Source organism: Apium graveolens, chromosome 9, assembly GCF_009905375.1.
Source record: "Apium graveolens cultivar Ventura chromosome 9, ASM990537v1, whole genome shotgun sequence".
NCBI lineage: Eukaryota > Viridiplantae > Streptophyta > Magnoliopsida > Apiales > Apiaceae > Apium > Apium graveolens.
Genome location: NC_133655.1, coordinates 142,118,582 through 142,406,939, shown reverse-complemented (window position 1 = coordinate 142,406,939; position 288,358 = coordinate 142,118,582).

Here is a 288,358-nt window from a genome sequence, read left to right as displayed (position 1 = left end):
GAGGTCCGAATGCGGCCAGGGTGATGACCGGTGATGAATTCATCCATCTAAGTAGAAAAGGTTACTTATTGGTATCTTTGCCTGATCAGCAAGATATCGGGTTTATGCCACAATTCTTTTCCTTACCAAAAATTCATTGGATGTTACAAACTCTGTTCATACTTTACATGACAGAGGTTTTCAGGAAATGTATAAGAGATATATATGTGGATATATATATCGGGACTTAATGAAGTATCTCATAACTTCATTTCATTCAATAATATTTCAAAGATTTAATCTATTCAAATCTTATCTTGTAGTCTCATCTATGTGATGAACTGTCGAAAACTCAGTATACTTTGAACAATGGTAGTTCAAGTAGTTTTATAAATGATATAAGTATAGTGAAGTATTTGGTGGCTTCATCCCTTGTTTTTGCTTATATCCAGTAAGTAATTATCTTACACTTGATAAAGGATTTTAGTAAGTTATCCATTTAGATACTTGCATTATTGTTTACACTATATATTATCTTGCGAGCTGTAATGCTCACTCTTGGTTTATTTCTTCATCACACAACAACAGTTAGGAAAGATGGCCAGACTCAAGCAGACCCAGCGCAAGAGCGTGGGAAGCGCCCCGTGCCTTCCCGTTGAGATCATAGCTGCTATAGCTGCAGAGGTAGATCTATCTGTAGATCAGACGTTCTACTTTTGAGAATCAATTATGTATAATTATAACTTGTGGCAGATAATGGCAATTAATTGTAAACTTCTCAAGTAATCATTTTGGGTTGTAATAACTTTTAAATTGTGGATTCAAGGACTTGTACTTATTTCAATTCCATCTCTGAGACTATAACGGGTTGTGGTGTGTGTTAGTATGGGGTCACAGCATGAGGTTATTTATTATTAATTAAGTTAAGTGATATTGTGGAAAGAAAGACCGTGACGACCCGGATCCCCAACCCCGGATCTGGGGGTGTTACAGTCACAATCAAATCTTCTACTCTTCTTTCATTCCTCTTACTCTCTCCACCTTGTCTAAATTGAAATCTAGTGATTGCTTTTGATGAACCACTAACTTCAACAAGCTCTTCATACCTCTTTATCTTTTACTATCCTTATATCCCCCTTATTACCTCCATCAGGATTTTCATCATCACTATTTGTCAATGTCAGCTGTTTGTATTTAGATTTAACGATTGTCTCCCCCTTTTTGGCATCATCACAAAGCAGTAGAGAAATAATTAGCTCCATTGAATTATGTACTTCTGTAAGTTGATTAGACAGTTGAGCTTGTTTAGCTTCCAATCTAGCTTGACTGGCTTCAATTGCAGTTTGTCTGACAACTATTGGTGCAATTTATTTCTGAATTTCCTGATGAGTAGTCAGCTTTGAAGCAATCAATGATTCCTTGATCTGATTGATTTGAGTAGTAGTTGCTTCTTGAGCTGTGTGTAAGGATCTGACAACTAAAGTTGATGCTTTTGGATGATTCAGCATATCAGGATTTGTAATCTTCTGTTCTTCTGTTTCCAGATGTGCAACAGCTTGTGTTCTGGAAATAGGGTATCTATCATCTTTCCAATGAGCATTACAGAGATTATCAAAATAATCTTGCTTCTTCCTAGCATCTAACTCTTTCATTTTATGTTGTCTCACATGCATAGGCATATCTTCAGGGAAGAAAAGATCATCCTCAAGATCTATAATAGCATTAGAAATATTAGTTTTTTCACCATCATTAGATTCTTCAATAACAACTGGATTTTACACTAATTGCTGAACTTCATCACCAGCTTCAGCATGTAGAATAGAATTAGAAATTTGTGCAATATGTGATCCAATAGCTTCAAAAGCTTACACACCTTTAGCAGTTAACTCCACATCTTCAAGTATTGTAGATAAATGAATTAGAGGTTCGAGTTTAACTTTCAGGACCTCAGTTCCTGTAGAATGCTGTGGTGATTCAGAAATGGATGAAACTTTATGAATGGACTATTGTGCTACTACATATTCAGCAACAACATGGATTAACTCAGGTGATGGTAAAGTAGAGTAAATGGATTAATTTTCAACAAAAATAGAGATTATCTCATATGGTGGAATAGTAGAATGTATGAACTGCAAGAAAGTATCAGTACTTAGACTTGTAGAAAAATAAATAGCCCTTGGTACATCATAGTTTACTTGAGATTCAACATACTGTTGTTCATCATCTGTTTCTTTAGTACTCTGAGCACCTGCAAACATATAGCAAATAAAACTTAATCTCTCTATTCTTTTAAAGTAGTCTTACTACTCCTCACACCACACATCTCATGACTTTTAATAGTCAGAGCTTCCTCACAAGGATTACTAAATCCTATCTCTCATCTACCTTTCCTTTTGCCAGGAAGGATCCTGCCTCTCTTAAATTCTGTTTTCTCTCAATATTTTCACACATCTCATAGAAAAAGGCTCAGAAAGATTATCCTACAGAAATAAGAGGTGGCTAAAGAAGGGTGATCTGGTCATACAACTAGAGGTAGTCCTTAAATAAAGTCTTGAAGTAATCATACCAACAGGATTTATATCATGAAAAATAAATGCTGAAAAGACTGAATCAGTATTTAGAATAAATGCTGATAAAGTAATAATAGTATTTATACCTTGTGAATACACAATTAAGCTCACAGTTAATATTGTGGTTATGACAGTTGTTGTTCATCAATAATGAGAACCTCTATTTGAATGGGAGAGGATTTGATCTGGTTACTGTCATGTACCATGATCTCAAACCATGTTCTTCTTGCAAAGAACTAACACTTGAATGTGTTTATTGAAAGATATCACATAGTCTTCAGTAAAAACTGATGAAACCTCTATGTCTCTGTTAGTATCATTAAGATCTACCTAGACAATTTGTAATAACCCCAATTTTTGGAAATTTTTGAAACCCTTATGAATAGTGTTTTTGCTGAATGAGAAAAATTTTCATGCCACGCTATGTAGGGGTTCTGTTATTGATCTTATGGAATATTATTAGTACTCTATGTGGTATATAAGTGTATGTAAAGATCGTCAGAATCCAATTCCGAACACTTTGATTTTTCCCGGAAATCCAATAGATACGGAAAGAATTGAGTATAAGGTAACAGGATAAAAGGATTTAAATTAAAGGATTATAATAGAGGATCATAAAAAGGAATTTAATGTATTGAGAAAGGTTAAGGGAACCTAAGTAATAAGATCCCGGGTATGATCCCTCGAACGATAAACGAAAACGAAAGTTAAGCGAACCGTATAACAGATCAGCGGTCATTAGGCAAACAATTAAAAGCTAATCAAAGGGATTAGTGGGGGTGATGTCATCCAACCAATAGAAAGAGGACAAAGGAGGGGTGATGACATCACAAAGTGATGTAGGCATGACATAGAAGGGAAGGAAGTGTGGTTGAATTATAACCACACAAAATCAAGGTTAATTAAGTCATTAACCAAAAACAACACAAAAAATCAACCAACCAAGCAAATCATTTCATTTTCATCAAACAAAACACAAAAACCTCTTTCTTCCCACGCTAACTCTCGGCTTCTTTCTTAAAATTTGAAGATCCAAGCTCCACCACTTACTATTTAGCAAGGTAATTATCTAAGCTTCCCCATGGATAGTTACATACTTCCTATAAGTTTAAGCTTCTAATTCCAAGCCAATCTTTTTCTATAAATCAAGGAAGAAGATGGTGAATAGTAACCTTCAAGAAATAACTTTAGTTTTCTTGAATTTTTATGAAAGATTAAGGTTATACAAGCAAGGATCAAGGTTCTTTAGGCATTCAAAGCTCTTGTGTTGTGTTAAAAAGCTTGAAGGAAGGTATAATCTCTTAACCAAGCTTTGTTATTGAATGTTAAGAGCATAATATGAGTATTTTAGTTCATGAGAGGCTTGATGGTTGTGTATGTAGAGATTAGTGAGTTTTGGGATGTTGTTGGATTGGTAAATGTTGTTGTTTTGATTAAAAGAACTTAAGTATGATTAAAGTTAAGCTTAGGCATAAGTATGAATGATTAAATTGAATTGGTTGGGGTTGTTATGATGTGAAAAGGATGGATGTTGGTTGTATGTTGGATTTGAGGTTGATTTGGGATGGTTTTGAATGGTTTAAAATTGGGAAATCGCGTAAACATAGCCGTCGTAACGTCCGATTTTCTTTGGACTGTTTTTGTGCATAGCATTAGGACCCGAGAACCCCCTGCTAGATTATGACCACTGCCATTTTTAGATAACTCATGTTACGAGCTTCGTTTTGATATGTAGTTCGTTCGATTCTGATGCACAGTTTAGGAGAAACGACCGTTTCAAGTAACGGCGTTTCGCGAACGAAACTTTTCCCCTCGCCTTACTTTGAAACATAGGTTAAAGACCAAAAAGGGTTAATTAATGTATGAAACATTTATGGTAAGTGTTTTAGGCAGTTGGTAAGATACTCGCGAAGGAATCGCTTTAAAACTCGTAAAGGTTAAATTATTAAAAATGGTGGAGCCGAGGGTACCCGAGTGACTTAAGCGAATCAGTGAGCGCAAAACAAGCGTTAGAGTCTAAGTTAGTTAAAGTATAGATTTACAAGTGATTTTGGTTTAATTCCAACTTACTTGTTGTTTATAGGTTACCAGACTCGTCCCGAGCCTTTTATCACCCCAAGTCGCTCAGGCAAGTTTTCTACCCGTTATAACTGTTGTTGTGATGAATATATGTATTTGCATTATCTTGTGATAGATGCATGTTGGTTAATTAGCAAATGTTGCAATATATTGAAGCATGCTACTATGGTATATATATATGCATGCCTGTTTCGTATTCTTTCCATATATATCTGTTGATTCAGTTGATAATACCTATGCTAGAGGATAGCGGTAATTTGCATATACCCTTAGTACAGGGACCCAAAGGTGAAAATATTTTCTAAAACCGGGAGTCGAGGATCCCGAGTAGATTTTGTATATATGGATATATATATATATATATATATACTTATATATATATATATATGGTCATAGTTTTCAAAACTATTAATCGAATAAGGTTTATTCGATAACTTTAACTTTATTTTATTATTGAATATTATTTGAATATTCATTCGAGGGCTTATGACTCTTTCCTATTATTTATTGAATATTATTTGAATATTCATTCGAGGGCTTATGACTCAGTTTATATTATTTAATGAATATTATTTGAATATTCATTTGAGGATCTATGACTCCGATTATTTGCTGAGATATATTCTTTATTTTATTAAAGAATAAGGTGTTAATAATCAAACTTATTTTTGATTATTCAAATAAAGATAATACTTTCATATAAGTATATCTTTGGTTATTTAATACTCGTTTCAAGTATAAGTTTTAATACTTCTACTTCAATTATTTTTATAAAGATTATTCTTTATGGGAATATTATTTAAATAATAATATTCAGTCATTTTCTAAATATTCTGGGGACTGATTTACTTCATTAAATCAGCTTTACTCCAAACACTCTATAAAGTGTTTTCGAGTCTTCAAAATGATTTTTAAAGTCAGAGCGGATCCCAAAACTCATTTTTATATTTAAGATCTTCCTTTTTTAAGGGGATTTAAATACTCGCTCAAAACCTGGGGAATCCGGCTCTGTGGTGTATTTTATATTCGCAACGAGGTTGCAGTTTTGGTAAATGAATTGATTACTTGCCCAATGTTCGGGAAGTAAGCCCATCTGATTGAGTCGGCATAAGCGACAGGCCGGGGTACGGTCTATCAAAGTGTAAGTGGCTGGGTGGCAGTCCATCAACGCGTAAGAGGCCGGGTGGCGGTCCAGCACAAGGTCCTTATGTGGCCAGGGTGATGACCGGTGGGGGATTTGTAACACCCCCAGATCCGGGGTCGAGGATCCGGGTCGTCACGGTCTTTCTTTCCACAATATCACTTCACTTAATTAATAATAATAACTTTATGCTGTGACCCCACACTAACACACACCACAACCCGTTATAGTCTCAGAGATGAAATTTAAATAAGTACAAGTCTTTGAATCCACAATTTAAAAGTTATTACAACCCAAAATGATTACTTGATAAATTTACAGTTAATTGCCATTATCTGCCACAAGTTATAATTATACATAATTGATTCTCAAAAGTAGATGGTCTGATCTACAATAGATCTACCTCTGCAGCTATAGCAGCTACAACATCAACGGGAAGACGCGGAACGCTTCCCACGTGCTTGCGCCGGGTCTGCTGGAGTCTGGCCATCTTTCCTAACTGTTGTTGTGTGATGAAGAAATAAAGCAAGGGTGAGCAGCAAGCCCACCAAAATAATATGTATAATGATTTACAATATATGAGCCTACTCATAATACTCATGAAAGTCTTGGTCAAAAGAAATGAACCAAGTTTGATATCTTAATGCGATGAAGTCGCAAAATATTCAGTATATATACATATATACTTTTCAAAATATTGGAAGTCCTCTTCCATGCGTAATATACACAAAGTCCCAGTGTATAACTGTATAAAAAATATCGTTGCAAGGTGATCTCATATATCTAACCTTGTTTCAACGTTTTTCTGAAAATCTTTGTCATTCCTAAGACAATTATTAATTAGATATAAGTTTAAAAGATGAGGTTACCAAATACCCCAATATACTTATATCTTTCCCAATACTACTTGAACTACCACCGTTCAAGTTATAATCAGTTTCAAAAGTTCATCACATAGATGAGACTACAAGACAAGATTTGAATAGATTCAATCTTTGAAATATTATTGAATGAAATAAAGTTACGAGATACTTTATTTTGTCCCGATATATATATAACCACATATATATACCCCTTTCAACATTTCCTGAAACCTCTGTTATGTAAAGTATGAACAGAGTTTGAAACATCCAATGAATTTTGGAAAGGAAAAGAATTTTGGCATAAACCCGATATCTCGCTGATCAGGCAAAGATACCAATAAGTAACCTTTTCTACTGTAGATGGATGAATTCCTCACCGGTCATCACCCTGGCCGCATTAGGACCTCGCGCTAGACCGTACCCCGGCCCCTCACGCGTTGATGGACTGCCACCCAGCCACTTACACAATAATAGACCGTACCCCGGCATGTCGCTTATGCCGACTCAATGAGATGGGCTTACTTTCCGAACGTTGGGCAAGTAATCAATTCATTTACCAAATCTGCAACCTCGTTGCGAATATAAAATACACCACAGAGCCGGATTCCCCATGTTTTGAGCGAGTATTTAAATCCCCTTTAAAAAGGAAGATCTTAAATATAAAAATGAGTTTTGGGATCCGCTCTGACTTTTAAAAATCATTTTGAAGACTCGAAAACACTTTAAAGAGTGTTTGGAGTAAGGCTGATTTAATGAAGTAAATCAGTCCCCAGAATATTAGAAAATATCTGAATATTATTAATTAAATAATATTCCCATAAAGAATAATCTTTATAAAAATAATTGAAGTAGAAGTATTAAAACTTATACTTGAAATAAACATTAAATAACCAAAGATATACTTATATGAAAGTATTATCTTTATTTGAATAATCGAAAATAAGTTTGATTATTGACACCTTATTCTTTAATAAAATAAAGAATATATTGCAGTAATAAGCGGAGTCATAATACCTCGAAAGAATATTATAATTAACATTCATAAAATAAAGGAGTCATACATCCTCAAATGAATATCCAAGTAATATCCAATAATAATATAAAAGAGTCATAAGCCCTCGAATGAATATTCATAATAATATTCATTAAATAAAATAAAGTTATCGAATAAACCTTATTCGATTAATAGTTTTGAAAACTATAACCATATATATATATATAAATATATATATATATATAAAATCTACTCGGGATCCTCGACTCCCGGTTTTAGAAAATGTTTTCACCTTTGGGTCCCTATACTAAGGGTATATGCAAATTACTGCTATTCTCTAGCATAGGTATTATCAACTGAACCAACAGATATATATGGCAAGAATACGAAACAGGCATGCATATATATACCATATCAGCATGCTTCAATATATCGCAACATTTGCTAATTAACCAACATGCATCTATCGCAAGATAATGCATATACATATATTCATCACAACAACAGTTATAACGGGTAGAAAACTTGCCTGAGCGACTGGGGTTACGAATGGCTCGGGACGAGTCTGGTAACCTATAAACAACAAGTAAGTTGGAATTAAACCAAAGTCACTTGTAAATCTATACTTTAACTAACTTAGACTCTAACGCTCGTTTTGCGCTCACTGATTCGCTTAAGTCACTCGGGTACCCTCGGCTCCACCATTTTTAATAATTTAACCTTTACGAGTTTTAAAGCGATTCCTTCGCGAGTGTCTTACCAACTGCCTAACACACTTACCATAAATGTTTCATACATTAATTAACCCTTTTTGCTCTTTAACCTATGTTTCAAAGTAAGGCGAGGGGAAAAGTTTCGTTCGCGAAACGCCGTTACTTGAAACGGTCGTTTCTCCTAAACCGTGCATCGGAATCGAACGAACTACATATCAAAACGAAGCTCGTAACATGAGCTATCTAAACATGGCAGTGGTCATAATCTAGCAGGGGGTTCTCGGGTCCTAATGCTATGCACAAAAACAGTCCAAAGAAAATCGGACGTTACGACGGCTATGTTTACGCGATTTCCCAATTTAAACCAACTCAAAACAACCACAACTCAACCCCAATTCACAACCCAATCCAAACTCCATCCAAAATACATTACAACAGCCCCAAACCAACTCATTATAATCCATTTACTTACTCCTAAAACTTGAATTTAAACTATACTACATTCTTTAACCAAATCTTAAGATTTCAACAAATCAATCACCACCATTCCAACCCATACTCTTAAACAAACAAGTTTCATGCTTCACATATACTATACTACTCATAACCATTCCTAAATACTCAAAACTAAAGCTAGGGTTTGGAGTTTATACCTTCCTTGAAGCTTTTAATCCATGAAAGATCCTTGAAATGCCCATGGAAGCCTTGATCTATGCTTAAGCTACCTTGTCCTTACAAATAAAATCAAGAATCAAAAATTTGTTCTTGAAAGTTACTATTCACCCTAAACTTTTAGGAATTGATTAACTAGGTAAACCTTGGATTCTTGGATCTAAACTTATAGCATAACTAAGTTATGAATTATGGAAGCTAAATAAACAAACCTTATAATTTTTGAAGGTGTGTAGCTTGAGTTTTTGAAAAACTCCTCCTTGTTTTTCTTTCAAAAGCCGAGAGCAAGATGATGAAGATGAAAAAAAATTTGTGTTTTGCTTTGATTGGTTTTGGTTGGTTGTTTTTAGCTTGCTTTTGGTTAATTACCTTTTTAACCATCAACTTTGTGTGGTTCTAAATCAACCACACCTCCTTCCCCCTCATGTCATGCTTATATCACATTTGTTATGTCATCATCCCTTACTTGCCCTCTTCTCATTGGTTGGGTGACATCATCCCCTCTAATCTCTTTGATTAGCTTCCTAATTGTTTGCCTAATGACCGCTGATCTGTTATACGGTTCGCTTAACTTTCGTTTTCGTTTATCGTTTGAGGGATCATACCCGGGATCTTATTACTTAGGTTCCCTTAACCTTTCTCAATATATTATATTCCTTTTATGATCCTCTCCTATAATCCTTTAATTTAAATCCTTTTATCCTGTTACCTTTTTCTCAATTCTTTTCGTATCTAGTGGATTTCCGGGAAAAACCAAAGTGTTCGGAATTGGATTCTGACGATCTTTACATACACTTATATACCACATAGAGTACTAATAATATCCCATAAGATCAATAACAGAACCCCTACATAGCGTGGCATGAAAAGTTTTCTCATTCAGCTAAAACACTATTCACAAGGGTTACAAAAAGTTGAAAATTTTTGGGGTTATTACAGTCTCCCCTCCTTAAAAGGATTCCGTCCCGGAATCAAACAGAAAACAAATGGGGGTACTTTTCTAGCATTGTGCTCTCTAGCTCCCAAGTTGATTCTTCCACATTATGATTCTGCCATAGTACTCTGACTAGCTTGATTACTTTGTTCCGAAGCACCTGCTCCTTCTTATCCATAATCCTTATTGGCTTCTCCACGTAAGTTAGATCTGGCTGCATATCCACCTGCTCGTACTCCACTATGTGCCTGGCATCCCGATGATACCTCCTTAGCATTGACACATGGAACACATTATGAACTTGTTGCAAGTTAGGGGGTAGGGCTAGCTCGTAAGCTAACTTTCCAATCCGTCTTAATATCTCAAAAGGTCCAATGTATCTTGGGCTTAGTTTTCCCTTCTTTCCGAACCTCATTAATCCTTTCCAAGGGATACCTATAACATTACTAGGTCCCCTATTTCATACTCTTTATCCTTTCGTGTCAAATCAACATACTTATCATGTCCATCTTGGGCTACTACCAGCCGTCCTCTGATTAGATCTATCATATCCTTGGTCCTTTGGACTACTGCAGGTCCGAGCATCTTGCGCTCTACAACTTCATCCTAACATAAGGGAGATCGACATTATCTTCCCTCAAGAATCTCATAAGGCGACATCTCGATAATGACATATGATCTATTGTCGTAAGATAACTCAATCCGAATTAAGTGATCATTCCAATTTCTTTCAAGTCTATTGCACAGACTCTCATTATAGCTTTTAGCATTAGAGCTTTTACTTCTCAATACCCATTCTTTTCCAGTTCGTAATCGCTACTACCTTCCGTTCCTAATATTATACTGGTTATACTTTTGCTCGTTAGCGTTCTATAACCTTTTAATAACCACGTCAACCTTAGTATCACGAATGTGTTTCCATTCCGCATACTACCACCACTTTATTACTCCTTTTTCAGTTATTTCTATTTTCCAAAGTTTGATTAATCATATAGAAGTAAAGGAATTTGTTGAGAGATCACTATGATCATGAACACTTGTTATATCGCATAGTTAGTACAGAAGGTGGCCAGCCTTTAGTACTTGACAAGCAATTAAACAACATGTGGTATCCTACTAGGCTTCTATCACAAAGATAGATAGTCATTCGGCAATACCTCCCCTTCTGGAAGGGTTGTTCTTCTCAGCTTACATGAAATGAAAAGAAGAGAAAAGAACGAACTGAAGAGAATTGTATATATGAAAAAAATATATACTGTCACAAAATATCTGGCTTGGAACCTACATCGAGCATTATAGCCTCGCATTTTGCATGCTTAAATATTTTCGCTATCCCGTCCATCATTCTATGGACCCACACTCTTCCTCGAGCTTATACATAATCACCTTTGAAACTCCCTCGACATCGCAAATCGAATCTGGGATCTCATTCTATACATCATCGTTACTAGAATTCTATGCTTGCACCGCATCCTTCCTCGTATAATAATACGACTCTCTATTGATAAGAAAGAATAATTATTCACTAGGTAGATACTCTACTTAATTAGTCTATCAATGATAACTTATACACTACCACGACCCGATTAGTGGTACTCAATCTCAACACCCATTCCAATACAACTCTCACGGTTGTAATCAGCTCATTACTCGCAGAATCATTGCTGCCTTACTACGGTCCACCACCGACCCACTGTCATCATTCACTTTCCATGAAATCTTAATAGCTAACCATACGGAGTCCATACATGTCGTATCAAATCCTTCTAAGGAGGTAACATAATCACCATTCATGATTCATGGAGTACACTCCTGATTCTGACATACATACATGACATGAAGCAGATAAAATTGCAGAAGAGTTTCAATCAAAGCACCGATAGCAGGTTAATACCATTCTTAATCATACGCCCTAAATAGAGGACTTAAGTCAAAGGTTCGTCTAGTCCTTTTTGAAACATGGTCCTGGCTTATCTCAAGATAGTACCTTCTAAGATAGATAGCCTGCTCATGGCGATTACACGAATTAAACCTTTACCAACTACTATTACGGTTGGGTATTGCACAGTCATCAGAAGGAATGTCAATCTTCCAAACCATAATTCAACCTTCACATTTTTAACCATCATCACTGTATTCTTTTGGCACACGCGCCTATAATTTTTCCTTTTACCGTTAAAGTGTCGGCCACCTCTTTGGCCTTTCCTGATAGTAATAGTTCCTTACAGTCAATGTCATTTTAACCACTTCCAAATAAATTTTCTACCTTATTTCAATCACAGCTTATGTGAAAATACTTTTCTTTAATATCTGATGAGTAAAAATTTTTTTTTTTTCCATTTTCCCATAAGTTATCCCCTCAGTCTTTAGAGGTTAATCGCTGTCATGACTGACTCTCAATCATAATTAGAACATCTTTTATCTTAAGTCCTAATTGCCCTGAACAATTTCGACCATTACTGGTTCGATCCATACTTTCTCGTGGTTTAACACGTGCCCCATTTGGCATCATTATAATTACGTCATATTTCCTTTATCCACATTTCTATTCTTGAGAATTTTTGAATATTACCTTTTTCCTTACAAAACCTCTAAGGTTATCCTTCAATCGTTCCTCCTGTATTCCCTAGATACAGGGCATATCACAATACCGTTTACTAATAGTAGAACCATTGTCTATATACTTCTAAAAAATTTCTCCACTGATTCTTAAAGGTTGTTGTTACTTTAACCCTTTCCCAATCATACTGTCAAAACTCATACTGTCCCTATTAAGGGTGACATGCCAACCTTTATGCAGTCCCCTAGGATTCATTTTAAGTTACCAATGCTCTATCCTTAATTACACCTTTAAAAGGTACCTGCATCCTTCCATGGATAAATCAAGTCATATATCCTTGATAGATTATCTTATTCAATCATTCCCACCTCGATAGTAAATGCCTAATTTCACAATAACATCTGTATACAAAATGAGGTTAATCAAAATGGCCTCCAAAAGATAACAACGGTTATCCGCTTTTCTTGCCTAATCTGGTAACGATAACATGGATGTTCTGGAAGATATTGGTCGTGTTCAACGTGAACTTCTTCTTAATAATTCCTTATTTACTTTTGTTGTTTATCTCAACGGTCACCTCAATGTTGGGATATCTTTCATATCTGGCGTCTCCCTTTCTGGGTATCATGCCACCGGTCTTACACTTCACCTTCTTGAAGGTCACTTCCTTCATCCAATTTTCTTAATTTCTTACTTTCTTGTCTCCTTAGTCTATCCGCGTCTTATTATTTATCCTTCGAACTATCTAAAGGTTTCCTTGAATCCTCCCAACTTAAAGGGGGTACAATATATGTATCTCTTATGCCTTCAACCATCAATTTTAACTCATGGTGGATCATCATCATCCTGACGATTACATACTTTTCTACTTCTATTGCTATGAGTCTTTAGGGTTTCCTCATACCCAACTCCCTTATCATTCCTCAAACTCTATTGCCTTTATATTCCTTTCTCTTATCATTATTTCATGAACCAACACAACATAAGCATTGATTTCAAATATCCCGTCATTCTGGATTCGCGTCTTCAGAACGAATCTTAACAACCTTTACAGCTTAGATTCATAATTCATCATACTCGTCTGCCTTTGTTCTGGCTCTAAAGCTTTTACTCTATCTCTATAACCTTGGGAAGTACTTTCCAGAAAACAATTGGCTGAACTTTAATCAGTTTATTATAATCTCTTGCTCCGTGCCTTCCTTGGCCTTTCACCAGCAGGTGGTCTCTCTCTTAGGAGGGTGAGTGATAAAAACAGTCTTCTGTGATTCGTCAATCATTTAGAATCTCAAATGATTCCTATATTTCCTTTAGCCAGGCTCTTGCCTCGACTAGGTCAACTTGTTCCTTGGAACTCTGAGAGCTTAACGATTTAAAGGTCATGAAAGAATTTCCTGCCGCATTGTCCCCTCAGGGTGGTGGTTGGGGATAATAGTCTAAGTTCTCTTTAGACAGGTCCATGAATTTCCGTATTGGAGTACCGTCTCGGGTCTCCTTTCCTTACTCGACTTTCCGTTTCCTTAGTATGGAATGTTTCATCCTTCTCCCATACTTGGGGTTATCTTATACGTTAAAATCCTCATTTTCCACTTCATTATGTTATGGGTTCCTTCTATCTTGATGGCGTCCCTGACTATCACATTCAGGGTTTGCCCTTAATCTTATTCCTTGAACTATGACTTTCATCTAAGATCTCATCTTTAAGCTCTTGAACATTTGGAACCCAAATCCTATAGGAATACCTCATTATTCCCTTATCATCTTTCTCGATATTAATCTCATATCTATTTGTTGGCTCTCTGCCTTCATTCATCACTTTTTCTGGCACAATATGCTCTTTTCCAATAATTCGGTCTCTATTGCAATCTCAAACAGCTTTTCGGTACCGGCTCCGGTTACCTTCACTACTATTTCCAAAATTTCTCATAAACTCTCCCAAAGGCATTATCATCTTGGGTCTCTCCTTTTTACTAAGGGCATCAGCCACCACATTGGCTTTCCCCGAATGATAAAGAATCTCCCAATCATTATTCTTGATTAGCTCTAACTGCCTCATCTGGCATATGTTGAGCTCTTTCTACGTAAAAAGGTACTAGAGCTCCTATGGTTTGTGTAAATCTTGCACTTCTCTCCATACAAGTAGTGCCTCCAATCTTTAGGGTAAAACTATTGCCACGAGTCTAAGCTTATGGGCGGGGATATCGAATTTCATATTACCTTAATTGTCTTGACATGTACGCGATTACCTTACCGTGCTGCATAAGCACGCACCCTAAGCCCTTGTGCGAAGCGTCACTACACTTTACAAAATCTCCTTTTCCATCCGGCAATGCCAGCATAGGGGCCATCACCAACCTCTGCTTCAGTTCTTGAAAGCTGTTCTCGCATTTCTCTGTCCATTCGAACTTCTCAGTCTTACGAGTAAGCCGCGTTAAAGGGGTTACTATCTTTACAAACTTGAACGAACCTCCGGTAGTGACCGGCCAATCCTACCTCTGGTAGTCGACCAAACCATGGTCATCAATAAATCAGTGGTCCTTTATCCAATCCTGTCAGGATCCTCCATGGAATCCTCCTCAACAACTATCCCTTCTAGGACAACATCCTCAACCGCTAAATCCTCAATATCAGCATCATCCGGTCCTGCATTAGGACACTCTATCGGATCCACAATCCGATCTCCAATTAATAATAAAATATCATCGCGATGTTGCTCCTCAACCTCAGGGTCCGGAGTCCCGCTACCATATACGATAACGAACTACGCTCCTATCACGATATTTATAAGGGTTCCCATAAGGGTTTTAACTGTCAGGGCTACGTTAGGTAGCCCGACTATGAACTTGGCAAGAGTTCTTATTATCTTAGTTAACTTATTATCTTAACGTCCCATCATCTCTGAGGTTTATAACGCTTGGCTCTGATACCATTTCTGTAACACCCCCAGATCCGGGGTCGAGGATCCGGGTCGTCACGGTCTTTCTTTCCACAATATCACTTCACTTAATTAATAATAATAACTTTATGCTGTGACCCCACACTAACACACACCACAACCCGTTATAGTCTCAGAGATGAAATTTAAATAAGTACAAGTCTTTGAATCCACAATTTAAAAGTTATTACAACCCAAAATGATTACTTGATAAATTTACAGTTAATTGCCATTATCTGCCACAAGTTATAATTATACATAATTGATTCTCAAAAGTAGATGGTCTAATCTACAATAGATCTACCTCTGCAGCTATAGCAGCTACAACATCAACGGGAAGACGCGGAACGCTTCCCACGCGCTTGCGCTGGGTCTGCTGGAGTCTGGCCATCTTTCCTAACTGTTGTTGTGTGATGAAGAAATAAAGCAAGGGTGAGCAGCAAGCCCTCCAAAATAATATGTATAATGATTTACAATATATGAGCCTACTCATAATACTCATGAAAGTCTTGGTCAAAAGAAATGAACCAAGTTTGATATCTTAATGCGATGAAGTCGCAAAATATTCAGTATATATACATATATACTTTTCAAAATATTGGAAGTCCTCTTCCATGCGTAATATATACAAAGTCCCAGTGTATAACTGTATAAAAAATATCGTTGCAAGGTGATCTCATATATCTAACCTTGTTTCAACGTTTTTCTGAAAATCTTTGTCATTCCTAAGACAATTATTAATTAGATATAAGTTTAAAAGATGAGGTTACCAAATACCCCAATATACTTATATCTTTCCCAATACTACTTGAACTACCACCGTTCAAGTTATAATCAGTTTCAAAAGTTCATCACATAGATGAGACTACAAGACAAGATTTGAATAGATTCAATCTTTGAAATATTATTGAATGAAATAAAGTTACGAGATACTTTATTTTGTCCCGATATATATATAACCACATATATATACCCCTTTCAACATTTCCTGAAACCTCTGTTATGTAAAGTATGAACAGAGTGTGAAACATCCAATGAATTTTGGAAAGGAAAAGAATTTTGGCATAAACCCGATATCTCGCTGATCAGGCAAAGATACCAATAAGTAACCTTTTCTACTGTAGATGGATGAATTCCTCACCGGTCATCACCCTGGCCGCATTAGGACCTCGCGCTAGACCGTACCCCGGCCCCTCACGCGTTGATGGACTGCCACCCAGCCACTTACACAATAATAGACCGTACCCCGGCCTGTCGCTTATGCCGACTCAATGAGATGGGCTTACTTCCCGAACGTTGGGCAAGTAATCAATTCATTTACCAAATCTGCAACCTCGTTGCGAATATAAAATACACCACAGAGCCGGATTCCCCAGGTTTTGAGCGAGTATTTAAATCCCCTTTAAAAAGGAAGATCTTAAATATAAAAATGAGTTTTGGGATCCGCTCTGACTTTTAAAAATCATTTTGAAGACTCGAAAACACTTTAAAGAGTGTTTGGAGTAAGGCTGATTTAATGAAGTAAATCAGTCCCCAGAATATTAGAAAATATCTGAATATTATTAATTAAATAATATTCCCATAAAGAATAATCTTTATAAAAATAATTGAAGTAGAAGTATTAAAACTTATACTTGAAATAAACATTAAATAACCAAAGATATACTTATATGAAAGTATTATCTTTATTTGAATAATCGAAAATAAGTTTGATTATTGACACCTTATTCTTTAATAAAATAAAGAATATATTGCAGTAATAAGCGGAGTCATAATACCTCGAAAGAATATTATAATTAACATTCATAAAATAAAGGAGTCATACATCCTCAAATGAATATCCAAGTAATATCCAATAATAATATAAAAGAGTCATAAGCCCTCGAATGAATATTCATAATAATATTCATTAAATAAAATAAAGTTATCGAATAAACCTTATTCGATTAATAGTTTTGAAAACTATAACCATATATATATATATAAATATATATATGTATAAAATCTACTCGGGATCCTCGACTCCCGGTTTTAGAAAATGTTTTCACCTTTGGGTCCCTATACTAAGGGTATATGCAAATTACTGCTATTCTCTAGCATAGGTATTATCAACTGAACCAACAGATATATATGGCAAGAATACGAAACAGGCATGCATATATATACCATATCAGCATGCTTCAATATATCGCAACATTTGCTAATTAACCAACATGCATCTATCGCAAGATAATGCATATACATATATTCATCACAACAACAGTTATAACGGGTAGAAAACTTGCCTGAGCGACTGGGGTTACGAATGGCTCGGGACGAGTCTGGTAACCTATAAACAACAAGTAAGTTGGAATTAAACCAAAGTCACTTGTAAATCTATACTTTAACTAACTTAGACTCTAACGCTCGTTTTGCGCTCACTGATTCGCTTAAGTCACTCGGGTACCCTCGGCTCCACCATTTTTAATAATTTAACCTTTACGAGTTTTAAAGCGATTCCTTCGCGAGTGTCTTACCAACTGCCTAACACACTTACCATAAATGTTTCATACATTAATTAACCCTTTTTGGTCTTTAACCTATGTTTCAAAGTAAGGTGAGGGGAAAAGTTTCGTTCGCGAAACGCCGTTACTTGAAACGGTCGTTTCTCCTAAACCGTGCATCAGAATCGAACGAACTACATATCAAAACGAAGCTCGTAACATGAGCTATCTAAACATGGCAGTGGTCATAATCTAGCAGGGGGTTCTCGGGTCCTAATGCTATGCACAAAAACAGTCCAAAGAAAATCGGACGTTACGACGGCTATGTTTACGCGATTTCCCAATTTAAACCAACTCAAAACAACCACAACTCAACCCCAATTCACAACCCAATACAAACTCCATCCAAAATACATTACAACAGCCCCAAACCAACTCATTATAATCCATTTACTTACTCCTAAAACTTGAATTTAAACTATACTACATTCTTTAACCAAATCTTAAGATTTCAACAAATCAATCACCACCATTCCAACCCATACTCTTAAACAAACAAGTTTCATGCTTCACATATACTATACTACTCATAACCATTCCTAAATACTCAAAACTAAAGCTAGGGTTTGGAGTTTATACCTTCCTTGAAGCTTTTAATCCATGAAAGATCCTTGAAATGCCCATGGAAGCCTTGATCTATGCTTAAGCTACCTTGTCCTTACAAATAAAATCAAGAATCAAAAATTTGTTCTTGAAAGTTACTATTCACCCTAAACTTTTAGGAATTGATTAACTAGGTAAACCTTGGATTCTTGGATCCAAACTTATAGCATAACTAAGTTATGAATTATGGAAGCTAAAGAAACAAACCTTATAATTTTTGAAGGTGTGTAGCTTGAGTTTTTGAAAAACTCCTCCTTGTTTTTCTTTCAAAAGCCGAGAGCAAGATGATGAAGATGAAAAAAAATTTGTGTTTTGCTTTGATTGGTTTTGGTTGGTTGTTTTTAGCTTGCTTTTGGTTAATTACCTTTTTAACCATCAACTTTGTGTGGTTCTAAATCAACCACACCTCCTTCCCCCTCATGTCATGCTTATATCACATTTGTTATGTCATCATCCCTTACTTGCCCTCTTCTCATTGGTTGGGTGACATCATCCCCTCTAATCTCTTTGATTAGCTTCCTAATTGTTTGCCTAATGACCGCTGATCTGTTATACGGTTCGCTTAACTTTCGTTTTCGTTTATCGTTTGAGGGATCATACCCGGGATCTTATTACTTAGGTTCCCTTAACCTTTCTCAATATATTATATTCCTTTTATGATCCTCTCCTATAATCCTTTAATTTAAATCCTTTTATCCTGTTACCTTTTTCTCAATTCTTTTCGTATCTAGTGGATTTCCGGGAAAAACCAAAGTGTTCGGAATTGGATTCTGACGATCTTTACATACACTTATATACCACATAGAGTACTAATAATATCCCATAAGATCAATAACAGAACCCCTACATAGCGTGGCATGAAAAGTTTTCTCATTCAGCTAAAACACTATTCACAAGGGTTACAAAAAGTTGAAAATTTTTGGGGTTATTACAGTCTCCCCTCCTTAAAAGGATTCCGTCCCGGAATCAAACAGAAAACAAATGGGGGTACTTTTCTAGCATTGTGCTCTCTAGCTCCCAAGTTGATTCTTCCACATTATGATTCTGCCATAGTACTCTGACTAGCTTGATTACTTTGTTCCGAAGCACCTGCTCCTTCTTATCCATAATCCTTACTGGCTTCTCCACGTAAGTTAGATCTGGCTGCATATCCACCTGCTCGTACTCCACTATGTGCCTGGCATCCCGATGATACCTCCTTAGCATTGACACATGGAACACATTATGAACTTGTTGCAAGTTAGGGGGTAGGGCTAGCTCGTAAGCTAACTTTCCAATCCGTCTTAATATCTCAAAAGGTCCAATGTATCTTGGGCTTAGTTTTCCCTTCTTTCCGAACCTCATTAATCCTTTCCAAGGGATACCTATAACATTACTAGGTCCCCTATTTCATACTCTTTATCCTTTCGTGTCAAATCAACATACTTATCATGTCCATCTTGGGCTACTACCAGCCGTCCTCTGATTAGATCTATCATATCCTTGGTCCTTTGGACTACTGCAGGTCCGAGCATCTTGCGCTCTACAACTTCATCCTAACATAAGGGAGATCGACATTATCTTCCCTCAAGAATCTCATAAGGCGACATCTCGATAATGACATATGATCTATTGTCGTAAGATAACTCAATCCGAATTAAGTGATCATTCCAATTTCTTTCAAGTCTATTGCACAGACTCTCATTATAGCTTTTAGCATTAGAGCTTTTACTTCTCAATACCCATTCTTTTCCAGTTCGTAATCGCTACTACCTTCCGTTCCTAATATTATACTGGTTATACTTTTGCTCGTTAGCGTTCTATAACCTTTTAATAACCACGTCAACCTTAGTATCACGAATGTGTTTCCATTCCGCATACTACCACCACTTTATTACTCCTTTTTCAGTTATTTCTATTTTCCAAAGTTTGATTAATCATATAGAAGTAAAGGAATTTGTTGAGAGATCACTATGATCATGAACACTTGTTATATCGCATAGTTAGTACAGAAGGTGGCCAGCCTTTAGTACTTGACAAGCAATTAAACAACATGTGGTATCCTACTAGGCTTCTATCACAAAGATAGATAGTCATTCGGCAATACCTCCCCTTCTGGAAGGGTTGTTCTTCTCAGCTTACATGAAATGAAAAGAAGAGAAAAGAACGAACTGAAGAGAATTGTATATATGAAAAAAATATATACTGTCACAAAATATCTGGCTTGGAACCTACATCGAGCATTATAGCCTCGCATTTTGCATGCTTAAATATTTTCGCTATCCCGTCCATCATTCTATGGACCCACACTCTTCCTCGAGCTTATACATAATCACCTTTGAAACTCCCTCGACATCGCAAATCGAATCTGGGATCTCATTCTATACATCATCGTTACTAGAATTCTATGCTTGCACCGCATCCTTCCTCGTATAATAATACGACTCTCTATTGATAAGAAAGAATAATTATTCACTAGGTAGATACTCTACTTAATTAGTCTATCAATGATAACTTATACACTACCACGACCCGATTAGTGGTACTCAATCTCAACACCCATTCCAATACAACTCTCACGGTTGTAATCAGCTCATTACTCGTAGAATCATTGCTGCCTTACTACGGTCCACCACCGACCCACTGTCATCATTCACTTTCCATGAAATCTTAATAGCTAACCATACGGAATCCATACATGTCGTATCAAATCCTTCTAAGGAGGTAACATAATCACCATTCATGATTCATGGAGTACACTCCTGATTCTGACATACATACATGACATGAAGCAGATAAAATTGCAGAAGAGTTTCAATCAAAGCACCGATAGCAGGTTAATACCATTCTTAATCATACGCCCTAAATAGAGGACTTAAGTCAAAGGTTCGTCTAGTCCTTTTTGAAACATGGTCCTGGCTTATCTCAAGATAGTACCTTCTAAGATAGATAGCCTGCTCATGGCGATTACACGAATTAAACCTTTACCAACTACTATTACGGTTGGGTATTGCACAGTCATCAGAAGGAATGTCAATCTTCCAAACCATAATTCAACCTTCACATTTTTAACCATCATCACTGTATTCTTTTGGCACACGCGCCTATAATTTTTCCTTTTACCGTTAAAGTGTCGGCCACCTCTTTGGCCTTTCCTGATAGTAATAGTTCCTTACAGTCAATGTCATTTTAACCACTTCCAAATAAATTTTCTACCTTATTTCAATCACAGCTTATGTGAAAATACTTTTCTTTAATATCTGATGAGTAAATTTTTTTTTTTTTCCATTTTTCCATAAGTTATCCCCTCAGTCTTTAGAGGTTAATCGCTGTCATGACTGACTCTCAATCATAATTAGAACATCTTTTATCTTAAGTCCTAATTGCCCTGAACAATTTCGACCATTACTGGTTCGATCCATACTTTCTCGTGGTTTAACACGTGCCCCATTTGGCATCATTATAATTACGTCATATTTGCTTTATCCACATTTCTATTCTTGAGAATTTTTGAATATTACCTTTTTCCTTACAAAACCTCTAAGGTTATCCTTCAATCGTTCCTCCTGTATTCCCTAGATACAGGGCATATCACAATACCGTTTACTAATAGTAGAACCATTGTCTATATACTTCTGAAAAATTTCTCCACTGATTCTTAAAGGTTGTTGTTACTTTAACCCTTTCCCAATCATACTGTCAAAACTCATACTGTCCCTATTAAGGGTGACATGCCAACCTTTATGCAGTCCCCTAGGATTCATTTTAAGTTACCAATGCTCTATCCTTAATTACACCTTTAAAAGGTACCTGCATCCTTCCATGGATAAATCAAGTCATATATCCTTGATAGATTATCTTATTCAATCATTCCCACCTCGATAGTAAATGCCTAATTTCACAATAACATCTGTATACAAAATGAGGTTAATCAAAATGGCCTCCAAAAGATAACAACGGTTATCCGCTTTTCTTGCCTAATCTGGTAACGATAACATGGATGTTCTGGAAGATATTGGTCGTGTTCAACGTGAACTTCTTCTTAATAATTCCTTATTTACTTTTGTTGTTTATCTCAACGGTCACCTCAATGTTGGGATATCTTTCATATCTGGCGTCTCCCTTTCTGGGTATCATGCCACCGGTCTTACACTTCACCTTCTTGAAGGTCACTTCCTTCATCCAATTTTCTTAATTTCTTACTTTCTTGTCTCCTTAGTCTATCCGCGTCTTATTATTTATCCTTCGAACTATCTAAAGGTTTCCTTGAATCCTCCCAACTTAAAGGGGGTACAATATATGTATCTCTTATGCCTTCAACCATCAATTTTAACTCATGGTGGATCATCATCATCCTGACGATTACATACTTTTCTACTTCTATTGCTATGAGTCTTTAGGGTTTCCTCATACCCAACTCCCTTATCATTCCTCAAACTCTATTGCCTTTATATTCCTTTCTCTTATCATTATTTCATGAACCAACACAACATAAGCATTGATTTCAAATATCCCGTCATTCTGGATTCGCGTCTTCAGAACGAATCTTAACAACTTTTACAGCTTAGATTCATAATTCATCATACTCGTCTGCCTTTGTTCTGGCTCTAAAGCTTTTACTCTATCTCTATAACCTTGGGAAGTACTTTCCAGAAAACAATTGGCTGAACTTTAATCAGTTTATTATAATCTCTTGCTCCGTGCCTTCCTTGGCCTTTCACCAGCAGGTGGTCTCTCTCTTAGGAGGGTGAGTGATAAAAACAGTCTTCTGTGATTCGTCAATCATTTAGAATCTCAAATGATTCCTATATTTCCTTTAGCCAGGCTCTTGCCTCGACTAGGTCAACTTGTTCCTTGGAACTCTGAGAGCTTAACGATTTAAAGGTCATGAAAGAATTTCCTGCCGCATTGTCCCCTCAGGGTGGTGGTTGGGGATAATAGTCTAAGTTCTCTTTAGACAGGTCCATGAATTGCCGTATTGGAGTACCGTCTCGGGTCTCCTTTCCTTACTCGACTTTCCGTTTCCTTAGTATGGAATGTTTCATCCTTCTCCCATACTTGGGGTTATCTTATACGTTAAATCCTCATTTTCCACTTCATTATGTTATGGGTTCCTTCTATCTTGATGGCGTCCCTGACTATCACATTCAGGGTTTGCCCTTAATCTTATTCCTTGAACTATGACTTTCATCTAAGATCTCATCTTTAAGCTCTTGAACATTTGGAACCCAAATCCTATAGGAATACCTCATTATTCCCTTATCATCTTTCTCGGTATTAATCTCATATCTATTTGTTGGCTCTCTGCCTTCATTCATCACTTTTTCTGGCACAATATGCTCTTTTCCAATAATTCGGTCTCTATTGCAATCTCAAACAGCTTTTCGGTACCGGCTCCGGTTACCTTCACTACTATTTCCAAAATTTCTCATAAACTCTCCCAAAGGCATTATCATCTTGGGTCTCTCCTTTTTACTAAGGGCATCAGCCACCACATTGGCTTTCCCCGAATGATAAAGAATCTCCCAATCATTATTCTTGATTAGCTCTAACTGCCTCATCTGGCATATGTTGAGCTCTTTCTACATAAAAAGGTACTAGAGCTCCTATGGTTTGTGTAAATCTTGCACTTCTCTCCATACAAGTAGTGCCTCCAATCTTTAGGGTAAAACTATTGCCACGAGTCTAAGCTCATGGGCGGGGATATCGAATTTCATATTACCTTAATTGTCTTGACATGTACGCGATTACCTTACCGTGCTGCATAAGCACGCACCCTAAGCCCTTATGCGAAGCGTCACTACACTTCACAAAATCTCCTTTTCCATCCGGCAATGCCAGCATAGGGGCCATCACCAACCTCTGCTTCAGTTCTTGAAAGCTGTTCTCGCATTTCTCTGTCCATTCGAACTTCTCAGTCTTACGAGTAAGCCGCGTTAAAGGGGTTACTATCTTTACAAACTTGAACGAACCTCCGGTAGTGACCGGCCAATCCTACCTCTGGTAGTCGACCAAACCATGGTCATCAATAAATCAGTGGTCCTTTATCCAATCCTGTCAGGATCCTCCATGGAATCCTCCTCAACAACTATCCCTTCTAGGACAACATCCTCAACCGCTAAATCCTCAATATCAGCATCATCCGGTCCTGCATTAGGACACTCTATCGGATCCACAATCCGATCTCCAATTAATAATAAAATATCATCGCGATGTTGCTCCTCAACCTCAGGGTCCGGAGTCCCGCTACCATATACGATAACGAACTACGCTCCTATCACGATATTTATAAGGGTTCCCATAAGGGTTTTAACTGTCAAGGCTACGTTAGGTAGCCCGACTATGAACTTGGCAAGAGTTCTTATTATCTTAGTTAACTTATTATCTTAACGTCCCATCATCTCTGAGGTTTATAACGCTTGGCTCTGATACCATTTCTGTAACACCCCCAGATCCGGGGTCGAGGATCCGGGTCGTCACGGTCTTTCTTTCCACAATATCACTTCACTTAATTAATAATAATAACTTTATGCTGTGACCCCACACTAACACACACCACAACCCGTTATAGTCTCAGAGATGAAATTTAAATAAGTACAAGTCTTTGAATCCACAATTTAAAAGTTATTACAACCCAAAATGATTACTTGATAAATTTACAGTTAATTGCCATTATCTGCCACAAGTTATAATTATACATAATTGATTCTCAAAAGTAGATGGTCTGATCTACAATAGATCTACCTCTGCAGCTATAGCAGCTACAACATCAACGGGAAGACGCGGAACGCTTCCCACGCGCTTGCGCTGGGTCTGCTGGAGTCTGGCCATCTTTCCTAACTGTTGTTGTGTGATGAAGAAATAAAGCAAGGGTGAGCAGCAAGCCCACCAAAATAATATGTATAATGATTTACAATATATGAGCCTACTCATAATACTCATGAAAGTCTTGGTCAAAAGAAATGAACCAAGTTTGATATCTTAATGCGATGAAGTCGCAAAATATTCAGTATATATACATATATACTTTTCAAAATATTGGAAGTCCTCTTCCATGCGTAATATACACAAAGTCCCAGTGTATAACTGTATAAAAAATATCGTTGCAAGATGATCTCATATATCTAACCTTGTTTCAACGTTTTTCTGAAAATCTTTGTCATTCCTAAGACAATTATTAATTAGATATAAGTTTAAAAGATGAGGTTACCAAATACCCCAATATACTTATATCTTTCCCAATACTACTTGAACTACCACCGTTCAAGTTATAATCAGTTTCAAAAGTTCATCACATAGATGAGACTACAAGACAAGATTTGAATAGATTCAATCTTTGAAATATTATTGAATGAAATAAAGTTACGAGATACTTTATTTTGTCCCGATATATATATAACCACATATATATACCCCTTTCAACATTTCCTGAAACCTCTGTTATGTAAAGTATGAACAGAGTGTGAAACATCCAATGAATTTTGGAAAGGAAAAGAATTTTGGCATAAACCCGATATCTCGCTGATCAGGCAAAGATACCAATAAGTAACCTTTTCTACTGTAGATGGATGAATTCCTCACCGGTCATCACCCTGGCCGCATTAGGACCTCGCGCTAGACCGTACCCCGGCCCCTCACGCGTTGATGGACTGCCACCCAGCCACTTACACAATAATAGACCGTACCCCGGCCTGTCGCTTATGCCGACTCAATGAGATGGGCTTACTTCCCGAACGTTGGGCAAGTAATCAATTCATTTACCAAATCTGCAACCTCGTTGCGAATATAAAATACACCACAGAGCCGGATTCCCCAGGTTTTGAGCGAGTATTTAAATCCCCTTTAAAAAGGAAGATCTTAAATATAAAAATGAGTTTTGGGATCCGCTCTGACTTTTAAAAATCATTTTGAAGACTCGAAAACACTTTAAAGAGTGTTTGGAGTAAGGCTGATTTAATGAAGTAAATCAGTCCCCAGAATATTAGAAAATATCTGAATATTATTAATTAAATAATATTCCCATAAAGAATAATCTTTATAAAAATAATTGAAGTAGAAGTATTAAAACTTATACTTGAAATAAACATTAAATAACCAAAGATATACTTATATGAAAGTATTATCTTTATTTGAATAATCGAAAATAAGTTTGATTATTGACACCTTATTCTTTAATAAAATAAAGAATATATTGCAGTAATAAGCGGAGTCATAATACCTCGAAAGAATATTATAATTAACATTCATAAAATAAAGGAGTCATACATCCTCAAATGAATATCCAAGTAATATCCAATAATAATATAAAAGAGTCATAAGCCCTCGAATGAATATTCATAATAATATTCATTAAATAAAATAAAGTTATCGAATAAACCTTATTCGATTAATAGTTTTGAAAACTATAACCATATATATATATATAAATATATATATGTATAAAATCTACTCGGGATCCTCGACTCCCGGTTTTAGAAAATGTTTTCACCTTTGGGTCCCTATACTAAGGGTATATGTAAATTACTGCTATTCTCTAGCATAGGTATTATCAACTGAACCAACAGATATATATGGCAAGAATACGAAACAGGCATGCATATATATACCATATCAGCATGCTTCAATATATCGCAACATTTGCTAATTAACCAACATGCATCTATCGCAAGATAATGCATATACATATATTCATCACAACAACAGTTATAACGGGTAGAAAACTTGCCTGAGCGACTGGGGTTACGAATGGCTCGGGACGAGTCTGGTAACCTATAAACAACAAGTAAGTTGGAATTAAACCAAAGTCACTTGTAAATCTATACTTTAACTAACTTAGACTCTAACGCTCGTTTTGCGCTCACTGATTCGCTTAAGTCACTCGGGTACCCTCGGCTCCACCATTTTTAATAATTTAACCTTTACGAGTTTTAAAGCGATTCCTTCGCGAGTGTCTTACCAACTGCCTAACACACTTACCATAAATGTTTCATACATTAATTAACCCTTTTTGGTCTTTAACCTATGTTTCAAAGTAAGGCGAGGGGAAAAGTTTCGTTCGCGAAACGCCGTTACTTGAAACGGTCGTTTCTCCTAAACCGTGCATCAGAATCGAACGAACTACATATCAAAACGAAGCTCGTAACATGAGCTATCTAAACATGGCAGTGGTCATAATCTAGCAGGGGGTTCTCGGGTCCTAATGCTATGCACAAAAACAGTCCAAAGAAAATCGGACGTTACGACGGCTATGTTTACGCGATTTCCCAATTTAAACCAACTCAAAACAACCACAACTCAACCCCAATTCACAACCCAATCCAAACTCCATCCAAAATACATTACAACAGCCCCAAACCAACTCATTATAATCCATTTACTTACTCCTAAAACTTGAATTTAAACTATACTACATTCTTTAACCAAATCTTAAGATTTCAACAAATCAATCACCACCATTCCAACCCATACTCTTAAACAAACAAGTTTCATGCTTCACATATACTATACTACTCATAACCATTCCTAAATACTCAAAACTAAAGCTAGGGTTTGGAGTTTATACCTTCCTTGAAGCTTTTAATCCATGAAAGATCCTTGAAATGCCCATGGAAGCCTTGATCTATGCTTAAGCTACCTTGTCCTTACAAATAAAATCAAGAATCAAAACTTTGTTCTTGAAAGTTACTATTCACCCTAAACTTTTAGGAATTGATTAACTAGGTAAACCTTGGATTCTTGGATCCAAACTTATAGCATAACTAAGTTATGAATTATGGAAGCTAAAGAAACAAACCTTATAATTTTTGAAGGTGTGTAGCTTGAGTTTTTGAAAAACTCCTCCTTGTTTTTCTTTCAAAAGCCGAGAGCAAGATGATGAAGATGAAAAAAAATTTGTGTTTTGCTTTGATTGGTTTTGGTTGGTTGTTTTTAGCTTGCTTTTGGTTAATTACCTTTTTAACCATCAACTTTGTGTGGTTCTAAATCAACCACACCTCCTTCCCCCTCATGTCATGCTTATATCACATTTGTTATGTCATCATCCCTTACTTGCCCTCTTCTCATTGGTTGGGTGACATCATCCCCTCTAATCTCTTTGATTAGCTTCCTAATTGTTTGCCTAATGACCGCTGATCTGTTATACGATTCGCTTAACTTTCGTTTTCGTTTATCGTTTGAGGGATCATACCCGGGATCTTATTACTTAGGTTCCCTTAACCTTTCTCAATATATTATATTCCTTTTATGATCCTCTCCTATAATCCTTTAATTTAAATCCTTTTATCCTGTTACCTTTTTCTCAATTCTTTTCGTATCTAGTGGATTTCCGGGAAAAACCAAAGTGTTCGGAATTGGATTCTGACGATCTTTACATACACTTATATACCACATAGAGTACTAATAATATCCCATAAGATCAATAACAGAACCCCTACATAGCGTGGCATGAAAAGTTTTCTCATTCAGCTAAAACACTATTCACAAGGGTTACAAAAAGTTGAAAATTTTTGGGGTTATTACAGGATTCATCCATCTACTAGTAGAAAAGGTTACTTATTGGTATCTTTGCCTGATCAGCAAGATATCTGGTTTATGCCAAAATTCTTTCCTTTCCAAATTTATTGGATATTGCAATTCTGTTCATACTTTACATGACAGAGGTTTTCAGGAAATGTATATATATATATAGGTGTATATATATGTCGGGACTTAATGAAGTATCTCGTAACTTCATTATTTATAATGATATTCAAAGATTGAATCTATTCAAATCTTGTCTTGTAGTCTCATCTATGTGATGAACTTTTGAAACTAATCATAACTTGAACGGTGGTAGTTCAAGTAGTATTTGGGAAAGATATAAGTATATTGGGGTATCTTGTAACTTCATCTTTTAAACTTATATCTAATTAATAATTGTCTTATGAATGACAAAGATTTTCAGAAAAACGTTGAGACAAGGTTAGATATATGAGATCACCTTGCAACGATATTTTTTTATACAGTTATACACTGGGACTTTGTGTATATTATGCATGGAAGAGGACTTCCAATATTTTGAAAAGTATATATGTATATATACTGAATATTTTGCGACTTCATCGCATTAAGATATCAAAATTGGTTCATTTCTTTTGACCAAGACTTTCATGTGTATTATGAGTAGGCTCATATACTATTAATCATTATACATATTATTTTGGTGGGCTTGCTGCTCACCCTTGCTTTCTTCTTTCATCACACAACAACAGATAGAAAAGATGAACAGAACCAAGCTCCCGATTCGCAAGCGATTAGGAGACGTTCCGCAGTTTTCTAGAAGCATTGATGCCGTCGTAGCTGAGGTAGGAACTACCAATAGGCTAGGCTTTCAACTTTTGATGGACCAGATTTATTTATATTTATGAATTGTAATAATGGCAAAGAAATGTAAATTTATTCAGAGAACCTTTTAAGGTGTATTGGCAGATAATTGTGGAATAAAATGACTTGTGGTTATTTTTGGATGTTCATCTCTGAGACTATAACGTGTGGTGTGTGTGTTTATTGTGGGGTCACAGTACAGAGTAGTTGAGTAATTATTAAGATTGGGTGTTATTAAGGGAAATGGAACTCGTGACGACCCGGATCCCCGACCGGGATCTGGGGGTGTTACAGAAATGGTATCAGAGCTAAGCATTATAAACCTCAGAGATGATGGGACGTTAAGATAATAAGTTCACTAAGATAATAAGAACTCTTGCCAAGTTCATAGTCGGGCTACCTAACGTAGCACTGACAGTTAAAACCCTTATGGGAACCCTTATAGGTATCGTGATAGTAACATAGTTTGTTCTCGTATAGGGCAGCGGGGCACCAAACCTTGAGGTTCAGGAGCATCAGCATGAGGATGTTTTATTACAAGTTGGAGATCAAATTGTGAATCCGATGGAGTACCCTAATGAGGGACCGGATGAGGTTCAGATAGAGAATGCTGCGGTTGAGGATGTTATTCCGGAAAGGATTGTGGCTGAGGAGGATCTCATGGAGGATCCAGATGAGAATGAAGAGAGGACCGTTGAGGAACAGATGACCGTAGTCAGGGCGACTACCAGAGCAAGAATGGCCGCGAGGGTGGCACTAGAGGATGAAGAGTTACCAAGGGCACAAAGGTTAATGAGGGCAGAAGGAGTGGGGCCTTCCATGACCCCAATTATACCAGTATCAGACCCTCTTCCAGAGGCTCCTGTAGACATCCATGAGGTTCCACCAATTCCTGTTCCCTCCCCTGTACAGAGCCCAGCACATACTGAGGAAATGCCACCTTTATCCCCTGCACCATTGTCACCTGATACCGTACTTGGTTATCCATTTGGATCTCTTGGGTCTGCACCACCTGCCCCCCATGGACTGCTAGATGCTACCACTCAGGCTTCTCTTATCGCTGATTATCATATGACTTTGGGTGGCCTGTCAGAGGCCCGGAATGTTAGGAGTGATCTGTTGGATCGACTTACTGCACCAAGGATTGAGGGTGGGATACTTCCGGCAGGATTAGCGTATAGCATGGAAAGGATTGAGGCTACCACCCGTGTTACAGCTAGGGGCCATCTTGAGGGTCAGGTTGATCCAGCTCTACTTGTGACTATCTTAGACCTCATCACCTCTGTGATGGAGCAGGTTAGGGATGTCGTGCGTGCTTGCATCTCTTAATCCATGGTAGTGTGCAGAGCCAGAGCAATCAAACAAGGGTCTCATGTAGCACCGCTTTTGGAGGATTAGCCTAAGTTATGAATGATTAGTTTTAATGATGAGATGACTATCTATGGTAGTACTTTTGGGATAGGAGTGATAAGTTCATATGATGTAATCCTCTTTAATATGTTCAGTTGTTGTACCCTCGAACAAATGGTTATGTATATATTCGTTAATTTCAGTTCAGATCAGTTTGTTTGTGATAAAATCACATTGTTAATTGCTCTATTAACACTTAAGAGAGTGTCATGAAGTTTATCGAACTTGAGAATTCATAATTTGCAATCGTGCAAGGACTAAACGAGGGGAAGACTTAAGCAAAGTAAGTAAGACAAATATCCGGAGATTCTCAAAATTTTCCAAGTAATATGCCCCCACAAGGAATAAGATTAGGGGCAAACCTCGAATGTGATAATCAGGGAGGTCGCAATTAAGATATAAAGAATCCGGAATATAATAAAGTGGAAAATGAAGATTTTAAATTAAAAGATGACCCCAATTATGGGGAGTAGGAAGAAATATTTAGACTAAGACAGCAAAAGTCGAGCGAGATAAGGAGACCCGAGACGGTACTCCTATACGGAAATTCATGAACCTGTCTAAACAGAACTTATATTTTATTCCCAACCACCACCTTGAGGAAACAATGTGGTGTGAAATTCTTTCAGAACCTCTAAGTCGCTAAGCTCTCAGAGTTCCAAGGAACAAGCTGGCCCAGTCGAGGCAAGAGCCTGGCTAGAGGAAATATAGGAATCATTTGAGATTCTAAATGATTGACGAATCACAAAAGACTGTTTTTATCACTTACCCTCCTAAGAGAGAGACCACCCGCTGGTGAAAGACCAAGAAAGGCACGGAGCCAGAGGTTATGATAAACTGATTAAAGTTCAGCCAATTATTTTCGGGAAAGTAATTCCCAAGGTTATGAAATAGTTTAAAAGCTTTAGAGCCAGAACAAAGGCAGACGAGTATGATGAATTATGAATCTAAGTTGTAAAAGTTATCAAGATTCGTTCTGAAGACACGAATCCAGAATGACGAAATGTTTGAAATCAATGCTTATGTTGTGTTGGTTCATGAAATAACGATAAGAGAAAGGAATATAAAGGCAAGAGAGTTTGAGGAATGATAAGGGAGTTGGGTATGAGGAAACCCTAAAGACTCGTAGAAATAGAAATAGAAGAGCATGTAATTGTCAGGATGAGGGTGATTCACCATGAGTTAAAATTGATGGTTGAAGGCATAAGAGATACATATATTGTACCCCCTTTAAGTTGGGAGGATTCGAGGAAACCTTGAGATAGTTCGAAGGATAAATATTGAGACACGGATAGACTGAGGAGACAAGAAAGTAAGAAATCAGGAAAAATTGGATGAAGGAAGTGACCTTCAATAATGTGAAATGTAAGACCGGTGGCTCGATACCCAGAAAGGGAGACGCCAGGTATGAGAGATATCCCAACATTGAGATGACTGTTGAGATAAACAACAAAAGTATATAAGGATTTATTAAGAAGAAGTTCACGTTGAACACGACCAATATCTTCCAGATCATCCATGTGATCATTACCAAATCAGGAAAGAAAAGCGGATGACCATTGTTATCTTTTGAAGGCCATATGGATGGACCTCAATTTGAATAAGGATGCTATTATGAAGTTAGGTATAGACTATCGAGGTGGGAATGATGAATAAGATAATCTATCAAGGATATATGAATTGATTTATCCATGGAAGGATGCATGTACCTTTTTAAAGGTGGAATTAAGAATAGAACATCGGTAACTTAAAATGAATCCTAGGGGAATGCATAAAGGTTGACATTTCACCCTTAATAGGGACAGTGTGAGTTTTGACAGGATGAATTGGAAAGGATTAAGGTAATAACAACCTTTAAGAACCAGTGGAGAAATTTTTCAGAAGTATATAGACAATGGTTCTAGTAGTAGTAAATGGTATTTTGATATGCCCTGTATCTAAGGAATACAGGAGGAACGATTCAAGGATAACCCTAGAGGTTTTACAAGGAGAAAGGTAATATTCAAAATTTTCAAGAATAGAAATGTTGATAAAGGAAATATGACGTAATTATAATGTTGCCAAGTGGGGCACGTGTTAAACCACGAGAAAGTATGGATCGAACCAGTAATGGTCGAAATTATTCAGGGCAATTAGGACTTAAGATAAAAGATGTTCTAATTATGATAGAGAGTCAGTCATGACAGTGATTAACCTCTAAAGACTGAGGCAACAACTTATGGAAAAATGGTGATTTTTTTTTACTCATCAGATTTTAAGGAATACATCTTCACAAAAGCAGTGATTGAAATAAGGTAGAAAATTTATTTGGAGTGGTTAAAATGACATTGACTATAAGGAAATTTTAATATCAGGAAAGGCCAAAGAGGTGGCCGACACTTTAAAGGTAAAAGTATAATTATAGGCGCTTGTGCCAGAGGAATACAGTGACGATGGTTAAAACTGTGAAGGTTGTATTATGGTTTGGAAGATTGACATTCCTTCTGATGAATGTGCAATACCCAACCGTAATAGTAGTTAGTAAAGGTTTAATTCGTGTAATCGCCATGAGCGGGCTATCTATCTCAGAAGATACTATCTTGAGATAAGCCAGGACCATAGTTCAAAAAGGACTAAACAAACCTTTGAGTTAAGTCTTCTATTGAAGGCATATGATTAAGAATGGTATTAACCTGCTATCATTGCTTTGAGCGAAACTCTTCTGCAAATTTTATCTGCTTCATGTCATGTATGTATGTCAGGATCAGGAGTGTTCTTCATGAATCAGGAATGGTGATTATGTTACCTCCTTAGAAAGATTTGATACGAGATGTATGGACTCCGTATGGTTAGCTATTAAGACTTCATGGAAAATGAATGACTACAGTGGGTCAGTGGTGGACCATAGTAAGGCAGCAATGATTCTGCGAGTAGTGAGCTGATTACAACCATGAGAGTTATATTGGAATGGGTGTTGAGATTGAGTACCACTAATCGGGTCGTGGTAGTGTATAAGTTATCATTGATAGACTAATTAAGTAGAGTATCTACCTGGTGAATAATTATTCTTTCTTATCAATAGAGAGTCGTATTATTATACGAGGAAGGTTGCGGTGCAAGCTTAGAATTCTAGTAACGATGATGTATAGAATGAGATCCCAGATTCGATTTTCGATGTCGAGGGAGTTTCAAAGGTGATTATGTATAAGCTCGAGGAAGAGTGTGGGTCCATAGAATGATGGACGGGATAGCGAAAATATTTAGGCATGGGAAATACGAGGCTATAATGCTTAATGTTGATTTATATACGTATATGATTTGTTCTCCTATGACAAACCTCTATAGTTCAGAGGTAGGTTCCAAGCCAGATATTTTGTGGCAGTATATTTTTTCTTTCTTCTTTCTTTCATATATACAATTCTCTTCAGTTCGTTCTTTTCTCTTCTTTTCATTTCATGTAAGCTGAGAAGAACAACCCTTCCAGAAGGGGAGGTATTGCCGAATGACTATCTATCTGTGTGATAGAAGCCGAGTAGGATACCAGCTATTGTTTAATTGCTTGTCAAGTACTAAAGGCTGGCCACCTTCTGTACTAACTAAGCGATATAACAAGTGTTCATGATCATAGTGATCTCTCAACAAATTCCTTTACTTCTATTTGATTGATCAAATTTTGGAAAATAGAAACAACTGAAAAAGGAGTAATAAAGTGGTGGTAGTATGCGGAATGGGAACACATTCGTGATACTAAGGTTGACGTGGTTATTAAAAGGTTATAGAACGCTAACGAGCAAAAGTATAACCAGTATAATATTAGGAACGGAAGGTAGTAGCGATTACGAACTGGAAAAGAATGGGTATTGAGAAGCAGAAGCTCTAATGCTAAAAGCTATAATGAGAGTCTGTGCAATAGACTTGAAAGAAATTGGAATGATCACTTAACACGGATTGAGTTTTCTTACGACAATAGATCATATGTCAGTATTGAGATGTCGCCTTATGAGATCCTTGAGGGAAGACAATGTCGATCTCCCTTATGTTAAGATGAAGTTGTAGAGCGCAAGATGCTCGGATCCGCAGTAGTCCAAAGGACCAAGGATATGATAGATCTAATCAGAGGACGGCTGGTAGTAGCCCAAGATGGACATGACACGAAAGGACAAAGAGTATGAAATAGGGGACCTAGTAATGTTATAGGTATCCCTTGGAAAGGATTGATGAGGTTCGGAAAGAAAGGAAAGCTAAGTCTACAATTTTTTGGACCCTCGGATATATTAAGAAGTATTGGGAAGTTAGCATATGAGCTAGCCTTACCCCAGAGCATGTAGCAAGTCATAACGGGTTTCACGTATCAATGTTAAGAAAGTGTAATTCGGATGCTAGACAAATAGGGGCATATGAGCGCATAGACATGCAACCAGACGTAACCTATATGGAGCAACCAGGAAGGTTATAGAGTGAAAAGGAACAAGTGCTTAGGAGAAGGATTATCAAACTAGGTAGAGTTTGGTGGTAGAACCATAATGTGGGAAAATTGACTCGAGAGTTAGAAAGTGTAATGCTAAGAAAGTATCCCCATTTGTTTTCTATCTGATTCCGGGACAGAATCCTTTTAAGGAGGGGAGACTGTAATAACCCCAATTTTTGGAAATTTTTGAAACCCTTATGAATAGTGTTTTTGCTGAATGAGAAAAATTTTCATGCCACGCTATGTAGGGGTTCTGTTATTGATCTTATGGAATATTATTAGTACTCTATGTGGTATATAAGTGTATGTAAAGATCGTCAGAATCCAATTCCGAACACTTTGATTTTTCCCGGAAATCCAATAGATACGGAAAGAATTGAGTATAAGGTAACAGGATAAAAGGATTTAAATTAAATGATTATAATAGAGGATCATAAAAAGGAATTTAATGTATTGAGAAAGGTTAAGGGAACCTAAGTAATAAGATCCCGGGTATGATCCCTCGAACGATAAACGAAAACGAAAGTTAAGCGAACCGTATAACAGATCAGCGGTCATTAGGCAAACAATTAAAAGCTAATCAAAGGGATTAGTGGGGGTGATGTCATCCAACCAATAGAAAGAGGACAAAGGAGGGGTGATGACATCACAAAGTGATGTAGGCATGACATAGAAGGGAAGGAAGTGTGGTTGAATTATAACCACACAAAATCAAGGTTAATTAAGTCATTAACCAAAAACAACACAAAAAATCAACCAACCAAGCAAATCATTTCATTTTCATCAAACAAAACACAAAAACCTCTTTCTTCCCACGCTAACTCTCGGCTTCTTTCTTAAAATTTGAAGATCCAAGCTCCACCACTTACTATTTAGCAAGGTAATTATCTAAGCTTCCCCATGGATAGTTACATACTTCCTATAAGTTTAAGCTTCTAATTCCAAGCCAATCTTTTTCTATAAATCAAGGAAGAAGATGGTGAATAGTAACCTTCAAGAAATAACTTTAGTTTTCTTGAATTTTTATGAAAGATTAAGGTTATACAAGCAAGGATCAAGGTTCTTTAGGCATTCAAAGCTCTTGTGTTGTGTTAAAAAGCTTGAAGGAAGGTATAATCTCTTAACCAAGCTTTGTTATTGAATGTTAAGAGCATAATATGAGTATTTTAGTTCATGAGAGGCTTGATGGTTGTGTATGTAGAGATTAGTGAGTTTTGGGATGTTGTTGGATTGGTAAATGTTGTTGTTTTGATTAAAAGAACTTAAGTATGATTAAAGTTAAGCTTAGGCATAAGTATGAATGATTAAATTGAATTGGTTGGGGTTGTTATGATGTGAAAAGGATGGATGTTGGTTGTATGTTGGATTTGAGGTTGATTTGGGATGGTTTTGAATGGTTTAAAATTGGGAAATCGCGTAAACATAGCCGTCGTAACGTCCGATTTTCTTTGGACTGTTTTTGTGCATAGCATTAGGACCCGAGAACCCCCTGCTAGATTATGACCACTGCCATTTTTAGATAACTCATGTTACGAGCTTCGTTTTGATATGTAGTTCGTTCGATTCTGATGCACAGTTTAGGAGAAACGACCGTTTCAAGTAACGGCGTTTCGCGAACGAAACTTTTCCCCTCGCCTTACTTTGAAACATAGGTTAAAGACCAAAAAGGGTTAATTAATGTATGAAACATTTATGGTAAGTGTTTTAGGCAGTTGGTAAGATACTCGCGAAGGAATCGCTTTAAAACTCGTAAAGGTTAAATTATTAAAAATGGTGGAGCCGAGGGTACCCGAGTGACTTAAGCGAATCAGTGAGCGCAAAACAAGCGTTAGAGTCTAAGTTAGTTAAAGTATAGATTTACAAGTGATTTTGGTTTAATTCCAACTTACTTGTTGTTTATAGGTTACCAGACTCGTCCCGAGCCTTTTATCACCCCAAGTCGCTCAGGCAAGTTTTCTACCCGTTATAACTGTTGTTGTGATGAATATATGTATTTGCATTATCTTGTGATAGATGCATGTTGGTTAATTAGCAAATGTTGCAATATATTGAAGCATGCTACTATGGTATATATATATGCATGCCTGTTTCGTATTCTTTCCATATATATCTGTTGATTCAGTTGATAATACCTATGCTAGAGGATAGCGGTAATTTGCATATACCCTTAGTACAGGGACCCAAAGGTGAAAATATTTTCTAAAACCGGGAGTCGAGGATCCCGAGTAGATTTTGTATATATGGATATATATATATATACTTATATATATATATATGGTCATAGTTTTCAAAACTATTAATCGAATAAGGTTTATTCGATAACTTTAACTTTATTTTATTATTGAATATTATTTGAATATTCATTCGAGGGCTTATGACTCTTTCATATTATTTATTGAATATTATTTGAATATTCATTCGAGGGCTTATGACTCAGTTTATATTATTTAATGAATATTATTTGAATATTCATTTGAGGATCTATGACTCCGATTATTTGCTGAGATATATTCTTTATTTTATTAAAGAATAAGGTGTTAATAATCAAACTTATTTTTGATTATTCAAATAAAGATAATACTTTCATATAAGTATATCTTTGGTTATTTAATACTCGTTTCAAGTATAAGTTTTAATACTTCTACTTCAATTATTTTTATAAAGATTATTCTTTATGGGAATATTATTTAAATAATAATATTCAGTCATTTTCTAAATATTCTGGGGACTGATTTACTTCATTAAATCAGCTTTACTCCAAACACTCTATAAAGTGTTTTCGAGTCTTCAAAATGATTTTTAAAGTCAGAGCGGATCCCAAAACTCATTTTTATATTTAAGATCTTCCTTTTTTAAGGGGATTTAAATACTCGCTCAAAACCTGGGGAATCCGGCTCTGTGGTGTATTTTATATTCGCAACGAGGTTGCAGTTTTGGTAAATGAATTGATTACTTGCCCAATGTTCGGGAAGTAAGCCCATCTGATTGAGTCGACATAAGCGACAGGCCGGGGTACGGTCTATCAAAGTGTAAGTGGCTGGGTGGCAGTCCATCAACGCGTAAGAGGCCGGGTGGCGGTCCAGCACAAGGTCCTTATGTGGCCAGGGTGATGACCGGTGGGGGATTCATCCATCTACTAGTAGAAAAGGTTACTTATTGGTATCTTTGCCTGATCAGCAAGATATCTGGTTTATGCCAAAATTCTTTCCTTTCCAAATTTATTGGATATTGCAATTCTGTTCATACTTTACATGACAGAGGTTTTCAGGAAATGTATATATATATATAGGTGTATATATATGTCGGGACTTAATGAAGTATCTCGTAACTTCATTATTTATAATGATATTCAAAGATTGAATCTATTCAAATCTTGTCTTGTAGTCTCATCTATGTGATGAACTTTTGAAACTAATCATAACTTGAACGGTGGTAGTTCAAGTAGTATTTGGGAAAGATATAAGTATATTGGGGTATCTTGTAACTTCATCTTTTAAACTTATATCTAATTAATAATTGTCTTATGAATGACAAAGATTTTCAGAAAAACGTTGAGACAAGGTTAGATATATGAGATCACCTTGCAACGATATTTTTTTATACAGTTATACACTGGGACTTTGTGTATATTATGCATGGAAGAGGACTTCCAATATTTTGAAAAGTATATATGTATATATACTGAATATTTTGGACTTCATCGCATTAAGATATCAAACTTGGTTCATTTCTTTTGACCAAGACTTTCATGAGTATTATGAGTAGGCTCATATACTATTAATCATTATACATATTATTTTGGTGGGCTTGCTGCTCACCCTTGCTTTCTTCTTTCATCACACAACAACAGATAGAAAAGATGAACAGAACCAAGCTCCCGATTCGCAAGCGATTAGGAGACGTTCCGCAGTTTTCTAGAAGCATTGATGCCGCCGTAGCTGAGGTAGGAACTACCAATAGGCTAGGCTTTCAACTTTTGATGGACCAGATTTATTTATATTTATGAATTGTAATAATGGCAAAGAAATGTAAATTTATTCAGAAAACCTTTTAAGGTGTATTGGCAGATAATTGTGGAATAAAATGACTTGTGGTTATTTTTGGATGTTCATCTCTGAGACTATAACGTGTGGTGTGTGTGTTTATTGTGGGGTCACAGTACAGAGTAGTTGAGTAATTATTAAGATTGGGTGTTATTAAGGGAAATGGAACTCGTGACGACCCGGATCCCCGACCCCGGATCTGGGGGTGTTACACAATTAGTCTCTAACCAACTAAATGTTGTTTCTGAGTGGTGAGCACAATTCAAGAATTACGTCACTTTATTTTTGGAAAACATTTGAGAAAATGATTCAAGTGTTTCAGTTGTGAGAAGAAATCTAAGATATAAGATATATAAATGTTATTCCCAAACAATCTAACAAAGAATTACAAAAGGGGGGGGGGTTGAATGTAATTCTGGTTTTTTTTATTTTAAGAACTGTTCTATCTTAAATATATAACCGTGTTTGATTTAGCTAAGATGCAGAATGAAAATATTGAATCAAACACAAAGTAATTAAACACGAGTATTTAAAAACTTCTGGGTGAATTGAACTTTTCCACCAGAGATATATATAAAATCGAGAACTCTGTGAGGCAAGGTTTGCACACAGCTTCTTACAAAGAACAAAGAAATTCTTTACATATACAACTTTATCTATTTCTCTGGTAAATTGCTTACTCACTTGATACTGTTCTACTTGCTACCCTTGGTATATATCACCAAAGTTACATGATAAAAAGACAAAAAAAATACGATAAAATGTTTCTTAGTCTAATTACATGCTTCTTCATTTCTCTATCCAGCATCTTTGAATATCTTCAAGTTAGCATGGAAATGGAAATGCTTCTTTGTTCTCTAAAACCTGTAAATAGGGTGCCACATTCCATTTGCATCTAATCAATCCATGTGACTGTCAAGTAACTATCAACTGCTATTTGAATTTAAACATCCGTTGAAACTTCATTAGATCATCTATTGAAACTGTGTTGAATCATCCGTCAAAGCTTCACTAGATCACCTGTTGAATGTGACTTGGGTCATCCGTTGAAGCCTTGTAGAATCATCCGTTGAAAGTCTTCCATAGCAGTTAACTCTATTTCACTTATGCAAAATTACAAGGCATCTAATATTTATAATTAGCCAACCTATTTTGCATATCAAGCTAGTAGTAAACATGACTTTGAATATCCTACAACTTCTAGACTCTTTAAGGTATTGTAGAATGCGGAAATGTGTTACAAGACTTATTGATACATAAGCTACTCTCTCAATGGATGTTGAAGTGATCATCCGTTGAAAGCTACACATATACTAAAATAAATCTACTAAGGTATTTTTTTAACTTATCATCAAGTGCACAACATATTCCTAACAATCTCCCCCAATTTATGTCTACTGGAATTGTAGGCATAATTTAAGAGAAACTTGATGATAACAAAACACCATATGAATACAGACTGATTACAGTAGATAAAATTAACAAGTGCTACAGTTTATTGAAAATTATATAGATGAAGGTTTATAGAAAATCTCACAGGCCATTTTCAAGGTGCTCCTCTAGACTGAGCAAATTTAACTTATTTCCTTGACTGTCTCAACTTATTTCCCAATTTCTCATTGTTTTCTTCAATCTGGTGTTAAATGTAACGCCCCCAAATCCGGGGTCAGAGGATTTGGTCGTCACTATGAAACCTCAATCAAAATTAGCCAGTTTAATCAATAAACAAATGCCAGCGGAAGATATTTAGCATAAATGACCCCAAATTAATCCAAAATCTTTTAAGGTTATAGTTCTAGAAACAAGATATCCAAATTTCATAAGTAAATTTTTCACTTTCTTTTAAAACTCTTTACAACAATTCTCAATCTCAAAACTTAACCCGATAGTATAACTTCGAAAAGAAGTATACTAGGCCCAACTATAAAATACACAACTATAATATAATATAATATAAATAACTTTATACAATAAAACTTACACTAGTTCGCAAACCCTGGACCAACCACCTTCCAAAAGCTTCTTCTTTGCTTCCTCGAATTACGCAGCTAAACAACACAAGCTAATCCTCACTGGAGGTTAAATTTGAAAACAGGCAACTATGAGATAAAGAAATGCTCAGCAAGATCATTATGACATATATAGGGTCTTTTGATATAAAACCGACATCTGCATCAGAGTAGAACATTTAAAATCATAATTGCTGAATCATAAAATTTTAGTTGAGGAACCCCAAAATTGGTTCCTTAATTGTATTCAAAACCATTTTAATATTTTTGAGCGAAATGCTTCAGCAATACTTTGAATCTCGACGAGAATAAAACTCGTAAAGAAGTGTTTACGGAAATATCGTAAACAACAATAACATGAAACAATGATTATGGATTGAATCACAAACTTTATTCAAAATTGAACTCTTGAAATTAATACTTATTTTACTGTCATATCAAATTAGATATTAATACGAACTTTGATGCTCACAACCTACCCGCGCTAAAATAGGGAAGTCAACATCAATCATCTGCATTAATACCACCTTTGATATTTAACAACTTAAATATCAACATCAATTAGCAACTGAATTAAAACTGTATTCCACCTTTATTTAAAACCAAAATAGTTGATAAATCATTCCTTATAAGATTATCAAAAGCAATATAATAATTTAGATTGGAATCCTCGAACGACGGTGTGGTGCCATCGGTGATCAGCCGTGGAGCAACACCGGTATGCCGAAGCATATCCAACTAAACAAATGGGGCACCCGCGACACATATCGGCCTAATGGTATTATATCCTGTATAATACCTAAATCTCCGCTGGACCGCCGCCACAGCCTCTTACGCAACCATCCAATCTTAAAATATTTTATTGAAAGGGGTCATAATACTCAACACCATTATAAACTTTTATTCGCCCATTTACTTGGGCAGAAAAAAATGAAAACAACGTCATCTTTCTCAAAATCCAAAACATTTATAAATCCGATAGTTGGATAAGTAAAAAACTTGACTATTCTGAACATAAAATAGCAGATAAGTACTTGCATAAACAGAATCATTTATTTCAGCAATATGTAAAACATTTATCTATTATGAACTAAATAGGGAAAGCAATACTTGCATGATAAGATTCAAAATAAGTATCACTTGAACAATAAGTGATAATAGGGATACTTGCCTCTGAGATTTAGTAGTTAGTCACACTCGCAAAGACGCATCTATTCTAACATTCTGTCTCAAAACATCTCCGTGTTGCTTTTCAACATTTTACTGATATGCTGCTCCTGCGATTGCTAGAAGCCAGATACCCAATACCATTCCATCTTACTCTTTTCAATGTCTGGTCCCGATCAACTCGAGCGATCCACATCTATAATTAAAAGATATAATTTTAATCGTCTAAACGATAATTGCTCGACGAACTGCGTGTTAAAACCCTATCGTCTACCCATACGATAGCCCACGCATAGAGAAAACAGTCAAATACAAGACTCTTGACTCACGTACACACGTTATTCACAGAGCATATAAACACATAAGCCACGTATCAAATAATTCATATCACATATGACTCAGTTCGTCAAAACATTCGACTCAGTATGTTTAAAACTGAAATTTGGTCAAAAATATGATTTTTCGATCAATAATCGACTTAGAATGACTCTAAAATCAAATGACCCTTTTGAAACAAAAGAGTTTGGGTCTCGAAAGTATTTTTAATGAAAGCAGAATATTTTTCTGAGTCTAGAGGCGTTCGTTTCGTATTAAACGGACGAACAGTTTATTTATTATGAATAAAATAAGAATAAATCAAAACAAATTATAAATAATTGAATCAAATTATGAGTTTCGAAAATAATAAAAGATAATAATTTGAAATCAATATAAATATTTTAGAATTTTTTTTGAAATAACGTTTTTGTAAAACAGACTTTTCCCGGGGTCATACCCCTCAAAATCAATCCCAAACCAACACAATCCAACTGTATTTTAATAAAATCAATAAATTTAAAACACACAATAATTTATATTTACACGTATAAACACGCCATAAACGAAAAATACGGCCAAAAACGACTTCTACAACACCTCTGAAATTTATGAAATAAATATATAAACATTAACATGCTATAATATACACAATTACGAAGGCGGAATTTCGGAATCGTTACCCAAAATAAATTCTGATCACCCCGAAGAGAATATCTGATGTCCGGAAAATATCTCCAGAAAAATCCAAAATTAATAGCGATAGATATATAAACGCTGAGATGCCATATGGAGTAATCAACGTCTTCAAATTCCTTTTCTACGCCCCGAAAATAAATTAAAATCGAAAATATGCTCCGTAAATTTTCTTCTCAAAACTCCGTAATATATATACCTATGCGTAGGTATCGAAGCGCTGATCGTTTATATATATAATAATTGAAATTTGGACGAACGGATCAATTTGGATTATTAAATTAGTTGCTTAGCCGCTAAGTAACTGCAATAACGATCCAATTTGATATCAGTTTTGGATAATTATCCCAACCGGGCTTTTTATAAAACACTTTATACGAAAATAATGTAAAAATATCCCGTTTCTCGAGAATACGGGTTTTGTTGATTTATCGAAATAGTTATCATACCGAAAATCTTGCGCCAGGCCGCGCATGGGTCAAACTGTAATCCAGATCGAAAAAGTCAAAATACGAAAAATGTCCAGAATTACTAGATTAGGTCAGGAAGGAGTTTTCGGAAAAGTTTCGGGTTGTAAAAATATAAAAACGGTTGAAGTTGGACGATTCCCGACTTTATAAAATAATTTGGTAATTATTCAGAAAATAATTATTAAATCTATAAATCATTATAAAATCATATAACACTCCAAAAATTACCAGAAAAATACCTTAATTATCTATATTTTATTCTGGACATATAATAATTAAAATACTCAAAGAATATCACATATAAACAGTTAAAACATTACTTCAATTACCAGATAATTCACCAAAATTCACATAAAAATCACATAAACAATTCTAAATAATAATAATAATAATAATATTTGAAAATATGGGATATTACAATCTACCCCCTTATAAGGATTCCGTCCCCAGAATCAGCAGAAGAAAGCACTATGGGTCTTCTCAAATATTATTCCTTGTAAACTCAATTTTCAAATAAACTCAATTCTCTATAATCTCAAATAAATCTTATATTCCTTGTATAATAAAACTTTTACAGGAGTTTCACTGCGCACCACTGTTCCATCCACGTCCATTGACCAATTCTTCAATATAATTACTTTTACCGATTGCGAGAAAGAAGAATAGAAAGAAAGATGGAGAGGAAGAGAAAGAAAAAGAAGGAGAGATATAGTTAAATAGAGAGAAATAAAGAAACAGATTGATTTCGTTGTACGCCACTGATATTTTAATCGCATCGAAGTCCACTGTTGCTCTTGGTAATTCCATCACATAACCCTACTTCTCCTTGTTCAAGATAGCTCAGCCCAACTTGATTGGCATACCTTCGGATATTTCAGATGATAAAATTATGGAATTTCAAAGAGAAAAGATTTTTATAGCATAACAGGACCAAAATCTGAATTTGTGATTATGTAATGTTGAAATAAAAGAATAATTGAGAGATCAATATGATCAAACGAACTTGGTATTGCTTGCCCAAATTAAGACACTACTAAAGGTTGTTAACCTTCATGTATTCACCATACACACAAGTGATGGCGTCCCATCCAACTCCTATCACATAGACATATATACCTTGTGTCCCTTATAGTTAAGGTTGTTCATCTCAGTCAGAATAAAAGAATATCAAAGGAATCCAAAAAACAAATGAATAAAACTGAAAAAATTTCAAAGCTGATATTTCTGAAGGAAATGAAATCTAGAGAACAAAATTCTGGCACAAAATGACTAAACGAGTGTTAGGGAATATATCCTCTAACAATTACTTCTTTTTGAGAGATGTCAAAAGGAGTTATAGAAAGAGAAGGTATTGCCAAGGTCTTAATACTTATTTTCAATTTGAACTCTTCAGTTGACTCGCCATCTGGTTCTAGACGCTTCTTCATGTTCCAAGGATATCGATAATCTTCATCGTCGTCGAAACGTAGTAGCCTCGGAAGATTCCACCATAAAAGTTTGCAGCTTCCCGGAGTTCCATCCAACTGAACACAACCATCTCGAACGAATGCGCCTATCTTAACTTACTCGTTGGTACTATATCTAATAGTCCAACAGGAACTCAATATGAGCTCAAACGTCCTCACATAGCTATACGCACTCCTACACACTCTCGTTTCTAGTTTACTATAACCTCAGCTCTAATACCAACCTGTAACGCCCCCAAATCCGGGGTCAGAGGATTTGATCGTCACTATGAAACCTCAATCCAAATTAACCTGTTTAATCAATAAACAAATGCCAGCGGAAGATATTTAGCATAAATGACCCCAAACTAATCCAAAATCTTTGAAGGTTACAGTTCTAGAAACAAGATATCCAAATTCCACAAATAAATTTTTCACTTTCTTTTAAAACTCTTTGCAACAATTCTCAATCTCAAAACTTAACCCGATAGTATAACTTCGGAAAGAAGTATACTAGGCCCAACTATTAAATACACAACTATAATATAATGTAATATAAATAACTTCATACAATAAAACTTACACTAGTTCACAAACCTTGGACCAACCACCTTCCAAAAGCTTCTTCTTTGCTTCCTCGAATTACACAGCTAAACAACACAAGCTAATCCTCACTGAAGGTTAAATTTGAAAACAGGCAAGTATGGGCGAAAGAAATGCTCAGCAAGATCATTATGACATATATAGGGTCTTTTGATATAAAACCGACATCAGCATCAGAGCAGAACATTTAAAATCATAATTGTTGAATCATAAAATTTTAGTTGAGGAACCCCAGAATTGGTTCCTTAATTGTATTCAAAACCATTTTGATATTTTTGAGCGAAATGCTTCAGCAATACTTTAAATCTTACCGAGAATAAAACTCGTAAAGAAGTGTTTATGAAAATATCATAAACAACAATAACATGAAACAATGATTATGGATTGAATCACAAACTTTATTCAAAATTGAACTCTTGAAATTAATACTTATTTTGTTGTCATATCAAATTAGATATTAATACGAACTTTGATGCTCACAACCTACCCGCGCTAAAATAGGGAAGTCAACATCAATCATCTGCATTAATACCACCTTTGATATATAACAACAACTTAAATATCAACATCAATCAGCAACCGAATTAAAACTGTAATCCACCTTTATTCAAAACCAAAACAGTTGATAAATCATTCCTTATAAGATTATCAAAATTAATATAATAATTTAGATTGGAATCCTCGAACGACGGTGTGTTGCCGCCGATGATCAGTCGCGGAGCAACACCGGTATGCCGAAGCATATCCAACTAAACAAATGGGGCACCCGCGACACATATCGGCCTAATGGTATTATATCCTGTATAATACCTAAATCTCCGCTGGACCGCCGCCACGGCCTCTTACGCAACCATCCAATCTTAAAACATTTTATTGAAAGGGGTCATAATACTCGACACCCTTATAAACTTTTATTCGCCCATTTACTTGGGCAGAAAAAACCAAAACAACGCCATCTTTCTCAAAATCCAAAACATTAATAAATCTGATAGTTGGATAAGTAAAACACTTGACTATTCTGAACATAGAATAGCAGATAAGTACTTGCATAAAAAGAATCATTTATTTCAGCGATATGTAAAACATTTATCTATTATGAACTGAATAGGGAAAGCAATACTTGCATGATAAGATTCAAAATAAATATCACTTGAACAATAAGTGATGATAGAGATACTTGCCTCTGAGATTTAGTAGTTAGTCACACTCGCAAAGACGCATCTATTCTGACATTCTGTCTCAAAACATCTCCGTGTTGCTTTTCAATATTTTACTGATATGCTGCTCCTGCGATTGCTAGATGCCAGATACCCAATACCATTCCATCTTACTCTTTTCAATGTCTGGTCCTGATCAACTCGAGCAATCCGCATCTATAATTAAAAGATATAATTTTAATCGTGTAAACGATAATTGCTCGATGAATTGCGCGTTAAAACCCTATCGTCTACCCATACGATAGCCCACGCATAAAGAAAGCAGTAAAATACAAGACTCTTGACTCACGTACACACGTAATTCACATAGCATATAAACACATAAGCCACGTATCGAATAATTCATATCACATATGACTCAGTTCGTCAAAACATTCGACTCAGTATGTTTAAAACTGAAATCGGGTCAAAAATATGATTTTTCGATCAATAATCGACTCAGAATGACTCTTAAATCAAATGACCCTTTTGAAACAAAAGAGTTTAGGTCTCGAAAGTATTTTTAATGAAAGCAGAATATTTTTCTGAGTCTAGAGGCGTTCATTTCGTATTAAACGGACGAACAGTTTATTTATTATGAATAAAATAAGAATAAATCAAAACAAATTATAAATAATTGAATCAAATTATGAGTTTCGAAAATAATAAAAGATAATAATTTGAAATTGAAATAAATATTTTAGAAAAAATTTCGAAATAATGTCTTTGTAAAACGGACTTTTCCCGGGGTCATACCCCTCAAAATCAATCCCAGACCAACACAATCCAATTGTACTATAATAAAATCAATAAATTTAAAACACACAATAATTTATATTTGCACGTATAAACACGCCAGAAACGGAACTTACGCCTAAAGCGACTTCTACAACACCTCTGAAATTTATGATATAAATATATAAACACTGACATGCTATAATATACACAAGTACGAAGGCAGAATTTCGGAATCGTTACCCAAAATACATTCTGATCACCCTGAAGAGAATATCTGATGTCCGGAAAATATCTCCAGAAAAATCCAAAATTAATAGTGATAGATATATACACGCTGAGATGCCATATGAAGTAATCAACGTCTCCAAATTCCTTTTCTACGCCCCGAAAATAAATTAAAATCGAAAATATGCTCCGCAAATTTTCTTCTCAAAACTTCGTAATATATATACCTATGCGTAGGTATCGAAGCGCTGATCGTTTATATATATAATAATTGAAATTTGGACGAACGGATCATTTTGGATCGTTAAATTAGTTGCTTAGTCGCTAAGTAACTGCAATAACGATCCGATTTGATATCAGTTTTGGATAATTATCCCAACCGGGCTTTTTATAAAATACTTTATATGAAAATAATGTAAAAATATCCCGTCTCTCGAGAATACGGGTTTTGTTGATTTATCGAAATAGTTATCGTACCGAAAATCTTGCGCTAGGCCGCGCACGGGTCAAACCATAATCCGAATCGATAAAGTCAAAACATGGAAAATGTTCGGAATTACTAGATTCGGTTAGGAAGGAGTTTTCGGAAAAGTTTCGGGTTGTAAAAACGTAAAAATGGTTGAAGTTGGACGATTCTCGGCTTTATAAAATAATTTGGTAATTATTCAGAAAATAATTATTAAATCTATAAATCATTATAAAATCATATAACACTCCAAAAATTACCAGAATAATACCTTAATTATCTATATTTTATTCTGGACATATAATAATTAAAATACTCAAAGAATATCACATATAAATAGTCAAAACATCACTTCAATTACCAGATAATTCACCAAAATTCACATAAAATCACATAAATAATTTCAAATAATAATAATAATAATATTTTAAAATATGGGATATTACATTGAAGTTGCCTGTAGAATTCAGATTCATCTTCATTTATCCGATCTTGCATTTCTTGCATCTCCATGAGAGTTTCATTGATTGAAATTTTTAGCTGATCCTCTAATCTGAAGAATCTTCTGGTGCATTTCTCATCCTTGAACTCCATCAACCAATATGGCCTCAAATGCACTCTATTTCCTGTGTATGGAATTTTTAAGACTTTTGGGAGTGCATATGGGCCTCTCCAGCTATTCCTTATCTCCTCAATTTTATTCAGTAGCATCCTTTTGGCAACAATGTTGAACCCAAAGTTCTTCTTTATTGAGGAGAAAATCTTTACTAGAACAGAATAACCTTCATTGAGAATCATGTGAAGAGGCCAAGTTAGCTCTTTTCCACCCTTATACCTGAAGACCAATCTCTTTAGAAGATGCTTGTAAGCATCAATGGCTCTTACTTCTTCTAGCCCATCCAGATAGAGGTCTATGTCTGAAAATTCCTTGATGTCATAGATGAAGACTTGATCTCCCTTGTTGACAGTTGGTTTGGGTTTGGCTAAGGCTTTAGATTGAAGTTTTACAGGTTTGGCCTTTTTGATTGCTCTTGACTTTCTTTTCTTTGGTTTGGTTAGGATTGGGATGTTTAGATCAGGGAGTGGTATGCTTTCCCAATCTATAGGTTCATCCTCAGGAATTATGGGTTCACTATGGAAATTCATGTCAGAATAAACCTTGAATTCAGCCTGCTCTATTTTGGGCATGACTGGTTGACTTCTAGTGGTAGATTGGGTTGGCATGTACTCTTCCTTGTCTTCATCAAAATCCAGCTTCCTCTTTGGTCTGAATTTCAGTCTTGGTTCCTTTGCGTGCTTTGGTTCTTCTTTCTTTTCTTCAAATAGAGTCTCAGCTATCACATCAAGCATTACAGATTTTGTATTTGCAGGCTTCTTAGCTTGGTTCTTGGCATCTAAGGCAGCTTGCCTTTGCTGTTGCTTGAGCCTCACATTTTCTTCTTTCTTAGCTTCTGCAAAATGTGGATATCCAGGCATCACACATATCAATTTTCCATTCTTGTAGATTTTAGCAATTCTTTTCTTCAAGATTGAGTCTATGGGATCTTTGAAATAAGCAATAGATCTTCCAAACAGCTTCTTCTCATCAGGCTTGGGAGTTTCATAGACTAGGTCCAATGGATTTTTGTCTGAATTCTTTGGATAGTTTCTCTTTGGCTGAAATATCACATTGGCCTGTGGAGATTTTATTGCTGAGGATTGACCCCTTTCCATATTCCCTAAGAATATTTCATTGACTGAAATTGGTCTCAATTGAGAGAACTGTGAGAAATGTTTCACAGCTTTATCTTGCTTCTCAATTGGACCAAATTTCTTCTCTATCTTATCATCAAGCTTCTTCCATTTGTCATTCAGCTCTAGTTCAACTGCTGTTATTTTGATCAAATCAATGTTTTCTATCATTGGTGGCTTTGTGAAGGTAATTGCTGGAACTATTACCTTACTGACATTAATGTTGAGCACTTTCTCCCCTTCACTAACTGACTCCCCCTGACTTACTGGAATGATTGAGAATTTCTCCCCTTTTTGTTAGCATCAAGTTGAGCAGAGTTGGAAGTTTGTGCAGCCACCAACTGCTGTAGCAAACTAGTCCGAGTTTCCTGATTTTCAAGTATCTTGGCCATTGAGGTCTCCACATTGGTAAGTCTTGAATCCATGGCCTCAACCTTCCTGTTCAAATCAGCTTCCTTTCTGAGTTTCTAGACAATTTCTGTCATTGTTGTTTATGGAAATCTAGCATCCAATCTAGCAACCAAGTTCTGTTTAACTTCAGCAAGCTCTTGCTTTAGTCCATCCATATCCTGATTCTGTTTGAGAGCTTGAATTTTGTGCAATTGGAGAGATTTCAGATGGGCTTTGAGTAGACTTTTGGTGCTGGCATGGCAGTTGCTTGAATTGCATTTTTGGTATCATGAATTAGCTTGAAAAATATGGTTTGGAGATGTGGGTAGGTGCATTCCTTATGCATCATCCATGATGGAATGTCTGTCTCTCCCCCTATGTTCATGCCTTCTCCTTCATCGTCCTCACCATCATCCCCAAAAGAATCTTCAAAACCACCCGAAGGATACTCAGAATTATCACCAGCCGTGGAAGGCATGGCATTGATTGTATCCTTGGCCCTTAGCATGGATGTTGTTGTGTGCACCAAGTTTAGTAACTTTTCAGCCTCCTCATTGCCCTATTCAAGCATAATTTGATATGCTGAAACAGGATGAGTAAATGTCTCAGCATCCAAAGAGATAGAATCTATAACAGCTTGATATTCTTGCTGAAACGGTCTCTCCTTTTCTGCATCACCGACATTCATTGACTCACTAGCAATGGTGTCCACCCTTATATCTCATGTACCTGCTTTTCTCTCATGTTCTCTCTGTTTTTGCATCAAGGGCTCCCCTTGGCTTCCCACCCTTACACCCTCACCTTCACCATCTAAGGTAGGAGTCCTCTCACTTACTTTTTCCAAGATGGAAGAAATAGCTTGCATTTGATCACTCATTTCCTCTCCTTTTGCCTGAGAGCAACTCAGCGTCTCACTATGTTCACTTCCTTCCCTCAATCCTAGGAGTGATTGTACAACTACTAGATCATCTACACTTGTAACGATAGTTGAAATTTCAAGTGGTGCAGTGATATTCAACGAATGAGAAACATCCGTCGAGATAGTAGTTGAGAGTTTCAACGGATGATTGATGTTAAGCACATCCGTCGAGATACAATCACTGGTCAATGGATGAAGGATATCCGTCGAGATAGTAGAAATGACAGAGTTTGGAGTTAAAACTATCGTAGAATCTGTGGTGATTGATTTGAGATTTTGTACAGATTTCTCAGTAGAATCAGCAAGAAATGGAAAGTGAGCCAACAAATCATCCAATGATGCTCACTTGCTTGAGATTTTAGCTTCTCCAAAACAGTTAAAGAAGGAGAATCAGGAATTAATGTGTGAATCATGTCCACATCCAGAGAGTTAGTGGGTGAGTTTTGTGTGTGTGGTGCTTCTATTGTAAGAGATTTTGGCTGTGACTCCACATTTATTGGAGCCACATCAATCTGACTTTGAGAAGGTGCCATAACTGAGTCTTTGACTGCAGTTTGCACAGTGTGTCTACACTGTGTATCCCAAAGTGTTTTAGATTTTTTCTTTCTAATGTAAGTTTGAGGTTGGTCTGTGTCCCTAACCCTTTTGGCATGTGCTCTTGGTTGAGAGCTTGTTTCAATAGTGACATCCTTTTGAGAGGATGAAACTAGTAATTAGCTAGAATCCTTATTAAGCACTATAGTTTGTTGGGAAACTGCAGTGTGGCTAGGTTGGGTTACACACACCTCACTCTCCTTATTCTTAGGGCTTCTTTGATGTTCATCCTGTCCCACCAGGCTCACTTCCCTTCACACTCCCCTCTTGGCTTTTAGTAGATTTTAAAACTAGTTTCTTTTGAGAGAAACTAGAGTGGGTTTTCTTTGACTTGGATTTGGAAATTATTGATTTTGTGACTTGGGTAGGCACCTGTTTGGTCACTGTCATAGATGCCATAGCCACAGTTGTTTGCAAAGACACTTGTGATAGAGAAGTGGCAGGGATAGAAGTGTTTACCTCACTTACCTGAGGCTGCTCCATAATTGGCATGTAGATGAGGGGAACCTCGCTATGGTGATTAGTCCTGTTATGATCAGCAATAACTCTTCTCTCTTGGACCCAATAATCTAACTTGTTTGTTGGGTTCACAATTGAGAGATCCCAAGAAACAAAATTAGCTATCGTCATAAAGAATCTAGCATAATAGATGTTCTTAGACCTTTTCTTAATGTCTCCTAATTTACTCCCTAATTCATATATTACTGAAGTACTGAAATTAAAATACTTATCACTCAGAAGCATATAGAGCATGTTAACAACATAATAGCTAACATCATAAAAATTACTAACTTTGCCAGAAAAAGCCTTAACAAAGGAGTCACAAAGAAAGCTGCATTCTTTTCTAAAGCCCAGTCTCCTAACTTCACCTAATTTGGTGGCAGTAAGAGCATAACCCATAGAAATAAGCATGTTACTCACATCTATGTCTGTGTGTGAAATAAGAGTGTTATTTTCAGGCAATTTAAAGAATGCTTCAAGTGTATCACAGTTAATGCAGTGTTCCTTACCTTTGAGAGAGAAGGTAATGGTCTTATCCTTGGAATTAAATACATCAGTAGTCCAAATCTCCTCAACAACTTCACAGTAGATGATTGGAGACTCAAGCATAGCATAATTCAGTTTACAACTTCGAATGAAGTCTATCATTTTGTGATAGTTTTCAGATGCAGGAATCTCCTTGTTTACCAAAGCTACGAAGTTGTTCTTTTCATATACAAACCCAGTTTGAGACATGATTTTGACTACGGGTGCCATTGCTGTGATTGAAAGTAGTTGCAGAAAGGGGGTTTTTGCTTTGGAGACGAAGAGAGTTAGAGAAATTGCTTGAGAAAGATAAAAATAATAATGAAAATGAAATAGGCTTTTATACTTTCTCAGAAATAAACGGTTAAAAAGTAAAAGGTAAAAAATAAAGTAACCAATGAAATTAGCCCAAAATAGCCGTTTAAAAATAAAATAAACTGTCAAAATTCTAATGATTATCCATCGAAATAACTTACAAGCTGTAAGTAAATTTGACGGATAATGCCTAGAATTAACAGCTAAGATTGAGAGCAATTCGACTATAATACCCTATATTTTATTTGGTGCATTATTTGGTGCATTAATTAGTAGATATTTTATTAGTAAAGTTTAGAATTTTGAATTATGGATATTATTTAACTTATATAACTGTTTATCTACAATTTGAATTTTTAAGATATCTGTTAGTTTTTAAAATTTGAAAGTTACATGATAAGATGGATAAGAAGTTATTTTACCTGGACGTGGAGAAACTAGTGGGCATTAGTTACAAGTCGTAGAGTCACTTGTTATATAAATAGATTTGCACTCTAGTGTCATGTACACAACTCATGCCATATAACTCCTCAAATAAAAATGATATATATTAGCTGTAGAACAACATACACTTATTCATAGCTTAAGGCGGGTTGAAAATCAAGAGTATATACCAAGAGATTGTGGTCTAGCATAGCAGGATAATCTATCATCTTGTCTGGGGGAGATTAATCGGTCACTTTGTCTCTGGGATTCTTATCAAAGGTGTTGGGTTTGGTAGCTTAGTTGTGCATGTTATTCAATATCCAGTCCATACATTTAGTCCTCACTATATATATAAAGGTGTGCAACTATCCTTTGTTTTTATTTATATTTAGACATGTATAAATTGTTAACTTTTCATATTTATTATTATATTTGTTTTAGCATGTAACGGATTAGTTAGTTGTTATCATCCTCATGTTTATAATTTATATGTAGTTTTAGTGCATTTTAGTTAGTTTTGAATGTTTTATCAGTACATAATATAATTATGGTGAGAAGGTGTATTGATCATATGTGTTGCAAATAAACTGATAACATGATCTATTTTTAGAAATTTGGGCTATTTGTTCCTTATTCAGATTAAATGATATATTTGATTTGATGGATGTGTATTGTAACACCCCCAAATCCGGGGTCGGGGATTCGAGTTGTCACGAGTTCCATTTCCCTTATCAATACTTAATCTTAACAGTCAACCAACTACTGCGTACTGTGACCCCACAATATACACACACACACCACAAGTTATAGTCTCAGAGATGAATATCAAAAAAATAACACAAGTCATTATATTCCACAATTATAAACCGTTACACCTTAAAGGGTTTATGAATACATTTACATTTCTTTGCCATTATTACAATTCATATAGATACATAAGTCTGGTACATCAGAAGTTGAAAGCCTAGCCTATTGGTAGATCCTACCTCGGCTATAACAGCATCAACGCCTACAGGAAACTGCGGAACGTTTCCTAACCGTTTGCGAATCGGGAGCTTGGTCCTGTTCATCCTTTTCTATCTGTTGTTGTGTGATGAAAGGAGAAAGCAAGGGTGAGCAACAAGCCCACCAAAATAATATGTATACTGATTAACAATATATGAGCATTCTCATAGTACTCATGAAAGTCTTGGTCAAAGGAAATGAACCAAACTGATATCTTAACGCGACCAAGTCGCAAAATATTCAGTATATATATATACATATATATATATACTTTTTCACAATATTTGAAATCCTCTGACATGTATAACATCCACAGAGTTCCAGTTTATAACTATATAAAAAAATATTGTTGCAAGGTGATCTCATATATCTAACCTTGTCTCAACGTTTTTCTGAAAATCTTTGACATGCACAAGATAATCATTTACTAGATATAAGTTTAAAAGATGAAGTTACAAGATACTCCAATATACTTATATCTTTTTTGAATACTACTTGTACTACCACCGTTCAAGTTATAAATAGTTCATCCCAAAGATTAAGCTACAAGACAAAACTTGTATGGAATCAATCTTTAAAATATCATCAAAATAAAATGAAGTTACGAGATACTTCATTTGATGCAAACATCATTTTGAAAACTCGACCCTGCCAACACTCAACATTCGCCCAACCGTAGCCTTTCTATCGAAGTGCTCTGGGTAGTGTTGCAGAAATATCCAATTGGGTGATGAACTCATTACGGGAGTTTTGCCGCGCCAGGAAGACCACTTACGATGATCAGTCGTAGTAGTGCAACCCCACCATTTTCTACATGTAGAGGAGAACCTGTCGGATTTACTTGTCAACCGAACACTGGACTCCTAAGGAATGGACCGTCTTAGCGAAACTTCCAGGCCATTTGGGCCAATATAATTAGGCTGGGCCGGCGCCACTCGACCACTCACGCCACTCCTAGTTCAGATGAAATCCATGACTCTGAAACGTAAAGCTTGTCCCCCCCTTTCCCCAAGTAGAAACTTGTTGATACGGCTCCACCAAGAAGTCGTATCTAGTTGGAAAGGAAAACTCACCGATATTTCCCAGGCGATGCCTGTTAATAGATTAACTTGTTCCAAGAATTTTACTTCCCGAGTGTTGGGTAAGTAATCAAACATTCTTTTATCAGAGTAGCAACCTTGTTGCGAATATAAAATACACCACAGAGCCGGATCCCTCAGGTTTTGAGCGAGTATTTAAATCCCCTTTGAAAGGAAGTTCTTAAATATAAAAATGAGTTTTGGGATCCGCTCTAACTTTTAAAATCCTTTTGAAGACTCGCAAAACATTTTTAAGAATGTTTGGAGTGATGCTGATTTAATAAAATAAATCAGTCCCAATATATTAGGAAATATCTGAATATTATTATTTAAATAATATTCCCATAAAGAATAATCTATATAAATATAATTGAAGTAGAAGTTTTAAAACTTGTACTTGCAATGAATATTAAATAACCAAAGATATACTTATACGAAAGTACTATCTTTATTTGAATAATCAAAAGTGAGTTTGATCATCGACACATTATTCCTTAATAAAATAAAGAATAATAATTAGTAAATAATCGGAGTCATAAGTCCTCGAATGAATATTCAAAATAATATTCATTAATAAAATAAACGGGGTCATAAGCCCTCGAATGAATATTCAAAATAATATTAAATAATAAAATAAACAGGGTCATAAGTCCTCGAATGAATATTCAAAATAATATTCAATAATAAAATAAACGGGGTCATAAGCCCTCGAATGAATATTCAAAATAATATTCATTAATAAAATAAAGTTATCGAATAAACCTTATTTGATTCATAGTTTTTAAAAACTATTCATATATATATATATATATATATATATATTATACTCGAGAGCATCGACTCCCGATTTTAGAAAATGTTCACCTTTGGGTCCCCTATACTAAGGGTATATGCAAATTACCGCTTATATCTAGCATATGTATTATCAACTGAATCAACAGATATATGTATCAAGAATACGAAACATGCATGCATATATACCATATCACATGCTACAATATATCGCAAGAATTTGCCAATTAACCATTATGCATCCATCACAAGATAATGCATATACAAATGTATACATCACAACAACATTGTAACGGGTAGAAAACTTTCCTGAGTGACTGGGGGTGGTAAAAGTCCTGGGATGAGTCTGGTAACCTATAAACCACATATAAGTTGGAATTAAACCAAAGTCGCTTAAGAATCTGTACTTTAACCAATTAGACTCTAACGCTCGCTTTGCGCTTAATGATTCTCTTAAGTCCCTCGAGTACCCTCGGCTCCACCATTTTTAATAAATTAACCATTAAGAGTTTTAAGGAGATTCTTTCGTGAGTGCCTTACCAACTGCCTAATACACTTTACATAAATGTTTCATACTCCAATTAGTCATTTAAGGTCTTTAACCAATATTTCAAAGTAAGGCGAGGGGTAATGGTTCGTTCGCGAAACGCCGTTACTTAAAACGGTGTTTCTCCTAAACCGTACATCGGATTCAAACGAACCACATATCAAAATGAAGCTCGTAACATGAACTATCTAAACATGGAAATGGTCAAAACCTAGTAGTGAGTTCAAGGGTTCTGATGTTAAAAACAAAAACAGTCTATGGTAAATCGGACATTACGACGGCTATGTTTACGCGATTACCCAAATTGATACCACTCCAAATCAACCACAAATCAACCACAAATCAACCACAAATCAACCATACACCCAAACTCCATCCATACCATACTACAACAGCCCTCACATCTTAATATTTCAAATTTATTCAACTTCCCAATAATGAACTAAAAGCTTACTTAAGTTCTTTAAATTATAAACAAGATTTCAACATCCAAATCACTACAACTCCAACCCAAACTCTAAACATACAAGCATCAAGCTTCTCTTTTACCATAACAATCAAAACCATCCTAATATTCAAAGTAAGGTTAGGGTTTGGAGATGTTATACCTTCCTTGAAGTGATTAGAGTAGCTAGGGAGCCTTAAGAAGCCTTGAGATAGCTTAGGAATGCTTGGATCATAAAGGAAAAACAAAGAAAACCAAGTTAGAAATCTTGAAAACACTATTCATTATCTTCTTCATTGATTTATTGGAAGAGATTCATGAAGAATTGGAGGCTCAAACTTCTAGGATAACCATAACTAATCATAAGGGACCCTGGATAATTACCTTGTGATTTAACAATGGTTGGATCTTGATTTTTGAAAATTTCTTCTCTTGAAATAAGAAAAAGCCGAGAGCTTTTCTTTGAAGAAAAGGGAAGAGCTTTTGTGTTTTTTGTGATTTGTTTTGATTTGCCTTGGTTGGTTGATTTTCGTTTTGTTTTAATCATTTTTAACCATGAAAAATTGTGTGGTTATAAATCAACCACACTTCCTTCCCTTATGTCATGCTTTGGTCATCATGTGATGTCACCCTACACACTTGTCCTCTTCTTGTTGGTTTGATGACATCATCATCCCTAACCTCCTTGATTAACTCCTAATTGCTTGCCTAATGACCGCTGATCTGTTATACGGTTCGCTTAACTTTCGTTCTCGTTTATCGTTTGAGGGATCATACCCGGGATCTTATTACTTGGGTTCCCTTAACCTTTCTCAATACATTGCATTCCTTTTATGATCCTCTCTTAAAATCCTTGAATTTAAATCCCTTTTATCCTGTTACTTTATACTCAATTCTTTCGGTATCTAGTGGATTTTCGGGAAAAATCAAAGTGTTCGAATTTGGATTCTGACGATCTTTACATACACTTATTTATCATATAGAGTACTAATACAATCTCAGAATAACAATAAAAGAACCCCTACATAGTGTGGTATGGAAAGTTTTCTTATTCAGCAATATCAGCAAAAACACTATTCATAAGGGTTGTAAAAAGTTCGAAATTTTGGGGTTATTACATGTATATTGTTACTAAGTTATCATTTGTTTACGTGTAACATAGATTTTGAATGTAAAAATAAAAATAAAATTTTAAGTTTCTATTTTAAATGTACAAAGTAAGTCATAATTTAATTGTTTGAATCAATACTTATGATTTCATCAAATTTGTAACAATATGAATATGTACTTCTTTTTATAAATTATTTATTCATATTAAGTAGGTGAGTTTTAATAGTATAAATTTTGGTAAATTCATGATATCATGATTAATTGAGTATCATTCTAGTATATGATTAATTATAATTTTATTTTATCTCTTAAGTTATAAGGAAATTGTGTAAAAATAAATTGGTGTTAAATAATTATATTAACTGATGAAATATGAGGCATTAGTTTAATTATAATTATGCATGTGTTAAAGTACATGAGAATCTCATTTATTAATTAAGATTTATAGAATTTTATTATTAAATAATTAGTTTAGTCATATAATTATTGTTGTTAAAATTATTATTATTATGTTGCATTTTCCTTAAAAGGTAATAAGTGCATTTTAGTGTTATGTTAAAATTCTTATACTTTATTGTCACTGTTACAAAATTTACAAATATATGAAATTATTTTTATAAACTATTTAGTTATTACTTTACATGTTTAATTAAGTATTATTAATATGTAGTCAGTGTCACAACAGTGAGCATGCATATATAATTATATTTTTATATTGCTAAGCATTTAGAAAGATAGTAAGCATCTATTTATAAATGTATTTTTTATTATAGATTGATTTGGAGGTTGAATTGGAGTTGTGTCGGCATTATTAAATATTCTAGATTGATTCCAGGATATCTATTCCCTTTCTTTTTATTAAATTCTATATATTTTCCATTATACTCCTCAGTCATATTTCTATAAACTGTGACTTTTTGCTACACCTTGTATACCCCTCCGTCATATATTTTCCTTGAGATTATAGCTGACTCTTTATTTATTTATTGGATCCATCTCATTCTGACTACTTGGAAAACAACTTTGTAACCTATTTGTTAGGGCTCTTAAACTTATCTGTGTGGGTAAGATATATGGAGTTTTTGCAGTCTTTGGTGCTCTCGGCACTAACTCATATCAGTGCTGTGAGTATACGAGCATGTCTCTGGGGTATGAGGCATGATTAAGATCATGATCATTTGGTTTGTTTGGGGAAATGTTTTATACATTTCATTTTATCCTTCTTGTGGATAACCGGAGAAGGAACTGTTTGCACTGTGCTTTGCTTGGTGTTTACTAGCAAGCAGAGGTTTTATAAGATGCCCTTATTAGTACCCACCTTACTTGTTCTCAGCCATTTATTAGATTTGTCTGATTAGTTTGCTTCGTTAACTGTCATATTTCCTTTCTTCTTGGCTAATTATTTATATGAAAAGTACCCATTTATTTTACATTTTAAAGATATATTTGTTCTGGGCATTTGGCTTACCCGTATTTATTTCTTTCCACAGGTAGTCAGGGGTAAAGCGGGGTTGTGATGAGTGCTGCCCAAATTTTAGCTTGTTATCTAGTTGAAAATAAAGTCAAGGACATGTTTTATTCCATATTATTTTGGATCTTGTTAGACAACTTTATTTTGAAGATTTTGAACTTTTATTAGTTTAATAAATTATGTTTAGCTTGTTTTGCTTTCATTAATAAATAAAACTTACCTTGTGTAGCATCTACTTGTTTAAGTGGGGTGTTACATCGACGGATAAGGATTAAACAATTATGCATCAAGATAAAAGTACCCAGAATAATATTTAATATTTTAACGGATGATAAAATTCAACGGATGTTCATTTTCAACGGATAATGAACATCCGTCGAGATGTAAATTATGACTTAGCCAAAATTTCATCTTTGACAAGAAACACCAAATTTTATTCTTGTTGCATTTTAAATTTCTTAGACATCAAAACAAATTGAGAGTAATTAAGCATACATAACTCACTTACCAACCTAGTAAAGGTGGATTCATCAAGTGGCTTGGTGAAGATGTTTGCAAGTTGCTTCTCACTTGGAACAAAATGAAGTTCCACAGTACCATTCATGACATGTTCTCTAATGAAGTGGTACTTGATGTCAATATGCTTGGTCCTTGAATGCTATAATGAATTTTCAGTTGTTACAATGGCACTTTTATTATCACATAAAATAGGATTCTTTTCACTTGTAGACCATAGTCCAACAGTTGATTTTTCATCCATAAAATCTGTGCACAACAACTACCAGCAACAATATATTCAGCCTCAGCTGTAGAAATAGAGACTGCATTTTGCTTTTTATTGAACCAGAATACTAGCTTATTTCCTAGAAATTGACAGGTTCCTGTAGTACTTTTTCTATCAATTTTACAACTTCCATAATCTGCATCTGAATAATCAGTTAGATCAGAACCAGAATCTCTAGGATACCAAATGCCAAGTTTTAGTGTTCCTTTGAGATGTCTGAAAATTCTCTTAATAGCTATTAAATGAGATTCTCTAGGATCAGCCTGAAATCTAGCACAAAGACAAGTAGCAAACATTATATCTGGCCTACTGGCTGTTAAATATAAAAGTGAGCCAACCATGCCTCTATAGCTTGAAATATCCACAGACTTTTCAATGATGTTTACTTCAGGTTTAGTTGCAGTGGCCATAGGAGTTTTTGCAGATGTGCAATCTATTAAGTCAAACTTCTTTAAAAGATCATAAATATATTTGGTTTGACTAATGAATATTCCATCACTAACTTGCTTAACTTGTAAACTAAGAGAGTAAGTTAGTTCTCCCATCATGCTCATTTCATATTTACTTTGCATCAATTTGGCAAACGTTTTGCAAAGTTTCTCATCTGTAGAGCCAAATATAATATCATCTATATAAATTTAAACAAGTATACTAGAACCATTAATATTTCTAAAAAATAAAGTTTTATCAACCGTACCTCTTGTGAAATAATATTCTAAGAGAAACTTTGACAAAGTGTCATACCAAGCTCTAGGTGCTTGCTTCAGTCCATAAAGTGCTTTCAAAAGATAGTAGACATATTCTGGAAAGTTGGGGTCTTCAAAACCAGGAGGTTGACTGACATAGACTTCCTCCTCCAAATCTCCATTCATAAATGCACTTTTAACATCCATTTGATAGACCTTGAAATTGGCATGGGTAGCATAGACTAGAAAGATTCTAATGGCTTTAAGTCTTGTAACAGGAGCAAAAGTCTCATCAAAATCTATTCATTCTTGTTGACAGTAGCCCTTACCAACCAATCTAGCTTTGTTCGTGACCACTATGCCATTTTCATCCATCTTGTTTCTGAATACCCATTTGGTGTCAATAGGATTCTTTCCTTTAGGCTTGGGTACCAGCTTCCAAACTTTATTTCTCTCAGATTGGTTTAGCTCCTCCTGCATAGCTAAAACCCAATCAGGATCCAACAGAGCTTATTCTACCTTTTTAGGCTCTTCCTGTGATAGGAAGTTACTGTATAGACATTCTTCCTGAGTTGCTTTCCTTGTTTGCACTCTTGAAGTTGCATCACCGATAATTAATTTAAATCAGTGATCTCTAGTCCATTTTCTCTGTTATGGTAGATTAGATCTAGATGAAGAGGTCTCATATTTGTCTTGATGTGTGACTGAGTTTTGATTAGAAGAAACTCCCCCTGAGTTTGTGGATCTTTGAGTTAAAGTTGGGGTTCTTTCTGATTGTGATCTGTATTGGCTTTCAATTCTATTGATGGCTCAACGAATATTGATCTTTGCCTCTCGACGGATGATGCAGATTGTCTCTTAACGGATGATGCAATTGGTCTTTCGACGGATAATGAATTATGTGCTTCATTTATTGTAGATTTTTCTGCATTATCTTTAGATTTTGTTTCTTGATCACTTTCATCATCACTATCATCACAGATCATCTCAATATTGTCAAATTTGAGGCTTTCATGAAAATCTCCATCTTGCAGTCTTTCAATCTTCTTATCATCAAACACAACATGTATAGATTCTATAACAATGTTGGTTATGAGATTGTAGGCTCTGTATACTTTTCCAACTGCATACCCAACAAAAATGCCTTCTTCTTCTTTGGCATCAAACTTTCCATGCTGCTCAGTTTGATTTCTTAAGATATAGCATTTACAGCCAAAGACATGAAGAAAGTTTAATGTTGGCTTCCTATTCTTGAACAATTGGTAGGGTGTCATGCATTTTGCTTGATTGACCAAAGATATATTCTGAGTGTAGCATGCAGTATTTATAGCTTCTGCCCAAAAGTATGTTAGTAATTAGATTCTTCTAGCCTAGTTCTTGCAGCTTCAATAAGAGATATGTTCTTCCTTTCCACCACTTCATTTTATTATGGGGTTCTTGCTGCTGAAAACTCATGCATGATCCCATTTTCGTCACAAAACAATCTCATCACAGAATTCTTGAACTCAGTTCCATTATCACTCCTGATTCTTCTAACTTTGAAATCGTGATGATTATTGACTTGCCTTATGTTATTGATGATGATTTCACTAGCTTCATCTTTGGATTTGAGAAAATATGTCCAAGAGAAATTTGAGAAATCATCCATAATTACTAGGCAGTATCTTTTTTTTGAGATGGACAACACATTGACTGATCCAAATAAATCCATGTGCAGTAGTTGTAAAGGTTCTTCAATTGTTGAATCAAGCTTCTTTTTGAATGATGCCGTGATCTTCTTTCCTTTCTGACAGGCATCACACAATCCATCCTTTGAGACTTCCACTTGAAGAATGCCTCTTACCAAATCTTTCCTGACTAGTTCATTCATAGTCTTGAAGTTAAGATGGGAAAGCTTCTTGGCCATAGCCAACTTTCATCTTGACTTGCCTTGCTAAATAGACAAGTGACAGATTCCGCATTTGATGAGTTGAAGTCAGCTAGATACACATTTCCTTTTCTCACTCCAGTGAGAACCACTTTGTTGTTTTTCTTGTTGGTCACAACACAGGCTTCAGAGTTGAATATTACTGAGTTGCCCTTATCAGAAAGCTGGCTGATACTCAACAAATTATGCTTGAGTCCATCCACTAGGGCAACTTCCTCAATGATGACATTGTCCTTTGAAATCAAGTCATATCCCACAGTAGAACCCTTGCTATCATCTCCAAAAGTAATACTTGGGCCAGCTCTCTCCTTTAACTCAGTGAGCATGGTGAAATCACCAGTCATGTGCCTTGAGCACCCACTATCTAGATACCATAGATTCTTTTTGTTTCCCTGCACACATCCAAATCAAATCAAATTAATTTTGGTACCCAAGTTTCCTTGGGTCTCGTCTTGTTAGCCTTTTTCTTAGGTTTCTTAGGCTTGTCCTCATTTGACTTAGGTATCTGTGACTCATCCTTAGTAATTTGAGTAGAGCCTTAAAACCATTCATCATTGCAGTATTATCATGCACAGATTGGTTAACATGATATGGCATACTAGGTGCAAATATGTTATTCCATAATGGCATGCTAAATGGCATTTGTGGCATGGTAAATGCAGCATAATAAGGATTTTGTACAACTGGCATATTAGCAAACTGTGCATTTAAATTATGTGCATGCATAACATTCACAAAATCCTTATTATGCTGCATTTACTATGCCATAAATATTATGTGTAGGTATAACATTCACAACCATTGTAGGCATACTAGGAAATGAAGGAGGTGCAGACATGGGAGCAGGCATAACAAGTTTCCAATTAACAGACAAATGATTAACACTATCACATTTCACACAGATTTTTCTAGGTGCATATTTGTTAGGTGTGTAGTTGTTATGCTGGTTAATTCCTACTTTATCATTCCTATTATTCTTCCTTTTTGATTCTGTTTTAACCTCCATTTTCTCCAACCTGTCATTCAATTGCTTGGTTGACAGATGTCCTACATTTACTCTTTTGTTTCCCTTAATTTGATAAGTTTCTCCTGTAACAAAGTTCTTAGAAGCTGATCCATATTTCTCATTTAACTTAGCTAGCTTGGCTTTGCTAACTGGTTTCGTATCACTCGACGAATGTGGTTCTTTATCTTTCAACAGATAGACATTTTTGTAATTCGACGGATAATCTTCATTATCCGTTGAATCCACATCCGTTGAGAGTCCTTCTACCAAACTGGAATCTAGTTTCACTTTGCTCCTTTTCCAGGCTTCCTCACAGAAAGACTCCATACCTTGAACTTTGGTAATTTGAGCATGGACACCTCTAGATGATTTTCAAGCCTTAATTACCTCATGTTCTCGTTCAAGTTGCTTTCTTAAAATCTCCTCTTTCTTTAAAGATTCAGTCAGTTCTTCCTTGATAATTTTACACTCTAATTTCAGTTTATCAAACTCAATAAATTGAGTTTCTAACACATTATTTCTTTCACTTAAAAACAAATTATTCTCTTTAATCTTAGTGTTTTCTTTAGTGAGAGATTTAAGAGTAACACACAAATGATATAGTTTTGTTGACATGTCATTTATAGCATCATTACACTCATCTTTAGATAAATATGCTAGATTGGTAGTGATTACCTGATTGCTTGAAGAACTGACTTCTGCTTCATCTGATTTGGCTATAAGTTCTAGATTGACATAGCTTGTATCCTCATCCTCATCTAATCCATCAGCAACCCGGTCATTTTTGTGATGGCCTCAACCCCGGGGTCAGGGGGATGACGTCAACAAAATATAATAAACTACAATATAACCTACTAAATAAACTTTATTATAACACACGACCCCAAACCAGGAGCCGATGCAGTTTCAAGTATTATTTAGGTTACATAACAACACTAACTTATTCAAGATCCAACATCCTAACTTATTACAACAACTCATCAGACCTCAGAGTCTGATACAAACTACCTCAGAGGAGCCGGGACCGGAGGGGGCTGACATTCTACGCTGACCTGGTCTTCTAGACATCTGCAATAAATAAGTACAAAATAAGCTGCAAGGGTGAGCAATCCATTGCTCAACAGTACCTCTATATGAATAAGCAGTAAAACAGGATATATAAAAACAGTATAAGAACAGATATCAAAACTAGTTTACGTACAACAGGTGAAACAGGTATAAACTGGATATCAAAACTAGCATGCTCTGCAAATAATATCATATGTAGTGTGTTGTGTCAAAATACTAGAGTCCAATTTTAGCATCTATTTCCTTTCCAAAACCACTGTCCATTCCTGGACCCATAAATCATCTGTCCCGTTACGGGGACCATAAACCATTTGTTCCGTTACGGGAACCATTAAACCAAAGTCAGGTATAAAAGTGGATGAATTCTAGGGACAGCTAATCAGTCTATGCCACCACATATTATTCCAGAACTCAGAGACTAGCTAGGTCTCTGTTATGCTGGACTAAGCGGCCTACCAGTGCGCGCATCTGACTTAGCCTCTTACGCAACCATGCTGGGCCGTTACCTAATAACGGGCCTCTTACGCCACTGACCATCTAATATCTGATACGTGTTTATCCAGTTTTTAAAATTAATTACATCTATCTCTTTTTAAACGATTACAACACACATTCTAAAAATCTTTTTTAATTTTAATCGCAATCTAGAGATAGGCATGTTCAGAAGTTACTCTTTCCCCAAAACATCCGTTAATAAAACATAATTAAAAATGGGGAATACGTAAATTAAAACGCTCTGTTCCAGTACATAATTTAAATCAACACTATTCATATATATTGAACTATAAAAGATTAGTTCAGGGGTACTTGCCTTGCGAAGCTTTGTACTAACACTGGCTTGACTCTACTTGACTTTAACTACGGGGTCCTTCGACTCGAACCTACGAAATTGAAAAACCTAGGTTAAACGACCGATTATGCTTGACTTTTCCTCACTAAACTAATTACCCAACGATACAATTCCCGACTCGTATGCTTTCAAATAATAATAATATACACGCAATAATAGTGCACATAGCAACCAGGGTTCAATTTGTATTAAACGAGATATATACACTCGATTCGTAATTAAAGGTAATTTTTAGAAAATTTGGACAGCGACTCCTCTGTTTATAGACCCACCCGTCGAAACATCAATCGACGTCAATTCCCAACAAATCAATTCGAACTGCCACATTAATAAATTTATAGTCCCGAAAATAATTTATACGAGTTGTTTATTTATTTAAAATATTTAGGACTCAGAACATGGTCATAAAAGAATACTGTGCGCTCGTAAAAGAATTCATCGCACACGGCGGCAAAACTTATTGGTGCCCGAAAATATACGGGTGTCCAAATAAATTTCACCGATTAAAATTTATCGCTCGCTTAATTTATAACAGTCCAAACCAACTGCACACACGGGCCCAACAAAAGCCCAACATAAAAATCCAACAGCCAGGCCCAAATTACAGGCCCAACTGTAAACAGAACCAGCCCAAACCAACAACCGGAGAAAACATGAGCAAAAACACGGCACCACACGGCCACACACGGCCGTCGCCGCAGCACACACACACACATCACAACTCAGACACACACACACACTACCACACATGCACACACATATACACATATATACATATACATATATATATATACCGAACACAACCACACCACAGCCACCACGCCGGAAACCGGCGGTGAAACAAGAAAGGAAAACGGCAGCCAGAACAGGGAAACAAGCAAAAGCAATTACCAGGGACAGGAGGCGATAGGGCGAGAAGAAAATCAAGAGAAAGAAGAAAAATTGAGAGACTCGATTTAGAGGAAGAGAGAGCAGGAGAGAACCGAGAGAGAGAAAAGGCACAGGGGAAATAACAGAGAGAAAGGAAAAGAAACAAGGCACAAATACGTATCACAGTGAAAACAAGAGTTTAACACGTGTCCTTGGTCTAAGTTTTACAAACATGTGGTTTTTCCCTGCTTACAGTAACGTACCAACTACGCTCTTAAACGTATCGAAAAAATTTACAACTTTATACCAAAATTCTTGAAATATTCGGAATAAATAAAAAATAAAATTTTTGAGATTTTTAAACTATTTTTAAAATGCAACTAATATCCGTTTTTCACGTTTAAGCGAAACTAGGCGCAGGTAGAATTAATCCCGAAAATAACCAAAATAATTTTAAAATTCTCAGAATATTATGAACTTAATAAATTATGAGTTTCATGATTTTTGAAGATTCCTGGAATTAAATATGGATTTTACAATTAAACTAAATTAGAAAATCATTCAAGAATAAATAATTAACATAATTTTGATTTGTAAATTTTATAAAATCCCAAAAATAATCATTAAAATTATAAAATCATAAAAACAATTTTAGAGACAACCCAAATAATTTTTGAAAATAAGATTCTCATAAAATAATTTTTTAAAAGTGAAATAAAATAAAATAAAATGGTGCAACAGTTAATCATAAAAATACACCACGCAATCCAACAATCATATGTAAACAATAATAAGTTAGACACATGGACCATAATTAATACAAAATTATTTGTTTAATTATTTACTCAATAATTACATATTTAAATATTACAAAAATGTACGAGTGGTTATATCCTTCCCCCCCTTAAAAAGATTCTGTCCCCAGAATCTTAACTAGTTAAACAAGTGAGGATATTTGTCAAGCATATCAGATTCTAACTCCCAGGTAGACTCTTCTACCCTAGGGTTTCTCCAAAGTAATTTAACTATAGGGATAGATTTATTTTTAAGTACACGCTCCTTATGATCTAATGTCTGGATTGGTTGCTCCACATAGGACAAATCTGATTGAAGCACGAATGGTTCACATTCGATTACTTGATTTGAATCAGGGATATATGGCTTCAACATGGATACATGAAATACATTATGAATTGTTAGGTCACACACACTGTAGAGGGGGTGAATACAATGTATAATACAATCAAATCAAACTTTAATATCTTAAGTAACAGAAAACAAACTTTATTGAAACAATAAACTCTGTTATAGTATGGAACTGTTACCTCTCAGTGATGAACAAATATCACGAGAGCTGCTAGGGTTACAATGAATAATCTTCTCGAATATGATAACACTTATAGTGTAAACCCTATGTCTGTGTTTATATACTACACAGTTACAAGATAATCGCTAATTGATATGGAATATAATTCTGCTTCCTAAAATATATCAATCAGATATCTTTTCTTCCAAGTATTCCATTCTTCACAGAACTCCTTCTTCATGCATATCTCTTCTTATGTTTATCTCGATCTTCTTTCCTTTAATCAGCTACTTTCCTTATCTAATTGTCCTTCAGCACTTAAGTTCTGATATCCAACTTCTGATGATTATCTCCTGATAATATAAGTACTGATATCCTTAAGTCCTGACTTCTAGTATAAGTACTGATTCCCAATTAAGTACTGATTTGTCCTGTTAAGTAAGATCTGAAAACTAAACATAAATCATATTAGCCATGACATTATCAAATATATCTAACAATCTCCCCCAACTTGTAAATTAGCATAATATACAAGTTTAACAGATATTTGATGATGTCAAAAACATTAAGTACAAATGCATGAGAATTAGACTAGATAACCACAACTTACAGTCCTTAAAGCTTTACCAATATTTAACTTCTGATAACAACTTCAGTCTGTACAAATATCAGAATTTAAGCAGTTGTAGATCTTTGACTTGGCTTCATCTTCTGATCTCTCTGATGTCAGGAGTTGTTCTGAGATAGTTCTTCAACAAACATCTCTCAACATATCTAAGTTCATCAATCATTCTCCTTTTGGCATCTTTAAGCTCTGCAGTATCTTCACCAATTTGAAAGATTGCAGCGCTGAGATCATTAATCTTTGCTTTTCTTATATCCTGATACAGTCTGATCAAATAAGCTTTATCAGACTCAAGATTGAATTCCACAGCCCTGTACCCTAGAAAGGTAGTTATAATTTGAGCAGAATTGGGCTTCATTTCAACTATATCACCCTTGTGATCTCTGTACTTTGGAACATATGTGCTGTCAGACTTAACAGAATAAAGTCTTTTCTGTCTCTGAATCTGATCCTTCAAATAGTTTACAACAGTTCCTGTCAATCTGTCATCCACTTGAAGTAAGAATAGTACATGCTCCAATTCTTCAAAATACTTCAATGGAATGGCATTTTGCCTTATATGATAAACCCTACCATCTGTCATGAAATACAACAAGATGTATTCTTTCAAGTAGGTATGATAAACCATTTGTACAGATTCCAGTTGATTCAATCTCTCAGGAGTTGCTCCAATACCTGGTTCACTCAAGGAAGTTGGATCATTGGTAGTGTACTGTATTCTCCTTTCATCAGCACTTCCCAATCCGGTTTTATCTCTTGCTTCCTTTCCAGTAACTACTCTAGCTTCAAAACCACTTGTAGTAGTCTTCAAAGGTTGAGTCTGTTTTGCTTTAGTGAATCCCGGTAGGAGTGTTCTTGGTCTATCTTCTGATATCAAGTTAACTTGAGCTATGTCAGAGGTTACTTGCTTCTTCTGAATATCAGAACTTATAGTTTCTTGACTCTGAACAACTTGAGCCATGTCAGAGGTTGTTTTAAGAACTTTTCTTGAAGTCAGAGCAAGATCATCCTTTTCATCAGTAATTTCTTTATCCTCAGGAGGCACATAAACCTTGATAGGTTCACTAACCTTTTCTTTACCCTTGGATCTTGGATCTATCTGCGGTTGTGATTTAGCCAATGTTGCTTCAGTATGTGTCCTTTCTTTGATCACAATGCCTTTGAGTTTTGGAAGTGGCTTTTTACCAGAAGCTTCAGATTTAAATGTGACTTTCTCTGATTTAAGTCTGGCTTCTTCTTCCATTAAACTCTCCAAGTCCATTCCTGGATTTTCCTGAAGAAATAACTGTCTTGACATTTCCTCATCAAGATCTAAAAGTTCATCAAAACTTATCCTTTTACCAGTAGCAGAACTTATTCTTTTCCTAGTATCAGAACTTGAGGTTGTTTTAAGAACTTTTCTTGAAGTCAGAGCAAGATCATCCTTTTCATCAGTAATTTCTTTATCCTCAGGAGGCACATAAACCTTGATAGGTTCACTAACCTTTTATTTACCCTTGGATCTTGGATCTATCTGCGGTTGTGATTTAGCCAATGTTGCTTCAGTATGTGTCCTTTCTTTGATCACAATGCCTTTGAGTTTTGGAAGTGGCTTTTTACCAGAAGCTTCAGATTTAAATGTGACTTTCTCTGATTTAAGTCTGGCTTCTTCTTCCATTAAACTCTCCAAGTCCATTCCTGGATTTTCCTGAAGAAATAACTGTCTTGACATTTCCTCATCAAGATCTAAAAGTTCATCAAAACTTATCCTTTTACCAGTAGCAGAACTTATTCTTTTCCTAGTATCAGAACTTGTCCCGTGACTTGTGATTCTTTTCTTATCAATCTTGTGAACTTGATCTTGTTTGATAAATTCTTCCCGAATCTTGTGTAGCTCTGCGTGAGTAGTTGAATGAAGACCTTGTAGATGTTTAGTACTCAATGCAGTGACTCTAAGCTGGGTTTTGAAATCATCAGAATTTAACATTTCATCAGCTTTAGTCAAGTGCTCAGCAAGATGCTTTTCAGTTGGAACACAGGAAACTGAATTCCATTCCTTAGTCCACTCCTGTCCTGCAGGAGTTTCACTCCAAGGCACTGGTGCTTCTCCGGTAACAAACTTCTTAACAAGTTCAGACTTAAGAATAGTTTGTTGAGGAGCATGTCCTGAAAGACCTGCTTCATCAGCATCTGCAGTTGGAGCAGCATCACCAGTATCTCCAGCATTTGCAGCATCAGAACTTACTGAATCAGTATCCTCTGATAAAACAACAGTGTGAGTAGCAATGGAGGCTTCAGCATCCTCTAATTGCTGATCTGGTTCTAAGTTCTGATTAACAGCCATATCCTGATGCTCACCTAAAGTCCGATCATCAGCATCTAGATGTAGAGAAGGTGTTGTAGAGAACTCTGGAGTTTGAACAGCATCAGTAACAGGTGTTGTTGAAGGATTAGTTGCTGTTGGAGCTTCTAAGAGAATTACTTCAGGCACAACCAAGTTTTGAACATCAATATCAGCACTTATGCCTGGATCAACAGGAGATACAGATGGTGTGTTGACCTTTTCAGAACCAGCTTCCTTAGACGAAGTTGATGGAGAAGAAGTAACTTTAGCAAATTCCTTTTCTTGTGAGATCAGAGATTTCTGATCCCCTTCCGTAGCTGCTTCCTCTTCATTATCTGAAACTGGCCTATTTGCCCTCTGTTTCTTGTATCTCTTTGTAGATTTGGATTCCTTGGGAGTTTCAGAAACTGTCATTCTTCTAAGCCTCTTGAGAAGCCTAGATCCCCCAATCCCAGAATCCTTCTGAGAAGTCTCTTTCTCAGCTGCATAAACAACAGGTTCTGAAGAAGGAACCTGATCCTCAGTATCAGATTCATCTCTCAAAGCAATCCTCATTCTCTTTTGAGGTGTTTGAAGAACAGTCTTTGTCCTCTTAGGTTTGGAAGAGGAAGGCTTCACAGTAGGTGCTGAGGATGAGGGTTGAACAGTCTGTGAAGTGGAGAGATAGGATTTGATATATTGTCTGAGGGTTGGTTGAGTAGAATGAGTGGTAGGTAATGATAGTTGTTGTGGTGTTTGGGTGTGTGTTGTTGGTTGGACATCAGAATAAACAGATCTATAAGTATCAGGATCAACATTTACTAAGATCTGTTTTACAGACTGAGGAATCTGAAAGGTCTAACCACTGATTTCTTAGTGTCAGCATTTATCAGGTCATTAAAGTAGCGTTTTGCAACCTTAAAAGGTAGAGTTGAGGAACTGACTAATTGAGGTTCATCAGTACAAAAAGTATATATAAGTTGACAGAATCTAGCAAAGTAAACAACATTCCTATCCTCTGTCATCCTATCCCCAATAAAACCAATTATAGCAGTTGCAAAATCAAAATGAGTTTGGTTTATAACAGCATACCCGATATGCTGACTCATAATTGGGATAACATCAAAATTCGAACACTTGTTTCCAAAAGCTTTAGTGATGCAGTCGAAGAAGAAGCTCCATTCTCTTCTGATATGAGCCCGTTTCAACTGCCCAAGTTTTGCCAAACTCTGTTCATACCCCAAAGTGGCCATTAACTCCTGAAGAGCTGATTCCTCTGGAATTGAAAAGGTACATCCTTCTGGGAGATGTAGAGCCCTGCGTATTGTACCAGGAGTAACTGCATATGAAGAATCACCCACTTCAAAAACAATACTAGGAGTGCCATGTGTACCACCATTATCAAAGTGTCCAGTCCGCCAAAACGTCAGAACTTGTTGGCTCGAAAAGACTGAAGGCTGGATCAATGCATACCCAATCTCACTGTGTGCAAGAAGATCTTGCACAAAATGCAATTCAGATGGAGCTTCAGCATGATCAAGAATTGCATCATAGTTGTTTGGAACAAATTTAGCTCCATCAATGATTAAATCCTTAGGTGCCATGTGAAAAATTTAGATTTAAAAGTGCCTGTTAGGTGTTTGATAAAATGTCTGTATGAAAAATCAACGTTAAAAGAAGAAGGAGAGTAAAAACAAGTAGAGAGAAAAAATATGAAGGGAAATAAAAGATTAAAAAAATCCTCTCTCTTTCTTACTTATACTCTAAAAAAATGTTACCGTTGGACACCTGTCAGACATGCAGTAATAACTGATAGTTACTGGGCTCGAGAAAACAGTAATCATTACTTACCCACTTGCCGTTTTTCAAGGAAAAACCGTTCCACTTACCCAGATATTCCATTAATCAAGGTGAAACAGTTTTAATTCAAAATTGAAACCGTTCCCACTTATTTAACTATTTTTCACTGCAACATTAATATTCTGAAAATAAATGAAGGTAAAATGACCAAGATAAATCAGATGAGTAAGTACTGATAAAGTAAAATCAGAACTTAAATTAAAACAAAATTTATATGGTCATCAGAATATGAATATTTATCAGGATTTATCAATGCATTACAAAATAACTTAGAGACAAAATCTTGAAACAAAAACAAATTTCATTAATATATCAAGTGAATACATTCATGAAATTGAAATTACATCAGTACTAGTACAAGATTTCCCTAAGCTGCTAAACCTAACGTCAACAGCCTTAGTCCTAGTTCAAGAAGCAGGGCAAGGCTAATGATGAAGAAAAATAGGAAGAAGAAAATAAATCATTTCTTCTTCCTACTCTCGACAAACAGAACGGCGAGTCGAATGATTCGCTCTTGCTGGCGGAGAGCTTCCAGCCTTTCCTCCTTTAATCGCTCCAGATGGCGATGGTAATCCATATAGAAGAATAGGAGGTGGGTGAGTACCTCCTGTGGGACAGAGTCCCATATCTCATCAGGAATGGCAGTGACGTGCCATTCCTGCTGCCAATCGGCACAGCTTAGCTCCATATTGAAGGTTTCGTAGTTCAAAAACATGTTGTATCTGACCATGGTGTTTTTGAAAGAAAAAGTTTGAAGGTAAGGTGAGGTTGGGAGAAAATATTTGATGGGAAGGCTGATGTGAAGTGGTTGCTTATATAGGCAAGAGAATGCCAGGAGACGCAAAGGAATTTAATGCTGACAGGTAGAATTAATTCTACCTCGTCTCCCCAGACTTGGAAAAAGAAACACATTCATTGGAAAGAGAAAACATGGTTTAATGCGCACAAGAAGCAATTAAAAGTTGACTGTTCAAGTATGAATACCATTAACCCTATCCATAGTGACTATTAATCTTCCACTTCAACATATTCTAGTTTGAACTGAGACTGTTATCAAATTTTATCCACAGATAAGTCAAGTAAAGAATTAGATTGTAATATCAGAACTTAGACTTATATCAGAACTTAACAGTCATCAGAACATAATTTCTTAACTCAAAAAAGGAATGCCTATCTTAGTAAGTCCTCATACAAGTTCTGAGTTATATTCTTCAGAACTTAATCATCAGAACATGCAATCAGAACTTGTCCTCAGAATTTGTGCAAAGTGACACAATGACTGTTTATCTAAAACAACATAGACCACCACAGTAATTTTCATCATTCATATGGAGTGATTAGTGTGCGCATTAAGCTAAATGTCAGACAAAGAGTAAAGTCGAAGTCACTTCAGTACATCTCAGAAATAAGGCATAACTAAAACTTTGCTAAAGAGCTTTCATTATTCTGAAACCTACTGTTGAATAAGTTCATGCTTGAGTCCACCTCAACTATTTTGTGCTAATTTTATGCATCTTTTTAAATTCCATTTCACAGTGGCTTCTCAGTGTAAGTGAGTCACGACTGCTTATCAAAATTTATGCTATCATCAGAGTATTTCTCCAGTAATCATAGAGTGTGAAAAGTCACCAAGAAAATATTTTGCTTTTCTAATGCATATTTACTTAATACCAGCAATGCACTTGGGTCGTCCCTTCCATATTTTTACTCTAGATCTCAAAGGAGTACCTGATTTTATTCTTTGATCCTTTTGCTTTTTCTTTTGATAAGTGAGGTTTATCAGCACTTAGTGCATTCAGCAGATTTACTAGTATCAGAACTTAATAGATGAGTAGCATTATTCTAATTTGTGACTTAGTAATAAGATAAACAAAGTAAACTCAACTAAGCTCAATTATCAGAATTTGCTTGTGTCAATAGATTTCCACAGAAATAATTACTTCTTACATAGGATCATTTGTTTATTGAAGACTACTAGGTCAACATCTAGCACAGTTATCCTCATAGGATTGAATAGTTACTTAAACAGACATATCACTTATCAGAGTTTAGAAACATATATCAGACAACAGTCAGTACTTAAACACATTTGTCAATTAAGCACAGAATACACAAAGAGATTAAATTCTGTAAATACTGATCATAAAGTCTGATATAACAGAACAAGACTAAGCAGATTTAGAGAAAGAACCTGAAACCATTCCAAGTTCATTTACCAATCTTGTAAAAGTGGCTTCACACAATGGTTTTGTGAAGATATCTGCTAGTTGTTGATCTGTTGGAACAAAGTGCAATTCCACTGTACCTTCATCCACATGTTCCCTTATCAAGTGGTACCTGATGCTGATGTGCTTTGTCATAGAGTGTTGAACTGGATTACCTGTCATAGCAATAGCACTTTGATTATCATAGTAAATAGGGATTTTGAAATATGTTAACCCATAATCCAGTAACTGATTCTTCATCCAAAGAATCTGTGCACAACAGCTTCCTGCAGCAATATACTCTGCTTCTGCAGTTGATGTGGAAATTGACTTTTGTTTCTTGCTGAACCAAGAAACCAATCTGCCTCCAAGAATTTGGCAGCTTCCACTTGTGCTTTTCCTGTCAATTTTGCAACCTGCAAAATCTGCATCTGAGTAACCTATTAGTTTAAAATCTGATTCTCTAGGATACCACAATCCCAGATCAGCTGTTCCTTTAAGATACTTAAAAATTCTTTTCACAGCTGTTAAGTGAGGTTCTCTTGGATCTGCTTGAAATCTTGCACAGAGACAGGTAGCATACATGATATCAGGTCTACTAGCAGTTAGATAGAGTAGAGAGCCAATCATACCTCTGTAATCAGTAATATCTACTGATTTACCAGTATCCTTATCCAGTTTTGTTGCAGTGGCCATGAGAGTGGATGCACTTGAACAATCTTGCATTCCAAATTTCTTCAGCAAGTTTCTGGTGTACTTAGTTTGACAAATAAAAGTGCCTTCTTCATTCTGCTTGACTTGAAGGCCCAGAAAATAGCTAAGTTCCCCCATCATACTCATCTGATACCTTGACTGCATCAGTTTAGCAAACTTCTTGCAAAGTCTGTCATTTGTAGACCCAAAAATGATATCATCAACATAAATCTGGACCAGAAGTAAGTCCTTTCCATGGTTGAGGTAAAACAGTGTTTTGTCTATTGTTCCTCTGTTGAATCCACTTTCCAGAAGAAACTGAGCTAAAGTCTCATACCATGCTCTAGGAGCTTGCTTAAGTCCATAAAGTGCTTTATCAAGCCTGTAGACATAATCTGGATGTTTGGAGTCTACAAAGCCTGGAGGTTGTTCAACATATACTTCCTCCTCCAATTCTCCATTGAGAAAAGCACTTTTCACATCCATTTGAAAGACAGTAAACTTTTTGTGAGCATCATAAGCCAAAAATATCCTTATGGCTTCTAACCTAGCAACTGGTGCAAATGTTTCATCATAATCAATTCCCTCCTGTTGAGAATATCCTTTTACAACCAGCCTTGCCTTATTCCTTGTAATTATGCCATTACTGTCAGTTTTGTTTCTGAATACCCACTTTGTACCAACAACAGATCTATTCTTTGGTCTTGGCCCTAGGGTCCAGACTTTGTTTCTTTCAAATTCATGTAACTCTTCCTGCATTGTTTGCACCCAATCAGCATTTTGAAGAGCTTCTTCCACTTTCTTTGGCTCGGTCTGAGAGGGAAAAGAATTGTAAAGACATTCGTTTGAAGTACCTGTTCTAGTTCTGACACCTGCATCAGGATTTCCAATTATCAAATCAGGTGTATGTGATTTTGTCCACTTCCTTGCAGATGGAAGGTTTTCTCTAGAACTGGATGCTCCTCCATGATCCATGCTGTCTTCATTTTCATTTTCTGATGCTCCCCCTGAAACTATGCTCTCTGAGTTGGATTCTTCAGAATTTAGATTTTCAGCACTATCAGAACTTGGCTTATCAGAACTTGAAGATCCAGACATATGTTCTGATGTTTCTTGAGATGTGGTAAGATCTTGAGTATGCTCCCCCTGCACAGGTGCATCTTCCTTTGGCGTAGTCACCACAGTTTCAATAACATCAGAGTTTAATCCATCAGAATTTACAGTATCAGGACTTAGACTGTCAGGATTTTCAGCATCAGAATTTGAGTCTTCATTTTCAAATCTCAGCTGATCATGGTCAATAAAATCTTCAAGACCAGTAATCTTCTTGTCATCAAAGGAGACATTGATAGATTCCATGACCACTTTTATTCTCAAATTATAGACTCTGAAGGCTTTTGTGGAAAGTGGATATCCAACAAAGATTCCTTCATCAGCTTTTAGATCAAACTTGGATAGCTGTTCAGGATGAGTCTTGAGAACAAAACACTTGCATCCAAATACATGAAAATACTTCAGATTTGGCTTCTTTTTCTTCACCATCTTATATGGTGTTTTTCCTTGCTTGTTAATGAGTGTTGCATTTTGAGTAAAATAAGCAGTCTGCACAGCTTCAGCCCAGAAATAGGTTGGAAGCTTTGCTTCTTCAAGCATTGTACGTGCAGCTTCAGTGAGAGTTCTATTCTTCCTTTCAACAACTCCATTTTGCTGTGGAGTTCCAGGAGCAGAAAATTCCTGCTTTATTCCATGGTTTTTGCAGAACTCTTCCATTATCAAATTCTTGAACTCAGTGCCATTATCACTCCTTAAGGTTTTCACAGAATCTTTGACCAATTTATCCAGATGTTTGACATGATCAATCAAGATAGATGCAGTTTCACTTTTTGTGTGCAAGAAATACACCCATGTGTATCTAGTGAACTCATCCACTATGACCAATGCATATTTCTTCTTTGCAATAGACGTGACATTTACTGGACCAAATAGATCAACATGTAGTAGATGATAAGGCTCAAGAATTGATGATTCAGTCTTGCTCTTGAATGAAGATTTTCTTTGTTTGGCCTTCTGACAAGAATCACAAAGGCCATCAGGAGCAAATACTGACTTTAGCAGTCCTCTCACAAGATCTTTCTTGACCAGTTCATTTATATTGTTGAAATTTAAATGAGGGAGTTTCTTGTGCCAATTCCAGCTTTCTTTAATTGATGCTCTACTCATCAGACAGATTGCAGAACCATCAGTACTTTTTGAAAGCTTAGCTTCATAAATGTTACCACGCCTGTATCCTTTCAGAACAACTTTGCCTTTAGATTTACTCAAAACTTCACAGTGTTCTTCAAAGAAATCAACATGATAACCTCTGTCACAGATTTGACTTATACTCAGCATATTGTGTTTAAGTCCTGAGACCACAGCTACTTCTTTAATGATGACATTCCCAAGATTGATATTGCCATATCCCAATGTTTTTCCAATGTTGCCATCTCCATAAGAAACACTTGGGCCAGCTTTCTCCACAAAGTCTGTTAGCAGGGCCTTATTTCCAGTCATATGTCCTGAACATCCACTGTCCAGAACTAGAATATTTTTCCTGTTGCCCTGCAATCACAAAGACCACTATTGATTAGTTTTAAGGACCCAGACTTGCTTGGATCCTTTGGCCTTATCAAGTTTGTTAACATTTGCAGCGGATTTAGCATCAGAGTTTATGTTAACATTTTTCTTATAAGAATTTACACTATCAGGCTTTGTATCAGAATTTACACTAGAAGGAACAATGGAAACTTTCTTCAAAGAAGGTTTTATTTGATAATAATCATAGTACAAACTATGATATTCCTTACAAGTATAAATAGAATGCCATAAAATACCACAATGAAAACAAGGATTTTATGGTTTATATCTAACAGACTGACTCTTAACTCCTAATTTTGAAGGTAAGGAGTTAATATTCTTATTCTTCCTGCAAAAAGAAGCCAGATGGTTAGAACTTCCACAGTTATGACATGTTTTCCTAGGAGCATCAGGAACAGGTTTATAATCATTGCTTTTATTCACACCTTCCTTTCTATTCCTATTTTTCCTAGGTGATTTTACCTTGTTTGCATTCTTAACATCTTTCAGCTTATGCTTAAGCTGCTTCTTAGTCATTAAGACTATGTTTACTTTAGCTGTCTTTTCCTGTTTTAGTTTGTCAGAAGTTAATCCCTCTCTAACTTCTGATTTATCATTATCAGACTTTTCAGTTACAAACTTAACAGGTTTTAACTTTGGCTTTTGCTTAACAACAGGCTTAATTTCTACAGTTCCTTTATCATTCTTATCCTCTCCATAACCTAAGTTCTCTTTCCAATTTTCACTACTTAGCAAATTTTGAGTTGTTCTTCCAGAGTTAGTCCAAGTCCTGATTATCTCTCTTTCCTTTTCTAACTCAGTTTTTAGAGATTCATTCATTTTTAGCACTTCATCCCTAACATAAAGAGCATCATCTCTATTTTTTCTGAGTTTGATGGAACACAACTAACTCTTTTTCTAAGAAATCATTTCTTTTCTTAAAAGCAAGATTTTCAGAAGTTAATCTTTCATATGTTAAAGTTTGATCTCTATAACTAACAAATATGGTTTTAAGATATCTTCTCAACTCATTAATATCATCAGTATGAAAAGCATAAGTAGTTTGAGGTACCTTTGTTTCAGCAGCTTCAGAACTGCTCTCAGCACTTTCTTTATCAGCATTTGCCATCAATGCATAGTTCTCCTCACTTTCAGAGTCTGATATGTCTGTCCAGCTTTTCTGCTTTGTGACAAGAGCCTTGCCTTTGTCACCCTTTACCTTCTTGCAATCAGGAGATATGTGGCCTTTCTTACCACAGTTATAGCATTTGACATTGGTATAATCTCCTCTATCAGACTTTCCTCCTCTGCCTTCAGATCTTCTGAAATTCTTCTTATCAGAACTTATGCCTTTCCTGGAAAACTTCTTTCCCTCCCTGAACTTCCTGTATGCAATCTTTGTTATCCCTTTCACCATAAGAGCACACAGCTTCATCATCTCCTCATCAGCATCAGTCTCAGGCAGGCTTTCAGAATCTGAGTCATCATCACTTTCAGAACTTGATGACTCAGTATCAGACTTTGTGAAAAGAGCTTTACCCTTGTCTTTCCTTGAGGTAGCTACCTTGGGGGATTCTTCTTCAGCCTTAATAGCAACTGTTCTTGACTTTCCTCCTTTTCTCTTGCTTCTTTGTTCCATCTCAAGTTCATGAGTCTTGAGCATTCCATAAATTTCATCAAGAGTTGTTTCATCAAGATTGTAATTGTCTCTTATTGTTGTTGCCTTCAAATCCCAACATTCAGGAAGAGCTAACAGGAATTTAAGGTTTGAATCTTCAAGATCATACTCCTTATTAACCAGTGACAGATCATTCAAGAGTTTGACAAATCTATCATATAAATCAGTCAATGATTCATTAGCCTTTGAATCAAACTGTTCATAGTCTTGAGTGAGTATTGTCTTCCTGTTCTTTTTAATCGTATCAGTTCCCTGACACCTTGTTTCCAGAGCATTCCATATCTCTTTAGCAGTCTTGCAGTTAATTACCCTGTTTGACATTACATTATCAATGGCACTATGCAGTAAGTGTCGTACCTTAGCATCCTTAGCAATTGATGCGATATCTTCAGCAGTATAATCACTCTTTTCCTTTGGTACGGTTTTTGCTGCTTCACCTGCAACTGCAACAACGAGCTTGGTTGGTTTGTGAGGCCCTCCCATGATTCTATCAAGATATTCTGGATCTGTAGCTTCCATAAACATGGTCATCCTCACCTTCCATATGGCATATTCATATGGTCTCAGTATGGGAACTCTGATGGTTTCATACCGACTTTGAATTTGTGTCTTTGGAGGTTCTTCAGTTTTGGTAGGCTTAGTTGGAGTTTCTGTGTCAGACATGATTGTGTTTGGATCTTTAACTGTATGTGTGTTAACAGATAAGCTCTGATACCATCATGCTCATTTCATATTTACTTTGCATCAATTTGGCAAACGTTTTGCAAAGTTTCTCATCTGTAGAGCCAAATATAATATCATCTATATAATTTTAAACAAGTATACTAGAACCATTAATATTTCTAAAAAATAAAGTTTTATCAACCGTACCTCTTGTGAAATAATTTTCTAAGAGAAACTTTGACAAAGTGTCATACCAAGCTCTAGGTGGTTGCTTCAGTCCATAAAGTGCTTTCAAAAGATAGTAGACATATTCTGGAAAGTTGGGGTCTTCAAAACCAGGAGGTTGACTGACATAGACTTCCTCCTCCAAATCTCCATTCATAAATGCACTTTTAACATCCATTTGATAGACCTTGAAATTGGCATGGGTAGCATAGACTAGAAAGATTCTAATGGCTTTAAGTCTTGTAACAGGAGCAAAAGTCTCATCAAAATCTATTCATTCTTTGTTAGGTCACACTTTCACTGTAGAGGGGGTGAATACAGTGTTTATCACAATCAAATCAAACTTCAATAACTTATGTAACAGAAAATAAACTTTATTTAAACAATAAACTCTGTTACAATCTGGAACTGTTATCTCTCAGTGATGAACAAAATATCACGAGAGCTGCTAGAGTTATACTAAATAATATTCTCGATAATAATAACACTTTTAGTGTAAACCCTATATCTGTGTTTATGTACTACACAGTTACAAGATATTCGCTAATTGATATGGAATATAATTCTGCTTCCTAAAATATATCAATCAGATATCTTCTATTCCAAGTATTCCATTCTTCACGGAATTCCTTCTTCATGCATATCTCTTCTTATGTTTATCTTGATCTTCTTAACTTTAATCAGCTACTGTCCTTATCTGATCGTCCTTCAGCACTTAAGTTCTGATATCTATCTCCTGATAACATAAGTACTGATATCCCTTAAGTTCTGACTTCCAGTATAAGTACTGATCAGTTAAGTACTGATTTGTTCTGTTCAAATAAGATCTGAAATCTAAACATAAAACATATTAGCCATGACATTATCAAATATATCTAACAATCTCCCCCAACTTGTAAATTAACAAAATATACAAGTTTAACAGATATTTGATGATGTCAAAAACATTAAGTACAAATGCATGAGAAATAGACAAGATAACTACAACTTACAGTCCTTAAAGTTTTTACCAATTCAACTTCTGATAACAACTTCAATCTGTATAAATATCAGAATTTAAGCAGTTGTAGATCTTCGACTTGGCTTCATCATTTTCTGATCTCTCTGATGTCAGGAGTTGTTCTGAGATAATTCTTCAACAAACATTTCTCAGCATATCTGAGTTCATCAATCATTCTCCGTTTGACATCTTTAAGCTCTGCAGTATCTTCACCAGTTTGAAATATTGCAGCTCTGAGATCATTAATCTTTGCTTTTCTCAACTCCCGATCTAGTCTTATGACATAAGCTTTATTAGACTCTAGATTGAATTCAAGCCCCTTAATACCAAGATATGTTCTAATCTGTGCAGTATTAGGCTTCATATCAACAATATCACCATTGTGATTTCTGTACTTTGGAACATATCTGCTGTCAGACTTAACAGAATAAAGTCTTTTCTGTCTCTGAATCTGTTCCTTTAAGTAGTTTGCAGCAGTCTCTGTTATTCTGTCATCCACTTGAAGTAAGAACAATACATGCTCCAATTCTTCAAAATACTTCAACGGAATGGCATTTTGTCTTATATGATAAACCCTACCATCTGTCATGAAATACAACATGATGTATTCTTTCAAGTAGGTATGGTAAACCATCTGTACAGATTCTAGTTGATTCAATCTTTCAGGAGTTGCTCCAATACCTGGTTCACACAAGGAAGTTGGATCATCAGTAGTGTTGTGTACTCTTCTTTCATCAGCACTTCCCAATCCAGTTTTATCTCTAGCTTCCTTTCCAGTAACTACTCTTGCTTCAAAACCACTTGAAGTAGTCTTCAAAGATTGAGTCTGTTTTGCTTTAGTGAATCCTGGTAGGAGTGTTTTAGATTTATTTTCTGATATCAAGTTAACTTGAGCACTGTCAGAGGTTACTTACTTCTTCTGAATATCAGAACTTACAATTTCTTGACTCTGAACAACTTGAGCCATGTCAGAGGTTGTTTTAAGAACTTTTCTTGAAGTCAGAGCAAGATTATCTTTTCCATCAGTAATTTCTTCTTCCTCAGGAGGTACATAAGGCTTGATAGGTTCACCAACCTTTTCTTTACCCTTGGATCTTGGATCTATCTGTGGTTGTGATCTAGCCAAAGTTTCTTCAGTATGTATCCTTTCTTTGATCACAATGCCTTTAGGTTTTGGAAGTAACTTTTTACCAGAAGCTTCAGATTTAGATGTGACTTTCTCTGATTTAAGTCTGGCTTCTTCTTCCTTTAAACTTTCCAAGTCCATCCCTGGATTTTCTTGAAGAAATAACTGTCTTGACATTTCCTCATCAAGATCTAGAAGTTCATCAGAACTTATCCTTTTACCAGCAGCAGAACTTATTCTTTTCCCAGTATCAGAACTTGTTCTGTGACTAGCTTGTCTTGATGTAAACCTTCTACCTTGACTATGACCACTACCCATTCCAGAGTTTCCTTGGTCATCTTTTCCATCATCCTTTCCTTGCAGTGACTTGTTGGTTTTGCATTTGGACTTAATTACCTTCTCCCCCTTTTTGGCATCAGCAGGTAATAAAAGAGAGATAAGTAGTTCCACTGAGGTCTGGATTTCAGTAAGTTGCGATTGCTGAGAAGCTTGATTTGTCAGAATTTGATCAATCTGAGCTTGTTGCTTCTCTTGAGTTTTCTCAATATAAGCAACCCTGTCAATGGTAGGTTGGAAGAACTTTTTCTTATCAAGTTTCCAAACTTGTTCCTGTTTAATAAAGTTCTCCTGAATCTTGTGTAGCTCTGCATGAGTATTGGAATGAAGACCTTGTAGATGTTTAGTACTCAATGCAGTGACTCTAAGCTGGGTTTTAAAATCATCAGAATTTAACATTTCATCAGCTTTAGTCAAGTGCTCAGCAAGATGTAAAGCATTTGGAACACATGAAACTGAGTTCCATTCCTTAGTCCACTCCTGACCTGCAGGAGTTTCACTCCAAGGTACTGGTGCATCCCTGATAACAAACTCCTTTAGCAGTTCAGACTTAGGAAGAGTCAATGGAGGAGTATGTCCTGAAGGACCTGCTGCATCAGCATCTACAGTTGTAGCAGCTTCACCAGTATCTCCAACATTTGCAGCATCAGAACTTAAGGAATCAGTATCTTCTGATAAGACAACTGTGTGAGTAGCAATGGAGGCTTCAACATCCTCTAATTGCTGATCGGATACTAAGTTCTGATCAACAGCCATATCCTGATGCTCACCTAAAATCTGATCATCATCTTGATGCAGAGAAGGTGATAGTGATAACTCAGGAGTTTGAACAGCATCAGTAACAGGTGTTGTGGAAGGATTATTTGTTGTTGGAGCTTCTAACAAAAGTATTTCAGGCACAACCAAGTTCTGAATATCAATTTCAGCACTTGTGCCTGGATCAACAAGAGATATAGAAGGTGAATTAGCCTTGTCAGATACAGGTTCCTGAGATTGAGTTGACGGAGAAGAAGTGACTGGAGCAAATTTCTTGTCTTGCGAGATCAGAGATTCCTGATCCCCTTCCTTAGCTGCTTCCTCCTCATCATCTGAAACTGGCCTCTGTGCCCTCTGTTTCTTGTACTTCCTTGTTGATGTGGATTCCTTGGGAGTTGCAGGAACCGTCATACGTCTAAGCCTCTTAAGAAGCCTAGAACCCCCAATTGCAGAATCCTTCTGAGAAGTTGCCTTCTCAGCTTCATAGTCAATTCCCTCCTGTTGAGAATATCCTTTTGCAACCAGCCTTGCCTTGTTCCTTACAATTATGCCATCACTGTCAGTTTTGTTTCTGAATACCCACTTTGTACCAACAACCGATCTATTCTTGGGTCTTGGCACTAAGGTCCAGACTTTGTTTCTTTCAAATTCATTCAACTCTTCCTGCATTGCTTGCACCCAATCAGCATCTTGAAGAGCTTCTTCCACTTTCTTTGGCTCAGACTGAGAGAGAAAAGAATTGTAAAGACATTCATTCGAAGTACCTGTTCTAGTTCTGACACCTGCCTCAGGATTTCCAATTATTAAATCAGGTGTATGTGATTTTGTCCACTTCCTTGCAGATGGAAGATTTTCTCTAGAACTGGATGCTCCCCCATGATTCATGCTGTCTTCGGTTTCATTTTCTGATGCTCCCCCTGAAACTATGCTCTCTGAGTTGGATCCTTCAGTATTTAGATTTTCAGCACTGTCAGTACTTGGTTTATCAGAACTTGACGAATCAGAATTTGAAGAGCCAGATGTATGTTCTGATGCTTCTTGAGATGTGATAATATCTTGAATATGCTCCCCCTGCATTGGTGCATCTTCCTTTGACGTAGTCACCACAGTTTCAATAACATCAGAGTTTAATCCATCAGAATTTACAGTATCAGGACTTAGACTGTCAGGACTTGAGATATCAGAATATGAATCTTCATTTTCAAATCTCAGCTTATCATGATCAATGCAATCTTCAAGTCCAGTGATCTTCTTGTCATCAAAAGAGACATTGATAGATTCCATGACCACTTTTGTTCTCAAATTATAGACTCTGAAGGCTTTTGTAGAAAGTGGATATCCTACAAAGATTCCCTCATCAGCTTTTAGATCAAACTTGGATAGCTGTTCAGGATGAGTCTTGAGAACAAAACATTTACATCCAAATACATGAAAGTATTTGAGATTTGGCTTCTTGTTCTTCACCATCTCATATGGTGTTTTTCCGTGCTTGTTAATGAGTGTTGCATTTTGAGTAAAACAAGCAGTCTGCACAGCTTCAGCCCAGAAATAGGTTGGAAGCTTTGCTTCTTCAAGCATTGTTCGTGCAGCTTCAATTAGAGTTCTATTCTTCCTTTCAACAACTCCATTTTGCTGTGAAGTTCCAGGAGCAGAAAATTCTTGCTTTATTCCATGATTTTTGCAGAACTCTTCCATTATCAAATTCTTGAATTCAGTGCCATTATCACTCCTCAAAATTTTCACAGAATCTTTGATCAATTTATCCAGATGTTTGACATGATCAATCAGGATAGATGCAGTTTCACTTTTTGTGTGCAAGAAATACACCCATGTGTATCTGGTGAACTCATCTATTATGACCAACGCATATTTCTTCTTTGCAATAGACATGACATTCACTGGACCAAATAGATCAACATGAAGTAGATAATAAGGCTCAAGAATTGATGATTCAGTCTTGCTCTTGAACGAGGATTTTCTTTGTTTAGCCTTCTGACATGAGTCACAAAGACCATCAGAAACAAACACTGATTTTGGCAGTCCTCTCACAAGATCTTTCTTGATCAGTTCATTTATCTTGTTGAAGTTTAAATGAGAGAGTTTCTTGTGCCAATTCCAGCTTTCTTCAGTTGACGCTCTACTCACTAAACAGATTGCAGAACCATCAGAACTTGTTGAAAGCTTAGCTTCATAAATGTTACCACGCCTGAATCCCTTCAGAACAATTTTTCCTTTAGATTTACTAACTATTTCACAATGTTCTGCAAAGAAATCAACATGATAACCTCTGTCACAGATTTGACTTATACTCAGTAAGTTGTGTTTAAGTCCTGAGACTAGAGCTACATCTTTAATGATGACATTCCCAAGATTGATATTGCCATATCCCAAAGTTTTTCCAATGTTGCCATCTCCATAAGAAACACTTGGGCCAGCTTTCTCCACAAAGTCTGATAGCAGGGCCTTATTTCCAGTCATGTGTCCTGAACATCCACTATCCAGAACTAAAATATTTTTCCTGTTGCCCTGCAATCAAAAAGACCACTAATTATTAGTTTTAAGGACCCAGACTTGCTTGGATCCTTTGGCCTTTTTAGGTTTGTTAACATTTGCAGCGGATTTAACATCAGATTTTATGTTAACAGTTTTCTTATCAGAACTTATACTAGAAGGAACAACAGAAACTTTCTTTAAAGAAGGTTTTATTTGATAATAATCATAGTACAAACTATGATATTCCTTACAAGTATAAATGGAATGCCATAAACTACCACAATGAAAACAAGGATTTTGTGGTTTGTATCTAACAGACTGACTCTTAACTCCTGACTTTGTAGATAAGGAGTTAATATTCTTATTCTTCCTGCAAAAAGAAGCCAGATGGTTAGAACTTCCACAGTTATAACATGCTTTCCTAGGAGCATCAGGAATAGATTTATAGTTATTGCTTTTATTCACACCTTCCTTTCCATTCCTGTTTTTCCTAGGTGATTTTACCTTGTTTGCATTCTTAACATCTTTCAGCTTATGCTTAAGCTGCTTCTTTGTCATTAAGCCTATGTTAACTTCAGCTGTCTTTTCCTGTTTTAGTTTGTCAGAAGCTAATTCCTTTTTAACTTCTGATTTCTCAGTTTCGGATTTTTCAGTTACAAACTTAACAGGTTTTAACTTCGGCTTTTGCTTATCAACAGGCTTAATTTCTTCAGTTCCTTTTTCATTATTTTCTTCATAACCTAAGCCCTCTTTCCAGTTTCCACTGCTCAGCAAATTCTGAGTTGTTTTGCCAGAGTTAGTCCAAGTTCTGATAATCTCTCTCTCCTTTTCTAACTCAGTTTTTAGAGATTCATTCATTTTTAGCACTTCATCCCTAACATAAAAAGCATCATCTCTATCCTTCTGAGTTTGATGAAACATGACTAACTCTTTTTCTAAGAAATTGTTTCTTTTCTTAAAAGCAAGATTTTCAGAAGTTAATCTTTCACATGTTAAAGTTTGATCTCTATAACTAACAAACATGGTTTTAAGATATCTTCTCAACTCATTAATATCATCAGTATGAAAAGCATAAGTAGTCTGAGGTACCTTTGTTTCAGCAGTTTCAGAACTGCTCTCAGAACTTGATTTTTCAGCATTTGCCATCAATGCATAGTTCTCCTCACTTTCAGAGTCTGAGGTGTCTGTCCAGCTTTTCTGCTTTGTGACAAGAGCTTTGCCTTTGTCATTCTTGGTCTTCTTGCACTCAGGAGATATGTGGCCTTTCTCACCACAATTATAACATTTAACATTAGCATAATCTCCTCTGTCAGACTTTCCTCCTTTTCCTTCAGATCTTCTGAAATTCTTCTTATCAGAACTTATGCCTTTCCTGGAAAACTTCTTTCCCTTCCTGAACTTCCTGTATGCAATCTTTGTGATTCCTTTCACCATAAGAGCACACAGCTTCATCATCTCCTCATCAGCATCAGTTTCAGGCAAGCTTTCAGAATCTGAGTCATCATCACTCTCAGAACTTGATGACTCAGTATCAGATTTTATGATAAGAGCTTTACCCTTATCTTTCTTTGAGGAAGGTGGTTTGGGGGATTCCTCTTCAACCTTGAGAGCAACTGTCCTTGACTTTCCTCCTTTTCTCTTGCTTCTTTGTTCCATCTCAAGTTCATGAGTCTTGAGCATTCCATAGATTTCATCAAGAGTTGTTTCATCAAGATTGTAGTTGTCTCTTATTGTTGTTGCCTTCAAATCCCAACATTCAGGAAGAGCTAACAGGAATTTGAGGTTTGTATCTTCAAGATCATACTCCTTATTAACCAATGACAAGTCATTCAAGAGTTTGACAAATCTTTCATACACATCAGTCAATGACTCATTAGTCCTAGAGTCAAAGTGTTCATACTCTTGAGTGAGTATTGTCTTCCTGTTCTTCTTAACTGTTTCAGTTCCTTGACACCTTGTCTCCAGTGCATCCCATATCTCCTTAGCAGTCTTGCAGTTGATTACCCTGTTTGACATTACATTATCAATGGCACTATGCAATAAGTGACGTACCTTGGCATCCTTAGCAATAGATGCTATATCTTCAGCAGTGTAATCATTCTTTTCCTTTGGTACGGTCATTGCTGCTTCACCTGGAACTACAACAGCGAGCTTGGTAGGTTTGTGAGGCCCTTCCCTGATTCTATCAAGGTATTCTGGATCTGTTGCTTCCAGAAACATGGTCATCCTTACCTTCCATATGGGATATTCAGATGGTCTCAATATGGGAACTCTGATAGTCTCATATCGACTCTGAATTGATGTCTTTGATGATTCCTCAGTTTTGGTAGGCTTAGTTGGAGTTTCTGTGTCAGACATGACTGTGTTTGGATCTTTAACTGTATGTGTGTTAACAGATAGCTCTGATACCACTTGTTAGGTCACACTTTCACTGTAGAGGGGGTGAATACAGTGTTTATCACAATCAAATCAAACTTCAATAACTTATGTAACAGAAAACAAACTTTATTTAAACAATAAACTCTGTTACAATCTGGAACTGTTATCTCAGTGATGAACAAAATATCACGAGAGCTGCTAGAGTTATACTAAATAATATTCTCGATAATAATAACACTTTTAGTGTAAACCCTATATCTGTGTTTATGTACTACACAGTTACAAGATATTCGCTAATTGATATGGAATATAATTCTGCTTCCTAAAATATATCAATCAGATATCTTCTATTCCAAGTATTCCATTCTTCACGGAATTCCTTCTTCATGCATATCTCTTCTTATGTTTATCTTGATCTTCTTAACTTTAATCAGCTACTGTCCTTATCTGATCGTCCTTCAGCACTTAAGTTCTGATATCTATCTCCTGATAACATAAGTACTGATATCCCTTAAGTTCTGACTTCCAGTATAAGTACTGATCAGTTAAGTACTGATTTGTTCTGTTCAAATAAGATCTGAAATCTAAACATAAAACATATTAGCCATGACATTATCAAATATATCTAACATTCTTGTTGACAGTAGCCCTTACCAACCAATCTAGCTTTGTTCGTGACCACTATGCCATTTTCATCCATCTTGTTTCTGAATACCCATTTGGTGTCAATAGGATTCTTTCCTTTAGGCTTGGGTACCAGCTTCCAAAATTTATTTCTCTCAGATTGGTTTAGCTCCTCCTGTATAGCTAAAACCCAATCAGGATCCAACAGAGCTTATTCTACCTTTTTAGGCTCTTCCTGTGATAGGAAGTTACTGTATAGACATTCTTCCTGAGTTGCTTTCCTTGTTTGCATTCTTGAAGTTGCATCACCGATAATTAATTTAAATCAGTGATCTCTAGTCCATTTTCTCTGTTATGGTAGATTAGATCTAGATGAAGAGGTCTCATATTTGTCTTGATGTGTGACTGAGTTTTGATTAGAAGAAACTCCCCCTGAGTTTGTGGATCTTTGAGTTAAAGTTGGGGTTCTTTCTGATTGTGATCTGTATTGGCTTTCAATTCTATTGATGGCTTAACGAATATTGATCTTTGCCTCTCGACGGATGATGCAGATTGTGTCTTAACGGATGATGCAATTGGTCTTTCGACGGATAATGAATTATGTGCTTCATTTGTTATAGATTTTTCTGCATTATCTTTAGATTTTGTTTCTTGATCACTTTCATCATCACTATCATCACAGATCATCTCAATATTGTCAAATTTGAGGCTTTCATGAAAATCTCCATCTTGCAGTCTTTCAATCTTCTTATCATCAAACACAACATGTATAGATTCTATAACAATGTTGGTTATGAGATTATAGGCTCTGTATACTTTTCCAACTGCGTACCCAACAAAAATGCCTTCTTCTTCTTTGGCATCAAACTTTCCATGCTGCTCAGTTTGATTTCTTAAGATATAGCATTTACAGCCAAAGACATGAAGAAAGTTTAATGTTGGCTTCCTATTCTTGAACAATTGGTAGGGTGTCATGCATTTTGCTTGATTGACCAAAGATATATTCTGAGTGTAGCATGCAGTATTTATAGCTTCTGCCCAAAAGTATGTTGGTAATTAGATTCTTCTAGCCTAGTTCTTGCAGCTTCAATAAGAGATATGTTCTTCCTTTCCACCACTTCATTTTATTGTGGGGTTCTTGCTGCTGAAAACTCATGCATGATCCCATTTTCTTCACAAAACAATCTCATCACAGAATTCTTGAACTCAGTTCCATTATCACTCCTGATTCTTCTAACTTTGAAATCGTGATGATTGTTGACTTGCCTTATGTTATTGATGATGATTTCACTAGCTTCATCTTTGGATTTGAGAAAATATGTCCAAGAGAAATTTGAGAAATCATCCATAATTACTAGGCAGTATCTTTTTTTTGAGATGGACAACACATTGACTGATCCAAATAAATCCATGTGCAGTAGTTGTAAAGGTTCTTCAATTGTTGAATCAAGCTTCTTTTTGAATGATGCCTTGATCTTCTTTCCTTTCTGACAGGCATCACACAATCCATCCTTTGAGACTTCCACTTGAAGAATGCCTCTTACCAAATCTTTCCTGACTAGTTCATTCATAGTCTTGAAGTTAAGATGGGAAAGCTTCTTGGCCATAGCCAACTTTCATCTTGACTTGCCTTGCTAAATAGACAAGTGACAGATTCCGCATTTGATGAGTTGAAGTCAGCTAGATACACATTTCCTTTTCTCATTCCAGTGAGAACCACTTTGTTGTTTTTCTTGTTGGTCACAACACAGGCTTCAGAGTTAAATATTATTGAGTTGCCCTTATCAGAAAGCTGGCTGATACTCAACAAATTATGCTTGAGTCCATCCACTAGGGCAACTTCCTCAATGATGACATTGTCCTTTGAAATCAAGTCATATCCCACAGTAGAACCCTTGCTATCATCTCCAAAAGTAATACTTGGGCCAGCTCTCTCCTTTAACTCAGTGAGCATGGTGAAATCACCAGTCATGTGCCTTGAGCACCCACTATCTAGATACCATAGATTCTTTTTGTTTCCCTGCACACATCCAAATCAAATCAAATTAATTTTGGTACCCAAGTTTCCTTGGGTCTCGTCTTGTTAGCCTTTTTCTTAGGTTTCTTAGGCTTGTCCTCATTTGACTTAGGTATCTGTGACTCATCCTTAGTAATTTGAGTAGAGCCTTAAAACCATTCATCATTGCAGTATTATCATGCACAGATTGGTTAACATGATATGGCATACTAGGTGCAAACATGTTATTCCATAATGGCATGCTAAATGGCATTTATGGCATGGTAAATGCAGTATAATAAGGATTTTGTACAAATGGCATATTAGCAAACTGTGCATTTAAATTATGTGCATGCATAACATTCACAAAATCCTTATTATGCTGCATTTACTATGCCATAAATATTATGTGTAGGTATAACATTCACAACCATTGTAGGCATACTAGGAAATGAAGGAGGTGCAGACATGGGAGCAGGCATAACAAGTTTCCAATTAACAGACAAATGATTAACACTATCACATTTCACACAGATTTTTCTAGGTGCATATTTGTTAGGTGTGTAGTTGTTATGCTGGTTAATTCCTACTTTATCATTCCTATTATTCTTCCTTTTTGATTCTGTTTTAACCTCCATTTTCTCCAACCTGTCATTCAATTGCTTGGTTGACAGATGTCCTACATTTACTCTTTTGTTTCCCTTAATTTGATAAGTTTCTCCTGTAACAAAGTTCTTAGAAGCTGATCCATATTTCTCATTTAACTTAGCTAGCTTGGCTTTGCTAACTGGTTTCCTATCACTCGACGAATGTGGTTCTTTGTCTTTCAACAGATAGACATTTTTGTAATTCGACGGATAATCTTCATTATCCGTTGAATCCACATCCGTTGAGAGTCCTTCTACCAAACTGGAATCTAGTTTCTCTTTGCTCCTTTTCCAGGCTTCCTCACAGAAAGACTCCATACCTTGAACTTTGGTAATTTGAGCATGGACACCTCTAGATGATTTTCAATCCTTAATTACCTCATGTTCTCGTTCAAGTTGCTTTCTTAAAATCTCCTCTTTCTTTAAAGATTCAGTCAGTTCTTCCTTGATAATTTTACACTCTAATTTCAGTTTATCAAACTCAATAAATTGAGTTTCTAACACATTATTTCTTTCACTTAAAAACAAATTATTCTCTTTAATCTTAGTGTTTTCTTTAGTGAGAGATTTGAGAGTAACACACAAATGATATAGTTCTGTTGACATGTCATTTATAGCATCATTACACTCATCTTTAGATAAATATGCTAGATTGGTAGTGATTACCTGATTGCTTGAAGAACTGACTTCTGCTTCATCTGATTTGGCTATAAGTTCTAGATTGACATAGCTTGTATCCTCATCCTCATCTAATCCATCAGCAACCCGGTCATTTTTGTGATGGCCTCAACCCCGGGGTCAGGGGGATGACGTCAACAAAATATAATAAACTACAATATAACCTACTAAATAAACTTTAGTATAACACACGACCCCAAACCAGGAGCCGATGCAGGTTCAAGTATTATTTAGGTTACATAACAACACTAACTTATTCAAGATCCAACATCCTAACTTATTACAACAACTCATCAGACCTCAGAGTCTGATACAAACTACCTCAGAGGAGCCGGGACCGGAGGGGGCTGACACTCTACGCTGACCTGGTCTTCTAGACATCTGCAATAAATAAGTACAAAATAAGCTGCAAGGGTGAGCAATCCATTGCTCAACAGTACCTCTATATGAATAAGCAGTAAAACAGGATATATAAAAATAGTATAGGAACAGATATCAAAACTAGTTTACGTACAACAGGTGAAACAGGTATAAACTGGATATCAAAACTAGCATGCTCTGCAAATAATATCATCTGTAGTGTGCTGTGTCAAAATACCAGAGTCCAATTTTAGCATCTATTTCCTTTCCAAAACCACTATCCATTCCTGGACCCATAAATCATCTGTCCCGTTACGGGGACCATAAACCATTTGTTCCGTTACGGGAACCATTAAACCAAAGTCAAGTATAAAAGTGGATAAATTCTAGGGACAGCTAATCAGTCTATGCCACCACATATTATTCCAGAACTCAGAGACTAGCTAGGTCTCTGTTATGCTGGACTAAGCGGCCTACCAGTGCGCGCATCTGACTTAGCCTCTTACGCAACCATGCTGGGTCGTTACCTAATAACGAGCCTCTTACGCCACTGACCATCCAATATCTGATACGTGTTTATCCAGTTTTTAAAATTAATTATATCTATCTCTTTTTAAATGATTACAACACACATTTTAAAAATCTTTTTTAATTTTAATCGCAATCTAGAGATAGGCATGTTCAGAAGTTACTCTTTCCCCAAAACATCCGTTAAAAAAACATAATTAAAAATGGGGAATACGTAACTTAAAACGCTCTGTTCCAGTACATAATTTAAATCAACACTATTCATATATATTGAACTATAAAAGATTAGTTCAGGGGTACTTGCCTTGCGAAGCTTTGTACTAACACTGGCTTGACTCTACTTGACTTCAACTACGGGGTCCTTCGACTCGAACCTACGAAATTGAAAAACCTAGGTTAAACGATCGATTATGCTTGACTTTTCCTCACTAAACTAATTACCCAACGATACAATTCCCGACTCGTATGCATTCAAATAATAATAATATACACGCAATAATAGTGCACATAGCAACCAGGGTTTAATTTGTATTAAACGAGATATATACACTCGATTCGTAATTAAAGGTAATTTTTAGAAAAATTTGGACAGCGACTCCTCTGTGTATAGACCCACCCGTCGAAACATCAATCGACGTCAATTCCCAACAAATCAATTCGAACTGCCACATTAATAAATTTATAATCCCGAAAATAATTTATACGAGTTGTTTATTTATTTAAAATATTTAGGACTCAGAACATGGTCATAAAAGAATACTGTGCGCTCGTAAAAGAATTCATCGCACACGGCGGCAAAACTTATTGGTGCCCGAAAATATACGGGTGTCCAAATAAATTTCACCGATTAAAATTTATCGCTCACTTAGTATATAATTTAATATCACGAATTTTAATCAAGAATTTCCCGCAGAAAAAAGGAATTTAAAATTAAATATTATAACAGTCCAAACCAACTGCACACACGGGCCCAACAAAAGCCCAACACAAAAATCCAACAGCCAGGCCCAAATTACAGGCCCAACTGTAAACAGAACCAGCCCAAACCAACAACCGGAGAAAACATGAGCAAAAACACGGCGCCACACGGCCACACACGGCCGTCGCCGCAGCACACACACACACATCACAACTCAGACACACACACACACTACCACACATGCACACACATATACACATATATACATATACATATATATATATACCGAACACAACCACACCACAGCCACCACGCCGGAAACCGGCGGCGAAACAAGAAAGGAAAATGGCAGCCAGAATAGGGAAACAAGCAAAAGCAATTACCAGGGACAGGAGGCGATAGGGCGAGAAGAAAATCAAGAGAAAGAAGAAAAATTGAGAGACTCGATTTAGAGGAAGAGAGAGCAAGAGAGAACCGAGAGAGAGAAAAGGCACAGGGGAAATAACAGAGAGAAAGGAAAAGAAACAAGGCACAAATACGTATCACAGTGAAAACAAGAGTTTAACACGTGTCCTTGGTCTAAGTTTTACAAACATTTGGTTCTTCCCTGCTTACAATAACGTACCAACTACGCTCTTAAACGTATCGAAAAAATTTACAACTTTATACCAAAATTCTTGAAATATTCGGAATAAATAAAAAATAAAATTTTCGAGATTTTTAAACTATTTTTAAAATGCAACTAATATCCGTTTTTCACGTTTAAGCGAAACTAGGCGGAGGTAGAATTAATCCCGAAAATAACCAAAATAATTTTAAAATTCTCAGAATATTATGAACTTAATAAATTATGAGTTTCATGATTTTTGAAGATTCCTGGAATTAAATATGGATTTTACAATTAAACTAAATTAGAAAATTATTCAAGAATAAATAATTAACATAATTTTGATTTGTAAATTTTATAAAATCCCAAAAATAATCATTGAAATTATAAAATCATAAAAACAATTTTAGAGACAACCCAAATAATTTTTGAAAATAAGATTCTCATAAAATAATTTTTTAAAAGTGAAATAAAATAAAATAAAATGGTGCAACAGTTAATCATAAAAACACACCACGCAATCCAACAATCATATGTAAACAATAATAAGTTAGACACATGGACCATAATTAATACAAAATTATTTGTTTAATTATTTACTCAATAATTACATATTTAAATATTACAAAAATGTACAAGTGGTTATATCCTTCCCCCTTAAAAAGATTCTGTCCCCAGAATCTTAACTAGTTAAACAAGTGAGGATATTTGTCAAGCATATCAGATTCTAACTCCCAGGTAGACTCTTCTACCCTAGGGTTTCTCCAAAGTAATTTAACTATAGGGATAGATTTATTTTTAAGTACACGCTCCTTATGATCTAATGTCAGGATTGGTTGCTCCACATAGGACAAATCTGATTGAAGCACGAATGGTTCACATTCGATTACTTGATTTGAATCAGGGATATATGGCTTCAACATGGATACATGAAATACATTATGAATGGTTAGGTCACACACACTGTAGAGGGGGTGAATACAGTGTATAATACAATCAAATCGAACTTTAATATCTTAAGTAACAGAAAACAAACTTTATTGAAACAATAAACTCTGTTACAGTATGGAACTGTTACCTCTCAGTGATGAACAAATATCACGAGAGCTGCTAGGGTTACAATGAATAATCTTCTCGAATATGATAACACTTATAGTGTAAACCCTATGTCTGTGTTTAAATACTACACAGTTACAAGATAATCGCTAATTGATATGGAATATAATTCTGCTTCCTAAAATATATCAATCAGATATCTTTTCTTCCAAGTATTCCATTCTTCACAGAACTCCTTCTTCATGCATATCTCTTCTTATGTTTATCTCGATCTTCTTTCCTTTAATCAGCTACTTTCCTTATCTAATCGTCCTTCAGCACTTAAGTTCTGATATCCAACTTCTGATGATTATCTCCTGATAATATAAGTACTGATATCCTTAAGTCCTGACTTCTAGTATAAGTACTGATTCCCAGTTAAGTACTGATTTGTCCTGTTAAGTAAGATCTGAAAACTAAACATAAATCATATTAGCCATGACATTATCAAATATATCTAACAATCTCCCCCAACTTGTAAATTAGCATAATATACAAGTTTAACAGATATTTGATGATGTCAAAAACATTAAGTACAAATGCATGAGAATTAGACTAGATAACCACAACTTACAGTCCTTAAAGCTTTACCAATATTTAACTTCTGATAACAACTTCAGTCTGTACAAATATCAAAATTTAAGCAGTTGTAGATCTTTGACTTGGCTTCATCTTCTGATCTCTCTGATGTTAGGAGTTGTTCTGAGATAGTTCTTCAACAAACATCTCTCAGCATATCTAAGTTCATCAATTATTCTCCTTTTGGCATCTTTAAGCTCTGCAGTATCTTCACCAATTTGAAAGATTGCAGCGCCGAGATCATTAATCTTTGCTTTTCTTATATCCTGATCCAGTCTGATCAAATAAGCTTTATCAGACTCAAGATTGAATTCCACAGCCCTGTACCCTAGAAAGGTAGTTATAATTTGAGCAGAATTGGGCTTCATTTCAACTATATCACCCTTGTGATCTCTGTACTTTGGAACATATGTGCTGTCAGACTTAACAGAATAAAGTCTTTTCTGTCTCTGAATCTGATCCTTCAAATAGTTTGCAGCAGTTCCTGTCAATCTGTCATCCACTTGAAGTAAGAATAGTACATGCTCCAATTCTTCAAAATACTTCAATGGAATGGCATTTTGCCTTATATGATAAACCCTACCATCTATCATGAAATACAACAAGATGTATTCTTTCAAGTAGGTATGATAAACCATTTGTACAGATTCCAGTTGATTCAATCTCTCAGGAGTTGCTCCAATACCTGGTTCACTCAAGGAAGTTGGATCATTGGTAGTGTACTGTATTCTCCTTTCATCAGCACTTCCCAATCCAGTTTTATCTCTTGCTTCCTTTCCAGTAACTACTCTAGCTTCAAAACCACTTGCAGTAGTCTTCAAAGGTTGAGTCTGTTTTGCTTTAGTGAATCCTGGTAGGAGTGTTCTTGGTCTATCTTCTGATATCAAGTTAACTTGAGCTATGTCAGAGGTTACTTGCTTCTTCTGAATATCAGAACTTATAGTTTCTTGACTCTGAACAACTTGAGCCATGTCAGAGGTTGTTTTAAGAACTTTTCTTGAAGTCAGAGCAAGATCATCCTTTTCATCAGTAATTTCTTCATCCTCAGGAGGCACATAAACCTTGATAGGTTCACCAACCTTTTCTTTACCCTTGGATCTTGGATCTATCTGCGGTTGTGATTTAGCCAATGTTGCTTCAGTATGTGTCCTTTCTTTGATCACAATGCCTTTGAGTTTTGGAAGTGGCTTTTTACCAGAAGCTTCAGATTTAGATGTGACTTTCTCTGATTTAAGTCTGGCTTCTTCTTCCATTAAACTCTCCAAGTCCATTCCTGTATTTTCCTGAAGAAATAACTGTCTTGACATTTCCTCATCAAGATCTAAAAGTTCATCAGAACTTATCCTTTTACCAGTAGCAGAACTTATTCTTTTCCCAGTATCAGAACTTGTCCCGTGACTTGTGATTTCAGCTTTTCTTGATGTGAAACCTCTACCTTGACTATGACCTCTACCCATTCCAGAGTTTCCTTGATCATCCTTGTCATCATCCTTCCCTTTCAGTGTCTTGTCAGTCTTGCATTTGGATTTAATTACTTTCTCCCCCTTTTTGGCATCAGCAGGTAGTAGAAGAGAGACAAGCAATTCCACTGAGGCTTGGATTTCAGTAAGTTGAGATTGCTGAGAAGCTTGATTTTTCAGAATATCATCAATCTGATCTTGTTGTTTCTCTCGAGTCTTCTCAATAAAAGCAATCCTGTCAAAGGTAGGCTTGAAGAATTGTTTCTTATCAATCTTGTGAACTTGATCTTGTTTGATAAATTCTTCCCGAATCTTGTGTAGCTCTGCGTGAGTAGTTGAATGAAGACCTTGTAGATGTTTAGTACTCAATGCAGTGACTCTAAGCTGGGTTTTGAAATCATCAGAATTTAACATTTCATCAGCTTTAGTCAAGTGCTCAGCAAGATGCTTTTCAGTTGGAACACAGGAAACTGAATTCCATTCCTTAGTCCACTCTTGTCCTGCAGGAGTTTCACTCCAAGGCACTGGTGCTTCTCCGGTAACAAACTTCTTAACAAGTTCAGACTTAAGAATAGTTTGTCGAGGAGCATATCCTGAAGGACCTGCTTCATAATCATCTGCAGTTGGAGCAGCATCACCAGTATCTCCAGCATTTGCAGCATCAGAACTTACAGAATCAGTATCCTCTGATAAAACAACAGTGTGAGTAGCAATGGAGGCTTCAGCATCCTCTAATTGCTGATCTGGTTCTAAGTTCTGATCAACAGCCATATCCTGATGCTCACCTAAAGTCCGATCATCAGCATCTAGATGCAGAGAAGGTGTTGTAGAGAACTCTGGAGTTTGAACAGCATCAGTAACAGGTGTTGTTGAAGGATTAGTTGCTGTTGGAGCTTCTAAGAGAATTACTTCAGGCACAACCAAGTTTTGAACATCAATATCAGCACTTGTGCCTGGATCAACAGGAGATACAGATGGTGTGTTGACCTTTTCAGAACCAGCTTCCTTAGACGGAGTTGATGGAGAAGAAGTAACTTTAGCAAATTCCTTTTCTTGTGAGATCAGAGATTCCTGATCCCCTTCCTTAGCTGCTTCCTCTTCATTATCTGAAACTGGCCTATTTGCCCTCTGTTTCTTGTATCTCTTTTTAGATTTGGATTCCTTGGGAGTTTCAGAAACTGTCATTCTTCTAAGCCTCTTGAGAAGCCTAGATCCCCCAATCCCAGAATCCTTCTGAGAAGTCTCTTTTTCAGCTGCATAAACAACAGGTTCTGAAGAAGGAACCTGATCCTCAGTATCAGATTCATCTCTCAAAGCAATCCTCCTTCTCTTTTGAGGTGTTTGAGGAACAGTCTTTTCCTCTTAGGTTTGGAAGAGGAAGGCTTCACAGTAGGTGCTGAGGATGAGGGTTGAACAGTCTGTGAAGTTGAGAGATAGGATTTGATATATTGTCTGAGGGTTGGTTGAGTAGAATGAGTGGTAGGTGCTGATAGTTGTTGTGGTGTTTGGGTGTGTGTTGTTGGTTGGACATCAGAATAAACAGATCTATAAGTATCAGGATCAACATTTACTAAGATCTGTTTTACAGACTGAGGAATCTGAAAGGTCTAACCACTGATTTCTTAGTGTCAGCATTTATCAGGTCATTAAAGTAGCGTTTTGCAACCTTAAAAGGTAGAGTTGAGGAACTGACTAATTGAGATTCATTAGTACAAAAAGTATATATAAGTTGACAGAATCTAGCAAAGTAAACAACATTCCTATCCTCTGTCATCCTATCCCCAATAAAACCAATTATAGCAGATGCAAAATCAAAATGAGTTTGGTCTATAACAGCATACCCGATGTGCTGACTCATAATTGGGATAGCATCAAAATTCGAACACTTGTTTCCAAAAGCTTTAGTGATGCAGTCGAAGAAGAAGCTCCATTCTCTTCTGATATGAGCCCGTTTCAACTGCCCAAGTTTTGCCAAACTCTGTTCATACCTCAAAGTGGCCATTAACTCCTGAAGAGCTGATTCCTCTGGAATTGAAAAGGTACATCCTTCTGGGAGATGTAGAGCCCTGCGTATTGTACCAGGAGTAACTGCATATGAAGAATCACCCACTTCGAAAACAATACTAGGAGTGCCATGTGTACCACCATTATCAAATTGCCCAGTCCGCCAAAACGTCAGAACTTGTTGGCTCGAAAAGACTGAAGGCTGGGTCAATGCATACCCAATCTCACTGTGTGCAAGAAGATCTTGCACAAAATGCAATTCAGATGGAGCTTCAGCATGATCAAGAATTGCAGCATAGTTGTTTGGAACAAATTTAGCTCCATCAATGATTAAATCCTTAGGTGCCATGTGAAAAATTTAGATTTAAAAGTGCCTGTTAGGTGTTTGATAAAATGTCTGTATGAAAAACCAACGTTAGAAGAAGAAGGAGAGTAAAAACAAGTAGAGAGAAAAAATATGAAGGGAAATAAAAGATTAAAAAAAATCCTCTCTCTTTCTTACTTATACTCTAAAAAAAATGTTACCGTTGGACACCTGTCAGACATGCAGTAATAACTGATAGTTACTGGGCTCGAGAAAACAGTAATCATTACTTACCCACTTGCCGTTTTTCAAGGAAAAACCGTTCCACTTACCCAGATATTCCATTAATCAAGGTGAAGCAGTTTTAGTTCAAAATTGAAACCGTTCCCACTTATTTAACTATTTTTCACTGCAACATTAATATTCTGAAAATAAATCAAGGTAAAATGACCAAGATAAATCAGATGAGTAAGTACTGATAAAGTAAAATCAGAACTTAAATTAAAACAGAATTTATATGGTCATCAGAATATGAAAATTTATCAGGATTTATCAATGCATTACAAAATAACTTAGAGACAAAATTTTGAAACAAAAACAAATTTCATTAATATATCAAGTGAATACATTCATGAAATTGAAATTACATCAGTACTAGTACAAGATTTCCCTAAGCTGCTAAACCTAACGTCAACAGCCTTAGTCCTAGCTCAAGAAGCAGGGCAAGGCTAATGATGAAGAAAAACAGGAAGAAGAAAATAAATCATTTCTTCTTCCTACTCTCGACAAACAGAACGACGAGTCGAATGATTCGCTCTTGCTGGCGGAGAGCTTCCAGCCTTTCCTCCTTTAATCGCTCCAGATGGCGATGGTAATCCATATAGAAGAATAGGAGGTGGGTGAGTACCTCCTATGGGACAGAGTCCCATATCTCATCAGGAATGGCAGTGACGTGCCATTCCTGCTGCCAATCGGCACAGCTTAGCTCCATATTGAAGGTTTCGTAGTTCAAAAACATGTTGTATCTGACCATGGTGTTTTTGAAAGAAAAAGTATGAAGGTAAGGTGAGGTTGGGAGAAAATATTTGATGGGAAGGCTGATGTGAAGTGGTTGCTTATATAGGCAAGAGAATGCCAGGAGACGCAAAGGAATTTAATGCTGACAGGTAGAATTAATTCTACCTCGTCTCCCCAGACTTGGAAAAAGAAACACATTCATTGGAAAGAGAAAACATGGTTTAATGCGCACAAGAAGCAAGTAAAAGTTGACTGTTCAAGTATGAATACCATTAACCCTATCCATAGTGACTATTAATCTTCCACTTCAACATATTCTAGTTTGAACCGAGACTGTTATGAAATTTTATCCACAGATAAGTCAAGTAAAGAATTAGATTGTAATATCAGAACTTAGACTTATATCAGAACTTAACAATCATCAGAACATAATTTCTTAACTCGAAAAAGGAATGCCTATCTTAGTAAGTCCTTATACAAGTTCTGAGTTATATTCTTCAGGACTTAATCATCAGAACATGCAATCAGAACTTGTCCTCAGAATTTGTGCAAAGTGACACAATGACTATTTATCTAAAATAACATAGACCACCACAGTAATTTTCATCATTCATATGGAGTGATTAGTGTGTGCATTAAGCTAAATGTCAGACAAAGAGTAAAGTCGAAGTCACTTCAGTACATCTCAGAAATAAGGCATAACTAAAACTTTGCTAAAGAGCTTTCATTATTCTGAAACCTACTGTTGAATAAGTTCATGCTTGAGTCCACCTCAACTATTTTGTGCTAATTTTATGCATCTTTTTAAATTCCATTTCACAGTGGCTTCTCAGTGTAAGTGAGTCACGACTGCTTATCAAAATTTATGCTATCATCAGAGTATTTCTCCAGTAATCATAGAGTGTGAAAAGTCACCAAGAAAATATTTTGCTTTTCTAATGCATATTTACTTAATACCAGCAATGCACTTGGGTCATCCCTTCCATATTTTTACTCTAGATCTCAAAGGAGTACCTGATTTTATTCTTTGATCCTTTTCCTTTTTCTATTGATAAGTGAGGTTTATCAGCACTTAGTGCATTCAGCAGATTTACTAGTATCAGAACTTAACAGATGAGTAGCATTATTCTAATTTGTGACTTAGTAATAAGATAAACAAAGTAAACTCAACTAAGCTCAATTATCAGAATTTGCTTGTGTCAATAGATTTCCATAGAAATAATTACTTCTTACATGGGATCATTTGTTTATTGAAGACTACTAGGTCAGCATCTAGCACAGTTATCCTCATAGGATTGAATAGTTACTTAAACAGACATATCACTTATCGGAGTTTAGAAACATATATCAGACAACAGTCAGTACTTAAACACATTTGTCAATTAAGCACAGAATACACAAAGACATTAAATTCTGTAAATACTGATCATAAAGTCTGATATAACAGAACAAGACTAAGCAGATTTAGAGAAAGAACCTGAAACCATTCCAAGTTCATTTACCAATCTTGTAAAAGTGGCTTCACACAATGGTTTTGTGAAGATATCTGCTAGTTGTTGATCTGTTGGAACAAAGTGCAATTCCACTGTACCTTCATCCACATGTTCCCTTATCAAGTGGTACCTGATGCTGATGTGCTTTGTCATAGAGTGTTGAACTGGATTACCTGTCATAGCAATAACACTTTGATTATCACAGTAAATAGGGATTTTGAAATATGTTAACCCATAATCCAGTAACTGATTCTTCATCCAAAGAATCTGTGCACAACAGCTTCCTGCAGCAATATACTCTGCTTCTGCAGTTGATGTGGAAATTGACTTTTGTTTCTTGCTGAACCAAGAAACCAATCTGCCTCCAAGAAATTGGCAGCTTCCACTTGTGCTTTTCCTGTCAATTTTGCAACCTGCAAAATCTGCATCTGAGTAACCTATTAGTTTAAAATCTGATTCTCTAGGATACCATAATCCCAGATCAGCTGTTCCTTTAAGATACTTAAAAATTCTTTTCACAGCTGTTAAGTGAGGTTCTCTTGGATCTGCTTGAAATCTTGTACAGAGACAGGTAGCATACATGATATCAGGTCTACTAGCAGTTAGATAGAGTAGAGAGCCAATCATACCTCTGTAATCAGTAATATCTACTGATTTACCAGTATCCTTATCCAGTTTTGTTGCAGTGGCCATGAGAGTGGATGCACTTGAACAATCTTGCATTCCAAATTTCTTCAGCAAGTTTCTGGTGTACTTAGTTTGACAAATAAAAGTGCCTTCTTCATTCTGCTTGACTTGAAGGCCCAGAAAATAGCTAAGTTCCCCCATCATACTCATCTGATACCTTGACTGCATCAGTTTGGCAAACTTCTTGCAAAGTCTGTCATTTGTAGACCCAAAAATGATATCATCAACATAAATCTGGACCAGAAGTAAGTCCTTTCCATGGTTGAGGTAAAACATTGTTTTGTCTATTGTTCCTCTGTTGAATCCACTTTCCAGAAGAAACTGAGCTAAAGTCTCATACCATGCTCTAGGAGTTTGCTTAAGTCCATAAAGTGCTTTATCAAGCCTATAGACATAATCTGGATGTTTGGAGTCTACAAAGCCCGGAGGTTGTTCAACATATACTTCCTCCTCCAATTCTCCATTGAGAAAAGCACTTTTCACATCCATTTGAAAGACAATAAACTTTTTGTGAGCAGTATAAGCCAAAAATATCCTTATGACTTCTAACCTAGCAACTGGTGTAAATGTTTCATCATAATCAATTCCCTCCTGTTGAGAATATCCTTTTGTAACCAGCCATGCCTTATTCCTTGTAATTATGCCATTACTGTCAGTTTTGTTTCTGAATACCCACTTTGTACCAACAACAAATCTATTCTTTGGTCTTGGCACTAGGGTCCAGACTTTGTTTCTTTCAAATTCATGTAACTCTTCCTGCATTGTTTGCACCCAATCAGCATCTTGAAGAGCTTCTTCCACTTTCTTTGGCTCGGTCTGAGAGGGAAAAGAATTGTAAAGACATTCGTTTGAAGTACCTGTTCTAGTTCTGACACCTGCATCAGGATTTCCAATTATCAAATCAGGTGTATGTGATTTTGTCCACTTCCTTGCATATGGAAGGTTTTCTCTAGAACTGGATGCTCCTCCATGATCCATGCTGTCTTCATTTTCATTTTCTGATGCTCCCCCTGAAACTATGCTCTCTGAGTTGGATTCTTCAGAATTTAGATTTTCAGCACTATCAGAACTTGGCTTATCAGAACTTGACGAATCAGAACTTGAAGATCCAGACATATGTTCTGATGTTTCTTGAGATGTGGTAAGATCTTGAGTATGCTCCCCCTGCACAGGTGCATCTTCCTTTGGCGTAGTCACCACAGTTTCAATAACATCAGAGTTTAATCCATCAGAATTTACAGTATCAGGACTTAGACTGTCAGGATTTTCAGCATCAGAATTTGAGTCTTCATTTTCAAATCTCAGCTGATCATGGTCAATAAAATCTTCAAGACCAGTAATCTTCTTGTCATCAAAGGAGACATTGATAGATTCCATGACCACTTTTGTTCTCAAATTATAGACTCTGAAGGCTTTTGTGGAAAGTGGATATCCAACAAAGATTCCTTCATCAGCTTTTAGATCAAACTTGGATAGCTGTTCAGGATGAGTCTTGAGAACAAAACACTTGCATCCAAATACATGAAAGTACTTTAGATTTGGCTTCTTTTTCTTCACCATCTTATATGGTGTTTTTCCTTGCTTGTTAATGAGTGTTGCATTTTGAGTAAAATAAGCAGTCTGCACAGCTTCAGCCCAAAAATAGGTTGGAAGCTTTGCATCTTCAAGCATTGTACGTGCAGCTTCAGTGAGAGTTCTATTCTTCCTTTCAACAACTCCATTTTGCTGTGGAGTTCCAGGAGCAGAAAATTCCTGCTTTATTCCATGGTTTTTGCAGAACTCTTCCATTATCAAATTCTTGAACTCAGTGCCATTATCACTCCTTAAGGTTTTCACAGAATCTTTAACCAATTTATCCAGATGTTTGACATGATCAATCAAGATAGATGCAGTTTCACTTTTTGTGTGCAAGAAATACACCCATGTGTATCTAGTGAACTCATCCACTATGACCAATGCATATTTCTTCTTTGCAATAGACATGACATTTACTGGACCAAATAGATCAACATGTAGTAGATGATAAGGCTCAAGAATTGATGATTCAGTCTTGCTCTTGAATGAAGATTTTCTTTGTTTGGCCTTCTGACAAGAATCACAAAGGCCATCAGGAGCAAATACTGACTTTGGCAGTCCTCTCACAAGATCTTTCTTGACCAGTTCATTTATATTGTTGAAATTTAAATGAGGGAGTTTCTTGTGCCAATTCCAGCTTTCTTCAATTGATGCTCTACTCATCAGACAGATTGCAGAACCATCAGTACTTGTTGAAAGCTTAGCTTCATAAATGTTACCACGCCTGTATCCTTTCAGAACAACTTTGCCTTTAGATTTACTCAAAACTTCACAGTGTTCTTCAAAGAAATCAACATGATAACCTCTGTCACAGATTTGACTTATACTCAGCATATTGTGTTTAAGTCCTGAGACCAGAGCTACTTCTTTAATGATGACATTCCCAAGATTGATATTGCCATATCCCAATATTTTTCCAATGTTGCCATCTCCATAAGAAACACTTGGGCCAGCTTTCTCCACAAAGTCTGATAGCAGGGCCTTATTTCCAGTCATATATCCTGAACATCCACTGTCCAGAACTAGAATATTTTTCCTGTTGCCCTGCAATCACAAAGACCACTAATGATTAGTTTTAAGGACCCAGACTTGCTTGGATCCTTTGGCCTTATCAAGTTTGTTAACATTTGCAGCGGATTTAGCATCAGAGTTTATGTTAACATTTTTCTTATCAGAATTTACACTATCAGACTTTGTATCAGAATTTACACTAGAAGGAACAATGGAAACTTTCTTTAAAGAAGGTTTTATTTGATAATAATCATATTACAAACTATGATATTCCTTACAAGTATAAATAGAATGCCATAAAATACCACAATGAAAACAAGGATTTTGTGGTTTATATCTAACAGACTGACTCTTAACTCCTAATTTTGAAGGTAAGGAGTTAATGTTCTTATTCTTCCTGCAAAAAGAAGCCAGATGGTTAGAACTTCCACAGTTATGACATGTTTTCCTAGGAGCATCAGGAACAGGTTTATAATCATTGCTTTTATTGACACCTTCCTTTCTATTCCTATTTTTCCTAGGTGATTTTACCTTGTTTGCATTCTTAACATCTTTCAGCTTATGCTTAAGCTGCTTCTTAGTCATTAAGACTATGTTTACTTTAGCTGTCTTTTCCTGTTTTAGTTTGTCAGAAGTTAATCCCTCTCTAACTTCTGATTTATCATTATCATACTTTTCAGTTACAAACTTAACAGGTTTTAACTTTGGCTTTTGCTTAACAACAGGCTTAATTTCTACAGTTCCTTTATCATTCTTATCCTCTCCATAACCTAAGCCCTCTTTCCAATTTTCACTACTTAGCAAATTTTGAGTTGTTCTTCCTGAGTTAGTCCAAGTCCTGATTATCTCTCTTTCCTTTTCTAACTCAGTTTTTAGAGATTCATTCATTTTTAGCACTTCATCCCTAACATAAAGAGCATCATCTCTATCCTTCTGAGTTTGATGGAACACAACTAACTCTTTTTCTAAGAAATCATTTCTTTTCTTAAAAGCAAGATTTTCAGAAGTTAATCTTTCACATGTTAAAGTTTGATCTCTATAACTAACAAATATGGTTTTAAGATATCTTCTCAACTCATTAATATCATCAGTATGAAAAGCATAAGTAGTTTGAGGTACCTTTGTTTCAGCAGCTTCAGAACTGCTCTCAGCACTTTCTTTATCAGCATTTGCCATCAATGCATAGTTCTCCTCACTTTCAGAGTCTGATATGTCTGTCCAGCTTTTCTGCTTTGTGACAAGAGCCTTGCCTTTGTCACCCTTTACCTTCTTGCAATCAGGAGATATGTGGCCTTTCTTACCACAGTTATAGCATTTGACATTGGTATAATCTCCTCTATCAGACTTTCCTCCTCCGCCTTCAGATCTTCTGAAATTCTTCTTATCAGAACTTATGCCTTTCCTGGAAAACTTCTTTCCCTCCCTGAACTTCCTGTATGCAATCTTTGTTATCCCTTTCACCATAAGAGCACACAGCTTCATCATCTCCTCATCAACATCAGTCTCAGGCAGGCTTTCAGAATCTGAGTCATCATCACTTTCAGAACTTGATGACTCAGTATCAGACTTTGTGAAAAGAGCTTTACCCTTGTCTTTCCTTGAGGTAGCTGCCTTGGGGGATTCTTCTTCAGCCTTAAGAGCAACTATTCTTGACTTTCCTCCTTTTCTCTTGCTTCTTTGTTCCATCTCAAGTTCATGAGTCTTGAGCATTCCATAAATTTCATCAAGAGTTATTTCATTAAGATTGTAATTGTTTCTTATTGTTGTTGCCTTCAAATCCCAACATTCAGGAAGAGCTAACAGGAATTTAAGGTTTGAATCTTCAAGATCATACTCCTTATTAACCAGTGACAGATCATTCAAGAGTTTGACAAATCTATCATATAAATCAGTCAATGATTCATTAGCCTTTGAATCAAACTGTTCATACTCTTGAGTGAGTATTGTCTTCCTGTTCTTTTTAATCGTATTAGTTCCCTGACACCTTGTTTCCAGAGTATTCCATATCTCTTTAGCAGTCTTGCAGTTAATTACCCTGTTTGACATTACATTATCAATGGCACTATGCAGTAAGTGTCGTACCTTAGCATCCTTAGCAATTGATGCAATATCTTCAGCAGTATAATCACTCTTTTCCTTTGGTACGGTTTTTGCTGCTTCACCTGCAACTGCAACAGCGAGCTTGGTTGGTTTGTGAGGCCCTTCCTTGATTCTATCAAGATATTCTGGATCTGTAGCTTCCATAAACATGGTCATCCTCACCTTCCATATGGCATATTTAGATGGTCTCAGTATGGGAACTCTGATGGTTTCATACCGACTTTGAATTTGTGTCTTTGGAGGTTCTTCAGTTTTGGTAGGCTTAGTTGGAGTTTCTGTGTCAGACATGATTGTGTTTGGATCTTTAACTGTATGTGTGTTAACAGATAAGCTCTGATACCATCATGCTCATTTCATATTTACTTTGCATCAATTTGGCAAACGTTTTGCAAAGTTTCTCATCTGTAGAGCCAAATATAATATCATCTATATAAATTTAAACAAGTATACTAGAACCATTAATATTTCTAAAAAATAAAGTTTTATCAACCGTACCTCTTGTGAAATAATTTTCTAAGAGAAACTTTGACAAAGTGTCATACCAAACTCTAGGTGGTTGCTTCAGTCCATAAAGTGCTTTCAAAAGATAGTAGACATATTCTGGAAAGTTGGGGTCTTCAAAACCAGGAGGTTGACTGACATAGACTTCCTCCTCCAAATCTCCATTCATAAATGCACTTTTAACATCCATTTGATAGACCTTGAAATTGGCATGGTTAGCATAGACTAGAAAGATTCTAATGGCTTTAAGTCTTGTAACAGGAGCAAAAATCTCATCAAAATCTATTCATTCTTGTTGACAGTAGCCCTTACCAACCAATCTAGCTTTGTTCGTGACCACTATGCCATTTTCATCCATCTTGTTTCTGAATACCCATTTGGTGTCAATAGGATTCTTTCCTTTAGGCTTGGGTACCAGCTTCCAAACTTTATTTCTCTCAGATTGGTTTAGCTCCTCCTGTATAGCTAAAACCCAATCAGGATCCAACAGAGCTTATTCTACCTTTTTAGGCTCTTCCTGTGATAGGAAGTTACTGTATAGACATTCTTCCTGAGTTGCTTTCCTTGTTTGCACTCTTGAAGTTGCATCACCGATAATTAATTTAAATCAGTGATCTCTAGTCCATTTTCTCTGTTATGGTAAATTAGATCTAGATGAAGAGGTCTCATATTTGTCTTGATGTGTGACTGAGTTTTGATTAGAAGAAACTCCCCCTGAGTTTGTGGATCTTTGAGTTAAAGTTGGGGTTCTTTCTGATTGTGATCTGTATTGGCTTTCAATTCTATTGATGGCTCAATAAATATTGATCTTTGCCTCTCGACGGATGATGCAGATTGTCTCTTAACGGATGATGCAATTGGTCTTTCGATGGATAATGAATTATGTGCTTCATTTGTTGTAGATTTTTCTGCATTATCTTTAGATTTTGTTTCTTGATCACTTTCATCATCACTATCATCACAGATCATCTCAATATTGTCAAATTTGAGGCTTTCATGAAAATCTCCATCTTGCAGTCTTTCAATCTTCTTATCATCAAACACAACATGTACAGATTCTATAACAATGTTGGTTATGAGATTGTAGGCTCTGTATACTTTTCCAACTGTATACCCAACAAAAATGCCTTCTTCTTCTTTGGCATCAAACTTTCCATGCTGCTCAGTTTGATTTCTTAAGATATAGCATTTATAGCCAAAGACATGAAGAAAGTTTAATGTTAGCTTCCTATTCTTGAACAATTGGTAGGGTGTCATGCATTTTGCTTGATTGACCAAAGATATATTCTGAGTGTAGCATGTAGTATTTATAGCTTCTGCCCAAAAGTAGGTTGGTAATTAGATTCTTCTAGCCTAGTTCTTGCAGCTTCAATAAGAGATATGTTCTTCCTTTCCACCACTTCATTTTATTGTGGGGTTCTTGCCGTTGAAAACTCATGCATGATCCCATTTTCTTCACAAAACAATCTCATCACAGAATTCTTGAACTCAGTTCCATTATCACTCCTGATTCTTCTAACTTTGAAATCGTGATGATTGTTGACTTGCCTTATGTTATTGATGATGATTTCACTAGCTTCATCTTTGGATTTGAGAAAATATGTCCAAGAGAAATTTGAGAAATCATCCATAATTACTAGGCAGTATCTTTTTTTTGAGATGGACAACACATTGACTGATCCAAATAAATCCATGTGCAGTAGTTGTAAAGGTTCTTCAATTGTTGAATCAAGCTTCTTTTTGAATGATGCCTTGTTCTTCTTTCCTTTCTGACAGGCATCACACAATCCATCCTTTGAGACTTCCACTTGAAGAATGCCTCTTACCAAATCTTTCCTGACTAGTTCATTCATAGTCTTGAAGTTAAGATGGGAAAGCTTCTTGGCCATAGCCAACTTTCATCTTGACTTGCCTTGCTAAATAGACAAGTGACAGATTCCGCATTTGATGAGTTGAAGTCAGCTAGATACACATTTCCTTTTCTCACTCCAGTGAGAACCACTTTGTTGTTTTTCTTGTTGGTCACAACACAGGCTTCAGAGTTGAATATTACTGAGTTGCCCTTATCAGAAAGCTGGCTGATACTCAACAAATTATGCTTGAGTCCATCCACTAGGGCAACTTCCTCAATGATGACATTGTCCTTTGAAATCAAGTCATATCCCACAGTAGAACCCTTGCTATCATCTCCAAAAGTAATACTTGGGCCAGCTCTCTCCTTTAACTCAGTGAGCATGGTGAAATCACCAGTCATGTGCCTTGAGCACCCACTATCTAGATACCATAGATTCTTTTTGTTTCCCTGCACACATCCAAATCAAATCAAATTAATTTTGGTACCCAAGTTTCCTTGGGTCTCGTCTTGTTAGCCTTTTTCTTAGGTTTCTTAGGCTTGTCCTCATTTGACTTAGGTATCTGTGACTCATCCTTAGTAATTTGAGTAGAGTCTTAAAACCATTCATCATTGCAGTATTATCATGCACAGATTGGTTAACATGATATGGCATACTAGGTGCAAACATGTTATTCCATAATGGCATGCTAAATGGCATTTGTGGCATGGTAAATGCAGCATAATAAGGATTTTGTACAAATGGCATATTAGCAAACTGTGCATTTAAATTATGTGCATGCATAACATTCAAAAAATCCTTATTATGCTGCATTTACTATGCCATAAATATTATGTGTAGGTATAACATTCACAACCATTGTAGGCATACTAGGAAATGAAGGAGGTGCAGACATGGGAGCAGGCATAACAAGTTTCCAATTAACAGACAAATGATTAACACTATCACATTTCACACAGATTTTTCTAGGTGCATATTTGTTAGGTGTGTAGTTGTTATGCTGGTTAATTCCTACTTTATCATTCCTATTATTCTTCCTTTTTGATTCTGTTTTAACCTCCATTTTCTCCAACCTGTCATTCAATTGCTTGGTTGACAGATGTCCTACATTTACTCTTTTGTTTCCCTTAATTTGATAAGTTTCTCCTGTAACAAAGTTCTTAGAAGCTGATCCATATTTCTCATTTAACTTAGCTAGCTTGGCTTTGCTAACTGGTTTCCTATCACTCGACGAATGTGGTTCTTTGTCTTTCAACAGATAGAAATTTTTGTAATTCGACGGATAATCTTCATTATCCGTTGAATCCACATCCGTTGAGAGTCCTTCTACCAAACTGGAATCTAGTTTCTCTTTGCTCTTTTTCCAGGCTTCCTCACAGAAAGACTCCATACCTTGAACTTTGGTAATTTGAGCATGGACACCTCTAAATGATTTTCAATCCTTAATTACCTCATGTTCTCGTTCAAGTTGCTTTCTTAAAATCTCCTCTTTCTTTAAAGATTCAGTCAGTTCTTCCTTGATAATTTTACACTCTAATTTTAGTTTATCAAACTCAATAAATTGAGTTTCTAACACATTATTTCTTTCACTTAAAAACAAATTATTCTCTTTGATCTTAGTGTTTTCTTTAGTGAGAGATTTGAGAGTAACACACAAATGATATAGTTCTGTTGACATGTCATTTATAGCATCATTACACTCATCTTTAGATAAATATGCTAGATTGGTAGTGATTACCTGATTACTTGAAGAACTGACTTCTGCTTCATCTGATTTGGCTATAAGTTCTAGATTGACATAGCTTGTATCCTCATCCTCATCTAATCCATCAGCAACCCGGTCATTTTTGTGATGGCCTCAACCCCGGGGTCAGGGGGATGACGTCAACAAAATATAATAAACTACAATATAACCTACTAAATAAACTTTATTATAACACACGACCCCAAACCAGGAGCCGATGCAGGTTCAAGTATTATTTAGGTTACATAACAACACTAACTTATTCAAGATCCAACATCCTAACTTATTACAACAACTCATCAGACCTCAGAGTCTGATACAAACTACTTCAGAGGAGCCGGGACCAGAGGGGGCTGACACTCTACGCTGACCTGGTCTTCTAGACATCTGCAATAAATAAGTACAAAATAAGCTGCAAGGGTGAGCAATCCATTGCTCAACAGTACCTCTATATGAATAAGCAGTAAAACAGGATATATAAAAACAGTATAGGAACAGATATCAAAACTAGTTTACGTACAACAGGTGAAACAGGTATAAACTGGATATCAAAACTAGCATGCTCTGCAAATAATATCATCTGTAGTGTGCTGTGTCAAAATACCAGAGTCCAATTTTAGCATTTATTTCCTTTCCAAAACCACTGTCCATTCCTGGACCCATAAATCATCTGTCCCGTTACGGGGACCATAAACCATTTGTTCCATTACGGGAACCATTAAACCAAAGTCAGGTATAAAAGTGGATGAATTCTAGGGACAGCTAATCAGTCTATGCCACCACATATTATTCCAGAACTCAGAGACTAGCTAGGTCTCTATTATGCTGGACTAAGCGGCCTACCAGTGCGCGCATCTGACTTAGCCTCTTACGCAACCATGCTGGGCCGTTACCTAATAACGGGCCTCTTACGCCACTAACCATCCAATATCTGATACGTGTTTATCCAGTTTTTAAAATTAATTACATCTATCTCTTTTTAAACGATTACAACACACATTCTAAACATCTTTTTTAATTTTAATCGCAATCTAGAGATAGGCATGTTCAGAAGTTACTCTTTCCCCAAAACATCCGTTAATAAAACATAATTAAAAATGGGGAATACGTAACTTAAAACGCTCTGTTCCAGTAATAATTTAAATCAACACTATTCATATATATTGAACTATAAAAGATTAGTTCAGGGGTACTTGCCTTGCGAAGCTTTGTACTAACACTGGCTTGACTCTACTTGACTTCAACTACGGGGTCCTTCGACTCGAACCTAGGAAATTGAAAAACCTAGGTTAAACGATCGATTATGCTTGACTTTTCCTCACTAAATTAATTACCCAACGATACAATTCCCGATTCGTATGCATTCAAATAATAATAATATACACGCAATAATAGTGCACATAGCAACCAGGGTTTAATTTGTATTAAACGAGATATATACACTCGATTCGTAATTAAAGGTAATTTTTAGAAAAATTTGGACAGCGACTCCTCTGTGTATAGACCCACCCGTCGAAACATCAATCGACGTCAATTCCCAACAAATCAATTCGAACTGCCACATTAATAAATTTATAATCCCGAAAATAATTTATACGAGTTGTTTATTTATTTAAAATATTTAGGACTCAGAACATGGTCATAAAAGAATACTGTGCGCTCGTAAAAGAATTCATCGCACACGGCGGCAAAACTTATTGGTGCCCGAAAATATACGGGTGTCCAAATAAATTTCACCGATTAAAATTTATCGCTCGCTTAATTTATAATTTAATATCACGAATTTTAATCAAGAATTTCCCGCAGAAAAAAGGAATTTAAAATTAAAAATTATAACAGTCCAAACCAACTGTACACACGGGCCCAACAAAAGCCCAACACAAAAATCCAACAGCCAGGCCCAAATTACAGGCCCAACTGTAAACAGAACCAGCCCAAACCAACAACCGGAGAAAACATGAGCAAAAACACGGCGCCACACGGCCACACACAGCCGTCGCCGCAGCACACACACACACATCACAACTCAGACACACACACACTACCACATATTCACACACATATACACATATATACATATACATATATATATACCGAACACAACCACACCACAGCCACCACGCCGGAAACCGGCGGCGAAACAAGAAAGGAAAACGGCAGCCAGAACAGGGAAACAAGCAAAATCAATTACCAGGGACAGGAGGCGATAGGGCGAGAAGAAAATCAAGAGAAAGAAGAAAAATTGAGAGACTCGATTTAGAGGAAGAGAGAGCAGGAGAGAACCGAGAGAGAGAAAAGGCACAGGGGAAATAACAGAGAGAAAAGAAAAGAAACAAGGCACAAATACGTATCACAGTGAAAACAAGAGTTTAACACGTGTCCTTGGTCTAATTTTTACAAACATTTGGTTCTGCCCTGCTTACAATAACGTACCAACTACGCTCTTAAACGTATCGAAAAAATTTACAACTTTATACCAAAATTCTTGAAATATTCGGAATAAATAAAAAATAAAATTTTCGAGATTTTTAAACTATTTTTAAAATGCAACTAATATCCGTTTTTCACGTTTAAGCGAAACTAGGCGCAGGTAGAATTAATCCCGAAAATAACCAAAATAATTTTAAAATTCTCAGAATATTATGAACTTAATAAATTATGAGTTTCATGATTTTTGAAGATTCCTGGAATTAAATATGGATTTTACAATTAAACTAAATTAGAAAATCATTCAAGAATAAATAATTAACATAATTTTGATTTGTAAATTTTATAAAATCCCAAAAATAATCATTGAAATTATAAAATCATAAAAACAATTTTAGAGACAACCCAAATAATTTTTGAAAATAAGATTCTCATAAAATCATTTTTTAAAAGTGAAATAAAATAAAATAAAATGGTGCAACAGTTAATCATAAAAACACACTACGCAATCCAACAATCATATGTAAACAATAATAAGTTAGACACATGGACCATAATTAATACAAAATTATTTGTTTAATTATTTACTCAATAATTACATATTTAAATATTACAAAAATGTACGAGTGGTTATATCCTTCCCCCCTTAAAAAGATTCCGTCCCCAGAATCTTAACTAGTTAAACAAGTGAGGATATTTGTCAAGCATATCAGATTCTAACTCCCAGGTAGACTCTTCTACCCTAGGGTTTCTCCAAAGTAATTTAACTATAGGGATAGATTTATTTTTAAGTACACGCTCCTTATGATCTAATGTCAGGATTGGTTGCTCCACATAGGACAAATATCATGAGAGCTGCTAGGGTTACAATGAATAATCTTCTCGAATATGATAACACTTATAGTGTAAACCCTATGTCTGTGTTTATATACTACACAGTTACAAGATAATCGCTAATTGATATGGAATATAATTCTGCTTCCTAAAATATATCAATCAGATATCTTTTCTTCCAAGTATTCCATTCTTCACAGAACTCCTTCTTCATGCATATCTCTTCTTATGTTTATCTCGATCTTCTTTCCTTTAATCAGCTACTTTCCTTATCTAATCGTCCTTCAGCACTTAAGTTCTGATATCCAACTTCTGATGATTATCTCCTGATAATATAAGTACTGATATCCTTAAGTCCTGACTTCTAGTATAAGTACTGATTCCCAGTTAAGTACTGATTTGTCCTGTTAAGTAAGATCTGAAAACTAAACATAAATCATATTAGCCATGACATTATCAAATATATCTAACAATCTCCCCCAACTTGTAAATTAGCATAATATACAAGTTTAACAGATATTTGATGATGTCAAAAACATTAAGTACAAATGCATGAGAATTAGACTAGATAACCACAACTTACAGTCCTTAAAGCTTTACCAATATTTAACTTCTGATAACAACTTCAGTCTGTACAAATATCAGAATTTAAGCAGTTGTAGATCTTTGACTTGGCTTCATCTTCTGATCTCTCTGATGTCAGGAGTTGTTCTGAGATAGTTCTTCAACAAACATCTCTCAGCATATCTAAGTTCATCAATCATTCTCCTTTTGGCATCATTAAGCTCTGCAGTATCTTCACCAATTTGAAAGATTGCAGCGTTGAGATCATTAATCTTTGCTTTTCTTATATCCTGATCCAGTCTGATCAAATAAGCTTTATCAGACTCAAGATTGAATTCCACAGCCCTGTACCCTAGAAAGGTAGTTATAATTTGAGCAGAATTGGGCTTCATTTCAACTATATCACCCTTGTGATCTCTGTACTTTGGAACATATGTGCTGTCAGACTTAACAGAATAAAGTCTTTTCTGTCTCTGAATCTGATCCTTCAAATAGTTTGCAGCAGTTCCTGTCAATCTGTCATCCACTTGAAGTAAGAATATTACATGCTCCAATTCTTCAAAATACTTCAATGGAATGGCATTTTGCCTTATATGATAAACCCTACCATCTGTCATGAAATACAACAAGATGTATTCTTTCAAGTAGGTATGATAAACCATTTGTACAGATTCCAGTTGATTCAATCTCTCAGGAGTTGCTCCAATACCTGGTTCACTCAAGGAAGTTGGATCATTGGTAGTGTACTGTATTCTCCTTTCATCAGCACTTCCCAATCCAGTTTTATCTCTTGCTTCCTTTCCAGTAACTACTCTAGCTTCAAAACCACTTGCAGTAGTCTTCAAAGGTTGAGTCTGTTTTGCTTTAATGAATCCTGGTAGGAGTGTTCTTGGTCTATCTTCTGATATCAAGTTAACTTGAGCTATGTCAGAGGTTACTTGCTTCTTCTGAATATCAGAACTTATAGTTTCTTGACTCTGAACAACTTGAGCCATGTCAGAGGTTGTTTTAAGAACTTTTCTTGAAGTCAGAGCAAGATCATCCTTTTCATCAGTAATTTCTTCATCCTCAGGAGGCACATAAACCTTGATAGGTTCACCAACCTTTTCTTTACCCTTGGATCTTGGATCTATCTGCGGTTGTGATTTAGCCAATGTTGCTTCAGTATGTGTCCTTTCTTTGATCACAATGCCTTTGAGTTTTGGAAGTGGCTTTTTACCAGAAGCTTCAGATTTAGATGTGACTTTCTCTGATTTAAGTCTGGCTTCTTCTTCCATTAAACTCTCCAAGTCCATTCCTGGATTTTCCTGAAGAAATAACTGTCTTGACATTTCCTCATCAAGATCTAAAAGTTCATCAGAACTTATCCTTTTACCAGTAGCAGAACTTATTCTTTTCCCAGTATCAGAACTTGTCCCGTGACTTGTGATTTCAGCTTTTCTTCATGTGAAACCTCTACCTTGACTATGACCTCTACCCATTCCAGAGTTTCCTTGATCATCCTTGTCATCATCCTTCCCTTTCAGTGTCTTGTCAGTCTTGCATTTGGATTTAATTGCTTTCTCCCCCTTTTTGGCATCAGCAGGTAGTAGAAGAGAGACAAGCAATTCCACTAAGGCTTGGATTTCAGTATGTTGAGATTGCTGAGAAGCTTGATTTTTTCAGAATATCATCAATCTGATCTTGTTGTTTCTCTTGAGTCTTCTCAATAAAAGCAATCCTGTCAAAGGTAGACTTGAAGAATTATTTCTTATCAATCTTGTGAACTTGATCTTGTTTGATAAATTCTTCCCGAATCTTGTGTAGCTCTGCGTGAGTAGTTGAATGAAGACCTTGTAGATGTTTAGTACTCAATGCAGTGACTCTAAGCTGGGTTTTGAAATCATCAGAATTTAACATTTTATCAGCTTTAGTCAAGTGCTCAGCAAGATGCTTTTCAGTTGGAACACAGGAAACTGAATTCCATTCCTTAGTCCACTCCTGTCCTGCAGGAGTTTCACTCCAAGGCACTGGTGCTTCTCCGGTAACAAACTTCTTAACAAGTTCAGACTTAAGAATAGTTTGTTGAGGAGCATGTCCTGAAGGACCTGCTTCATCAGCATCTGCAGTTGGAGCAGCATCACCAGTATCTCCAGCATTTGCAGCATCAGAACTTACAGAATCAGTATCCTCTGATAAAACAACAGTGTGAGTAGCAATGGAGGCTTCAGCATCCTCTAATTGCTGATCTGGTTCTAAGTTCTGATCAACAGCCATATCCTGATGCTCACCTAAAGTCCGATCATCAGCATCTAGATGCAGAGAAGGTGTTGTAGAGAACTTTGGAGTTTGAACAGCATCAATAACAGGTGTTGTTGAAGGATTAGTTGCTGTTGGAGCTTCTAAGAGAATTACTTCAGGCACAACCAAGTTTTGAACATCAATATCAGCACTTGTGCCTGGATCAACAGGAGATACAGATGGTGTGTTGACCTTTTCAGAACCAGCTTCCTTAGACGGAGTTGATGGAGAAGAAGTAACTTTAGCAAATTCCTTTTCTTGTGAGATCAGAGATTCCTGATCCCCTTCCTTAGCTGCTTCCTCTTCATTATCTGAAACTGGCCTATTTGCCCTCTGTTTCTTGTATCTCTTTGTAGATTTGGATTCCTTGGGAGTTTCAGAAACTGTCATTCTTCTAAGCCTCTTGAGAAGCCTAGATCCCCCAATCCCAGAATCCTTCTGAGAAGTCTCTTTCTCAGCTGCATAAACAACAGGTTCTGAAGAAGGAACCTGATCCTCAGTATCAGATTCATCTCTCAAAGCAATCCTCCTTCTCTTTTGAGGTGTTTGAGGAACAGTCTTTGTCCTCTTAGGTTTGGAAGAGGAAGGCTTCACAGTAGGTGCTGAGGATGAGGGTTGAACAGTCTGTGAAGTGGAAAGATAGGATTTGATATATTGTCTGAGGGTTGGTTGAGTAGAATGAGTGGTAGGTGCTGATAGTTGTTGTGGTGTTTGGGTGTGTGTTGTTGGTTGGACATCAGAATAAACAGATCTATAAACAACATTCCTATCCTCTGTCATCCTATCCCCAATAAAACCAATTATAGCAGTTGCAAAATCAAAATGAGTTTGGTTTATAACAGCATACCCGATGTGCTGACTCATAATTGGGATAGCATCAAAATTCGAACACTTGTTTCCAAAAGCTTTAGTGATGCAGTCGAAGAAGAAGCTCCATTCTCTTCTGATATGAGCCCGTTTCAACTGCCCAAGTTTTGCCAAACTCTGTTCATACCCCAAAGTGGCCATTAACTCCTGAAGAGCTGATTCCTCTGGAATTGAAAAGGTACATCCTTCTGGGAGATGTAGAGCCCTGCGTATTGTACCAGGAGTAACTGCATATGAAGAATCACCCACTTCGAAAACAATACTAGGAGTGCCATGTGTACCACCATTATCAAAGTGCCCAGTCAGCCAAAACGTCAGAACTTGTTGGCTCGAAAAGACTGAAGGTTGGTTCAATGCATACCCAATCTCACTGTGTGCAAGAAGATCTTGCACAAAATGCAAATCAGATGGAGCTTCAGCATGATCAAGAATTGCAGCATAGTTGTTTGGAACAAATTTAGCTCCATCAATGATTAAATCCTTAGGTGCCATGTGAAAAATTTAGATTTAAAAGTGCCTGTTAGGTGTTTGATAAAATTCTGTATGAAAAACCAACGTTAGAAGAAGAAGGAGAGTAAAAACAAGTAGAGAGAAAAAATATGAAGGGAAATAAAAGATTAAAAAAAATCCTCTCTCTTTCTTACTTATACTCTAAAAAAAATGTTACCGTTGGACACCTGTCAGACATGTAGTAATAACTGATAGTTACTGGGCTCGAGAAAACAGTAATCATTACTTACCCACTTGCCGTTTTTCAAGGAAAAACCGTTCCACTTACCCAGATATTCCATTAATCAAGGTGAAGCAGTTTTAATTCAAAATTGAAACCGTTCCCACTTATTTAACTATTTTTCACTGCAACATTAATATTATGAAAATAAATCAAGGTAAAATGACCAAGATAAATCAGATGAGTAAGTACTGATAAAGTAAAATCAGAACTTAACTTAAAACAGAATTTATATGGTCATCAGAATATGAATATTTATCAGGATTTATCAATGCATTACAAAATAACTTAGAGACAAAATCTTGAAACAAAAACAAATTTCATTAATATATCAAGTGAATACATTCATGAAATTGAAATTACATCAGTACTAGTACAAGATTTCCCTAAGCTGCTAAACCTACCGTCAACAGCCTTAGTCCTAGCTCAAGAAGCAGGGCAAGGCTGATGATGAAGAAAAACAGGAAGAAGAAAATAAATCATTTCTTCTTCCTACTCTCGACAAACAGAACAGCGAGTCGAATGATTCGCTCTTGCTGGCGGAGAGCTTCCAGCCTTTCCTCCTTTAATCGCTCCAGATGGCGATGGTAATCCATATAGAAGAACAGGAGGTGGGTGAGTACCTCCTGTGGGACAGAGTCCCATATCTCATTAGGAATGGTAGTGACGTGCCATTCCTGCTGCCAATCGGCACAGCTTAGCTCCATATTGAAGGTTTCGTAGTTCAAAAACATGTTGTATCTGACCATGGTGTTTTTGAAAGAAAAAGTATGAAGGTAAGGTGAGGTTGGGAGGAAATATTTGATGGGAAGGCTGATGTGAAGTGGTTGCTTATATAGGCAAGAGAATGTCAGGAGACGCAAAGGAATTTAATGCTGACATGTAGAATTAATTCTACCTCATCTCCCCAGACTTGGAAAAAGAAACACATTCATTGGAAAGAGAAAACATGGTTTAATGCGCACAAGAAGCAAGTAAAAGTTGACTATTCAAGTATGAATACCATTAACCCTATCCATAGTGACTATTAATCTTCCACTTCAACATATTCTAGTTTGAACCGAGACTGTTATCAAATTTTATCCACAGATAAGTCAAGTAAAGAATTAGATTGTAATATCAGAACTTAGACTTATATCAGAACTTAACAGTCATCAGAACATAATTTCTTAACTCAAAAAAGGAATGCCTATCTTAGTAAGTCCTCATACAAGTTCTGAGTTATATTCTTCAGAACTTAATCATCAGAACATGCAATCAGAACTTGTCCTCAGAATTTGTGCAAAGTGACACAATGACTGTTTATCTAAAACAACATAGACCACCACAGTAATTTTCATCATTCATATGGAGTGATTAGTGTGTGCATTAAGCTAAATGTCAGACAAAGAGTAAAGTCGAAGTCACTTCAGTACATCTAAGAAATAAGGCATAACTAAAACTTTGCTAAAGAGCTTTCATTATTCTGAAACCTACTGTTGAATAAGTTCATGCTTGAGTCCACCTCAACTATTTTATGCTAATTTTATGCATCTTTTTAAATTCCATTTCACAGTGGCTTCTCAGTGTAAGTGAGTCACGACTGCTTATCAAAATTTATGCTATCATCAGAGTATTTCTCCAGTAATCATAGAGTGTGAAAAGTCACCAAGAAAATATTTTGCTTTTCTAATGCATATTTACTTAATACTAGCAATGCACTTGGGTCGTCCCTTCCATATTTTTACTCTAGATCTCAAAGGAGTACCTGATTTTATTCTTTGATCCTTTTCCTTTTTCTTTTGATAAGTGAGGTTTATCAGCACTTAGTGCATTCAGCAGATTTACTAGTATCAGAACTTAACAGATGAGTAGCATTATTCTAATTTATGACTTAGTAATAAGATAAACAAAGTAAACTCAACTAAGCTCCATTATCAGAATTTGCTTGTGTCAATAGATTTCCACAGAAATAATTACTTCTTACATGGGATCATTTGTTTATTGAAGACTACTAGGTCAGCATCTAGCACAGTTATCCTCATAGGATTGAATAGTTACTTAAACAGACATATCACTTATCAGAGTTTAGAAACATATATCAGACAACAGTCAGTACTTAAACACATTTGTCAATTAAGCACAGAATACACAAAGAGATTAAATTCTGTAAATACTGATCATAAAGTCTGGTATAACAGAACAAGACTAAGCAGATTTAGAGAAAGAACCTGAAACCATTCCAAGTTCATTTACCAATCTTGTAAAAGTGGCTTCACACAATGGTTTTGTGAAGATATCTGCTAGTTGTTGATCTATTGGAACAAAGTGCAATTCCACTGTACCTTCATCCACATGTTCCCTTATCAAGTGGTACCTGATGCTGATGTGCTTTGTCATAGAGTGTTGAACTGGATTACCTGTCATAGCAATAGCACTTTGATTATCACAGTAAATAGGGATTTTGAAATATGTTAACCCATAATCCAGTAACTGATTCTTCATCCAAAGAATCTGTGCACAACAGCTTCCTGCAGCAATATACTCTGCTTCTGCAGTTGATGTGGAAATTGACTTTTGTTTCTTGCTGAACCAAGAAACCAATCTGCCTCCAAGAAATTGGCAGCTTCCACTTGTGCTTTTCCTGTCAATTTTGCAACCTGCAAAATCTGCATCTGAGTAACCTATTAGTTTAAAATCTGATTCTCTAGGATACCACAATCCCAGATCAGCTGTTCCTTGAAGATACTTAAAAATTCTTTTCACAGCTGTTAAGTGAGGTTCTCTTGGATCTGCTTGAAATCTTGTACAGAGACAGGTAGCATACATGATATCAGGTCTACTAGCAGTTAGATAGAGTAGAGAGCCAATCATACCTCTGTAATCAGTAATATCTACTGATTTACCAGTATCCTTATCCAGTTTTGTTGCAGTGGCCATGAGAGTGGATGCACTTGAACAATCTTGCATTCCAAATTTCTTCAGCAAGTTTCTGGTGTACTTAGTTTGACAAATAATAGTGCCTTCTTCATTCTGCTTGACTTGAAGGCCCAGAAAATAGCTAAGTTCCCCCATCATACTCATCTGATACCTTGACTGCATCAGTTTGGCAAACTTCTTGCAAAGTCTGTCATTTGTAGACCCAAAAATGATATCATCAACATAAATCTGGACCAGAAGAAAGTCCTTTCCATGGTTGAGGTAAAACAGTGTTTTGTCTATTGTTCCTCTGTTGAATCCACTTTCCAGAAGAAACTGAGCTAAAGTCTCATACCATGCTCTAGGAGTTTGCTTAAGTCCATAAAGTGCTTTATCAAGCCTGTAGACATAATCTGGATGTTTGGAGTCTACAAAGCCTGGAGGTTGTTCAACATATACTCCTCCTCCAATTCTCCATTGAGAAAAGCACTTTTCACATCCATTTGAAAGACAGTAAACTTTTTGTGAGCAGCATAAGCCAAAAATATCCTTATGGCTTCTAACCTAGCAACTGGTGCAAATGTTTCATTATAATCAATTCCCTCCTGTTGAGAATATCCTTTTGCAACCAGCCTTGCCTTATTCCTTGTAATTATGCCATTACTGTCAGTTTTGTTTCTGAATACCCACTTTGTACCAACAACAAATCTATTCTTTGGTCTTGGCACTAGGGTCCAGACTTTGTTTCTTTCAAATTCATGTAACTCTTCTTGCATTGTTTGCACCCAATCAGCATCTTGAAGAGCTTCTTCCACTTTCTTCGGCTCGGTCTGAGAGGGAAAAGAATTGTAAAGACATTCGTTTGAAGTACCTGTTCTAGTTCTGACACCTGCATCAGGATTTCTAATTATCAAATCAGTTGTATGTGATTTTGTCCACTTCCTTGCAGATGGAAGGTTTTCTCTAGAACTGGATGCTCCTCCATGATCCATGCTATCTTCATTTTCATTTTCTGATGCTCCCCCTGAAACTATGCTCTCTGAGTTGGATTCTTCAGAATTTAGATTTTCAGCACTATCAGAACTTGGCTTATCAGAACTTGACGAATCAGAACTTGAAGATCCAGACATATGTTCTGATGTTTCTTGAGATGTGGTAAGATCTTGAGTATGCTCCCCCTGCACAGGTGCATCTTCCTTTGGCGTAGTCACCACAGTTTCAATAACATCAGAGTTTAATCCATCAGAATTTACAGTATCAGGACTTAGACTGTCAGGATTTTCAGCATCAGAATTTGAGTCTTCATTTTCAAATCTCAGCTGATCATGGTCAATAAAATCTTCAAGACCAGTAATCTTCTTGTCATCAAAGGAGACATTGATAGATTCCATGACCACTTTTGTTCTCAAATTATAGACTCTAAAGGCTTTTGTGGAAAGTGGATATCCAACAAAGATTCCTTCATCAGCTTTTAGATCAAACTTGGATAGCTGTTCAGGATGAGTCTTGAGAACAAAACACTTGCATCCAAATACATGAAAGTACTTCAGATTTGGCTTCTTTTTCTTCACCATCTTATATGGTGTTTTTCCTTGCTTGTTAATGAGTGTTGCATTTTGAGTAAAATAAGCAGTCTGCACAGCTTCAGCCCAGAAATAGGTTGGAAGCTTTGCTTCTTCAAGCATTGTACGTGCAGCTTCAGTGAGAGTTCTATTCTTCCTTTCAACAACTCCATTTTGCTGTGGAGTTCCAGGAGCAGAAAATTCCTGCTTTATTCCATGGTTTTTGCAGAACTCTTCCATTATCAAATTCTTGAACTCAGTGCCATTATCACTCCTTAAGGTTTTCACAGAATCTTTGACCAATTTATCCAGATGTTTGACATGATCAATCAAGATAGATGTAGTTTCACTTTTTGTGTGCAAGAAATACACCCATGTGTATCTAGTGAACTCATCCACTATGACCAATGCATATTTCTTCTTTACAATAGACATGACATTTACTAGACCAAATAGATCAACATGTAGTAGATAATAAGGCTCAAGAATTGATGATTCAGTCTTGCTTTTGAATGAAGATTTTCTTTGTTTGGCCTTCTGACAAGAATCACAAAGGCCATCAGGAGCAAATACTGACTTTGGCAGTCCTCTCACAAGATCTTTCTTGACCAGTTCATTTATATTGTTGAAATTTAAATGAGGGAGTTTCTTGTGCCAATTCCAGCTTTCTTCAATTGATGCTCTACTCATCAGACAGATTGCAGAACCATCAGTACTTGTTGAAAGCTTAGCTTCATAAATGTTACCACGCCTGTATCCTTTCAGAACAACTTTGCCTTTAGATTTACTCAAAACTTCACAGTGTTCTTCAAAGAAATCAACATGATAACCTCTGTCACAGATTTGACTTATACTCAGCATATTGTGTTTAAGTCCTGAGACCAGAGCTACTTCTTTAATGATGATATTCCCAAGATTGATATTGCCATATCCCAACGTTTTTCCAATGTTGCCATCTCCATAAGAAACACTTGGGCCAGCTTTCTCCACAAAGTCTGATAGCAGGGCTTTATTTCCAGTCATATGTCCTGAACATCCACTGTCCAGAACTAGAATATTTTTCCTGTTGCCCTGCAATCACAAAGACCACTAATGATTAGTTTTAAGGACCCAGACTTGCTTGGATCCTTTGGCCTTATCAAGTTTGTTAACATTTGCAGCGGATTTAGCATCAGAGTTTATGTTAACATTTTTCTTATCAGAATTTACACTATCAGACTTTGTATCAGAATTTACACTAGAAGGAACAATGGAAACTTTCTTCAAAGAAGGTTTTATTTGATAATAATCATAGTACAAACTATAATATTCCTTACAAGTATAAATAGAATGCCATAAAATACCACAATGAAAACAAGGATTTTGTGGTTTATATCTAACAGAATGACTCTTAACTCCTAATTTTCAAGGTAAGGAGTTAATGTTCTTATTCTTCCTGCAAAAAGAAGCCAGATGGTTAGAACTTCCACAGTTATGACATGTTTTCCTAGGTGCATCAGGAACAGGTTTATAATCATTGCTTTTATTCACACCTTCCTTTCTATTCCTATTTTTCCTAGGTGATTTTACCTTGTTTGCATTCTTAACATCTTTCAGCTTATGCTTAAGCTGCTTCTTAGTCATTAAGACTATGTTTACTTCAGCTGTCTTTTCCTGTTTTAGTTTGTCAGAAGTTAATCCCTCTCTAACTTCTGATTTATCATTATCAGACTTTTCAGTTACAAACTTAACAGGTTTTAACTTTGGCTTTTGCTTAACAACAGGCTTAATTTCTACAGTTCCTTTATCATTCTTATCCTCTCCATAACCTAAGCCCTCTTTCCAATTTTCACTACTTAGCAAATTTTGAGTTGTTCTTCCAGAGTTAGTCCAAGTCCTGATTATCTCTCTTTCCTTTTCTAACTCAGTTTTTAGAGATTCATTCATTTTTAGCACTTCATCCCTAACATAAAGAGCATCATCTCTATCCTTCTGAGTTTGATGGAACACAACTAACTCTTTTTCTAAGAAATCATTTCTTTTCTTAAAAGCAAGATTTTCAGAAGTTAATCTTTCACATGTTAAAGTTTGATCTCTATAACTAACAAATATGGTTTTAAGATATCTTCTCAACTCATTAATATCATCAGTATGAAAAGCATAAGTAGTTTGAGGTACCTTTGTTTCAGCAGCTTCAGAACTGCTCTCAGCACTTTCTTTATCAGCATTTGCCATCAATACATAGTTCTCCTCACTTTCAGAGTCTGAGATGTTTGTCCAGCTTTTCTGCTTTCTGAAAAGAGCCTTGCCTTTGTCACCCTTTACCTTCTTGCAATCAGGAGATATGTGGCCTTTCTTACCACAGTTATAGCATTTGACATTGGTATAATCTCCTCTATCAGACTTTCCTCCTCTGCTTTCAGATCTTCTGAAATTCTTCTTATCAGAACTTATGCCTTTCCTGGAAAACTTCTTTCCCTCCCTGAACTTCCTGTATGCAATCTTTGTTATCCCTTTCACCATAAGAGCACACAGCTTCATCATCTCCTCATCAGCATCAGTCTCAGGCAGGCTTTCAGAATCTGAGTCATCATCACTTTCAGAACTTGATGACTCAGTATCAGACTTTGTGAAAAGAGCTTTACCCTTGTCTTTCCTTGAGGTAGCTTCCTTGGGGGATTCTTCTTCAGCCTTAAGAGCAACTATTCTTGACTTTCCTCCTTTTCTCTTGCTTCTTTGTTCCATCTCAAGTTCATGAGTCTTGAGCATTCCATAAATTTCATCAAGAGTTGTTTCATCAAGATTGTAATTGTCTCTTATTGTTGTTGCCTTCAAATCCCAACATTCAGGAAGAGCTAACAGGAATTTAAGGTTTGAATCTTCAAGATCATACTCCTTATTAACCAGTGACAGATCATTCAAGAGTTTGACAAATCTATCATATAAATCAGTCAATGATTCATTATCCTTTGAATCAAAATGTTCATACTCTTGAGTGAGTATTGTCTTCCTGTTCTTTTTAATCGTATCAGTTCCCTGACACCTTGTTTCCAGAGCATTCCATATCTCTTTAGCAGTCTTGCAGTTAATTACCCTGTTTGACATTACATTATCAATGACACTATGCAGTAAGTGTCGTACCTTAGCATCCTTAGCAATTGATGCGATATCTTCACCAGTATAATCACTCTTTTCCTTCGGTACGGTTTTTGCCGCTTCACCTGCAACTGCAACAGCGAGCTTGGTTGGTTTGTGAGGCCCTTCCTTGATTCTATCAAGATATTCTGGATCTGTAGCTTCCATAAACATGGTCATCCTCACCTTCCATATGGCATATTCAGATGGTCTCAGTATGGGAACTCTGATGGTTTCATACCGACTTTGAATTTGTGTCTTTGGAGGTTCTTCAGTTTTGGTAGGCTTAGTTGGAGTTTCTGTGTCAGACATGATTGTGTTTGGATCTTTAACTGTATGTGTGTTAACAGATATGCTCAGATACCACTTGTTAGGTCACACACACACTGTAGAGGGGGTGAATACAGTGTATAATACAATCAAATTGAACTTTAATATCTTAAGTAACAGAAAACAAACTTTATTGAAACAATAAACTCTGTTACAGTATTGAACTGTTACCTCTCAGTGATGAACAAATATCACGAGAGCTGCTAGGGTTACAATGAATAATCTTCTCGAATATGATAACACTTATAGTGTAAACCCTATGTCTATGTTTATATACTACACAGTTACAAGATAATCGCTAATTGATATGGAATATAATTCTGCTTCCTAAAATATATCAATCAGATATCTTTTCTTCCAAGTATTCCATTTTTCACGGAACTCCTTCTTCATGCATATCTCTTCTTATGTTTATCTCGATCTTCTTTCCTTTAATAAGCTACTTTACTTATCTAATCGTCCTTCAGCACTTAAGTTCTGATATCCAACTTCTGATGATTATCTCCTGATAATATAAGTACTGATATCCTTAAGTCCTGACTTCCAGTATAAGTAATGATTCCCAGTTAAGTACTGATTTGTCCTGTTAAGTAAGATCTGAAAACTAAACATAAATCATATTAGCCATGACATTATCAAATATATCTAACATGAATATACTGCCATTGCGGGGGTAGAGCTATCTCATTTGCAACTTTTCCTACTCGCTTCAAAACTTCGAATGGCCCTATATACCTCGGACTCAGCTGACCTTCCTGACCAAATCGAATCAATCCCTTCCATGGCAAAACCTTTAGTAATACCAATGATCCTATTTTAAAGTTTATGTCCTTCCGATGTAAATCTGCATTCTTCTTCTGTCTGTCCTGAGCGGCTTCCAATCTTTTCCGAATTAATACCACTGCCTCTTTCGTTTGCTGTACTAATTCAGGTCCTAATAATTTCTTTTCCCTACCTCATCCCAATACATAGGTGATCTACACTTCCATCCATATAAGGCTTCGTAAGGTGGCATTCCAATGCTGGCATGGTAGCTGTTATTATAAGAAAATTCTATCAACGGTAAATGATCATCCCAATTTCCCTTGAAATCCAAAGCACATACTCTTAACATATCTTTGATCGTCTGAATCGTTCTCTCACTTTGGCCATCAGTTTGAGGATGATAAGCGGTGCTCATATTTAACTTAGTTTCTAAACATTCTTGAAATTTTTTCCAGAACCTTGAATTGGATCTTGGATTCTGATACTATAGACACAGGTACCCCATGCTTGGTGACTATCTCATCCTAATATATTTTAACTAGCTTTTCCAAAGAATACCTTTCATTAATCGGAAGGAAATGCGCTGACTTGGTCAATCTATCAATGATTACCCAAATGGCATCGTGATTCGATCTTGTCTTTGGCAAACCCACCACGAAATCGATTGAATCTCTTTCCATTTCCACTATGGAATCTCCAAAGGCTGCAGCAATCCACTAGGCCTTTGATGTTCTTCTTTTACCGTCTGACATACGTGACACTTACTAACCCAATCCGTAATCTCTTTCTTCATTTTTGGCCACCAAAAGTGATTCTTTAAATCTTGGTACATCTTTGTGCTACCACGGTGGATGGAAAACCTAGAGTTGTGCGCTTCGTGCAATATTTCATTCTTTAATTTCGCTACATTAGGAATCCAAATGCGAGAGGAAAAGCTAAACAAACCTTGGCTATCCTTTTGAGTACATAACTCTTCTCCTGTCAGAGTATTCAAGTCCTGTTCCATAACTCCTTCTTGACACCTTTTAATCTTTTCCATCAACGCTGGCTGGAAAGTAATCTCGTATAGCTGCTTCTGACTTCCATTTGATACTCGAACTTCAATCTCCATCTTTTCTAAATCTCAGGCTAGTTCATCCGCGATACGAAACATATTTAATTTTTCTTTTCTACTGAAGGCATCAGCCACCATATTGGCCTTACCTGGATGATAATTAATCGAACAATCATAGTCCTTAATCAGTTCCAACCACCTTTTTTGTCTCATGTTTAAATCCTTTGGGTGAATATATACTTTAAGCTTTTATGATCCGTATAGATATCATTTCTCTCCGTACAAGTAATGACGCCATAACTTCAAAGCAAACACTATAGCTGCCAACTCAAGATCATGAACTGGATATTTCTGCTCATGGGGTTTTAACTGCCTAGACGCATACGCGATAACCTTATCATGTTGCATTAGCACACAACCTAATCCTTTGAGAGAAACATCACTATAGATTATGAAATTCCCTGTTTCATCTGGTAATGCTAACACTGGTGTTGTCACTAGCCTCTTTTTTAACTCTTGGAAACTTTCTTCATATTTCTTAGTCCAACAAATCTCTCATTCTTCCGGGTCAGCTTGGTCAACGGGGTTGCAATCTTGGAAAAGTCCTTTACTAATCTTCGGTAATATCCTGCTAATCCAAGAAAACTTCTAATTTCTGTTGGGGTCTTCGGTTGCTCCCATCTGGATACCGCTTCAATCTTTACAGGGTCTACCTTAATACCATCCTTACCCACTATATGACCTAAAAACTGAACTTCCTCCAACCAAAATTCACATTTTGAGAACTTAGCGTATAGCTGCTTTTCTCTCAGCCTTTACAAATAAATCCTTAGATGTTCAGCATGGTCATCTTTGGTCTTTGAGTAGATAAGGATGTCATCAATAAATACAATAACAAACTTATCCAGATACTCCTTATACACCCGGTTCATTAAATCCATAAAAGCTACTGGCGCATTAGTTAATCCAAATGACATCACTAGGAACTCATAATCGCCATACCTGGTTCGAAAGGCAGTCTTTGGTATATCTTCAGGCTTGATCTTCAACTGATGATAGCCCGATCTTAAGTCGATCTTCGAAAAGCAACATGCTCCCTTAAGTTGATCAAACAAATCATCAATCCTGGGTAGGGGATACTTATTCTTGATGGTTAACTTATTCAATTCTCGATAGTCAATACACAATCTCTTGCTTCCATCCTTTTTTCACAAATAACACTGGCACGCCCCACGGGGATACACTTGGTCTGATTACCGCTTTATCCAAAAGTTCCTAAAGTTGTTTAGCTAGCTCTTTCATCTCTCCTGGGGCCATACAGTAGGGTGCCTTTGAAACTGGTTCTGCTCCCAGAATTAGATCAATAGAAAACTCAATCTCCCGATCGGGTGGTAATCCTAGTAATTCGTCCGGAAACACATCTGAAAATTCACTAACTACCAGGATCTCCCCCAAACTGGGTACCTTCTTCTCAGTGTCCACGATATAGGTGAAGTACGCTTCACATCCTTGTTTCAATAACTTCTTTGCTTCCAACATCGAAAGAAATTTCTTTTCCTGCTTCGGTCCTTGATAAATTATCCTTTTGTTATCTTCTGTATATAACAAAACTTTCTTTTTCTTACAATCAATATTTGCCTTATGCTGGGACAATCAATCCATTCCTAGAATCACATCAAACTCTCCTAACTGAAAGGGTATTAAATCCACTGAAAAGAAATGCCCACAAATTTCTAGTTGACACCTAGGACAAAACTGGTTTACTGAAACTTTATCCTGATTAGCCACTTCTATAGACAAGGGCTCATTTAGATCCTCCAACATCAAATCCATATTACTTACACATTCTTTAGATATAAAAGACTTAGACGCTCCTGAGTCAAATAAAACTTTAACAGGCACGAAATTTTGAGAAAGCGTACCTGCAACTACATCTGAATCCTGAGCATTAGATCTCTTGGTCATCTTAAAGCTTCTGGCTCTTGCTATGCTAGTTGCTGGTCCTTGAGATTCACTACCTCCTACACTGCCTTGAGTAGCCATCTTGTAGTTTCTGGAGATGTGCCCAACCTTACCACACTTAAAGCAGGTGACTCCGAAGTTTCCTGTGTTACACTCTGACGTATAATGACCCTTTTTATCGCATATAAAGCACTGGACATCCTTCCTGCACTGACCACTATGCTTTTTACCACATGACTTACAATCCATAACTGGCCTGGTTGGCTGAACTGGGGTAGAGGCAACTGAGGTGACACTAGAACTCGTCTGAGCCATGCCTTGCCTTCTAAATCTCTTATTCCTATTCCGGCCAAACTTCCTTGGGAACTTCTGAATAGACTCCTCCTGGTCTGCATTACCTATACCACCTTCAAACTTTCTCTTCTTATCACTCCTTTCCTTGGAGGCCAACTTCTGATCACTCTCAATCACCAGGGCGGCTTGAACTATAGAGGTTTACGTCTTAAGCTATAGGGACACCACTAGAACTTTCGGCTTCAGTCCTTGCTGAAATCTCCTAGATTTCTGAATTTCAGTGTTCACATATCCAGGGGCTAGTTGGGCCAACTCCGTAAACTTGGCCTCATACTCAACCACACTCTTTTCTCCTTACTTCAATTCCAAAAACTCCACTTCCAACTGACTTTGCAAGCAATCCGGAAAATACTTTTCTAGGAATAACTCCGTAAATCTGACCCAAGAGACAGGGCCTTCTCCTTCTAATGCACGCACAGATTCCCACCAAAAACTTGCTACACCTTTGATAAAGTAACTGGCATAATCCGACTTAGAATCATCACTGACCTGAATAAGGGTGAAGGCTTTCTCCATTTGCTTAAGTCAAATTCTAGCAGCAATCGGATCTACCTCACCCTTAAACTCTGGTGGTTTAACTGACTGAAAAGACTTGAAGCTAACATTCTGATTTGACTCTCTTTGCTGGGGTTGTTGTTGGAGCTGCAGCTGTTGTTGGATTTGTTGGTGTTGTTGTTGTATAAATTGTTGTTATTGTTGCAGGAATTACTGTTGCTGTTGCTGGTTGTTCTTGCTACTGAGCCATCTGATTAGACTGTTGGCACAGCGAATCTAGTAATACATCCATGACTGGGCCCCCTTCAGAGTTCCTGCTGTAGGAATTGGACAGGAAATTTTTCTTGGGAGGCATTCTCCTAAAACACGAAAAAAAGGTTTTATATGAAAATTGTGCCCCCGGGTAGCAACAGTTTTATGCATCAGGAGAATGCGGTCACAATTAAATATTCCCTTCCTTGTTTATTTAGGGTCCATCCATGATGCATAACTAAATTTAACAAAAACTGCAACAAATAGAACAATAATAATAACAGCAATAACAAAAGTGCAATAAGATAAAACCAACAGTAATACCATAAAAGAACGATAGTACAACAATATCACAAATCCATCTAACAACTACAGTACAACACTCAAAATATACTAGATACACAACAAAATTGGCTGTCATAGAAGCCCCGCCTAATACAAACTATAATACATAATAAACATACATAGGAAAAGCATCTACAGAACTCCTATAACTAACTCTGAGCTCTTTATCTCACTGCAGCAACTCTGATCTAGCCACTGCCACTACCACCGATGGATCTTAACTCAAATACCAACCAGTTCACGAGATCCTGGTACCGAACAGCTCTAAACTCGGAGCTAATGAAACGGTCAATGGTCCGGGATCTCTCTACAGCAGCCTGAGTCAAGGATCACACTCTCTCTTGCACATCTGGTGAAGGGGCAGGGATGCCCTGGAAAGGCCCGACCGGAATCTGGTCAAGCTGTGCTACTAACCCTGGGCTCTGCTCTCTGATCAAAGACTGGTTCACCGATCGGTGAACATGGTAAGGGATTGGGGAGGATGCACCTAAAAGAATGGATGGAGGAACAGGTGGTCTCGAGGTGGAGGAACTGGGACCACATCCTGGCGGGAAATCCCTAACCATCGACACTGACCTTCGTACCCAGCGAGGACGGGCACTAGGTCCCGACACACCTCCTGGTGCAATTGGAGGAACGGGTGGATGAGGCATGGGAGTCTCCTCAGCTAAGACATCCAAAGTCCGCTCAGAGTCTGAATCATCTGAATCTGATTGATTCCCCCGAGAAGGAGAACTGGAGATCACTATGGGCCACTGTCATCCATATCAATATACAAGGAATATACAACGAGGTTAAGGCAAGCTTATTAAAGTATTAATAGATGTCAGGGTAACGCCGTCGGAACCCTCGACTGACTCTTAGGGTTGCTCCTCTAAATGAGTTGCTGACTCACACATTAAGACACACTTCCTACACCTTTCTGACTCAATCCTTTACCTAAATTAGGGACTTGAACCTGTGGCTCTGATACCAACTGTGACGGCCTCAACCCCGGGGTCAGGGGCTGACATCACCAAAATATAATAAACTACAATATAACCTACTAAATAAACTTTAGTATAATACACGACCCCAAACCAGGAGCCGATACAGGTTCAAGTATTATTGAGGTTACAAAACAACACTAACTTATTCAAGATCCGACATCCTAACTTATTATAGCAACTCATCAGACCTCAGGGTCTGATACAAACTACCTCAGAGGAGCCGGGACCGGAGGGGGCTGACACTCTACGCTTACCTGGTCTTCTAGATATCTGCAATAAATAAGTACAAAACAAGCTGCAAGGGTGAGCAATCCATTGCTCAACAGTACCTCTATATGAATAACCAGTAAAACAGGATATATAAAAACAGTATAGGAACAGATATCAAAACTAGTTTACGTACAACAGATGAAACAGATATAAACCGGATATCAAAACTAGCATGCTCTGCAAATAATATCATCTGTAGTGTGCTGTGTCAAAATACCAGAGTCCAATTTTAGCATGCTATTTCCTTTCCAAAACCACTGTCCATTTCTGGACCCATAAATCATCTATCCCGTTACGGGGACCATAAACCATTTGTTCCGTTACGGGAACCATTAAACCAAAGTCAGATATAAAAGTGGATGAATTTTAGGGACAGTTGATCAGTCTATCCCACCAAAAATTATTCCAGAACTCAGAGACTAGCTAGGTCTCTGTTATGCTGGACTAAGCGGCCTACCAGTGCGCGCATCCGACTTAGCCTCTTACGCAACCATGTTGGGCCGTTACCTAATAATGGGCATCTTACGCCACTGACCATCCAATATCTGATTCGTGTTTATCCAGTTTTTAAAATCAATTACACCTATCTCTTTTTAAACGATTACAACACACATTGTAAAAATCCTTTTTAATTTTAATCGCAATCTAGAGATAGGAATTTTTAGAAGTTACTTTTTCCCCAAAACATCCGTTAATAAAACATAATTAAATACGGGGAATACGTAATTTAAAATGTTATGTTCCAGTACTTAATTTAAATCAACACTATTCATATATACTGAACTGTAAAAGATTAGTTCAGGGGTACTTGCCTTGCGAAGCTTTGTACTAACACTGGCTTGACTCTACTTGACTTCAACTACGGGGTCCTTCGACTCGAACCTACGAAATCGAAACAACCTAGGTTAAATGACCGATTATGCTTGACTTTTCCTCACTAAACTAATTACCCAACGATACAATTCCCGACTCGTATGTAGTCAAATAATAATAATATACATGCAATAATAGTACACATAGCAACCAGGGTTCAATTTGTATTAAACGAGATATATACACTCGATTCGTAATTAAAGGTAATTTTTAGAAAAATTTGGACATCGACTCCTCTGTTTATAGACCTACCCGTCGAAACATCAATCGACGTCAATTCCCAACAAATCAATTCGAACTGCCACATAAATAAATTTATAGTCCCGAAAATAATTTATACAAGTTATTTATTTATTTAAAATATTTAGGACTCAAAACAGCGCACGACGACAAAACTTATTGGTGCCCGAAAATATACGGGTGTCCGAATAAATTTCACCAATTAAAATTTATCGCTCACTTAATTTATAATTTAATATCACGAATTTTAATCAAGAATTTCCTGCAGCAAAAAGGAATTTAAAATTAAAAATTATAACAGTCCAAACCAACTGCACACACGGGCCCAACAAAAGCCCAACACAAAAATCCAACAGCCAGGCCCAAATTTCAGGCCCAACTGCAAACAGAACAAGCCCAAACCAACAACCGGAGAAAATAGGAGCAAAAATACGGCACCACACGGCCACACGCTGACGTCGCCGCAACACACACACACACACATCACAACTCACACACACAGACTACACATACATGCACACACATATACATATATATATACATATACACATATATATATACCGAACACAACCACACCACCGCCACCACGCCAGAAACCGGCGGCAACGGCGGCGAAACAAGAAAGGAAAATGGCGGCCAGAACAGGGAAACAAGCAAAAGCAATTACCAGGGACAGGAGGCGATAGGGCGAGAAGAAAATCAAGAGAAAGAAGAGAAATCGATAGATTCGATTGAGAGGAAGAGAGAGCAGGAAAGAACTGAGAGAGAGAGAGAGAAGGCACAGGGGAAATAACAGAGAGAAAGGAAAAGAAACAAGGCACAGACACGTATCACAGTGAAAACAAGAGTTTAACACGTGACCCTGGTCTAATTTTTACAAACATTTGGTTCATCCCTGCTTACAATAACGTACCAACTACGCTCTTAAACATATCGATAAAATTTACAACTTTATACCAAAATTCTCGAAATATTCGGAATAAATAAAAAACAAAATTTTCAAGATTTTTAAACTATTTTTAAAATGCAACTAATATCCATTTTTCACGTTTAAGCGAAACTAGGCGCGGGTAGAATTAATCCCGAAAATAACCAAAATAATTTTAAAATTCTTAGAATATTATGAACTTAATAAAATATGAGTTTCATGATTTTTGAAGATTCCTGGAATTAAATATGGATTTTACAATTAAACTAAATCAGAAAATCATTCAAGAATAAATAATTAACAGAATATTGATTTGTAAATTTTATAAAATCCAAAAAATAATCATTGCAATTATTAAACATAAAAAATTTTTAGAGACAACCCAAATAATTTTTGAAAATTAGATTGTCATAAAATCACTTTTTAAAAGTGAAATAAAAAAATAAAATGGTGCAACAATTAATCATTAAAACACACCACGTAATCCAACAATCATATATAAACAATAATAAGTCAGACATAGGGACCATAATTAATATAAATTTTTTATTAAATTATTTACGCAATAATTACATATTTAAATATTACAAAAATGTACGAGTCATTATAATTTTCCTGAGTTAGACTAGCCCTTCCTTCTGTTTGAGCAGTTCAAAATACTTCTTTTTATAATCCACAGGCTTAAACTTCTTTCTTTCAGAATCAGGCTTTCTACATTCACTAGCAGAATGACACTCAAGCCACATTTGAAACATTTGAATTTTGACTTATCAACCATGTTTATGTTTGGCTTGGATGCTCCAAAATTCTTCTTGAATTTGAGCTTGGCAAACCTTTTGGATAGAAAAGCCAGATGTTCATCTATGTCATCCATATCATCTTGACTAAGATGATCTTCATGTTCAACTACAAGCCCTTTCTCTTTTCCTTCACAAACTCTAGGGTTTGGTGCAGATTCCATAGCTTCTACCTTCACCTCTTTCTCTCTCTCTATCTCTCTTTCTCATCAACTAATGCAATGGATCCTCCCTTCTTCCTTCCTTTCTCCAGCTGCTCATCTTGCTCTATTTCAAGCTCATAGGTCTTTAAAATCCCATAAAGCCTGTCCAAGGTAAATTCCTTATAATCTTGAGAGTTTCTTAGTGAGACTGTCATAGGCTTCCATTCCTTTAGCAGAGATCTAAGGAATTTGAGGTTTGAGTCCTTTGTTTGATAGAATCTTCCATGCAGCTTTAGAGCATTTAGTAGTTTTTGAAACCTACTAAATATGTCAGTGAGTAACTCACTTTCTTTACTATGAAAATGCACATATTGCTGGATCAAAAGTTGCATTTTGTTTTCCCTTACTTCCAGTGGTGATAGTTGTTTTTGTCCAGAAATGGAATTTTTACTCCAACATCTTTTCTGCTCATCTTGTTAGTTGTTGTGATCTTTAAACTCTTAGTTTTTCAAGAGCTTGTTCTGATACCAATTGTTATTCCCAAACAATCTAACAAAAAATTACAGAAGGGGGGTTAAATGTAATTTTGGTTTCTTTTTTATTTTAGAATTGTTCTATCTTAAATATATAATTGTGTTTAATTTAGCTAAGATGCGGAATGAAAATATTGAAGAAATCAAACACAAAGTAATTAAACACGAGTATTTAAAAACTTTATGGTGGATTGAACTTTTCTACCAGATATATATATATATATATATATAAACGAGAACTCTGTGATGCAAGGTTTGCACACAGCTTCCTATAAGTAGAACTTACAAAGAACAGAGAAATTCTTTACATATACAACTTTATATATTTCTCTAGTAAATTTTTTACTGACTTGATTCTATTCTACTTGCTACCCTTGGTTTATATATCACCAAATTACATGATAAAAAGATAAAAAAATAAGACAAAATGTTTCTTAGTCTAATTACATGCTTCTTCATTTCTCTATCCAGCATCTTTGAATATCTTTAAGTTAGCATGGAAATGGAAATATTTTTTTGTTCTCTAAAACCTGTAAATAGGCTGGCACATTCCATTTTCATATAATCAACCCATGTGATTGTCAAGTCACCATCAACTGCTATTTGAATTTAAACATCCGTTAAAACTTCATTAGATCATCTGTTGAAACTGTGTTGAATCATCTGTCAAAGCTTCACTAGATCATCCGTTGAATGTGACTTGGGTCATCCGTCGAAGCCTTGTAGAATCATCGGTTGAAAGTCTTCCATAACAGTTAACTCTATTTCACTTATGCAAAATTACAAGGTATCTAATATTTATAATTAGCCAACCTATTTTGCATATCAAGCTAGTAGTCAACATGACTTTGAATATCCTACAACTTCTAGACTCTTTAAGGTATTGTAGAATGCAGAAATGTGTTACAAGACTTATTGATACATAAGCTACTCTCTCAATGGAAGTTAAAGTGATCATCCGTTGAAAGCTACACATACACTAAAATAAATCTACTAAGGTGTTTTTTTAACTTATCATCAAGTGCACAATATATTCCTAACAATCTCCCCCAATTTATGTCTACTGGAATTGTAGGCATAATTTAAGAGAAACTTGATGATAACAAGAAACCATATGAATACAGACTGATTACAGTAGATAAAATTAACAAGTGCTACAATTTATTGAAAATTATACAGAGGAAGGATTATAGAAAATCTCACAGGCTATTTTCAAGGTGCTCCTCTAGAATGAGCAAATTTAACTTATTTCCTTGACTGTCTGAACTTATTTCCCAATTTCTCATTGTTTTCTTCAATCTGGTGTTGAAGTTGCCTGTAGAATTCAGATTAATCTTCATTTATCTGATCTTGCATTTCTTGCATCTCCATGAGAGTTTCATTGCTTGAAATTTTTAGTTGATCCTCTAATCTGAAGAATCTTCTGGTGCATTTCTCATCCTTGAACTCCATCAACCAATATGTCCTCAAATGCACTCTATTTCCTGTGTATTGAATTGTTAAGACTTTTGGGAGTGCATATGGGCCTCTCCAACTATTCCTTATCTCCTCAATTTTATTCAGTACCATCCTTTTAGCAACAATGTTGAACCCAAAGTTCTTCTTTATTGAGGAGAAAATCTTTACTAGAACAGAATAGCCTTCATTGAGAATCATGTGAAGAGGCCAAGTTACCTCTTTTCCACCCTTATACCTGAAGACCAATCTCTCTGGAAGATGCTTGTAAGCATCAATGGCTCTTACTTCTTCTAGCCCATCCAAATAGAGGTCTATGTCTGAAAATTCCTTGATGTCATAGATGAAGACTTGATCTCCCTTGTTGACAGTTGGTTTGCGTTTGGCTAAGGCTTTAGATTGAAGTTTTCAGGTTTGGCATTTTTGATTGCTCTTGACTTTCTTTTCTTTGGTTTGGTTAGGATTGGGATGTTTAGATCAGGGAGTGGTAGGCTTTCCCAATCTATAGGTTCATCCTTAGGAATTATGGGTTCACTATGGAAATTCATGTCAGAATAAACCTTGAATTCAGCCTGCTCTATTTTGGGCATGACTGGTTGACTTGTAGTGGTAGATTGGGTTGGCATGTACTCTTCCTTGTCTTCATCAAAATCCTGCTTCCTCTTTGGTCTGAATTTTAGTCTTGGTTCCTTTGTCTGCTGTGGTTCTTGTTGCTTTTCTTTAAATAGAGTCTCAGCTATCACATCAAGCATTACAGATTTTGTATTTGCAGGCTTCTTAGCTTGGTCTGCACACAGCTTCCTATAAGTAGAACTTACAAAGAACAGAGAAATTCTTTACATATATAACTTTATCTATTTCTCTGGTAAATTGTTTACTGACTTGATACTGTCTACTTGCTACCCTTGGTATATATCACCAAAGTTACATGATAAAAGACAAAAAAAATAAGACAAAATGTTTCTTAGTCTAATTACATGCTTCTTCATTTCTCTATCCAGCATCTTTGAATATCTTCAAGTTAGCATGGAAATGGAAATGCTTCTTTGTTCTCTAAAACCTATAAATAGGCTGCCACATTCCATTTGCATCTAATCAATCCATGTGACTATCAAGTAACTATCAACTCCTATTTAAATTTAAACATCCGTTGAAACTTCATTGGATCATCTGTTGAAACTGTGTTGAATCATCCGTCGAAGCTTCACTAGATCATCTGTTGAATGTGACTTGGGTCATCCGTCGAAGCCTTGTAGAATCATCCGTTGAAAGTCTTCTATAGCAGTTAACTCTATTTCACTTATGCAAAATTATAAGGCATCTGATATTTACAATTAGCCAACCTATTTTGCATATCAAGCTAGTATCCAACATGACTTTGAATATCCTACAACTTCTAGACTCTTTAAGGTATTGTAGAATGCAGAAATGTGTTACAAGACTTATTGATACATAAGCTACTCTCTCAACCAATGTTGAAGTGATCATCCGTTGAAAGCTACAAATACACTAAATTAAATCTACTAAGGTATTTTGTTTAACTTATCATCAAGTGCACAACATATTCCTAACAGTTACTTTAAGAAATGAGTGTGGACAACTTTTTTGAATAGAAAAATAAAGTCTCAAAAGTATGTCTTGAATAGACATTTTAGATAGAACACTCAAAGATAATAACCATCATTGGCTTATAATTAAATCTTTCATAAATTTCTTCTTTAACAACAGTTACCTCATATAGTGTGCTTAATCTATACTGAAGTGATCACATGAACTTAAACAAAGATTAGTTTATTCACATGCACTTTTAATAACATATGTAGTTAAGCATGCAGTAATGATTTGGATATAAACAGTTAAAAGCATTCAAGCACACACAAGAAAGTAAACAAATAGTCATTCACTTAAAGAATCAAAGAAGGCAAAAAAATTTTCATTAATCATTAAGAAGCAGAGTACAAGATTTTATAGAATTTTAAGCATAAAACTCTAAAACAATCTAACTATTCGGTCTTCTTCTGCCTCTTTGTTGCTTCAAGCTTCTTCATCAACCTCTGCTAGAAGATTCGTGACATAGAACCTGCAAGAGAAATGATATTCTCTTGTAATTCCAACCATATGAGGCGACGTTGTTCTTCCTGGAGGCATTGTTGTGCAGCCTCCTCAACTCTTCTCATCTCTTCAAAGCGGACGTATATTCTAAAGAGATGAAGTGACTGAGTTTCATCTGAGTGAAGTCGATCAAGAATCGATTGTGGGATCTCAGAAGGAGGATAATCTTGGACATTAAAGATTACTTTTAGATAAAAGGGATCGAAATACAGCCTTCCATATTCAGGAATGGAGACTGGCCGATAAGCTCCATGTGAAAGTGAATAAACAATGGCCATAGATTCTGAATGAAGAAATTGAGTGAATTTTGGAGTTTAAATGAAAAAGGCAGTGAAAAGTTTTGAAAGTGGAGGGTTTGAATTTATAGCAGAGAAGTTAGAAACTGAAGGGACTCTCTGATTAACCATATAATAATTAACATAATACGTATACATGATTACGCGTATCTTGGTAAACAAAAAGTAATCTCTCTCTTCAGATTCCTATTCCCAATGTAAGTACTCGAGTATTACTAGATACTTGCATTATTAGCTAACCCATTTAAGCATTTAAAAGATATTCCACTAACTCACTGATTAATTAAAAATATTGCGTAACAATTATTTTGAACAAGTTCAAAATAATCAATGAAGTATAATAGTCAATCATAGTTTGACCATTATCAGTATTTTAATTACGACTATCGGGATTTATTAACTACTGATAGAATCTATTAGTCAAAGCAAGTTTAACTAATAAAATAGCATGTACGCATAATCAGTAGTTCAATATGTAATTTTCACATAAGATCATTTAACATCATTGCATGTTATCATGGTATCAACATTTAGCACAATGATCAGTATCTAACAAGTACTGACACTTAATAAGATACCATTCTTCAAAAATATCAGCAGTCTTAATTATCAGAGTTTGAGAATTGTCCTGATATCATTCCCAATTCATTCACCGATCTTGTGAGAGTAGCTTCACAGAGAGGCTTGGTGAATATATCTGCTACTTGCTGATATGTTGGAATAAAGACTAATTCCACTATACCTGCTTCCACATGTTCCCTTATGAAATGGTACCTGATGCTGATGTGTTTAGTCATTGAATGCTACACTGGATTTCCTATCATTGCAATAACACTTTGATTATCACAATATATAGGAATAGAAGAATAGTCTAACCCATAATCCAGTAGCTGATTCTTCATCCATAGAATCTGAGCATAACAGCTTCCTGCAACAATGTATTCTACTTCTGCAGTTGATGTGGAAATTGACTTTTGTTTCTTGCTAAACCAAAAAAAATCAATCTGCCACCAAGGAGTTGGCAGCTTCCAAAAGTGCTTTTCCTATCTATTTTGCATCCTGCAAAATCAGCATCTGAATATCCAATTAGCTTAAAATCTGAATCTCTAAGATACCATAATCCCAGATTCATGGTGCCTTTGAGATACTTAAAAATTCTCTTCACAACTAATAGATGAGGTTCTCTAGGATCAGCTTGGAACTTGCACAGAGACAGGTAGCATACATGATATCAGGTCTACTAGCAGTCATATATAGAGGTGATCCAATTATACCTCTGTAGTTAGTTATTTCTACTGAAGAACCAGTATTTAAATCTAACTTGGTTGCAGTGGCCATGGGAGTTGATGCAGTTGAGCAGTCTTGCATTCCAAATCTTTTGAGTAGATTCCTAGTGTATTTGGATTGATTAATGAAGATTCCTTCATCATTCTGTTTAACTTGTAACACCAGAAAGTAACTCAGTTTTCCCATCATACTCATTCGATACCTGAACTGCATTTGCTTTGCAAATCTCTCACATAATTTATCATTAGTAGATCCAAAAATGATATCATCAACATATATCTATACCAGTAACAAGTTCTCACCATGGTATTTATAAAAGAGAGTTTTGTCAATTGTACCTCTAGTGAAACCACTCTCTAACAGAAATAGAGCAAGTGTTTCATACCAGGCCCTTGGAGCTTGCTTCAATCCATTGAGTACTTTATCCAGTATGTAGACATGATCTGGATACTTTGGATCAATGAACCCTGGAAGCTGTTCAACATAAACTTTATCTTTGAGTTCTCCATTTAAGAATGCACTCTTCACATCCATTTGGAACACCTTAACCTTCTTGTGAGCAGCATAGGCAAGAAAGATTCTAATTGCCTCAAGCCTTGCAAACTGGAGCAAATGTCTCATCATAATCAATGCCTTCTTGTTATGAGTAACCCTTTGCAACCAGTCTTGCTTTATTACTTGTAATAATGCCCTCACTTTTAGTTTTGTTTCTAAACACCCATTTTGTGCCAACTACAAATCTGTTCTTTGGTCTTGGCACAAGAGTCCAGACTTTGTTCCTTTCAAATTCATTGAGCTCCTCTTGCATTGCTGTGACCCAGTCATCATCTTGCAGAGCTTCTTCAACCTTCTTAGGTTCAGTTTGAGATAGAAAATAATGGTAGAGGCATTCATTCTGAGTGGCTTTTCTTGTTCTTACACCATTATCAGGCTTTCCAATGATTAAGTCAGGTGTGTGTGACTTAGACCATTTTCTTGCAAATGGAAGTTGACTCTTAGAAGACGAACCTCCTCTTGATCCATGATCTCTCTGTTATTTCTTTGATTAGTACCACTATTATTTCCTGATGCTCCCCTTAAATCAGTATTCTCATTGTTATCAGTATTTGACTTATCAGAGTTTGAGGAAGATGATTTTGATGATCTTTCTACTGATGTTCTTTGAGTTGAATCACTTGAAGTAGTCTCTGGATTTGAGTCATATTGCTCCCCCTCAACATATGATTCAGTGTTAGAAGTATTTCCACTGTTCTATGGAACCTCGGAGCTTTGAGTGATATCACGATTTACTGTATCAGAGTCAGGATTTAAAAGTTCAGCATAAAGTACTTCATTTTCAAATCTCAATTTGTCATGGTCATCTGCATCTTCTAGACCTGTTATCTTCTTGTCATCAAAAGATACATGTATAGATTCCATGATTTTTCTTGTTCTCAGATTGTAAACTCTGAAGGCTTTTGTGGACAACGGATATCCCACAAAAATTCCTTCATCAACTTTTAGATCAAACTTGATTAGCTGCTTCGGATGAGTTTTGAGAACAAAACACTTACAACCAAAAATATGAAAGTATTTCAAATTTGGCTTCTTTCCCTTCACCATCTCAAATGGTGTTTTTCCATGCTTGTTGATCAATGTTGTATTTTGTGTAAAGCAAGCAGTTTGCACAACCTCAGCCCAGAAGTAGGTAGGCAATCTTGCTTCTTCTACCATGGTTCTTGAAGCTTCTATCAGAGTTCTATTTTTTCTTTCAACAACTTCATTTTGTTGTGGAGTTCCAGGAGCAGAAAACTCTTGTTTTATCCCCTTGAGTTTGCAGAACTCTTCCATAGAGCAATTCTTGAATTCAGTTCCATTATCACTTCTGATGATCTTCACTTTATATGTTGATCCTATTTCCAGCTCCCTCACATGATCAAGAAGAATGGATGAAGATTCATCCTTGATGTGCAGAAAATACACCCATGTGTATCTTTTATATTCATCAACAATTACGAGTGCATACCTCTTCTTGGTAATTGACATAACATTCACTGGACCAAAGAGATCAATATGAAGTAGATGATATGGTTCAAGAATTGAGGATTCAGTTTTACTCTTGAAATAAGTTTTTCTTTTCTTGGATTTCTGGCAAGTCACATAATCCATTAGGAGTAAAAATTGCATTGGGCAATCCTCTCACAAGATCTTTCCTCACAAGTTCATTGAAATTATTGAAGTTGAGGTGAGAAAGTGTTTTATGCCAGTTCCAGCTATCTTTCACAGATACTCTACATAGTAGACAAACTTCTGATTCATCAGTACTTGTGGAGACCCTGGCTTCATATAAACTACCATGTCTTACACCAGTCAATGCAATCTTGCCATTAGACTTACTGACAATTTCACAATGCTCCTTATAGAAGTTGACATTGTAACCTCTGTCACAGATTTGACTCACACTGATCAGATTATGCTTGAGTCCTGCAACCAGAGCTATATTTTCAATGATGACTTTTGCCATATCCCAAGATTTTTCCTAAGTTACCATCTCCATAAGAAACGCTTGGGCCAGCCTTCTCCTCAAATTCTGATAGCATGGATTTATAACCAGTCATATGTCCTGAGAATCCACTGTCCAAGACTAGAGCATTCCTCCTATCACCTTGCAATCAGTAATTTCAATCAGTTAGTGTTTTTAAGGACCCATACTTTCTTGGATCCTTTGGCCTTTTTAAGTTTGTTAACATATGCAGCAAGAGACTTTTTATCAGAGTTTATGTTAACATCCTTACTATCAGTATTTATACATGCAGAAACATATTTTTCTTTAATTAAAGAGGGTTTCAGTTTATAATAATCATAATACAAATTGTAATACTCTTTACATGTATAAATAGAATGCCAAACACTGCCACAATAAAAACAAGGTATCTGTGGTTTATATCTAACTGTTCTAATCCTAAACTATGATTTGGAAGGAACATAATTTGTCTTTTTATTCTTCTTGCAAGAATTAGCAAGATGATTAGTGCTACCACAGTTTGAACAGGTCTTTCTAGGTACATTAGGAGGGGTTACATAATTTTCATTCTTATTAACACCTACCTTGCCATTCCTATTTTTCCTAGACCTTTTCCTCTTGTCTTTCATGTGAAGATCCTTCAGTTTTTGGTTAAGCTGTTTCTGAGTCATTGAACCAATATTTACTGATTTTGTGTGAACTTGTTCACTTTTATCAGTAATTAAGTTTGATCTAGGTGCTGAGGTTGTACTTTCCTCATGGATTGACTTAACAGTAATAACACTTGGATTAAACTTAATGGTCTTTATCTGAACCTTGTTCAATTTGACCTTGCTATCAGTTTTTATTGGTTCTGTTTTCTCAGTTTCTTTTCCACTTTTCTTATCAGAATTAGATTTAGCAGAATATCTTAATCCTGATACCCCACATCCATTCTCTAAAATTTCATGAGTTGTCTTTCCTGAGTTAGTCCAAAGTTTAGTAACTTCTCTTTCTTTAGCTAACTCCTTCTCTAGATAAGCATGCTTTTCTAACAATTTTTCTTTAACATAAACAACATTATCTCTTTCTTTTTGAATTTCTATCATGGAAAGCAACTCAATTTCTAGGTGATTATTCCTTTTCTTTAACACAGAGTTTTCACTCTTGATTCTATTATTCTGTAAGGTTTGATCCCTATAACTAACATGCAGAGTCTTAAGAAATAATCTTAATTCATAGATATCATCAGTATCAAAAGCAAGAATAGTCTGAAGTACCTTTAATTCAGCATTGTCAGCCTCAACATCAGCTTTTGCCATGAGAGCATAATTGACTCCCTCATCTTAATCTGATGAATCATGTCGATTTCTCTTCTTTAAGATCAAAGCTTGTTTCTTCTCAGCTCTGTGTTTTCTAGTATTAGGTCACATACACTGTAGAAGGGGGTTGAATACAGTGTATAATACAATCAAATCGAATTTAGAACACAAGTATGTAATAAAGAATAATCTTATTAATAAAACAGTATAGCAATGGAACCGTTCTCTCTCAGTGATGAACAAATATCACAAGAGCTGCTAGGGTTACAATCAATAATATTCTCGATAATGATAACACTTATAGTGTAAACCCTATGTTTGTGTTTATATACCACACAGTTACAAGATAATCTCTAATTGATATCGAATATAATTCTGTATCCTAAAATATATCAATTAGTTATCTTTTCCTCCAAGTCTTCTATTCTTCATAGAATTCTTCTTCATGCATATCTCTTCTTTTTTTAGTCTTGATCTTCTTTCCCTTCTCCCTTCAATCAGCCGCCTTCCTTATTTGAAAGTCTTCTTAAGTCCTGATATTGTGTCCTGATGTATATCTTCTGATATCTTAAGTTCTGATAACTTAAGTTTTGATATCTTAAGTTCTGACTTCAGTATAAGTAGTGATATCCAGTTAAGTCCTGATTTGTCCTGTTAGTCAAGATCTAAAAACTAAACACAAATCATTATTAGACATGACATCACAAATATATCTAACATCTAGCAGTCAGTTGAAAAGTGTCCAACTCCATCACAGTTGAAACATATCTCTTTTAACTTGTCAGGTTTTCCAGATCTAGATTCCTTCCCATCAGTATTTCTTCTATTGTTCCTCTTATCAGGGTTTGAGGAACTGGAACCTTTTCTGGAAAATCTTCTACCTTTCTTGAAGTTCTTGTAGACCATCTTCTTGAATCTTTTAACCAGTAGGGCGACCATTTGATCCATGTCTTCATTGTTGTTATGATCACTGTCAGTATATGATTCAGTATAGTATTTGAGTCATCATCAGAAATTAATGATTCAATATCTGACTTTGCAATCATGGCTTTCCTTTTGGAGTAGCTTTTCCTCCTAGATTTCTCCTTTGGCTTCTCTTCAACCTTGAGTGCAACTGGTCTAGATTTAGATCATTTCCTCTTGCTTCTTTGCTCCATCTCTAGTTCATGGATTTTCAGAACTCCATAGATCTCATCTAGAGGTATGTCATCAAGTTCATAATTATCCCTTATTGATGTGACTTTAAAGTCCTATTTTTCAGGGAGAGCAAGTAGGAACTTCAAGTTTGAATCCTCCAAATCATATTCTTTGTCGACAAGGGATAAGTCATTCAACAACTTCTGAAATCTGTCCCAGATCTCAGTTAAGGACTCATTGTCACTTGAGTCAAAGTGCTCATATTCTTGAGTAAGTACTGTCCTCCTATTCTTCTTGATAGCGGTTATACATTGACTTTTTACTTCTAAAGCATCCCATATCTCTTTTGTTGTCTTACATCCAATGACTCTATTGGACATAACACTATCAAGACTGCTGTGCAGGATATGTCTGACCTTAGCATCCTTCATGATAGATGAGAGATCTTCAGGAGTATATTCCTTCCTGTCTTTATCTATCATCTTCTCTGGTTCTCATGCAAGCGAAACAACTAACTTCATTAGTCTATGAGGACCATCATAAATCCTGTTCAGACATTCAGGATTTGTGGCTTCCAAACACAGGCCATCCTAAATTTCCAGATTGGATATTCATGTATCTTCAGGATAGGCAGCTTGATTGCTTCATACCTACTCATGTTGCTGCTTATCGGTGATGTGGCTGGGGGTGGTGGCTTCGGATTCTGCGTTTCTTCTTCTTTGTCTCCCATTGCAGATTGATTTTCAGATCTTAAATTGTTTGTACGTTAACAGCAAGCTCTGATACCAATTGTTAGGCCCTTAATCAACTGTAGAGGGGGGGGGGGTGAATAAAGCTAATACAATTAATTCGATAAAGCTTTAATAGAATCAATAGTTTTTATATTAACTGATAAAAACTTATTACAAATGTACTCTCTCGAAAGGATGAACAAATATCCTTGAGAGCTGCTAGGTTATGCGAAAGATATAACAATGTCATAATGCTTATAGCATGAACCTAATCTGTGCTTTATATAGAGCACGACTACACAATGTATAAGGAATCCTATTCTATTAACAAGGAAACTTATACAATGCTTCTGAGATAAAATCCTTCACCGCCTTGAGTTCTTATTTCCTTTTCCTTATCGAAGATCAACTAATGTGATAAATACTGATTACACCATCCGTTGACATCATCATCCGTTAATATCATCATCCGTTGAAATCATCATCATCCGTTGATACATAAATTCTGATGTGAACTTTTGATAGTTTCTGCTTGATATCATCAATTGCTCCTAACATACTGCTTATCTCTAGCATAGGTATGATGCAGTTCATAAGCTCTACTTTAGAGCAATTGTATTTGACAAAGAAATATCATGATTTCAACACGTGCATGCATATATATATAACATATCATCATACTTCCCAAAACATACATGCATATATATATCGCAAAATTTTGCTAATAATATTCATGCAATTATCACAAGATAACGCATATATATATATATATATAATCACAGCAACAGTAATACGGGAAGAAAACTTGCCTGAGTGTTCTGGGGTAGACTTAAGCTTAGAGTGGGTCCGGTAACCTATGAACAATAACATAAGCCGGAATTAATCCTCGATCACTTAAGAAACTAAAATTTACTCATGCAAACCCTAATGTTCGCTTCTACACTTATGGATTTACATTAGTCGCTCGAGTACCCTTGGCTCCACCATTTTTATAAAATTAATCGTTAAACATTTTAAGGCGACTCTTATGCAAGGACTTTACCAACTGCCTAATCCACTTTACATAATTGTTTCATGTTCCAATAAGTCTATTAAGGGCCTTAAACATGGTCTCAAAGTTACTCGAGGGATAGGGATTCGTTTGCGAAATGCCGTTACTTAAAATGGTCGTTTCTCCTAAACCGTACAAAGGATCAAAGCGAACAACTTATCAAAACAAAGCTTAAATCATAAACTATCTAAGCATGACAGTGGTGAGTTCATAACAGTGGGTGTTCGGGTCCAAAAGTTAAGCACAAAAATAGTCTCTAGAAAAATGGCCATTACGATGGCTATACGTTAACGATTCCCAATTTTCAACTATGCAAATCTATACCAAACCAACACAATCCACCAAAAACTCATTAATCATTCAGTATCAATCAACAACCATTATTTTATCATGGATCTAAGTTAAAATAAGCCAAGAACCATCAATAACACAAGTATCATTATTAACTCTCAAAATCAACAAAACACTTTAACAAACCAAGCTCTAAACATGCTTAATCACCTACTATACTTAATCCACCATCTAAACAACATAACACCTCAAAATAATCACTTAATACTAAGAGCTTGAAGAGTTATACCTTCCTTGGAGCTTCTAAACAATGCGAGAGTCTTGAAATGCCTAAGGGAGCCTTGATCTATGCTTAAAGTACATTGATCTTACAAATAAAATCAAGAAATAAAAATTAGTTTCTTGAGAAAACTATTCATCATATTCTTGGATGAATTATAGAAAAATCTAGGAATGGAATGTGAAGCTAAGATTTTTAGGGAGCATGTAACTAACCAAGGAGGAGCTAGGATAATTACTTTGTAAAATAAAAAGAAGTGGAGCTTGGATCTTCAAAAATTAAGAAAGAGGCCAAAGCTTTGAAAAAGAAATGGAAAGAGTTTGCTTGCTTGCTTGACTTGGTAATTATGTAATGAAGTTGCTTGGTTGATTACTTGGCTAATAATGTGTTTAGAATACTTGGATGAGAATCATTCTTGCAAAATATCTACTTAACTTGCTTACATAATCTTGATGATCTTATTTCCATGCCACATGTCATTATCTCGTGGTTTGATGATATCACCTTGTTTCTAGTCCACTTGTTCAATCCCCCTTGCTTCTTGTACAAGTTTGATTCTTGGTCGCTTATTGGTTTTACAGTTCGCTTAACTCTCATTCTCGTTGATCGTTTGAGGGATCATATCCGGGATCTTATCATTAGGGTTCCCCTAGGCCATTATTAATATCTTATATTCCTTTAATGATTCTTTGCTATAATCCTTGAATTGAATTCCTTTTAATCATGTTACCTTATACTTAATTCTTTTGGTATCTGGTGGATTTTCGGGAAGAACAAAAGTGTTCGAATTCGAATTCTGATGACCTTTACATACACCCATTTACTTTATGGAATACTAATACAATATCAGAATTTCCATAACAGTACTCCTATATAGTGTGGTCTGATAAGTTTCCTTAATCAGTACTGTAATATCCCATATTTTCAAATATTATTATTATAATTATTTGGATTGGTTTATGTTATTTTTATGTGAATTTTGGTGAATTATCTGATATTGGAATTGGTGTTTGGGTGTTTATATGTGATATTATTTGAGTATTTTAATTTTTATGTGCCCAGAATAAAATATAGATAATTGTGATATTTTTTCTGGTAATTTTTGGACTGTTAGATGATTTTATAATGATTTATGGATTAATTAATTATTTTCTGAATAATTACAAAACTATTTTATAAAGACGGGAATCGTCCAACCTCAACTGTTTTTGCGTTTTTACAACCCGAAACTCTTCGGAAAACTCCTTCCTAATCTCATCTGGTAATTCCGGACATTTTCCGTGTTTTGACTTTTTCAATCCGGATTACGGTTTGACCCGTGCGCGGCCCGGCGCAAGATTTTCGATACGATAGTTATTTTGGTAATCAACAAAATCTGTATTCTCGAGAGACGGGATATTTTTACATTATTTTCGTATATGGTGTTTTATAAAAAGCTCGGTTTTGATGATGATCCAAATATGGTATTAAATTGTATCGTTTTTATAGTTACTTAGCGGCTAAGTAATCTATTTTCAGATATTTATTTGCATAAATACTTGGATTGTCTCTAAAATTGTTTTTATGGGTTTATAATTACAATAATTATTTTTGGGGATTTATAAAATTTAGAAATGAATATTTCATCAAATATTTAGCCATGTATGATTTTCTGATTGCATTTATTTGTAAAATCTGTATTTAATTTCAAAATCCTTCAAAAATTACGAAACTCATAGTTATTTAAGTTTGGAAAATTCTGAGAATTTTAAAATTATTTTGGGAATTTTTGGGATTAATTTCACCCGCGCGTTGATTCGTTTATTTGTTAAGAGCGGGTATAAATTGCGTTTCAAAAATTATTTTAAAACTTACGAAATTTATGTTTTTATAAACTTCGGGATATTTTTAATATTTTAAGACTATTTTCGTGATTTTATGAATTCGTTTTAAGTTTAGCTCGGTTCGTTAATTGTTAAATGCAGGTACGAGTTGGGTTTCAAAAATGTTTTAAAAATTATGAAAATTTTATTTTATTAGTTTCGGGATTTTCAGAAAATTTTAAGATTATTTTGATAATTTTCTGAGTTTATTTTATGTGCAACCTGGTTGGTTTAAATGCAGAATGCGAATTCGAATTGTGGCTTGTAAGCAAGAATAATGATAAGTGTGTTGCTGTGCTCTGTTAAAAAAAAAATAGAAAAACGTGTCAAATCCTAAAACTACCCAGCACCCCACCCCACCCCTGCCACGCGCACACCCTCACCCCATGTACCCGAGTATACTCCCCCTCCCCATTTCCTTTACCAAAAAAACAATATTCCCTCTCTCTTCTCTCTGTCTCTCTGTCTCTCCCTGTTTATATACTTTTTAATTTTCAAAAATTCATATCTTACAAACCGTTTGTCCAAATTTCAATTATTATATATATAAACGATCAGCGCTTCGATACCTACGCATAGGTATATATATTGCAAGGTTTTGAGAAGAAATTTTGCGGATCATATTTTCCGTTTTAATTTATTTTCGGGGCGTAGGAAAAGAGTTTGGAGGCGGTGATTACTCCACATGGCATCTCAGCGTGTATATGTCTATGGCCATTAATTTCGGATTTTTCTGGAGATATTTTCCGGACATCAGATTTTCTCTTCGGGTTGATCAGAATTTATTTTGGGTAACGATTCCGAAATTCCGCCTTCGTACTTGTGTATATTATAGCATGTTAGTGTTTATATATTTATTTCATAATTTTTAGAAATTGTTGGAGAAGTCACTTTTGGTCCGAGTTTTGGTTCAGGTGGCCGTGTTATTCATTTCTGGAGTGTTTATACGTGTAAATATAAATTATTGTGTTGATTGTTGTTGGTTGTGTCGATATGATATCGACTAGCAGTCCGAGAAATAGAGGAGGTGCTGTCCGATTTCCAAGAAAATATTATTTTTAGTTCTAAAGATTATTATTTTTATTATTATTTGAAAATAAATCCAAATTATTTAATTAATGAATTTTAATTGATTATTTAATTCGAGTTAATTATTTCTTATGATTTAAAAATTCTGAAAAATAGTTTCAAGTTTTAAAATATTATTTTAAATTATTTTCCAGGCTCGATAAGTCTTATAAAATTATTTTCGAGTGTTCGAGCCCTATTATTTTATTATTAAATGATTCGGAGATCGTTTTTATTCCGAAAAATATTCAAAAATTCATATTAAATAAACCGTTCGTCCGTTTAATACGAAACGAACGCGTACAGACTCAGAAAAATATTCCGCTTTCAATAAAAATACTTTCGAGACCCGAATTCTTTTGTTTCGAAAGGTCGCTTGTTTTACGAATCATTTTGAGTCGATTATTGATCGATAAATCGTATTTTGACCCAATTTCAGTTTTAAAAGTACCGAGTCCTGTGTTATATGAATTATGTGATACGTGAGTTATGTGATTACGTGTTATATGAATTATGTGTTTATGTGGGTCAAGAGTCCTGTGATTGTCTGTTATATTTATGTGTGGGCTATCGTATGGGTAGACGATAGGATTTTGACGCGTAGTTCGTCGAGTGATTATCGTTTAGACAATTAAAGCTATATCTTTTAATTATAGATGCGGATCTCTCGAGTTGATCGGGACAAGACGTTGGATAAAGAATGAGATGGAATGGTATTGGGTATCTGGCTTCTAGCAATCGCAGGAGCAGCATATCAGTCAGTGTTGAAAAGAAGGACGGTGATGTCTTGAGACAGAATGTCAGAATAGATGTGTGTTTGCGAGTGTGACTAACTGCTAAAAACCCAAAGGCAAGTATTCCAATCATCACTTATTGTTCAAGTGATATTTATTTTGAATCTTATCATGGAAGATTTTCTTTCCCTATTTAGTTCAAGATAGATAAATGTTTTACTTATCAAATTACCGGATTTATAAATATTTTAGAATTTGAGAAAGATGATTTTATTGCGAGAATTCCTGCTCAAGTGATTGGGGGGAAAAAATATTTAGGATGTCGAAGAATTCGACTCCTTTTTCAATAAAAAGGTTTTTAAGATTGGAATGGTTACTGGTTACAGCGTAGGTGATCGAGATATCGGTCCAGCTGTAATATCTTTCAAGGCTAGTTATTCCTTTTCTGGCGCCCTATAGGTACCGTATGTCTTCGGGATACGGGTAGTACCTATATTTACGGTATGGCTGCGGGATACCGGTGTTGTTTCGCGACTGATCATCGGGAACAACATGAAATGTTATTGGTTCCAATCTAAATTGATATCTAAATTTCTTTATTATTTTGATAATCATAGAATAAATGATTTATCAACTATTTCTGTTTTGGAATAATGGTAAAATGCAGTTTTGATTTAGATTCAGATTTATGCTGATACTTACGTTGTTGTTAAATATCAAAGGTGGTATTAGTACAGATGATTGGTGTTGACTTCAGTATGGGATGTTGTGAGCATCAAAGTTCGTAGTGATATCTAATTTGATATGATAACAAAATAAGTATTAATTTCAAGAGTTCGGTTTTGAGTAAAGTTTACAATTCATTCCATAATCATTGTTTCATGTTAGAATTGTTTATGATATTTCCGTAAACACTGTTTTACGAGTTTTATTCTCGTCAAGATTCAAAGTATTGCTGAAGCATTTCGCTCAAAAATATCAAAATGGTTTTGAATATAATTAAGGAATTAAATATGGGATTCCTCAACTAAAAATTTTATGATTCAGCAATTATGATTTCTAAATGTTCTGCGCTGATGCATATGTCAGTTTTATATCAAAATGACCCGATATTTACTATAATGAACTTGTTGAGCATTTCTTCTGCTCATACTTGCCTGTTTTTAAATTCAACCTCCAGTGAGGATTAGCTTGCGCTGTTTAGCTGCGTAATTCGAGGAAGCAAAAATGAAGCTTTTTGAAAGGTGGCTGGTCCAGGGTTTGCGGGCTAGTGTAAGTTTTATTGTATAAAGTTGTTTATATTATATTATATTATAGTTGTGTATTATAGTTGGGCCTAGTATACTTCTTTTCGAAGTTATACTAGCGGGTTATTATTGAATTGGAATTTGTTGAAAAAAGTTTTAAAAGGAAGTGAAAATTATTTATGGAATTTGGAATTCTTGTTTCTAGAACTGTAACCTTAAAAGATCTTGGATTAGTTTGGGGTCATTTATGATAATTATCTTCCGCTAGCATTTATTTATTGATTTAACAGGTTAATTTGGATTGAAGTTTTATAGTGACGACCAAATCCTCTGACCCCAGATTTGGGGGCGTTACAGGTTGGTATCATAGCTGAGGTTATATTAAACTAGAAACGAGAGTGTGTAGGAGTGTGTATAGCTATGTGAGGACGTTTGAGCTCATATCGAGTTCCTGGTGGACTATTGGATATAGTACCAACGAGTAAGTTAAGATAGACGTATTCGTTCGAGATGGTTTTGCTGAGCTGGATGGAACTCTAGGAAGCTGCAAATTCTATTGTGGAATCTTCCGAGACTATGATTCGACGACGATGAAGATTATCGATATCCTTAGAATATGAAGAAGTGTCTAGAATCGGACGACGAGTCAATAGAAGAGTTAAAATAGAAGATAAGTATTAAGACTTTGGCAATACCTTCTCTTTCTATAATTTCTTTTGACCTCTCTCAAAAGAGGTATCTGTTAGAGGATATATTTCCTAACACTCGTTTAATCATTTTGTTCCAGAATCTTGTTTTCTGGAATTTCATTTTTCTCCAAAAATATAAGCTTTGAAATCTTTTCAGTTTATTCATTTGATTTTTGATTCCTTTGATATTCTTTTATTCTGACTAATATGAACAACCCTAACTATAGGGGACACAAGGTAAACCTGTCTGTGTGATAGGAGTTGGATGGGACGCCATCACTTATGTGTATTGTGAATACATGAAGGTTAACAACCTTTAGTAGTGTCTTGATTTTGGCACGCAATCCCAAGTTCATTTGATCATATTGATCTCTCAGTTATTTTTTATTTCAACAATATTTTTCTCAAATTCAGATTCTATCCTGTTATGATATGAAATTCTTTTCTCTTTGAAATTCCATGATTTTATCATCTCAAATATTCAAAGGTATGTCAATCAAGTTAAGCTGAGTTATCTTGGTCAAGTCAAAGTAAAACGATGTGATGGAATTACCAAGGACGACAGTGGAATGCAATGCGATTAAAATATCAGTGGCGTACAACGAAGTCAGTCTGTTTCTTATTTCTTTCTCCACTTATCTCTCCCTCTCTCTTTCTTTTTCTTTCTCTTTATCTTTCTCTCTATTCTTCTTTCTCGCAATCAGTAAAAGTGATTCTATTGAGAAATTGGTCAAAGGATATGGATGGAACAATAATGCGAAGTGAAGCTCACGTGGTAACTGTGTGGTATAAGGAATTGTAGTATTATTAGAAATTTTGAGAAAAGTTGCGTTTGCAGGATTTGGAAAGTTGGTAAAAACACCCTTAGTGCTTTCTTCTGCTGATTCCGAGGACGGAATCCTTATAAGGGGGTAGATTGTAATATCCCATATTTTCAAATATTATTATTATAATTATTTGGATTGGTTTATGTTATTTTTATGTGAATTTTGGTGAATTATCTGATATTGGAATTGGTGTTTGGGTGTTTATATGTGATATTATTTGAGTATTTTAATTTTTATGTGCCCAGAATAAAATATAGATAATTGTTGTTAGGTCCCAATGTGTTTGTAGAAGGGGGGTTGAATACAAACAGTACCGAATAATCGAATTAAATGCGGAATAAAAAATGTGAAACAAAATTCAAGTTAAATAAGAATATTATTAAACTTGAAAGGTGTTACAACAACTGTATCGATTACAAGGAATTAATCTCAAATTAATTATCACAAATTTAGAATAAATTCGACATGAACTTTTTCTATTTTTGCAATAATTAGAATCAAATGCTAAATGTGATTTGAGATTAAGTTCTAGGGATTTTAATCCGCTAGATTGTTACACAAGAGCAAGATAAAGATTTCTAGTGGATTGGATTTAACTTTACAATCTAGAAATTTAATCTTGAAGTATGCAGATGAAAAGATGAAATATTTCTTCTTGTTTTTCTTTTCTGCTTTTTTTCTTGACTTCTGTGTTCTGGATTATTGAGTTGCTGCTTCTCTGTTTCTTTTTAATCAACAACCGAATAGAATTGAATTGGCATGACAATCCTATAGCTGGCAAGACTTTCGGTAGGACAATGGATTGAACTAGCAAGACAATCTGAATGAACTAGCATGACAATCAGAATGAACTAGCAAGACAATCCTTCTCCTAGTGTAACTTTCGGTGAGACTATTGAAAATGGCCTAGCATGACAATCAGAATGAACTAGCAAGACAATCCTTCTCCTAGTGTAACTTTCGGTGAGACTATTGAAAATGGCCTAGCATGACAATCAGTATGACAATCCTGATTGTCATGCTAGTTCATTTTCAATTGTCTTGCTGATTTAATGCAGATTTTAATCCAATTTAAATTCTGAAAATTCCTAAAATTAATTCAGAATTAATTAATCAATTAATTCAATTAATAAATCAATTATTCTTCGCAGATATAATTTATTTTCTTAATTAAATTAGATGACTTAATTAATTAATAGAGAATTAATTCTAGTCTTCAACAGCACCCATCCTTCTGCAGATCTTCTGAAAATCACTGAAAATTATGAATCAATTCCACCACTTCAATGTTGACACTCGATGTACTGTCTGGTTCATGAGTGACTAACTTCCGTGACGTTTCTTCATGTCTTGACTTTGACACTTTGATTTTCTTCAGATTAAATCCTTGTAATTAATTGATACCCTGACGAGATCTCTGTCACTTGATTAAATCCACGATCTTGATTTATAACACTGAGGCATGATCAACTTCTTGAACTTCTTCCAGTGAATTAACTCCTCAAGTCTGTAGATGAACCTTGTTTCTGAATCCTTTGACAGATATTACTTTGCGAGATCTCTCTGACGGTAGATCCACTATTTACTTATTACATTCTTATTTGAGTTGAGTTGAATCCTCAAATATACAAATAGGCTATGACATATGACTTACAATCTCCCCCTATTTGTTTGTTAGACAATAACACACAAATACCTATAGGATAACTCAACTAACAAATAAGAAAAAGATATAAATATACATGCAAAGTAAATAGCAGAAAAGTTCTGGATGAGATTTAACATTTTCCAGATTCCAAGTAGATGTTCCTCTAGACTGAACATATCTTCAAGTAGTTCCAACTTCATTTGTACAACCACATTTCCTGTTGAGAAGCCCATATCTCTTGCTTCTCCCCCTATGGGAATCAACTGATTAAAGAAGATCACCTTCGTTTTACCACCTCTCCCGTACAATAGGATCCGCAGATAAAAACCAATGGTACTCCCCTAACAGCTTCTTCCCTTACTAGGAAATCACCTTGTGTTTACCACCTCTCCCGTACAATAGGATCCGTAGTTACAAACAACAATGGTGTGGTGTAGTGTACATATTTAGGATCTTTTTCTTCCTCCCTGCTATTTCTCCCCCTTAGTTGAGGAATCCTCCAAACTATTACTTAAGCTTTTATCTCCCCCTTAAAGAAGGAATGTATGCCGTCGTCTGAAGGAGTTCTCATATTTTACTTGGTTGGAAAAGAAATAACAAGTAGTTTCTCTTTCTTCCTCACTGTGAGTGTGTGATTGTGTTTTAGTGTACCTCACATGTGTTTCACTCTTCTCTCCACTCGTGTTTACACTCATTCTCACAAGTGTATCACTCTTCTCTCATAGCTCCATAATCCAGCTGTACCTGCAAGGAAAATCACCTTAGCCATCCTTAAGGAGGTCACAGGTGGTGCAATGGGAGTTCACAAATCCCCATCCCTGTTAAACTCGTCAGATGAATCTGAGTCATAATCTACAAGTTGCTAGTTTCCCTTTGAGGGTTCCAGATTTGAATTCTGGGAAGGTAAACAATGATTCAAAGAATTTAGCATAAAGATCAAGGTTCCCTTCTAATGTCTGTGAAGACATTTCCTTGTGACTCATCAGGTAATATCTGAATCATTGTCAACAAGTTGCCGATCTGCACCTATGTCAGATCCACTATCCGCAGATGCATCCAGGGGATTTAAGCCTGGGGAGGTAGACACTGACCACTAACATATGGCTTTTGGATCAGTATCCTCTCCTAACACCTGTAAAGGCAATTGGTCCACTAACGAACCTTGAACAATCGAATCTGACCTTAAAATGGTCGAAACTCTTGTTTCCGTCAACTCATCCTTTGTGTGTGTAACCTCTCCTTGTGCATCAAGAATTGATTATGTTTGAAGTGGTGACACTACATCGAATACCTTGGCCGACAGGCAAAATTTCAATAGACGCACCCTGTTAAGAGAATGAATCTAGTAACTGTTTTTGTGCCTTTTTAGCCATTACATCTTTTTGAGAAGATGTATGGGGGCTAGCAGTTGTCTCGGTTTAAATACTACTCATCTATGTATGAGACAGAGCTACTGGGTTGACTACAAAACCTTCCTTATGTGGTGCACTAGGCACTATCTCCCTCACACTCATTCATACTACATTTAGTGGTAAGAGAGTGTTGGTTGGTTCTGTTTCTGTGTTTGTCTTTACAATCTGGATAGATGTTGTGGGTTTTCAACCTCATGACTGTCAACGAAAGAAAGTCATTGGAGACTGAACCTGTAACACAGAATATATGGCACTAGAGAGAAAATGATTTACAATAGTGATTTCAAAATATTTTACATGAAATAAGAAATCACTAATGTAGAAAGAAGTTTGATTTTGTTTTTCAATATGAATGAGTTTTTGATAAAACATTGATCACTTAGGGTAAAGTCTAAGTAATTCTCATTCATGTCAAAAGCTTACAAATATCTGCAACATAATGTTAACAACATATCATTGACCGATACTTGTCAAGTACTTTAGATACTAATTGTTATGTTGCATTAACAATATACCACTGCACATATAAAACAATATGATTGTGCCTAGTGATAAGATAGTTATAAATATGACGACTCTACTTATTCATATAAAACTGTAACTGCAGTTAGAGTGCCATACCATGTCCTTGACGATTGCTTGAGCAGTATACTAGTTCATACCAACCTGAAGTGAGACTGTGAAGAAGAGATTGCATACTCCAATAGATCTGCAGCTGCAAAGTCCATGAACTGTGGTGCATTGACTTCCTCTTTTGACTCACCAACCAGGAGTACACTTGTACACATCTTACTAGAGTCCAATTCCAAGTGTAATGTGCATCAGGTGCCTGATATGTCGTAATATTCTCAAGTCTCGTCACTAGTGCTATATGTTAGATACTGCTTCCTGATAATAACCTAGCACAATATACAAAATTACAATGATAACATTCCCAGCTTGTAAACAGCCATATCCCTCAGATAAACCTTTGCTGTTATCTCCAAAGGTAACCATGGGGCCAGCTTTCTCAACCACATTTGATAGCAGGGCTCTATCTCCGGTCATATGTCTTGATGATCCACTATCAAGAATCCACACTACCGGTTATACTTGTTTAATGCCCTGCACTACAAATGGATTAGACCTTCTTCGGAACCCAAACTTGGTTGGGCCCGACATACTTGTAGAACTGTCCTTTGTCAGACAAAACAACATTTTTAATTTTAATTGTCTCAACTTTCTCAATGACTGAACATTTGACCTTGTAAATAGCCTTAACAAATTTCTGTTTAAGCTTAGGCACAAATGTCTCCTTTCTAGCCTTAGAAGGACTGGCAGTCTTAGACCTATCATGCTTCTTGTTATTCACATGCTGACGAGGAGTAGTCTTATCATTAGACACATGCTTACCATTAAAATAAGCATACATCATATTAAAAGCACAAGACATACAATTCGAAACACCACATGCTTTATGAGAGTGATTAACAGCAGGCAATTTATGCATGGTAGACATGGCATTTTTGTTATCCAACTCATGTGTGTCTGAGTTAGTCTCAGTTGCTTTCACAACTTTGACTGGAACTTTCGACACACTTGACTTGGAAACAACCTTCTCATTAGCAAGATCTTCAGCACGTATTTCTTCTTGAATAACAGAAGAGGTCGCATCAAATGGTTCAACAATTGATGCTTTATAGAGGGGTTCATCAACACCCTTAAGCACATGTGGTACTTCCCTCCCTTTAGCACAGACATGAGGAGGAGAGTTTATGCCTAATTCTCCAATAGCAACATTGTAATCATAACCTATTCCAGATGTTTGATTAACAGCTTGCTTACTGTAGAACTCTTTAGCCTTCGAACAAGAATTGAAGTAGGCTCTAACCTTAGTCTCAAGACCGGTGATCTTGTCTTTGAGAATAGTTTCGAGTTTTCTATAACAGTCAACTCTATTCTCTAGAAAAGATACCTGTTCTTTTAATTTGTCTTGATTAATGTGCACAAGTCTTAATTTATTGACCTCTTTCTCAAGGTCTGTGATCTGTAAACTTAACAGTTCATTATCACGACGTGCACAATCTAAGTTACCTCTTAGATGATAAACCATTTCAGCATCAGAAAGTTTTACCTCTATTCTTGACGATGAAGCTTTTCCATCAATAGCCATAAGAGCAAGATTTCCTTCATCTTCATCTTCACTGTCAGTATCATCCCAGCTTCTTCCCTTTGCCAGATAAGCCCTTTCAGAGTTCTTTCTTACTTACTTTGGCTTCCTACATTCTGTGGCAAAGTGTCCCAACTCATTGCAGTTATAGCATCTAATGGTGCTCCAATCAACCATTCCTATTTTGTACCCACCACTGCTGGTGTTAGAGGATGAAGATCCACCTTTCTGGAATTTGTTGTAGTTGGACTTGTACTTAAGCTTGGGATTCCTCCTGAATCTGACATGGGAGAATCTCTTGACAATTTGGGCCATTGATTCATCTTCCAATTGCTCCAGCTCTTCCAAGGAATAAAAATCATCACTTGATTGATTTGTAGTAGGAGGATCATATTCTGCTACTAACTCATTTTCCTCACCCTTGGAAAACTGTACCATTCTTTCTAACTGTTGAGATTGCTGTTGTTGTTGACCTTCAGCTACAAGTGCAGTAGATGTGCTGACCATTCTATCCTTCCCGTAGACTTCCTTCTGTTGACTCTGCTCCAACTCATAGGTTTTTAACACTCCATAGAGCCTGTCCAAAGAAATCTCACTCAGATCTCTAGCTTCCCTAATGGCAGTGATTCTATGTTCAAGATGAGTTGGCAGTGTTAAAAGGAACTTTTTGTTGACCTCCCTGATTGAATAATATTTCCCATTTATGTTCAGGTTGTTGATCAACGCATTGTACCTCTCAAACACTTCAGTAATTCCTTCTCCTGGATTTGATTTAAAATATTCATACTCAGAGGTTAGGATCTCCAACTTGTTCTCCCTAACTTCCTCTGTGCCTTCATTAATCACCTCAATAGTTTCCCACATGTGTTTGGAATTTTTACAGTTCATCACATGTCTGTTCATCAAGGGATCAAGGGAATCAATTAATATTAATTGAAGGCTGGCATCCAAGGAGGCTTCTTCCTTCTCAGCAGGAGTAAAATCTTCAGGCTCTTTTGGATAGGTTCTAGCTTTGGTAATCACAACATCATCTACTATCACCTCTGGTTCAATAACCATTGGAGTTTTTAGACCCTTCTTTAACAAGTTCAGATATTTGGGATTTCCAACTTGTAAAAATAATAGCATCTTCTTCTTCCACATGATATAATTTTCTTTATCAAATAGTGGAATTTTAACGGTTCCAACTTTTTGTGAAGTCATTATGAATTTTTGAATAAATAAAAATTCAAGGAGTTGAAAAATCACAAAAGTCTAGGATCTTGATTTGTTCGTTAATCAGAAGGCTCTGATACCAATTGTTAGGTCCCAATGTGTTTGTAGAAGGGGGGGTTGAATACAAACAGTACCGAATAATCGAATTAAATGCGGAATAAAAAATGTGAAACAAAATTCAAGTTAAATAAGAATATTATTAAACTTGAAAGGTGTTACAACAACTGTATCGATTACAAGGAATTAATCTCAAATTAATTATCACAAATTTAGAATAAATTCGACATGAACTTTTTCTATTTTTGCAATAATTAGAATCAAATGCTAAACGCGATTTGAGATTAAGTTCTAGGGATTTTAATCCGCTAGATTGTTACACAAGAGAAAGATAAAGATTTCTAGTGGACTGGATTTAACTTTACAATCTAGAAATTTAATCTTGAAGTATGCAGATGAAAAGATGAAATATTTCTTCTTGTTTTTCTTTTCTGCTTTTTTTCTTGACTTCTGTGTTCTGGATTATTGAGTTGCTGCTTCTCTGCTTCTTTTTAATCAACAACCGAATAGAATTGAATTGGCATGACAATCCTATAGCTGGCAAGACTTTCGGTAGCACAATGGATTGAACTAGCAAGACAATCTGAATGAACTAGCATGACAATCAGAATGAACTAGCAAGACAATCCTTCTCCTAGTGTAACTTTCGGTGAGACTATTGAAAATGGCCTAGCATGACAATCAGAATGAACTAGCAAGACAATCCTTCTCCTAGTGTAACTTTCGGTGAGACTATTGAAAATGGCCTAGCATGACAATCGGTATGACAATCCTGATTGTCATGCTAGTTCATTTTCAATTGTCTTGCTGATTTAATGCAGATTTTAATCCAATTTAAATTCTGAAAATTCCTAAAATTAATTCAATATTAATTAATCAATTAATTCAATTAATAAATAAATTATTCTTTGCAGATATAATTTATTTTCTTAATTAAATTAGATGACTTAATTAATTAATAGAGAATTAATTCTAGTCTTCAACAGCACCCATCCTTCTGCAGATCTTCTGAAAATCACTGAAAATTATGAATCAATTACACCACTTCAATGTTGACACTCGATGTACTGTCTGGTTCATGAGTGACTAACTTCTGTGACGTTTCTTCATGTCTTGACTTTGACACTTTGATTTTCTTCAGATTAAATCCTTGTAATTAATTGATACCCTGACGAGATCTCTGTCACTTGATTAAATCCACGATGTTGATTTATATCACTGAGGCATGATCAACTTCTTGAACTTCTTCCAGTGAATTAACTCCTCAAGTCTGTAGATGAACCTTGTTTCTGAATCCTTTGACAGATATTACTTTGCGAGATCTCTCTGACGGTAGATCCACTATTTACTTATTACATTCTTATTTGAGTTGAGTTGAATCCTCAAATATACAAATAGGCTATGACATATGACTTACAATTGTGATATTTTTTCTGGTAATTTTTGGACTGTTAGATGATTTTATAATGATTTATGGTTTAATTAATTATTTTCTGAATAATTATAAAACTATTTTATAAAGACGAGAATCGTCCAACCTCAACTATTTTTGCGTTTTTACAACCCGAAACTCTTCGGAAAACTCCTTCCTAACCTAATCTGGTAATTCCGGACATTTTTCGTGTTTTGACTTTTTCAATCCGGATTACGGTTTGACCCGTGCGCGGCCCTGCGCAAGATTTTCGATACGATAGTTATTTCGGTAATCAACAAAATCCGTATTATCGAGAGACGGGATATTTTTACATTATTTTCATATATGGTGTTTTATAAAAAGCTCGGTTTTGATGATGATCCAAATATGGTATTAAATTGTATCGTTTTTATAGTTACTTAGCGGCTAAGTAATCTATTTTCGGATATTTATTTGCATAAATACTTGGATTGTCTCTAAAATTGTTTTTATGTTTTTATAATTACAATAATTATTTTTGGGGATTTATAAAATTTAGAAATCAATATTTCATCAATTATTAACCATGCATGATTTTCTGATTGCATTTATTTGTAAAATCCGTATTTAATTCCAAAATTATTCAAAAATTACAAAACTCATAGTTATTTAAGTTTGGAATATTCTGATAATTTTAAAATTATTTTGGGAATTTTTGGGATTAATTTCACCCACGCGTTGATTCGTTTATTTGTTAAGAGCGGGTATAAATTGCGTTTCAAAAATTATTTTAAAATTACGAAATTTATGTTTTTATAAACTTCGGGATATTTTTAATATTTTAAGACTATTTTCGTGATTTTATGAATTCGTTTTAAGTTCAGCTCGGTTCGTTAATTGTTAAATGCAGGTACGAGTTGCGTTTCAAAAATGCTTTAAAAATTATGAAAATTTTATTTTATTAGTTTCGGGATTTTCAAAAAATTTTAAGATTATTTTGATAATTTTCTGAGTTTATTTTATGTGCAACCTGGTTCGTTTAAATGCAGAATGCGAATTAGAATTGTGGCTTGTAAGCAAGAATAATGATAAGTGTGTTGCTGTGCTCTGTTAAAAAAAAAGAAAAAGAAAAACGTGTCAAATCCTAAAACTACCCAGCACCCAACCCCACCCCTGCCACGCGCACACCCCCACCCCCTGTGCCTCGAGTATACACCCCCTCCCCATTTCCTTTACCAAAAAAACAATACTCCCTCTCTCTTCTCTCTGTCTCTCTGTCCCTCCCTGTTTATATACTTTTTAATTTTCAAAAATTCATATCTTACAAACCGTTTGTCCAAATTTCAATTATTATATATATAAACGATCAGCGCTTCGATACCTACGCATAGGTATATATATTGCAAGGTTTTGAGAAGAAAATTTGCGGATCATATTTTCCGTTTTAATTTATTTTCGGGGCGTAGGAAAAGAGTTTGGAGGCGGTGATTACTCCACATGGCATCTCAGCGTGTATATGTCTATGGCCATTAATTTCGGATTTTTCTGGAGATATTTTCCGGACATCAGATTTTCTCTTCGGGTTGATCAGAATTTATTTTGGGTAACGATTCCGAAATTCCGCCTTCGTACTTGTGTATATTATAGCATGTTAGTGTTTATATATTTATTTCATAATTTTTAGAAATTGTTGGAGAAGTCACTTTTGGTCCGAGTTTTGGTTCAGGTGGCGGTGTTATTAATTTCTGGAGTGTTTATACGTGTAAATATAAATTATTGTGTTGATTGTTGTTGGTTGTGTCGATATGATATCGACTGGCAGTCCGAGAAATAGAGGAGGTGTTGTCCGATTTCCAAGAAGATATTATTTTTAGTTCTGAAGATTATTATTTTTATTATTATTTGAAAATAAATCCAAATTATTTAATTAATAAATTTTAATTGATTATTTAATTCGAGTTAATTATTTCTTGTGATTTAAAAATTCCAAAAAATAGTTTCGAGATTTAAAATATTATTTTAAATTATTTTCCAGGCTCGATAAGTCTTATAAAATTATTTTCGAGTGTTCGAGCCCTATTATTTTATTATTAAATGATTCGGAGATCGTTTTTATTCCGAAAAATGTTCAAAAATTCATATTAAATAAACCGTTCGTCCGTTTAATACGAAACGAACGCGTATAGACTCAGAAAAGTATTCCGCTTTCAATAAAAATACTTTCGAGACCCGAATTCTTTTGTTTCGAAAGGTCGCTTGTTTTACGAATTATTTTGAGTCGATTATTGATCGATAAATTGTATTTTAACCCAATTTAAGTTTTAAACGTACCGAATCCTGTGTTATATGAATTATGTGATACGTGAGTTATGTGATTACGTGTTATATGATTTATGTGTGTATGTGGGTCAAGAGTCCTGTGATTATCTGTTATATTTATGTGTGGGCTATCGTATAGGTAGACGATAGGATTTTGACGCGCAGTTCGTCGAGTGATTATCGTTTAGACAATTAAAGCTATATCTTTTAATTAGAGATGCGGATCTCTCGAGTTGATCGGGACAAGACGTTGGATAAAGAATGAGATGGAATGGTATTGGGTATCTGACTTCTAGCAATCGCAGGAGCAGCATATCAGTCAGTGTTGAAAAGAAGGACGGTGATGTCTTGAGACAGAATGTCAGAATAGATGCGTGTTTGCGAGTGTGACTAACTGCTAAAAACCCAAAGGCAAGTATTCCTATCATCACTTATTGTTTAAGTGATATTTATTTTGAATTTTATCATGCAAGTATTGCTTTCCCTATTTAGTTCAAGATAGATAAATGTTTTACTTATCAAATTACCGGATTTATAAATATTTTGGAATTTGAGAAAGATGATTTTGTTGTGAGAATTCCTGCCCAAGTGATTGGGGGAAAAATATTTAGGATGTCGAAGAATTCGGCTCCTTTTTCAATAAAAAGGTTTTTAAGATTGGAATGGTTACTGGTTACAGCGTAGGTGATCGAGATATTGGTCCAGCTGTAATATCTTTCAAGGCTAGTTATGCCTTTTCTGGCGCCCTATAGGTACCGTATGTCATCGGGATACGGGTAGTACCTATATTTACGGTATGGCTGCGGGATACCGGTGTTGTTTCGCGACTGATCATCGGGAACAACATGAAATGTTATTGGTTCCAATCTAAATTGATATCTAAATTTATTTATTGTTTTGATAATCATAGAATAAATGATTTATCAACTATTTCTGTTTTGGAATAATGGTAAAATGCAGTTTTGATTTAGATTCTGATTTATGCTGATACTTACGTTGTTGTTAAATATCAAAGGTGGTATTAGTACAGATGATTGGTGTTGACTTCAGTATGGGATGTTGTGAGCATCAAAGTTCGTAGTGATATCTAATTTTATATGATAACAAAATAAGTATTAATTTCAAGAGTTCGGTTTTGAGTAAAGTTTACAATTCATTCCATAATCATTGTTTCATGTTAGAATTGTTTACGATATTTTCGTAAACACTGTTTTACGAGTTTTATTCTCGTCAAGATTCAAAGTATTGCTGAAGCATTTCGCTCAAAAATATCAAAATGGTTTTGAATATAATTAAGGAATTAAATATGGGATTCCTCAACTAAAAATTTTATGATTCAGCAATTATGATTTCTAAATGTTCTGCGCTGATGCAGATGTCAGTTTTATATCAAAATGACCCGATATTTACTATAATGAACTTGTTGAGCATTTCTTCCGCTCATACTTGCCTGTTTTTAAATTTAACCTCCAGTGAGGATTAGCTTGCGCTGTTTAGCTGTGTAATTCGAGGAAGCAAAAACGAAGCTTTTTGAAAGGTGGGTGGTCCAGGGTTTGCGAGCTAGTGTAAGTTTTATTGTATAAAGTTGTTTATATTATATTATATTATAGTTGTGTATTATAGTTGGGCCTAGTATACTTCTTTTCGAAGTTATACTAGCGGGTTATTATTGAATTGGAATTTGGTGAAAAGAGTTTTAAAAGGAAGTGAAAATTATTTATGGAATTTGGAATTCTTGTTTCTAGAACTGTAACCTTAAAAGATCTTGGATTAGTTTGGGGTCATTTATGATAATTATCTTCCGCTAGCATTTATTTATTGATTTAACAGGTTATTTTGGATTGAAGTTTTATAGTGACGACCAAATCCTCTGACCCCAGATTTGGGGGCATTACAAGTACAATCAGCAAAAAGTTATTATTCATCAGGATTATAAAAATTCCAAAAATTGGGGTTATTACAAGCATCTATGTCTTCTTCAACCCTTTGAGTTGAAGGTTCTTGTGGAACTGGACCAGAAGTAGATGCTATATCACTTTAAGATACAGGTTCTTGTGGGCTTGGTCCAAAGAGATATTCGTCAATCCTCTCTTTTGTTGATTTTTGGATTTTCTTCTTCAATCTTCTTTTTGAGGGGACTGTAGTACCTCTTTCTAGAGTCCCCTTCATTATCCCGTCCACTTGTTCATGTGTGACTTCTCTCTTTTCTTTTCTTCTTGACATGTGAATCAGAGATTATGACATGAGTATCAATATTTGTCTTTTCCTTATCATTCCTTGGCTTTTTGGGAGGTGCAGCTGTGCCTTGTGTATCATCAGTATTTACCAGTTTGGCCTTTTTAGAGGAACCCTAACCAACGGTTACTGATTCAGACTTTATATTAGTAAATTTGGATGACAAAGGAGCATTTCCTCTTCCTCATAGTCTGATTTAGTGGCCACACATTTTCTCTCTGGTATGGTTGAAGGCTTGAGAAATTGATAAATTTGTGCCTGTTTTCCATCATTCTTCTCAGTAACTTTTGAATGTGGTTTTTGAGAAGGCCTCAGTCCTGATCCTTGTGGGGCATCAGACTTTTCTGCCTTCTTTGTTTTTACAACATATGCCTTTTGAGAGACACCTGAGGTGGATTGTGTTTGTGAAAGTATTTGGGTTGTAGAGCTAGGGATAGTTACGGGGGGTTTCCATTAGTAATAGCCTGTAACTTAGCTCTTTGTACATTTTGTTGTACATAGGTCTCAGGGATCCTTGCAATTAGAAAGTCTCTAGCAGAAACAAGAATTCTAAGAGGTGCAAGAACAATCCTCTCTTTATCTTTTGAAATTAAATCAAAATACGCCCTATTTGTGAGCTTAAATACTGATATAATTTGTTAGGAATATGTTGTGTACTTGATGATAAACTAAACAAAACACCTTAGTAGATTTAACTTAGTGAATTCTGTAGCACCCGGCGGATGATCAATTGTAGCACCGACGGATGATCAATTATAGTCCCGACGGATGATTCAATATAGTCCCGACGGATGACTAATTGATATCCATCGGGTGAGTAGCTTATGTAACAATAATTCATGTAGCACATTTCTGCAAACAACTTTGTATAGTTTCTGTAGTAGCTTATGAGTCAGGGAGACTGCTAGTAGATGTGCAGAATATGTTGATTAAATGTAAATATAAGATGTCTTGTAATTCTGCACAAATGAAATGGAGTCAAGTGATAAATGGCTACCCGACGGATGATTAAAAAAGCTACCCGATGGCTGATCAACAAGGCAACCCGAAGGATAACAAGCATGTACCCGACGGATGATCAATTCAAACATCTGTTGACAGTGACAACACAGTCACATGCGTTGAGTGTTTGCAAAAGGAATGTGGAAGCCTATTTAACAGGTAATGAAGAACAAAGAAGTATTTCCATTTCCATGCAAGTCAAGAAGATTTTCAAAGGTGCTGGAATAGAGTAGTGAAGCAGCATGGAGTTTAACTTGATAGTTTTGTTTTATTATCTTGTCTTATTAACATGTAAACTTGGTGGTATATAAACCAAGTGTAGCTAGTAGAACAAATAACTAAGCAAACACTTTTAGAAGAGAAATAGAAAAAGCTGTAACTGTTAAGAATTTATTTGTATTTTGTTTGTTCACTTGTAAGAGCAGCTGTGAGACAATTTGTTCTTCACAGAGTTCTTAATTCGATATATATATATATATATATATATATATATATATATATATATATATGGTGGATACTTTCAAATCCACCAGAAATTTTTAAAGACTTGTGTTTTTATTACTTTGTGTTTTTGGTTTATTTAACTTGTGATTCCGCACCTTGTAAATCAAAACACTTATATATGTAGTTTGAGTAGAACATTTTATAGTTCAAGAAAAAATCTACTAGATTTACATTCAACCCCCCTTCTGTAATTCTTGCTGCATTGTTAGGGATTAACAATTGCTATCAGAGCAAGCTCTTGAAGCACAAAGAGTTTAAAGATCACAACTAACAGCAAGATGAACAAGAAGGATGTTGGAGTCAAGATTCCTTTTCTGGACAAAGATAATTACCATCACTGGAAGGTAAAGATGCATCTTCATTTACTTTCTCAAGATGAGGCCTATGTGGATTGCATAGAGAGAGGTCCTCATGTACCAATGAGAGCTGCAACTGGAAATGAGCCATCAGTTCCCAAGCCAAGGCATGAATGGTCAGATCCTGATATTGAACAAGTCAGGAAAGACAAGAAGGCCATGAATATTCTGTTCAATGGAGTTGATGGTGACATGTTTGATAACATCATTAATTAACTACAAGACAGCCAAGGAAGTTTGGGATACCATTCAAATAATCTGTGATGGCACTGAACAAGTTAGAGAAAACAAGATACAGTTACTAATTCAGCAATATGAACATTTCCACTATGAAGAAGGTGAAACTCTCACTGATATCTTTAGTAGATTTCAAAAGCTACTAAATGCTCTGAAGCTGCATGGAAGAGTTTACCAAACCAAAGATTCTAACCTCAAATTCCTGAGATCCCTTCCAAAAGAATGGAAACCAATGACAGTCTCCTTGAGAAATTCACAAGAATATAAGGAGTTTACACTAGAGAAACTGTATGTCATTCTAAAGACTTATGAGCTTGAAATAGAGCAAGATGAAAGAATGGAGAAAGGGAGGAAGAAAGGAGGGTCCATTGCACTGGTTGCTGAGTTAGAGAAAGAGAAGGAGATGAAGATGGAAGCTGTTAAATCTACATCAAAGGTCTGTGAAAGCAAGGGAAAAAGGTTGGTAGCTGATAATGAAGATCCATTGAGTCAAGATGACATGGATGATATTGATGAATACTTAACATTCTTATCCAGGAGGTTTTCCAAGCTCAAGTTCAAAAAGAACTTTGGAGCTGCTGAGCCAAATAGAAACATGGTGGATAAATCAAAATTTAAATGTTTCAAATGTGGCTTAGCTGGTCATTTTGCAAATGAATGCAGAAAGTCAGATTCCAAGAAAAAGTTTGAGCCTGTTGATTATAAACAGAAGTATTTTGAGTTGCTCAAGCAAAAGGAAAGGGCTTTCATAACATAAGAAAATGACTGGGTAGCTACTGGACTAGATGAAGATGAAGATACAAGCTATGTCAACCTAGCCCTGATGGCCAAGTCTGATGAGACAGAAACAAGTTCTTCAAGTAATCAGGGAAACAAAAAGAATATTTGGTACTTGGATAGTGGTTGTTCAAGACACATGACTGGATATTCTACCTGCTCACAGAGTTCAAGGAGAGAGCTAGCCCAAGTATTACTTTTGGAGATGACAGCAAGGGTTATACTGTGGGATATGGCTTGATTTCTAAAGACAATGTCATCATTGAGGAGGTTGCCCTAGTGGATGGTCTCAAGCACAATTTGCTAAGTATCAGCCAGCTTTGTGACAAGGGCAATTCAGTAACCTTCAATTCAGAAGCCTGTGTTGTGACAAACAAGAGGAGCAACAAAGTGGTTCTCACTGGAGTGAGAAAAGGAATTGTGTATCTAGCTGACTTTAACTCATCAAATGCAGAATCTATCACTTGTCTTCTCAGTAAAGAAAGTCAAGATGAAAGTTGGCTATGGCACAAGAAGCTGTCCCATCTAAACTTCAAGACCATGAATGAGCTTGTCAAGAAAAAACTGGTTAGAGGAATTCCTCAAGTGGAGTTTACAAAAGATGGACTGTGTGATGCTTGCCAAAAGGGAAAGCAAATCAAAGCATCATTCAGAAAGAAGCTTGATTCAACAATTAAAGAACCTTTGTAATTGCTACACATGGATTTGTTTGGACCAGTCTGTGTATATTCCATCTCAAGGAAAAATTTTGCCTAGTAATTGTGGATGATTTCTCAAAGTTCTCTTGGACATATTTCCTAAAGTTTAAAGATGAAGCTAGTGAAATCATCATCAATCACATAAGGCAAGTCAACAATCATCCTGATTTTAAAGTAAGAAGAATCAGGAGTGACAATGGAACTGAGTTCAAGAATTCTGTGATGAGATTATTTTGTGAAGAAACTGGGATTATGCATGAATTTTCTATAGCAAGGACTCCACAACAAAATGGAGTGGTAGAAAGAAAGAACAGATCCCTTATTGAAACTGCAAGAACAATGCTTGAAGAATAAAAGTTACCAACATACTTTTGGGCTGAAGCTGTGAACACTGCCTGTTACTGTCAAAATATCTCTTTGGTAAATCAAGAAAAATGCATGACTCCCTACCAATTGTTCAAGAACAGGAAACCAACTCTAAATTTTCTTCATATCTTTGGCTGCAAATGTTATATCTTGACGAATCAAACTGATCAACATGGACAGTTTGATGCTAAAGCAGATGAAGAAATTTTTGTTGGATATGCTGTGGGAAAAGCATATAGAGTCTACAATCTAAGAACCAACATTGTTGTGGAATCAATACATGTTCTGTTTGATGATAAAAAGATTGAAAGACTACAAGATGGAGATTTCCATGAAAGCCTCAAATTTGACAATGTGGATATGGTTAGTGATGACAGTGATGATGAAAGTGATCAAGAAACTACAACTAAGGATAGTGCAGGAAAATCTACAACTAATGAAGCTAATAACTCAACATCCATCGAGTTACAAAATGCTTCATCCATCGGGAGATAATCTGCATCATCCATCGGGAGATAATTAGCCTCATCCGTCGGAACTCAAAGTGTTTCATCCGTCGGGTCATTGAGAGAAGCTGAAAGTCAAGTTAGATCACTCACAAAAATTTCCCCTTTCTCAAATCAAAGACTCACTAACTCAGGGGGAGTTTCTTAAAATCAAAACTCAGTCATACATCAAGACAACAATGAGGCCTCTTCATCTAGAGCAAATCTACCACAACAGAGAAAATGGATAAGAGATCACCCCTATGAGCTAATTATTGGTGATGCATCTTCTAGAGTTCAGACAAGGAAAGCAACTCAAGATGAATGTATGTACAACAACTTCCTTTCTAAGGAAGAACCAAAAAATGTAGAAGAAGCTTTTTTGGATTCTGATTGGATTTTAGCTATGCAGGAAGAGCTAAATGAATTTGAAAGGAACAATATTTGGAAGCTGGTACCCAAGCCTAAGGGAAAGAATCCAATAGACACCAAATGGTATTCAGAAACAAGATGGATAAAAATGGCATATTAGTCAGGACCAAAGCTAGATTGGTTGCTAAGGGCTATTGTCAACAAGAAGGAATATATTTCGATGAAACCTTTGCTCCTGTTGCAAGACTTGAAGCCATCAGAATCTTCTTAGCCTACGCAGCCCATGCCAATTTCAAGGTCTATCAAATGGATGTGAAAAGTGCCTTTCTAAATGGAGATTTGGAAGAGGAAGTCTATGTCAGTCAACCTCCTGGTTTTGAAGATCCAAATCTACCTGATCATGTATACTATCTTTTGAAAGCACTCTATGGATTGAAACAAGCACCTAGAGCCTGGTATGACACTTTGTCAAAGTTTCTTTTAGATAATCACTTCACTAGAGGTACTGTAGACAAAACTTTATTCTTTAAAAATGTTAATGGCTCTAGCATACTTGTTCAAATTTATGTAGATGACATTATTTTTGGCTCTATAGATGAAAAACTTTGCAAAAAGTTTGCCCAATTGATGCAAAGTAAGTATGAAATGAGCATGATGGGAGAACTAACTTACTTTCTTGGTTTACAAGTTAAGCAAGTTAGTGATGGAATATTCATTAGTCAAACTAAATACATTTATGATCTTTTAAAAAAGTTTGAACTAATGGATTGCACATCTGCAAAAACTCCCATGGCCACTACAACTAAACTTGAATTAAACACTACTGAAAAGTCTATGGATATTTCAAGTTATAGAGGCATGTTTGGCTCACTTCTATACTTAACAGCTAGTAGGCCAGATATAATGTTTGCTACATGAAAGGATGTCTTTGATATATTATTTATTTTGGTATTTCTACGATTAAACATAAAATTAAGAACACATAGATCCTCTCCATTAGGACATGAATTTAATTGATCCAAATCAGAGTCAAAAAGTCAAACTAGCAAAATCATGACTTTTAAACAGATAAAAGAGATATTCCATTTTTGCAAAATATCAAAACTATATCTTTATGGAATGTATCTCTAAAGGCAATATGATCAAAGAAGAAACATCAAGATATGATATTTCTTAGATCTGTGTTGCAACAGGAATATGGCAGCAAGCTCGAATAAGGAATATATCGGAAATATTCTTTAGAGGTCTCGTGCTATATCAAAAATATTTAACTCCTCGCTCCAAAATATATCTCTACATATATCAAAAGAGTTTTTATTCAAATATTATTAATATTCATGATTGGAATATTAATATCCAGTTCTGCAACTCATTCCTATATACTTACTGTAATTTTCTCTTGTTTCGTAAAATCAACATTTCTCGGAGAAAATTTTTCAAAAATACTCAAACACATTTCCTATCATTCAAATATATTTTATATATTAGGAAATATATTTTAAATATTTATACAAGTCAAAACTTTGGTCAAAAGATCCATCTCCTTCATTTCAAGACCAACGATATTTTTATTCGGAAGAAAGGCTGACATAACAGTTTCATTTTTAGATAAAATACTTTCACATGCTAGAATAACTTGAAATTTGGTATGGATCATTTAAATGGTATTTTCTAAGTATGGTTAAAATTTCGTAGAATTCAGAGAATTTTTGTCCAACAGTTGACCACGTTTGACCTAGTTACCATTGACTAAAGTTGACCAAAACTTTCAGGACATCATTTAATAATATTTAGGTAATTATCATATTTTTTATGATATTTATTTTAAGAGTTTTTGGGGTGGTCATAATTAATGGTGCTTAATCCTTAATTAAATAATTAAAGAATGATTAAAAGAAAAGAAAATATATATTTAATATATATATATATATATATATATCAGCTGAGATTTGAATGAATACTAGCTTGTGCTTCCTTCCCACTTGCAAAGAAACACAACCTACTTGACATGTCATCAATCCATGTGATACACTCCATCCACCATTCATTCCTTCTCAAATCTCAACCATTCAATCCACCCAACCTCTTCTCAAAAACCTTCTCGCTCTTCTATATACTTACATATATACAAGGTTTTTGAAACCCAAGCTTAGCTTCACCCAACCAAGCTTTATCCCAACAAGTGAGCTCACCCACTACCACTTCCCGGCCACCCGAAGGGCTGCCCAAGTTCGACCAAAGTGCCAAAATCCGGCCGAACCTCCGGCGAATTTTTCCGGGGAACTTTTTCGACCGTTTTTCAAAAGTGGTTAGTTTTAGCTTCTTATTTGAGTTCTTTGTATTTAAGCTTTGTACTTAACTTCTCTACTTCATCTTAAGCTCTAATACAAGCTCTCTTATAAAGGAAGTTCCCGGGGAGAACCTAGATTCGAACTCAGAATTCGAATAAGTACTTGATCTTCACATATAACATTCCAACGAGAAGATCTAAAAAGAAAAGTACTTTATCTCCAAGGGGAGATTATATTTGACACAAGTACGAGTTAGCCAATTATTTCTTGCACTTTAATTGGATCTTGGCTAACATTCATTCGTGCTCATAAAATAATTATGAAGTTTAAGTGTAATCCTTTCTAGCATCTTTAGTGTTCTCCGGGGGATTATTACTTGTCTCATATAAACACTTCGTAATTTGTCAAATCTTAAAACGGATCATACGAGTTAGACAATTACTTAACACTCTTTAATTGGATCTTGTCTAACTAATAACGTACATATAAAATATTACGATGTAAAAGTGTAATCCCTTCTAACATCTTTAGTGTTCCGGGGGATTATAGCTTGTTTCATATAAACTACTTCGTAATCATCCATTGAAATTAAGGACGAATCAAATCCACGAGTTATCCAATTAATTTATGCTATTTAATTGGATCTTGGCTAACACATATCGTGTATATAAACAATTATGAGTCATATCGTATAAGCCCCTTCTAACATCTTTCAGTGTTTCGTGGGGTTATACTACGATATCTATAAAATACTCGTAATTATTCGTCCAAACTTCGAAAGCACAATCTTAAGCCAATTACTTGCACTTATTTAATTGGATCTTGGCTAAGACTCATAAATCTTATAAACATGCTTGAAGTTAAAAGAGTATACGTTGACCTTATAATCGTCAATATAGAAGTATACCTTAAAACCTTAAGTTGATATACTTAAAGATAAAATTACAACTCCAAGGTTGTAATTAAAGTATTTTTCGATCTATAAATATATAATCGAAAGAAGAAGAATACTAAAGAAGTCATAAGCCATAAGTGCTTAATATAAAAAGACTTCTCATATTACTCCACCTATCTATTTAATCTATAAAGGAGTAATCATAAAAATAATTGGAATACTATTTATTATCTTAAGTCAAGTATTCTTATTTTGTTTAATATTCTTATTTGAATATTATACTATTTGTGGGCTAGTACAGTAACATACTAGTTCAAAACAAATCTTTTCCTACTTATTTTGTTTCGTGGATTGTCTTATTAGTTTTGTAGTGAGGTGAAGTGACGTGAGGTGATTCTCGTTCTAAGACCCAAGTCCTAGACGTACTAACGGGGAGTTAGTAGTCTTCGCACCGTGAAGAAGAGGAAAAACCCAAGACCGGATTACTAAGATCCAAGACCGGAAAAAGCTAAGGAAGCCAAGTCCACACAAAGGCTCTACAGTAACTTTGAAGAAATAGCGGGGAGTTATTGTCTAAGATAAGTTGTGTAGGTAATACATTTATTTTGAGGTGGTGACCCTTGTGTTACGCACCAAGGTAAATACTTGTGAAGGGTGTAAAGGCTTCTCCGCCTACTAAAGGAGCAAGTTTATTATAAGGGAAAATCCCGAGTCCGGGAGAGGAGCTCGGGGACCGTGTGGTATTTTCTTTCCTTGCACTTTATTTTCTGCACATATAAACTGCATAACCACTCGGTAAAGTTTTAAAAAGGGATAAAATATTTTTAAAACGCCACAACAATTTTTAAATTGGTAATTAAGCTATTCAACCCCCTTTCTAGCTGAAAATAGCCCTCTTACGGGACCTTACACTACATGTCTTTGTGCTAGATTTCAGGTTGATCCTAGAGAATCTCACTTAATTGCTATTAAGAGAATTTTCAGATATCTAAAAGGTACCCCAAAACTTGGCATTTGATACCCTAGAGATTCTGGTTTTGATCTAATTGGTTATTCAGATGCAAATTATGCAGGTTGTAGAATTGATAGAAAAAGTACAATGGGAACCTATCAATTTCTAGGAAACAAGCTTGTGTCCTGGTTCAGTAAAAAGCAAAATTCAGTTTCTACTTCTACAGCAGAAGCTGAATATATTGCTGCTGGCAGTTGCTGTGCACAGATTTTGTGGATGAAAAACCAATTGCTCGACTATGGTCTGCAAGTGAAAAGAATTCCTATTTTCTGTGATAACACAAGTGCAATCGCCATCACTGAAAATCCAGTGCAACATTCAAGGACAAAGCACATAGACATCAAATACCATTTCATAAGGGAACATGTGATGAATGGTACTGTGGAATTACATTTTGTTCCCAGTGAGAAGCAGCTTGTAGATATATTTACCAAGCCACTGGATGAATCCACCTTTTCAAGGTTGGTAAGTGAGTTAGGTATTCTTAATTATTCTTGAATTGTTTTAGATATTTTTGCAAGTTGTAATGCAGCCAAAAATTTAATTGATTTTTCTGCCTTGGATGAAATTTTGGCTAAGTCAAAATTTACATCCCGACGGATGATCATTATCCATCGAGTTTGATCATCCGTCGGAATAGAATATCTAAAAATTCAATTATTTTTCTGGATTATTTTAATAACCCGACAGATCAAATATTTTATCCTCATCCGTCGAGTTGTCCAAATCATGGCCGTTAATTCTCTGAACATCATCCATCGAGTTTACTTAAACTCTGTAAGTATATTTCTATGGATGGTTGATAGAATTTTGACATTTTATTTTAATTTAAACGGCTATTTTGGACAAATTTGATTGGTTCTTTATTACTTTTGTCAGTTTATTTTTTAGAAAGTATAAAAGTAAAATTCATTTTCATTACTTTTCTTTTATCATTCTCAATTCATCTGCTCTAACTTCTTTCTTTCTCAAAAGCAATTACCCTCTCTCTCTCTGCAATTTTTACTCTCTAACAATGGCACCAGTCGTCAAAAGTATGTCTGAAACTGGCTTTATCTATGAGAAGAACAATTTCACAGCTCTAGTTAACAAGGGGATTCAACAGTCTGGCGACTACCACAAAATGATGGATTTTGTGCAAGGATGTAAGCTCAACTATGCCATGCTAGAGTCTTCCACTATCTACTGTGAGGTTGTGGAGGAGATATGGACAACTGCAGTATACAACTCAACTGACAAGACCATCACTTTCACTATTAAAGGTAAGGAATTATGTGTTAATAGTGACATTATTAAGGCATGCTTTAGGATTCCTGATAATACTGTCACTACTCCACACACAGACACTGATATTGTTAACATGTTAAACTCCATGGGTTATGCACTCACCATCTATAAATTAAGTGAAATTAGGAGATTGGGTCTTAGGAAAGAATGGAGTTACCTGTGTGATGTAGTTACTAAAGTATTCTCTGGTAAAATTAGCAATTTTGATTTTGTTAATATCTCCATGCTCAACATGCTTTACGTGCTAGTAACTAATAAATACTTTAATTTTAGTTATCTAGTCTTGTTTGAGTTGGGGTTTAAGTTAGGGAAGCTTAATAAGAGGGGTGAGAGTGTTTATTATGCTAGATTTTTCATGATGCTTGCTAACCACCTCTCTGAGGACATTGTGATTGAGAACCCAACCAACACGTTAAATTGTTGGGTTCAAGAAAGAAGAATTATTGCAAATCTCAATAGAGCAGATCACCACAAAGAGGTGCCACTCTTCTACTTTCCAGTAATGGAGGCACCTCAGGTAAGTGAGGTAATTTCAACTGTCACTACTCTTCCAACCTCAAACATTTCTTTGCCTTCTAGTGTAGCAGTGGCATCTGTGTCAATGACCAGACAGATGCCTACCCAAGCTATCAAAACCAAAGTTTCAAAAATAAAGACAAAGAAAGCCCCCTCTGGTGTCTCTCAAAAGATGTATGTTGTAAAATCCACTAAACACAAAGAGGGGAGTATGAAGGTGGAAAAGACAGGTGAGGGACAGGGTGAAAATCAAAGAAATCCTAAGAATAAGGATGGTGAGTATAGTGTACCCAAACCAAGCCACACCACAGTTTACCAACAAACTGTGGTTGTTAATAAGGACAAAAGCTCAATTCTAATTTCATCCTCCCAAAAGGATGTAACTATTGAAACAAGCTCTCAAACAGGAGCACATAACAAAAGGGGTAGGGACACAAGTTCACCACAAACTTACACAAGAAAGAAGAAAATTAAAACCCTTGGGAATGCACAGGGTACACACACAGTGCAAACTGGAGCTAAAGACCCAGTCACTGCACCATCTCAAAGTCAAATTGATATGGCTCCAACAAATGTGGAGTCACAGCCAAAATCTGCACAAATTGAAACACCTCAAACACTAAATTCTCCCACACACTCTTTGGATGTTGACATGATTCAAACATCTCAATTATATTCTCCATCTTTAACTCTGTTGGAGAAGCCAAAAATCCACGCAAGTGAGCATCATCTTCTAGATGATTTGTTGGCTCACTTGCCATTTCTTTATGAGACTGTTGAGACATCTATGCCAAAATTTTCATCAATATGCACAGAGTCTACAATAGTCTCCACTCCACACTCATTCATTTTTACTCACTTGATGGAGATTGTTCATCCGTCGAGTAGTGATTGTATCCCGACGGATGTGCCTAACAGCAGTCATCCTTCGGATAGTAAAATTAATAACCCAATGGATATTTCTCATCCGTCGGGTGTCTCTGCACAACTCCAAAGTTCAACTATAGTTACAAGTGCAGATGACTTAGTAATTGTGCAATCACTATTAGGATTGAGGGAAGGTAGTGACTTAAGTGAGAGTCTGGGTTGCTCCCAGGAAAAAGAAGAGGACAAGAGTGATCCAATGTAGTCCATTTATTCAGGACTGGCAAAAGCGAGTGTGAGGAGCCCACCTTAGATGGTGAAGGTGAGGGTGTGAGGGTGGGGAGCCAAGGTGAGACCTTGATGCAAGAAAAGAGAGAAAATGATAGAAATGCAGGTACTGGAGATATAATGGTGGATGTTATTATAAGTGAATTAAGGAATATCCAGGATGCAGACAAGGAGGGACTATCTCAGCAAACTCAAGCTGTTATAGATTCTACCTCCTTGGATGCTGAGACATTTACTCACCCTATTCCATCATATCAACTTCTAGCTGGACAGGGCAATGACAATGCAGAAAGAATGCTCAATTTGGTGCACACCACACAGTCCATGCAAAGAGCTAAGGATGTCATCACAGCTTTGGCCTCAACAGCTGGTGATGTTGATTATGAGACTGGTAGCTCAGAAGAATTCTTTGGAGGTGAGGGTGGAGATAGTGAAGAAGAGCCATTGGACATAGGGGAAGAAGTAGGCCCTAGTTCCAGATCAAGCATACCATCATGGGCCTTCTCCAAGAACTTTGATGATCACCCATTTCAATACCACACTCATCCAACTTATCATCCAAACACAGTCTGCACTTCAATGAACCACAAATGCTAGCACCAAGAAGCTTCTGCAAGCACATCTTGCTTCTCTCCAACTACATCAAATCTTTGGCTACCAATAAAGTCAAAATGTCTCCCTCATCAAAAATGAAGTTGATCAACTTAAGAAAGACATCTCTGACAAGTTGGAAGCTAAACTTCCAAAAGCCACAATGCTTGACATCAAAAGACAGCTCAGGAAAAACTTTGACCTTGCAACCAAGGTGGATTCCTTGGACAAAAGAATGGTTGCTATGGAAGCTTCTCTTACAGCAATCCATCTACACTAAGCTCAAGAAGCAGACTTGCTTCAGAAAATGGTGGCTGCACAGACCTCCCCCTCTACTCAACTTGTTGATAACAAAAAGGGGGAGAAAGAGAGTTCTAGGAGTGATGGGGAGCAAAGAGTGCTTAACATTCAAGTGAGTAAAGCAATTGTGCCAACAATTGCTTTCACAAATCCACCAGCGAAAGATAGCATTGATCTGATAAATGCAGCAACAGCCACTTTGAGAGCAGCTGAGAAGAAGCAGTTGAGTCCAATCAACTGGGAGAAAATTGATGAGGATATTCAAAAGAAATTTGGTCTAGCAAAGAAGCTAAAAAAATTAGTCATTCATCACTCTCAAGTCAGGAAAATTTCTGTGAATGATATGAGCATGAACTATCTGGAGAGAGGCCAGGCATCCTGCATTAAATCCCCAAAGGCAGACCTAATCATGAAGCCAAAGGTGAACTACCTAAAGTCTTTACTCAAGAACCCTTTGGACACAGTGTATGAGACACCAAAGCCTGATGAGAAGAAGCTGTTGGCCAGGTCTATAGCATTCTACAAAGATCCTGCAGATTCAGCTCTAAAAAGGAGAATTGCCAAGGTTTTCAGAAATGGTAAGAAAATTTGTGTGGTGGCTGGACACCCTCAATTTGTTGAAGCAAAAAGCGAAGAAAAGGCAAGATTGAAGCAAGAAAAGAAGCAAGCTGTATTGGGAACCACGGACTTAGGGTGTTACTACGTTTTACGATAAAGATTACGAAAAAAGGATTACCTTGTTAATGGTTGATTCCACGCTCTTCTATTGTATTCCCAAATTCCCTTGAGCGAAGTGTGGCCTCCGTCTTCTCAAGTTATCCTCTCTTCTTGCTCCTTGGTGGCTACAATATGTTTTCACACCATTTCAAGCAAGAAGAGAATAAGAATATATATATAGGCTACAATAGGGACCATGGATAATTAGGTTGGGCCTTCTAATTACATCTTGAGCCTAGCCCAATGTAATTAAATATTAATTCAATCCACTAAAGAATTAATATTAGCACTACCTTTCCGAATACCGTAATTTAATTAATTTGGTTCCAATATTATTTGCTTATTAAATTCCCCATGTTTAAAATATCACATGTCCATTAATTAAATAAATTATTGATAATTTATTTAATTAATATCTTTTATCCTTAATCATCCACTCAACCTTTATTTAATTATGCCAGAATAAATTCCACCTGCAGGGTTTCACATAATTAAATCTTTTTGAGCTTTCAAGGGGACATCATTAACCCGAATATTATCAGGACATGGATTCCTTCAATAAATAATATCCACCATGTATATAATTTCATCACCCAAAATATAATGATATAATTCAAAAGAATTATTTCATATATAAATTAAAGCATGTAAATAATATACACGTGTCAATTACTATTTCCGGATTAAGAACCTAAGCATTAATAATAATATAGAATCTTAGTTCTCCTTCTTAATCAGTATTAAGGGAACAATTCTAAATTTGATCCTGTTCAATATACACAAAGTATACTAGTATTATTTATTAGTCAATATAAACTAATCTAAATAATACTACAGCCATACCAGTGGATTGTCCAACACCACCTGTACTGTGAACCTTATTATATTATATAACCGTATTTAACAATCTAATATTCTGTATCCCATTTGATACTAGATTGTTCACAATATATAATATTAGAAAACATGTAAACATTCAAATGATTCTCAAATAAACTGGCCAGAAATAAATGTACATACTTCAAATAAATATTTTCAGTATACACTAACAATCTCCCACTTATACTCAAAATATTCTATGTGTACATCAATGTTTATTTAATCCACTATTACATAAAAATCTATGTGTCCATCCATCTGACTCCTATCGCTTCCACATGCTTGTCAAAAACCTTGGTTGGCAAGCTCTTTGTGAAAGGATCTGCTCGGTTGTCTTCTGATTATATGTGAGCCACAACTATATCCCCTCGCTTTACGATTCCTCGTATGAGATGATACTTACGTTCAATATGTTTAGCTGCTTTGTGGTCTCGCGGTTCCTTTGAATTTGCCACAGCACCAGTGTTATCACAATACACCGTCAAGCTCCTAGGCAAATTAGGTACCACATCTAAGTCCAAAAGGAAGTTCCTGAACCATACAGCCTCCTTGGCAGCCTCAGAGGCGGCCACATACTCGGCCTCCATGGTGGAGTCTGCAATGCATTTCTGCTTTACACTCCTCCATATAACGGCTCCACCTCTCAAAGTAAAAACATATCCCGAGGTTGATTTCCTCTTATTCCTATCTGATTGGAAATCTGAATCAGTATATCCCAAAGGAAATAGATCTGAGGCCTTGTAAATTAACATATACTCCTTAGTCCTTCTCAGGTACTTGAGTATAGTTTTTACTGCACTCCAATGTTCCTGACCTGGGTTCGACTGATATCTACTAACCATGCCTACAGCAAAGCAGATGTCAGGCCTCGTACATAATATAGCATACATTAAGCTTCCACATGCTGAAGCATAAGAAACTGCTTTCATGCTCTCTATATCCTTAGGTGTCGAAGGACACTGCTTCATAGATAGAGCAACTCCATGCTTAAAAGGTAGAAAACCTTTCTTGGAGTTCTGCATGTTAAAACGAGCTAATACTTCATCAATGTAGGGCTCTTGAGATAAAGCCAACATCATTTTCTTGCGATCCCTTATAACTTTGATCCCAAAGATGTATGCCGCTTCACCTAAGTCCTTCATGTCAAATTATTTGAACAACTATGCCTTTACTGATGACAACATCTCAACATTGTTTCCAATGAGTAAAATATCATCTACATATAGTACTAGAAAAACCACTGCATTACCTTCACTTCTCTTATACACGCACGATTCGCTTGGACTTTGATCAAATCTATATGACTGACTGCCTGATCAAAACGAATATTCCAGTCTCTAGAAGCTTGTTTAAGTCCATAAATAGACCTCTTAAGCTTACATACCAGATGCTCTTGGCCTTCCTTAATGAATCCTTTTGGTTGCTGCATATAAATGGTTTCTTCAAGACTTCCATTAAGAAAAGCTGTCTTGACATCCATTTGCCAAATCTCATAATCGAGATGAGCTGCTATAGATAAAAGAATACGGATTGACTTAAGCATGACTACCGGTGAAAAGGTTTCCTCATAATCGATACCTTCTTTCTGAGTATACCCTTTTGCAACAAGTCTTGCTTTCCACGCTTTCACCTTTTTATCTAATCCCCTCTTTTTCTTGTAGATCCACTTACATCTAATAGGTTTTATACCTTTGGGTGGTTCCACGAGCTCCCAGACCTGATTAGAATACATTGATTTTATCTCAGATTCCATCGCCTTTTGCCAAAGATCTGCATCTTTGTCTTGTGCTGCCTCTTCGTATGTACGGGGATCATCATCATGTTCACCAGAGACCAAGTCTGAAGACTCACCCAAAAACATGAATCTATCAGGCTGTTAAACAACCCTCCCACTACGACGAGGCACTGGTGCGGTATTAGTGACAGGTTGTACATTATGTTATGGTCGTTCTACTTGTACTACAGCTTCATGGGTATTATTTGTCTCTCCCACTAGTTCCTCTAAAACGACACTACTCATGGGTTTGTGATTCATTATATATTCCTCCTCTAAGAATCTTGCATTGGTGCTAACATTGACATCCCGATTCTTCGGACTATAAAATAAATATCCTTTCGTTCCCATGGGGTAGCCTACAAACAACCTTACTTCTGTACGAGATTCTAACTTAGTCGCGTTCTTGTTCAGTACATGTGCTGGACAACCCCATATTCGAATATGTCTTAGACTCGGTTTATCCCCGATCCACAATTCTAAGGGGGTTTTAGGAACCGACTTAGAAGGTACTAAGTTCAGAAGATAAGCTGCTGTCTCTAAGGCATGTCCCCAAAATGACTTGGGTAAATCCGAATAACTCATCATCGATCTAACACTCTCTAAAAGAGTCCGGTTCCTTCTCTCTGCTACACCGTTCTGCTGGGGTGTGCCTGGTGCAGTTAACTGGGATTCTATCCCATTTTCTGATAAATATTCCCTAAATTCTCCAAGCAAGTATTTGCCACCACGATCTGATCGTAGTGACTTGATACTTTTATTAAGTCGCTTCTCCGTTTTAGCTTTGTACTCTTTGAACTTATCAAAGCACTCAGACTTACGGTGCAACAAATAAACGTACCCATATCTAGAATAATCATCAATGAAAGTGACGAAATATTCATAACCACCTCTTGCTTGGATATTCATGGGTCCACATAAATCAGAGTGAACCAATTCTAACAGTTGTTTGGCTCTATTCCCTTTTTCCTTGAAAGGCCTATTAGTCATTTTACCTTCCAAGCAGGATTCATAAAATGGAAATGGCTCCACTGCCAATGAGCTTAAAGGCCCATCTACTACCAGTCTTTGAATCCTCCTCAAGTTAATATGACTTAATCTCAAGTGCTAAAGATATGTTTGGTTCAAACTAGAAGGTTCCTTTTTTTTAGTAGAGTTAAGATGTGTTGTTCAATTCCCTAAATTGCAGTTGCAGTGCAGGTTGACTAGGATTAATTATATACAAATTGTCTTGCAATGTACCTGAATATATAATTCGTTTATTCATCATAATAGAAACATTACGATCCAAACAAACATTATAACCATCCAAAGCAAGTTTAGAAACCGAAATTAAATTCCTTCTAAAAGAAGGTACATAAAGACAATTGTTCAAAACCAAAATTCTATCAGAACCAAAAGATAAATGAATAACTCCTACTGCAACTACTGCTACTTTCGTAGCATCTCCCATGAACACGTATATCTCACCATCTCTAAGCATTCTGGATAGTTGGAACCCCTGCATAGAATTACAAACATGATCAGTGGCTCCTGTATCTACACACTAAGTGTTCGTAGATATAGCCGCTATAAATGTTTCTGTAACTAGAGAAAGAGACATACCAGTACTATTTGTCTTCTTAGGAAGAGGATAATCCTGTTTCCAGTGACCTGACTGTTTGCATCTGAAGCACTTTCTCTTAGGCTTTTTCAGACCACCCTGAACTCCCACTGCCTTCACAGCTTTCTGTGTCTGAGCCTTTTTCTTCTTCTTAATACCTTTCGGCTTAGAGGAAGAACCTTTCTCAGTCACATTCACTTGAACACTCTGCCGAAATAATCCTTCAGCTGCCTGAAGTTCTGTCAGCAGTTCCGCGAGACTATACTGCCTCTTGTTCATGTTGTAATTCAAGCGGAACTGCTCAAAACTCTTGGACAAGCTCATAAGGACAATGTCAATCTGGGTTTCCCCGTCAAGTTCAGCACCAAGGATCTCTATCTCATTCAGATGCGACATCATCTTGAGAACATGATCCCTTACAGGTGTGCCTTCAGCCATCTGAGTGTTCATTAAAGCCTTCATGGCTACTTGCCTAGCAGCCCTATTTTGATCTCCAAAAAGTTCCTTGAGATTAAAGAGCATATCCGAAGCAGTGGCCATAGACTGATGTTAATGCTGCAAAACACCCGACATTGCTGCCAGAATGTAACATCGCGACATCTCATCAGCCTTAATCCACCGTTTATAATACTCTTTCTCATCTTCAGGAGCATCAGCAGCAGGCTGTTCAGGCTTGGGTTCATAAGTGCAAAACTTGTACTCCTCAGCAGTCAACACAATGTCCAAATTTCGTTTCCATTCAATATAGTTAGGTCCGGTAAGTTTGTTATCCTTAAGTATGGTGAATAGTGGATTAAAGCCCATTTTATCCTGAGAATCATGCATAAAAACATCACATAAATAAGGGTGCATTAATTATTAAGATCTAAATTATTAAAATTTAATGCACTAACATCTAAACACCATAAGCTTCTGGTACGCCACGATGTGTGACATGTATATCACCTAATTTTGTTTAAATGTTACTTCGGTCCTATTACTAAACAATATGCCACGTTGGGGTGGACTATATTATTTTTCATAGCTAAGTGTATACCATCATCAAATCTTAAATTATTCGAAATCTATGGAACTTGGTACGCCACGATGGGTGGCGTGTATACCTTCCAATATTCGTAATTTTGCCTTGAATAGAATACTTCAATTCAATATTCATCAATGGTTTGATTTCCAGGTAGTGGAGGAGTCACATCGGTCTCGCTTAAAACCCACAGCCTTACAAGTTCGATGAACCCGTTTTTGACAAAATCGCCCCAAATCAGAAATAAAGAAAATCCGTATTTATTCCTTTCAAAATTTATTAATTTAAGAAGTTTGTTCTAGTAATTTCTATAACATTCTAGACACCACAAATTACATGCCACGATGGGTGACGTATATATAATTTATATTCGTCTTTATGTTAAATTACCTACAACCAATAATGGAGACCATGGGATTTAATTTCATATTAATTCCCTCTCCCACTTAGAATTTTTTTTATTAAAATTGAGGAATTTTAAAATTAAATGGGCCCCTATATTGTTATAATTTTGTCTAATCATGCATTCAAAATACACACATAATTTTAGCAACATATAACATTTAATTAAAGCAATAAATAAATTTTATGTCCATGTCGTCCTAATTAAGTTAAACATGCAATTTTAAAAGAATTACACACATAATCAATAAATTAAAGCAATAATTAAAATTTAATGGAAAAAATTAAAATAAATTTTCCACTATTATGGCCCTTGAAAAAAAAATCCAGCTCTCAAAAAAAATCTGCCCCAAGCGCGCCCCGACGCCCCCAGCAGCCCCAGCAGCCCCATCAGTCACAGCTGCCGCAGCAGCCCCAGCAGCTCCAGCAGCCTCGGCAGCCCCAGCAGCCCCAGCAGCCCCGGCAGCCCCCGCAGCCCCGGCAGCTCCAGCAGTCCCAGCAGCCCCAGCCGTCGCAGCAGCCCCATGTAATCGCACAGCGGAACAAAACTACCGGAATTGATTTCCGATCACACATAACTATAACAAAATACCCGGAACAATTACAAAAAAAATAGATCTAATACAAAACTAATTTTGTAAAATCTATTCTAACACGATCAACCCTCGTGTAAATTACAACAACGATTAAACCACGTGGAAACCAAAACAAAAATTAACCACGATTAAACCCCGTGGGATCCAAACACATAATTAAAATATACATGGCCATAATAGTGGATTAACAACCTGCATCAAAACCAATACAAGCCAAACACTATATACACGCATATATAATTACGACATGGACATTATATCATAAAACGTAGAACCCATTACTGTTGGATTTTTAACGCAGCGGGAGCATGACAAAACACTTTTACACATATAAAATCCAAATAAAAGCATACAGATCATGAATAAAAATTCGAGGGATCGAATCTACCTTTAAAATTAATTCGGAGACAACGATCAGAGATCCTTAGCAGTTGCTCCTCAAGTGTGAAGCACTCCACCGGTATCCACCAAGAAAATGATGTTAAGGAGGAGGAAGGAGGTGGAGAGAATTGGGTTTTCCAAACTTTTTGGGTTTTCGGGTTAGAATAAAATTAGGGTCTATAAGAGTGTATTTATAGGCAAAATTTTCAGCTAAAATTTTCCCATAAATATTATTATTATTATCCTATTTATTATTCTCATTAATAATTAAAATAACTTTTAATCATTAATCCTTTTTCTAAACACTTTAGAAATAATTCTCTCTCTTGATTTAATTTCCAAAAATTAAATCCTTTAATTAATAATATTAAGAACTTTTCTTAATTAATTTATAATCAATTAAATCTCATTTAATCAATTATTAAATTTTCCAATTAATTATTTATTTCACAAATAAATAATTATTTAGCCATTATTAATTAATTCCTCCACCATTAAATCATTCTCTTTTTATGGTGTGACCTTGTAGGTTCAATATTAAGCCGGTAGTAGAAATAAATAATAATAAAACTATTTTATCATTATTTATATAAATTCTCTAATTTATTAAATATGATTAATTAATCACATTTATTCTACATCGTGAGGGATACTTCTCAGCATATCGCGACTATCCGGATAATATGAATTCACTGCTTAGAATACCAAGAACCTATTCAGTGAATAGTTACCATACAATAAACTCCTTCTACCCTACAATATCCCGATTAAATACAAGGCATGGATCTCGTGTCAAGACTATCTAATTTAATCACTTTCTTTCCATTTACTATGCTTAGTTCTATGCAAATTAGAAACTCCTTTCTAATTTCATTCACTCTGGCCAGAGATTCCTGAACTAGCATAAGTGGATCAGCCTTGAACATTCGCTTCCTTCACTGGAAGGGGTAGATCCTTTATTGATCATACACTATCTTCGTGTACAAATTCCTATACCCAGAAGAGCCCTAATAATTGTCCCTGGAGACTAAGAACTAAACCAAAGCATAGTTCAGTGTACACAAGATGACTATGATGACCTCAAGTCTAAGGATACTTGTACAACTATCACTATGTGAACAACTGCTGACACGTGAGTGAACTCCATCAGTTGTTCAGCTGTGCGAGTCATGTTCAGTGAACTTATTCTATAATAAGCACCTACATACTAGCTATAGTGTCACCACACAAATGTCTATGAGAACAGGCATCCTTCATAATGAAGCAAGCATAGTATGTACCGATCTTTGCGGATTATTAATTACCAGTTAGTAATCCTATGACCAGGAACTATTTAAGTTTAGAGTTATCATCTTTTTAGGTCTCACTATTATAATCTCATCATAATCCATAAAAAGCTTTACTCTAAACTATGGTATATCTTATTTAAACACTTAAATAGATAGAGCCCGTAATAAAAACAAAACAAGTCTTTTATTAATATCAATGAAATCAAAAAAGATTACATAAAAGTTATTCCTAAATCCTAATACACGATTGGACTTAGGACATATTCCTTTCAATCTCCCACTTGTACTAAAGCCAATCATTCTGGTATCTAATACCCATTTTGACGATCAAAGTGACTTTCATAAAGTAGCTTTATGAGTGGGTCTACTATGTTGTTATGTGTGTCAACTCTATTTCAATACAACACAAGAAATGTTATCGCGCTCCCACTAACCCTTTTGTAGACGCATGGTTCATCTACGTTTTTGATAAAATCGAACTCTTTGATTGTCTCATCAAAACGAATGTTCCATCTTTCGAGAAGCTTGTTTTAAACCACATATGGTTCGCAGCAGCTTACACACTAGGTTTTATTTCCCTTGGAAAGAAAACCATCTAGCCATCTGCCAGATTTCATAGTCGTAGTAAGCAGCATTCGCAAGCAAAATCTGAACTGATTTTAACAGGGCTACAGGTAAAAAGTTTCATCAAAGTCAATCCATTGCCTTTGTTTGAATCCTTTTGCCACAAGCCTGGCCTTAAAGGTCTCCACCTGGCCATCTGCTCTAATCATTCTTTCGTATACCGTATACATAGATTCCATTCCGGATTTCATGGCACTATGCCATTTCTCTGAGTCAACACTACTCATAGCCTCATTATAGGTCACAGGGTCGTCATCTTCAATGATCGACAACTCATTGTCATTCTCAATGACAAGGCCATAATACCTCTCAGGTTGGCGAGACACTCTCCCTGACCTATGAATGGGCTGTTCCACAAAAGGTTGTTCAGTCAGAACATGTGTTTCCACTTGATCCGTAGTAGTTTGTGCTTCTTGAACTTCATCAAGTTTAATTTTGCTCCCACTGTTTCCTTCAAGGATAAACTCCTTTTCCAAGAAGGTAGCATGTCTGGACACAAACACCCAATGATCGGTGTAAAATTAATACCCTAAAGTCTCTTTAGGATATCCCACAAAACTACATTTTACGGATCGATATTCCAGCTTATCTGGGTCAACTTACTTGACATAAGCTGGACATCCCCAAATCTTAACGTGTTTAAGACTCGGTTTCCTTTCTTTCCATATCTCATACGGAGTTTGAGGAACAGATTTGGAAAGAACCTTATTCAGTTAATATGCTGAGGTTTCCAATGCATAACCCCATAGGAATACTGGAAGATTCTCATAGCTCATCATGGACCGAACTATGTCCAACAAAGTTTGATTTCTCCTTTCAGATACCAATCTGGAGGAGTCCAGTGGGAGACTATACCATTTACTTAGAGATAATCTAGAAACACTCCATTAAAGTATTCACCACCTCGATCTGATCGAAGAGTTATAATACTATGTTTGGTTGTTTCTCCACTTCATACTTATATTCTTTGAACTTTTCAAAGGCTTCAGACTTGTGTTTCATCAAACACATATCCGAATCCAGATCTATCATCTATGAAAGTAATGAAGTATGAAAATCCACCCATGGCTTTCATAGACATTGGTCCACATACATCTGTGTGTACCATTCCTAGCAAATTTGCAGTCCTCTCTCCATGTCTACTAAATGGAGACTGCAGTGCCACAATGAAGTGAGATTTTCATCATCCCTTTTCTTTTATTAGTTTGTTCAATCTGAAGTAAATTATGTCACATTTATACAGACCATTATTTAAAGTACCACGTTCATAAAGAATATTATCTCTAAGAATAAAACATTCATTATTCTCAATAATAAATGAAAATCCAGCCAAGTCTAACATGGGAATAATATTCCTCACAATCGAGGGAACAAAATAACAATTATTTAAAATAATAGTCTTGCCCGTAGGCATATGTAAATGAAATGATTCTACATCTTCAGCAGCAACTCTTGCTCCATTTCCCATCAGTAGAATCACCTCCTCTTCCTCAAGAGTCCTACTTCTCCTTGGTCCCTGCAACAAATTGCAGATTTGAGAACCACAGGCGGTATCTAATACCCAAGTAGAAATTTGATTTAATGACATATTCACTTCTATCATGAACATACCTGAATCAGAAGCGGTAGTCTCACTACCCTTCTTCTTCAATTCTGTAAGGTAAACCTTGCAGTTCCTCTTCCAGTGCCCCACCTTGTTACAGTGAAAGCAAACAACTTTGCTCTTGGGGTCTTCAGCTTTTGGTGGAACCGGTATTTTCTCACCTACTTTCTTCTTCTTGGAAGAGTTCCTCTTCATTTTCTTAGGATTGGAACCTTCACCAATTAGAAGAACAGAACTCTTCTTAGGGGAAAAATTCGATTCCGCAGTCTTCAACATGTTGTGGAGTTCAGGCAGGCTGACATCCAACTTATTCATGTGAAAGTTCACAACAAACTGCGAGAACGAACTCGGAAGCGATTGCAAGACCAAGTCTTGGCTCAGCTCCCCATCCATGGCAAAACCAAGTTGTCCAAGATGTTCAATCAAATTGATCATCGTAAGTACATGGTCATTCACAGATGATCCCTCAGACATCCTACAACCGAACAACTCCTTAGATATCTCATATCGAGCTGTCCTCCCTGCCACATCATACAACTCTTGTAGATGCATGAGGATAGTATGAGCATCCATATGCTCATGTTGCTTCTGTAGCTCAATGTTCATGGAAGCTAGTATGATGCATTGAGCAACATTTGTATCATCTATCCACTTACGATACACAACATGTTCATCATTATGCGCATCGCTAGCAGGTTCAGTAGGCTTAGGTGAGTCAATCACGTATTCCAGCTTCTCAATCCTGAGAACAATTCTCAAGTTTCGAAGCCAGTCAGCATAATTAGGTCCAGTCAATTTATGAGCATCTAGTATGCTCCAGAGTGATAGTGCAGAAGACATAATGTATATTGTAAATCTGTAAATGATAAACACATAACAACACTTAGCAAATATTCGATTTTATTTTAAAAACACTATATGAATCGGGTCTTTATTCATAAGTGGCTCCCACTAGTTTTCCTAATTTATTCAACCCTCTACGTGAAAAATTAAGCATTCATAATGCTAGTGGGAATAGGGATCCTACATTCCATTACACAACTCCGGCTGTGGCACGAAACGCCATGTAATGTTCAATAGGCAGACAACTCTTGTCAATTACATCTTATGTTATTCCCTAATCAAACTTTAGCCTCTTGAATAATTGAGTCACGGCTGTGGCACGACAAAATCAATATTCTAAGTCAAGTCTAACCCAACATTCCGTACAATTGAATCAGTCCCCAAAGGCCCACGGCTGTGGCACGTAACGACCTTTAGATTCTTATTCAATGTACACATCTCTATGTAATAGACAAGTATTTCTTATTTCGAAATCAAAGCCCTCGGCTGTGGCACGAAACGACAATGATTCAAAAATAAGAACTACTTTCTACCATGTTGGAAGGCTATGACCGACACAAGCCCGTTGTATCATTGGACAATTACTACTTGATATTATTTAATTTTAGAGGGATTATATTACGTTACAATCATAATCATATTATAAAGAAATTCTTCCTTTTAAATTAAATATTCCAAATCAATAATCAATAATCAGATGATTCCCAGATCGGGTGAAGCATTGTCAAGAGGCGTCACTTAATAACCCTTTCTTACAGATAGAAATCTGTTGTTGACAGAATCATCCTTTCTCTTATATCGAAAATTCATATTCAATTACGTGTTTCATAAACACAAGAATCTCATGATTGTATTTATAATATTATTATTAAGGTTATGAAACAATTTCACTATACTAGGTTGTCTAACAAACGCCTTATGTTTATTTAAGTTCACCTAAATCTATCATCGCATGATAAACTAAGCATATATCACATATATCAACATGAATAAACATCAAGGTAGGCATGTTACATCATCTAGCACATTAGTCTAAGCATTATACAACTCTATGTATCACATGAAGCATTTAAAATCAGTTCAAACGGTCAAAAACAGCTTTAAAACACTTCATGGAATATAAACAGTTCAAAACTTTTATATAAACTAAAATTGATCATTCCATTAGATCCGTCTCGAAAAAACGAATCCAACGGTATATTGCACGCCTAAAACGGAGTTACGAAACTCCCAGAAATTCAATTTTAAAATCAACAGACGGGCTGTAACGCATTACAGGAACGCGTTACAAGCCCTGTAACGCATTCCAGTGATGCGTTACACCCCTTTTAAGCCATTAAAGGGTGTAACGCATTCCGTGAATGCGCCACAGGTGTGTAACGCATTCCCGAAATGCATGACACCCCTAATTTTTTTTTTTTTTTGTTTTTCCTGCAGTAGCCGCCGTTTTCCTCGGTTGATGTGCTGCCGTACTCTTCTTTGCTTCCGTGCCATCAGACAGACAAGACAACAGCAGTACATATGCAGATGTACAGATATATACTTTATATACAAACTAACAATTTATAAATATATATATGATTATTTAATTACGAATTTAATTGCAAGAAATTCAAAAATTCATAATAAAAAATCTATACATCCTAAAATTATGAAAAAAATACCCAGACGATCTACAACACTTGTAGAACCCAGATTAACATTCAAAATTATTCTGAGAAATGATTTCTCATCAGACAAAATTAAACCATGATAAAATCCAACAATGGTATCAGAGCATGAATAAAAATTCGAGGGATCGAATCTAACCTTTAAAATTAATTCGGAGACAACGATCAGAGATCCTTAGCAGTTGCTCCTCAAGTGTGAAGCACTCCACCGGTATCCACCAAGAAAATGATGGTAAGGAGGAGGAAGGAGGTGGAGAGAATTGGGTTTTCCAAACTTTTTGGGTTTTCGGGTTAGAATAAAATTAGGGTCTATAATAGTGTATTTATAGGCAAAATTTTCAGCTGAAATTTTCCCATAAATATTATTATTATTATCCCATTTATTATTCTCATTAATAATTAAAACACCTTTTAATCATTAATCCTTTTTCTAAACAATTTAGAAATAATTCTCTCTCTTGATTTAATTTCCAAAAATTAAATCCTTTAATTAATAATATTAAGAACTTTTCTTAATTAATTTATAATCAATTAAATCTCATTTAATCAATTATTAAATTTGCCAATTAATTATTTATTTCACAAATAAATAATTATTTAGCCATTATTAATTAATTCCTCCACCATTAAATCATTCTCTTTTTATGGTGTGACCCTGTAGGTTCAATATTAAGCCGGTAGTAGAAATAAATCATTCTCTTCTAATTTGACAATGTGGATATGGTTAGTGATGACAGTGATGATGAAAGTGATCAAGAAACTACAACTAAGGATAGTGCAGGAAAATCTACAACTAATGAAGCTAATAACTCAACATCCATCGAGTTACAAAATGCTTCATCCGTCGGGAGATAATCTGCATCATCCATCGGGAGACAATCAGCCTCATCCGTCGGAACTCAAAGTGTTTCATCCGTCGGGTCATTGAGAGAAGCTGAAAGTCAAGTTAGATCACTCACAAAAATTTCCCCTTTCTCAAATCAAAGACTCACTAACTCAGGGGGAGTTTCTCAAAATCAAAACTCAGTCATACATCAAGACAATAATGAGGCCTCTTCATCTAGAGCAAATCTACCACAACAGAGAAAATGGATAAGAGATCACCCCTATGAGCTAATTATTGGTGATGCATCTTCTAGAGTTCAGACAAGGAAAGCAACTCAAGATGAATGTATGTACAACAACTTCCTTTCTAAGGAAGAACCAAAAAAGGTAGAAGAAGCTTTGTTGGATCCTGATTGGATTTTAGCTATGCAGGAAGAGCTAAATGAATTTAAAAGGAACAATGTTTGGAAGCTGGTACCCAAGCCTAAGGGAAAGAATCCAATAGACACCAAATGGTATTCAGAAATAAGATGGATAAAAATGGCATATTAGTCAGGACCAAAGCTAGATTGGTTGCTAAGGGCTATTGTCAACAAGAAGGAATATATTTTGATGAAACCTTTGCTCCTGTTGCAAGACTTGAAGCCATCAGAATCTTCTTAGCCTACGCAGCCCATGCCAATTTCAAGGTCTATCAAATGGATGTCAAAAGTGCCTTTCTAAATGGAGATTTGGAAGAGGAAGTCTATGTCAGTCAACCTCCTGGTTTTGAAGATCCAAATCTACCTGATCATGTATACTATCTTTTGAAAGCACTCTATGGATTGAAACAAGCACCTAGAGCCTGGTATGACACTTTGTCAAAGTTTCTTTTAGATAATCACTTCACTAGAGGTACTGTAGACAAAACTTTATTCTTTAAAAATGTTAATGGCTCTAGCATACTTGTTCAAATTTATGTAGATGACATTATTTTTGGCTCTATAGATGAAAAACTTTGCAAAAAGTTTGCCCAATTGATGCAAAGTAAGTATGAAATGAGCATGATGGGAGAACTAACTTACTTTCTTGGTTTACAAGTTAAGCAAGTTAGTGATGGAATATTCATTAGTCAAACTAAATACATTTATGATCTTTTAAAGAAGTTTGAACTAATGGATTGCACATCTGCAAAAACTCCCATGGCCACTACAACTAAACTTGAATTAAACACTACTGAAAAGTCTATGGATATTTCAAGTTATAGAGGCATGTTTGGCTCACTTCTATACTTAACAGCTAGTAGGCCAGATATAATGTTTGCTACATGAAAGGATGTCTTTGATATATTATTTATTTTGGTATTTCTACGATTAAACATAAAATTAAGAATACATACATCCTCTCCATTAGGACATGAATTTAATTGATCCAAATCAGAGTCAAAAAGTCAAACTAGCAAAATCATGACTTTTAAACAGATAAAAGAGATATTCCATTTTTGAAAAATATCAAAACTATATCTTTATGGAATGTATCTCTAAAGGCAATATGATCAAAGAAGAAACATCAAGATATGATATTTCTTAGATCTGTGTTGCAACAGGAATATGGCAGCAAGCTCGAATAAGGAATATATCGGAAATATTCTTTAGAGGTCTCGTGCTATATCAAAAATATTTAACTCCTCGCTCCAAAATATATCTCTACATATATCAAAAGAGTTTTTATTCAAATATTATTAATATTCATGATTGGAATATTAATATCCAGTTCTACAACTCATTCCTATATACTTACTGTAATTTTCTCTTGTTTCCTAAAATCAATATTTCTCGGAGAAAATTGTTCAAAAATACTCAAACACATTTCCTATCATTCAAATATATTTTATATATTAGGAAATATATTTTAAGTATTTATACAAGTCAAAACTTTGGTCAAAAGATCCATCTCCTTCATTTCAAGACCAACGATATTTTTATTCGGAAGAAAGGCTGACATAACAGTTTCATTTTTAGATAAAATACTTTCACATGCTAGAATAACTTGAAATTTGGTATGGATCATTTAAATGGTATTTTCTAAGTATGGTTAAAATTTTGTAGAATTCAGAGAATTTTTGTTCGGGCACAAAAATCGAGGCAGTTGGTCCCACAGTTGACCACGTTTGACCTAGTTACCATTGACTAAAGTTGACCAAAACTTTCAGGACATCATTTAATAATATTTAGGTAATTATCATATTTTTTATGATATTTATTTTAAGAGTTTTTGGGGTGGTCATAATTAATGGTGCTTAATCCTTAATTAAATAATTAAAGAATGATTAAAAGAAAAGAAAATATATATTTAATATATATATATCAGCTGAGATTTGAATGAATACTAGCTTGTGCTTCCTTCCCACTTGCAAAGAAACACAACCTACTTGACATGTCATCAATCCATGTGATACACTCCATCCACCATTCATTCCTTCTCAAATCTCAACCATTTAATCCACCCAACCTCTTCTCAAAAACCTTCTCGCTCTTCTATATACTTACATATATACAAGGTTTTTGAAACCCAAGCTTAGCTTCACCCAACCAAGCTTTATCCCAACAAGTGAGCTCACCCACTACCACTTCCCGGCCACCCGAAGGGCTGCCCAAGTTCGGCCAAAGTGCCAAAATCCGGCCGAACCTCCGGCGAATTTTTTCGGGGAACTTTTTCGACCGTTTTTCAAAAGTGGTTAGTTTTAGCTTCTTATTTGAGTTCTTTGTATTTAAGCTTTCTAATTAACTTCTCTACTTCATCTTAAGCTCTAATACAAGCTCTCTTATAAAGGAAGTTCTCGAGGAGAACCTAGATTCGAACTCGGAATTCGAATAAGTACTTGATCTTCACATAAATCATTCCAACGAGAAGATCTAAAAAAAAAGTACTTTATCTCCAAGGGGAGATTATATTTGACACAATTATGAGTTAGCCAATTATTTCTTGCACTTTAATTGGACCTTGGCTAACATTCATTCGTGCTCATAAAATAATTATGAAGTTTAAGTGTAATCCTTTCTAGCATCTTTAGTGTTCTCCGGGGGATTATTACTTGTCTCATATAAACACTTCGTAATTTGTCAAATCTTAAAACGGATCGTACGAGTTAGACAATTACTTAACGCTCTTTAATTGGATCTTGTCTAACTAATAACGTACATATAAAATATTACGATGTAAAAGTGTAATCCCTTCTAACATCTTTAGTGTTCCGGGGGATTATAGCTTGTTCCATATAAACTACTTCGTAATCATCCGTTGAAATTAAGGACGAATCAAATCCACGAGTTATCCAATTAATTTATTCTATTTAATTGGATCTTGGCTAACACATATCGTGTATATAAACAATTATGAGTCATATCGTATAAGCCCCTTCTAACATCTTTCAGTGTTTCGTGGGGTTATACTACGATATCTATAAAATACTCGTAATTATTCGTCCAAACTTTGAAAGCACAATCTTAAGCCAATTACTTGCACTTATTTAATTGGATCTTGGCTAAGACTCATAAATCTTATAAACATGCTTGAAGTTAAAAGAGTATACGTTGACCTTATAATCGTCAATATACAAGTATACCTTAAAACCTTAAGTTGATATACTTAAAGATAAAATTACAACTCCTAGGTTGTAATTAAAGTATTCTTCGATCTATAAATATATAATCGAAAGAAGAAGAATACTAAAGAAGTCATAAGCCATAAGTGCTTAATATAAAAAGACTTCTCATATTACTCCACCTATCTATTTAATCTATAAAGGAGTAATCATAAAAATACTTGGAATACTATTTATTATCTTAAGTCAAGTATTCTTATTTTGTTTAATATTCTTATTTGAATATTATACTATTTGTGGGCTAGTACAGTAACATACTAGTTCAAAACAAATCTTTTCCTACTTATTTTGTTTCGTGGATTGTCTTATTAGTTTTGTAGTGAGGTGAAGTGACGTGAGGTGATTCTCGTTCTAAGACCCAAGTCCTAGACGTACTAACGGGGAGTTAGTAGTCTTCGCACCGTGAAGAAGAGGAAAAACCCAAGACCGGATTACTAAGATCCAAGACCGGAAAAAGCTAAGGAAGCCAAGTCCACACAAAGGCTCTACAGTAACTTTGAAGAAATAGCGGGGAGTTATTGTCTAAGATAAGTTGTGTTGGTAATACATTTATTTTGAGGTGGTGACCCTTGTGTTACGCACCAAGATAAATACTTGTGAAGGGTGTAAAGGCTTCTCCGCCTACTAAAGGAGCAAGTTTATTATAAGGGAAAATCCTGAGTCTGGGAGAGGAGCTCGGGGACCGTGTGGTATTTTCTTTCCTTGCACTTTATTTTCTGCACATATAAACTGCATAACCACTCGGTAAAGTTTTAAAAAGGGATAAAATATTTTTAAAACGCCACAACAATTTTTAAATTGGTAATTAAGCTATTCAACCCCCCTTCTAGCTTAAAATAGCCCTCTTACGGGACCTTACACTACATGTCTTTGTGCTAGATTTAAGGTTGATCCTAGAGAATCTCACTTAATTGCTATTAAGAGAATTTTCAGATATCTAAAAGGTACCCCAAAACTTGGCATTTGATACCCTAGAGATTCTGGTTTTGATCTAACTGGTTATTCAGATACAAATTATGCAGGTTGTAGAATTGATAGAAAAAGTACAACGGGAACCTGTCAATTTCTAGGAAACAAGCTTGTGTCCTGGTTCAGTAAAAAGCAAAATTCAGTTTCTACTTCTATAGCAGAAGCTGAATATATTGCTGCTGGCAGTTGCTGTGCACAGATTTTGTGGATGAAAAACCAATTGCTCGACTATGGTCTGCAAGTGAAAAGAATTCCTATTTTCTGTGATAACACAAGTGCAATCGCCATCACTGAAAATCCAGTGCAACATTCAAGGACAAAGCACATAGACATCAAGTACCATTTCATAAGGGAACATGTGATGAATGGTACTGTGGAATTACATTTTGTTCCCAGTGAGAAGCAGCTTGCAGATATATTTACCAAGCCACTGGATGAATCCACCTTTTCAAGGTTGGTAAGTGAGTTAGGTATTCTTAATTATTCTTGAATTGTTTCAGATATTTTTGCAAGTTGTAATGCAGCCAAAAATTTAATTGATTTTTCTGCCTTGGATGAAATTTTGGCTAAGTCGAAATTTACATCCCGACGGATGATCATTATCCATCGAGTTTGATCATCCGTCGGAATAGAATATCTAAAAATTCAATTATTTTTCTGGATTATTTTAATAACCCGACAGATCAAATGTTTTATCATCATCCGTCGAGTTGTCCAAATCATGGCCGTTAATTCTCTGAACATCATCCATCGAGTTTACTTACACTCTGTAAGTATATTTCTACGGATGGTTGATAGAATTTTGACATTTTATTTTAATTTAAACGGCTATTTTGGACAAATTTGATTGGTTCTTTATTACTTTTGTCAGTTTATTTTTGAGAAAGTATAAAAGTAAAATTCATTTCATTACTTTTCTTTTATCATTCTCAATTCATCTGCTCTAACCTCTTTCTTTCTCAAAAGTAATTACCCTCTCTCTCTCTGCAATTTTTACTCTCTAACAATGGCACCAGTCGTCAAAATTATGTCTGAAACTGGCTTTATCTATGAGAAGAACAATTTCACAGCTCTAGTTAACAAGGGGATTCAACAGTCTGGTGACTACCACAAAATGATGGATTTTGTGCAAGGATGTAAGCTCAACTATGCCATGCTAGAGTCTTCCACTATCTACTGTGAGGTTGTGGAGGAGATATGGACAACTGCAGTATACAACTCAACTGACAAGACCATCACTTTCACTATTAAAGGTAAGGAATTATATGTTAATAGTGACATTATTAAGGCATGCTTTAGGATTCCTGATAATACTGTCACTACTCCACACACAGACACTGATATTGTTAACATGTTAAACTCCATGGGTTATGCACTCACCATCTATAAATTAAGTGAAATTAGGAGATTGGGTCTTAGGAAAGAATGGAGTTACCTGTGTGATGTAGTTACTAAAGTATTCTCTGGTAAAATTAGCAATTTTGATTTTGTTAATATCTCCATGCTCAACATGCTTTACGTGCTAGTAACTAATAAATACTTAATTTTAGTTATCTAGTCTTGTTTAAGTTAGGGGAGCTTAATAAGAGGGGTAAGAGTGTTTATTATGCTAGATTTTTCATGATGCTTGCTAACCACCTCTCTGAGGACATTGTGATTGAGAACCCAACCAACACGTTAAATTGTTGGGTTCAAGAAAGAAGAATTATTACAAATCTCAATAGAGCAGATCACCACAAAGAGGTGCCACTCTTCTACTTTCCAGTAATGGAGGCACCTCAGGTAAGTGAGGTAATTTCAACTGTCTCTACTCTTCCAACCTCAAACATTTCTTTGCCTTCTAGTGTAGCAGTGGCATCTATGTCAATGACCAGACAGATGCCTACCCAAGCTACCAAAACCAAAGTTTCAAAAATAAAGACAAAGAAAGCCCCCTCTGGTGTCTCTCAAAAGATGTCTGTTGTAAAATCCACTAAACACAAAGAGGGGAGTATGAAGGTGGAAAAGACAGGTGAGGGACAGGGTGAAAATCAAAGAAATCCTAAGAATAAGGATGGTGAGTATAGTGTACCCAAACCAAGCCACACCACAGTTTACCAACAAACTGTGGTTGTTAATAAGGACAAAAGCTCAATTCTAATTTCATCCTCCCAAAAGGATGTAACTATTGAAACAAGCTCTCAACCAGGAGCACATAACAAAAGGGGTAGGGACACAAGTTCACCACAAGCTTACACAAGAAAGAAGAAAATTAAAACCATTGGGGATGCACAGAGTACACAAACAGTGCAAACTGGAGTTAAAGACCCAGTCAGTGCACCATCTCAAAGTCAAATTGATATGGCTCCAACAAATGTGGAGTCATAGCCAAAATCTGCACAAATTGAAACACCTCAAACACTAAATTCTCCCACACACTCTTTGGATGTTGACATGATTCAAACATCTCAATTATATTCTCCATCTTTAACTCTGTTGGAGAAGCCAAAAATCCACGCAAGTGAGCATCATCTTCTAGATGATTTGTTGGCTCACTTGCCATTTCTTTCTGAGACTGTTGAGACATCTATGCCAAAATTTTCATCAATATGCACAGAGTCTACAATAGTCTCCACTCCACACTCATTCATTTTTACTCACTTGATGGAAATTGTTCATCCGTCGAGTAGTGATTGTATCCCGACGGATGTGCCTAACAGCAGTCATCCTTCGGATAGTAAAATTAATAACCCAATGGATATTTCTCATCCGTCGGGTGTTTCTGCACAACTCCAAAGTTCAACTATAGTTACAAGTGCAGATGACTTAGTAATTGTGCAATCACTATTAGGATTGAGGGAAGGTAGTGACTTAAGTGAAAGTCTGGGTTGCTCCCAGGAAAAAGAAGAGGACAAGAGTGATCCAATGTAGTCCATTTCTTCAGGACTGGCAAAAGCGAGTGTGAGGAGTCCCACCTTAGATGGTGAAGGTGAGGGTGTGAGGGTGGAGAGCCAAGGTGAGACCTTGATGCAAGAAAAGAGAGAAAATGATAGAAATGCAGGTACTGGAGATATAATGGTGGATGTCATTATAAGTGAATTAAGGAATATCCAGGATGCAGACAAGGAGGGTCTATCTCAGCAAACTCAAGCTGTTATAGATTCTACCTCCTTGGATGCTGAGACATTTACTCACCCTATTCCATCATATCAACTTCTAGCTGGACAGGGCAATGACAATGCAGAAAGAATGCTCAATTTGGTGCACACCACACAGTCTATGCAAAGAGCTAAGGATGCCATCACAGCTTTGGCCTCAACAGCTGGTGATGTTGATTATGAGACTGGTGGCTCAGAAGAATTCTTTGGAGGTGAGGGTGGAGATAGTGAAGAAGAGCCATTGGACATAGGGGAAGAAGTAGGCCCTAGTTCCAGATCAAGTATACCATCATGGGCCTTCTCCAAGAACTTTGATGATCACCCATTTCAATACCACACTCATCCAACTTATCATCCAAACACAGTCTGCACTTCAATGAACCACAAATGCTAGCACCAAGAAGCTTCTGCAAGCACATCTTGCTTCTCTCCAACTACATCAAATCTTTGGCTACCAATAAAGTCAAATGTCTCCCTCATCAAAAATGAAGTTGATCAACTTAAGAAAGACATCTCTGACAAGTTGGAAGCTAAACTTCCAAAAGCCACAATGCTTGACATCAAAAGACAGCTCAGGAAAAACTTTGACCTTGCAACCAAGGTGGATTCCTTGGACAAAAGAATGGTTGCTATGGAAGCTTCTCTTACAGCAATCCATCTACACTAAGCTCAATAAACAGACTTGCTTCAGAAAATGGTGGCTGCACAGACCTCCTCCTCTATTCAACTTGCTGATAATAAAAAGAGGGAGAAAGAGAGTTCTAGGAGTGAGGGGGAGCAAAGAGTGCTTAACATTCAAGTGAGTAAAGCAATTGTGCCAATAATTGCTTTCACAAATCCACCAGCGAAAGATAGCATTGATCTGATAAATGCAGCAACAGCCACTTTGAGAGCAGCTGAGAAGAAGCAGTTGAGTCCAATCAACTGGGAGAAAATTGATGAGGATATTCAAAAGAAATTTGGTCTAGCAAAGAAGCTAGAAAAATTAGTCATTCATCACTCTCAAGTCAGGAAAATTTCTGTGAATGATATGAGCATGAACTATCTGGAGAGAGGCCAGGCATCCTGCATTAAATCCCCAAAGGCAGACCTAATCATTAAGCCAAAGGTGAACTACCCAAAGTCTTCACTCAAGAACCCTTTGGACACAGTGTATGAGACACCAAAGCCTGATGAGAAGAAGCTGTTGGCCAGGTCTATAGCATTCTACAAAGATCCTGCAGATTCAGCTCTAAAAAGGAGAATTGCCAAGGTTTTCAGAAATGGTAAGAAAATTTGTGTGGTGGCTGGACACCCTCAATTTGTTGAAGCAAAAAGGGAAGAAAAGGCAAGATTGAAGCAAGAAAAGAAGCAAGTTGTGTTAGGAACCACGGACTTAGGGTGTTACTACGTTTTACGATAAAGATTACGAAAAGAGGATTACCTTGTTAATGGTTGATTCCACGCTCTTCTATTGTATTCCCAAATTCCCTTGAGCGAAGTGTGGCCTCCGTCTTCTCAAGTTATCCTCTCTTCTTGCTCCTTGGTGGCTACAATATGTTTTCACACCATTCCAAGCAAGAAGAGAATAAGAATATATATATAGGCTACAATAGGGACCATGGATAATTAGGTTGGGCCTTCTAATTACATCTTGAGCCTAGCCCAATGTAATTAAATATTAATTCAATCCACTAAAGAATTAATATTTGCACTACCTTTCCTAATACCGTAATTTAATTAATTCGGTTCCAATATTATTTGCTTATTAAATTCCCCATGTTTAAAGTATCACATGTCCATTAATTAAATAAATTACTGATAATTTATTTAATTAATATCTTTTATCCTTGATCATCCACTCAACCTTTATTTAATTATGCCAGAATAAATTCCACCTGCAGGGTTTCACATAATTAAATCTTTTTGAGCTTTCAAGGGGACATCATTAACCCGAATATTATCAGGACATGGATTCCTTCAATAAATAATATCCACCATGTATATAATTTCATCACCCAAAATATAATGATATAATTCAAAAGAATTATTTCATATATAAATCAAAGCATGTAAATAATATACACGTGTCAATTACTATTTCCGAATTAAGAACCTAAGCATTAATAATAACATAGAATCTTAGTTCTACTTCTTAATCAGTATTAAGGGAACAATTCTAAATTTGATCATGTTCAATATACACAAAGTATACTAGTATTATTTATTAGTCAATATAAACTAATCTAAATAATACTACAGCCATACCAGTGGATTGTCCAACACCACCTGTACTGTGAACCTTATTATATTATATAACCGTATTTAACAATCTAATATTCTGTATCCCATTTGATACTAGATTGTTCACAATATATAATATTAGAAAACATGTAAACATTCAAATGATTCTCAAATAAACTGGCCAGAAATAAATGTACATACTTCAAATAAATATTTTCAGTATACACTAACAATCTCCCACTTATACTCAAAATATTCTATGTGTATATCAGTGTTTATTTAATCCACTATTACATAAAAATCTATGTGTCCATCCATCTGACTCCTATCGCTTCCACATGCTTGTCAAAAACCTTGGTTGGCAAGCTCTTTGTGAAAGGATCTGCTCGGTTGTCTTCTGATTATATGTGAGCCACAACTATATCCCCTCGCTTTATGATTCCTCGTATGAGATGATACTTACGTTCAATATGTTTAGCTGCTTTGTGGTCTCGCGGTTCCTTTGAATTTGCCACAGCACCAGTGTTATCACAATACACCGTCAAGCTCCTAGGCAAATTAGGTACCACATCTAAGTCCAAAAGGAAGTTCCTGAACCATACAGCCTCCTTGGCAGCCTCAGAGGCGGCCACGTACTCGGCCTCCATGGTGGAGTCTGCAATGCATTTCTGCTTTACACTCCTCCATATAACGGCTCCACCTCTCAAAGTAAAAACATATCCCGAGGTTGATTTCCTCTTATTCCTATCTGATTGGAAATCTGAATCAGTATATCCCAAAGGAAATAGATCTGAGGCCTTGTAAATTAACATATACTCCTTAGTCCTTCTCAGGTACTTGAGTATAGTTTTTACTGCACTCCAATGTTCCTGCCTGGGTTCGACTGATATCTACTAACCATGCCTACAGCAAAGCAGATGTCAGGCCTCGTACATAACATAGCATACATTAAGCTTCCACATGCTGAAGCATAAGAAACTGCTTTCATGCTCTCTATATCCTTAGGTGTCGAAGGACACTGCTTCTTAGATAGAGCAACTCCATGCTTAAAAGGTAGAAAACCTTTCTTGGAGTTCTGCATGTTAAAACGAGCTAATACTTCATCAATGTAGGGCTCTTGAGATAAAGCCAACATCCTTTTCTTGCGATCCCTTATAACTTTGATCCCAAAGATGTATGCCGCTTCACATAAGTCCTTCATGTCAAATTATTTGAACAACTATGCCTTTACTGATGACAACATCTCAACATTGTTTCCAATGAGTAAAATATCATCTACATATAGTACTAGAAAAACCACTGCATTAACTTCACTTCTCTTTTAAACGCACGATTCACTTGGACTTTGATCAAATCTATATGACTGACTGCCTGATCAAAACGAATATTCCAGTCTCTAGAAGCTTGTTTAAGTCCATAAATAGACCTCTTAAGCTTACATACCAGATGCTCTTGGCCTTCCTTAATGAATCCTTTTGGTTGCTGCATATAAATGGTTTCTTCAAGACTTCCATTAAGAAAAGCTGTCTTGACATCCATTTGCCAAATCTCATAATCGAGATGAGCTGCTATAGATAAAAGAATACGGATTGACTTAAGCATGACTACCGGTGAAAAGGTTTCCTCATAATCGATACCTTCTTTCTGAGTATACCCTTTTGCAATAAGTCTTGCTTTCCAGGCTTTCACCTTTTTATCTAATCCCCTCTTTTTCTTGTAGATCCACTTACATCTAATAGGTTTTATACCTTTTGGTGGTTCCACGAGCTCCCAGACCTGATTAGAATACATTGATTCTATCTCAGATTCCATCGCCTTTTGCCAAAGATCTGCATCTTTGTCTTGTGCTGCCTCTTCGTATGTACGGGGATCATCATCATGTTCACCAGAGACCAAGTCTGAAGACTTACCCAAAAACATGAATCTATCAGGCTGTTGAACAACCCTCCCACTACGACGAGGCACTGGTGCGGTATTAGTGACATGTTGTACATTATGTTATGGTTGTTCTACTTGTACTACAGCTTCATGGGTATTATTTGTCCCTCCCACTAGTTCCTCTAAAATGACACTACTCATGGGTTTGTGATTCATTATATATTCCTCCTCTAAGAATCTTGCATTGGTGCTAACAATGACATCCCGATTCTTCGGACTATAAAATAAATATCCTTTCGTTCCCATGGGGTAGCCTACAAACAACCTTACTTCTGTACGAGATTCTAACTTAGTCGCGTTCTTGTTCAGCACATGTGCTGGACAACCCCATATTCGAATATGTTTTAGACTCGGTTTATCCCCGGTCCACAATTCTAAGGGGGTTTTAGGAACCTACTTAGAAGGTACTAAGTTCAGAAGATAAGCTGCTGTCTCTAAGGCATGTCCCCAAAATGACTTGGGTAAATCCGAATAACTCATCATCGATCTAACACTCTCTAAAAGAGTCCGGTTCCTTCTCTCTGCTACACCGTTCTGCTGGGGTGTGCCTGGTGCAGTTAACTGGGATTCTATCCCATTTTCTGATAAATATTCCCTAAATTCTCCAAGCAAGTATTTGCCACCACGATCTGATCGTAGTGACTTGATACTTTTATTAAGTCGCTTCTCCGTTTTAGCTATGTACTCTTTGAACTTATCAAAGCACTCAGACTTACGGTGCAACAAATAAACATACCCATATCTAGAATAATCATCAATGAAAGTGACGAAATATTCATAACCACCTCTTGCTTGGATATTCATGGGTCCACATAAATCAGAGTGAACCAATTCTAACAGTTGTTTGGCTCTATGTTTGGTACAAACTAGAAGGTTCCTTTCTTTTAGTAGAGTTAGAAGATGTGTTGTTCAATTCCCTAAATTGCAGTTGCAGTGCAGGTTGACTAGGATTAATTATATACAAATTGTCTTGCAATGTACCAGAACATATAATTCGTTTATTCATCATAATAGAAACATTACGATCCAAACAAACATTATAACCATCCAAAGCAAGTTTAGAAACCGAAATTAAATTCCTTCTAAAAGAAGGTACATAAAGACAATTGTTCAAAACCAAAATTCTATCAGAACCAAAAGATAAATGAATAACTCCTACTGCAACTACTGCTACTTTCATAGCATCTCCCATGAACACGTATATCTCACCATCTCTAAGCATTCTGGATAGTTGGAACCCCTGCATAGAATTACAAACATGATCAGTGGCTCCTGTATCTACACACCAAGTGCTCATAGATATAGCCGCTATAAATGTTTCTGTAACTAGAGAAAGAGACATACCAGTACTGTTTGTCTTCTTAGGAAGAGGACAATCCTGTTTCCAGTGACCTGACTGTTTGCATCTGAAGCACTTTCCCTTAGGCTTTTTCAGACCACCCTGAACTCCCACTGCCTTCACAGCTTTCTGTGTCTGAGCCTTTTTCTTCTTCTTAATACCTTTCGGCTTAGAGGAAGAACGTTTCTCAGTCACATTCACTTAAACACTCTGCCGAAATAATCCTTCAGCTGCCTGAAGTTCTGTCAGCAGTTCCGCGAGACTATACTGCCTCTTGTTCATGTTGTAATTCAAGCGGAACTGCTCAAAACTCTTGGACAAGCTCATAAGGATAATGTCAATCTGGGTTTCCCCGTCAAGTTCAGCACCAAGGATCTCTATCTCATTCAGATGCGACATCATCTTGAGAACATGATCCCTTACAGGTGTGCCTTCAGCCATCTGAGTGTTCATTAAAGCCTTCATGGCTACTTGCTTAGCAGCCCTATTTTGATCTCCAAAAAGTTCCTTGAGATTAAAGAGCATATCCGAAGCAGTGGCCTTAGACTGATGCTGATGCTGCAAAACTGAAAGGAATATGTCCTAAGTCCAATCGTGTATTAGGATTTAGGAATAACTTTTATGTAATCTGTTTTGATTTCATTGATATTAATAAAGACTTGTTTTGTTTTTATTACGGGCTATATCTATTTAAGTGTTTAAATAAGATATACCATAGTTTAGAGTAAAGCTTTTTATGGATTATGATGAGATCATAATAGTGAGACCTAAAAAGATGATAACTCTAAACTTAAATAGTTCATGGTCATAGGATTACTAACTGGTAATTAATAATCCGCAAAGATCGGTACATACTATGCTTGCTTCATTATGAAGGATGTCTGTTCTCATAGACATTTGTGTGGTGACACTATAGCTAGTATGTAGGTGCTTATTATGGAATAAGTTCACTGAACATGACTCGCCCAGCTGAACAACTGATGGAGTTCACTCACGTGTCAGCAGTTGTTCGCTTAGTGATAGTTGTACAAGTATCCTTAGACTTGAGGTCATCATAGTCATCTTGTGTACACTGAACTATGCTTTGGTTTAGTTCTTAGTCTCCAGGGACAATTATTAGGGCTCTTCTGGGTATAGGAATTTGTACACGAAGATAGTGTATGATCAATAAAGGATCTACCCCTTCCAGTGAAGGAAGCGAATGTTCAAGGCTGATCCACTTATGCTAGTTCAGGAATCTCTGGCCAGAGTAAATGAAATTAGAAAAGGAGTTTCTAATTTGCATAGAACTACGCATAGTAAATGGTAAGCAAGTGATTGAATTAGATAGGCTTGACACGAGATCCATGCCTTGTATTTAATCGGGACATTGTAGGGTAGAAGGAGTTTATTGTACGGTAACTATTCATTGACAGGTTCTTGGTATTCTAAGCAGTGAATTCATATTATCCGGATAGTCGCGATATGTTGAGAAGCATCACTCACGATGTAGAATAAATGTGATTGATTAATTAATCATATTTAATAAATTAGAGAATTTATATAAATAATGATAAAATAGTTTTATTATTATTTATTTCTACTACCGGCTTAATATTGAACCTACAGGGTCACACCATAAAAGAGAATGATTTTATGGTGGAGGAATTAATTAATAATGGCTAATAATTATTTATTTGTGAAATAAATAATTAATTAGCAAATTTAATAATTGATTAAATGAGATTTAATTGATTATAAATTAATTAAGAAAAGTTCTTAATATTATTAATTAAGGATTTAATTTTTGGAAATTAAATCAAGAGAGAGAATTATTTCTAAAGTGTTTAGAAAAAGGATTAATAATTAAAAGGTGTTTTAATTATTAATGAGAATAATAAATGGGATAATAAAAATAATATTTATGGGAAAATTTCAGCTAAAAATTTTGCCTATAAATACACTGTTATAGACCCTATTTTATTCTAACCCAAGAAACCCAAAAGTTTTAGAAAACCAAATTCTCTCCACCTCCTCCTCCTCCTAAAAGTCGTTTTCTTGGTGGATACCGGTGGAGTGCTTCACACTTGAGGAGCAACTGCTAAGGATCTCTGATCGTTATCTCCGAATTATTTTTAAAGGTTAGATTTGATCCCTCGAATTTTTATTCACGATTTATATGCTTTTATTTGGATTTTGTGTGCTTCACACTTGAGGAGCAACTGCTAAGGATCTCTGATCGTTGTCTCCGAATTATTTTTAAAGGTTAGATTCGATCCCTCGAATTTTTATTCACGATTTATATGCTTTTATTTGGATTTTGTGTGTGTAAAAGTGTTTTGCCATGCCCCCGCTGCGTTAAAAATCCAATAATGGTATCAGAGCCAGGTTGTATGCATATAGATCTGTGGAAAAAATTTCAGAATTTTATGTGCTTGTTTGAATTAATTATGATTTTTACAAGTTATATTATGGTTTAATTTTGTCTGATGAGAAATCGTTTCTCAGAATAATTTTGAATGTTGATCTGGGTTCTACAAGTGTTGTAGATCGTCTGGGTATTTTTCTCATAATTTTATGATGTATAGATTTTTTATTATGAATTTTTGAAGTTGTTTCAATTAAATCTCGTAATTAAATAAGTAAATATATGTATATATAGTATATATATTTGTTTGTATATACATCTGCTTTGCTGTTATCTGTATTGCACGGAATTAAAAGTGAAGGACAGAGAAGAGATCAGACATGTCAGGTATGCACACAAACCGATAAAAAGGCGGCGACAGTACACGCACAGGGGAGGACCGCGCGTCGACCACGAGCGCGTGGGGCTCACGCGCTGCGTGCCACGCGCGGCGCGTGGAAGACACGCGCTGGTGACGACGTGCTGACGTCATGCTGACGTTATCAGATGACGTCATGCTGACGTCAGCATAGGGGTTAGGGGCGCGTGAGGCGCGTGGGCGCGTGGGCACGCGTGGGGGAGGTCTGACACGCGCCTGACAGCGCGTGTGCGCGTGGCGGCGCGTGGGGCACCTTCTCGGGGCACGTGAGAGCGCGTGGGAGCTCAGAATTGGGTGATTTTGGTGTCGTTGGATTCGTCTTTTCGAGACGCTTCTAATGGTATATTATATGATATTCTATGAAATTGTTTCGAACTATTTTTAGCTGTTTAAATTGCTTTTAAATACTTCATGTGATACATAGAGATGTATATTGCTTAGACGAATGTGCTAGATGATGTAACATGCCTACCTTGATGTTTATTCATGTTTATATATGTGATATATGCTTAGTTTATCATGCGATGATAGATTTAGGTGAACTTGAATGAACATAAGGCGTTTGTTAGACAACCTAGTATAGTGAAATTGTTTCGTAACCTTAATAATAATATTATGAATACAATCATGAGATTCTTGTGTTTATGAAACACGTAATTGAATATGAATTTTCGATATGAGAGAAAGGATGATTCTGTCAACAACATATTTCTATCTGTAAGAAAGGGTTATTAAGTGACGCCTCTTGACAATGCTCCACCCGATCTGGGAATCATCTGATTATTGATTATTGATTTGAAATATTTAATTTAAAAGGAAGAATTTCTTTATAATATGATTATGATTGTAACGTAATATAATCCCTATAAAATTAAATAATATCAAGTAGTAATTGGCCAATGATACAACGGGCTTGTGTCAGTCATAGCCTTCCAACATGATAGAAAAGTAGTTCTTATTTTTGAATCATTGTCGGTTCGTGCTACAGCCGAGGGCTTTGATTTCGAAATAAGAAATACTTGTCTATTACATAGAGATGTGTACTTTGAATAAGAATCTAAAGGTCGGTACGTGCTACAGCCGTGGGCCTTTGGGGACTGATTCAACTGTACGGAATGTTGGGTTAGACTTGACTTAGAATATTGAGTTTGTCGTGCTACAGCCGAGACTCAATTATTCAAGAGGCTAAAGTTTGATTAGGGAATAACATGAGATGTAATTGACAAGAGTTGTCTGCCTATTGAACATTACATGGCGGTTCGTGCTACAGCCGGGGTCGTGTAATGGAATGTAGGATCCCTATTCCCACTAGCATTATGAATGCTTAATTTTTTCACGTAGGGGGTTGAATAAATTAGGAAAACTAGTGGGAGCCACTTATGAATAAAGACCCGATTCATATAGTGTTTTGAAATGAAATCGAATATTTGCTAAGTGTTGTTATGTGTTTATCATTTACAGATTTACTTTGTACGTTATGTCTTCTGCACTATCACTCAGGAGCATACTGGATGCTCACAAATTGACTGGTCCTAATTATGCTGACTGGCTTCGAAACTTGAGAATTGTTCTCAGGATTGAGAAGCTGGAATACGTGATTGACTCACCTAAGCCTACTAAACCTGCTAGTGATGCACATAATGATGAACATGTTGTGTATCGTAGGTGGATAGATGATGCAAATGTTGCTCAATGCATCATGCTAGCTTCCATGAACATTGAGCTACATAAGCAACATGAGCATATGGATGCTCACCCTATCCTCATGCATCTACAAGAGTTGTATAATGTGGCAGGGAGGACAGCTCGATATGAGATATCGAAGGAGTTGTTCGGTTGTAGGATGTCTGAGGGATCATCTGTGAATGACCATGTACTTAAGATGATCAATTTGATTGAACATCTTGGACAACTTGGTTTTGCCATGGATGGGAAGCTGAGCCAAGACTTGGTCTTGCAATCGCTTCCGAATTCGTTCTCGCAGTTTGTTGTGAACTTTCACATGAATAAGTTGGATGTCAGCCTGCCTGAACTCCACAACATGTTGAAGACTGCGGAATCGAATTTTCCCCCTAAGAAGAGTTCTGTTCTTCTAATTGGTGAAGGTTCCAATCCTAAGAAAAGGAAGAGGAACTCTTCCAAGAAGAAGAAAGTAGGTGAAGAAAAGCCGGTTCCACCAAAAGCTGAAGACCCCAAGAGCAAAGTTGTTTGCTTTCACTGTAACAAGGTGGGGCACTGGAAGAGGAACTGCAAGGTTTACCTTGCAGAATTGAAGAAGAAGGGTAGTGAGACTACCGCTTCTGATTCAGGTATGTTCATGATAGAAGTGAATATGTCATTTCTACTTGGGTATTAGATACCGCCTGTGGTTCTCATATCTGCAATTTGTTGCAGGGACCAAGGAGAAGTAGGACTCTTGAGGAAGAGGAGGTGATTCTGCTGATGGAAATGGAGCAAGAGTTGCTGCTGAAGATGTAGAATCATTTCATTTACATATGCCTACGGGCAAGACTATTGTTTGAAATAATTGTTATTTTGTTCCCTCGATTGTGAGGAATATTATTCCCATGTTAGACTTGGGTGGATTTTTCATTTATTATTGAGAATAATGAATGTTCTATTCTTAGAGATAATATTCTTTATGGACGTGGTACTTTAAATAATGGTCTGAATATATGTGACATAATTTACTTCAGATTGAACAAACTAATAAAAGAAAAGGGATGATGAAAATCTCACTTTATAGTGGCACTGCAGTCTCTATTTAGTGGACATGGAGAGAACGCTGCAAATTTGCTAGGAATGGTACACACAGATGTATGTGGACCAATGTCTAAGCAAGCCATGGGTGGATTTTCATACTTCATTACTTTCACAGATGATAGATCTGGATTCGGATATGTGTTTGATGAAACACAAGTCTGAGGCCTTTGAAAAGTTCAAAGAATATAAGTATGAAGTGGAGAAACAACCAAACATAGTATTATAACTCTTCGATTAGATCGAGGTGGTGAATACTTGAACGGAGAGTTTCTAGATGATCTCAAAGTAAATGGTATAGTCTCCCAGTGGACTCCTCCAGATTGGTATCTGAAAGGAGAAATCGAACTTTGTTAGACATAGTTCGGTCCATGATGAGCTATGCAAATCTTCCAGTATTCCTATGGGGTGATGCATTGGAAACCTCAACATATTTTCTGAATAAGGTGATTTCCAAAATCTGTTCCTCAAACTTCGTATGAGATATGAAAAGAAAGGAAACCGAGTCTTAAACACGTTAAGATTTGGGGATGTCCAGCTTATGTCAAGAAAGTTGACCCAGATAAGCTGGAATATCGATCCGGAAAATGTAGTTTTGTGGGATATCCTAAAGAGACTTTAGGGTATTACTTTTGCACCGATCATCGGGTGTTTGTCTCCAGACATGCTACCTTCTTGGAAAAGGAGTTTATCCTTGAAGGAAATAGTGGGAGCAAAATTGAACTTAATGAAGTTCAAGAAGCACAAACTACTACGGATCAAATGGAAACACCTGTTCTGACTGAACAACCTTTTGTGGAACAGCCCATTCATAGATCAGGGAGAGTGTCTTGCCAACCTGAGAGGTAATATGGCCTTGTCATTGAGAATGACAATGAGTTGTCAATCATTTGATGATGACGACCCTGTGACCTATAATGAGGCTATGAGTAGTGTTGACTCAGAGAAATGGCATGGTGCCATGAAATCCAGAATGGAATCTACGTATACGGTATACAAAAGATAGATTATAGCAGATGGCCAGGTGGAGACCTATAAGGCCAGGCTTTTGGGAAAAGGATTCAAACAAAGGCAATGGATTGACTTTGATGAAACTTTTTACATGTAGCCCTGTTAAAATCAGTTCGGATTTTGCTTGCGATTAATGTGGTTTAAAGCAAGCTTCTCGTAGATGGAACATCCGTTTTGATGAGACAATCAAAGAGTTTGATTCTATCAAAAATGTGGATGAACCATGCGTCTACAAAAGGGTTAGTGGGAGCGCGGTAACATTTCTTGTATTGTATTGAATTAGAGTTGACACACATAACAACATAGCAGACCCTCTCACAAAGCTACTTTTTGAAAGTCACTTTGATCGTCATAAAGATGAGATGGGTATTAGATACCAGAGTGATTGGCTTTAGTACAAGTGGGAGATTGAAAGGAATATGTCCTAAGTCCAATCGTGTATTAGGATTTAGGAATAACTTTTATGTAATCTGTTTTGATTTCATTGATATTAATAAAGACTTGTTTTGTTTTTATTACGGGCTTTATCTATTTAAGTGTTTAAATAAGATATACCATAGTTTAGAGTAAAGCTTTTTATGGATTATGATGAGATCATAATAGTGAGACCTAAAAAGATGATAACTCTAAACTTAAATAGTTCCTGGTCATAGGATTACTAACTGGTAATTAATAATCCGCAAAGATCGGTACATACTATGCTTGCTTCATTATGAAGGATGTCTGTTCTCATAGGCATTTGTGTGGTGACACTATAGCTAGTATGTAGGTGCTTATTATGGAATAAGTTCACTGAACATGACTCGCCCAGCTGAACAACTGATGGAGTTCACTCACGTGTCAGCAGTTGTTCGCTTAGTGATAGTTGTACAAGTATCCTTAGACTTGAGGTCATCATAGTCATCTTGTGTACACTGAACTATGCTTTGGTTTAGTTCTTAGTCTCCAGGGACAATTATTAGGGCTCTTCTGGGTATAGGAATTTATACACGAAGATAGTGTATGATCAATAAAGGATCTACCCCTTCCAGTGAAGGAAGCAAATGTTCAAGGCTGATCCACTTATGCTAGTTCAGGAATCTCTGGCCAGAGTAAATGAAATTAGAAAGGAGTTTCTAATTTGCATAGAACTACGCATAGTAAATGGTAAGCAAGTGATTGAATTAGATAGGCTTGACACGAGATCCATGCCTTGTATTTAATCGGGACATTGTAGGGTAGAAGGAGTTTATTGTACGGTAACTATTCACTGACAGGTTCTTGGTATTCTAAGCAGTGAATTCATATTATCCGGATAATCGCGATATGTTGAGAAGCATCACTCACGATGTAGAATAAATGTGATTGATTAATTAATCATATTTAATAAATTAGAGAATTTATATAAATAATGATAAAATAGTTTTATTATTATTTATTTCTACTACCGGCTTAATATTGAACCTACAGGGTCACACCATAAAAGAGAATAATTTTATGGTGGAGGAATTAATTAATAATGGCTAATAATTATTTATTTATGAAATAAATAATTAATTGGAAAATTTAATAATTGATTAAATGAGATTTAATTGATTATAAATTAATTAAGAAAATTCTTAATATTATTAATTAAGGATTTAATTTTTGGAAATTAAATCAAGAGAGAGAATTATTTCTAAAGTGTTTAGAAAAAGGATTAATAATTAAAAGGTGTTTTAATTATTAATGAGAATAATAAATGGGATAATAATAATAATATTTATGGGAAAATTTCAGCTGAAAATTTTGCCTATAAATACACTATTATAGACCCTATTTTATTCTAACCCAAGAAACCCAAAAGTTTTAGAAAACCAAATTCTCTCCACCTCCTCCTCCTCCTAAAAGTCGTTTTCTTGGTGGATACTGGTGGAGTGCTTCATACTTAAGGAGCAACTGCTAAGGATCTCTGATCGTTGTCTCCGAATTATTTTTAAAGGTTAGATTCGATCCCTCGAATTTTTATTCACGATTTATATGCTTTTATTTGGATTTTGTGTGTGTAAAAGTGTTTTGCCATGCCCCCGCTGCGTTAAAAATCCAATAAAAACACCCGACATTGCTGCCAGAATGTAACATCGCGACATCTCATCAGCCTTAATCCACCGTTTATAATACTCTTTCTCATCTTCAGGAGCATCAGCAGCAGGCTGTTCAGGCTTGGGTTCATAAGTGCAAAATTTGTACTCCTCAGCAGTCAACACAATGTCCAAATTTCGTTTCCATTCTGTAATAACCCCAATTTTTGGAAAATTTTTGAAACCCTTATGAATAGTGTTTTTGCTGAATGAGAAAACTTTTCATGCCACGCTATGTAGGGGTTCTGTTATTGATCTTATGGGATATTATTAGTACTCTATGTGGTATATAAGTGTATGTAAAGATCGTCAGAATCCAATTCCGAACACTTTGATTTTTCCCGGAAATCCACAAGATACGGAGAGAATTGAGTATAAGGTAACAGGATAAAAAGGATTTAAATTAAAGGATTATAAGAGAGGATCATAGAAGGAATACAATATATTGAGAAAGCTTAAGGGAACCTAAGTAATAAGATCCCGGGTATGATCCCTCAAACGATAAACGAGAATGAAAGATAAGCGAACCGTAAAACAAATAAGTGACCAAGAGACAAGCTTGTACAAGAAGCCAGGGATTGTGACATCATCAAACCACAAGGTGTGGACAAGTGGGAGCATTATGACATGTGCAAGGTGACACAAGCATGACATGGGAAGGAAGGAGGGGTGGTTGAATGAGAACCACACAAATTCAAGGGCAACAAGGTAATTGACTAAATCAAACACAAAAATCAACCAACCAAGCCAAAACATTTCATTTCACCAAACAAAACACAAAAATCTCTCTTCTTCTTCTTCATGCTCTCGGGTGCTTTTCTTAAAAAATGAAAGTCCAAGCTCCTCCACTTACTATTTAGCAAGGTAATTATCTAAGCTTCCCCATGGATAGTTACATACTTCCTATAAGTTTAAGCTTCTAATTCCAAGCCAATCATTTTCTATAAATCATGAAAGAAGATGGTGAATAGTGTTTTTCAAGAACTAAAATTTGTGTTCTTGAAGTTTTGTTTAGATTAAGCTTGGATAAGGACTTTAAGGGTGATTCCAAGCCATTCTCTTGATTCTCCACTCTCCAAGGAAGGTATAAACTACAAACCCTAGCTTTAGTTTTGAGTAATTAGGATTGAATGTGTTTGATATAGCATATGTGAAGCATGATGCTTGAGTGGTTGAAGTTTGGTTGAGTTTGTAGAGATTAGTTGGTTTTGTTGCATTGTTGGAGTTGTAAATCTTGGTAATTAGTTAAAGAACCTAAGTAAAGCTTTTAGTTCATGTGGGGAATAAGTATAAATGGTTAATGTGGATTTGTTGGGGCTGTTATGATGTGGTTTGGAGGGATATTGGTTGTATGATTGATTTGGGGTTGATTTGTGGTTGGTTTTGAATGGTTTAAAATTGGGAAAACGCGTAAACATAGCCGTCGTAACGTCCGATTTTCTTTAGACTGTTTTTGTGCATAACATTAGGACCCGAGAACCCCCTGCTAGATTTTGACCATTTCCATGTTTAGATAGTTCATATTACGAGCTTCGTTTTGATATGTAGTTCGTTCGATTCCGATGCACGGTTTAGGAGAAACGACCGTTTCAAGTAACGGCGTTTCGCGAACGAAACTTTTCCCCTCGCCTTACTTTGAAACATAGGTTAAAGACCAAAAAGGGTTAATTAATGTATGAAACAATTATGGTAAGAGTGTTAGGCAGTTGGTAAGACACTCGCGAAGGAATCGCCTTAAAACTCGTAAAGGTTAAATTATTAAAAATGGTGGAGCCGAGGGTACTCGAGTGACTTAAGAGAATCAGTAAGCGCAAAACGAGCGTTAGAGTCTGAGTTGGTTAGAGTATAGATTTACAAGTGACTTTGGTTTAATTCCAACTTACTTGTTGTTTATAGGTTACCAGACTCGTCCCGAGCCATTCGTAACCCCCAGTCGCTCAGGCAAGTTTTCTACCCGTTATACTGTTGTTGTGATGTAAATATATGTATATGCATTATCTTGTGATATTGCATGATTGTTATTAGCAAATTTTGCGATATATTGGAGCATGCTAATATGGTATATATGCATGTCTGTTTCGTAATCTGGTTATCTATCTGTTGATTTCAATGCTTATAGTTGCATAATACCTATGCTAGAAATAAGCAAGTAGTTGCGTATACCCTTAGTATAGGGGATAAAAGGTGAACATATTTCTAAACCGGGAGTCGATGTTCCCGAGTATATTATATATATATATATATATTTATTTATATATATATATGGATATAGTTTTTAAAACTATGGATCGAATAAGGTTTATTCGATACCTTTATTTTATTATTTGAATATTATTTGAATATTCATTCGAGGGCTTATGACTCAGTTTATTTTATTATTTGAATATTATTTGAATATTCATTCGAGGGCTTATGACTCAGTTTATTTTATTATTTGAATATTATTTGAATATTCATTCGAGGGCTTATGACTCAGTTTATATTATTATTGAATATTACTTGGATATTCATTTGAGGATGTATGACTCCTTTATTTTATTTAATGAATATTATTTATAATATTCATTCGAGGTATTATGACTCCGCTTATTACTGAAATATATTCTTTATTTCATTAGAGAATAAAGTGTTAATAATCAAACTTATTTTCGATTATTCAAATAAAGATAATACTTTCATATAAGTATATCTTTGGTTATTTAATGTTTATTTCAAGTATAAGTTTTAATACTTCTACTTCAATTATTTTTATAAAGATAATTCTTTATGAGAATATTATTTAAATAATAATATTCAGATATTTTCTAATATATCGGGACTGATTTATTTCATTAAATCAGTTTTACTCCAAACACTCTTTAAAGTGTTTTCGAGTCTTCAAAATGATTTTTAAAAAGTTAGAGCGGATCCCAAAACTCATTTTTATATTTAAGATCTTCCTTTTAAGGGGATTTAAATACTCGCTCAAAACCTGAGGGATCCGGCTCTATGGTGTATTTTATATTCGCAACAAGGTTGCTGTTTTGATAAATAAATTGATTACTTGCCCAATGTTCGGGAAGTAAGCCCATCTAATTGAGTCGGCATAAGCGACAGGCCGGGGTACGGTCTATCAAAGTGTAAGTGGCTGGGTGGCAGTCCATCAACGCGTAAGAGGCCGGGTGGCGGTCCAGCACAAGGTCCTTATATGGCCAGGGTGATGACCGGTGGGGGATTCATCCATCTACTAGTAGAAAAGGTTACTTATTGGTATCTTTGCCTGATCAGCAAGATATCTGGTTTATGCCAAATTCTTTTCCTTTCCAAATTTATTGGATATTGCAATTCTGTTCATACTTTATATGACAGAGGTTTTTAGGAAATGTATAAAGAAGGTGTATATGTGGATATATATATATATATCAGAACTAAATGAAGTATATCATAACTTCATTTCCTTTAATAATATTTTAAAGCTTGAATCTATTCAAATCTTGTCTTGTAGTCTCATCTATGTGATGAACTTTTGAAATTGATTATAACTTGAACGGTGGTAGTTCAAGTAGTATTTGGGAATGATATAAGTGTAGTGAAGTATTTGGTAACTTCATCTTTTAAACTTATATCTAATTAATAATTGTCTTATGTATGACAAAGATTTTCAGAAAAACGTTGAGACAAGGTTAGATGTATGAGATCACCTTGCAACGATATTTTTTTTATACAGTTATACACTAGGACTTTGTGTATATTATGCATGGAAGAGGACTTTCAATATTTTGAAAAGTATATATGTATATATACTGAATATTTTGCGACTTCATCGCATTAAGTTATCAACTTGGTTCATTTCTTTTGACCAAGACTTTCATGAGTATTATGAGTAGGCTCATATATTGTAAATCATTATACATATTATTTTGGTGGGCTTGCTGCTCACCCTTGCTTTATTTCTTCATCACACAACAACAGTTAGGAAAGATGGCCAGACTCCAGCAGACCCAGCGCAAGCGCGTGGGAAGCGTCCTGCATCTTCCCGTTGATGTTGTAGCTGCTATAGCTGCAGAGGTAGATCTATTGTAGATCAGACCATCTACTTTTGAGAATCAATTATGTATAATTATAACTTGTGGCAGATAATGGCAATTAACTGTAAATTTATCAAGTAATCATTTTGGGTTGTAATAACTTTTAAATTGTGGATTCAAAGACTTGTACTTATTTAAATTTCATCTCTGAGACTATAACGGGTTGTGGTGTGTGTTAGTGTGGGGTCACAGCATAAGGTTATTTATTATTAATTAAGTGAAGTGATATTGTGGAAAGAAAGACCGTGACGACCCGGATCCCTGACCCCGGATCTGGGGGTGTTACAGAAATGGTATCAGAGCTAAGCGTTATAAACCTCAGAGATGATGTGACGTTAAGATAATAAGTTCACTAAGATAATAAGAACTCTTGCCAAGTTCATAGTCGGACTACCTAACGTAGTACTGACAGTTAAAACCCTTATGGGAACCCTTATAAATGTAGCGATAGAAGCGTAGTTCGTTATCGTATATGGTAGCGGGACTCCGAACCCTGAAGTTGAGGAACATCAACGCGATGATGTTTTATTATTTATTGGGGATCAGATTATGGATCCGATAGAGCGTCCTAACGCGGGACCGGATGATGTTGATATTGAGGATGTAGCGGTTGAGGATGTTGTCCTAGAAGGGATAGTTGCTGAGAAGGATCCCATGGAGGATCCTGACAAGAATGAATAAAGGACCACTGATGAATTGATGACCATGGTTAGGTCGACTACCAGAGGTAGGATTGGTCGGTCACTACCGGAGGTTCGTTCAAGTTGTAAAGATAGTAGCCCCTTTAACGCGGCTTACTCGTAAGACTGAGAAGTTCGAATGGACAGAGAAATGCGAGAACAGCTTTCAAGAACTGAAGCAGAGGTTGGTGATGGCCCCTATGCTGGCGTTGCCGGATGGAAAAGGAGATTTTGTGAAGTGTAGTGACGCTTCGCACAAGGGCTTAGGGTGCGTGCTTATGCAGCACGGTAAGGTAATCGCGTACATGTCAAGACAATTAAGGTAATATGAAATTCGATATCCCCGCCCATGAGCTTGGGCTCGTGGCAATAGTTTTGCCCTAAAGATTTGAGGCACTACTTGTATGGAGAGAAGTGTGAGATTCACAAACCATAGGAGCTCTAGTACATTCTTACGTAGAAAGAGCTCAACATACGCCAGAGGAGGCGGTTAGAGCTAATCAAGAATTATGATTGGGAGATTCTTTATCATTCGGGGAAAGCCAATATGGTGGCTGATGCCCTTAGTAAAAAGGAGAGACTCAAGATGATAATGTCTTTTGGAGAGTTTATAAGAGATTTTGAGAAAATGGAAATAGTAGTGAAGGTAACCGGAGCCGGTACCGAAAAGCTGTTTGAGATAGCAATACAGCCCGAATTATTGGAAAAGAACATATTGTGCCAGTAAAAGTGATGAATGAAGGGAGAGAGCCAACAAATAGATATGAGATTAATACCGAGAAAGATGAGGTATTCCTATAGAATTTGGGTTCCAAATGTTTAAGAGCTTAAAGATGAAATCTTAGATGAAAGCTAGTTTGAGGAATAAGAGTTAGAGCAAACCCTGAACGTGATAGTCAGGGAGGTTGCCACCAAGACAAAAGGAACCCATAACATGATGAAGTGGAAAATGAGGATTTAAATTATGTAAGATGACCCCAATTATGGGGAGTAGGAAGAAATATTTAGACTGAGGAAAAAAAAGTCGAGTAAGGAAAGGAGACCCGAGATGGTACCCCTATACGGCAATTCATGGACCTGTCTAAAGAGAACTTAGACTATTATCCCCAACCACCACCCTGAGGAGACAGTGCGGTGGGAAATTCTTTCATGACCTTTAAGTCGCTAAGCTCTCAGAGTTCCAAGGAACAAGCTGACCCAGTCGAGGCAAGAGCCTGGCTAAAGGAAATAGATGAATCATTTGAGATTCTAAATGATTGACGAACCACAAAAAGACTATTTTGTCACTTACCCTCCTAAGAGAGAGACCACCCGCTGGTGAAAGGCCAAGGAAGGCACGGAGCAAGAGATTATAATAAACTGATTTAAGTTCAGTCAATTGTTTTCAGGAAAGTACTTCCCAAGGTTATGGAGATAGTGTAAAAGCTTAAGAGCCAGAACAAAGGCAGACGAGTATGATGAATTATGAATCTAAGTTGTAAAAGTTATCAAGATTCGTTCTGAAGACACGAATCCAGAATGACGGGATGTTTGAAATCAATGTTTATGATTGTGTTGGTCCATGAAATAATGATAAGAGAAAGGAATATAAAGGCAAGAGAGTTTGAGGAATGATAAGGGAGTTGGGTATGAGGAAACCCTAAAGACTCGTAGAAATAGAAATAGAAAAGTATGTAATTGTCCGGATGAGAGTGATTCACCATGAGTTAAATTGATGGTTGAAGGTATAAGAGATACATATATTTTATCCCCTGTAAGTTGGGAAGATTCGAGGAAACCTTGAGATAATTCGAAGGATAAATAATGAGACGCGGATAGACTGAGGAGACAAGAAAGTAAGAAATTAAGAAAATTGGATGAAGGAAGTGACCTTCAAGAAGGTAAAGTGTAAGACCGGTGGCATGATACCCAGAAAGGGAGACGCCAGATATGAAAGATATCCCAACATTGAGATGACTGTTGAGATAAACAACAAAAGTAAATAAGGAATTATTAAGAAGAAGTTCACGTTGAACATGACCAATATCTTCCAGAACATCCATGTTATCATTACCAAATCAGGAAAGAAAAGCGGATGACCATTGTTATCTTTTGGAGGCCATATGGATTGACCTCAATTTGAATAAGGATGCTATTATGAAGTTAGGTATAGACTATCGAGGTGGGAATGATGGAATAAGACACCCTTATCAGGGATATATGACTTGATTTATCCATGGAAGGATGCAGGTACCTTTTAAAGGTGGAATTAAGGATAGAACATCGGTAACTTAAAATGAATCCTAGGGGAATGCATAAAGGTTGGAATTTCACCCTTAATAGGGACAGTATGAGTTTTGACAGTATGATTTGGAAAGGGTTAATGTAACAACAACCTTTAAGAATCAGTGGAGAAATTTTTCAGAAGTATATAGACAATGGTTCTAGTAATAGTAAATGGTATTTTAATATGCCCTGTATCTAGGGAATACAGGAGGAACGATTGAAGGATAACCTTAGAGGTTTTACAAGGAGAAAGGTAATATTCAAAATTTTCAAGAATAGAAATGTTGATAAAGGAAATATGACGTAATTATAATGTTGCCAAGTGGGGCACGTGTTAAACCACGAGAAAGTATGGATCGAACCAGTAATGGTCGAAATTATTCAGGGCAATTAGGACTTAAGATAAAAGATGTTCTAATTATGATTGAGAGTCAGTCATGACAGTGATTAACCTCTAAAGACTGAGGCAATAACTTATGGAAAAATGGTGATTTTTTTTTTTACTCATCAGATTTTAAGGAAAGCATTTTCACATAAGCTGTGATTAAAATAAGGTAGAAAATTTATTTGGAGATGATTAAAGTGACATTGACTGTAAGGAAATTTTACTATCAGGAAAGGCCAAAGAGGTGGCCGACACTTTAAAGGTAAGAGGATAATTATAGGCGCTTGTGCCAAAAGAATACAGTGATGATGGTTGAAGCCGTAAAGGTTGTATTATGGTTTGGAAGATTGACATTCCTTCTGATGACTGTGCAATACCCAACCGTAATAGTAGTTGGTAAAGGTTTAATTCATGTAATCGCCATGAGCGGGCTATCTATATCAGAAGATACTATCTTGAGATAAGCCAGGACCATGTTTCAAAAAGGACTAGGCGAACCTTTGAGTAAGTCTTCTATTTAAGGCATATGATTTAGAATGGTATTAACCTGCTATCGTTGGTTTGAGCGAAACTCTTCTGCAATTTTATCTGCTTCATGTCATGTATGTATGTCAGGATCAGGAGTGTTCTTCATGAATCAGGAATGGTGATTATGTTACCTCCTTAGAAGGATTTGATACGAGATGTATGGACTCTGTATGGTTAGCTATTAAGACTTCAGGGAAAATGAATGACTACAGTGGGTCAGTGGTGGACCATAGTAAGGCAGCAATGATTCTGCGAGTAGTGAGCTGATAACAACCATGAGAGTTGTATTGGAATGGGTGTTGAGATTGAGTACCACTAATCGGGTCGTGGTAGTGTATAAGTTATCATTGATAGACTAATTAAGTAGAGTATCTACCTGGTGAATAATTATTCGTTCTTATCAATAGAGAGTCGTATTATTATACGAAGAAGGTTGCGGTATAGAAATGGATTCTAGTAATGATGAGGTCTAGAATGAGATCCCAGATTCGATTTTCGATATCGAGGGAGTTTCAAAGGTGATTGTGTATAAGCTCGAGGAAGAGCATGGGTCCATAGAATGATGGACGGAATAGAAATATTTAGGCATGGGAAATACGATGCTATAATACTTGATGCTGATATAAATACATTTATGTTTTGTTCTCCTATGACAAACCTCTATAGTTCAGAGGTAAGTTCCAAGCCAGATATTTTGTGGCAGTATATTTTTCATATATACAATTCTCTTCAATTCGTTCTTTTCTCTTCTTTTCATTTCATGTAAGCTGAGAAGAACAACCCTTCCAGAAAGGGGAGGTATTGCCGAATGACTATCTATCTGTGTGATAGAAGCCTAGTAGGATACCATCTATTGTTTAATTGCTTGTCAAGTACTAAAGGCTGGCCACCTTCTGTACTAACTATGCGATATAACAAGTGTTCATGATCATAGTGATCTCTCAACAAATTCCTTTACTTCTATATGATTGATCAACTTTGGGAAATAGAAATAGCTGAAAAAAAAGAGTAATAAAGTTGTGGTAGTATGCGGAATGGGAACACATTCGTGATACTAAGGTTGACGTGGTTATTAAAAGGTTATAGAACGCTAACGAGCAAAAGTATAACCAGTATAATATTAGGAACGGAAGGTAGTAGCGATTATGAACTGGAAAAGAATGGGTATTGAGAAGCATAAGCTCTAATGCTAAAAGCAATAATGAGAGTCTGTGCAATAGACTTGAAAGAATTTGGAATGATCACTTAATTCGGATTGAGTTATCTTACGACAATAGATCATATGTCATTATCGAGATGTCGCCTTATGAGATCCTTGAGGGAAGATAATGTCGATCTCCCTTATGTTACGATGAAGTTGTAGAGCGCAAGATGCTCGGACCCGCAGTAGTCCAAAGGACCAAGGATATGATAGATCTAATCAGAGGACGGCTGGTAGTAGCCCAAGATGGACATGATAAGTATGTTGATTTGACACGAAAGGATAAAGAGTATGAAATAGGGGACCTAGTAATGTTATAGGTATCCCTTGGAAAGGATTGATGAGGTTCGGAAAGAAAGGAAAGCTAAGTCTATAATTTGTTGGACCCTTGGATATATTAAGACGTTTGGGAAGTTAGCATATGAGCTAGCCCTAACCCCGAACATGTAGCAGGTCGTAACGTGTTTCACGTATCAATGTTAAGGAAGTGTAATTCAGATGCCAGATAAATAGAGGCATATGAGCGCATAGATATGCAACCCGACGTAACCTATATGGAGCAACCAGGAAGGGTTATAGAGTGAAAAGGAACAAGTGCTTAGGAGAAGGATTATCAAACTAGGCAGAGTTTGGTGGTAGAACCACAATGTGGGAAAATTTACTTGAGAGTTAGAAAGTGTAATGCTAAGAAAGTATCCCTATTCATTTTCTATCTGATTCCGGGACGGAATCCTTTTAAGGAGGGGAGACTGTAATAACCCCAATTTTTGGAAAAATTTTGTAACCCTTATGAATAGTGTTTTTGCTGAATGAGAAAACTTTTCATGCCACGCTATGTAGGGGTTCTGTTATTGATCTTCTGGGATATTATTAGTACTCTATGTGGTATATAAGTGTATGTAAAGATCGTCAGAATCCAATTCCGAACACTTTGATTTTTCCCGGAAATCCACAAGATACGGAGAGAATTGAGTATAAGGTAACAGGATAAAAAGGATTTAAATTAAAGGATTATAAGAGAGGATCATAGAAGGAATACAATATATTGAGAAAGGTTAAGGGAACCTAAGTAATAAGATCCCGGGTATGATCCCTCAAACGATAAACGAGAACGAAAGATAAGCGAACCGTAAAACAAATAAGTGACCAAGAGACAAGCTTGTACAAGAAGCCAGGGATTGTGACATCATCAAACCACAAGGTGTGGACAAGTGGGAGCATTATGACATGTGCAAGGTGACACAAGCATGACATGGGAAGGAAGGAGGGGTGGTTGAATGAGAACCACACAAATTCAAGGGCAACAAGGTAATTGACTAAATCAAACACAAAAATCAACCAACCAAGCCAAAACATTTCATTTCACCAAACAAAACACAAAAATCTCTCTTCTTCTTCTTCATGCTCTCGGGTGCTTTTCTTAAAAAATGAAAGTCCAAGCTCCTCCACTTACTATTTAGCAAGGTAATTATCTAAGCTTCCCCATGGATAGTTACATACTTCCTATAAGTTTAAGCTTCTAATTCCAAGCCAATCATTTTCTATAAATCATGAAAGAAGATGGTGAATAGTGTTTTTCAAGAACTAAAATTTGTGTTCTTGAAGTTTTGTTTAGATTAAGCTTGGATAAGGACTTTAAGGGTGATTCCAAGCCATTCTCTTGATTCTCCACTCTCCAAGGAAGGTATAAACTACAAACCCTAGCTTTAGTTTTGAGTAATTAGGATTGAATGTGTTTGATATAGCATATGTGAATCATGATGCTTGAGTGGTTGAAGTTTGGTTGAGTTTGTAGAGATTAGTTGGTTTTGTTGCATTGTTGGAGTTGTAAATCTTGGTAATTAGTTAAAGAACCTAAGTAAAGCTTTTAGTTCATGTGGGGAATAAGTATAAATGGTTAATGTGGATTTGTTGGGGCTGTTATGATGTGGTTTGGAGGGATATTGGTTGTATGATTGATTTGGGGTTGATTTATGGTTGGTTTTGAATGGTTTAAAATTGGGAAAACGCGTAAATATAGCCGTCGTAACGTCCGATTTTCTTTAGACTATTTTTGTGCATAACATTAGGACCCGAGAACCCCCTGCTAGATTTTGACCATTGCCATGTTTAGATAGTTCATATTACGAGCTTCGTTTTGATATGTAGTTCGTTCGATTCCGATTCACGGTTTAGGAGAAACGACCGTTTCAAGTAACGGCGTTTCGCGAACGAAACTTTTCCCCTCGCCTTACTTTGAAACATAGGTTAAAGACCAAAAAGGGTTAATTAATGTATGAAACAATTATGGTAAGAGTGTTAGGCAGTTGGTAAGACACTCGCGAAGGAATCGCCTTAAAACTCGTAAAGGTTAAATTATTAAAAATGGTGGAGCCGAGGGTACTCGAGTGACTTAAGAGAATCAGTAAGCGCAAAACGAGCGTTAGAGTCTGAGTTGGTTAGAGTATAGATTTACAAGTGACTTTGGTTTAATTCCAACTTACTTGTTGTTTATAGGTTACCAGACTCGTCCCGAGCCATTCGTAACCCCCAGTCGCTCAGGCAAGTTTTCTACCCGTTATACTGTTGTTGTGATGTAAATATATGTATATGCATTATCTTGTGATATTGCATGATTGTTATTAGAAAATTTTGCGAGATATTGGAGCATGCTAATATGGTATATATGCATGTCTGTTTCGTAATCTGGTTATCTATCTGTTGATTTCAATGCTTATAGTTGCATAATACCTATGCTAGAAATAAGCAAGTAGTTGCGTATACCCTTAGTATAGGGGATAAAAGGTGAACATATTTCTAAACCGGGAGTCGATGTTCCCGAGTATATTATATATATATATATATTTATTTATATATATATATGGATATAGTTTTTAAAACTATGGATCGAATAAGGTTTATTCGATACCTTTATTTTATTATTTGAATATTATTTGAATATTCATTCGAGGGCTTATGACTCAGTTTATTTTATTATTTGAATATTATTTGAATATTCATTCGAGGGTTTATGACTCAGTTTATTTTATTATTTGAATATTATTTGAATATTCATTCGAGGGCTTATGACTCAGTTTATATTATTATTGAATATTACTTGGATATTCATTTGAGGATGTATGACTCCTTTATTTTATTTAATGAATATTATTTATAATATTCATTCGAGGTATTATGACTCCGCTTATTACTGAAATATATTCTTTATTTCATTAGAGAATAAAGTGTCAATAATCAAACTTATTTTCGATTATTCAAATAAAGATAATACTTTCATATAAGTATATCTTTGGTTATTTAATGTTTATTTCAAGTATAAGTTTTAATACTTCTACTTCAATTATTTTTATAAAGATAATTCTTTATGAGAATATTATTTAAATAATAATATTCAGATATTTTCTAATATATCGGGACTGATTTATTTCATTAAATCAGTTTTACTCCAAACACTCTTTAAAGTGTTTTCGAGTCTTCAAAATGATTTTTAAAAAGTTAGAGCGGATCCCAAAACTCATTTTTATATTTAAGATCTTCCTTTTAAGGGGATTTAAATACTCGCTCAAAACCTGAGGGATCCGGCTCTATGGTGTATTTTATATTCGCAACAAGGTTGTTGTTTTGATAAATAAATTGATTACTTGCCCAATGTTCGGGAAGTAAGCCCATCTAATTGAGTCGGCATAAGCGACAGGCCGGGGTACGGTCTATCAAAGTGTAAGAGGCTGGGTGGCAGTCCATCAACGCGTAAGAGGCCGGGTGGCGGTCCAGCACAAGGTCCTTATGTGGCCAGGGTGATGACCGGTGGGGGATTCATCCATCTACTAGTAGGAAAGGTTACTTATTGGTATCTTTGCCTGATCAGCAAGATATCTGGTTTATGCCAAATTCTTTTCCTTTCCAAATTTATTGGATATTGCTATTCTGTTCATACTTTATATGAAAGAGGTTTTCAGGAAATGTATAAAGAAGGTGTATATGTGGATATATATATATATATATCAGAACTAAATGAAGTATATCATAACTTCATTTCCTTTAATAATATTTCAAAGCTTGAATCTATTCAAATCTTGTCTTATAGTCTCATCTATGTGATGAACTTTTGAAATTGATTATAACTTGAACGGTGGTAGTTCAAGTAGTATTTGGGAATGATATAAGTGTAGTGAAGTATTTGGTAACTTCATCTTTTAAACTTATATCTAATTAATAATTGTCTTATGTATGACAAAGATTTTCAGAAAAACGTTGAGACAAGGTTAGATATATGAGATCACCTTGCAACGATATTTTTTTTTATACAGTTATACACTAGGACTTTGTGTATATTATGCATGGAAGAGGACTTCCAATATTTTGAAAAGTATATATGTATATATACTGAATATTTTGCGACTTCATCGCATTAAGTTATCAACTTGGTTCATTTCTTTTGACCAAGACTTTCATGAGTATTATGAGTAGGCTCATATATTGTAAATCATTATACATATTATTTTGGTGGGCTTGCTGCTCACCCTTACTTTATTTCTTCATCACACAACAACAGTTAGGAAAGATGGCCAGACTCCAGCAGACCCAGCGCAAGCGCGTGGGAAGCGTCCCGCGTCTTCCCGTTGATGTTGTAGCTGCTATAGCTGCAGAGGTAGATCTATTGTAGATCAGACCATCTACTTTTGAGAATCAATTATGTATAATTATAACTTGTGGCAGATAATGGCAATTAACTGTAAATTTATCAAGTAATCATTTTGGGTTGTAATAACTTTTAAATTGTGGATTCAAAGACTTGTACTTATTTAAATTTCATCTCTGAGACTATAACGGGTTGTGGTGTGTGTTAGTGTGGGGTCACAGCATAAGGTTATTTATTATTAATTAAGTGAAGTGATATTGTGGAAAGAAAGACCGTGACGACCCGGATCCCCGACCCCGGATCTGGGGGTGTTACACATTCAATATAGTTAGGTCCGGTAAGTTTGTTATCCTTAAGTATGGTGAATAGTGGATTAAAGCCCATTTTATCCTGAGAATCATGCATAAAAACATCACATAAATAAGGGTGCATTAATTATTAAGATCTAAATTATTAAAATTTAATGCACTAACATCTAAACACCATAAGCTTCTGGTACGCCACGATGTGTGACATGTATACCACCTAATTTTGTTTAAATGTTACTTCGGTCCTATTACTAAACAATATGCCACGTTGGGGTGGACTATATTATTTTTCATAGCTAAGTGTATACCATCATCAAATCTTAAATTATTCGAAATCTATGGAACTTGGTACGCCACGATGGGTGGCGTGTATACCTTCCAATATTCGTAATTTTACCTTGAATAGAATATTTCAATTCAATATTCATCAATGGTTTGATTTCCAGGTAGTGGAGGAGTCACATCGGTCTCGCTTAAAACCCACAGCCTTACAAATTCGATGAACCCGTTTTTGACAAAATCGCCCCAAATCAGAAATAAAGAAAATCCGTATTTATTCCTTTCAAAATTTATTAATTTAAGAAGTTTGTTCTAGTAATTTCTATAACATTCTAGACACCACAAATTACATGCCACGATGGGTGACGTATATATAATTTATATTCGTCTTTATGTTAAATTACCTACAACCAATTATGGAGACCATGGGATTTAATTTCATATTAATTCCCTCTCCCACTTAGATTTTTTTTATTAAAATTGAGGAATTTTAAAATTAAATGGGGCCCTATGTTGTTATAATTATGTCTAATCATGCATTCAAAATACACACATAATTTTAGCAACATATAACATTTAATTAAAGCAATAAATAAATTTTATGTCCATGTCGTCCTAATTAAGTTAAACATGCAATTTTAAAAGAATTACACACATAATCAATAAATTAAAGCAATAATTAAAATTTAATGGAAAAAATTAAAATAAATTTTCCACTATTATGGCCCTTAAAAAAATCCAGCTCTCAAAAAAAATCTGCCCCAAGCACGCCCCGACGCCCCCAGCAGCCCCAGCAGCCCCAGCAGCCCCAGCAGCCCCAGCAGCCCCGGCAGCCCCCGCAGCCCCAGCAGTCCCAGCTGCCGCCGCAGCAGCCCCATGTAATCGCACAGCGGAACAAAACTACCGGAATTGATTTCCGATCGCACATAACTAATACAAAATACCCGGAACAATTACAAAAAAAATAGATCTAATACAAAACTAATTTTGTAAAATCTATTCTAACACGATCAACCCTCGTGTAAATTACAACAACGATTAAACCACGTGGAAACCAAAACAAAAATTAACCACGATTAAACCCCGTGGGATCCAAACATATAATTAAAATATACATGGCCATAATAGTGGATTAACAACCTGCATCAAAACCAATACAAGCAAAACACTATATACACGCATATATAATTACGACATGGACATTATATCATAAAACGTAGAACCCATTACTGTTGGATTTTTAACGCGGCGGGAGCATGGCAAAACACTTTTACACATATAAAATCCAAATAAAAGCATACAGATCATGAATAAAAATTCGAGTGTTCGAATCTACCTTTAAAATTAATTCGGAGACAACGATCAGAGATCCTTAGCAGTTGCTCCTCAAGTGTGAAGCACTCCACCGGTATCCACCAAGAAAACGATGTTAAGGAGGAGGAAGGAGGTGGAGAGAATTGGGTTTTCCAAACTTTTTGGGTTTTCGGGTTAGAATAAAATTAGGGTCTATAATAGTGTATTTATAGGCAAAATTTTCAGCTGAAATTTTCCCATAAATATTATTATTATTATCCTATTTATTATTCTCATTAATAATTAAAACAACTTTTAATCATTAATCCTTTTTCTAAACACTTTAGCAATAATTCTCTCTCTTGATTTAATTTCCAAAAATTAAATCCTTTAATTAATAATATTAAGAACTTTTCTTAATTAATTTATAATCAATTAAATCTTATTTAATCAATTATTAAATTTGCCAATTAATTATTTATTTCACAAATAAATAATTATTTAGCCATTATTAATTAATTCCTCCACCATTAAATCATTCTCTTTTTATGGTGTGACCCTGTAGGTTCAATATTAAGCCGGTAGTAGAAATAAATAATAATAAAACTATTTTATCATTATTTATATAAGTTCTCTAATTTATTAAATATGATTAATTAATCACATTTATTCTACATCGTGAGGGATACTTCTCAGCATATCGCGACTATCCGGATAATATGAATTCACTGCTTAGAATACCAAGAACCTATTCAGTGAATAGTTACCATACAATAAACTCCTTCTACCCTACAATGTCCCGATTAAATACAAGGCATGGATCTCGTGTCAAGCCTATCTAATTTAATCACTTTCTTTCCATTTACTATGCTTAGTTCTATGCAAATTAGAAACTCCTTTCTAATTTCATTCACTCTGGCCAGAGAATCCTGAACTAGCATAAGTGGATCAGCCTTGAACATTCGCTTCCTTCACTGGAAGGGGTAGATCCTTTATTGATCATACACTATCTTCGTGTACAAATTCCTATACCCAGAAGAGCCCTAATAATTGTCCCTGGAGACTAAGAACTAAACCAAAGCATAGTTCAGTGTACACAAGATGACTATGATGACCTCAAGTCTAAGGATACTTGTACAACTATCACTATGTGAACAACTGCTGACACGTGAGTGAACTCCATCAGTTGTTCAGCTGTGCGAGTCATGTTCAGTGAACTTATTCTATAATAAGCACCTACATACTAGCTATAGTATCACCACACAAATGTCTATGAGAATAGACATCCTTCATAATGAAGCAAGCATAGTATGTACCGATCTTTGCGGATTATTTATTACCAGTTAGTAATCCTATGACCAGGAACTATTTAAGTTTAGAGTTATCATCTTTTTAGGTCTCACTATTATGATCTCATTATAATCCATAAAAAGCTTTACTCTAAACTATGGTATATCTTATTTAAATACTTAAATAGATAGAGCCCGTAATAAAAACAAAACAAGTCTTTTATTAATATCAATGAAATCAAAATAGATTACATAAAAGTTATTCCTAAATCCTAATACACGATTGGACTTAGGACATATTCCTTTCAATCTCCCACTTGTACTAAAGCCAATCATTCTGGTATCTAATACCCATTTTGACGATCAAAGTGACTTTCATAAAGTAGCTTTGTGAGTGGGTCTGCTATGTTGTTATGTGTGTCAACTCTATTTCAATACAACACAAGAAATGTTATCGCGCTCCCACTAACCCTTTTGTAGATGCATGGTTCATCTACGTTTTTGATAAAATCAAACTCTTTGATTGTCTCATCAAAACGAATGTTCCATCTTTCGAGAAGCTTGCTTTAAACCACATATGGTTCGCAGCAGCTTACACACTAGGTTTTATTTCCCTTGGAAAGAAAACCATCTAGCCATCTGGCAGATTTCATAGTCGTAGTAAGCAGCATTTGCAAGCAAAATCCGAACTGATTTTAACAGGGCTACAGGTAAAATGTTTCATCAAAGTCAATCTATTGCCTTTGTTTGAATCCTTTTGCCACAAGCCTGGCCTTAAAGGTCTCCACCTGGCCATCTGCTCTAATCATTCTTTCGTATACCGTATACATTGATTCCATTCCGGATTTCATGGCACTATGCCATTTCTCTGAGTCAACACTACTCATAGCCTCATTATAGGTCACAGGGTCGTCATCTTCAATGATCGACAACTCATTGTCATTCTCAATGACAAGGCCATAATACCTCTCAGGTTGGCGAGACACTCTCCCTGACCTATGAATGGGCTGTTCCACAAAAGTTTGTTTAGTCAGAACAGGTGTTTCCACTTGATCCGTAGTAGTTTGTGCTTCTTGAACTTCATCAAGTTTAATTTTGCTCCCACTGTTTCCTTCAAGGATAAACTCCTTTTCCAAGAAGGTAGCATGTCTGGACACAAACAGCCGATGATCAGTGTAAAATTAATACCCTAAAGTCTCTTTAGGATATCCCACTAAACTACATTTTACGGATCGATATTCCAGCTTATCTGGGTCAACTTACTTGACAAAAGCTGGACATCCCCAAATCTTAACGTGTTTAAGACTCGGTTTCCTTTCTTTCCATATCTCATACGGAGTTTGAGGAACAGATTTGGAAAGCACCTTATTCAGTTAATATGCTGAGGTTTCCAATGCATAACCCCATAGGAATACTGGAAGATTCTCATAGCTCATCATGGACCGAACTATGTCCAACAAAGTTCGATTTCTCCTTTCAGATACCAATTTGGAGGAGTCCAGTGGGAGACTATACCATTTACTTAGAGATAATCTAGAAACACTCCATTAAAGTATTTACCACCTCGATCTGATCGAAGAGTTATAATACTATGTTTGGTTGTTTCTCCACTTCATACTTATATTCTTTGAACTTTTCAAAGGCTTCAGACTTGTGTTTCATCAAACACATATCTGAATCCAGATCTATCATCTATGAAAGTAATGAAGTATGAAAATCCACCCATGGCTTGCATAGACATTGGTCCACATACATCTGTGTGTACCATTCCTAGCAAATTTGCAGTCCTCTCTCCATGTCTACTAAATGGAGACTGCAGTGCCACAATAAAGTGAGATTTTCATCATCCCTTTTCTTTTATTAGTTTGTTCAATCTGAAGTAAATTATGTCACATTTATACAGACCATTATTTAAAGTACCACGTTCATAAAGAATATTATCTCTAAGAATAAAACATTCATTATTCTCAATAATAAATGAAAATCCAGCCAAGTCTAACATGGGAAAAATATTCCTCACAATCGAGGGAACAAAATAACAATTATTTAAAACAATAGTCTTGCCCGTAGGCATATGTAAATGAAATGATTCTACATCTTCAGCAGCAACTCTTGCTCCATTTCCCATCATTAGAATCACCTCCTCTTCCTCAAGAGTCCTACTTCTCCTTGGTCCCTGCAACAAATTGCAGATTTGAGAACCACAGGCGGTATCTAATACCCAAGTAGAAATTTGATTTAATGACATATTCACTTCTATCATGAACATACCTGAATCAAAAGCGGTAGTCTCACTACCCTTCTTCTTCAATTCTGCAAGGCAAACCTTGCAGTTCCTCTTCCAGTGCCCCACCTTGTTACAGTGAAAGCAAACAACTTTGCTCTTGGGGTCTTTAGCTTTTGGTGGAACCGGCATTTTCTCACCTACTTTCTTCTTCTTGGAAGAGTTCCTCTTCCTTTTCTTAGGATTGGAACCTTCACCAATTAGAAGAACAGAACTCTTCTTAGGGGAAAAATTTGATTCCGCAGTCTTTAACATGTTGTGGAGTTCAGGCAGGCTGACATCCAACTTATTCATGTGAAAGTTCACAATAAACTGCGAGAACGAACTCGGAAGCGATTGCAAGACCAAGTCTTGGCTCAGCTCCCCATCCATGGCAAAACCAAGTTGTCCAAGATGTTCAATCAAATTGATCATCTTAAGTACATGGTCATTCACAGATGATCCCTCAGACATCCTACAACCGAACAACTCCTTCGATATCTCATATCGAGCTGTCCTCCCTGCCACATCATACAACTCTTATAGATGCATGAGGATAGTGTGAGCATCCATATGCTCATGTTGCTTCCGTAGCTCAATATTCATGGAAGCTAGCATGATGCATTGAGCAACATTTGCATCATCTATCCACTTACGATACATAACATGTTCATCATTATGCGCATCGCTAGCAGATTCAGTAGGCTTAGGTGAGTCAATCACGTATTCCAGCTTCTCAATCCTGAGAACAATTCTCAAGTTTCGAAGCCAGTCAGCATAATTAGGTCCAGTCAATTTATGAGCATCTAGTATGCTCCAGAGTGATAGTGCAGAAGACATAATGTATATTGTAAATCTGTAAATGATAAACACATAACAACACTTAGCAAATATTCGATTTCATTTTAAAAACATTATATGAATCGGGTCTTTATTCATAAGTGGCTCCCACTAGTTTTCCTAATTTATTCAACCCTCTACGTAAAAAATTAAGCATTCATAATGCTAGTGGGAATAGGGATCCTACATTCCATTACACAACCCCGGCTGTGGCACGAAACGCCATGTAATGTTCAATAGGCAGACAACTCTTGTCAATTACATCTTATGTTATTCCCTAATCAAACTTTAGCCTCTTGAATAATTGAGTCACGGCTGTGGCACGACAAACTCAATATTCTAAGTCAAGTCTAACCCAACATTCCGTACAATTGAATCAGTCCCCAAAGGCCCACGGCTGTGGCACGTAACGACCTTTAGATTCTTATTCAATGTACACATCTCTATGTAATAGACAAGTATTTCTTATTTCGAAATCAAAGCCCTCGGCTGTGGCATGAAACGATAATGATTCAAAAATAAGAACTACTTTCTACCATGTTGGAAGGCTATGACCGACACAAGCCCGTTGTATCATTGGCCAATTACTACTTGATATTATTTAATTTTAGAGGGATTATATTACGTTACAATCATAATCATATTATAAAGAAATTCTTCCTTTTAAATTAAATATTTCAAATCAATAATCAATAATCAGATGATTCCCAGATCGGGTGAAGCATTGTCAAGAGGCGTCACTTAATAACCCTTTCTTACAGATAAAAATCTGTTGTTGACAGAATCATCCTTTCTCTCATATCGAAAATTCATATTCAATTACGTGTTTCATAAACACAAGAATCTCATGATTGTATTCATAATATTATTATTAAGGTTATGAAACAATTTCACTATACTAGGTTGTCTAACAAACGCCTTATGTTTATTTAAGTTCACCTAAATCTATCATCGCATGATAAACTAAGCATATATCACATATATCAACATGAATAAACATCAAGGTAGGCATGTTACATCATCTAGCACATTAGTCTAAGCATTATACATCTCTATGTATCAAATGAAGCATTTAAAATCAATTCAAACGATCAAAAACAGCTTTAAAACACTTCATGGAATATAAACAGTTCAAAACTTTTATATAAACTAAAATTTATCATTCCATTAGATCCGTCTCGAAAAAACGAATCCAACGGTATATTGCACGCCTAAAACGGAGTTACGAAACTCCCAGAAAATCAATTTTAAAATCAACAGACGGGCTGTAACGCATTACAGGAACGCGTTACAAGCCCTGTAACGCATTCCAGTGATGCGTTACACCCCTTTTAAGCCATTAAAGGGTGTAACGCATTCCGTGAATGCGCCACAGGTGTGTAACGCATTCCCGAAATGCATGACACCCCTAATTTTTTTTTTCCTGCAGCAGCCGCCGTTTTCCTCGGTTGATGTGCTGCCGTACTCTTCTTTGCTTCCGTGCCATCAGACAGACAAGAAAACAGCAGTACATATGCAGATGTACAGATATATACTTTATATACAAACTAACAATTTTTATATATATATATGATTATTTAATTACGAATTTAATTGCAAGAAATTCAAAAATTCATAATAAAAAATCTATACATCCTAAAATTATGAAAAAAATACCCAGACGATCTACAACACTTGTAGAACCCAGATTAACATTCAAAATTATTCTGAGAAATGATTTCTCATCAGACAAAATTAAACCATGATAAAATCCAACAATGGTATCAGAGCATGAATAAAAATTCGAGGGATCGAATCTAACCTTTAAAATTAATTTGGAGACAACGATCAGAGATCCTTAGCAGTTGCTCCTCAAGTGTGAAGCACTCCACCGGTATCCACCAAGAAAACGATGTTAAGGAGGAGGAAGGAGGTGGAGAGAATTGGGTTTTCCAAACTTTTTGGGTTTTCGGGTTAGAATAAAATTAGGGTCTATAATAGTGTATTTATAGGCAAAATTTTCAGCTGAAATTTTCCCATAAATATTATTATTATTATCCCATTTATTATTCTCATTAATAATTAAAACACCTTTTAATCATTAATCCTTTTTCTAAACACTTTCGAAATAATTCTCTCTCTTGATTTAATTTCCAAAAATTAAATCCTTTAATTAATAATATTAAGAACTTTTCTTAATTAATTTATAATCAATTAAATCTCATTTAATCAATTATTAAATTTGCCAATTAATTATTTATTTCACAAATAAATAATTATTTAACCATTATTAATTAATTCCTCCACCATTAAATCATTCTCTTTTTATGGTGTGACCCTGTAGGTTCAATATTAAGCCGGTAGTAGAAATAAATAATAATAAAACTATTTTATCATTATTTATATAAATTCTCTAATTTATTAAATATGAACAATTCATCACATTTATTCTACATCGTGAGGGATACTTCTCAGCATATCGCGACTATCCGGATAATATGAATTCACTGCTTAGAATACCAAGAACCTATTCAGTGAATAGTTACCGTACAATAAACTCCTTCTACCCTACAATGTCCCGATTAAATACAAGGCATGGATCTCGTGTCAAGCCTATCTAATTTAATCACTTGCTTTCCATTTACTATGCTTAGTTCTATGCAAATTAGAAACTCCTTTCTAATTTCATTCACTCTGGCCAGAGATTCCTGAACTAGCATAAGTGGATCAGCCTTGAACATTCGCTTCCTTCACTGGAAGGGATAGATCCTTTATTGATCATACACTATCTTCGTGTACAAATTCCTATACCCAGAAGAGCCCTAATAATTGTCCCTGGAGACTAAGAACTAAACCAAAGCATAGTTCAGTGTACACAAGATGACTATGATGACCTCAAGTCTAAGGATACTTGTACAACTATCACTATGTGAACAACTGCTGACACGTGAGTGAACTCCATCAGTTGTTCAGCTGTGCGAGTCATGTTCAGTGAACTTATTCTATAATAAGCACCTACATACTAGCTATAGTGTCACCACACAAATGTCTATGAGAACAGACATCCTTCATAATGAAGCAAGCATAGTATGTACCGATCTTTGCGGATTATTAATTATCAGTTAGTAATCCTATAACCAGGAACTATTTAAGTTTAGAGTTATCATCTTTTTAGGTCTCACTATTATGATCTCATCATAATCCATAAAAAGCTTTACTCTAAACTATGGTATATCTTATTTAAACACTTAAATAGATAGAGCCCGTAATAAAAACAAAACAAGTCTTTTATTAATATCAATGAAATCAAAACAGATTACATAAAAGTTATTCCTAAATCCTAATACACGATTGGACTTAAGACATATTCCTTTCAATTACCAGGCTCTGATACCAATTGTTGGGAACCACGGACTTAGGGTGTTACTACGTTTTACGATAAAGATTACAAAAAGAGGATTACCTTGTTAATGGTTGATTCCACGCTCTTCTATTGTATTCACAAATTCCCTTGAGCGAAGTGTGGCCTCCGTCTTCTCAAGTTATCCTCTCTTCTTGCTCCTTGGTGGCTACAATATGTTTTCACACCATTCCAAGCAAGAAGAGAATAAGAATATATATATATAGGCTACAATAGGGACCATGGATAATTAGGTTGGGCCTTCTAATTACATCTTGAGCCTAGCCCAATGTAATTAAATATTAATTCAATCCACTAAAGAATTAATATTTGCACTACCTTTCCTAATACCGTAATTTAATTAATTCGGTTCCAATATTATTTGCTTATTAAATTCCCCATGTTTAAAATATCATATGTCCATTAATTAAATAAATTACTGATAATTTATTTAATTAATATCTTTTATCCTTGATCATCCACTCAACCTTTATTTAATTATGCCAGAATAAATTCCACCTGCAGGGTTTCACATAATTAAATCTTTTTGAGCTTTCAAGGGGACATCATTAACCCGAATATTATCAGGACATGGATTCCTTCAATAAATAATATCCACCATGTATATAATTTCATCACCCAAAATATAATGATATAATTCAAAAGAATTATTTCATATATAAATCAAAGCATGTAAATAATATACACGTGTCAATTACTATTTCCGGATTAAGAACCTAAGCATTAATAATAACATAGAATCTTAGTTCTCCTTCTTAATCAGTATTAAGGGAACAATTCTAAATTTGATCATGTTCAATATACACAAAGTATACTAGTATTATTTATTAGTCAATATAAACTAATCTAAATAATACTACAGCCATACCAGTGGATTGTCCAACACCACCTGTGCTGTGAACCTTATTATATTATATAACCGTATTTAACAATCTAATATTCTGTATCCCATTTGATACTAGATTGTTCACAATATATAATATTAGACAACATGTAAACATTCAAATGATTCTCAAATAAACTGGCCAGAAATAAATGTACATACTTCAAATAAATATTTTCAGTATACACTAACAAGCTGCTCTAGATGCTAAAAAGCTCAAACAAAAGAAGGAGCAAGCTGCTATCTTGGCCAAGTTGCAAGCTGTGAAACCCACACAACAAATTCCTGAACAACCATCTGAAACCACTGAATCTAAAGATCAGAAAATGAAAGAAGCACCTAAAAAGAAAAGAAAATTCAGATATAAGCTTCCCTCTAAGAGGAAATTGGATTTCAGTGATGAGGAGATGGAAAACTACTTTTCCAAATAGTCTACTTCTACAACAACTCAAACATCCATGCCCTCTTTGGCATATGAAGAATTCAAGATAGATCCATCCAAGAATTTTCATGATGAACCTATCATTCCAAAGGATGAGCCAATAGACTGAGAGAGTCTACCAATTCCTGAACTCTATCTACCTCATTTCATGAAGCCAAAGAAAATAAAGATCAGAGCAGTCAAGAAAGTGAAGCCCTCAACTCTCAGATCCAAGTCTCTAACCAAAACTCAAACCAAGGTCAACAAGGGAGATATAATGTACATATGTGACATCAAGGAATTCTCTGATCTAAATCTCTATCTAAATGAACTGGAAGAAGTTAGAGGGATTGATGCTTACAGGAATCTACCTGAGAGGCTAGTATTCAAGTATAAGGGAGGAAAAGAGATGACATGGCCACTTCACATGATTCTTCAAGAGAGCTAATCTATACTGATAAAAGTCTATTCATCTTTCAAGAAGAACTTTGGATTCAATGTGACAGCTAGAAGACTAGTTCTAAAGAAGATTGAAGAACTGAGGAGTATTAGATTCAAAGATGCACTCCCAAAGACTTTAACTATTCCTTACACAGGAAGTAGAGTGCATCTAAGGCCCTACTGGATGATGGAATTCTTGGATGATAAGGGAGTTAGAAGATTCTTCAGACTAGAGGACCAGCTGAGCATCTCTAGCAATGAGACTCTACTGGAAATGCAAGAAATGCTAGATCTGTCAGAAGATGATGAACTTGAATTCCACAGACAGCTCCAAAATCATATAAAAAAAATAACAGGAAGCTTGGAAAGAAATCCAGACCATCAAGGAAATAGATCAATCTGCTCAGACTAGAGGAGCACCTTGAAAATGACTGTGAGAAAATCTTCGTACACTTTGTCTTGTAAATTCTTCAGTAAATATTGCAGCACCTTTTAGTTTTATCTACTACCTTTTAAATTTGTATTTTTAGGGTGTTTTATTATCATCAAGTTTCTCTTAATTTATGGCTACAATTCTAGTAGGCATAAATTGGGGGAGATTGTTAGGAATATGTTGTGTACTTGATGATAAACTAAACAAAACACCTTAGTAGATTTAACTTAGTGAATTCTGTAGCACCCGACGGATGATCAATTGTAGCACCCGACGGATGATCAATTATAGTCCCGACGGATGATTCAATATAGTCCCGACGGATGACTAATTGATATCCATCGGGTGAGTAGCTTATGTAACAATAAGTCATGTAGCACATTTCTGCAAACAACTTTGTATAGTTTCTGTAGTAGCTTATGAGTCATGGAGACTGCTCGTAGATGTGCAGAATAGGTTGATTAAATATAAATATAAGATGTCTTGTAATTCTGCAAAAATGAAATGAAGTCAAGTGATAAATGGCTACCCGACGGATGATTAACAAAGCTACCTGACGGATGATCAACAAGGCAACCCGACGGATAACAAGAATGTACCCGAAGGATGATCAATTCAAACATCTGTTGACAGTGACAACACAGTCACATGCGTTGAGTGTTTGCAAAAGGAATGTGGAAGCCTGTTTAACAGGTAATGAAGAACAAAGAAGCATTACCATTTCCATGCACGTTAAGAAGATATTCAAAGGTGCTGGAATAGAGTAGTGAAGCAGCATGGAGTTTAACTTGATAGTTTTATTTTATTATCTAGTCTTATTACCATGTAAACTTGTAATATCCGGGAAAATTATGTGAATATTATATGTTAAATAAATAAATATTGTGTGTTTTATAAATTTAGAGTAATTGTTGCTATGATATGAGATGTTATGACCGTTATGTATGTTTCTGTACGGGCCAAAAAAATTTTCGGTTGATTAAAATATGTTTAAATTGCAATTATAAGAACTTATCTGCAATCGGGACGCGTAATTATCAGCATCTTTATTAGGATACCTGTTTTATTTGATTTTATACGTGTTTGATTGTATTTTACGTGTTTTTGGGATTTTCGGGTAATTTAGGGATCGTTTCCGTTTTTCAAAAATCAACGAACCGGGACCCCACCGGGACGTCAAACCCCACAAAATTGATGTTTTTATTTTTATAAAATTATTCGTATTTCAAATACCCATTATTTTTGTATTTTCGAATTATTCGCAATTTTTGGGGAATTTTGACATTAATTTTATATTTTATCGTTTTTAAAATTATTCCCCGTAATTATTATTTTGGGGCTTAATTATTGTAATTTAGGGATAAAAAAAAACACCCTTAAATAATTTTGGGGATATAATTTGTTATAAGTATAAATAGCAGATTTATAGTATTTTAGTTTATTTATATTTCAGAAATTATTAAAAATAAAACAAAAATCCAGAAATTCAATTTGGGGGTTAGGGTTGTTCTTGAACAAAATCAATTGATTGAAGGTGTTGCAGGGATCCGTTGTTTGTGTGCTATATACCAAATCAAAGCCCGTGGAAAGGCCATTCTTTTGATATAGGTATCTCGATTTAAGATTGAGTATCTTACAAAATTGGGTTTAATGTTTTCGGTTTATAATTTTGAGTTTTCTGGACTACTGACTAATTTGTGGTTGATATGGGTTATATAATTAGATTCTAGAGATTCATAGCTTTAATTTAAGGGGTAAATCGATGTGTTTGGTTTGGGATTGAGGAGTATCGGATTCTTGAGTTGATTCGTTTTGTCTTTTGATTGTTACAGATTATTGTTGATTTTGTTGTTGATGTTGATTAATCGAATAGATTGTACAGTTAATTAGCTTCGTATTGATACATATATAACTGTTTTTGGGTAAGAAATTCGTTGTTTTGATGCTTGGCCGGAACTGGAACTCTTCGCCGGCGTTAATGGTGACTCCGGCCGGAACCTGTGATTTCGGAGTTGTTTGTTAACGATTCCGGTTGGATTATGGTGTCTAGCTTACCAGGAACGTGTTGAGACGATAATCCCGGGATGAACAAGCCGTTTTAACCTTAACCGGAGCTCGCCGGAGTCCGGCAGAGCCACCGGATTCTGGGTTCAATCCCAGTTTCCGGCGGCCTTCAACCCGACCCGGTAGCGGTTCATCTTTAACCCGTTTCCATGAATAAACCAACCCGGTTTTGATTCCTGAATCCCCAATTCCAAATTCACTAATCTGTTTCTGATTAATTTCTTTTACTTTTATTTCGAAATTCATTTTTCTTATTTTAAAAAAATCATTTAATTTGTTTTCAAAAATCATTTAATAATTATTTTAAATTTCTAAAATTATTTTCTTTAAATATTTTCAAAAATACAATTTGATTTAATTATTTATAATTCATTTTAGTTAAATATTTATAAATTTAATTAATTGATTAAAAATCAATTAATCAATTAATTTTATTTATAAATAGTTAAATAAATGTAAATTATTTATAATTAATTCAAATAATTCCTAAAAATTATTTTTAAGGTTTTAAAAAATTATATTTTGGTATTTAAAAATCAATTAACATTATTATTAATTGATTTAAATCTATTTATTCCTTATTTTATTCATAATAATTAAACCGTTCATCCGTTTAATACGAAACGAACGCGTACAGACTCAGAAAAATATTGCGCTTCCAATAAAAATACTTTTGAGACCTAATTTCTTTTATATTGCAATGTCATTTGATTTGTGTATCAGTTTAAGTCGGTATTTGATCGGTAAATGCTAATATTGACCTAATTTTCATTCTGAATACACTGAGACGTATCTTTTAATGATTTGACTTATGTATTACATGAAATATGTGAGTACGTGTTATACGAATACCATGATTACGTGTTACGTGATATACATGCTATCTGTTTTAATTTTAAAATGCCATGCTAGTTATAAATGATCGGGTAGATGTCAAGACGTATAGTTACGTCGATTGAGTTTAGTTCTGTCAATTAAGATAGTCCTTTTGTTTATAGAATCGAGTAGCAAGGAGTGCAGTCAAGTGTTAGATGAAGATATTAGCCATCAGTTAGAAGCAGAGTTAAAGTAAGAGGTTATTGAGCATACCAGGCAAGTACCCCTAACTTCACTTATTGTTCAAGTGACGTTTATTTTGAATTATATTATGCAAGTACCTCTATCTTCATTTATCATTCAATTGATATCGACTCTGAACTTTATTCTTTCGATTTCCATACTATTCTAAGTTCAGAATAGTTAAACGTTTTATATATTTCGCTATAAATCACTCTATACAGTGGAACATTGAATTGAGATTAGCGAATAACTAATTATTCTAGTTATTTCGCCATCGATTGTTGAGATAACTCTGGACCATGAGAAATGGGGAGTTATATGGTTAAGGATGTCCTTTGATTCGGCTCCTTTGATCAAAATGTTTTATGGATTGGATGAATGCGTAAGTGACCGGGACGGACGGTCCAGCGGAGGGCTATTTCTATGTGTTATATGAAATACTATGACACTATTTTGCCACAGGCAGGTATATTGCCTTTTTAATTGAGCACTCGTATTTTGGGGACATGTTTCTATGAATCATGACCTTGTGCTATCACACGGGCTGATCAGCATGTGATAGTACGTCCGTCGGAGTTAGATTCCAATCTAAAAGTTATCGTTTATTGTTGATAATTTCTGAAGCTTTTATTAATGATCAAATATTACTGCTTTTATTCTTTTGTTCAGTTATTATTGGAATGTGGTTTATCATTTCAAGTACATTTTATATTGCTTGCTGAGCATTTCTTTCGCTCATACTTGTTTATCAATCTAATCTTTCAGCTAAGCCAGAGCAAGCTTGAGATCCAGGTTTGGTCAGAAGTCGAGTGCTTATAAATAGTGGTGTGTATTCCAGGTAGACTGTTTTGGGACGCTTGGATAGTCTAGAGGTTTGTAATAAAATTTGAATAATCTGTAAAACTAATTAGACTTATGGATTGTAATAACACTTGATTTGTAGTAATGCCTGTTCCATACTATAACCTGTGATCGATCCAGTGCAGGTAAAGGGGTCGTATTTATTATATTATTCCGCTGTGATTATTTTATTATAATTTAGTGGCAAGTGACCCCCAAATCTAGACCCCGGGTTTGGAGGGTGTCACAGGTTGGTATCAGAGCTACAGGTTATGGTCACTGAAACAGGCGTAGGATTGTCATAGATGAGTCATAGGAAGATCACATAAGATAGGCGCGTATATTTAGCTTTTATAGGATTAAATTTAGGATATTGGGCTGGGTTATAGTTAAGTTGTTTAGGTTTCCTGTGTTGCGGTTAGCTTTAGGCCTTGTGTCATTACCCTTCTATTTTGTTGGGTTAGTTAAGATTGCGAGCAAGGATTTAAAAGGTTTGGATAATTCGGAGTAAATTTTCTTTATGTTATTATTCTCGAGATAATAAGCAGGATTATGTGATAATCATGTCGCTTGTGTTAATATGGTAGCAAGTTTATGATATTCAAGGAAGAGATATTGTTTGCGAACTTTAATATGTTAAGGAATTGCTACATATTTGACACAATGCTTGACAGATTATTATATATATTGCTTGTTTCTTACCAGAATAATGGCTCCAAAGAAAAGGAATAATTCAGGAGAGGATCGTACCGAGAGTCGTACAGATCCAGCGATTATCCAGATGTTGGGACTGATGCAGCAGCAGATGTTACATCTTACGCAGCAGCAACAACAGCAACAACAGCAACAACAGTAACAACAGCAGCAAGCAACAGCACCACCAGCAGTGACTTTTAAGCAGTTTCAAGCAGTGAAGCCACCTGAGTTCAAGGGAAGTGCTGATCCTGTGGAAGCTAATGCATGGCTCAAGGAAATGGAAAAGGCTTTTGAATTAGTCGGAGCAGGAACTGAGCAGAAGACCAAGTTTGCAAGCTACTTTTTGAAGAGCGAGGCGAACTATTGGTGGGAATCCACGCGAGCATTGGAAGGAGGTGAGTTTATAACTTGGGAGAGATTCACAGAGTTGTTCCTGGAGAAGTATTTCCCGAGGTATATGAAGAATCAAATGGAGATTAAGTTCTTGAATCTGACCCAGGGTGATCTTACTGTGGCTGAGTACGAGGCTAAGTTTACTGAGTTAGCAAGGTTCGTGCCAGACCAGGTTGATACAGATGAAAAGAAAGCCAGAAGATTTGAACAGGGATTGAAATTTTGGATTCAGAACAGAGTGGCCATGTTTGAGTTAACTTTATATGTGGCAGTGGTTCAGAAGGCAATGGTGATTGAGAGTAGGAGTGATATGTCTCAGAAAGGAAAAGATGGGAAGAAAAGGAAAATGGAAACCTCAGAGGGAGGTCAGCAGTCAAGTAATTTTCAGGGCCGTTTCAACAGAAGGCCAGAGTTTCAGGGTAATAGGAATATGGGATTCAGAAGACCACAATCAGGAAATGGAGGACAAGGCAACCGTTTTCAGAATTCAAATCAGCAGAGGCCCAATCGTCCACCAATACCAGATTGTCAGTTTTGTGGTAGGAAGCACTTTGGGAATTGTAATGCTAATGTGACGTGTTTCAAGTGCGGCAGGAAGGGACACTTTGCTAATGTGTGTCAGAATCCGACTCAAGGTCAGAATGTGGGAACTGGATGTTATAAGTGTGGAAAGCCAGGGCATATTTCCAGGAATTGCCCAACTCAGGGTACGACGAGCAACACCCCAAGGCTTACAGGTGCTCCATCTCAGAATGTGCCAAGAATTGAAGGACCACCAGCAAAGGACCAACCAAAGGACAGGACATTTAACTTGACTATGAAGGATGCTGTTCAGAGTTCAGACGTGGTTGCAGGTACGCTTCCAGTCAACTCCGTAGATGCTAAAGTCTTATTTGATTCTGGAGCTACGAGGTCATTTATTTCTCAAAATTTTGTCGATAAACTGCATTGCGAAGTTAAGCTGTTAGAACAAGCATTAATAATAGAGTTAGCTAATAAGAATCAAGTTTTAGTCGACCGAGTGTGCCCGAGGTGCGATGTTGAGATAGGAGGACATTATTTCTATGCCAACTTGATACCTTTTAAGTTGGGAGAATTTGATGTTATTTTAGGAATGGATTGGTTGTCAGAAAATAACGCCCAGATTGATTGTAAGAATAGGAAAGTGAGACTTCAGACCTTGGACAATAAGAAGAAGGTGATATTCCGAGGAAATAAGCAAGAGAAGAAGTTCTTAATGATCGCTCAAGTGAAGAAGTTATTGCGTCAGAATTGCGAAGCATATTTGGCCCATGTGATAGACACCAGCAAGGAAGTTCCAACATTAGAAGCGATTCCAATTGTCAACGAATTTTCAGATGTCTTTCCAGACGATCTACCAGGATTACCTCCAGACAGAGAAATTGAGTTTGCAATTGATCTAGCACCCGGAACAGAACCAGTTTCTAAAGCCCCGTACCGGATGGCACCAGTGGAAATGAAAGAATTGGCATCTCAGCTGCAAGATCTTTTGGAGAAAGGAGTTATAAGACCCAGTGTATCCCCATGGGGCGCACCAGTATTGTTTGTCAAAAAGAAGGATGGGAGTATGCGACTGTGTATCGACTATCGACAACTGAATAAGCTAACCATTAAAAACAAGTATCCGTTACCAAGGATCGATGATTTGTTTGACCAATTGAGAGGCGCTGTATGGTTTTCTAAGATTGATTTAAGATCCGGATATCATCAACTAAAGATCAAGCCTGAAGACATTCCGAAGACCGCATTTAGAACCAGATATGGGCATTATGAGTTTCTAGTGATGGCATTTGGATTAACCAACGCACCAGCAGCTTTCATGGATTTGATGAATCGAGTATTTAAGAAATATTTGGATAAATTCGTGATCGTGTTTATAGACGATATCTTGATCTATTCCAAAATAGAAGAAGAGCATGTAGAGCATTTGAGGATAGTTCTGGAGATACTGTGACATGAGAAGTTATACGCAAAGTTTTCCAAGTGTGAATTTTGGTTAAAAGAAGTACGATTTCTTGGGCACGTGATTAGCAATAAAGGAGTGGAAGTGGATCCAGCAAAGATTGAAGCCATAATCAACTGGGAGAGGCCAAAAACACCAACGGAAGTAAGAAGTTTCATGGGATTGGCAGGTTACTACAGAAGATTTGTGCAAGATTTTGCAAAGATAGCTACGCCATTGACAAAGCTCACCAGGAAGAATCAGAAATTTGAATGGGATGAGAAATGCGAAGAAAGTTTCCAGGAATTAAAAGAATAGATTAGTATCTTCTCCAGTGCTAGTCTTGCCAGATGAACAAGGAAATTTTGTGATTTACAGTGATGCGTCGTACAAAGGATTAGGATGTGTTTTGATTCAGCATGACAAGGTGATAGCCTACGCTTCAAGACAGTTGAAACCACACGAAGAAAAGTATCCAACTCATGATCTGGAATTGGCAGCTATAGTGTTTGCATTGAAAATTTGGAGGCATTATCTTTATGGGGAAAAGTGCGAGATCTACAAGGACCACAAGAGTTTGAAGTATATCTTTACCCAGAAGGAATTGAACATGAGGCAGAGGAGATGGCTAGAACTAATCAAGGACTACGACTGTACTATCAACTATCATCCAGGCAAAGCAAATGTAGTGGCCGACGCTCTGAGCAGAAAAGAGAGGTTAAATATGATAATTTCATCAGAGGAATTGATCAAGGAATTTGAGAAGCTAGAAATAGAGGTCAGTATTCCAAGTATGTCTATAGAGGTGTTATGTGCAATGTTTTTTCAACCAGAACTATTAGAGAAAATAAGAAGATGTCAGGAGGAAGTTATGAGCCATGAACGAGACAGTTTGACAGGAGAAGAAATAGGGAGTCAAAAGGATGATAAAGGGATATTAAGATTTTCTTCCAGAATATGGATACCCAATGTAGCCGAGCTGAAAGAGGAAATTCTTCGAGACGCTCACAACTCTAGATATTCAATTCATCCCGGGAGTACGAAGATGTACAGAGACTTAAGAGAAAACTTTTGGTGGCCAATTATGAAGAAGGAAATTGCAGAATGGGTAAGTAAGTGTTACACTTGCCAGCGAGTCAAAGCGGAACATCAAAGGCCCAGTGGACTGATACAACCATTGGACATTCCAGAATGGAAGTGGGAGCATATAGCGATGGATTTCGTAGTTGGATTACCGAGGACCAGGGCGAATCATGATGCTATTTGGGTTATTATCGACAGATTGACGAAGTCAGCGCATTTTCTTCCTATCAACGAGAGATTCTCAATGGATAAATTGGTACGGTTATATCTTAAAGAAATTGTGACAAGACACGGAGTTCCAGTATCCATAGTTTCAGACAAAGATCCTCGATTTAACTCAAGATTTTGGAGAAGTTTTCAAGATTGTCTCGGAACGAAGCTGAACATGAGTACCGCGTATCATCCGCAGACAGACGGTCAAAGTGAAAGAACGATTCAGACTATTGAAGATATGCTAAGGGTATGTACACTAGATTTTGAAGGGAGTTGGGACGAGCATTTGCCATTAGTTGAATTCTCCTACAATAACAGTTATCATGCCAGTATTGGAATGCCGCCTTACGAAGCTTTGTACGGGAGAAGATGCAGATCTCCAATATGTTGGGAAGAAGTTGGTGAAAGAAAGATTTTGGGTCCAGAATTGATCCAACAGACGAAGGAGAAAATAGAACTCATTCGGAAAAGATTAACAGCAGCTCAAGATCGTCAACGCAAATATGCTGATCCTACCAGAAAAGATATGGAATTTGAAGTTGGAGAGGCAGTGTTATTAAAAGTTTCTCCTTGGAAAGGTTTATCAAGATCTGGAAAGAAAGGAAAGCTGAGTCCGCGTTATGTTGGCCCTTTTGAGATTTTGAAGCGTGTGGGAAAGGTTGCTTACGAATTAGCGTTACCACCTCACATGCAGCATATTCACAACGTGTTCCACGTGTCAATGTTGAAGCGTTATTTGCCTGATTCGAATCATGTGATAGAATACGAGCCAATAGAGATCCAGCCAGATTTGTCTTTTGTAGAGCAACCAGTGCAAATTTTAGATAAGAAAGAAAGAGTGCTTAGGAATAAATCTGTATCTTTAGTGCGAGTCTTGTGGAGGAATCCCAAGGTTGAAGAGTCGACCTGGGAGTTGGAAAGCGAAATGCGAACCAAGTATCCTCATTTATTTTCCTAGGCTGATTCTGAGGACAGAATCCTGTTAAGGGGGGAAGGATGTAATATCCGGGAAAATTATGTGAATATTATATGTTAAATAAATAAATATTGTGTGTTTTATAAATTTAGAGTAATTGTTGCTATGATATGAGATGTTATGACTGTTATGTATGTTTCTGTACGGGCCAGAAAATTTTTCGGTTGATTAAAATATGTTTAAATTGCAATTATAAGAACTTATCTGCAATCGGGACGCGTAATTATCAGCATCTTTATTAGGATACCTGTTTTATTTGATTTTATACGTGTTTGATTGTATTTTACGTGTTTTTGGGATTTTCGGGTAATTTAGGGATCGTTTCCGTTTTTCAAAAATCAACGAACCGGGACCCCACCGGGACGTCAAACCCCACAAAATCGATGTTTTTATTTTTATAAAATTATTCGTATTTCAAATACCCATTATTTTTGTATTTTCGAATTATTCGCAATTTTTGGGGAATTTTGACATTAATTTTATATTTTATCATTTTTAAAATTATTCCCCGTAATTATTATTTTGGGGCTTAATTATTGTAATTTAGGGATAAAAAAACACCCTTAAATAATTTTGGGGATATAATTTGTTATAAGTATAAATAGCAGATTTATAGTATTTTAGTTTATTTATATTTCAGAAATTATTAAAAATAAAACAAAAATCCAGAAATTCAATTTGGGGGTTAGGGTTGTTCTTGAACAAAATCAATTGATTGAAGGTGTTGCAGGGATCCGTTGTTTGTGTGCTATATACCAAATCAAAGCCCGTGGAAAGGCCATTCTTTTGATATAGGTATCTCGATTTAAGATTGAGTATCTTACAAAATCGGGTTTAATGTTTTCGGTTTATAATTTTGAGTTTTCTGGACTACTGACTGATTTTTGGTTGATATGGGTTATATAATTAGATTCTAGAGATTCATAGCTTTAATTTAAGGGGTAAATCGATGTGTTTGGTTTGGGATTGAGGAGTATCGGATTCTTGAGTTGATTCGTTTTGTCTTTTGATTGTTACAGATTATTGTTGATTTTGTTGTTGATGTTGATTAATCGAATAGATTGTACAGTTAATTAGCTTCGTATTGATACATATATAACTGTTTTTGGGTAAGTAATTCGTTGTTTTGATGCTTGGCCGGAACTGGAACTCTTCGCCGGCGTTAATGGTGACTCCGGCCGGAACCTGTGATTTCGGAGTTGTTTGTTAACGATTCCGGTTGGATTATGGTGTCTAGCTTACCAGGAACGTGTTGAGACGATAATCCCGGGATGAACAAGCCGTTTTAACCTTAACCGGAGCTCGCCGGAGTCCGGCAGAGCCACCGGATTCTGGGTTCAATCCCAGTTTCCGGCGGCCTTCAACCCGACCCGGTAGCGGTTCATCTTTAACCCGTTTCCATGAATAAACCAACCCGGTTTTGATTCCTGAACCCCCAATTCCAAATTCACTAATCTGTTTCTGATTAATTTCTTTTACTTTTATTTCAAAATTCATTTTTCTTATTTTAAAAAAATCATTTAATTTGTTTTCAAAAATCATTTAATAATTATTTTAAATTTCTAAAATTATTTTCTTTAAATATTTTCAAAAATACAATTTGATTTAATTATTTATAATTCATTTTAGTTAAATATTTATAAATTTAATTAATTGATTAAAAATCAATTAATCAATTAATTTTATTTATAAATAGTTAAATAAATGTAAATTATTTATAATTAATTCAAATAATTCCTAAAAATTATTTTTAAGGTTTTAAAAAATTATATTTTGGTATTTAAAAATCAATTAACATTATTATTAATTGATTTAAATCTATTTATTCCTTATTTTATTCATAATAATTAAACCGTTCATCCGTTTAGTACGAAATGAACGCGTACAGACTCAGAAAAATATTGCGCTTCCAATAAAAATACTTTTGAGACCTAATTTCTTTTATATTGCAATGTCATTTGATTTGTGTATCAGTTTAAGTCGGTATTTGATCGGTAAATGCTAATATTGACCTAATTTTCATTCTGAATACACTGAGACGTATCTTTTAATGATTTGACTTATGTATTACATGAAATATGTGAGTACGTGTTATACGAATACCATGATTACGTGTTACGTGATATACATGCTATCTGTTTTAATTTTAAAATGCCATGCTAGTTATAAATGATCGGGTAGATGTCAAGACGTATAGTTACGTCGATTGAGTTTAGTTCTATCAATTAAGATAGTCCTTTTATTTATAGAATCGAGTAGCAAGGAGTGCAGTCAAGTGTTAGATGAAGATATTAGCCATCAGTTAGAAGCAGAGTTAAAGTAAGAGGTTATTGAGCATACCAGGCAAGTACCCCTAACTTCACTTATTGTTCAAGTGACGTTTATTTTGAATTATATTATGCAAGTACCTCTATCTTCATTTATCATTCAATTGATATCGACTCTGAACTTTATTCTTTCGATTTCCATACTATTCTAAGTTCAGAATAGTTAAACGTTTTATATATTTCGCTATAAATCACTCTATACAGTGGAACATTGAATTGAGATTAGCGAATAACTAATTATTCTAGTTATTTCGCCATCGATTGTTGAGATAACTCTGGACCATGAGAAATGGGGAGTTATATGGTTAAGGATGTCCTTTGATTCGGCTCCTTTGATCAAAATGTTTTATGGATTGGATGAATGCGTAAGTGACCGGGACGGACGGTCCAGCGGAGGGCTATTTCTATGTGTTATATAAAATACTATGACACCATTTTGCCACAGGCAGGTATATTGCCTTTTTAATTGAGTACTCGTATTTTGGGGACATGTTTCTATGAATCATGACCTTGTGCTATCACACGGGTTGATCAGCATGTGATAGTACGTCCGTCGGAGTTAGATTCCAATCTAAAAGTTATCATTTATTGTTGATAATTTGTGAAGCTTTTATTAATGATCAAATATTACTGCTTTTATTCTTTTGTTCAGTTATTATTGGAATGTGGTTTATCATTTCAAGTACATTTTATATTGCTTGCTGAGCATTTCTTTCGCTCATACTTGTTTATCAATCTAATCTTTCAGCTAAGCCAGAGCAAGCTTGAGATCCAGGTTTGGTCAGAAGTCGAGTGCTTATAAATAGTGGTGTGTATTCCAGGTAGACTGTTTTGGGACGCTTGGATAGTCTAGAGGTTTGTAATAAAATTTGAATAATCTGTAAAACTAATTAGACTTATGGATTGTAATAACACTTGATTTGTAGTAATGCCTGTTCCATACTATAACCTGTGATCGATCCAGTGCAGGTAAAGGGGTCGTATTTATTATATTATTCCGCTGTGATTATTTTATTATAATTTAGTGGCAAGTGACCCCCAAATCTAGACCCCGGGTTTGGAGGGCATCACAAAACTTGGTGGTATATAAACCAAGTGTAGCTAGTAGAACAAACAACTAAGAAAACACTTTTAGAAGAGAAATAGAAAAAGCTGTAACTGTTAAGAATTTCTCTGTAGTTTGTTTGTTCACTTGTAAAAGCAGTTGTGAGATAATTTGTTCTTCATAGAGTTCTTAATTCGATATATATATATATATATATATATATATATATATATATATATCTGGTGGTTACTTTCAAATCCACCAGAAAATTTTAAAGACTTGTGTAATTATTACTTTGTGTTTTTGGTTTATTTAATTTGTGATTCCGCACCTTGTAAATCAAAACACTTATATATATAGTTTGAGTTAGAACATTTTATAGTTCAAGAAAAAGTTCACTAGAATTACATTCAACCCCCTTTTTGTAATTCTTGCTGCATTGTTAGGGATTAACATAATTTGATTAGCAAGTAGGGTCACATCAGGAAAATACTGATTAAAGATTAACTAACTGAATATAGTATAACATTTGTATCAGTTTTTTATCTATCACTTATAAAGTAACCTTTATAATGACTTGGAAGATGAAAAGTATCCTTGGCAGTTTGAGGAGTCACATGCTTCGTCTCCCCATTATGCTTAAAGGTAATACTAGGAGTTTCACCATATAGACCCCCATCATCAAACACTATAGTTCATTAGATATCAAGAACTTGATTTCCAGAAACCACAACTAGATTTGTAAGAGCATACCCCTCTTCACTCGCCGTTAAGCAAATCCTAAATATGTGGTAGTCAGGATGGACACGGGTCTTATCCAGAATGGCTGCATGGTTGTTTGGAACAAACTTGGCACCATTATAATTGAAAGCCTTGGTAGAAACTGGAGAAGTAATCGTGAACTATTTGTGAAAAACCTTAAAAACTAATTAGGGTATCAGAGTTTAGTCGAGAGAGAAGAAGTAGTAAGAGAGTAAAAATAGTTTGGTGATAAGATAAAGTGATGATTTAAAATCAAAATTTGATTTTATATAAATCTGTACTCTTTTACTTACAAACGATTCAACTTAGTGGGACATATGGCATAATTCTATTGCTCAGAAAATAATCTTGGAAAAAAAATAAAGAGCAATAAAGACATGCACGGTGACACAAGGTAATTTGCTATAAATACTAAAATGTTTTCCTATTTACACGCCATCAACTATATGTTAGTAATCAGTACTTAAAATTATGCACTTAATCACATCCACTAATTTGATTAAAAGTACTGACTTATATATTTTTTGAATAAATTCAAAAATCATCAGAGTTAAATAGTCAATCAGAGTTTGACTATTATTAGTTTTAATCATATCTTCAGAGTTTATTCATGGAACTACTGTAGAGAGCAGACTATCAGAATTTAACACTCTATATAACTTTCATAAGGAAAATAACATGAATGCGTGGTATCAGTGTTTAATACAGTTATCAGAATTTAAGAAATACTGATACATAAAATTAGATACCAAACTCTGATCACATATGCCTGTTATAGAATACAATTTATTCATTAGTATTTGAGAAATATCCTTAGATCATTCCCAACTCATTTACCAGTCTTGTAAAGGTTGCTTCACAAAGTGGTTTTGGTGAAGATATCTGCAAATTGTTGATCTGTAGGCACAAAGTGCAATTCCACTGTACCTTCCATCATATGTTCCCTTATGAAATGGTACCTAATGCTAATGTGCTTTTTCATTGAGTGTTGTACTGGATTTCTTATATCATTGTAATATCACTTTGATTATCACAACATAGAGGAATTTTAAAATACTCTAACCCATAATCCAGTAACTAATTCTTCATCCAAAAAATCTGGGCATAACAGCTTCCTATAACATTAGCATTAGGTACCATATATGTAAATCACAACAGCTTCATCCAAAGTCTTGTAAAGGTTGCTTCTGCAGTTAAAGGAAATTGACTTTTGTTTCTTTCTAAACCAAGAAACTAATCTGCCACCAAGAAATTGACAACTTCCCTAAGTTCTTTTTCTGTCTATTTTGCATCCTGCAAAATCAGCATATGAATATACAATTAGCTTAAAGTCTGAATCTCTAGGATATTATAAACCAAGATTTGTAGTGCCCTTAAGATATATAAAAATCCTTTTCACGGCTAAAAGATGTGGTTCCCTTGGATCAGCTTGGAACCTTGCACACAGACAAGTAGCATACATGATATCAGGTCTAATAGCAGTCAAATATAGGATTGAGCCAATCATAACTCTGCAGTTAGTTATATACTGATGAACCAGTATTTAAATCTAACTTGGTTGCACTGGCAATGAGAGTTGTAGCAGTTGAACTGTCTTGCATTCAAAACCTTTTAAGAAAATTTCTGGTATATTTAGCTTGATTATTGAAGATTCATTCTTCAGTCCGCCTGACTTGTAATCCCAGAAAATAACTTAATTCTCCCATCATACTCATCTGATATCTAGATTGCATTAACTTGACAAACCTCTCAGAGAGTTTATCATTAGTAGAGCCAAAGATGATATCATCAACATATATCTGAACTAACAACAAGTTCATACCATGATTCTTATAAAATAAAGTTTTATCAATGGTACCTCTTTTGAAACCACTTTCCAGTAAAAACTGTGCAAGTATTTCAAACCAGGCTCTTGGAGCTTGCTTTAGTCCATAGAGTGCTTTATCCAACTTGTAGACATGATTTGGATATTTTGGATCAATGAAACCTGGAGGTTTCTCAACATAAACTTCCTCATCAAGCTCACCATTAAGAAATGCACGCTTAACATCCATTTGGAACACTTTGAATTTCATGTGAGCAGGATAGGCCAGAAAAATTCTAATGGCCTCAAATCTTGCAACTGGAGCAAAAGTCTCATCATAGTCAATGTCTTTTTGATGTGAATATCCCTTTGCAACCAATCTTGCTTTATTCCTTGTAATAATGTCCTCACAGTCAATCTTGTTTCTAAACACTCATTTAGTACCAACTACTGATCTATCTTTTGGCCTTGGTTCTAAGGTCCGGACTTTATTCCTTTCAAATTCATTCAGATCTTCTTATATTATTGTGATCCAGTCAGCATCTTGAAGAGCTTTATCCACTTTTTTAGGTTTTGTTTAAGATAAAAAAGAATGGTAGAAACAATCATTTGACTGGCTTTTTGAGTCTTTACACCACTATCAGGACTTCCAATGATCAAGTCAGGAGTATGTGACTTAGTCCACTTTCTTGTAGAAGGAAGTTGATTTCTTGAAGAAGATCCCCCTTGATCCACGAAGTCTATATTCCCACTTTGATTTGCACCATTATTATTTCCTGATGCTCCCCCTGAATCAGTGCTTCCAGATTTATCAGTATTTATAGTATATGAGGAATCAGAGTCTGATAAAGTATTTACTGACGTGTCTTGACTTGAATCACTCGAACTTAACTCTTGATGTCAATCATGTTGCTCCCCCTCAACATGTGCTTCAGTATTTGTATTATAGCCACTAAAAAGTGGCTCATCAGAGTTTAAAGTGATATCATGATTTGTAATATCAAAGTTTGTCAGTCCATCAAGATTTATTTGTTTAGCATATGGTACTTTATTTTCAAACCTTAATTCTTCATAATCATCTTTATCTTATAAACTTGTAATCTTCTTATCATCAAATGATACATGAATAGATTCCATGATCACTCTTGTTCTCAGGTTGTAAACTCTGAAGGCTTTTGTTAACAATGGATATCCAACAAAAATTCCTTCATCGGCTTTTAAATCAAATTTTGTAAGCTGTTCAGGATGAGTTTTAAGAAAAAAACACTTGCAGCCAAAAATGTAAAAGTATTTCAAGTTTGGCTTCTTTCCTTTCACCATTTCAAAATAGTGTATTTACATGCTTGTTTATCAAAGTTGCACTTTGTGTGAAGCATGCAGTTTGCACAGCCTCAACCCAGAAGTAGGTTGGCAATTTTGCTTCATCAAGCATGGTTCTTGGCGCTTTTATCAGAGTTATGTTCTTTCTTTCAACAACTCTATTTTACTGTGGAGTTACAGGGGCAAAAAATTCTTGTTTGATCCTTGTGTATTTATAGAATTCTTCCATTGTGCTGTTCCATTATCACTTCTGATAATCTTTACTTTGTATGTTGATTCTTTTTCCAGTTGCCTCACATAATCAAGAAGAATAGATTGAGTCTCATCCTTTGTATGTAGAAAGTATATCCATGTATATCTGGTATACTCATCCATAATGACTAGTCCATACCTCTTCTTGGCCATTGATATTACATTTGCTGGACCAAAAAGATCAACATGTAATAAGTGAAATGGTTCAAGAATTGAGGATTCAGTTTTACTCTTGAAAAATGATTTTCTTAGCTTGACTTTCTGCCATGAATCAAATAAGCCATCTGGAGTAATAACTACATTGGGTAATCCTCTTACAAGATCTATCTTCAGAAGTTTATTGATATTGTTGAAATTTAAATAAGAAAGTCTTCTATGCCAATTCCAGCTGTCTTCCAAAGTTGCTCTACTCAACAGACAAATTGCAGAGCCATCAGTATTTCTGGAGACCCTGGCTTCATATAAGTTCCCATGTCTATAACCTATCATTGCAACTTTTCCATATGAATTGTTGATAATTTCATAATGTTCTTCATAAAAATCCACATGGTAACCTTTTTCACATATTTGACTCACATTGATCAAATTCTGCTTGAGTCCTGTAATATAATGACTCGTGTATATTCTTTTATTTTTATTATATTTAAAGTGTAATAAAGGTTTAAATAATTAAATCATATGTGTGTAATGGTTTTGGCAGCAGTTATTGATTTTTATTTAACTATTAGTGATCTGTTGATATGTGAGATTGAATTGTGTGATTTATTAGTGAGTCATACGATATTATCTCGCTTGTAAAACTGATTTTATTGTAGTTTTAATTCCATAAATACTTGGATTGTTTCTAAAATTGGTTTTATAATTTAATAATGCTGATAATTATTTTTAGGACTTTATAAAATTGAGAAATCAATATTCTATTAATTAATTATTTTCAAATGATTTTTTGAGTATAAGTATTGGTAAAATCCATATTTAATTCAGAAAATATTCAAAAATCATGAAACTTATATTTTATTAAGTCCGTATTATTCTGAGAATTTTAAAATTATTTTAGAATTTTTCGGGATTCGTATCACCCGCGCGTCGTTTCGTTATTCGTCAAAAAGCGGGTACAAAGTGCACCTTAAAAATTATTTTAAAAATTTCAAAATTTATGTTTTTGTAAACTCCGAGATATTTATGACCTTTTGAAATTATTTTTGAAATTTTCTGAAATTACTTTTCGTACAACCAGGTTCGTTAATTTTAATTCCGGGACAAACCGAGTCATGAAACCCTTGTATACATATCCTATATTATACGTGTTGATTTTTAAAGCAGGGGGACACGTGTGTTTTGGCTGGTGCGATAGCTGTCAAACAAAAGAATAAAACAACCCCACCCCCTTTTCTTTCACCCCTGTGCTCGGCTGTTTCTTGTTCCATCTCGGTGTCTCTCGCGTTTTTTCGTGATTATTTTGCTCCATTTGCTCCTGCTCTTCCCTGTTCTTTTGTCCCTGTTGCTTCATAGCTCGATTGTTGCCACCGTGAAATTATTCCGGTGAGCTTGGTGGTCCTGTTGTTTATTTATCCCAGTCGAGTTTTCCCAGGATCGAAGTCAGCGTGAAAGCTACTTAGGATTTTGTAAAGCGTTGCAAGGCAAGTACCCCTGACCATTCTTTTATGGTTCAATGCATATGAATAGCTAAATGTTTTATTCTCATAATTGAATAGAAATGTTTTAAGTTACGTATCCCCTGTAGTTATAAATCACTGTTTTCAAATTGTTTTGGGGAGAAATAACTTCGAAAGGTACCTATCTCGAATGGAATGATTTGCGAAATGGATTTTATATGTGTGCTGGTTAAATAAAGAATTTTGAAATTGAGATAGGTACAAGTGTTTTGAAAACTGGATAAAACGGTCAGATATGGGATACATTTGGGCCAGAGTAGGCCTATTGAGGTGGCATAAGAGGCTAATTCCGTTGCGCGCACTATAAAACCGATTAGTCCAGCAGGTCAGAGACCTAGCTAGTCTCTGAGTTCCGGAACAGGTAAATGGGATGGCAGTTAGAGCCGTCTGGTGTTGATAGCCTGATCAGTTATCTTCATATATCCGCTATGTATCTGATTGGGATTTGTGATTTATATAAGAGCATAAGTATAACACCCTCCAAATCCGGGGTATAGATTTGGGGCATTATTAACAACTACAAACTAAACCTGCACAAGCGGAATATAAAAATAATAATTACCCCGAACTATTACTACTCAGGATCTTTTAAGGTTTGAGTTGAAAACAAGAACCACATACTACACTTTATTACAAACCCAAATAAAACAATCTGTCTTAAGAACTCTCTTTGTTACAAAACTTTATTCTATCTACATCCTCACCACACCACTTTTATTCAAACTATACAAAACTTTTATTCAACCCAACATTACTACTTATCCTTTTACACCTGATCTGGTAATTCAAAGCTCTCTTCGGGAATCGGAAGGAACACTCTTGGTATAAGAGGGTCCCACTGTTTGACTCGCTTCTTGACTACGCGGGTCCTGATGGGTTTCATTCTCTACCTTAACTGTAAAACAATAGGAACAACAATAAAAAGGGATGAGCCAAAATTGCTCAACAAGCCTGCAACAATATATATAGTATAAAGAGTGAGAAATAAGTGAACCAATAAGGTGCTAGTTTGAACAACCATCTGAATCTGTATAGGATAATAATTTGCCAACACTGGCGAGTGCCAAATGAAAAAGACTGGAAATAAGAACCAACATATGCACTATAACCCGCTGATCAGTCAGGATACAGTACGGATCTATACCCAACTGCATAGACCCAACCAACATAAAGAGTACTCAGGCAACTATGGCCTATTAAATAATGGTCTGGGTAAAACCCAGCCCGTATAGTAACCATCCAGTCCAAGGTATAGCATCCGGAACAATCGGAATGCTTTTGATATATCCTAACACCAGGACATACCAGAGTATATGTAACAAGGGTAAAAGTATTGGAATATGAATAGGGGATTCAATAAATTGGGAGAAATTAAGAATCGAAATGAAATAGAAACAAGCATTAATAATTGGGTAACAGTGTATATGAACAATAATAATCAAAGGTAACTGATATGAGAAAAGAATTATAATTCACTATTCTGAATTTAGAATAGGGGAAAAACTTGCCTTGCGCGTACTTAACCTGGTTCAACTCACCGCCTTCTGTCCCTAGCTTGCTCTACCTTGCTAACACTGAACCAATCATAGAAAGATAGTCGTTTAGATAACTTACTATATACGTGTATCTCGAATTGATATCACGTAACCTTATCAGTATACCCATGCGTTTCTATCTGACTCGCATATATACATATATAATGATATAGCACGTAAGGTTCACATAATCACGTAAAGCACATAGCACATAAAGCACATAATTAATTTTTAGACTTATAATCATTTTTAGAATCGATTCTAGACTCATATTTATAATAATTAACCCTATCTGATTTTATTACAATTTTTTCGGGATTTATTCGACTCGATTCTACCCCTAATAGAGCATATGAATAGTTAATTATCACAAAACCACTCTCTTCCAGAATAAATTATAACTTACAATTATTTTTATTGGATTCGTTTCATTTTTCTGAGTTTAGGGGTCTTAGTTTTGCTCAATTCGGACTAACGGTTTAATTATTATGAATTAAACAAGATTTAATTAATTAATAATTAATTATAAATAATTAATTATAATTAAATAATCCTTAATTACACTTTTAAATAATTAATTAATAATTATTGCATTTTAAAATAATTAATCCCTAATTATTAGGATTTATTACTATTTATTACAAATTATTATTACTGACTCGATCAGATCGATTATTAAATAATCAATCGATTTAAAGAACTGATACGCTATATATCGAATAACTACTAACTGCTCGAATTATAATCTACTCAACGATTAACTACTCGTATAAATCCGAGCTACTCGCAATCCTCACATAATTATCGAACTATTACATTATTATTATTGTAGTTATACGATTCGTTAATCAATTAATTATCGGTATTTAATCATACGATACAAATAATTATTACGACATTCCTCGAATAACTATCGCTCGAACGATAACTCTAATTATCGAATCACTACTCGTATGAATACGAGTTACTCGTAATATTAACTAATTATTAGATTATTAATCATATTATTTAATTATTTTTAATCCTTATTTATTAATTAATTACTTAATTATTAATTAATTACCTAATTATTAATTAATTAGATAACTAATAAATAATTAAATAATTAATTAAATAATTAAATTCAAATTTATAATTTAATAAAATAATTCAGAAATTATGAATACTATTTTTCAGAATTTAAAACTAATTTTTAATTAATTATTAGAATTATTAAAACTAATTTCTAATTTTTAGAAAATGAAATAAATATATAAAAATACAGAAACACAAAACAGAGTTCAGGGTTTGGGTTTTTTAGGATCAAACCCGGGTCGTTTCCGGGTTGTAAACCGGGTCGAACCCGGGTCGCTCAAGAACACAACCCAGCAACCCAGAACCCGACGCCGGCGACATTTCCCGGCGAAAATCTGGCGAACCAAAATAGCGTCCAAACAATACGGTTCCAGGCTGGTTTCCCTTCGTTTTTCACCGACAACACCACAGGAACGTCCTCCTCTTCCCTTTTCATCGATTCGAAGCCGCGACCATGAAGAACAGCCGCCATCGACGGCGGTTCTCCGGTGAACACAAAACTGAAGCCAAACACTACGAAACCAGCGTCGTTCGACTCCAAAATCGACGATCTATACGTTCGTAATCACCAAAACATCAAACAACAACCAGAACTTCAAACCCGAATTCAAGAATTAAACCTGAAAATATAAAGTTAAAATCAAGTAATCCAACAACAAAAACATTTACATAATCAGAAACTACAGATCATAAGGTTCAAAACGAGTACTCACACGACTGATTTGGACTCCGGAATCACGATCAAACTTAGCTTTGATTCTGCTGCCCTGTTCTTCACTCAAACCCTAATCCCCTTTTGTTTTTATTTTTTTCTGATTTTTAATATTAATGAACTGAAAAATTAATGATAAATCTGGTATTTATATTTATGAAAATAATACCCCTAAATAAAAATAAGGGTCTAATTACACTCCTAATAAAAATATTTGGCTCCAATTTTTATAATTTTTGGGTATTAATAATGAATTTTTAAATATCCAATAAATACAAAATTAATGTCAAAAATTCCCAAAAATTATAAATATTACAAAAATACAAAGAAAAATGATATATGATAATTTCATGATCATATAAAAATAAAAATGTGATTTTTGTGGGGTTTTTGGTACCCGAAGGGGTCCGGAAAAGTCGTTTTTCGCGAAAAAGGTAAATTTGTAAAACGTCTAGGGGTTCAGAATAGCGATATGGTATAGGGCATTTTTCAAAAAATAGGGCCAATGATTTTGTTTGAAATACGGGCTTTTAAAACATAGTTTTGAGCTGTACAGGTTTTGATATAAAATATATAACTTACAATAAAACACTCAATAAATATCCAAAACACGTTTGGATCAAAACAGACAACACGTAACACATAGCAGTTAGGGTTTAATGACTCAACACATTTAATCACATAATAATACACATAATTTATCTTTATTATGATATAATAGAAGCGTAATTTCTCGGTCGTTACAATAAGTAGTTGATACAGCGGTTTATTAAAAATGATTAGCATGCTAAAATTGGACTCTGGTATTTATACAACACACTACTATGTTATTTTAATAAAGCATGCTAGTTAGTGATATCCAGTTATCTCTGATTTTCATTATGAAATGTTGATATCATGGTTACAGTTCTGTTCCTATTATTGTTATATTTCAATTTTTATTCTGTTATTCATATCTTGGTACTGCTGAGCGATTATGCTCACCCTTGCAAACTGTTATGTACATTTCGCAGATGCCTAGAAGATCAGTCAGACCGACCCATGTTCCTGCCCCTACTGGACCCGGTTCCTCTGAGGTAGTTTGTATCAGGCCATGAGGTCTGTGGAGTTGCTGAATAGAGTTAGAGTGTGTTAGATGTTGAATAAAGAGTTTGTAGTATTGAGAACCTGAATTATACTTGAACCTGGATCGGATCTTGGTTTGGGGTCAAGTTAGTATATTTTAATAATAATTCTGTTGTTTATATTTTTGGTAATGGTGTTTAGTGACGTCAACTCCTGACCTCGGGGTTGAGGCCGTCACAGTTGGTATCAGAGCTACAGGTTCAAGTCCTTGATTCAGGTTAGGGATTGTGTCGAGTAGGTGATAATGTGAGTCTTTAAGTGTGAGTCAGCAACTCATATAGAGGAGCAAACCTTTAGAGTCAGTCGAGGGTTCCGACGGCGTTACCCTGGCATCTATTAAATGTTTTGATATAATTTCCTTGACCTGGTTGTGTCTTGCCTGTATATTTATTATGTTGGCAGTGGCCTATTGCGATTTCGAGTTCTCCATCTCGGGAGAATCCTTCTGATTCAGATAGCTCAGATTCTGAGAGACCCCCTGATGCTGTTGCTGAGGATACCCCTATGCCTCCTCCACCAGTCCCTTCCTTTGTGCCTCGAGACATCCCTGGATCTGGTCCTCGTCCCTGTTGGGTGCGCAGGTCTGTGTCTGCTGTTAGGGATTTCCCTCCCGGTTGCGGTCTCAGTTCTTCCATGATGAGACCTGCGGTACCTCCGGTGGCCCCTAGTGGTACTTCTTCACCGATCCCTTACCATGTCCATAGGGCGGTGAATATTTCCTTTATTAGAGATCAGAGTCCGGAGTTTGCTGCTCAGTTGGACCAGGTACCTATTGCACCATTTTAGGGTATTTATGCCCCCTCCTCTGAGGTGCGAGCCCGTGTGAGAGCATTGACCCAGATGTCTGTAGAGAGGGCTAGATCTGTTGACCGTTTCATTAGTTTAGAGTTCAGAGTTGTGCAGTATCAGGACCTAATGAACTGGCTAGTGTTTGAGCTAGGTTCCATTGGTGGCAGTGGTAGTGGCTAGATAGAGTTGCAGCAGAGGGATGCAGAGCTCAGAGTTGACCTCTAGGAGTTCTGTAGTTGTTTACTTTGTATATGTACATTATGTTGTGATAGTTTGTAGTAGGCGAGGCTGCTATGATAGCCAATTTTGGTGTGTATTCGGATGGTTCTTTTCAGTTGGATTTTCAGTTGTACTAGTTGGATTCTGTTGGTTACTGTATTTCAGCTGCTTTATCTTATTGTTCAGTTTTTATATATTGTGCGTTGCTATTATTGTTTCTGTTGCTGGCATTTTTAGACTATAATCATTCACTCAGGATGGATCCAATTAAACTGGGGATGAGAATATTGTCTTTGTGGCAACACCTTCCTGATGCATAAATATAAACTGCTGGAGCAATCTATTTTCTTATATATGACTGTTATGTTTCAGGAAATGCCACCAAAGAGAAATTCTCAGCCCAATAACGGATCTGCTGGGGATCCTTCCATGAGTGACTTGATGAACTTGTTGCATCAGCAGACTGTACAGCTGGCCCAACAGCAACAACAATTCCAGCAGCAGCAACAACAATTGCAACAACAACAACAACAGTAACAACAGCTCATACAGCAACAACAACAGCAAATCCAACAGCAGCAACTTCAAATCCAACAGCAGCATGAGATAAGAGGGGCAAATCAAGGTGTTAGTTTTAAGTCTTTTCAAGCAGTGAAGCCCCCAGAGTTTAAAGGAGAAGTAGATCCTTTTGCTGCCAGGATATGGTTAAAGGAAATGGAAAAAGCGTTTGCGCTCACCAAGGTGAGTGAGGATTTAGACTGATTATGCTAGTTATTTTCTGAGGAATGATTCGAATTATTGGTGGGAATCTACGCGAGCCCTAGAAGGAGAAGGTCCAGTTCCCTGGGCCAGATTTATAGAATTGTTTTTGGAAAAATACTTTCCGGACTGTCTCCAAAGTCAAATAGAGATGGAATTTTTGGAATTGAAACAAGGAGATAGGAGTGTCATGGAATATGAAGCGAAGTTAATGGAGTTGGCCCGTATAGCACCGGAATATGTGAGTTCAGAAGCTCAATAAGGGAAGTGGTTTCAACAAGGGTTGAAGCCAGAAATAAGGAGTGGAGTTGTAGCCTTACAACTCAAGACATATACTTCGGTAGTCCAAGCTGCCCTAGTGATAGAGAGTGATCAGAAGTTAGCTGCAAAGGAGCAGGGTGAGAAGAAGAGGAAATTTGAAAGTGGACCCGCTAAGTCAGAATCAGGAATGGCAAGTTGGAAGTTCCAGCATTGGTTTGGCAAAAATAAGAATAAGAAGTTTAAAAGGCAGAACTTTTCCCAAGCTAAACCCGATACTACTTCAGTTAACTCTTCCCCGACGAGGATGGGCAAGCCAGTGGTTGAGTGTAAGACATATGGGAAGAGGCACAGTGGACAGTGCCGAGAGAGCATTAATTGTTTTAAGTGTGGACAGAAAGGTCACTATTCCACAGAGTTTAAGTCTGAGATTCAAGGAGTTACCTGTTTTAATTGTGGCAAAGTGCGACACATAGCTAGGAATTGTAAGTCAGTGACTCAAGGTAATGTCAGAAGGAGTGTGTCCCAAGGACCAGCAACCAGTACTGCTAGAGCTAGGACTTTTAAGATGACCCAGAAGTGTCCAGTTCATGATTCCGATGTGGTTGCAGGTATGCTTACTCTTAATTCCGTACCTGTTAACGTTTTGTTTGATTCGGGAGCGTCCAAATCTTTTATATCTGTGAATTGTGTGAATAAAATGCAATTGATGTTAGAAGACCTAGACGAACCTCTAATCATAGAAGTGGTTAATAAAGATAAAGTACCTGTAAAACAATTTTGTCCTAGTTGTTCCCTGGAGATTTCAGGGTATATGTTCCCTGTTGACTTAATACCCTTCGAGTTGGGAGACTTTGATATTATTTTAGGCATGGATTGGTTATCTTTACATAAGGCGAATATAGATTGTAAGAAAAAGAGAGTTGCTATATACACCCCATATAATAAAAGGATCAGCTACCAAGGACAGAGACAAGATAGGAAGTTCTTTTCAGTGATGCAAGCAAAAAGATTGATGCGGCAAGGATGTGAGGCGTACTTGGCTCATGTGGTGGATACGAAGAAAGAGACCCCTATCTTGGATGAGATCCCTATAGTAAGAGAATTCCCTGACGTTTTCCCAGAAGAGTTACCAGGATTGCCACCTGATCGAGAGATAGAGTTTTCCATTGATTTGATACCTGGAGCTGAACCAGTTTCTAAGGCTCCATACAGGATGGCCCCGATGAAAATGAAAGAATTGGCTTAGCAACTTCAGGAATTATTGGACAGGGGAGTTATTCGACCCCGTGTTTCCCCGTGGGGTGCTCCAGTGCTATTTGTGAAGAAAAAGGATGGAAGCATGAGATTGTGCATTGATTATAGAGAGCTGAACAAGTTGAGAATAAAGAATAAGTATCCTTTGCCACGAATCGATGATTTGTTTGATCAGCTTAAGGGAACATGTTACTTCTCAAAGATTGACTTAAGATCTGGCTAGAACTAACTGAAAATAAAGCCTAAAGATATCCCCAAGACTGCATTTAGAACAAAGTATGGCCATTACGAGTTTTTAGTGATGTTGTTTGGATTAACGAATGCGCCAGCGGCTTTCATGGATTTGATGAATAGGGTATACAAGGAGTATTTGGATAAATTTGTTATTGTATTTATTGATGACATCCTCATATATTCGAAGAATCCAGAAGATCACGCAGTGCATCTGCAGATTGCCCTTCAGAAATTAAGAGAAAAGCGATTGTATGCGAAGTTTTCTAAGTGTGAGTTTTGGCTGATGGAAGTACAGTTTCTTGGACATGTGGTGAGTAAGGAAGGTATCAAAGTAGACCCAGTAAAGATCGAAGCCGTATCAAAGTGGGAGCAACCGAAGACACCAACAGAAATAAGGAGTTTTCTTGGATTAACAGGATATTATTGAAGGTTTGTGAAAGATTTCTCGAAGATTGCATCCCCACTAACTAAGTTGACCAGGAAGAATGAGAAGTTCGTTTGGACGGAAAAGTGTGAAGAGGGTTTCCAAGAGTTAAAATGAAGACTAGTGACAGCTCTAGTGTTAGCATTGCCAGATGAGACAGAAAACTTTGTAATCTATAGTGATGCTTCTTTGAAAGGATTGGGATGTGTGTTAATGCAGCATGACAAAGTGATTGCTTATGCCTCCAGACAGTTAAAGCCCCACGAACAGAAATATCCAGTTCATGACCTTGAATTGGCGGCTATAGTATTTGCTTTAAAGTTATGGTGTCACTACTTGTATGGAGAGAAATGCGATATTTACACAGACCATAAGAGCCTGAAGTACATATTCACGCAGAAAGATCTGAACATGAGACAGAGAAGGTGGTTGGAGTTGATTAAGGATTATGATTGTTTGATTAATTATCACTCAGGTAAAGCCAATGTAGTGGCTGATGCCTTGAGAAGGAAGGAAAGGCTGAATATGGCTAAGATTGCGGAGGAATTGGCACGAGACTTGGAAAGAATGGAAATTAAAGTTCGAGTACTTAACGGAAGTCAGGAGCAACTATATGAAGTTACTTTCCAGCCAACATTAATGGAAAAGATCAAAAGATGTCAGGAAGGAGTTATGGAACAAGAGTTTGATACTTTGACAGGAGAAGAGTTGTGTACTCAAAAAGATAGTCAAGGTTTATGTAGATTTTCATCCAGAGTTTGGATTCCTAATGTAATGGAGTTGAAGAATGAAGTATTGCAGGAAGCACATAACTCTAGGTTTTCTATCCACCCTGGTAGTACCAAGATGTACCAGGATCTGAAGAAAAAATTTTGGTGGCCAGGAATGAAGAAGGATATTGCCAATTGGGTAAGTAGATGTCATGTGTGTCAAACGGTGAAAGCAGAGCATCAACGACCGAGTGGATTCTTACAACCTTTGGAGATTCCCCAATGGAAATGGGAAGACATTGCTATGGATTTCGTAGTGGGATTGCCAAGGACGAGAGCGAATCATGATGCTATTTGGGTAATCATTGATAGGTTGACTAAGTCGGCGCATTTCCTTCTGATCAATGAAAGATATTTGTTGGAAAAATTGGTCAAGTTGTACTTGGATGAGATAGTTACCAAGCATGGAGTGCCTGTTTCTATAGTGTCGGATCGATACCCAAGATTTAATTTCAGGTTCTGGACTAAATTCCAAGAGTGCCTAGGAACGAAATTGAATATGAGCACCGCTTATCATCCCCAGACGGACGACCAAAGTGAAAGAACGATTCAAACCATAGAGGATATGTTGAGAGTCTGTGTTCTGGATTTTAAAGGTAATTGTGATGAGCACCTACCTTTGATTGAGTTCTCGTATAATAACAGTTATCATGCCAGTATTGGGATGCTGCCTTACGAAGTCTTGTATGGACGTAAGTGTAGGTCACCGTTGTATTGGGATGAGGTAGGAGAAAAGAAAGTGTTAGGTCCTGAGTTGGTTCAGCAAACCAGAGATGCCATAGTGTTGATCCGGAAAAGGTTAGAAGCAGCCCAAGATAGACAGAGGAAGTATGCAGATTTACATAGGATAAATATGGACTTCGAGATAGGAGCTCTAGTGTTACTAAAGGTATCACCTTGGAAAGGGTTAGTACGATTTGGTCAGAAAGGTAAACTTAGCCCTAGATTTTTAGGACCCTTTGAGGTTCTGAAGAAAGTAGGAAAGGTTGCTTATGAGATAGCATTACCACCGCAGTGGCAGCACATTCATAATGTATGCCACGTGTCTATGTTAAAACCCTATGTCCCTAATTCGAATCAAGTCATAGAATATGAACCGATTGAACTTCAACCAGATTTGTCCTATGTGGAACAACCGGTCCAAATCCTAGACCGTAAGGAATGAGTCCTTAGGAATAAGTCGATTCCTATAGTAAAAGTTTTGTGGAGAAATCCTCGAGTAGAAGAGTCTACTTGGGAATTAGAGTCAGAAATGCTTGATAAATATCCCCATTTGTTTAGCTAAGTCAGATTCTGGAGACAGAATCTTTTTAAGGGGGAAGGATATAACGACTCGTGTATATTGTTTTATTTTTATTATATTTAAAGTGTAATAAAGGTTTAAATAATTAAATCAAATGTGTGTAATGGTTTTGGCAGCAGTTATTGATTTTTATTTAACTATTTGTGATCTATTGATATGTGGGATTGAATTGTGTGATTTATTAGTGAGTCATACGATTTTATCTCGCTTGTAAAACTGATTTTATTGCAGTTTTAATTCCATAAATACTTGGATTGTTTCTAAAATTGGTTTTATAATTTTATAATGCTAATAATTATTTTTAGGACTTTATAAAATTGAGAAATCAATATTCTATTAATATTATTTTTAAATGATTTTCTGAGTATAAGTATTGGTAAAATCCATATTTAATTCAGGAAATATTCAAAAATCATGAAACTTATATTTTATTAAGTCCGTATTATTCTGAGAATTTTAAAAATATTTTAGAATTTTTCGGGATTCGTATCAACCGCGCGTCGTTTCGTTATTCGTCAAAAAGCGGGTACAAAGTGCACCTTAAAAATTATTTTAAAAATTTCGAAATTTATGTTTTTGTAAACTCCGGGATATTTATGACCTTTTGAAATTATTTTCGAAATTTTCTGAAATTACTTTTCGTACAACCAGGTTCTTTAATTTTAATTATGGGACAAACCGAGTCATGAAACCCTTGTATACATATCCTATATTATACGTGTTGATTTTTAAAGCAGGGGGACACGTATGTTTTGGCTGGTGCGATAGCTGTCAAACAAAAGAATAAAACAACCCCACCCCCTTTTCTTTCACCCCTGTGCTCGGCTGTTTCTTCTTCCATCTCGGTCTCTCTCGCGTTTTTTCGCGATTTCTCTGCTCCATTTGCTCATGCTCTTCCCTGTTCTTTTGTCCCTGTTGCTTCATAGCTCGATTGCCGCCGCTGTGAAATTATTCCGGTGAGCTTGGTGGTCCTGTTGCTTATTTATCCTAGTCGAGTTTTCCCAGGATCGAAGTCAGCGTGAAAGCTACTTAGGGTTTTGTAAAGCGTTGCAAGGCAAGTACCCCCTGACCATTCTTTTATGGTTCAGTGCATATGAATAGCTAAATGTTTTATTCTCATAATGGAATAGAAATGTTTTAAGTTACGTATCCCCTGTAGTTATAAATCACTGTTTTCAAATTGTTTTGGGGAGAAATAACTTCGAAAGGTACCTATCTCGAATGGAATGATTTGCGAAATGGATTTTATATGTGTGCTGGTTAAATAAAGGATTTTGAAATTGAGATAGGTACAAGTGTTTTGAAAACTGGATAAAACGGTCAGATATGGGATACATTTGGGCCAGAGTAGGCCTATTGAGGTGGCGTAAGAGGCTAATTCGGTTGCGTGCACTATAAAACCGATTAGTCCAGTAGGTCAGAGACCTAGCTAGTCTCTGAGTTCTGGAACAGGTAAATGGGATGGCAGTTAGAGCCGTCTGGTGTTGATAGCCTGATCAGCTGTCTTCAAATATCCGCTATGTATCTGATTGGGATTTGTGATTTATATAAGAGCATAAGTAGTTGATACAACGGTTTATTAAAAATGATTAGCATGCTAAAATTAGACTCTGGTATTTATACAGCACACTACTATGTTGTTTTAATAAAGCATGCTAGTTAGTGATATCCAGTTATCTCTGATTTTCATTATGAAATGTTGATATCATGGTTACAGTTCTGTTCCTATTATTGTTATATTTCAGTTTTTATTCTGTTATTCATATCTTGGTACTGCTGAGCGATTATGCTCACCCTTGCAAACTGTTATGTACATTTCGCAGATGCCTAGAAGATCAGTCAGACCGACCCATGTTCCTGCCGCTACTTGACCCGGTTCCTCTGAGGTAGTTTGTATCAGGCCATGAGGTCTGAGGAGTTGTTGAATAGAGTTATAGTGTGTTAGATGTTGAATACAGAGTTTGTAGTATTGAGAACCTGAATTATACTTGAACCTGGATCGGATCTTAATTTGGGGTCAAGTTAGTATATTTTAATAATAATTCTATTATTTATATTTTTGGTAATGGTGTTTAGTGACGTCAACTCCTGACCCCGGGGTTGAGGCCGTCACATGTAACAAGAGCTACATTTTCAATAATGACATTCCCAAGTTTGATGTTACCATATCCCAAAGTCTTCTTAAGTTTCCATCTCCATAAGAAACAACCTTTTTCTTAAACTCTTATAGGAGGGACTTGTTTCCAGTCATATGTCCTGAGCATCCACTATCCAAGACTAAAGAATTTTACCTGCTGCCCTTCATCTTGGAAACCTCAAGTTCACCATCAGCATTTGCCATAAGAGCATAGTTTGTACCCTCATCAGACTCTGATGTATCATCCAAATTCATCTTCTTTGTAATCAAGGCCTTTTTTCATCTTTTGGTTTTCTGTAATCAGCTGCAAAATGTCCAACGTCATCACAGTTGTATCATTTGACCTTGGACTTGTCAATTTTTCCAGACCTTGACTCCTTCTCATCATTCTTCTTAAAATTCCTTCTATCAGAGTTTGAGGAACTAGAGCCTCTCTTAGAATTTTTTTTGCCTTTCTTGAAATCCTTATAAGCCATCTTCTTGAAGATTTTAACTTTGAGAGCAGCCATCTATAGAATATTATCATCATCACCATGATCACTTTTAGAGTCTGACTAATCATCGGAATTTAAGTCATCATCTGGATATCCCAGATTTTTCAGAGATTATTAATAATATTATTTGAATATGTTTATATGTTTTTCTGATTTAGAAGGAATAAAATGGTGGATATTTTATTCCTGTTTCGTGGGTTCGTGTCTTTAATTGGATTAATGTGCTAATTGATAGTTGGTATCAATATTGGTCAGTATTGTGAAAGTATTTAAATACTTTTACTATTTCAAAATTTTATCTAAAAGCCGATCGTTTAATCGAGTGGATATTTTACTCGCCTAAATATTTTATCTCTGTCATAAATATTATTTGGTATTTAACCCGTGTTCACCCGGGCATAAGGTGAGGTTAAAAAATATTAAAAATAATATCTTACGGCTATTTTGGTACGTGTTAAATGAATTATTATGTGTTTAATAATATTTAAAAATGTGCCTTGCCATGATTTAATATGCGGTAGATTTATGTACGGTTCCGTAAGGACCAGAGTATTTTTCAGATACTCGTTACGTGTTTAAAATGCAATTATATGAGATTATACGCAATCTAGGCGCGTGTTAAAGTGCATTTTTATCGAGGTACTCGTTTTATCTCGTTTTATGTACAGTTGTATATATTATATGTGTTTTCGGGGTTTTCTGTTAATTTAGAAATTGTTTCGGTTTCTTAAAAATTAACGAACCGGGACCCCAGCGGGACGTTAAAGGCCACACAATTTATATTCTTATTTTATAAAATGTTACATATTTCAAATATCAGTTAATTCTATATTCTTGGATTATTCATAATTTTTGGGGAATTTTGGTATAAATTTATATTTATTTGATAAAAAAATTATTCCCCACAATTATTATTTTTGGGCCTAATTATTTTAATTAGGGAATAAAAATACCTTTAATTGATTTTGGGGTATCTATTTTTTCAAAAATATAAATAGGCCTCGTAATTATATATTCAGTGAGTACCAATCTAAACAAACATATAACTTAGACGGTTTCTCTCATTTTAGTTTTATTTTTTTTAATTTTCAAAATTCCTATTTCAAATATCCTTAACGTTCTAATCAAACCGTTAATCTGTTGATCAAGTTATTAGTACCATTGCGAAGCTTGCATCGAGACGGTCAGTTCCATACCAAAAACATCGATTAAGGTGGATTATTCTCGTATTTCGATTTTTTCGAATCTTTGGTTTAAATTCATTTTTGATTTTTGGATGGTTGTTTGATTGTTTAAAGGATTGATTATTGTTCCTGAGATCTTAAGGATCATTTTCATACCTGATTTGCTTGATTTGATTTAGTAATTAGTAAAAACGAGTTTTTGGTTTTTATGAAATTTTTAAATTCAATTTTTTTCAGTTTAAATCTGGGTTTTTTATGGTTCTTGATGTTCTGAATAGATTGTACAAGGTCTGGGATTCATGTTGATAGTTAATTCGTCGAATCTAGTTAAGAAATGAATGAAATTGGAGGTTGGCCGGTTTGTTCTTGAAGGTCGGTGGATTCCATGGTTTTTTGGCCGGAATCCGGGTTCTGCTGTTTATCTGTTGATGTTGTGTTGATATTGAGACTGAGGGATTGATTAAGAATATGTTAGGATTAAAAACCAACTCCATTGGTTCGTTTTTGGCTGAAAATGGAGCCTCGCCGGAAAACTCCGCAGTGGCCAATTTCTGGGTTTGCATGATCACCGACGGGTTGTTCTTAAACGACCCGGATTCGTTCTTGAGCGAGTCGTTTCTATTAATTGCAACAGTTTCAATCTATTTCTGTTCAAACCATTTCCAAAAATCTGGTTTTATAGATTTTTATTTTAAAATAATTCAAAATCTTTTATTGTAATTTCTAAAATCATTTTAAAATTCCAATATTAATTTGGTTAATTATTTAACAATTAACTGAATTATTTTAAATTATTAATCAATTAATTTTATTTATAAATAGTTAAATAAAATATAATTATTTTATAATAAGATAAATAAGTCCTAAAAATTGTTTTGAGCTTTTAAAATTATATTTGAGTATTTAATAATCAATTAATATTATTATTAATTAATTTATTCTTATTTTATTCGTAGAATATTGACCGTTCATCCGAGTAATACGAAACGAACGCGTCTAGACTTAGAAAAATATTCTGCTTTCATTAAAAATACTTTCGAGACCCAAATTATTTTATTTTGAAAGGTCGCTTGTTTTGCGTGTCGTTCCGAGTCGATTATTGATCGATAAATCATATTTTTGACCCGATTTCAGTTTTAAACATACTGAGTCGAATATTTTGACGATCATAATTATTTGATATATGAATTATGAGATACGTGAGTTATGTGTTTGCGTGCTATGTGAATTACGTGCGTACGTGGGTTTATAGTCTTGTTTTTAACTATTTCCGATATGTGTGGGCTATCCTATGGGTAGACGATAGGGTTTTGACGCGTAGTTCATCAAGTAATTATCGTTTAAGCGATTAAAGTTGTATCTTTTAATGATAGATGCGGACATTCGAGTTGATCAGGACAAGACGTTGGATAAAGAGTGAAATGGAATGGTGTTGGTTATCAAGCTTCTAGCAATCGCAGGAGCAGTATGTCAGTGAATTGTTGAAATAGAAAGACAATGAGGTCATGAGATGCCAGACTGAGATAATTGTGTTGCTATTCTAATTCCAGAATAGTTCAATATTTTACATATCAAATGTTTATTTATAAATGTTTATATACTTGAAAATTTAGATTTTAATATAAAAAATTTTGGGAGACATTGCATGCATATAACTATTGGATTATTGAAATCATGCTATTCAATCAATTATTCTGCTAGAATATAATTCATTTTTTGGATAGATAATGAATAATTATTCTATCAAGATATACTCTATACAGTGGATTTTGATTATATATTAAGAGAATAACTAATAATTTTAGTTATCTTGCCATCAGTTGTGCGGTTAATCCAGACCATATGAAATGGGGAGTCGGTTATTTGGGGATATCGATTGATTCGATTCCTTAGTGAAAAATATTTTTTTTGATTGGATGAATGTGTAAGTGACCGGGGCGGACGGTCCAGCAGAAGGCCATGTATTATATGATATATTTATAATACAAACTATGTCACATGCAGATATATTGCTTTTTTATTTGAGTACTCATGTTTTGGGATATGTTTTTACGAATCATGATCCAATGCTATCACACGGGTTGATCAGCATGTGATAGTACGTCCGTTGGAGAAAGATTCCAATCTACAACTTATCGTGTACTCTTTAAGCTTATGATAGCTTTTATTCTTATACAAATACTGTTGCTGATAATCATAAATAAATAATTTATCAAGTGTTTCTGGTTGGGATAAATTTGAGATGCAGTTTCGATTTATATATATGATTGATGTTGATATTTAGGTTGTTGTTATATATCAAAAGTGGTATTAATATATATGATTGATGTTGACTTCAGTATGGGATATTGTGAGCATCAAAGTTAATATTGATATCTAATTTGATATGACAACAAAATGAGTATTAATATCAAGGGTTCGATTTTGAATAAAATTTATGATTCAGTCTATAATCATTGTTTCATGTTATTGTTGTTTACGATATTTCCGTAAACACTGTTTTACGAGTTTTTATTCTCCTCAAGATTCAAACTATTGCTGAAGCATTTCGCTCAAAAATATCAAAAGGATTTTTTTAATACATTTAAGGAACCAATTTTGGGATTCCTTAACTAAATTTTCTAATTCAGCAATTATGAGTTTAAATGTTTTGCTCTATTGTTGATGCCGGTTTTTATATCAAAAGACCTTATATATATATTATAATGAACTTGTTGAACATTTCTTTCGCTCATACTTGCCTGTTTTTAAATTTAACCTTCCAGTGAGGAATAACTTGCGTTGTTTAGCTGTGTAATTTGAGAAAGCGAAGGAGAAAGCTTTTGGAAGGTGGTTGGTCCAGGGTTTACGGAACTAGAGTAAGTTCTATTGTATAAAGTTGTATGTATATAGATACATACTAGTTATGTTATGTTATATTTGGGCTTAGTATACTTCTTTTCAAAGTTATACTAGCGGGTTAAGTTTTGAGATTGAGAATTATTGAAAAAGTTTTTAAAAGGAAGTGAAAAATTTATTTGTGGAATTTAGATTTCTTGTTTCTAGAACTATAACCTGAAAAGATCTTGGTGTAGTGTTGGGGTCGCAGATGCTATACTTCAACTGTTGGCATTTATTAATTGATTTAACAGGTTAATTTGGATTGAGGTTTTATCATGACGACCAAATCCTCTGACCCCGGATTTGGGGGCGTTACATCATTAATATTTGATGACTCAGTATCAGACTTTGCAATCATAGCCTTTCCTCTTGATTAACTTTTTCTTCCATATTTCTCTCATGATTTATCTCCAGCCTTGAGTGCAACTTGTCTTGCCCTTGGCCCTTTCCTCTTACTTCTCTGCTCCATCTCCAGCTCATGAGTCTTTAGTATTCCATATATCTCATCCAGAGATGTATCTTTAAGATCATAGTTATCCCTAATTGATGTGACTTTCAAGTCCCACTTTTCAGGGAGTGCAAGAAGAAACTTCAAGTTTGAATCTTCTGGATAATACTCTTTATTAACAAGTGATAATTCATTCATCAATTTCTGAAACCTTTCATAGATTTCAGTCAAAGACACATCAGCTTTTGAGTCAAAGTGCTCATACTCCTGAGTGAGTATAGTTCTTCTGTTTTTTTTATAGCATTTGTGCCTTGACACTTAACCTCCAACGTGTCCCCAATTTCCTTATTTGTTTTACATCCAATGATCCTATTGTACATAACTCTATCTAGACTGTTATGCAAGAGATGTCTGACTTTTGCATCTTTCATTATAGGTGAAAGATCCTCAGGAGTGTAATTCATTTTATCCTTATCAGCTATCCTCTTATCTTGACCAGGAACTGCAACAGCCAGTTTCATGGGCCTGTGAGGTCCATCATAAATCATGTTCAAATATTCAGGATCCGTTGCTTTTAGACACATAGATATCTTGACTTTCCAGATAGGTCATTCATTAATTTTTGAGATTGTAACTTTGATGGTTTCATATCTACTCATATTATGGTTGATTTGGTTTGTGGCTGGTGATGGTGGGGGATTCTATTGAGCTTCTTTATCTGCCATTATTGATTATTTTTTGGATCTTAAACTGTTTGTGTATCAACAGCAAACTCTGATACCAATTATTAGGCCTTTAAGTATATTGTAGACGGGGCATGAATACAGTAATAACAATCAAATCGAAATAAGTACTCAACAGTGAAGAACAGTTCTTATATTAATGAATCAAAATTGATTACAATACTCTCTTAAAGGATGAAAAGATATCCTTGAGAGCTACTTGGTTATATATATGATAAAAATAATGCAAGACACATATAGTGTTAACCTAATATGTGCTTATATACTGCATAGTTACAGAATCAATCTAGTTGATATGTTATACATGAATAAGGAATCCTAATATATATCCAACTGTTGATTACTACAAATAATTAAAGTCCTACACTGACATATCTTTGCAAATCAAAGTCTTCTAGAGAGAATCAAGCACTTCCTGGAACCCAGTCTTGATAGATGCTGATGGACAAATACTTATATTAAACTTTGATCTGTCAAATACCGATAAGCTAGATAAACTCTGATATCTTTCATTAATAAACTCTGATGGAAAACTCTGATGTCCACTAATAAACTCTGATGGAAAACTCTGATGGTAAATGCTGATATCATCAAATCATATCTAACATCACATGATCAAGAAGAATAAATGGAGTCTCATTCTTTGTATGTAGAAAGTATACCCATGTATATCTGGTGTACTCATCCACAGGACCAGTGCATACTTCTTCTTGGCTATTGACATTAAATTTACTGGATCAAAAAGTTCAACACGTAATGAGTGAAATGGTTCAAGAATTGAGGTTTCAATCTTACTTTTGAAAGATTATTTTCTTAGCTTGGCCTTCTAGCATAAATCACATAGGCCATCTGGAGTAAAAATTGTATTGGGTAATCTTCTTACAATATCTTTCATCATGAGTTCATTAATATTATTGAAATTTAAATGAGAAAGTCTTCTATGCCAGTTCCAAATGTCTTCTACAGTTACTGTACTCAACAAACAAATTGCAGATCCATCAGTATTTGTGGAGACCCTGGATTCATATAAGTTCCCATGTCTATAACCTATCATTGCAACTTTGTCATCTGAATTGTTGACAATTTCACAACATTCTTTATAAAAATCCATATGGTAACCTCTGTCACATATTTGACTCACACTGATCAAATTATGCTTGAGTCCTGTAACAAGAGCTACATTTTCAATGATGACATTTCCAAGTTTGATGTTGTCATATCTCAAAGTCATTCCTATGTTGCCATCTCCATAAGAAACACTTGGGACAGCCTTTTTCTTGTTAGTGTTTGTGCCCTAGAGACAACACTATGATGTTTTTGTTTAAGACATTTGGATTATTAATATTTATGTTCTATCGATTATTACTTTTATAATTTATTAATTTTTAATTTACCGCGATATAAATGATAGAATAATAAATATCCTTAGAATATGATATGCAATTCTATATCTCTAAGTACGTGACTTAGAAATGAGATTATGAGAATAGTATCAATATTCCTAAAGGTCCCTAGTCGAGTATTATTATAGGGGACAATAATAATGCATTCAGACTAGTATGTTTGTTGACTGATGATCACATCTCATTGATCATAGGTATGGTGAGACTAAACTCAAAACACAGGCACATGTATTAGATACATGATGCTGGATTGAACCGTTGTGAGATACTACATGTTTATAATGTCATAAATTATTCTCACAGTGATAATGATATAATGGTCCTCAGACCTGAAGCCATTATATTTCTATACGAGAATTAATATACTTTGATTCCAATAAAAGTTATCCTTGATCGGGTAATGATAAAAGTGGAAATTGGGTATTATGAATCATATGAGAAATATGAATGATCTAGATGGAATTTAACCCTCCTATTTTAGGAGTGATATTATTGGACTCTTGTGTGAGCTAGATTATGAAATGTGTGGCCACACTCAAATGTTGATTTATATGATAGTCTACTCATTGATCAAGGAAACTTGGATTAAACTATGATGAGGATGACACATCACATACTTCTAGTTTAATCTATAATATTTGGTTAAAGGGATTATATTACATTGTACATTATCACGAAAGGTTTAATCGAATCAACGATTTAATTATTATTACTTGGGTAGCAATGATGTATTACTAGATGCCGCTCATTATTTATGATTTTAATATGAGATATTAAAATTATTGTCAACGTAATAATAACCTACAGGGTCACACACAAAGAACGCTTGAAGGAGAAATAATTTAAATACGAATTTAAATTAAATAAGTAATTTATTTTATTTATGATATTAATTAAGTATGACTTAATTAATTAAATAAATAAATTAGAGAAATTAATTAAACTAATTTTAAAATAAGTTAATAATTAATTAAGTGTGACTTAATTACATAATAAATTGGGATTTCGGATTAGTACTAATTATAATTAGATTATAATTAGAAAACTCATTCTTCTCTCTATAAAAACTCTTTGAGGGCTAATTTATAAAACAGGATACATGGTTTACAAACCCTAGTCGTTCAAGGAGAAAGAGGAAGAGAGGTAAAGATGGAGTTTTCGGGTGTTAGTACACATCAATCCTTTATGAAAAGCGTTCGTGTGGATACCGTAGAGCGTAGATCGCGAGAGCGGGATATGTGGTGATTCAACAAGGTTTGGAACTCCATTAATCCTTCATTAATGAACTCTTAAAGCTTCTCCAAGGTAAATATTCTTACTACGAATTAAATATCTATTTTCACATGGATCCTAAGTAGGGTTTCGATTTTATTCTGGTTTTAATTTAATTTTACATCGATTCCGTTGCGTTTATGTGCTCGAAACCCTTCAATGACATTAGAGCTACTTGCGAAATATAATCTATTACAGCTTGATATTCTTGCTGAAATAGTCTCTCTTTTTCTGCATCACTGACATTCATTAACTCACTAGCAATAGTTTCCATCCTTATCTCTCCTATACCTGCTTTTCTCTCATAATCTCTCTTTTCTTGCATCAAGGGTTCCCCTTGGCTTCCCACCCTCACACCCTCACCTTCACCTACTAAAGTGGAACTCCCCTCACTCACTTTTGCCAAGCTGGAAGAAATAGTTTGCATGTGTTCACTCTTTTCCTCTCCTTTTGCCTGAGAGTAACTCAGCCTCTCACTCAATTCACTTCATTCCCTCAGTCCTAAAAGTGATTGTATAACTACTAGATCATCTGCACTTGTAACATTTGTTGAAGTTTGAAGTGGTGCAGTGATATTCAACGGATGAGAAACATCCGTCGAAATAGTAGTTGAGAGTTTTAACGGATGACTGCTGTTAAGCACATCCGTCGAGATACAATCACTAGTCGACAGATGAAAAATATCCGTCGAGGTAGAAGAAATGATAGAGTTTGGAGTAGAGACTACTGTTGAATATGTGGTGATTGATTTGAGATTTTACACAGATATTTCAGTAGACTCAGAAAGAAATGGCAAGTGAGCCAACAGATCATCTAAAAGATGATGCTCAATTGCTTGGATTTTTGGCTCCTCCATGAGAGTTAGAGATGGAGAATCAGGAATTGATGTATGAATCATGTCAACATCCAGTGAATGTGTGGGTGAGTTTGGTGTGTTAGGTGCTTCAATTGTTAAAGATTTTGGCTGTGACTCCACATTTATTGGAGCCACATCAACCTGACTTTGAGATGGTGCATGTTCTGAGTCTTTGACTGCAATAGGCACTGTGTGTGCACCCTGTGTATCCCTAATTGTTTTAGATTTATTCTTTCTAATACAGGTTTGGGGTGAGCTTGTGTCCCTAATCCTTTTGGCCTGTGCTTTTGGCTGTGAGCTTTGTTCAATAGTTACATCCTTTTGGGAGGATGCAGCTAGAAATGACCTAAAGTCCTTATTAATCACTACAGCTTGTTGGGAAACTGCAGTGTGGCTAGGCTGGGATTCACTCACCTCTCCAACCTTATTCTTAGGACTCCTTTGATGTTTACCCTGTCCCTCACCAATCTCACTTCCCTTCACACTCCCCTCTTGGTTTTTGGTAGATTTTTCAACTATTTTCTTTTGAGAGATACTAGAGGGGGTTTTTTTAATTTGGATTTAGAAAATTTTGGTTTTGTGGCTTGGGTAGGCACCTGTTTGGACATTGTCACAGATGCCATGACCACAGTTGTTTGCAATGAAGCAGGTGGTTGAGAATTAGTGGTAGAGACAGAGATGTTTACCTCACTTACCTAAGGCAATTCCATGATTGGCATGTAAACAAGAGCAATGTCCTTGTGATTCTCCTTTCTTGGACCCAACAAGCTAACTTGTTTGTTGGGTTCTCAATGGTGAGATTCTCAGAAACAAATTTAGCTAGCATCATAAAAAATCTAGCATAATAGATATTCTTAGACCTCTTCTTAATATCTCCTAGTTTGCTTCATATCTCAAAAATGACAGAAGTGCTAAAATTGAATTATTTATCACTAAGAAGCATGTAAAGCATGTGAACAAGTGAGTAAGATACAACATCAAAATTACTTATTTTTCCAGAAAACACCTTGATAAATGAATCACACAGAAAACTCCATTCTTTTCTAAGACCTTGTCTCTTAACATCACCTAATGTAGTGGCATCAAGAGCATAACCCATAGAAACTATCATATTACTCACATCAGTGTCTGTGTGTGGAGCAAGTGTGTTTTTTTCAGGCAATTTAAAACACTTTTCAATTGTATCACAGTTAAGACAATGTTCATTACCTTTGAGAGTGAAGGTAATAGTCTTGTCCTTTGAATTGAACACAGTTGTAGTCCAAATTTCCTCAATAACTTCACTGTAAATGGTTGGGGAATCAAGCATGGCATAACTCAGTTTGCAATTCAGTATGAAGTTCATCATCTTGCGATAGTCTTCAGATGTCATAATTTGCTTGTTCACCAGAGCCACAAAGTTAATCTTTACATAAACGAACCCAGGTAAGGACATGATTTTGACTACGGGTGCCATTGCTGTGATTTAGATTAATTGCAGAGAGAGAAAGTTTTTGCTTTTGGGAAGAAGAAGTTAGAGAAATTGCTTTGAGAAAGATAAAAACAAAGAATATAAATGTAATTACCTTTTATACTTTCTCAGAAATAAGCTATCAAAAAGTAAAAAGTAAAATAAAGTGACCAATCAAATTATCCCAAAATAGCCGTTTTAAAATTACTGAAAAGCGTCAAAATTCTAAGATTATCCGTTGAAATATACATATAGGTTGTAAGTAAATTCGACGGATAATTCTCAAAATCAACGGCTAAGATTGAGTGCAATTTGACGGATAATAATAAAAGTACCCAGAGTAATAATTGATACTTCGACGGATGACACAATTTAACAGATGTTCATTTTTAATGGATAATAAACATCCGTCGAGATGTAAATTCTGACTTAGCCAAACTTTACATTATTGACTAGGAAATATCAACTATTATTCTGGCTACAATTTAAATTGCTTAGACATCAAAATAGATTAAGAGTAATTAAGCATACCTAACTCACTTACCAACCTAGTGAAGGTAGATTCATCAAGTGGTTTGGTAAAGATGTCTGCAAGTTGTTTTTCACTTGGAACAAAATGAAGTTCCACAATACCATTCATAGCATGCTCTCTAATGAAGTGGTACTTGATGTCAATGTGCTTGGTCCTTGAATATTGTACTGGATTCTCAGTGACATAAAATAGGAATCCTGTTCACTTGTAGACTGTAATAACCCCAAAATTTTGACCTTTTTTTGTAACCCTTATGAATAGTGTTTTTGCTGATATTGTTGAATAAGAAAATATTTCATGCCACACTATGTAGGGGT